At 47.7% G+C, this 283,462-nt stretch overlaps 2 protein-coding genes, 1 long non-coding RNA gene and 1 pseudogene across 8 annotated transcripts; 2 read left to right on the top strand and 2 right to left on the bottom strand.

Annotated features, from left to right (window-relative positions):
• Nucleotides 1-50,209: 50,209 nt before the first annotated feature.
• LOC147344491 (uncharacterized) lies at nt 50,210-62,765 on the bottom strand. Its single transcript, XR_015155139.1, has 2 exons — nt 62,329-62,765; nt 50,210-50,483 (listed from the first exon to the last, which is right to left on the bottom strand). It is a non-coding gene; the product is annotated as an uncharacterized LOC147344491 (long non-coding RNA).
• A 5,083-nt stretch (nt 62,766-67,848) lies between these two features.
• CPXM2 (carboxypeptidase X, M14 family member 2) lies at nt 67,849-203,965 on the top strand. Of its 6 annotated transcripts, none has more exons than XM_086377084.1 (15): nt 67,849-68,321; nt 79,283-79,381; nt 100,801-100,910; nt 122,746-122,885; nt 160,772-160,856; nt 161,839-161,989; nt 170,241-170,329; nt 179,558-179,681; nt 181,204-181,400; nt 182,487-182,666; nt 189,578-189,875; nt 195,060-195,199; nt 197,064-197,163; nt 202,177-202,319; nt 202,623-203,965. In XM_086377084.1, the coding sequence occupies exons 1-14, from the start codon at nt 68,012-68,014 to the stop codon at nt 202,311-202,313; spliced, it is 2,160 nt and encodes a 719-aa protein (XP_086233210.1). In that variant the 5' UTR covers nt 67,849-68,011; the 3' UTR covers nt 202,314-202,319; nt 202,623-203,965. The 6 variants fall into 6 exon arrangements, with proteins under 6 accessions (XP_086233210.1, XP_086233206.1, XP_086233208.1 ...); XM_086377080.1 differs by lacking the exon at nt 202,177-202,319 and adding an exon at nt 197,370-197,420; XM_086377082.1 differs by lacking the exons at nt 79,283-79,381; nt 202,177-202,319 and adding an exon at nt 197,370-197,420.
• Nucleotides 203,966-228,827: 24,862 nt separating this feature from the next.
• LOC147344489 (polypeptide N-acetylgalactosaminyltransferase 11 pseudogene) lies at nt 228,828-234,348 on the top strand (annotated as a pseudogene).
• A 17,110-nt stretch (nt 234,349-251,458) lies between these two features.
• Nucleotides 251,459-281,133, bottom strand: GPR26 (G protein-coupled receptor 26). The gene is made up of 3 exons (XM_086379602.1): nt 279,895-281,133; nt 269,229-269,342; nt 251,459-254,829 (listed from the first exon to the last, which is right to left on the bottom strand). Exons 1-3 carry the CDS (start codon nt 280,560-280,562, stop codon nt 254,598-254,600), a joined length of 1,014 nt encoding a protein of 337 aa, XP_086235728.1. The 5' UTR covers nt 280,563-281,133; the 3' UTR covers nt 251,459-254,597.
• Between the last annotated feature and the right edge of the window lie 2,329 nt (nt 281,134-283,462).

Raw genomic sequence — 283,462 nt, 5'->3', positions numbered from 1 at the left:
TTTCTGGTTACCAGAATAGGTGATGAATGAATTTAAGCTAAGATGTGATGTGAGCTGGGAGGGATCAGGGGCCACAGAAGAAGAAACATCTCCAGAACTGGGACACGGCTCCTCCCTGACCTAAGCTTGAGGTGATGGATTTCTGCTTGCTGTTTTTAGGTAAATAGGGACTTGACTCTCCAGGTAAGTCCAGGTTTAGAAAACTAATAACCAGGGTGCTGGCCGAGGGGACACCAAGCTAGACTTTCTTCCATAGCTACTCAGATAGTAGCAGCTGATTGGAAACCAGTCTGAGAGGCTGAGGTTTCATTGGTGATTAAGTCTGGGTCATGAAAAGATGCGAATGAGAGGCACTTCTGATCCTCTGTAACTGTCCTGTGAGATCAGAGAGGGTTTGTAGAGCTTGGGGAAGATGGAGCCAGACTTAAACAATGAAATTACCAGAGGGGGAAAACATCTCTCCACCAGCAATGTGATGTTTCCTTAACAGACTGTCACCCATCTTGGCTAAGCCCTGAGTCAAGAGTCTGGGCTCTCAGGTCTCGAGTGCCAATGGCCTTGGAACCTGGGCCACGTCTTGCATCACAAAGTCTCTTACTAAGAATCTGCCAGCAGGGGGTCAGGTGGCTCTAACTTTGAAACCAGAGCAATACTCTTCTTTCCATGGAAGCTTGAATGGACCCCGACACACTGGTGGCGGGGGTTACCTGGAGCTCAGATCTCTATCCCCTGCTCCTCAGCCCTCCCCTGCCCACCCCCAGCTGTGCCACTCACACATTGTATACAACTCAAGCAAAATGGTTTCGTTGACAATGGCAATCAACTGAAACTTCCAGCCCAAACAAGTGGTTAGTTAGAATGACGATGGACGCGTGAGCCGCACTGCTCTGCGCTTTTGTGCATCGTCGCTCAGTTTCCGAACCAGGGCCGAGGCCAGGGCTCTGAGAAGGCTCCCGAGGATGCAGACTGCTTCCTGGTCCCCCGACAGGCCCAGCAGAGGGCAGGCTGCAACTGGAGATGCGCTGGAGCCGCTGGGAGTGAGTGGCTGTGGCTTGCTTCTGGGCAAAGTCCATGGATGCAGGAATCTGACTCCCTCCAAAGGCCCGCTCCCAGCCCGCTGGCCCCTGCCTGGGCCCGGTTTGCTCTTCATCAAGGAGATAGTCTCTGAGGGTTCTCAGCCAGGTTCCCTCCCGTGTCCTACAGTGCCTGCCCGAGTCCACCCACTGGTCCGGGCTGGCTTGGCCCTTGGGGGCTGGGGTACTGGGCTGGGGGCTAATGAGAGGGCTGTCCCCCTCCTCCCTGCTGTCCTTCTAGGCCAGCTCACCTAGTCACCACCGTGTCTGCGGCTCTTAGCCAGCTCCAGGCACTGAGTCCACTTGGCAGCCCTGAGCCAGCCCTGTTGCCCACCTCAGATCCAGCCCCGGGCTACATAGACAGCCAGGCACAAAGGGCAGAGGCTGGGCTCACCCCCTGGCTCCACCAGTAGCCGAGGGACCTCAGCTCCCCACACCTTGATTTTCTCATCTGTAAAGCAGGACTAAATCAGTTAATATTTGAGAGACGTTCAGGAGAGTACCTATTATGTCATGCGTGAGAGATGGACAGATAGTGTCAACCGAAAAGAAAACACACAGCCTAAAAGCTGGGAATTATGTTTCATTTGGCAGGACAAAACTGGGGACTTAATTGATGCAGCTTCTCAGATTGCTCAGATGGACTGCTTCAAAGAGGCGAGGGAGGAGCCGGGTTATACAGGGGCTTTTGCACGAGAGACCGAGTAGTCGGAACATCAGAAGATTACTGTTAATTAAAAGAAAACCAAACATCTCAAGCTAATGAATTTAACACTTTTCTGTGTATGTGAAGATGCAAGAGGCTGGGTTCGTTGACGTCATTCCTTGCATATGCGCTGTGGCCATCTGGGGCCACTATCCGGGGCTTTCTCATCCCGAGTCCTCTCGGGGCTCCTTGTTGGCGGGGGTGGCTTACTGTGGCTTGATGGCGGCAGTAATCCTTTGTTTACTGATGAGGGAGGCAACACTTTTCATTCACAATAGATATAAAATTTTCTTAAGCTGTAGAACACTGTCTTTCCACTTGACACTGTGAGCCAGGGCTGACCCACTCACCAACCAGCACCCTGCTTTGCCTGGGCTTTGCCAGCCCACGGCCAGAGCAGGTGACCCATGGCCCCTCCTGGATCTCTGGGCTTCTCGGTCCAGGGCAGCTGATGTGTTTCCTTTGAGGGGATTTTTAACTGCAAAGCTCTTGTCCTGGTATGCTGTGGAAGGAAAGGGGATGGAGCTTTCCTCTTAGTGCTTTTCAGAGCTCAGAGGTTGAGTTTCCCTCCCAGATGCTGGAGAAGTAAGGAGACCCTGAAACTGTATACAGGTCTGGATCATTCCAGAAGGCCCCAGAGGTTTGCAAAGTTGCTTAGCGCTACCGGGAGCTGCCAGGCCTCCCCTCTGACCTCCCTGACATCCCGGGCACCCACAGAGGTGCTCTTCCGGGCTTGGTTGTGGCCAGAGGTGGGCAGGGCATGGATGAGGCAGAGGAGGCTGTGATATGGGCACCACCGCCCTCCATTTGGGTCACAGCACAGGAAACTGGACCCTGCATGAAGCCCCTTTAATCGCCTGGGCTGGTATTAATTCCTGGGACCCCGACCCACCCCATCTCGTCCTGGGCAGGCCAGTCTTTCCAACAAAGTTCCCTGGAAGCAGCTCCTGTTCCCTCTCTGCTTAAACAACAAAGACTGGCCTCTGCTCTGTCTGACCACGTTTCAACACGTTTTTATTGTGGAATAATCCCAGGATGTGTGCACCATGTGAGTTTCAGGACCAAACCTTTCTGGTTTCATCATCTTCATTCCGTTTGGTTTCCTCTGACTCATATAATCAGGTGAAATATTAATTACAAGGGGAAGGCTAGACGCAGAGAGGTGGACATGATTTGGCCTGGCTGTTCCATTTAACAAGGAGGAAACCCGCCTGGGGTAGGGGTGGGGAGTGACTTGGTTCATCCGGGGCCTCCTGGGCCCCCTCTTGGTCCCTGGGGCTTCCTTCTTTTTCTCAGCTGACTTGGTCCGATCTGTGATACTGGTTTCCCAGCAAGTAGCAAAGCACCAAGATGACCTATGCCCGCAGGAAGCGTCTGGTTAATCTGGAAGCCTCGGCGGAGGCGGGGGGCGGGGGGAGCTGGACCCTCTTGGAGAGGAAGTCTGGGGTGGAGAGAGGCCACTGTTTGAAATGGCTGTGGGACAAGGGGGAGGCACAGATTCCCACCTTCCCTGCTTGAGTCATTCATTGCAGGGACACCCTGGGCTCATGGGTGACGTGGATGAGGTTCCCACGTCATGGGTGATGTGGGGATGTTAAAATGGCAGTTCTGCCCTCAGATTCCATAAGGGAACCCACGCTGGCGGCTGGGGCACATGATTGGGAGGCCGGCACGTACACAGGGCCAATCACAGCATTCACAGCATGTAGGGGCAGGGGGTGGTGGTCCTTGGGCCAATTAGGACCCGCGTTTCCCATCCACAAACAGAAGAGGGGGGTCATGTTGCAACTTGTTTCACCCTGTTGTAAGGATAAGATCACTGAGGTTTCTTCCCAGTTGTTTTAGCACAGCATCCACCCACAGGTCCAGCCCATTTGGGTGGTTAGAGTGAGAAATTAAAGGATTATGTCACTGATGTAAAAGTAATTAAACCAGGAGGCCATGGACTGAGTGGCTCTGATGCCTGGTAGCCCAGGTAAGCTGGCTGAAACCTCAGCCAGGTCAACGCACTGGAATCCAGGAAGATACACACATAGGAGCAAACAGCCAACTAACTGGTCCCCAGTAGCGCAACGGCCTAGGCCCCGATGTTTCTCTGTTTTGTGTCCACATCTTTTGTATGAAAACCTTTCCCCTTATTCCTGTTGGTGGCCAGCTCCTAACCATCTTTGATTTTAATCAATGTATACTCATATGGGGGCTTCTCAGCAGTGAAGAGTCTGCCTGCAGTGCAGGAGTTTCAGGAGACAGGGGTTGGATGCCTGGGTTGGGACGATCCCCTGGAGGAGGGCATGGCAACCCACTCCAGTAATCTTGCCTGGAGAATCCCATGGACAGAGGAGCCTGGTGGGCTACAGTCAATGTCACAAAGAGTTGGACATGACTTAACAACTAAAAAACAACGGCAACAATGCTCAAATAATCTTTTGAAATTTCTAAAGTGCCTCCATTTATCTCTTACCACTGAGCACCTTTGGGCACAACAGGACTCCCTGGGGAGACGAGGAGGGTCTGCCCAGGCTCAGAGCCCTAGAGGTTCTCAGCCCTGGACACACACTTCCAGGAAATTCTGTTGGTGCCTCGGAGTAGCCGCAGGTAAAGCTTCGTGGGTGCTTCCCACGCTAGGGTCCCTCAGGGCAGGATGGTCTGTGGTTAAATGTCAGCATAGTGAAGGCTGGGAGATTGGCTGGCTGGTCCCTTCCTTCTGAAATCTGAGGATCAGGCAATGTTTTGTTATAGAGTTCTCCAGGGCTGTCCAGGAAGTGGACTCCAAGTATCTGAGGGTGGAAGTTTCCAGGGTTGGGACAGGCTAGGAGCCATTTCTAAAATGCAGGGAGAATAGACCCAGAATTGGACTGAGGTTTCGTGTGGCGAGGACTTGAGTGCCAGGTGGGAGCATGCTGGCCTGCTCAGTTGCTCGGTCATGTCTGACTCTTTGTGACCCCATGGGCTGTAGCCTGCACCTCTGTCCATGGAATTTTCCAGGCAAGAATATTGGAGTGGGTTGCCATTTCCTTCTCCTGGGGATCTTCCCAACCCAGAGATCAACCCCCTCATCTCCTGGGTCTCCTGCATTGGCAGGCGAATTCTTTATCACTGAGCCACTTGGGAAGAAGGCAGATACACAGAAGAGCATGGACACCCAACAGAGACCCAAGAACCTCACCACGTGCACTGAGCATTCTTCCATCCGATCAAACCAAGCCACGGACAGTCAGCATCCTGAGCAGTGGGGCTGGCCTCCCTTAAATAGCCATGGCTCGAGTAGTGTGTGTGTGAGGGTTTTGGGGGGTGGTATCTCGGAGGTGGGGTTTGGAGCACATGGATTATTCCAGATTTAGAAAGCAGGTGTGTGGGAGGATGTCCAGAGCACTGAGAGAGGGCGTGGGCTGGTTCATCTCAGGGCCTCTTTTGAAGGAGAACGAGTTCTTCGTCTGAGCCCCACTGTCTCCAACCATGTGACCTTGGGAAAGTGTTCTCTCTTGAGGGTTTGGTTTCTCATCTGTGTTGTTAACCAATGTCGCTGCAGAATCTCTCCCAGGGCTGGGGTTTGGGGTGAGAGGGGCCTGCCGGGCTTCTTGGGGGCCAGGTGGTGGGTGGATGACATCAGAGGAGCCCTAGGGTCCCAGCTGGCCCTAGTCTCCCAGGGCTGCAGAGTGGAGGCGAGGCGAGGTACAGGCTCGCATCCTCTGTCCAGTGGAGGTGCCCAGCCTTTCTCCTCAGTGTTCTTTTCGTAAGCTTTCATTTGTATAAGGACCTTGCACTTCTCTCTATCCTTTGGAAACCCTTGGAGCTCGGAAGGCTCTCCTGACTCTAACATTTGATGATTCTGCGACAAGCCTTTGCTCTAGGACACCAGATCTTCCTTGCTTTCTTCGTGACCCAGAGTTCCCTGGACGAGACTCTCAGTGCTGAGACTCGGGGTGTCCCAGGCAAGTAAGACGAGCCAGCCATCCTGTCACGTTCCCACGGTGCTGCTTATCTTTCGAGCCACGCTTGCTTTGGAAAGCCTCTTTGATGCCTGCATGCCAAGAAAAATGGGATTGGGAATCCGATCCAGTAGTAACACTGGATGAGAGGAGAGGGAGGCCCACCCCATCTCTGTCCGGAAAAAAGCAGCATTTACTTTAATTTGCAAATCACAGAGCGGAAGCCAACAGGGACCTTAGACTGGTGTGACTGATGGGAGCCCAGGGGAAGGGGAAACTTTAAAAGGGAGAAGAATTTCACACTGAATCTCTTAATGTGTTTTTACAAAGAGGCTCATAAAATCTTCAAATATAGACCTGGGGTCGTCATATTTATAGACACGGCATCAGCAGCAATGGCAGTGCTGGAGTGTGACCAGAGACTCTGCAGAAACACAGCAGGAGCGACGTGGATTAAAGTGACAGAACCACCTCCAAGCAGGGGAGGCGGGTCAACCAGAGCGTCTCAGTCTGGCCCCCTACTGTACGGAGGAGGCTGAGCGACAACCTAGTCTGAGGTTCAAGGTCACTGACTCTTTTAAGAGCTCGGTCATGACCATCTCTGCCAAGTTCACCTGGGGAGGGGAAGCAGCGTAGGTCTGAGTAAGGTCCTGCCCCCTGAGTGTTTATCTTCTAGAGGAAGATGAGTGATGTTGACATTTGCTCTAGACCAGCAGACACTCGTGTGATGGATGTGCGCTGGGATGAAGAGGCAGGGGAGGCTGGCTGTGTGGAGGGAGGTCCCTGAGGCTCCCTGGGGGGAGGACCTGAGCAGCGCCCCAAAACATCCGGGAAGGTGCAAAGGGGGGCATCGCAAGCAGGGGACAAGAAGAGCTTTTCGACCAGACTCGTCTGGGAGAGAGGAACTTGGGAAAGAAGGTGCAGGAGCGGTGCCTGCCCGGATCAGGGAGTGACCTAAGCCCACGGAGGCTGAGCAATCAACACACTCAAACAGAATTGGAACGAGTCAAGTCCAAGGGCAGACCTTTCAGACCTAGTTCTCCTCCACTCTTTCTATGTGTTCCCACCACTGCCCGAGGAATCTGGGCCTTGGCATGACTCTGTTAACATAGCGGCTTTTTAATTTTTTCCTGTTATGTGCATTAAAGAAGTGATTTCCAAACATTGAACTATGTGGAAAAAATGAAGAACCAAGTGTTCCCTGCTCTAAGGCGAAATGTGAAAAATAAAGAAAACATAATGAGTTTTTCATAAAGGTAAGCCGATTCAGCTTAAAGGGATCCCCTCCGCACTGAAAGAGCGCTGTTCCTCTTTTGTCGTTTGGCTGACACCCTTTGTTCTTTAATGGGGTCGCGGTGACGGGTGAAGGGTGAAGGGCTCTGTGGTTGTTGTTGCTCTGTTTTGTTTTTTGCTTGTTTTATGCTGTCAACCCAATGTCAGTCCCCAACTTAACTTTAAATGAAAAGTACTGGTTCTGGAAATCCTAAAGGCTGGGAATGATTTATTAGACTGCCAGCTGTCTCCCTGGCTGGAGTATATGTTGATATAACGTGGGATTTTGACATACAGGCTGTAGGCATCAAGGAAACAGCAGAGTCTGGATATGGGAGATCAGGATTAAGTAGCTGTGCTGAAGAACATGGGATGTTCAAATAGAAGGTGGGTCCCTAAAAGGCGAACCCCACAGCTTCCCTCCTGCCTCCTTGGTCCTGCCCCCTGGAAGGTGTGCGTTATCACGGTGATGGCAGATGGGGATGCATTGTGAGGGGTTTAGAGATACCGTAAGACGGTTGTTGTTGGAGCCATTCGTCGGACTGGCTGGGAAATCAGGTCAGGACACGCTCCACATGAGCCCAGCTTGTGTCCTCTGCTGTGTCCCTGCTTAAAGACGTGTGAGTGTCACTCCTCATCACACATCAGACTTGTGATCAGCACGTAACATGCTGCCTTGTTATTGTTCCGTCGCTCAGTCGTGTCCTGCTCTGTCAGCCCATGGACTGCAGCACGCCAGGCTTCCCTGGCCTTCATTATTTCCCAGAGTTTGCTCAAACTCATGTCCATTGAGTCAGTGATGCCATCCAATCATTTCATTCTCTGTCATCCCCTTCTCCCCCTGCCTTCAATCTTCCCCAGCATCAGGGTTTTTTCCAATGAGTTCACTCTTTGCATGAAGTAGCCAAAGTATTGGAGCTTCAGCTCCAGCATCAGTCCTTCCAATGAAGATTCAGAACTTTAAGATTGGCTGGTTGGATCTCCTTGCAGTCCAAGGGACTCTCAAGAGTCTTCTCCAACACCACAGTTCAAAAGCATCAGTTCTTCGGAGCTCAGCTTTCTTTATGGCCCAACTCTCACATCTGGACTTGACTACTGGGAAAACCATAGCTTTGACTAGACGGACCTTTGTTGGCAAAGTAGTCTCTCTCTCTGCTTTTTAATATGCTGTCTAGGTTTGTCATAGCTTTGACAAACTGTGAGATTGGAACCAACAAAATCTTTGTGAAAGTTAGTTTATTCGAGCTGGGGATGGGGAAGAGTTTTCTCTCCCTTGTCCCAGACACAAGGCAGGTCAGACAGTGTCCTGAGAGGCTGAGAGCTGGCCTGCTCTGAGTCTTCTGTGTTACCCCTCCCTAGCCTTCCTCTGGCCATGTCCATTCCCAGAGGGCCAAAGAGTCCAAAAACCAAGTTGACATGCCCATCTGGAGCTTGTGCCCCCTTCCCTCTGGGTGAGACTCTATTTCTCAGAACCCTGGAATTCTCTGTCTAAATGGCTCACTTCCAGGGCTTGTACTGGCCTCCTTCCTGAGTCCATCTCCCCCAAGTGTGCCTTTGGTTGGATGAGCATTTCTAGATGCACAACATGGCCAAGGAAGGCTTTTTGCAGGATGGGGGACTGCTTAGAAGATGAAGAACTTAGTGGTGATCATGTGATGAGAGGTGGTCCAGGGTAAGCCAGGTGTGGGGAGTGAGAGAGAGATGAGAGTCTGGGGCAGCTGTGACCACACTGCACATCCCAAGGAGGACTCTTGGGGATTAAAAACATGCTAGAATACCTATGGCTGATTCATGTTGACATTTGACAGAAAACAACAAAGTTCTGTAAAGCAATTATCCATCAATTAAAAAAAATAGATTTAAAAAAATGGGAAAAATACAGGTACACAATCCATAGAAGAGTCCAAAGAAATTAGAAAAATGAAGGAAGAAAGGAAAATGGGGAAACAAAGGAAAAAAGAAAAGGAAATTAGCAGGTCAAATTAGAAAGTCTAATGTCTACAGAAGAAAACCAGAAAGAGAAAAGCAAAGAAAGTGGAGAGAAGAAAAGTGTCAAAGAAATAATTCTCAGATTTAGCTGTTAGTATGATGCCTGCATTTGGGTGAGAGGAAGCATGTCAAGACAGCAGCCAAAGCAGGGCTCTGAACCGCCCCCATCCTGCTCCCATCGGTAATTCCCTCCAGCCCAGCGTGCGCCCCCTCTGATGTCTTGAGGCAAGATGGGCAGGCCCAGGAGATGGAGAAGGAAGGGGAAGCCATGCCTTCTTGCCGTTTTTTGGTCCTTGACCACCTTCCCAACTCAGAGAAGTGCTGCAGGTGGGCGGAGTGGACAGCCACTCTTCTCGGGCATGAGTCATCGGTAGAGTCACGGCTCCAGGAAAAGGCTGGACTTGATTAGATGCTTTTATGCCTTTTTTCCTACTCAAATCTATTTTTTCAGGAGATAGCTGAGCCCATCAAGCTGAGTGACAATCAGAAAGGAATCCACATAAAACTTATGCACAGATTCAGCAAGAATGCAAACAGCAGGAAAAGGATATGAGAAAAAGTCGGGTGAATAATATGCTTCTAAAGAGGGGTTTTTCTTCTCTTTCTTGGAAGGAAAGCTATGATAAAGCTAGATAGCACATTAAAAAACAGAGACATCACTTTGCCAACAAAGGTCCATGTAGTCCACTACGGTTTCTCCAGTGTCATGTTGGGATGTAAAGTTGGGCCATAAAGAAACCTGAGCGCTGAAGACTCGATGCCTTCAAATTGTAATTGTGGTGCTGGAGAAGAGGAGATCCAACCAGTCAATCGTAAAGGAAATCAATACTAAATATTCATTGGAAGGACTGATGCTGAAGGTGAAACTCCAATACTTTGGCCTCCTAATGCGGAGAGCTGACTCATTTGAAAAGACCCTGATCCTGGGAAAGGTTTGGGGCAGAAGGAGAAGGGGATGACAGAGGATGAGACGGTTGGATGGCGTCACGGACTCACTGGACATGAGTTTGAGCAAACTGCAGGAGACAGTGAAGGATGGGGAAGCCTTCAGTTCGCAGGGTCTGCAGTTCATAGTGTCGCAAAGAATCAGACACAACTTAGGGGCTGAACAACAACAAAGAGCAGTTGCTCAAAAAAGGATGGGGAGAGATCAAATGAATCCCACACAATCCAAAGCAACTACAGATACGATGAACTGAAAAACTGAGCTCCAAGGACATCTGTGAGCGTTTCAAGGAAGAGATTCTATAATGACAGAAAGAGATGAGAGGCAAGTTGATGAAGCTTAGGAAACAAGTGGGGAAAAAAAAATAATAAAACACTACAGAGAAGGAAACTGCATTCGGGGCAACAAAAACCTGAAACACGTTTGACAAAATCATGCAAAACAAACCTGTGCAAAGATGCAAAAATAATAGTGGCAGTGATTTACATGGAAGGGAAAGGATTGTGGTGCTTCCAAAGAAGAGAACGAAATGAAAGGAAAATGAGACATAAACTCACCAGAAGGACTCGAATCTTCTATTCAACAAAGTCATTATATGCCAGTAAAAAATGCACAGTGATCAATTCTGAATCATAACCTTGTTTAGCTACTGAATACCACGACAAAGGCAGAATCCTATAAACAAAAAAGCCAAATGAGACAAAACAATACAAAAATCCCCCCACAGCATCCGGTGCCTGAGAACGGTGGCCGGGATCTAGGGTTTGGCAAGGAAAGGAAATGTGACCCAGGGCTCCCTGGGTTGTAAAGACAAAGGACATTTTAAAGTATGAGCACAGTGTTCCTAAAAGCCTTTTTTTCTTTTTGAGAGAACCCTGAGGAATCACCTGGTGGCTCATAGGTAAAAAAGTGCCTGCAATGCAGGAGATGTGGGTTTGATTCCTGGGTCAGAAAGATCTCCTGGAGTAGGAAATGTAACCAACTCCGGATTTCTTGCCTGAAAGTGTTAGTTACTCAGTTGTGTCTGACTTTTTGTGAGCCCATGGTCTGTAGCCTGCCTGGCTCCTCTGTTCATGAATTCTCCAAGCAAGAATACTTGGGGGATTCCCATGGACAGAGGAGCCTGGTAGGTTACAGTCCATGGGGTTGCAAAGAGTTGGACACAACTGAAGCGACTAAATGGCAACAACGACTGAGGAGTCAAGCTCCAGATCTCAGAAATAAGGCACCATCCTCAAAAGATTGGTGGCGAGCACAGGATTCATTCTACTCTGGAATTAAGACTCAACAATTCTTGGAATGATGTTGTAAAACAGAATGAAGGTGTTAGAGACCTGATCCATGTAAACAATGATGCATGGAAACATACTATCATATCAAAATATAAGAACCTCAAGCTCTTACCCATTTATACTCCTTCTTCTCTTAGAGATCTTTTCTTCTTTTATATATTGCCTAGATTTTGAAAAAAAATGATCATGTTTTAACAGCAGTAACAAAAAAGTCATTATTCCTAAAACATTTCAAGTTTTCTCTTTTCCATCTGGTTTGCTTCATTCAAGGAAAAAGAAGAAAGAATTTCCATGCCTTTGGAAGGCTCTGGGCCTAATTCAACATCCCCAGGGCAAGGGAGGAGCTGAGGGCTGCAGATCAGAGCCGGTGAAGGGTGGATGGGGGTCTCCTTGCTTCCTTCTGGCTGGGGCTCAGGGGCTGGGAGGCTCCGTGAGCACCTGGTCTGAAAAAGAGTCGATGGCCTGGGGGGCAGATTCCTGAGCTGGGATGGGGCCTGTTTAGTGGGGCAGGACCCGGGGAGGTGGGCAAGGAGAGGGCCGCCTGCAGGCCTTCTGGGGGAAGTTCTGGGCCCCTCCTCCTGCTCCTCCCTGATTTCTGTATCAGTGGGCCCTCTGCCACTCTGGACCAGGTGTGTGGCTTGGGCCTCAGACTTGCCCTGAGCAGCCATCCTGCCTGCTGGCCCCCTTTCCTTCCATTTCAACTGTGCCCCCCTTCACCTGCAAACTGGAGCTTGTGCAGAGAGAAGCTGGGGGTGTGTGGGAGGGAAGGGAAGAACCTTTCCTTTCTTCTTTCCTTCATTCCTGCGCTGAGCAGCCTCGTGTACAGCCCTTGCAGTCTCTGGGGACTGAGATGGCTCTGACACTCTCAGGCCTAATGGCACCCCTGCCCAGCATGAAGAGACCCTCAGGGAAGCCTTCCTGTGGGACTCAGGGCCCCGAGGGAGTTGGTGGGGGGTGGTGGTGGTGGTGGTGGTGTGCCGGGCACTGTTCTAAAAGTGAGCAAGATGGTGGCTCCAAGCTGGTGGAGGGTGGCTTCCCTGGAGGATGGATTTCTCTGCTGGATCCCAGAGGGTGACAGTGGAGTGGGTCACATTGGGTTTTTTCCTGGCTCTTCCCTGGCAGAAGTGCCCCTAGGGCCACTTCCAGGTTCCTGTGTCTCCCCACCTCCAGGCCATCCTGATTGGCCCAGTGCTGGGAGCACCTGGTCTGCTTGGCCCAATCAGACTGGAATGGCACCAGACTCTGGTTCAGATTCCAGCTCCCTGACGGATTGGTTGGTGAGCTTGGGTAGCTAGAACCTGCTCTGTGCCTCAGTTTCCCAGTATGAACATTGGCTTTCAGGAGGATTAGGTAAGATAAAGCATGTGGCACCACACTTGGTGCCTGGTAAATGATGGCACAGGTGCATTCGGAGAATTGGAGGTGTCCTGGGTCCCTAAGGGCGCACCTGGCCCTGGTTCTGATTCTTCCAGAAGCTCAACTTGTCTCTAGTTCCTGAAGTTCATAATCCAACCTGTATTTTTATGATCAGTTCCTCTCTTTGGCGATGGTGATGGTGGAGTTCTGTCACTTGCAGTGATGTCCTAGATCGGAGGGTGGGGGTGTGCAGGGGGTGTGGGCTGTGGGATGCTTTTTAGGGTTCAATGGGCAGGAACAAAGCTGAGCAAGTTTGGGCTCACACCATTTACCTGGAGCGCAGGGTACTGGAAAGGGCAGCGACATCAGGACCAGATTCTGAGTGTCGGGCTTGACACGCGGTAAATGCTCAGTAAGAACTGGCTTCCAGCCAGCTGCGGTCTGCGTTCTAGTGAGCCTCCACATCCCCAGATCAATCTCAAAGACAGATGATCTCCAGGACCATTTCCAGCCAAGAAACTGAGTTCTCGGGGGCAAGTGATATATTTAGTGTATGTGCTGTGCTACATTGGTTCAGTCGTGTCTGACTCTGCAGCCTCATGGACTGCAGCCCGCCAGGCTCCTCTGTCCATGGGATTCTCTAGGCAAGAACACTGGAGTGGGTTGCCATTTCCTTCCCCAATATTTAGTGTATACAAACTATAAAGATATAAGAGTGTATGAGCTGCTTATCTAGACATTCCTGCACAAGCATCATTGAGTTTCATCCTCATATTCTTATGCCCATTTTGTAGATGAGAAAACTGAAGCTCGAGAAGTGAAGTCACTTGCCCAGTAGTAGGTGGCAGAGACATTTGTACCTGGGCTTTCTAACTCCACATCCCTTGGATTTAATCAATATATTCATTTGCTCCTTTGTGACTTGTTTAAATAACAATTATTTTTTCCTTCCAACTGGTGAATAACAAGGTATCAAAGGGGAAGAACTGCTTCCCAGGTGGCTCAATGGTGAAGAATCTGCCTGCCAATGCGGGAGACACTTGTTCCATCCCTCGATTGGGGAAGATCCCCTGGAGAAGGAAATGGCAACCCACTCCAGTTTTCTTGCCCGGGCAATCCCACGGACAGAGAGGCCTGGTGGGCTGCAGTCCACGGTGCTGCAAAGAGTCAGACAGGACTGAGCACGGCACAGCAAAGCAAAGGGGAAGAACTAGTCAGTTCATGCAGAAAGGAGAGCCGGCAGGGAGGAAAGGAGCTCGTAATGAAGGGCTGTGTCAGAGGGGAGCTCTGCCAGGGCCATTTCCCCTTAATTGAGAGCGTGTTTGGAAAATACTCCCCTCTCTGCATAATGAAAGACTGGAGAAACTGGCTTATTTTAAGGGACCATGAGCTAATGCATATGCATGCAAACCCTGCTTGTACAAGCTTGTGTTATGTCTCCTTTCCTTTTGTTTTCTCTGGATGTGCCTGCATTTAATATACATAACAAAATGCCTCCATTGTAATCTGTTTCTCATTTAAAGGAAAAAAAGAAAAAAACAACTTAGAAACCCAGTATAGAACCAAAAGCTTTTAACCCAGCAATTCCATAAAAAAAAAATAAAATAAAATTATTAAATAAGGCGGCTAGTCCCCTAAAGAAGAGGGTGTTATGATGGTCCTGGCCAGCTCCCTCTGTGTGCCGCCTTCCCCATACCTCCCCCCTCCCCTGGCTGTTATTACTTGTCGCACAGAGCCTTCTTGGCCTGAGCTCTCAAGTGGGTATTTGCTGTGTGGATACAGAAGAAACGAGCTCTCTCCTTAGAGAGATGCCAACGATCTGACCTTTTGTACCAGAGACCTATCTGGAGAACCATAATCATTCCAGCAGAATTGCTCTCGGGTGATCTCTATGACAGCTTTTTAATCTCCGTGATTACGCGGTTTGATTATCTCTCATAGGTGAACAAGGATGCCATCTCTGAGCTGTTCATTGCCAGTGTGGGAGCCAGTGCCCCGTGGTCCGAGGAGAGGATAGTGTGGCTCCAGCTGAGGCTGTTTCTGCATCTCACTTCAAAGGGATTGAACTGAACACTCAACTTTGATTCTTTCAGCTCTGTTCTTGTTGCTGAGTATTACCCTGACCTTGCTGGGTCCTCTTAAGCCTGCCCTCTTTCCCGCTGGCCAGTGGAGCAGCCAGCATCCACCTGCCCATATTAACCCTCCCCACCCTTGACCCCTCCCAGGGCACTTCTACAGGTGACCTGTAGGCCCTGGGTGAGCAGGGGATGGTGGGCATCGTTTAGGAAAGGCTTGGGCAGAGATGAGCGGTGTGGTGGGGAGGGAATGGGCAGTGGACACTTCCAACAAGAATCTGCCATCTTCCCCAGTGCTGACCTGCCTTTCAGTCTGCCTGATCCAGGGCCCTTGCCCTGACCTCAGTTTCCCTCTGGCTTCCCTCAGCAGTTCCCTCGTGGCCCTCCTGCTGGCTGAGGTGGAAGCATCTGTGACTCCACCTCTGGCTCCTCAAGGGACAGCCCCCACCCCACCTCAAATCTCTGGGCACAATGACTGTCCTCAGGGAGCTCACGGGACAGTCCCCAGGGGCCCCAAGGAGCACAGAGGACCGAATGAGGCAGACAGAGGCAGTCTTCTGGAGGACGAGATGCTGAATTGAGCTTTGAAGGGTAAACGGGAAACACCTGAGTGAGGAAGAAATGGTATGGACCTAACAGAAGCAGAAGATATTAAGAAGAGGTGGCAAGAATACACAGAAGAACAAGAACTGTACAATAAGATCTTCATGACCCAGACAATCACGATGGTGTGATCACTCACCTAGAGCCAGACATCCTGGGATGTGAAGTCAAGTGGGCCTTAGAAAGCATCACTATGAACAAAGCTAGTGGAAGTGATGGAATTCCAGTTGAGTTATTCCAAATCCTAAAAGATGATGCTGTGAAAGTGCTGCACTCAATACGCCATCAGATTTGGAAAACTCAGCAGTGGCCACAGGACTGGAAAAGGCCAGTTTTCATTCCAATACCAAAGAAAGGCAATGTCAAAGAATGCTCAAACTACCGCACGATTGCACTCATCTCACACACTATTGAAGTAATGCTCAAAATTCTCCAAGCCTGGCTACAACAATATGTGAACCGTGAACTTCCAGATATTCAAGCTGGTTTTAGAAAAGGCAGAGGAACCAGAGATCAAATTGCCAACATCCACTGGATCATCGAAAAAGCAAGAGAGTTCCAGAAAAACATCTATTTCTGCTTTGTTGACTATGCCAAAGCCTTTGACTGTTTGGATCACAATAAACTGGAAAATTCTGAAAGAGATGGGAATACCAGACCATCTGACCTGCCTCTTGAGAAACCTGCATGCAGGTAAGGAAGCAAAAGTTAGAACTGGACATGGAAAAACAGACTGGTTCCAAATAGGAAAAGGAGTACGTCAAGGCTGTATATTGTCACCCTGCTTATTTAACTTCTATGCAGAGTACATCATGAGAAATGCTGGGCTGGATGAAGCACAAGCTGGAATCAAGATTTCCAGGAGAAATATCAATAACCTCAGATATGCAGATGACACCACCCTTATGGAAGCAAGCAAAGAAGAACTGAAGAGCCTCTTGATGAAAGTGAAAGAGGAGAGTGAAAAAGTTGGTTTAAAGCTCAATATTCAGAAAACTAAGATCATGGCATCCAGTCCCATCATCTCATAGCAAATAAATGGGGAAACAGTGGAAACAGTGGCAAATTTTATTTTTCGGGGCTCCAAAATCACTGCAGATGGTGACTGCAGCCATGAAATTAAAAGACACTTACTCCTTGGAAGGAAAGTTATGACCAACCTAGACAGCATATTAAAAAGCAGAGACATTACTTTGCCAACAAAGGTCCATCTAGTCAAGGCTATGGTTTTTCCAGTAGTCATGTATGGATGTAAGAGTTGAACTATTAAAAAAATCTGAGGGCCGAAGAATTGATGCTTTTGAACTGTGGTGTGGGAGAAGACTATTTGAGAGTCCCTTGGACTGCAAGGAGATCCAACCAGTCCATTCTGAAGGAGATCAGTCCTGAATATTCACAGGAAGGACTGATGTTGAAGCTGAAACTCCAATACTTTGACCACCTGATGCAAAGAGCTGACTCATTGGAAAAGACCCAGATGCTGGGAAAGATTGAAGGCAGGAGGAGAAGGGGACGACAGAGGATGAGATGGCTGGATGGCATCACCGACTCAGTGGACATGAGTTTGAGTAAAGTCCGGGAGTTGGTGATGGACAGGGAGGCCTGGCGTGCTGCGGTTCATGGGGTCGCAAAGAGTCTGACATGACTGAGGGACTGAACTGCACTGAGTGAGGAAGGGAGGCGGGAAGAGTTCCAGGAGGAAGGGACAGAGCATGGAGAGGTCTAGAGACACACAATCAGAATTCCGAGCTGTTAGACAGAAGACTCCTGTCAAAGATGGCGACAGGTGAAGTCAGAGCGATTTGGGGCCCAAACGCCTTGAAGGTCTCTCTGTGTTAGCCCAGGACTGCAGGGACAGGTGTGTGGGCTGTGCACTGCACCACTGTGGCCACCTGAAGGGCTGTAAGCAGGAGAGAGACCTGGCGGTAAGTGTGGCTGTGGAGCGTGGGATGGGGGAGGCCTGCGAGGAGGCAGGGGCAGCAGGGTTGGGAGCCTTGGTAATTCAGGTGAGGCGTGCTCTCAGCAGCACTGGAGAAAGTGCGGGGGTGGATTCTGCTGTTGGAGCCTGACAGCATCAGTGCACCAAATAAAGAAAACACCCATCCCTTGTGAAAACCTTCAGTGAACAACAGGCCTGTAAAATTAGCTCCCGTTTGTCATTGCTTCTGCCCCAGGGACTTTCCAGGATTTTTCTCCTCCACAATTTCAATGATGCTTGAAAAAACTTATTTGGCTTATTGCAGATAAAATGCACACTTGGAGGCATTAAAAATTTTTTTTGTTGATGTATAACATGTAAATTACAGATTGTATCAATACGATATAATGATTCACAATATTTAAAGGTTATATTTCATTTATATTATTATAAAATATTGGCTATATTCCCTGTGTTATACAATATATCTTTGTAGCTTGGAGGCATTTCTTTGTTTCAATATCTCTTCCATGCTAAGATTCAATACCTTTTCTCTTTTGTGACTCAGGGTGTTTCATGATTCCTACTACCCTCATGCCATATTGATTCTGGAGCTGCAGGAAAATGTGGATGCTTGAGATGGAAAAAGGCAGCAGAGTTTGGTAGAGTCTGACACCATGAATCTTCCACCCCCCCCCCACCCCACACAGGGCTCAGTCCCCCACCTTCAGCACCCAATGGAATAATTTCCTCACCTCCTTTTCTCTCCCAAGGCTGCCCTGGAAACAATCTGCCATGCTTAGTCGTCTACGGACTCGGATGCTCTGCATGGCTGAGAAGTGTTGGGGGCCAGAGTGAGGTACTCCGCCCACGGCAAAGCTCATGAGGAAGGAGGCTCGACATACGCAAAGGCGGGATCGAGCCTCAGGAGTCCCCCTGGAAATCCTCAAGCATCTACCCCCATTAACCAGAGCCTGCCTACTTTACTACTTTGTGCTCTCACCTACACCCCTGACTTTACGGGGGGCTGTCCCCCACCACCTCTTTCGGAAAAGGAGTTAACTTAGAGCTCCAGTTAATAATAATTCCTGGGCGTGATAAGAGTGTTTTAACCTACAAACTCCTCTGAAGGTTCTCTAGCCTGCCTGACAGGCTTGTCCGGCCACATGTGATTGCTCACAGCCTCCCAACCGTGAGAGGCACGAGATGCTTTAAACCTTCTAAAAACAGGTTCCTTAGAAAAGTTAGAAAACCATTAGTATAGGTATAATGGGCTGATTAGAAATTGTATTGGTGAAGGGTTTTTCATTTGTTGAGCCAATGTTTGTTGCTAAGTCTCCACATCCCCTGCCCTTACACACATTAATGAATATATAGAAGAAATAAGTATTAACCTTTGATATTAATCATGTTAGACCTTAGGCTAAGTAAATTCTTTCCTTAACTAAAACCCACTACACCCTCACCCTATAGGAATGTAACTTTATTTGGGTAGTGTCTGTTTTAAGAATAATCACCCCTGGAGAAATAAGTGTCCTGGTTGACTGACCGTTGTCACAAGGAGAGGGTCATAAATTGTCAGCAGGCCCCCCTGGCCAGAAGATGATGTAACACCCCTAAGACCTCTGTATACATTTGTATGAAGCACCTGACTTTGATAAAACTCAAGACTGCTGACCCCACGTGACTTTTGTATAACATCTCAGTGTATAAAAACAGACTCTGGAAAATAAAGAATTGGGATCAGTTTCTCGAAATACTGGTCTCCCCATGTCGCTCTCTCTCATTCTGGTTGAGTCTCCATCTGGAGCGCGGAACCCGCCATGCTTACTAACTATTCCTGGGCTTCTAAGATCCGACCGGGGAGGCCTCAGTGTCTCCTCTCCTTTGGGAGAATGGAAGGACACCTGCGGCCTACGTAAGTGGTGCAAGCTTCTTGTCTTGAAGTTTTATTGGTCTCCCGCGTAAACCAAGCTACTCAGCCTCTTTTCTCCACTGAATTTTCCTACTGAGCTATCCTTATTCTATTACTCTTTATATCTTTAATTAATATCTAATTGAAGCTATTGTATCCTGACCCTCGCCGACGCCGTCCCCGCTTCGAATACCCTGGATCAGCCGGGGAGAAGGAGGGACTGGAGTTCCCAAGGGCGATTCAAGAGGTATCAGAGAAGGGAGGAGCGGAAGGGAGGACCCAGTGAGATGTGGGGAAATGAAGGGCTTCTGGCAAAGAAACACAGTTCCCGTGCTGGTGTGACCAAAGAACCAGAATGCCATTCAGATGGAAATACGTGTGGGTGCCTTGGGACTTTCTGTACAAATTTGTGTAAGCGAGTTACTGTCACAACAAAATCCAACAAGTAGTGGTTTAATACAGAGCAGTTCACTTCCTGCTCTCAGCTCAGCGTGGAGGTGGGGAGTGGCTGTCCTCCACGTGGTCACTCAGGGACTCAGACTCCTCGGTCCCAACCCCATCACTCTCCACATCCCCAAGGATGAAGAGGAAAGGTCTGGAGAGGAACACGTGGGCGGGTTTTACAGACAGTCCCGGAAATGGCATGCTCGATTCTTGTATTTATTTTTTCACGACTTCATTGAAGTATATTTTATTTATCATAAAATCTGCCCATTTCATTGCTTGTGTCATTGAATGTTTTTTAGTAACTTTAGAACATTTTCACAGCCCCATCCTTAACCCCACATTGGATTTCTTGTATCCATTTAATGTTTCTACCTCACTGTTGTTGTCTAGTCGCTAAGTCATGTCGGACTCTTTCGTGACCCCCATGGACGATCTAGCCCATCAGGCTCCTCTGTCCATGGGATTTCCCAGGCAAGAATACTGGACTGTGTTGCCATCTCCTTCTGCAGGGGATCTTTCCAATGCAGGGATTGAACCCGAGTCTCCTGTGTCTCCTGCGTTGCAGGTGCATACTCTACTACTGAGCTACCAGGGAAGCCCGTTCCCACCCCACACGTAATCACTAATACACTTGGCCTCTCTCTAAACCTGCCTACTCTGAACATTCCGTGTAAATAACATGATACAAGGTGTAGTCTCTGTGTCTGACTTCTCTCACTGAGCATAATGTTTTTCAGGTTCATCCTGACGTAGCTTGGGTAGGTAGTTTGTTCCTTTATAATGTCAAAGAGTAGTCTATTGTATGCCTAGACTGAACCAGGTTCACTTCTGCTCTCTTTCCATTGGTTAGAACTCAAGTCACGTGATCAAATCCCACTGCAAGAGCAGCTGGGAAATGTAGTCCATGTGCCCAGAGGCAGGGAGCCTATTATGGTGAACAGGTAGTAATCTCCACCCAAGCACTCCTTCCTTGACCCCAGTTACCTGATAAAAATCTATAAACACACAAATGCCATGCATGAGTGGTATGTGTGTGTGTTGTCGGGGGAGGGCAGAAACTGCAGAGTCCTGATCTGAACTGTTGCCAGTTCTGTTCCCTTCCACAAGCAACAGAGGGTGTGCTTGGGAGGAGATGGGAGGGGGCACAGACCGTAAATAGAGGTGACCTTGAGGACATTAACGTAACACCTTCCCTGCCTGCCCAGAGGCGTGGACTTCTGGAGGACGAGGGTAAGTGCAGATCTCACCCAGTTCCTGGGAGAAGCATGGGTTACAATTAACGAAATGCACTTGAAATAGCTCGTGAGAGGGACCTGGGGGCCGAGGGTAGGTAGTTCCAAGTCCATCGCTTTTGTGCTCTGGGATTTTCACATCAACAGCCTCTTGTAGGTTCTGCTTAACTGTTGATGCAGACACATCGACAGAGCTCCAAGTCTGGAGGCGTAATTTTTAGAAGAAAATATGAACTCTCCTTGCATTCTTAGAATAGTTGTCAAGGGGGAAATGTCTTCCAGAAAAAGTGTGGTCTTTGCAGGAGGGTGAAAGGAATTGCACTCCTGGGCCTTTCCTGAACGTGATGCTCCTACCAGAAGTCCAGGGTGCAGAGTGGTTGGAGGTGCAGCCCAGGAGTTATTTCAGGACACGTCTTGCCCTGGCTCCCTGCAATCCTCAGCAGTGCTTTTCACTTAATATTTTAATCATCTGGCAGAAATGTGGAGGCTGATTCTTTTCATGGAGACAGTGAGTTTCCAAGCCAGAGAATTCTATCACCTTGAATAATAGGCCCAGCCGCCTACGCAGACCCACAGTTGGCTGGCTTCTCCAGGACAGCTGAGTTCCAGCACCTGCTCTGGGAGCCCACAGTCTGGCCTGGGATGCCTGATAGTGGCCAGGCATCCGAATGAGGGAACGAAGTGCTGCCGCTTCCTCCGTTTGGAGGCAAAAGGCTGGAAATGCAGCCAGGACTCTGTTTTCCGGAGGTAAGCGGCAGCAGGGAGAGTTTAGAAAATTCTGCAGATAACTCTGAGGAGCCATCTTCAAATAAGCTCTGCCCTTCTCAGACATTTCTGTTGATCTGGGGGGCAGGGGTCAAGAGGGAAAGAGGGTCGGGACCAATTTTGTTGAAATCTTGCAGTCCTTCCCTAGAAAACAACTCAGCTTTCCCATGTCCTGAACAATGGCAAGGTGGGATGCTGGAATTCCATTCCTTGTTCAGGTCCCCATATTTTAAAAGTCCAGAGAGCAGACATGAGTGAGTTTGTGTCAGAGCCAGAAGTAAAATGTGGTAAAATCAAGTGCTTTGAGAGCCCACCTAAGACTTCCGTTTCCATTCTATGGAAGGAGCAGGCATCAAAGATCTAGGTAGAGTCTGCTGTGAACCAGGAAGATCTCCTATGTTCTCAGGTCATCCCACAACCTGCCAGGGGCACACAACTGTGATTCTGCTTTATCAACCAGGTAAGGTGGATTGATCAACCCCCTCGAGGTCACACCACAGGGAAGGGAGAGAATTACAGTTTGAGCCCAGGTCAGCCTCCCACCCAAGCCTGGCTCCACAGTGGCTCAGTGGGTAAAGAATCCACCTGCCATGCAGGAGACACAGGAGACTTGGTTCCATCCCTGGGCTGGGAAGGTCCCCTGGAGGAGGAAGTGGCAACCCACTCCAGTATTTTTGCCTGGAAAATCCCGTGGACAAAGGAGCCTACAAAGGACACTACAGTCCATGGGGGTCACAAGGAATCAGCCCTGACTGAGCGACTAACATCTTCACTTTCACAGCCCCCGGGCCCAGTCGTGGATGAAGTGAGTGATCGTGATGTTTGAACCTTGTGGTCCTGGCACGTGCTGTCATGAGCTCGGGAGCCTTGCAGGATGGCCTCAGGTCAAGCAGCAGCAAGTGACCAAGACCTTGGGTGTCTGTAATTAGACCTGCCCCCTCTTCAGTCCTAAGGCAGAAACGCCTTCTCAGTCATCAGTTGCTCAGACTCTTCTCTGTGGGCCAGCGGGGTCTCTGACTCCTCCATCTGAGCAGACGAGCAGGAGGGTGAAAGTCCTCCAGGCTCGAGGAAGGCTGTGCCTGTCTGGCCAGGTGGCTCTGTGGCACTGGACAGCCTCTCCAACGGCCTCATCCTGGATCTCCACCCACCGGGGCTGTCAGCAATGTCTGGCAACCTGGCTTCAGCCCATTGGCACACACAAAGCCCGACCATGCAGCCAGCCGGGATGTTCTCAAGAGCCTATTGGTTACTTTTCAGACCTAACCTCATCACTCTGCACTTCGGAGAGCTGAAGTGCTGCCCTTGGGGAGGTCCAAGGGGGCGTCTGGCTTTCCTGCAGCCTGTGGCCATCTGAAGATTTATCCCTTGCTGATCACTTAGCCTCAGCAGCTGACAAATCCTTCTGAGCAACGCTGGAGAAGACAGAGTTCCCTGGAGGTATCACTTCCTGATGGGGTCATTATGATGTGGCTGCTGTCATTTGGGACCACCCATTTCTCAGCTTGCCAGGAACTTGGGCATTCCATGCTTTACCCTGTGGCCCCCATAAAAAGATTACTTTTTGAAGGTTAAAGTCACAGATCTCAGAAAATAGGAAATGGACATGTCAAATTAATTTAATTCATCATTTAATGAGGAAATCAATAGTATGTTATAACCAGTTCAAAGAAAAATTAAAAGAGCACACCTAAAGAGGCCAACAAAGGTCCGTCTAGTCAAGGCTATGGTTTTTCCAGTGGTCATGTATGGATGTGAGAGTTGGACTGTGAAGAAAGCTGAGCGCCAAAGAATTGATGCTTTTGAATTGTGGTGTTGGAGAAGACTCTTGAGAGTCCCTTAGACTGCAAGGAGATCTAACCAGTCCATCCTAAAGGAGATCAGTCCTGGGTGTTCATTGGAAGGACTGATGCTGAAGCTGAAACTCCAATACTTTGGCCACCTCATGTAAAGAGCTGACTCATTGGAAAAGACCCAGATGCTGGGAAAGATTGAAGGCAGGAGGAGAAGGGGACGACAGAGGATGAGATGGCTGGATGGCATCACCGACTCAATGGACATGAGTTTGAGTGAACTCCGGGAGTTGGTGATGGACAGGGAGGCCTGGCGTGCTGCGATTCATGGGGTTGCATAGAGTCAGACACGACTGAGCAACTGAACTGAACTGAACTGAACTGAAAGGGGCCTTGAGGAGGCTAGACACAAATTTAGACATTGTTGCAAAACCGGTTGCAAAACCAGTTGATATTCACAGGGCAAGAGTCAGTGGTATTCCTCTGGACAAAATTCACTAGCCGGTGTACAGACAAATCATTTTCATTCTCTAAGTTTTCTACAACTTCCAGAGTTGTCAGTTAGCTCAAAGATGAGAAGAGCAGGCCCCTAGGAATCCGACAACCCAGAAAGGACACCCACTGTCTTGTCTGCCCTCAAATCCTCCCATGTGTGTGCTTATGAATCCTCATCCCAGCTGATGGCAGGTTCACATCTTGTCACTGCTTTCTGTCCAAGATAAGTGACCAAGCGAGGTCTTTGGACCCCAAACTCTGGCTTTTGAACTCTTTCGACCTAAGTGGTCCCCCAAGGCAGAGGAAGGTAAAGGATGTCTGAGGTCCCGCCTGCTGCGGGTGTGAGGGTCTTCAGCCTCTGTTCCAAGTCTCTTATTCTGATTCCACGACCACAAAGCCCCAAGCCTGGGCCCAGCCGGCCCTGCCTGTGGAAGGGAAGTGATGCCAGCCGGCTGATCCATCAGCTCCCCATCTCAGCATTTCCCGCAGAGAGCCGGTCACATGGCTCCCAGTCCTGAGGCTGGCTTTCCGGGCAGCGTAGGTCATGTACACTGAGACCGTTTCTAGTCTCCGGCACAGGGATTCTCACGGCAGATTGAGAACATCCTCCGTGTTTACCTTCATCTCACTTTCCTGTCTGCCTGGGCTGGAGGGAAGCCGCAATGCCAGCCCCTCTGTGCCTGTGGCCTCTACAACCCTCCAGACGCTGGTCCTCTGCCAGTTTCCGCACCAGGTGCCCGGCTCAGCACGTCACATGCGCAGTCTTGTTTACATGCCAACAATCCTGCAAGTCGGGGTCTATGAGATTAATCCCTGGGTCAGGAAGATCCTTGGAGAAGGAAATGGCAACCCACTCCAGTATTCTTGCCTGGAAAAATCCCATGGACAGAGGAACCTGGTGGGTTACAGTTCACGGGGTTGCAAAGAGTCAGACATGACTGAAGCGACTCAGCACAATATTTCACTGGCAAGCACTCTGTCTCGTGGTCGCCTGGGCGACAGGGAGCCTGGGAGAGTGAGCACAGGCCCCTAGGAATGCCTTGCTTTTCTCCCCTTATCACTGAGATGAAGAAATCGAGGCCAAGGTAGTTCAAGGCCACCCACAGGTCAGGGGTCGGGGCAGAACTGAATCCAGGTCTGCCTGACTCCAAAGCTGGGCTCCTTCCACACGACACCTCTGAGAGCTGCTGTGTGACCCAGAAGGTCCAAACCCACCAGGACACCCACCCAGAGGAAAGACTTCAGAGCCCACCTGCCCTCTTCCCCCGGGCCCTGCTCTGTGTGCTTTAGTGGTTTGGCTAAACACCTGGGTCTTGTTTCCACCCTCACCCAAGGCAGGCGCAGGTAGAAAACATCACCATGGTAACCCTTGTTTCCAAGGGGCCTCATGTTACTTCTGGAAAAAATGATACCTTGGTTCCCAAGACTTAGCGCCCTGTGGGCCTGCGGGGTGAGTTTACTGGGCACCACTGCTGGCAGCTGGCTCAGCGGACACACTTCACGGCTTTCTGTCCCCGTTGTGGTTTCCAGGGAAGCGTGACGTGTTTGCTCCCGGAAAGGAGGGAGCAGGGGAGCCCGGGTGTGTCATCTGCTGTCTGATGAGACGGCTGTCTGATGAGAGGGGCTGGGAGGGCTGGAGCTCTGTCTGGGAGGTGGGGGCACCTGGGCTATGTCCCACCTGTGTCCTCAGTGAGGGTCACCTGGGCTGTGTCCCATCTGCATCCCAGTGCTACTGCCTGTTCATGCTGAAGCCTGGCATGACCCCTCTCCCTTTGCACTGACCCCTGAGACAGAGAATATAGGAGTGGCCTGGAGCATTTGAAAGACGGCTCTGGTCAGCAGCGGCCCTTCCTGGTTCTCTCGTACTGAAGGCCTCTGCCGTGGTGACCTGTTTCCCCTCACCAGGTGCTCACTCTCCCAGGCTCCCTGTCGCCCAGGCGGCCGTGAGACAGAGTGCTTGCCAGTGAAATATTGTGCTAAGTCGTTTCAGTCGTGTCTGACTCTGCAACCCCATGAATTATAGCTGGCCAGGTTCCTCTGTCCATGGAATTTCCCAGGCATGAATACTGGAGTGGGTTGCCATTTCCTTCTCCAGGGGTCTTCCTGACCTAGGGATTGAACTTGTGTCTCTTGTATCTCCTGCATGGGCAGGCAGGTTCTTTTCCACTAGCGCCACCTGGGAAGCCCAGCAGGAAACTAGGGGATGTCTTCTGGAGGCTTCTGGGGGAAATTATTCCCTTTCTCAAGAGCCCCTTTCTGCCTCTTGTCAGGAGTCACTCCTGGAGGGTTTGCAGTCATCTCGAGACCAGGAGAATGGCAGGCATTGACCACGCGTGTAGACATGGTTGGGCTGGAGGCAGCCCCATATCTGTCACCCCCTGGCTTCTTGCTTTGTGACATAATGGAGTACCTTTCATGGTCTGAGCCTCTGCTACTCCAAGTGTGATCCCCAACCAGCACCTTCGGAACCACTTGGGAGCTTGTTAGACATGCAGACTCTCAGGCCCAGCCCTAGACGGACTGATCCAGAAGATACAGTGAAAAAAGATCTCTGAGTAACTAATGTGACACAGAAACCATGAGGAGGGAGAGAAGAGGGGATGGGGTGCGGACGGTGGAGAAACTATCTTTTGGAGATTTGTTTTCTTCGTATTTTGTGTTTATGCCTCTCTGAGCTACAAACGATGAAATCGTAACTCTATTTAAAAGGAAGACAAAGCTTCCTCCCTCCTCCCTGCCCTCCAGCCTTTCTCCCCATCCAGCTGCTGGGGCGGATCAATGGTGGGGTTCTTGCAGGCCGAGGATTTACAGGATTTGCAGGAGGAGGCATTTACACTTGGCTTACTGCTCTAAGCACTAAATCGTCCCTCATCCTCTGAGTTCCTTAGACTGCAAGGAGATCCAACCAGTCAATCCTAAAGGAAGTCCTGAATATTCATAGGAAGGACTGATGCTAAAGCTGAAGCTCCAATACTTTGGCCACTGGATGTGAAGAACCGATTCACTGGAAAAGACTCTGATGCTGGGAAAGATTGAGGGCAGGAAGAGAAGGGGGTGACAGAGGATGAGATGGCTGGATAGCATCACCGACTCAGTGTACATGAGTTTGAGTAAACTCTGGGAGACTGTGAAAGACAAAGAAGCCTGGTGTGCTGCAGTCCACGGGGTCGCAAAGAGTTGGACACGACTGAGGGACTGAACAGTAGCAACATCCTGTCTGAAGTCTGGGCTTTACATTTAGAAAGATTAAACCAGCTTGCTCAAAACAGGGGCGCCATGAAAAACAAAAAAAAATGCCTGGGGCACTTTCTTTCCAAAAGCTTGTTTCCCTCCTCAGACAAGCTGTGAAGATGCTCAGAGAAGAATAGGTTGTACATTTTTAGCTTCGAGCCTTTGTGGATGGGGAAGCGCTCTCTTAAAGGAGGGCATTTGGTTCTTGGAAGAACACAGAGAGCTCGGATTCCAGAGCAGCTTCTTTCCACAATGCCGGGATTCGAATGCTTCACTTTTTTTTTTTTTTTTTCTTTTTTACAGGGCTGAACACCGGAGAACCATGCTAGCTCATAGGACTTTGGGGGTGGAGGGACCTCAGAGTTGTAGACCGTGAGGAAGTTTTCTCTGTGTCACAGCAGGGAGGCACCTCGGCTTGGGCCTCGCTCCCCCCACGCAGGAGGGATGTCTGAAGCTCTGAGGGGAACCGTGGCTTTCCGCGCTCCCTCGGCCGGCAGGGGCGGAGTCACGTCTAGAGCCCAAGTTCAGATTCTCCTCTTCACATGTCAGCACGACTCCTGCCCCGCCCCCTGCAAGTTATCCGAGAGGAAGGAAATTCGGGGTCACCTGACTCGCCTCCAGCTTGTCAGGGAGACCAGGTCTCCAAGACGGGGCGATGCTCGGAGCTCAGAATTTTGACAGAGATTCCAACTGGGGCTCCTTCTAGCTGACCTTGGCCTCTCTGAATCGCGGTTTCCTCATCTAACTGAGATGGGGAGAAGAAGAGAGGCCAGGTTTACGCCTTCCTGCCGCCGTCTTCTTAGACAACAGAGCTTGAACGGCTGGACTGCCCCCACACCCCTTGCTGAATAAGCTGAAAGCAGTTGATCAATACCCACGGAGGAAGAGAGAAGGGTGCCCATGGACTCCAGGACCTGAGTAAGGGAGCATGGGAAGACAGAGAGGAGGGCAGAGCAGAGGGCAAATGCAGCTGGGTGTGAGACTCGAGGAAAGAGCATAGCTCAGTTGGTAAAGAATCCACCTGCAGTGCAGGAGACCCCGGTTTGATCCCTGGGTTGGGAAGATCCCCTGGAGAAGGGAAAGGCTGCCCACTCCAGTATTCTGGCCTGGAGAATTCCATGGACTGTATAGTCCATGGGGTCACAAAGAGTTGGACATGATTGAAAGACTTTCATTTCTCAGAGAGTGTGGGAAGGGTCTTAAGATGTGGTTCTCCCTGGAGGCAAGGAATTCAGTGCAGACCTTTGCTCCTTTGCAATACGCTTGTTGGCAGTGCATTTCCATTCTGCTTGGGTGCATCCTGGCATTGGTACATGCCTAGGAGGGGCCTCCCACTGGAGAAAGGAGAACCATGCCTGCTCCTTAGTTTCCCCAAGACAGCCCAGACTAGAAATCAGGCCTGCTGGGCATGTGGCTCACAGGATCTGTTCTTTCACTTGGGATTTGTGGTGCATGGAATTGTGACACCACCCCAACTCCCACCAAAATTCATGCCCACCTGGAACCCATGAATGTGACTTTATTTAGAAGTAGGGTCTTCACAGGTATCATCAAGTCAAGATGAGGTCAATCTCCATGTGTGTAGGCCCGACCTCTGGTGTGACTGGTGATTGTGGAAGGCGAGGGAAGCTGGGATTCAGAGCCACAGACACAGCGGGGAGAAGGCCAGTGGAGACCATGGTCAAGCCTGGAGCCACACATCTGGAAGCCAAGGATGGCTGGTCACCACCAGGAGCTGGAAAGGGCCAGGAAGGATCCTCCCCCGGAGCCTCCAGAGGGAGCATGGGCCTGCTGACACTGTGCTTTGGGACCTCTGGCCTCCAGAACCGCGGGAGAATGAATTTCTAGTATTTTCAGTGACCAGCGTGTGGCGCTTTGTTACTGCAGCCCTGGGACGCAGACACAGGGCCCCCTTCTCAGGTCTCACGGGTTGTCCACCCTCTTGTCCCCTCCTGCTCCTTTCCTGGACCTTCCATTCGCTCAGATAATGCCCCTATTCCCTGTCCCAATAGGACTAAACTGGAGGTGACTCATCCCACCCCAGGAACCACCCTAACTCCCAAGCAGAGGTCTGATGCCCCCACCAGTGACTGGTTCTGGAGCAGGCACGAGCCAGTCTGGCCAATGAGAGATGAGGGAGTTGGGAGGGAAGATTTCCAGGAAGGCTTCCTCTCTCAGAAAGGAGGCTTGGGAGAAGATGCTCCTTCTTCTGTGGTCTTTGCATCCCATTAAGGCTGCCCTGGCCTACCCCCGACCCACCTGGGAGTGTGGAAGGGAGGAGCCGATGCAGGCGGGACTGGGCTTCCAATGTGATGAGATATTCACGCGATCATGAATCATCACTGCTTAGACCAGTGTGAGTTGGGAGTTCCTTCTCCTGCAGCCCAAGGTGTGCTTAAGATGCCCCAGGCCTGGGTGCAGAAGCAGGCAGGTGAGAACAGATGCTATGGCCAAGTAGGGGAGCATAAGTCACTGGCAGGCCAGCACCCCCCAAATAGCTGCTGCCCAGTTGCCAGTGGGCTTCTTCATTTGCTTTTTGAAGAACAAATGCGGTGACATCAGTTTTCGGTTATCTTCTTGACCCCTCTGACAGCTCATCCATATCAGGACGTCCCCCTCCTGCACAGGCTCAGAACACTTGGAGCTTATTTAGTCCCAAGGCAGCTAGTCCTGGGTCAGTGTTAGTTAAGAGGGATTGCTTGCTGGGCGGTCAGTGGACCGGTTTGCCTCCTGCTGCCATGTGGTGTGGCTGACGGAGGCTGGATGGGCCTGCTTGTCCATCACTGTGATGTCTGTCCTTGTCAAGGCCACAGTGCTGGGTTCCAAGGTCACATCTAGTGAAGTGAGTGAAAGTCGCTCAGTCATGTCCGACTCTTTGTGACCCCATGGACTGTCCATAGAATTCTCCAGGCCAGAATCCTGGCGTGGATAGTCTTTCCCTTCTCCAGGGGATCTTCCCAACACACACATCTAGTTTAATTAATTTAGTAGCTCAGTTGTGTCCGACTCTTTGCGACCCCATGGACTGTAGCCTACCAGGCTCCTCCATTCATGGGATTTTCCAGGCAAGAGTACTCAATGGTGGGTTGCCATTTCCTTCTCCAGAGGATCTTCCGACACATCTACGGTGACTTTTAATTTACACCTCCTTGTTCAGTTTTCCTCCCTAATGCACAATCGCTGCTCCAGGGTGGCTTGATCCTGTGATCTTCCTGACTTTGTCATGGGTCTCAACTCCAGCAGATGCCAGATACATCATCTTGTGGAGCTGTGTTCTCAGGGTCCTATGGTTATAGCTCACGATGCTTACAGAGTCAGCCCTCCCCATGTGAGCCCTGCATGCTGTGTTGAGACTGGGCCACCAGCTCAGCATCCTACTCTCTCCTGTACACTCCCAAGGGTGGGCCTTGATATATTTTGCTACCTGCCATACTATTAGTGGGGCTTCCCTGGTGGCTCAACAGTAAAGGATCTGCCTGCAATGCAGGAGACCCGGGGTTGGAAAGATCCCCTGGAGAAGAGAATGGCTACCCACTCCAGTATTCTGGCCTGGAGAATTCCATGGACAGAGGAGCCTGGCAGCTATACTCCATGGGGTCGGAAAGAGTTGGACACGAGTGCGTGAGTAACACTTTCTCTTTTCCTACTATTAATAGAAAAGCATCTCTTTTTCTCCCACACTTTCCACACTTGAAATTTAGGGTACAGGCACTGGAGTTCTAGTCCTTTCTTCTCCAGAGGGTCTTGTGTCAGTTCAATTCAGTTGCTCAGTCGTGTCCGACTCTTTACGACCCCATGAATCGCAGCATGCCAGGCCTCCCTGTCCATCACCAACTCCCGGAGTTCACCCAGACTCACATCCATCGAGTCAGTGATGCCATCCAGCCATCTCATCCTCTGTTGTCCCATTTTCCTCCTGCCCCCAATCCCTCCCAGCATCAGAGTCTTTTCCAATGAGTCAACTCTTCACATGAGGTGGCCAAAGTACTGGAGTTTCAGCTTTAGCATCAGTCCCTCCAATGAACACCCAGGACTGATCTCCTTCAGAATGGACTGGTTGGATCTCCTTGCAGTCCAAGGGACTCTCAGGAGTCTTCTCCAACACCACAGTTCAAAAGCATCAATTCTTCAGCACTCGGCTTTCTTCACAGTCCAACTCTCACATCCATACATGACCACTGTCTTGTATACACTGTACAAGGGTCTTGTGTACTTTGTACAAATTGGTCTACCTTGTACTCAGAGCCCTGTGTTCCCAGGGTGAAGCAACTCTCAGAGAACACCATCTTAGTGCAGTTGGGAGTGAGACCTCAAGGAGCAGAGTGTGGCCGGCAAAGCACAGGGAAGGATGGAGAGCTAGCACAAAGATGCATCCTTGAGGGGACCGGTGCACAAGGTCCCTGACGGCCTGGTCCCACAGACCTGAGACATGTGTGGAATGTGCCTTCAAACTGTCCACCCAACAAACAAAGGGGGAGACTCGTGACCGCATTGATCAAGGGTGTCCCTAGGCGTGTTCACTTGCAAGCTGGGAGTAGGGGCTCTCTGGTAGTTCAAAGCCCACCGAGAGCTGGTTGCTGCAGCCTCGGTGGGTGAAGTGAGTGGTGGGCTGAGAGGCCCCCGGAAGGATGCTCAATGACAGGACAATACTCCTTGCCTGCAACACACTACAGGGTGCAGGGCAACGGTGTCTCCTGACCTTGCAGCTGCATAACCAAGGACTGAGTCTGGACAAAGCCCTGGACAAAGACAAATGGCTTCAAGGTGGCTGCTGCCTCTGCCTGAAGAGGTGGTAGACACCATCCTTTGGCAGTTATATCTGCGCCTTCCTAGACTGACACCGTCTCTAACTTCATCAACACCTGTCCTTCTATTTAAAACAAACACATGCAGACTTAGGCTCTGCATACAATCCTAAATCCTGATTTTTTTGTTACTTAATATTCAGCTTCAGTATTTCTCATGTGATATCAGATGCTTGTGAATTTCATTCCCCGTGGCTGCCTGACTTCCTGCTATGGCACCTGGTTGGAGGAAGGCGGTGCTCCTCTCAACGGTACTCTTGTGACAATCTTCTGCAGAAAGTGTCTTACTCTTCGTTTAACTAGTAGACGGTGACTCTGTTATAATTAGTCTACTTCAGTTTGTCTCAAATGAGTGCAAAGTGGGGAGCTCATAAGCATGATCACCCCTTTTTGATGAAGTCCAATGTATCATTTTTTGGAAATATCACCTCTTTATGTATTGGGGCCTGCTCTCCCCCAGGTAGTGGGGCAGGAAAGAAGCCAGAATTCTCTCACAATACCAGAAACCCACCAGCTACATCCTCATTCAAGCTTGATAATTCCCCAGAAGGGCCCTGAAACAGGCTGAAAGCTGTTAAACTCATGATTGTGGTTTATAACAGGGAAAGGATATGTTAAAATCAGCCGAGGGAGGAGGCGTCTGGGGTGGAGTGCAGGAGAGTTCCAGGCGCGAAGCTCCCTGAGGTCTTTCCCACTGGAGTCATGGGCTTCTCCTGGCAGCGATGTGGATTTCACACATGAGATTTTGCTGACCAGGAAAGCTCACCTGAGCTTTGGGGTTCAGAGCATTTAGGGTGTGCTTGTTGATCACCCATGGCTGACCTTAGAGCCCCTCTGGTGGCTGAGCTGACAAAGCAGGTCCAAAGAAAAGTGAAAGTGTTAGTCGCTCAGTTGTGTCCGACTCTTTGTGAACCCATGAACTATAGCCCACCAGGCTCCTCTGTCCAAGGGATTTTCCAGGCAAGAATATGGCAGTGGGTTTCCATACCCTTCTCCAGGGGATCTTTCCCACCCAGGGATCGAACCTGGATCTCCAAATTGTGGGCAGATTCTTTACCGTCTGAGCCACCAAAGAATAAACCACCATAAATCACACTGTTAGACTATTCACCGTGGCCCAGGACCCCCAGGTAAACCAAGTCACTTACTAGCAGGATGTTCCAAGGGCTTAGAGGTCACCTCCTAGGAGCCAAGGGCAAAGCCAGATCTCTCTTTGAGTGAGGTTAATTTCCTATGACACAGCACCTAAGCATAGACATGTCCATGGACATGCCAATCTATACACAGACATCTTGGAACAGAAGTTCCATGCATTCTGGGCTGTCCAAGGAGTCGTTTCTCAAAAGCCCCCCTGCCCCCAACCATCCTTTGTTAAGTAACGAATAGACACCTGGGGCTCTCTTCCACCCTAGTCCCCTCCCGCTGCTGGTCTCTTGGCCAGACCAGGTGGTGATCAGTTCCTCCCCTCAAGTTTTCAGGATCCTCCTTGCCTGATGTCTTAGTTTGCTCAGGCTGTTACGACAAGACTGGATGGTTTATAAACCACAGGATTTATTTCTCCCAGAGTTGGAGGCTGACTGTCTGAGATCAGCGTGCCTGTGTGGTCCAGTGGGAACCCTCTTCTAGGTTACAGATTCACTGCATTCTCACATGGAGGAGAGCAGGGGAGAGAGGCAGGCTCTTCTTGTGGCCCTTATCAGGGCACTAACCCCCTTCAGGGAGTCCCCACCCTCATGACCCCATCTAGTGCCAATTACCTCCTAAGGTCCCATCTCCTAATACCACCATACTGGGGGCGGGGGTAAGATTTCAATATATGAATTTCTAGGGGCACAAACACTGAGCCATAACTGAGGGCCTCATTGGCTCATTGGTCCATGCTCACTTTTGGGGTCAGTTGTTGTCCCCATGGATGAATGAATCCTCAGAAGCCTGGGCCATAAACCAAGACATCACGGCTAATCCAGTGTGGGTAAGTTCCCCCTTCCCCCACCTACACTCAGACCTGCTGTTGTGAAGAAGGAAGATTTATTAGCTCATTACCAAGCTCTGGTGACTTCCTGGGCCGCTTATGCTCCACAGTTGTGAGAGGACAGTGATAACTGAACATTAAACTATCCAATTAAAACTAATGCCAGGAAATGCCATTGTGAATTGTTTTGGGAGGATTCTTTTAGTGTCTTTGGAGCCACACTTTGGATGTCTATTTTCCCCCTGGCTTTTTACAGGAACAGGGAAATTAAAAGCACATGTCAACTCTCAGGCATGTTTTGAGTTTTTGAATCCCAACCCTGAAGGTTTGAGTGCTTGTCATCTCTGGGTCATGTGCAGTTGGTTGGACGGCTCTAGAAGGCCAGGCTGCTCTGAAGGCGCAATTGCCAACCTGAGCGAGCTCCAAGAGTCCAGCAAGGAGACTGGCAGGAAGTGCCCTCCCGCCAGCCGCTCCTCCAGCCCTGTCCCTGGCAGAGGGAAGACTGCGTTCCTTGGGAATGTTTCAGGCCCAAGATAAATGACTTGGAGCCATGGGGCTGCTGGCAGAGCCTGCATGCCCCAGTGTCTTCATTCCACTGACAGCACCTCTGCCTGGAGGTCAGATGGTGTGGCAGGAGCCAGCTGATGGCTTTCACATCAACAAAAGTAGGTCTGGGAGGTGCATGAAAGGCTTATGGGAAGAACTAGGAATTGCTTTATCGGCTCCCTGGGTGCAAGTGGGCAGGGCAGGGCTTTTCCAAGGAAGTTTATGGAGCCATCAAGGTGTTCATGTGTCAGCCCATATTTTATTTATCCAGAGTTGGAAGGGGCCAAGGTGTTAGCTGTGCTGGAGAGAAGGGCTGAGTTGGGCTGAGCTGGGCTTCCCAGGGAAGGCAGTCCCCTCTAGGGTCAGACCACGGCAGGTGGAGGGTAGAGGCGGAGGTATTTGTCAAGTCTGCTTCAGCCGGAGCTCCAGGCTGCTGTGGAGGCCCTGGCATGCGGAAGCAGGACAGGCATTTGGGGCTGTATGCCCCAAGGTCTTACTTTGGCATTCCAGGCCTTTATAATGAAAAGGGCATCTTTTTTGGGTGATAGTTCTAGAAGGTCTTGTAGGTTTTCAAAGAACTGTTCAGCTTCTTCAGCATTACTGGTTGGGGCATAGACTTGGATTACTGTGATATTGAATGGTTTGCTTGGAAATGAACAGAGATTTTTGAGATTGCATCCAAGTATTGCATTTCGGACTTTTTTGTTGACCATGATGGCTACTCCATTTCTTCGAAAGGATTCCTGCCCACAGTAGTAGATATAGTGGTCATCTGAGTTAAATTCACCCATTCCAGTCCATTTTAGTTAGCTGATTCCTAGAATGTCGACATTCACTCTTGCCATCTCCTGTTTGACCACTTCCAATTTGCCTTGATTCATGGATCTAACATTCCAGGTTCCTATGCAATATTGCTCTTTACAACATCAGACCTTGCTTCTATCACCAGTCACATCCACTGGGTGTTATTTTTGCTTTGGCTCCATCTCCTCTTTCTTTCTGGAGTTATTTCTCCACTGATCTCTAGCAGGGAAAACCACTAGACCATTCAGGTATGACCTAAATCAAATCCCTTATGATTATACAGTGGAAGTGAGAAATAGATTTAAGGGCCTAGATCTGATAGATAGAGTGCCTGATGAACTATGGAATGAGGTTTATGACATTATACAGGAGACAGGGATCAAGACCATCCCCATGGAAAAGAAATGCAAAAATGCAAAATGGCTGTCTGGGAGGCCTTACAAATAGCTGTGAAAAGAAGAGAAGCGAAAAGCAAACGAGAAAAGGAAAGATAAAAGCATCTGAATACAGAGTTCCAAAGAATAGCAAGAAGAGATAAGAAAGCCTTCCTCAGCGATCAGTGCAAAGAAATAGAGGAAAACAACAGAATGGGAAAGACTAGACATTTCTTCAAGAAAATTAGAGATACCAAGGGAACATTTCATGCAAAGATGGGCTCGATAAAGGACAGAAATGGTATGGACCTAACAGAAGCAGAAGATATTAAGAAGAGGGGGCAAGAATACACAGAAGAACTATGCAAAAAAGATCCTCATGACCCAGATAACCACGATGGTGTGATCACTCATCTAGAGCCAGACATCCTGGAATGTGAAGTCAAGTGGGCCTTAGAAAGCATCACTACAAACAAAGCTAGTGGAGGTGATGGAATTCCAGTTGAGCTCTTTCAAATCCTGAAAGATGATGCTGTGAAAGTGCTGCACTCAATATGCCAGCGAATTTGGAATACTCAGTAGTGGCCACAGGACTGGAAAAGGTCCGTTTTCATTCCAATTCCAAAGAAAGGCAATGCTAAAGAATGCTCGACTACCTCACAATTGCACTCATCTCACATGCTAGTAAAGTAATGCTCAAAATTCTTCAAGCCAGGCTTCAAGAGTAAGTGAACCATGAACTTCCAGATGTTCAAGCTAGATTTAGAAAAGGAAGAGGAGCCAGAGATCAAATTGCCAACATCCACTGGATCATCGAAAAAGCAAGAGAGTTCCAGAAAAACATCTATTTCTGCTTTATTGACTATGCCAAAGCCTTTGACTGTGTGGATCACAACAAAGTGTGGAAAATTCTGAAAGAGATGGGAATACCAGAGCACCTGACCTGCCTCCTGAGAAATCTGTATGCAGGTCAGGAAGCAACAGTTAGAAAGAACTGGACAGGGAACAACAGCCTGGTTCCAAATAGGAAAAGGAGTACATCAAGGCTGTATATTGTCACCCTGCTTATTTAATTATATGCAGAATACATCATGAGAAACTCTGGGGTGGAAGAAGCACAAGCTGGAATCAAGATTGCTGGGAGAAATATCAATAACCTCAGATATGCAGATGACACCACCCTTATGGCAGACAGTGAAGAAGAACTAAAGAGCCTTTTAATGAAAGTGAAAGAGGAGAGTGAAAAAGATGGCTTAAAACTCAGCATTCAGAAAACGAAGATCATGGCATCTGGTCCCATCACTTCATGGGAAATAGATGGGGAAACAGTGACAGACTTTATTTTTGGGGGGCTCCAAAATCACTGCAGATGATGACTGCAGCCATGAAGACGCTTACTCTTTGGAAGAAAAGCTATGACCAACTTAGACAGCATATTAAAAAGCAGAGACATTGCTTTGACAACAAAGGTTGTCTAGTCAAAGCTATGGTTTTTCCAGTAGTCATGTATTAATGTGAGAGTTGGACTATAAAGAAAGCTGAGTGCCGAAAAATTGATGCTTTTGAACTGTGGTGTTGGAGAAGACTCTTGCGAGTCCCTTGGACAACAAGGAGGTCCAACCAGTCCATACTAAAGGAAAGAAGTCTTGAATATTCATTGGAGGGACTGATGCTGAAGCTGAAACTCCAATACTGTGGCCACTTGATGTGAAGAGCTGACTTGTTTGAAGAGACCCTGATGCTGGGAAAGATTGAAGGCAGAGGGAGAAGGGGACGACAGAGGATGAGATGTTTGGATGGCATCACTGACTCGATGGACGTGAGTTTGAGTAAACTCTAGGAGTAGGTGATGGACAGGGAAGCCTGGTGTGCTGCAGTCCATGGGGTCACAAAGAGTTGGACACGACTGAGGGACTGAACTGAACTGAACTCTCCCAAAGTCTTGCCCCTTCTTGGCATTTAAAGACAGGATATTGGGTGTGAGTGAGAGCTGGCAGGGGGCAGGCTGTGCATGTGTGTGGTGCACACTTGTTCCAGGAAAGACCACTTCTCTCTCTGGACTATCATGTGGTCCAGAGCTATCTTCTTAGGCAGCAGGTCGTGAGGATGTTGCCATTTGCAGATAAGGCTTGTGGGAGGCAGAGGAACACTTCCAGAAGCAGAGGGGGAAGGTGAAAGAGCAACACCCAGAACTCTGGCCAGAGCACTCACTTCAAAACAGGACCCAACAGGGGTGTGAAGCCGCTTGTTCAGGGACAAAGAATCTTCTGGTGTCCAGTCTGCTGGCTTCTCGAGGATTCCCCAGCTCAGTCTCAATGCAGTAGACTGCCTGTAGGAGTGCCCCCCTCTCCACCTGGGATCTCGTAGAGCTTCCCAGGCACCCACAGGACAGCCCTGTGCTAGTGAGCGTGCTTAGTCACTCAGTCGTGTCTGTTTCTTTGCAACCCTATGGACTGTAGGCCCTCCAGGCTCCTCTGTCCATGGGATTCTCCAGGAAAGAATACTGGAGTGGGTAGCCATTCCCTTCTCCTGGGGATCTTCCCGACCCAGGGATCAAACCCCCAGTCTCCTGCATTGCAGGGGAATTCTTTACTGCTGAGCCACCAGGGAAGCCCACCTAATGCCCTAGTTACTGCTATTGGGTAATAAACTGCCCCAAACTTAGTGGCATAAAACAATGACTTTGTAATCCTTGCAGATTCTGTGGGTCAGGAATGGAAAGAAGCCTGTGGGGATGGATGGCTCATCTCTATTTTCTGGCTTGAAGACTCAAAGGTTGTGTTACCTTGGGCAAAGCGTGTTACAGTCTGTGTCTCAATGCCTTCATCTATGTGGTGAGAATGATGTTAGTACTTACGGGATCTTGGAAAAGGGTAAATGAATCAGCGGTGTGTAAGGGTTTCTGGGTGTGTCTGCAGTGAGTGCTTACACTCTGCTGATGGTCGGTTAGAATGATTTCATTCAATTCTCACAGCAATCCTTTGAGGCAGGTACTGTTATGCTGCCCACTTTATGGATGAGGACACTGAGACACAGGGGTCATTTTGTTGCCTTGGTACCCTTGGAGGGTGGGACACAGGAGGCTTCTAGAGGAGTCTCAAGGAGACCTCAAGGAAGATCAGGAGAGAACATTCTTTCTATAAGGGGGGCATCATTTGCCAAGCCCCAGAATTGAGTTGGCGCACGGGGTACATGTGGAGCTGCCTGTGGAGTGTGGCTGGAACCTCGAGATCAAGAAAAAGTGGTGAGAATGAGGAAAAAAGGGTGGCAGGACTTGGTGAGGCCCATGTGCTTATCCACGGATGAACATTCACTGGTTCCTATCATGTGCTGGGCCTTGTACTAGGTTTAAGAATATATTAGCAAGTCTCTCCTGTCTCTATCAGTTAGGGTGCATTTGGCCTGAATAACAATGACTCAAGGAAGTAAAGGGATTTTCCTCACATAGCAATAAATCTGGAGCCAAGCAGTACAGGGCTGATGCAGCAGCTCAGAAGCCACTGGGTACTCTATCTCCATCCATCTTTCTGGTACACCAGATTTAATTTGTGGGGTCCATTCTCATAGTTGCAAAATAGCTGCTGCCCCTCCAGACATCACATTTATAATCCAGGCATAAAAAATGGGGGAGAATAAAGGACAAAAATAGAAGAGAGTTGAGCCAGCTGCATCTGTCTTCTTTAAGAAAGCCCTGCAGAAAGCCAGACTATGCTGCAGGCCAGCTGAACTGCAAAAGAATTTGGGAAAGAGAATAGTTTTGTCCACTTCCCTGGAAAAAAACTGATGCTGTCTAAGCTTTGAAGGAGTGGGGAATGGCTGTCTTGGAGGCAGTCAGTATTTTCTGTCATGGGAGTTCAGGTTGAAGGCGAGAGATATACATGTGAACAAATTATTCTAGTAATGCTATGGAAGAGGTAAGTCAAAGGTGCAGGGGAGCTCCGGAAGGGCTGTCAGACCCAGGGAGGGCTTCTCTGACTAAATGTTAGGAACAGCAGGAGTGAGCAGAGAAGAAAAGCAAAAGCAGGGGGAAGGGAACCTACTGTAAGAGTAGTCATGGGAAGATTGGGTTCACCTTCCCATCTCTTTACTGTGCTTGGTTTGGGATTGACTGGTGACTTCATCTGGCTATTGGACCACTAAGAACATGACATGGGACCTGCCATGAGAAGAGCATGTCCTGGGTAGCTTCTCAAAAGAAAGTAGTGGACAACTCAGGATATATAATCTCTGAGACCATTTTAACCCTGAAATCTTACCTTACTTTTAAAACATTATGCAGATGTATGTTTCCCAATGAATGTCATTGGGAATCAACAAAAGTAAAGCATTTTTGCCTCATGTACGCATCTTGGAGGCTAATTTCGACCATGTCAAACTTATTGCAGTTTGATGTGGTTCTATCTCTAAATTCCCCAAGGTTTGTTCATCACTCTATCTCTAGTTTCCAGAACCTTGGTACTTAACAGGTTGTCAGTAAATATTGGATAACTGAATGGATGAATGATGCATGAGCAGCTCTTATATTCTAGCGGGACAGTGAGACAGGAAAATGGAAGATGGAAGCAAAGTGTCTTAAGTGTGGAGAGTGGAGAGGCACAGTCTTGCAGGAGCCTCGAGTTCTACCTCGAAATATGCGTAAGAGAGATTGGGGAGATGCCAATTTTGTGAGCTGTGTTCAACTTACAAATATATTTTGGCACAGGCAGAAGATTTCCAAGAGGATGTTTATGAATCAGAGTGTTTTTTAGATTTATGCATTTCAATTAAATTCAATCTATTATGTGAAATTGTTGTTGCAGCCACTCTCTGTACACTAATTAGCAATCAAAATGCCGACAAGTTGCGCAGATTTAGCAAAGGCTGGCAAAGATGATCCCTGATTTACTGGAAAACAAAGTTAATAAGTGTGTGAGAGTCTTTCTAATAATCTCTGCTTAATGAGTTCTGGAAACTTGCTGAAGATCTAGGCAAGCATTCAAGCCTGATTCCTCTCAGATTTTAAAAAAGTAGGTGCTGTTTTTATCTGTCACAGATTATCCTGACTAGGGAAAAATGGTGAATGAACCCCCAGATCTCTCCCTGCTAAAACTTTGTGGGTGAAGGGGTAGAGGAAGTACCAGATGGGGGTTTAATTGGTTCCATGGGCCACATCTCCCTCCCATCCTTCGGTGGGTGGTGGGCTTCCTCAGGTCAGGGGCCCTGCCAGCTGAGCTTGAGGTTACCAGCTCAAGTACAGTGCTGGGCTGTATACAGCTGGTGCTCATTGTCATTGTTAATTGGATATGTGATTGGTTGTTCAATCACTCAGTCGTGTCGGACTCTTTGTGACCCCATGGACTACAGCACGCCAGGCCTCCCTGTCCATCACCAGCTCCCGGAGTTGCTCAAACTCATGTCCATTGAGTCAGTGATGTGATCCAACCATCTCATCTTCTGTCATTCCCTTCTTCTCCTGTCTTCAATCTTTCCCAGCATCAGGGTTTTTTTCAATGAGTCAGTTCTTCACTTCAGGTGGCCAAAGTATTTGGAGCTTCAGCTTCAGCATCAGTCCTTCCAATGAATATTTAGGGTTGCTTTCTTTTAGGATTCACTGGTTTGATCTCCTTTCAGTCCAAGGGACTCTCAAGAGTCTTCTCCAACAACACCACAGTTCAAAAGCATCAATTCTTCGGAGTTCAGCTTTCTTTGTGGCCCAACTCTCACATGCATACATGACTACTGGAAAAAACCAAAGCTATATGGAAACCATTAGTATGGGAACTGAAGCCCTTAACCTTTAAAAAAATTGTCAAACTTAACAGAAAAGTTGAAAACTTGTACCCTTCACCTAGATTCAGTTCAACATTTGCTGTATTTGATTTCTTTCTTTCTATAAGACTGTATCTGGGCCTCTATATTTACACAATACACCTATCTGTAGCATGTGGAAATAAATTCTATTATGACATTTCACACCTAAATCCTAAACCTTTACTACAAATCTCCTGAGAGCAAAGATACTTTCCTAGATCATTTTTTTCCGTTAAAAATAGCAATTGTTTTAACTGTATAATATCCAGTCTATGCTCATAGTTCCTCAGTTTCTCAGCTCTTCTAAGAATGTGTTTTATAGCTTTAAAAAAAAAAAAAAAAACAGAGTCCAGATAAGAACCAGAACGAAGTTCAGACACATGCATTACATTCTGAAGCTAGAATGGTCTTTCCACATTCTTTTCCTTTTCTAAGATATTCCCTTTATAAAGTGTGCCAGCCAATTGTCTTGTAGAATACCCCACATTCTTGATTCATGTAATCGTGTCCTTGTGGCCTGTCTTCTCCCAGCTTCTGCGTTTCCTCCACATTAGGGGTTGCTCTACGGTCTTTGCTCGGTTTCTTTGGCGAAATGCTGCTTCGTAGGTGCAGTTGCAGGCGTCAGAGGACCTGGCCGGCATCAGGAAGCCCACAGCTTCTGACTGCGTCACTGGTGGTGATCGCATCGCTTGGATAAGATGGCAACAGGGAGATGGCGCCATGTTAAGACCGCCTTCCCCTTAGTGACTGGTCACCAGTGCGGTGGTACATTAGCATCGTGTGACCGTCTTGTTCCCAACAACTTCTTGCCAGTGATTCTGGCCTGAACCGATGACTGCACTGGGGTTTTGAAAGGGAGCCCTTCTGTTCCTATTGCATTCTAGAGCTGGGAATATTTCCTAGGGAAGAGCTTCCCCGCCCCCAGGCCCACCTACTTGAGAAAGTCCTCTCACCTCTCTGAGCCACCTTTTCTCTGGGAGATTTATCTCTGCTCTCAGAAACATTATGAGCCTCAGTGAGCCAAAGTAGTTTACCAACTGGAAAGTTCTGTATTTGCTTATGCAAACTGGGGAGATGGTTACAGACTGATCAGGCTGGTATTGAGTGAGGAGCATTGGAAAAACATCATGTAATGAGTGTTGTTTCAATGAATGATGAGTCCCCAAAACACAGGTGTTCTGGGAAAACAGCAACACATTAACACGGGGAAACTGCATTATAGGCAGATTAAAGGTTACCCATTTTACATTACAAAAAATCTTGACTCTTATATTTTTTTGACCTTAGTTCCCTGGGCTCTACGGATCTCAGCAACCATACCTGTGGTTAAGACAACTGGACCCACCCCTTACTCTTCAGAAATCATTGTCCATAGCGTTTGCAAAATGAGCCAAACACTGGGTCTCAACCAGGGTCAATTCTGCTGCCCCGGGGACATTTGGCAAAGAAAGCCTGGAAACATTTTGGAGGGCTTCCCAGGTGGTTCACTGGTAAAGTATCCACCTGCCAATGAAGGAGACACAGGAGACGTGGGTTCAATCCCTGGGTCGGGAAAATCCCCTGGAGGAGGAAATGGCAACCCACTCCAGTATTCTTGCCTGGAGAATCCCAAGGGCAGAGGAGCCTGGTGGACTACAGTCCGTGGGATCACAGAGTTGGATACAACTCAGCACACACTCGGGGACAGGTGTTTGTTGTCACAACTGCATGTGTGTCGGGGGGTAAGTGCTACTGTTACCTACTGGTTAGAGGCCAGGTGTTGTTCAGTCACTCAGTTGTGTCTGACTCTTTGCGACCCGATGGACTGCAACATGCCAGGGATGCTGCCAAACACCCTACAGGGCAAAGGGCAGGCCCACAACCAAGGAATACCTGCCCCCAGATGCCAGCAGGGTGCAGGTTGAGAAATCCTGGAATGGAGCTTGAGGCTCATTTAAAGGGAAATGATTGAAGGGGCTGTGTAGGAAAACATGGGGTCCAGGGGGCGACCTTGGTAACTTCCTTGCGTTCTCAGGCACTCCCCAGGACTGGGTCTACCATGAGGGCAAAGCCGCTAGGAAAGCAAAGTAGCAGGCATCCCCCCACACACTCTCTGAACCACAGGGCCCCTTTGCACGCTCCACCAGTCAGAAGCAACACTTTCCTCAGAATTTAAGCGCCTGAATGGCTGCCACGCCCTCTGATGAAAAAAGGTTGCAGCTTCACAACTGGAGCCTGTTCAGGGCAGGGCTGGGAACAAAAGGAGAAAAAAAAAATTGAGCAAAATGGGGCTTTGTCCCCATACTCTGCATGGCAGGGGCAGCCTTGCTGAGTCTCTGCCCAGAAAGAGGGGATTTCTCTTGGGACTTGTACTCTGTTCACATCTGTTGCACAGTTCGGCTGCCTCGGTGTCTAAACCGGAAAACACAGGGGCAGGGGTGGCCCCAGGACCTCCACCGCCACGTTTGCGTGTCTTCAAATTTTGGTTTCTGTCTCTGCTCTGCTTATTATTATTTGTTTTTGTTTTGATATCTATTCCACCTTTTCTATTGGAGTTTTTAGTGGGAAAGATAGAGCGGGTATACCTCTCCACCAGAATTGAAGCCTGTAAAGTTATTTTTTCACGGCTGTATCATGTTTCATCAAGCACATGTGTCATGCACTTGATATTTTCTATCGGATTTTAGGTCATTTCTGTTTGCTTTCATTATTATAAATAAGCCTCCATGAATATCTTTTTCTGTATTAAGAATTTCTGTTCTTGAAGCATCAACTCCTACCCAAGAGTTTTCAGCCTCCAGGCCTGCCCTCTAGAATTCAAACTTCTCAGCCCCTCCACGCACGCGTGCCTGCAAAATTGCTTCAGTCGTGTCTGATTCTCCGTGACCTTGTGGACTATAGCCCACAAGCCTCCTCAGTCCATGGAATCCTCCAGGCAAGAATACTGTAGTGGGTTGCCATTCTCTTCTCCAGGAGATCTTCCCACCCCAAGGATGGAACCCAGGTCTCCTGCATTGCAGGCAGATTCTTTACCATCTGAGCCACCAAAGAAGCCCCTCCAGCCCCAAAGCAACATTTGATTTGTTAGAAGACTATTGTCTAATAAATAAAAGAGCTCTGAAAAACTTACTTAATGTAAAAACAAAGTTTAAAGAAGTGGGGAAAAAGAATTATTGTCTTACAATAGATATTTAGGCAGGAATTACTGAGAATTTAGGCAGGAATTACAAATAATATGAACATTTTTAGATCCTTGTGTTCTCTTCTGTCTGGAATGCTCTGCCCTATATTCCTGCAACTGGGTTCTACTTGTCATTTATCTCAGTTTAAATGTCACCTCCTCAGGGAGACCTCTAATTCCTCTACCACTTGCTACATAAGCTTTCTTTTCTCATTGTTCTTTTTTTTTTAAATGAAGTATGCATGCATGCGTGTTAAGTTACTCTAGTCGTGTCCAACTCTTGTGACCCTATGGACTGTAGCCCACCAGGCTCCTCTGTCTATGAGATTCTCCAGGCAAGAATACTGGAGTGGGTCTCCATGCTCCTCTCCAGGGGATCTTCCTGACCCAGAGATCAAATGTGCATCTCTTATGTCTCCTGGATTGGCAGGTGGGATCTTTACCACTAGTGCCAACTGGGAAGTCCAAAACTGAAGTATAGTTGATTTATAATGTTTCGGGTATACAGCAAAGTGATTCGGTTATATACACACACACATATATTCCTCTTCAGATCTTTTCCATTATAGGTTATTACAGGATAATGAATATAGTTCTCTGTGCTCTACAGTAGGTCCTTGTTGTTTATTTACTTTATATATAATAGTGTGTATCAGTGTATCAGTTAATCCCAGTTTTCTCATTTACTCCCCCCACCCCACCCACTAACATACTCTTGATCACATCGCCCTGTTTTAATCTCTCCCCGGCTCAGATCTCCATCTGAAGTTGTCATGTGCGTTGAATGTTTAGACTGTGTTCCCATCATGACGTCGTCCCTTCCAGTGCCGGGTCCTGTCTCTCTCACTCATCACTGTATCCCCAGCACCCAGCATTGTAGCTGGCACATAGTAGGTAATCAGCAAACACTTCTGGAAAAAATGATATAACACGGTGTTTAAACACATGTTCTTCATCAGTCCGGTTTTGGATCCTGGCTAAGACTTCAGAGGTTGAAAGTGAAAGTGAAGTTGCTCAGATGTGTCCGACTCTTTGCGGCCCCATGGACTGTAGCCTATCAGGCTCCTCCGTCCATGGAATTTTCCAGGCAAGAGTACTGGAGTGGGTAGCCTTTCCCTTCTCCAGGGGAATCTTCCCAACCCAGGGATCGAACCCAGGTCTCCTGATTTGTAGGCAGATTCTTTACCAGCTGAGCCTCAGAGGTTGATGGGAGTGTAAAGGACACTGTATGAAAAGCTCAGTGCCCGGTGTCTGCTGAGTGTTCCAGGAATACTACTGTTACAAATCACTACATATGTAAAATGGGGCTAGTGATTCTTCCCTCTTCAGTGGACAGTAAGAGGATGTCAATGAGAGCACGTTCTGCTGTTAGAAAGGAAGGGCCCATTCAGATCGGAGGCTTTATGTCTTTTCACTATGCATATAATACAGCGAGAAAATTTAGAATGGGTTGGGAAGCCCATTACAGCCATCTGCCAAGAGTGGCAGTTAAAAGGAAGTTTCTGTCCACAGGCTCGCTCCAACTCCCTGATGTCTTTGTAATGTTTCATTTTGAAGGAAAGTGTTGAAGAAAGTCCAGGCTGGGTGTAAGAAATGACTGTGTAATTTCATTATTTTTAATGACATTAAACGTGTTCGTCACTGCAACTTGCCTTTGTGTGGCTGAGCGCATCACAGCTGATCCTTAATTAGAAAGGGAATGAAGGCCCTCTTCTATGGGTTTCTCTGGGGAGACGTTCCTGGCAGATGCACGAACTTCCCAGTATTCTGGCATCCGGTGATGTATGGAGCTGTTTCCACCCCCACTCTCACTCTTTGCCTCAAGCTCTTTCTGAATGTCTGTGCCTCCACCCAACCTCACTCAACTGCAGGGAAGCCAGGCTCAGCCTCCTACCCCCAGCCTCCTTGCTTCCCTCCAACCTCCTCTCTTTCCTTCCATCCTTCTTCCTCTTCATTTCCTTCGCCCCTCCTGGTTCCCCTAAAGGTCCCTCCACCATCAAAGGGCAGGAAGAGACAGATTGAGCCAGTGAGCTGGAAAGGACCCTTGCGATAACTTGGCCAGACCAAACCCACAATGACTTTGAGGCCTACTGTATGCCAGGCTCTGAACTGAGGGAGGTGTGAGACCCGAGGTCTCTATCCTTGGGGAGCTTCTGAGTTAATGAGATCAGACACCCCTCCTTGCACACACACACACACACACCACATACACTGGAGTTTTAACAGGTAGAGAAAGCTTAAGGCAGTTCGTGATACACGGCCAAATTCAGTGGGTAAAAATTCCTGTGGGACTCTGGGAAGGAGAAGTGACTGTGATTCCTGGCTGGCATGTGTATGTGTGTGTGTGTGTGTGTGTGTGTGTGTGTGTGTGTGTGTTGGGGGTTGCATTGAACTCCCTGTCTTGAAGCCTTGGCTGTCTCAGTCTAGACCTAGACCCCGGATCCCAGGAGAATCCAGCGCGTTAGCCAGCTAACAGCTCACCAGGACCCCTGCCCTGACCCTAAGGGCTCCATCTCCTCCTCTCCACTCACCTACCCCGCCCATTTCAGGTCCCACAAATAATGGCACTTTGCCCCTTCCCCCCGGGATGCAATTCCAGCTCCCAGGGTTGGAAATGAGTAGTGGATGAGATGGTCTCCCACCTTGCAGTAATTCATTTCCTCCTAAAGCATTAAGTGGCCCTGTCAAACTCTAAGCCCAAGGACAGAGCAAACCTTATGCCAAGTGCCCTGGAACCCACAAGCTTCCAGAGCTGATGCTGGTCTCCCAGAGGGCATGGATATAGGCTTTGGTCCAAGGGTTAGGCTCTGGTTTCAGGGGCAGGAACCTGCTCAAACCCAGGAAGGACTTTTCTGGAAGAATCTTGAAGTCTTTGGTGGAACTCCAGGACCAGGGATGCACGCAGCTTCTAGAGCGATCAGAACCAGAGCTGGAACATCTGAAGAACACTTTGTCGGTCTCCTGTTGTCTCCTGTTTAGCTTTCAGAATCATACTCATTCAGAGTCTCCTACAGACAGTGCAGTGAATCAGACACAGGCCCTGCCCCCAGGGAGGTACAGACTAGCCAGGATAGCTGACATTATATAAGGCAACAAGCTTATAAACAATTCCCAGTTGTGTTAAGTGCTAAGAAGGAAACAGACAGGTGCCCGAATGGAAAGCAGCAGATGGGGCTTACTTTGGATAGAGAGACGGGAGGAGGTCTCCCTGGGGGGATGACGTGCAGACTGAGATGGACGAGGAAGCAGCAGGTGTAGGACGGGCAGGGCAGAGGCAGAGGAATGGTTAGTGCACAGGAGGGCCTGCTGCGCATTTGAGAAAGGGAAAGAAGCTGGTTGGGGAGGGATGCGGAAGAGTCAGAGCAGCAGTTGTGGCGGGAAGGACCAGGGTGGGTTCAATTACAAATGCTTGAGAAAGGGGTTCACAGTTTATTCTTTTGTGATTATTTATTTTTTAAGTTGAAGGATAATTACTTTACAGAATTTTGTGGTTTTCTGTCAAACATCAACAAGAATCAGCCATAAGTATATGTTAAGTCACTGAAAGGGGTTAAAGCTGGGGAGAGATGTGATTGATCAGTTGTGAATTGATCCTCTGGCCACTGCTTGGGAACAAATTTCAGGGAGTAAGAGTAGAAGTGGGGGCGGTTAGGAGGCCATCCAGCAAACTCTGGCTGGAGACAGCGGTGGCGTGGATGGGAGTAGCGATTTGAGAGATCAGCATGGTCCTCAGTCATGTCCGACTTTCTGTGACTCCATGGACTGAATTCTACAGGCCAGAATACTGGAGTGGGTAGCCTCTCCCTTCTCCAGGGGATCTTCCCAACCCAGGTCTCCCACATTACAGGTGGATTCTTTACCAGCTGAGCCACAAGGGAAGCCCAAGAACACCGGAGTGGGTAGCCTATCCCTTCTCCAGAGGATCTTCCCGACCCAGGAATAGAACCAGGGTCTCCTCCATTGCAGGTGGATTATTTACCAACTGAGCTCTCAGGGAAGAGAGTAAGAGAATAAAACAGACTCATGGTTCATCTTGGAAGCTGAATCAACAAGACACACTGATGATGCTCTCCTGCGGGTGTGGGAAAAAAGCTGGCTTAAGTCACCAGCTGGCAACAGAATGGTGTTATTTACTGAGAGGAGGAAACAGGTTTGGGGGAGCAAATCGGGAACTCATTTAGGACGGAAGATGTTGATGCAACATCTAAGCAGAGACATCCAGGAGGCTGTGGACAAACCGAACTGGAACGCGGACCTGGGATGCAGGGTCGTGTGTGGTATTTGAACCCACAGGAGAGGAAGAGATCCCGTAGAGAGAGGAGGGGAGCTGGAGGAAGAAGGGGCCACTCAGGGCTAAGAGCATGACCCCCTGAAAGTGAAAGTGTTAGTTGCTCAGTTGTGTCTGACTCTTTGCAACCCCATGAACTGTAGCCCACCAAGCTCCTCTGTCCATGGGGATTCTCCAGGCAAGAATTCTGGAGTGGATTGCCATGCCCTCCTCCAGGGGATCTTTCCCACTCAGGGATCGAACCCGGGGCTCCTGCATTGCAGGCCGATTCTTGACCATATGAGCCACCAGGGAAGCCCTAGGGTGTCCATAAAGGATGAGGAGACAGAGAAGAGCACCCTGGTCAGGGTGGTGGGAGGAAAACTGAAGAAGTGTGTTATTCTGGAATCCACTGTGGTAGAGGCTTTGGGAAACAAGCCATGGTTCTCCATGTCCAATGTTTCTGAGAGAGTGACTAAGAAGAGGACAATCAAATTTAGCTACATGGAGTCCATGGTTGATCTTGCAAAAGGTCAATGGCCTCCACCTTCAGTTTGACCAAAATCGTTTTTCCCTGCTTCTTAGCCTGCAGGGAAACTTAGAGCTCCTCCCGGGTTACAAGCTGCATCCACAGGTCCAGCCACCAGCTGACACCGACTGCCTGAACTCTAAACCCCCAAGTAAGAGAATGTGCAGTGGTTCCCCCAGGCCCATCGGGTGTGGTCCAGGGCTGGGGAGAGGTGTAGTGCATGGGCTGAAGGCAACTCCCAGCTTCCAGCGTCGGGAGGATGCTGCTTCCTAGGCTGGATCGACGCTTGGCAGTGTTCCCACTGCATCCGGTTAAATAGTCTATGGCATCTTCCGGAGCTTTATCTCTGTGGACCTGAAGCTGCTGGTCACCATGGAAACAGAAGCTTTCTGTTCACCACTTCCTCTTCTCTTTTCTCCCCCTCCCCCTCCCATTTTTCTCTCCTTCCTGTCCTGACACCTACTCCCTCTCCTCCCTCTATTTTTATTCTCCACCTTCTATCTCTGATTTATCTATCTCACTTGTCCTGATTTCTTTGTCTGTTTTTACTCGTTCTATTTTGTGTAGCTTTGTTAGCCACCTTTAACGTCTCCTGTGGGAATAAGGTAGAAACAAATATTCATTTAGACATCTGCACATACCCACCTACACACATAAACACGTTCACAGCGCAGTAATTCCAGAGCTCTTCTTCCAAGTCAGTGCTACCCAAACGGTTATTAGGAAGAGAATCAAGAGTGGGGGAAATGCATTCTAGCCTCGTCATTCAACAACTGCTACTTGAAATATAAGGAGTTTCGTGTAGATTATCCTGAGACCTGCATTTAGATGAGGCAGCACTTCTTTGGCATATTTGAGTATAACTTAAACCAGCCAGGGTTTGATTGCTCCTATTTTAATAAACACAGCAATTCGTCATGCTCAGCTAAAAATACCCACAGCGCATCTTTTATTTTATGTATATACACAACCAATCCAGATTCTTCCAAGAATGGCTCTGCCAAACGCTATACTCATTAATCAATTCAGGGCAGAGAGCCCAGCAGCTGACAAGTCTAAGAAGCACGTGGATTTAGAGTTTTTCCTTTCTCCGGTGCTGAGCCTGGGACCACCTCCATCACTAAGCAATCTTCCAGCAGGCGGGCATTTCTGGACCACCAAGCAGCTGAGTGTGGACTGGTCTTGTCAGAGTTGAGGGTTAGCTACAGAAGGTGATAAAGAGACAAGGGCCCTTTAGGACCTGTGGGGCCAGATGAAACCACAACCGGAAAATGACTGAACCTGCTGTTTGACTTTAGAGACAAAAGGGACTAGGGGGTCCAGTAGATTAAGGATGTTTTCACAGAATATATCAATAGGTCCAAGTGGAGGGAATGGCGAGGGCGGATTGTTTTGGGGGGCCCGACATGAAGGGAGTTAGCACCTTGCAGGCTGGGTTGAATTGGGGCTCCTGACCCCTGGTAGGCAGTGATTCCCAAAGAGGGAAACCCCAGAGGGTGTCAAGGTGAAAACAAACAAACTCTGGCCCTCCTTTTCCCTGGGGAAATGTCTGCAGGCACAGGACTGTCACCTGGGCTTTGGAGCAGAGTCCTAGAGTCCAGCCTCCGCTGCCCCTGGGGGACCTCCAGTGATGAGCCTGTTTCCTCACGTGTGCAGTGGCCGTGAGAACCCCTCCAGGGCTCTTTGGTAGGGGGGGGGGGTGCCCAGGAGGCAGTGGCTGCAGAGCTTGCCCACAGCAAGTGGGCGATAGTGGTCCCTGTTATCCGAGGCTCTGGGAGCCCTGCTATAGTGAACATGAGCACCTCAGAATTAGAATTGCTCGCCAAGCATCTCCACAGCCTCCCTGCTCTCCACCTCTGTTTCAGCCTTCCCATCTGCCCTGAGTCTCCTAAAGATGCTAGTTCAGTTCAGTCACTCAGTCCTGTCGGACTCTTTGCTAACCCATGGACTGCAGCATGCCAGCCCTCCCTGTCCTTCACCAACTTCCAGAGTCTACTCAAACTCATGTCCATTGAGTTGGTGATGCCATCCAACCATCTCATCCTCTGTCGTCCCCTTCTTCCACCTGCAATCTTTCCCAGCATCAGGGTCTTTTTAAATGAGTCAGTTCTTTGCATCAGGTAACCAAAGTATTGGAGCTTCAGCTTCAGCATCAGTCCTTCCAATGAATATTCAGGACTGATATCCTTTAGGATAGACTGGTTGGATCTCCTTGCCAGTCCAAGGGACTCTCAAGAGTCTTCTCCAACACCACAGTTCAAAAGCATCAATTCTTTGGCGCTCAGCTTTCTTTATAGTCCAACTCTCACATCCATGACTACTGGATGGATCCACATACATGATTACTGGAAAAATCATAAGCTAAAGACTCTAAGCTTCTCCCATTTCTGGGCTCTTGAGACTCCTGCTTCCTGGACCTCTCAGACTGGGGAGCCAGAATCTGCCCCAGTTCTCAGAGCCATCATCTCTTCCTGAGAAGTGGCTTCGATGCTCCAGGACTGGGAGAGGAGCCCTGCCTGGCGCAGGAGCTGCCCTGCCCCCAGTGAGTGTCCCCGAGTTACACTTCACTTCCATTATCTGCTCCCTTGTCCACTGGACTGAGAGGCCTGGAAGCCAAGAGGCCCTATCAAGTAGCATGATGCCTGGAACACAGTAGGTGCTCAGTAGATACTTGTTCAATGCATTAATACATGAAAAAGTCACCCAGCTAGGTAAATATCAAGGGGAAAAAGTCATCCAGATCTCTTATGGGTTGGATTGTGTCCCTTCAAAAGGTATGCTGAAGGCCTCACCCCCAGTATCTATGAATGCGACCTTATTTGGAAATAGGGTCTCTGCAGCTTTAATCTAGTTAAGGGGAGGTCATTAGCATGGGCTTCCACCCAGCACAAATAAATGCAGTCCTTGTAAGATAAGGGGGATTTAGACACAGATACACACTCATGGTGGAGAAGGCAATGGCACCCCACTCCAGTACTCTTGCCTGGAAAATCCCATGGACAGAGGAGCCTTGCGGGCTGTAATCCCATGGGGTCCCTAAGAGTCAGACACAACTGAGTGACTTCATTTTCACTTTTCACTTTCATGCATTGGAGAAGGAAATGGCAACCCACTCCAGTGTTCTTGCCTGGAGAATCCCAGGGATGGGGGAGCCTGGTGGGCTGCCGTCTATGGGGTCGCACAGAGTTGGACACGACTGAAGTGACTTAGCAGCAGCAGCAGCAGCAACGGACTCATGGAGAATGGGATGTGAAAGCACAGAGGTACAGATGGTGATGTGAAGTGGAGGCTGAGGCTGGGGGGCCGAGCCCCAGCCAAGAGCACCTGGGGCTGCAGACACTGTAAGAGGCAAGAGGGCGCCCTCCCCTGGAGTGCCTGGAGGGGCCGTGGCCCAGGGACACCCTGGTCCCAGACTCTGGCTTCTGGATCTGTGAGAGGGTAAACTCAACGTGTTTGAAGTCATCCAGTTTGTGGTACTGCAAAGCAGCAGCCCCAGGAAACTAACACAAGGCCCGTGGTGAGTCAGAGCGTTGAGCTCCGGTGGATGAGAAGCCGTGGGTACCCGAGCCTTGCATCTGTCACAGTCTAGGCCATTTCCTCTAATATTCGTCACTGACTCTCCTGAGCCAAACCAGTGCTTGTATCTGGTGGGCACTTCCGGGAGGCCTGTTGAGATGCAAAATTCCGGAGCCTGTGGAATCAGGGAGCTGCGAGAGTGCCCCCACCTGCGGGCCTGGCTCTGAGGTGAGGCAGGGGCTGGGGGCCAGGGGGCCAATCTCCAGAACCTACGGGGCGGGGAGTGGGTCAGTTTTGATTAATGCTGAGATGACGCTGAAGGGCTCTTTGAGGGTAAGAGCTCATGGTCTTCATCAGTCACTAAGAGGAACCCCACATCCAAAGCCATGGATGCACAGAGGGAAGTGGAGTCAAAGAACTCTCCCAAGGCAGGGGCTCAATTGTGTGGTTGGGCCAATGTGGCGGGGTTGAGCTCATGGGATACAGTTCTCAGAGACCCACCAGGCACTGCAGGCTGGTCTGCAGAGTGGGTCTGAGATGGTCCTGTCTACTGACCTCCCCATGGCCCTCCTGGGTGGTACCATCCCTGGACAAGGAGAAAGGTCCACATTCCCCACTCCCCCCCACCCCCACTCCTGCCATGATCAGATAGCTCGGGGCAGGGGGAGGGGGAGGGGCGTGGAGAGAAGACTGGTAAAATCAGTGGCTTGTGCTTGGCCTTTTTGGCTGACTCTAAATGAAATTAGATGCTTTGCTGAAAGCTGTTCCATGGGGAGCTTTTACTGGATTTCCACTTGAGTCATGCTGTAGACATCAGAGACTGACCGTCAACCTCTGCATTTGGGGATGTGTCAGCAGAGATTTCATAACATGCGATTGGGAAGAGAAATATTCTGGGGGCTTTGAATAACCCAGCAATTAAACCTCATCAGATCCAAGCAGCCCCGGACCAAGGCATTTAGAACCAAGTGAATGGCTGGGGAAAGGCAGCAAGTGATGGGTCCACAGGCTTCGCTCTATCCAGTGTAGCAGCACAGAACGTAAATTACACCGCTGCTCTCTGGGCACGGCACCAGCGAGTCACTTTCTTCAGCACAGATTCAGTGCTTTAGCAAAAGATGGTCTTTAAAAAAAAAGTTGAGCCTAGTGTGGACTGCAGTCTGAATTTATAGAGACAGAATTTGGGTGGGATGGATTTTGCTGGACTCCAGCTGTTCTGGAGGACTCTACTCGGTTGCCTGGTCCCCCTGCAGTGTCCCTGGCGCCTCGGGCAGACGCACTTGGTGGGCCTGAGACTTCTCAGTGAGGGCTTCCCCGCCCAGTCTCATCCCAGACTGGACTCATTCCTTTTCTTCCTGTTGGAGCACCTGGGCTTCCCTTACCCTCTCCGCCCTCTTTTCTTCCTTTATCCATTACCCATCCTACCTTTCATTCCCCTCTCCCTTCTTTTTCTTTTTAAAGTATTTACCCAAAGCTGTGTGTTCTGTTGATGTTTTGGTTTACTGACATTATCCCTTTCCCCTCTGGAACATAAATTCTCAGGCAGTGAGGAGGGGCTGGGGTGCTCCTAGCCCTAAACTCTTCCAGGGTCCAAGCCGCCTCAGCACCAAGCCAACACTCACGAACTATTTCTGAGTGCACAAACGAGCCTATGGGAGAGTATCTATGGGGCGATCACCGGGACGGTGGAAGAACGCTTAAAAATCCCTTTTCCAGTCACGTCAGTGCTCTCAGGGATGCTTCGATTCAGTTCAGTTGCTCAGTCCTGTCCGACTCTTTGCAACCCCATGGACTTCAACAGGCCAGGCTTCCCGGTCCATCACCAACTCCTGGAGCCTACTGAAACTCACGTCCATCGAGTTGGTGATGCCATCCAACCATCTCATCCTCTGTGGTCCGCTTCTCCTCCCGCCTTCAGTCTTTCCCAGCTTCAGAGTCTTTTCCCATGAGGCCACATCAGGTGGCCAAAGTATTGGAGCTTCAGCTTCAGCATTAGTCCTTCCAATGAATATTCAGGACTGATTTCCTTTAGGATGGACTGGTTGGATCTCCTTGCAGTCCAAGGGACTCTCAAGAGTCTTCTCCAACACCACAGTTCAAAACCATCAGTTCTTCGGCGCTCAGTTTTCTTTATGGTCCAACTCTCACATCCATACTTGACTACTAGAAACACCATAGCTTTGACTATATGGGCCTTTGTCAGCAAAGTAAGGTCTCTGCTTTTTAATACACTGTCTAAGTTGGTCATAGCTTTTCTTCCAAGGAGATCCTAACAGACAAAAGCACAGGGATGGCTCCATGTCACCCTGTGATCGTCGGCAGGGTCAGGGTGGGCCATGGGGTGGGGCCAGGGGGCTTGTGGTGGTGACACTGGCCTCCCTCTGCTGCATGCGGTGGCCAAGGACACTGCAGGTACCCTGCTCACACCTGCCTGGGTGACGTGACTTGCTCAGAGTCTTGTCAATCCCAAGTAAGAGCATTTTGATAATAACATCATATAAAACACAGAGATTTGAAGAGAAAGAAAAGATCTGACTTGAATAATAGCCTCTGTGCTAATGATAGAAAAGCTGATGGTTTGAAAGGAAAAGAGTTTTCCATTAGGAGGCCTCTAAAAATAGTCATTGTGATTTGAACCACCATCTTCAGTTTCAGCCCGAATGTTAATTACATTAGCAAATCATTTTGGCAGAGGGAACAGGTATCCGACCTCGTCTGGGCTGCCTCCTGTAAACACTCAACACAGAGGGGAGCCCTCCCCTCTGGAAGTCCAGCTGTTTGGAACACACAAGCACACGCATGCACACACCTTTCTAGGGCTTCTCACAGGTGTCTCTCAGCATGAAGTTCACTGTGCTGAACTTGCCGGGGCAGAAACTCATAAATCCTGCTGGTGAGCCCCAGATGGTTAGCAGACTTCCATCCGGCAGCTGCTGGGCAGTCGGAAACTTCCAGTAGAAAACAAGGGCTAGTTGTTGCAGGGGAGGCCGCCACGTTAGCTCTGCCCCCCCAGCACCATTTGGGGTTCCTTTCATCATTCTGGCTCTTGCTGGTTTGGGACCCTGCTTCGCGCTCTCCTTCTAGAAAATGCTCGGGAATGGATTGAATTCTGAGGGAAATGTGAGAGGTTTCCTGCAGAGATTTCTTATCTTTGGAAGAGCCCCAGTCTTTGAGGGAACAAAGCTGGGGGAAATTCAGTGCCCGTGGCACAAAATGTAGTATTTATCTAGTAGTATTTTGGGGGGTTTGGCATCCATGGAGGGGTATTTGCAGTGTGACTTTTATGAAGTATTGGAGTTTCTGGATTTAATTTGGACAATTTTGAAATCATGCACATGGGCCCAGAGGCTCAGAGACAGCTGAGGGAGGCTGACATGATTTATATCGGGAATGTTTGGAGAGAGGCAATCTGACAGACCCCTCAGGATCCTTAGCTGCTTGGTTTAAGAGCTGCTACATCTGCTGGAGTGTGGAGGGCTACTGCGGGCAGGCAGGAGGGATGAGAGCCTTGTCTTGGCACCGGCCTGACATTTCTGTGGGATTTCTAGGGTATGAAGCATCTTTATTCCAGCTCTCTTCTGAGCTAGGTAGGCATGACTGTCCCATTTTACAGATGAGGAAACTGAGGCTCAGTAGAGTTAAATGAGATAAGTCCATGCTCTTGTCCATGTTCCCCTTTTCTTCCACATTTTTGAAGAGACTTCTGGAATGAAATGTGGGGATATGGGAGTCTGGAGCAAGAGCAGGTGGAGGGGCTGGCTGGGGGACACTTCCTGCAGTTGGTGACATGGTTCCTGGCTGGGGACGTGGGTGAGCAGGAATGGGGGGGAACCTTGGGGATGATGTGACCTCATTTCTGTATCTGGACATCGCTGGTGGGATGGAAAGTAGGGGGGTGTTGGGAGGTGGCCGGGTGCACGCGGACCCTGGGGTTTGGGCACTGTCCTGTGAATGGCCGGGAAGTACCAGAGGGTGTGAGTTTGTCTGCTGGCTGAGAAGGTGGGGAAATTTGAGTTTCAGGGAGAGAAGTCTCAAAGCCGGATGGATGGAGGATGGAGTGGGGAGAGGCTGAGGGTGGGAGGCAGGGTGGGGGTGAAATCAGGGAGCTCACTGGGCAGGAGGGGCTGTGATGGTGACACTGGAGTTCACAGGTACAGGGGAGGGGGTCGCTGGGTGGAAGGGAGGAGCCAGATGCGATGGCCAGGGCAGACGAGAAGCAGATTAGACCTGGGGGCAACCAGGAAGCCTGAAAGCCTCTCTCCCTTAGTGAATAGAAACCGAGAGGCTAACAGTGGGGGTGACAAGGACATAATCTAATCCTTCCCACGGTGAGACCCTAAACTCAGCACTTTACACCAATTAACTCATTTACTCCTCACAGATCTGTGAGGTGGGCCCTATTTTTATTTAATTTGATTTGTTTATAATTTAAAAATTCTTTTCCATTATGGTTTATGACAGGATATTGTATGTGGTCTCCTGTGCTATATATACAGCAGGATCTTGTTGTTTATCCATTCTATATATAATAGTTTGCATCTGCTAATTCCAGACTCCCAATCCAACCCTCCCCCACCACCCTTATTTCTTTATACATTTTCAATTGAAGTATATAATTGATTCATGATGGTTCAGGTGTGCTGAAACGAGATTCAGTTATATGTGTGTGTGTGTGTGTATGTCTGTGTGTTCTGTCACTCAGATATGTCTGTCTCTTTGCAAGCCCATGGACTGTAGCCCACCAGGCTCCTCTGTCCATGGGATTATCTTGGCAAGATTACTGGAGTGGGTTGCCATTTCCTCTTCCAGGGGACCTTCCTGATCCAGGGACTGAACCCACGTCTCCTATGTCCACTGATCCAGGATGCACTTTCTCAGTCAGCCTCTCTCTTACTGACTCAAGAACCAGAGCCATCAGAAAACAGTGACAAGGTGTTCTGGGTGCCGTGAAGGAAAAGAAGGAAATGAGGGGAGAAGTCCTCCATGAGACTGAATTTTCCAGGACAGGCTCCCTGAGCAAGTGACATTTAACCAAGACCTAAAGGCTGAAAGGGATTTCATTTATACGACTAATATCTATAAAGGTTTCATTTGAAGAAGAAAAGCTTGTACGTTGATTTTAATTGCTATGCTATTTTTATTTCACTTTATAAGCCTCGTTAACTTTTTTTTTACAAAGAAGTAGCTGAGAGCCGCTTTAGCTGAGATGGGACAAACTCATGAAGCTCCTCTAACTGTGTGAGAATCAATGGGCGATGGACAGGTCTGGCCAGGCTAACCCATGTCAGAGGCCTAAAATCTCCTATTTTTGTCAAGCTGTAGCTGTGTCTGGCAAACCTTGTTTAATTTGGATCTCTGGGGTGTTTAAAAATTTTATTGCTTTGGCTCTGGCTTTTCCTCCCTTCCTCCTTCAAGAACAAGATCCCTTGTAAAATTTAAAGTGGCCGGGACAGCTGGGGAGTGCTCTCTGTACACAGCGAAGCCTCTCCCCCAGCTCCTGAGCTCCATCCCTGGGAGACAGGGAGGAGGGTTCCCTGGTCTCTGGTCTTGCAGAAGTATCAGGGTTTTCTTCCTCACATGGGCACACCCACCCCTAGGAGGGCTTCACCCACGTCAGCGGAGGACCAGAGGGCTGGGTGGCACAAAGGTGGCAAAGATGGTAAAGGATAGGTGGGTGTCTCAGGTACCAGGCTGCACTGGAAGGCTGGATGGGCCACTCGGAGAAAAATGCAGTCCGGATGATATGAATTTCGAGAGTCGATTTCATTGCATGACTGCTTACTGAGCACCTCCAGTACGACAGGCACTGGGACAGGTACTGAAGGGGACCCAGAGGACAAGCAGGCTTTTTATGCTGCTAAGAGCTTTTCATATAGACATGCAGCCAGCAAGTACCAGGCACCTTCTGCGTGTGGGAGACAAGCCAAGTGCTTTCTGCGCCCTCTCCTTAGAGGAGCTCGTTGGGCAGTGGGTAACTCGCAACTGCCTGAGGGTAGTGGGAGCCACGTGGAGGGTGCTGTGCGAGCCTGGCGGGAGGGGAGAGGACCTGCAGTCAGGGAGGGCTTCCCCAGGAGGGGATCTTGGAGTACAAACAGTTTTCCAGGAAAGGAAGGGCCAGAGAGCATCCAGGTGGTGGCAAAATCTGTGCAAAAGTCAGAGGGAGGATCACACCAGGAAAGATGGAGTGTACGGTATGGGGTCTCCTTTCTCCATTAGACAGTGATGAGCATGCGCCATGTCCAATACGACAAGATAAACACAGCAACTAAGAGCAGCAGCTTACCCTCCCTTAGCACCTACTACATGCCAAGCTTCAAGCTAAGCAGTTATGTGCATCATATTATTAAAGTCTCACCACGATTCTCTATTAGGTCAGGATCAGATTCTCCCACTTCACAGATGCATAAACTGAGGCCAGGATGGCACAGTCAGCCCCTGCTCCAGCTAGTGAGGCGTAGACTCAGGGTGAGCCAGGACCTCAGGCCCAGGTTGGTCTGCCTCTGATGGGTTACCTATTAGTGCCCCGGGCTGCAGGTCCTCAGATGGGCCTCTCCTGGACAGGTAATCATGTTTGGAGGCTGTTTATACATATGAAATTTAAACACTTGAATACTGAACAGCCCTCACCCCCTGGGATGGAGAATGGAAACAATAAACAAACAGGCTTTCTGTTTTATCCACTGGACTTTGGAAGCTTGGTTTTAAAAGAGATTTAAGAATTTTATCCAGGTCGTTACAGCGGCTGCCAATTTTGGCTGGATGCACAAAGCATCGGATTTTCAACCTTCTTAGAAGTAGAAATGGATTCTTAGCTACAGACTTTACAACTGGATGTGACGACTTACCCTCCTTTCCACATGGAGGAGAAAACGTGCTGAGGGGAAGGGAAAGAAGTGTTCGTGGCTCCCAGGAGCTCCATCCTTTACGCCTGAGCCCCTCTAAAGCACTCTGCCTTTCAGCATGTGATTTACAGCTTGGGTTGAGTCATCAGTGAAACCCAGGTGTGAAGGAATGCGCTAAGATTTTTTAAAAAACTGTGTTTCCTGATTGTGCCCTTAAGGGTAGATGTAATTAAACTGAATAATAATAATAAAAAAAAAAACTACTCTGCTCTTCTTTGGATATATGATCAGTGTTGTGATCTCAATCAGGTTACTGTAGCTTGAGAACAGGATCTACTTTTTTTTTTGTTCAGGGTTACTTATATAATACAGTCTCTGCATGGCAAAAGGGTATATATTACAAACACTTTTTATTTTTTAGGAATATTATTTTATAGGAATATTGCCCTATTCCTATATCTATTACTCCCTAAAAGTCACTAGAAAGTTATGGAAGAATAAAAGATTAATTGGCATTACCAAATCATTAATTCTGGCTGACTCTAGAAGATGGTGCCATATAATTGATTGGTTTATTCAATTTGGTGGAAAAGAAAAAAACCAGTTAAGCTGGTATTCTGTGTTCAAATGGCAAGGTAGACATTGTTTCTGTAATCTGCATCTTGGTTAATACAGTATTCTCTGTTGGTACAAGCATTTTAGGGATTTAAAAAAATACTTCCCAGATAAATTTTTCTTTTCCATTGGGTCCATAATCTTTAATGTCTTCTCTTGTACAAATAAACAACACAGGCACGGTGGGCACGAGTTCATTAGGAATGCATCAGGGAAAATGAGTCTGCCTTCCAGATGGAGGTCACCTGCCCCCATGCCCACCTGCAAAGCTGGGGAGGGGGTCTTATAACCTTGCGTCATCACCAGCACTTGGCACTCTCCGGCTTTCTCATTTCTCTGCCGCTAATAGCTGCCAGTGGATGCCTCATCATTTAAATTTCTGTTCCTCTGATTACTAACAACTTTGAGCATCCCTCTCTTTCCTTTTCTCTGGCTGTGTGGTATGCGGGATCTTAGTTTCCCAATGAGGGATCAAACCCGCGCCCCCTGCAGTGGAAGCCCAGAATCTTAACCACAGTCCCCAGTCAGCGCCCTTTCATGCAATTAGTGATTCCGCAGAGATTAATGCTCTTTCTCTTTAAGGTTTCATGCTTTAGGTGACCATAGGAGCAGCTCCAGAATTTCCAAATTTGAGGAATTTAGATCCTAAGCAATTCCACTGGAAGGTGGGGCTAAAGATGTGCTAGTGGCCGAAGCCACCCCAAGAATCCTTTGTGACCAGCACCAGGGGCCTGTGCCTAAGTGCATTGTGGACCATGTGATGGGCCAGAGACTAGTGGGAGCAGGCTTAGATCTACAGGAAGTCATTACTGCCCATCAGCTTGCAGAACAGGAGCAGAGGAAGAGGCTTCCAGGCAACACAAAGATGCAGCTACCAATTGCACCCCTGGGACCAAAGTGGGGAGGGATGTGGAAGGGTCGGGGGGAGAAGTACCTACATCTCTCTCTCTCCCATCCTCCTATCTCCTGCTGACACCTTTCACTGACCATAACCAATCAGAAATCAGAGGGCAAGGAGCTCACTCCAGCAGGATGCAGACAAAGGACCACCGGACCAGAGACTCACCAAGAGGGATGGAGATGGGAGGGGATACACAAACAGTGAAACCCTCACAAAGGTCAGAGGTGTCATATCTAACATACTGTCCTGTACGTAGTAGCTGACCAAGAAATGCTGAATCTCCAGGAATGCTGAGCAGCCTCTGACTAATCTGAGTTCAATGTCTCCCCAGGTGTCTGTTGGCATGATTTCTTAACAGTTTTGACAACAGCATCTTAATGCTTACAAGTGGAATATCTCAAGCCAAGGCAAGTTTCCCCAGGTCAAACTAAAGCTGAAATCACAAAGCAAAGGCGGTACTGAAGAGAGAAACTGAGCAGAGAGGGGAGGAGGAACCATGAGCTCAGAATAAGGCTTATCAAAAGACGCCGAATCTAGAGCCTAAGAGTGAGAACAAGCATGTTGAAAATTAAATATGAAATGGGTAATTATGCAGTAATGAGACTGAGGACATTACAAAGGACACTGGCATCGAAACCACCACATCTCAACAGAGTAATGAGCAGGAAAAACCCTCCAGCTTTGTAATTATAATCATCGTTGCCATAACAACTTAGTATCTCTCTTTGTGAGCAGCTATCTTGAGACTATATTTTTAGCAATGACTGTGCCTGAACGTGTATTTTTCTTTATATAGCGGATACTTTTTCAAATTACTGATCTTAAAAAAAAAAACAATTTCATTTTCGTTCTCTCTGAGTGTAAACGTCTCGGGGATAATTAGGGAAATGAGCAGGTGTGAAAGTTCGTTATGAAAATGCTGTAAAAGTATTGACGTGTTGACAACATTTGCTTCAACAGAATGTTCTCTGGACCTGTATACTCTTATTGTTCCTTGTCAAGCAGCTTAACATATAAATCTTCTCTGTGGGGTTCATAAATATTTGAAAAATGATTAGCTCTGTAAGGTGTTTGAGGATTATTTGACAAGTACGGATTTATGTTGTGGGACAGAAATTGGCTTAGCAGAATCCTGAGTCTCAGGAATGAATGAATGAATAAACATTGGCTTACCTTGCTTAACAGAAATACACATAACAGATTCCCAGCTGAAGCAAGCAATGAGTTGACCTAAAAAATCAAACAAAATACCATTTGAAGAATTCAGAGAACAGAAGGAATCCTGAGCTGCCATTTTGATTTCCAAATTTGCTCCAGCTATTACACCCAGCTGGAAGGGTTGCTCTTATAGCTTGGCAAATATCCAAGATAAGTTAGCACTTTACTGAGCTCTGCTTACACTATTGGGAGATGATAATAGCCCTTTGTTAGGGTCTTAGACTTAAGTTAAATAAATGCTTTATTAGGTTAAGAACAGAAAGGTCTCAGAAAGAAGCACTCTTTCCCAATGCCATGAAAGGCCCTCAGCCAGGATAAGTCATGCAGCAAAGACTTATTGAGAATTTTCTGTCTTTCTTGTACTCTATTGTGTCTGTGGAATATGCAAAATAAAATTTCAATAATTACCAGTTTATAAAGAGTTTAAAGACTCTGTCAAACTACCGCACAATTGCATCCCTTTCACATGCTAGTAAAGTAATGCTCAAAATTATCCAAGCCAGGCTTCAGCAATACGTGAACCGTGAACTTTCAGATGTTCAAGCTGGTTTTAGAAAAGGCAGAGGAACCAGAGACCAAATTGCCAACATCTGCTGGATCTTTGAAAAAGCAAGAGAGTTCCAAAAAAACATCTATTTCTGCTTTATTGACTATGCCAAAGCCTTTGACTGTGTGGATCATAATAAATTGTGGAAAATTCTGAAAGAGATTCAGAATTGTGAAAATTCTGAAGACCACCTGACCTGCCTCTTGGGAAACCTATACGCAGGTCAGGAAGCAACAGTTAGAACTGGACATGGAACAACAGACTGGTTCCAAATAGGAAAAGGAGTACATCAAGGCTGTATATTGTCACCCTGTTTATTTAACTTATATGCAGAGTACATCATGAGAAACGCTGGACTGGAAGAAACACAAACTGGAATCAAGATTGCCGGGAGAAATATCAATAACCTCAGATATGCAGATGACACCACCCTTATGGCAGAAAGTGAAGAGGTACTAAAGAGTTTCTTGATGAAAGTGAAAGTGGAGAGTGAAAAAGTTGGCCTAAAGCTCAACATTCAGAAAACTAAGATCATAGGATCTGGTCCCATCACTTCATGGGAAATAGATGGGGGAACAGTGGAAACAGTGTCAGATTTTATTTTTGGGGGCTCCAAAATCACTGCAGATGGTGATTGCAGCCATGAAATTAAAAGATGCTTACTTCTTGGAAGGAAAGTTATAACGAACCTAGATAGCATATTGAAAAGCAGAGACATTACTTTGCCAACAAAGGTCCGTCTAGTCAAGGCTATGGTTTTTCCAGTGGTCATATATGGATGTGAAAGTTGGACTGTGAAGAAAGCTGAGCACCGAAGAATTGATGCTTTTGAACTGTGGTGTTGGAGAAGACTCTTGAGAGTTCCTTGGACTGCAAGGAGATCCAACCAGTCCATTCTGAAGGAGATCAGTCCTGGGTGTTCATTGGAGGGACTGATGCTAAAGCTGAAACTCCAATACTTTGGCCACCTCATGTGAAGAGTTGACTCATTGGAAAAGACCCTGATGCTGGGAGTGATTGGGGGCAGGAGGAGAAGGGGATGACAGAGGATGAGATGGCTGGATGGCATCACTGACTCGATGGACATGAGTTTGGGTAAACTCTGGGAGTTGGTGATGGACAGGGAGGCCTGGCGTGCTGCGATTCATGGGGTCGCAAAGAGCTGGACACGACTGAGCGACTGAACTGAACTGAGCTGAAGACTCTGTACAAGGGACGATGAAGAGCGCTCCTGTGTTTGCTGCCGGCTGATGTTCTGGGAGAGCTAAGCTGAGATGAGTATGTGAGTCGTGCACAGAGGGGTTGGGTTTCTACGGGCTGGGTAAGCAGTTTGGGTTCCTCAATAGGAGAGCAAGATTATAAATGGGTGTTTCAGGGAGAAAGTTGGTAGCTTCTCATGTGGGGTGAACAGCACGTCACAGAGACCAGAAGCAGGGGGACCTGCTAAGCAAGTGCTCCGGTAATCTGGGATGGGGTGCTGAACAATGGACCAGGTACTGCCAGTCGGAAGAGAGGAAGAGAAGATTAATGTCCCAGAAGAATCAACAGGACTAGGAAACACGTGGGCTGTCTTAGCAGGTAGAGTACAGATGGGGCAAAGTCTTCATCTGGGAAGCTGAAGCATGAGGACTCCTCCTTGACAGACAGGCTGGGGTTGAGAAGCAGGATGAGACTTGGTGAACAGGAGAATGAGGTCAGCTTGGCCACCCCTCGTCCTAAACTTGATGAACTCTGGCTGTGCCCTGAGCATTTCCAGGCGAGTCAGCCCTAGTGATGGAGAATCAGAGGAAGACAAAGGCGGCTCCAGGAACCGCACAGCGGGCTGCTACGTGTTGGGAGAACTGGCATCAGTGCCAATTCTTGTTCTATTTGTTCTGCTTGCTTTAATTATGTGCTTCTCCATGGAAAACAAACAAGCAAGCAATAACGCAGAGAACAGCGATTAGTGGGATTCATTTCCTGATTGAGGGATGTGTTGAGAATCACGTTTGAGTGGGACACTGATAGTTTACCAGATGCCACAGAGTAGGTGTATGCTATCTTAGTTACCTAAGGGGTGCCATGAAAGTAACATATTTTCAAAACCTTTGGGTTTGCGTCCATCAAGATGCAGGGTGTCTGACGTTAGCTGTTGGATTAACGCAGGAAAGCAGGGTTTAACCTGACTGGCAGTAGTTTACTTTGCATGTGTAGGTGACTCTGGGCCTCAGTTTCCTTCCCTGAAGAATGGGAGGGAGAAAGTTAGTCTCAAGCTTTAACTGTATCAGAATCATGTGAGGAGTTTCTAGACATGGCCGTGGCCAATCCCACCCCAGGAGACCCTGTGGGTCTGGGGTGGGGCTTGTATATTAGCCAGCTCTGGGGTCCCTGGTGGAGGCAGTGCAGGGGGGCAACCCTGCCTAGATGGAGGATTCCAGGCGATTCTCTTGCTTGTGCTTTGTATAGCCGGCTAGCTGGAACTTCTGGGTGTATCACTTGCTGACTTTTTGCCAATGAAGCTCTGTGTGGACTTATTTTTTGTCTGAAGTGCCTGGCTGTAGATAAAAGAGCCCCTTGAGTGAGCCCGGGAGATATATTCCAGAGGAGGGTGGGCAAGCATCCAGAAATGGGTCATGGACCAGCTCAGCCCAGGCCACTTGGAGAGTGGAGGGGGGAAGGAGGCCTTCTTCCTCTCTCACTCTGGAGACTTCTGCTGGCTCTGTGTTCCAGAATGTTCTGAGGGGTTCGACAACCAGGTCCAGGGACTCCCGACCCTCGGAGATAGGGCAGGGCCCACTTTAGCTGCATCTCCCACCCCGCAGCCATTCTGCTTTGGCTTAGGCCTGGAAGCCCAGAAGACCTGCCTTAAAGGGCAGCCTGGTCATTGCTCTAAGTGGGGACAAGGAGAGAAAATGAGCTGGTAAATGAGGGAGGCCAGAGGCAGAGGAGAGCCCAACTCTGCCCACAGTGTGGGCTCAAAAGTATAGCTTCAAAGAAAAGAGGAGGACTTGCCTGGCTGCCCAGACCCAGCTCAGTGGCACCCTGGAATGGCAGGATCCCAGGGACTGGCAGTGGACAGCCCAACCAAGGGTTGAGGGTCAGGCTGTCCCTGGGGTCAGCAGAAAAAGCCCCCAAAGACACTCCTGCCCAAATCCTGGGGCTCTGTGAATCGAGTAGGTTACCTGGCAAAATGTGAACGACGTCACCACCTTAAGAGAGGGGAATTATTCTGGATTATGAGTGGACCCATCTGATCACAGGACCACTTCAAGTAGAGAATTTTCCCCAGCTGGGAGGAGGGAAGATGTGGCAGAATGGGAGACAGCTGGGGCCACTGGAGTGACTCAGCATGCCAGCACTGGCTCTGAGATGCAGGGCACACGTGGGAGCACCAGAGAGAGAGGCTGCAAGGAGCTCCTCGCAGACGGCAAGAGAAGGCACACAGGCAGCTCCCCGGAGTGAAGACCGGCCAGTGAATGGGACCTCAGGGCTACCACCTCTGGGAACTGACCTCAGCCAGCGCCCGTGTGAGCCTGGAAGATTCTTCCCTGGAGGCCCCACTAGAGAAGGCAGCTTGTGAACTGGAGCCTGGATTTTAGCCTGGGGACGCCCACTCAGATTCTAACCTGTAGACCTGTCCCATAATAAGTATGTATTGTTTTAAACCACTAAACTTGTAGTAATTTGTTACAACCGCAATAGGCAGCCAGTGCAGGCCACACTTCCCCAATATCCCGGCCTGAAGGATGAACACAGAGTTTTACTGGGGGCAGGATGGTACTTTTTTCAAAAGGTAGTGAGCTCCCTGCCAGCCTGGTGGGCCCTGGAGCAGGAATCTGCTCACCTGATGACCCAAATGTGCCCTGTGGCTACCAGGATGGCAGTCCTAGGAGGGTTCCAGCTCTCTCCCCAGCCAGCAGAGTCACTTCTCAGACCAGATCAGGGCTCCTGGTGGCTCAGAGGGTGAAGAATCTCCCAGGGAGACCTGGGTTCGATCCCTGGGTCAAGAAGATCCCCTGGAGAAGGGAATGGGTACCCACTCCAGTACCCTTGCCTGGGAAATCTCATGGACAGAGGAGCCCAGAGGGCTACAGTCCATGGGGTCGCAAGAAGTCTGACACGACTGAGTCTAGCACTTAAGGACAGGAACTTCCAGGGATGCTAGGCCCCGCGGTGACTAACTTGACTCCAAGGAACCCTGGGGACCTGGGGACCATCCACGGTGCCTGAAATAAGATCACGGTCAGGTGAGGGGGAAAGGTTTGTCTGGCCAGTGGGGAACCCGTGTCTGGTGTGGAACCAGGGAAGAGGCAGGTGTCAGGAGAGCTGGAGGCTAGGCTCAGGGCTCTATTTGCTTTAGGACCTTGGGCCACCGGGGGTCACAGTTCCCCAACCTGTAAGGCAGCTGGAGCGCCCCTTCGGATGGACACTCCTTGGAATCTCTGGGGAAGCAGGCTCCCAGCACCGGCCGGCTTCTGAGGGAGGTGAGGGGAAGGGAAGCGGTTTGGAGACAGTTAACGGGATGGCCATGGCACCCCACTCCAGTACTCTTGCCTGGAAAATCCCATGGGCGGAGGAGCCTGGTAGGCTGCAGTCCATGGGGTCGCTAAGAGTCGGACACGACTGAGCGACTTCACTTTCACTTTTTCTCTTTCATGCTTTGGAGAAGGAAATGGCAACCCACTCCAGTGTTCTTGCCTGGAGAATCCCAGGGGCAGGAGAGCCTGGTGGGCTGATGTCTATGGGGTCACACAGAATCGGACACGACTGAAGTGACTTAGCAGCAGCAACGGGATGGATGGTTCCCAGGGCCAGCCACCGCGGGGTCGGCAGGAAAGGCAGGGAGGAGGGAAGGGCGGGGCCGGCCCCCCTGCGCCCGCCCCGAGCCTTGGCGCGCCCCTGCCCGCCTGGCCCGGCCCGGCCCAGCCCAGCCCGGCCCAGCCCAGCCCAGCCCAACCCGGCGGGCGGGTCACACGCGCCGCCGGCCGGCCGCCTCCGCACCCTGTGCTGCTGAGCGCCCGGTGCCCCTGCCCCGCGCCGCCGTCCGCGCCCGCCGCCCGCCCGGCGCTCCCGGCGCCCGCGACCCTGCCCGGGGCGCGGGGCGGAGCGGGCATGGCCCGCCGGGGGGCCGCCGCGCTGGTGCTGGCCCTCGCGCTCCTGGCGGTGGCCCCGGCCAGGGTCGGGGCCCGGGGCGCAGCCGTCGAGGACCCCAACGACGACGTGCAGGAGACTTGGAGCCTGGAGCCTTCCTACGCGCGCCGGGAGCCCGAGCCCGAGCCCTTCTCGCCGCCGCTGCCCGCGGGGCCCGGGGCGGGGGAGCGGGGGCCGCGGCCACCCCAGCCCAGGCCGCCCAAGAAGGCGACGACTAAGCCCAAGAAAGCTCCCAAGAGGGAGAAGTTGGCTCCGCAGACGCCTCGGCCAGGTAAGGTAACTCGCGGCGCTGGGCGGCCCGAGGGGGCGCCCGTGGCCGTGTGCCTGTCCCGGCGGTGGCCTGCCGGGTCTGGGGCGACAGCTGGCTTCCCTCTGCGTGTGTCTGGGATGAGAGAGCCCCGCGAACTGCCCCCATCGCGGCCCCCACCTCCTTAGGCACTGACCGCGCGTCCCGAGGCCCGTGCTAGCGCCCCAGAACTTAAACCTGACCAGCTGCCCTTCTCAGCTGCCTGGGGAGCGGGTCCCTCAGCGCCAAGTTTGAGATTTACTGGGAAAAGGATCTTACTGCCTACTTCTTCAGTCTTCTCTCAGGACGTTTTCTTGAGAGTGAATTTCCAATTTGGTAATGTGACCAGTGGGGGTCTGTTTTGGCATAGTGGCCTTCTGGGGAGAACTCAGCTGGCCGGCCCTTCCCCAGCCAAGGTCCCCTCGAAAGCTCCCCCCATCCTGTTTTCTGTGGGTCCCTTGAATCCTCTGCCCAGGAAGCGGTTAGGATGGCAGCGGTTCTGCTGGGGAGCCTTGGGCTGCAGCCCCAGGAGGGCCCGGGCTGCTGGACTTCAGGAAGCTCAGAGGCCCCCTCGGACCCACCCACCCCTCCCACCCCTCTCAAACGCACCCCCATGTTCTGCCTGCCGAGTCTTGGGGAAATAGCTTCCATTCAGTTTCTTACACTCTTTGTGAATAGAGGACTTTCTCTTAATTGTGTCCTGGGCTCAAATTGCAAAGGGCTGCGGTCCTAATATTTCAGGATTGAGGAGTGAGAGCAGGACTGTGGCCAAGCTCCCCGGCCTTGGAACGGCCTCCCTTGAAAGGAGCTTCGTGCCGGTGGTGGCACCGTTACACAGCTCCTGGCAGGAGCGCATCACCTTTGTCTGGTTAAACTCTTCACTGAGGATAGCAGGAGGCCGTGGGGAAGGAGCAGAGATGAGGGTCAGGAACTCCTAAGTCCTGGGGGCCATCGCAGCAGCAACTCTGCACTTACCTGGAGCGGGAGGGGTCCTGCCATATTCGAGTTAGTGTGCTGTGTGCTCACTCAGTCGCGTCTGACGCTTTGCCACCCCATGGACTGTAGCCTGCCAGGCTCCTCTGCCCAGGGGATTTTCCAGGCAGGAATACTGGAGTGGGTTGCCATTTCCTTCTCCAGGGATTTGAGTTTGTGGGTGACTGTGAACCTGCAGGCCCTTCTGTGAGTTGTTTCACCCTGCACAGAGCCAGCATTCCCCATATTTTCTGGGCAATTATGCCTATTAAGATTTGTAAAAACCACGCTGGTTTAATAATAGGAATGGAAGTGGGACAAGGCAGTCATATTTGTAGACCATTCGCTGTGACCCTGCTAGGAGTTTTATGGGCAACCATCTCACTTATTTCTTTCACGGGCTCCAAGGGGTGGATATTCTTGTTACTTTGCAGATGAGGAAACTGAGGCTCTGACCGTGTCAGCAGTCTGCTCAGGGTCACTCGCAAGGTGGTGTGGCAGCTTTGGAGGCCCTTCTCCTGTGCTTTTAACTGAAGGGCTTTTTTGTTTGGTCGTGTGAATCAAGCTGGGATGTGTTTTTGTTTTTTAGCATCTGCCATGTGGTTGGTGTGGCGCTGGGCATGGTGGGTCAAGTTGGGTGGGAGACACATCTGTTAGGTTCTGGTATGTACTGGGGGGTGGCCAGGCGGACGTGGGGGAAGCCCCAGGCTTGACTGAGAGTCTGAGGACTGCACTGCATCCCAGTCCTGGGGCTCAGTACTCAGCTTCTTGACCCCAGCATCTTCCTCTGCACGTGACGGCTGCCTCGCTTTACTCTGTCGCTTGTCCTAGGAGCTTTTCAACAAAAGCTTGTCGTGTGTCAGCTTGCGGTTGTTCTGGTCCCTTCTGGGCTGTTCATTATTCTGCAGGTCGTTACCAGGAACCTGCTCAGCATCAGGTGCAGGGTGAGGCCCTGGGGGAGGGGAGAGCAAAAAGACCCCGCCCCACTCTCCTGGAACACTCTGGAATGGGATGCTCAGAGGGTAGTTGCAGGTGTGTCGAGAGCAGTGTCGTTGATTCCCCAAACTGAACACAGGAAGCTCCAGAGACTCAACCTCCAGGCCTGCTACCATTTCAGGGTGTGTTTCTAATAAACAGTTTGGGGCTTTTTAGACTCCCCCTGCCCAACTCTGACAAGCAAAATGTGACCTTGATCCAATACTTTTAGCTCTGATCCTCCCCATCCTCATCTTTTTGGCCCTTGACCAGTGGAACCCTCTATCCTGAACCTGAAGTCAGAGAGGTCAGAGAGTCTGGTTAAGAATCACTTTGCTGAGGGCAGTTAGTGATAGTTTTGTGCAGTGAAATTACAGCAAGAGAAAATGATTTTGCCTCCCTTAAGGGGTGGCTTGATACAGGTACTGCTCCTTTCCTGGTGGCTCAGTGGTAGAAAATCCACCTGCCAGTGCAGGAGGCATGGGTCTGATTCCTGGGCTGGAAATGGCAACCCACTCCAGTACTCTTGCCTGGAAAATCGCATGGACGGAGGAGTCTGGGGGGCTACAGTCCATGGCGTCGCAAAGAGTTGGACACAACAGAGCAACTAGACAACAACACACGTGATGTAACAGAAGCATTCATCTCTGTGTTGGACCATTTCATCAGCAGAGTGCACTAATATCTTAGGACGGCATTTATAGTATTCTTAGGGGCCACAGTGGGAATGTTTACTGTGAGCTTTTGGACTGGGTGGGTGGTGCACTGTCTAGGCACTGAGGTGGGAGTGAGGGGTTAGATTTAGAGAAGAAGAATGTAAGAGCACGTATAATTTGCTCATTGAGAATTTTCTCATGTGCTTTGTCTTCCCAGATGATAAAATATTTGCCACATAGCTTGTATCGTACATAAAGGCTGGGCTCAAGAGAAGATGGGAGGTAGATGCTCTGTGTCTCTGGGTCTAGGGGGAGTCTTGTCTGAATCCCATAGGAAGGTTTACTTAAGGGGCCAAGGGCATTGGGCATTCGATCTTGGTGTGAGTTTGGCTTTGACTCTTGGCTGTTTTTTTCATGCCACCAATGTGCAATGGCTTTCACGGGCCGACATTCTCCTGGAAGTGGCTTGGATAGCTGAATCTTTTGGTTAATTGAGAGTATTGCATTTTTCCATGAGTGACTGATGGATTCCAGAGTAGAGCCCTTATGTACCGAATAGAGTGGAATCTTACATTTTTTGAAGGTTTTTATTTGGAAATAAGTATAGACAGGAAGGAAATTGTAAACATAGTGCAGAGAGATCCTGTGTACCCTTCTTCCAGCTTTCCCCAATGATAGCACCTTTTAGAACTACAGTACAGGATTTCTCCACCTTGGGAGTATTGACATTGTGGGGTTGCCGTGTGTGTGTGTGTGTGTGTGTGTGTGTGTGTGTGTGTGTGTATGGGGAAGGCTGTCTTGTGCATGGTAGGATGTTTAGCAACATGCCTGGCCTTGACCCACAAGGTGCTACTAGCACCCTCCTCCGAGTTGTGACAACTAAAAATATCTCTAGACATTGTCACATGTCACCAGTGGGCTAAGGATCACTGCTATATACAGTATCAAAACAGAAATATGACATTGGTACAATACTTTTAACTTTCAGAGGATGTGCTGTCGCTTCAGTCATGTCCCACTCTGTGTGACCCTAAGAACTGCAGCCTTCCAGGCTCCTCAGCCCATGCCTTGGTTTCCAGGCAAGAGTACTGGAGTGGGTTGCCACTTCCTTCTCCAGGGGACCTTTCCCACCCAGGGACTGAACCTGTGTCTCTTACGTCTAACTTGCGTTGGCAGGCGGGTTCTTTACCACTAGCATCACCTGACATTCCCCAGTTTTCGTGTGCACTTTTGTGTGTGTGCGGGGGTGTGTGTATGAGAGTGTGTGTGTGTGTGTAGTTCTGCACTGTTTCACATCTATAGATTCACAGAACCAACCCCCACCCCATCAGGATACAGGACTGTGGAATTCCTTGTCTGTGATTGAGTAGGACTCAGTCTCGTACAGTTTCTGAGGCCCTCGTTGTGAACATCAGCAAATCCCAGAATTGTAGATCTTCAAGGAACCTAAGTGTTCATTGTAAGCAAATTCTTATTCATTGCAAGATCCTGCCAGCAGGCTACTTGGTGTTAAAAATCGGTTGAAGAAGACTATTTAGGTGATACTAACTTTAGTAGTTCATGAAGTGGGCAGGCAGTCTCCGTGTGGGGAATGGCAAATGGGGCAGAAGGCAGGAAGTTTTTATAGAACAAAGAGCAAGGAGAAGAAAATAGAAAATATCTGGTTGGCTGGGGTGACACAGTCAACTTTGTTTGGGGTGAGAAGACCCAGAGTTGACCTGGCATTTGGGAATTAACTGGATACTTCTGGTCAGGAAGGGATTGTTTGTGCCAAGAAGTTTATGTAAGTTTAAATTTGGTAATGTGGCATCGTGGGCAAAAGCAGCTCCATCTTGGGCTTCTACATTGGTCTAGGCGCCTATGTTTCCACTGACGGGTGCTCACCACCTTGAAAGGCTGCCTGTTCATTGGATAAATAGTACTGATTGCTAGAATGTTCTTCCTCACAAGGACCTGGCAAGCTGCTTTTCTCTAATTCCATTTATTCAACTGTCTCTCGCCAAATTCAATATTTTCTAGACCCCTGCAGTTGGAGGTCCAAAGAATGAGTCTCTGGGCCCCATTTTCATCATCCTAGGGTGAAGAGTGAGATGCGGGACCACAGTCTGGGCATGCGAGTGGATGTGGGGTGTACTTTCCATGTCATCTCCAAATTGATGGCTTTGGTTTGGAACCATACTCCTCTTAGAGGGAAAAAATAGGCATCAGAGAAGTAAACCATAGTTACATAACTGACTCGCTTTGCTCGCTGTCCCAAGAGGTCGTGAAAAACAGATGAGTTCATAAACAAGACTCAGTAGGTGATTTGAAGATGTTTTATTCTCCTTCTTCCCTTGGGCTGGAAGTAGCCTTGAACTTTTGGGTTCCTACATGTTGGTTGCTTCCTTCAAGGGCTGGGGAGCATGCACGTCTATTGGAACACACGCTCGCCTGCATCACACCCATGGCTCTGACCCTCTGTCTCGAGCCCGTGGAATTCACAGAGTGGGCAGCGAGCCACGTTTGTTGGTGTGTCTGTGCCCAGAATTGGCAAGTTTGTACTTTGTCCTGTGTTCTACTCTGGCCCGGGAAGGGGAGGGGCTGGTGATAATCAGAGAGCTGTTATATGAGCATATTTGGTTGTAAACAAAGTCCTTTCTGTTATGCGTTGCCAGCTAGTTGCTGGAAAGAGCTTCACTTTTAAGCTTTTGCTTCAGCACCCTTCAGGGCTTCTTGCGCGCTTCGCCCTTCGGTTGGAAATGCCATCTCTTGGGCCAAGCTGGAGTGTGAGGATTAGGAGCATGTGTTTGTAAATGTTTCCCTGCATACTTTAAAAGCAATCACAAGGCTATAGGCACACCTAAACAAATAGCAAGAAATCTTTGCATCATGGTATTATATGCTCTCTGGAAGAGTTAAATCCATTTTTTTTTTTTTTTGTCCAGATCAACTTCCTAGAGAATTCCAAGGGAAAGGACTTTTTATAGAAAAGGTCTTTCTTCTCATGTGCATCAGCAAACAGCTTTAAGACACCACCTCTGTTTCCAACATGCTTTCCAAAGTCAACTCTTCATGCTGGCACATCTCCCCACTGTGCCTGTGGTTGTAGAAACCCAGGCTTGTGTGTGGGTGATGAAGGGGCAGACACCTGTGTGTTTGGAGAAGCTGGGTTGGAGGCCTGGCTTCTGAAGATAGCCGTTGTGTTTCCTGTGTGCTCTGAGCATCCCTGACTGCCGGCTCTCACGGAGGACAGTGTCTTAGGTCTCATGGCAACAGCAGCCTGGGCCCTGGAATCCGGATTTTTTTTTCTTTTTTGGCCCTGCTTCATGGCGTGCAGGATCTTAGTTCCTCAATCAGGGATCGAACTCTTGCCTGCTGTAGTGGAAGCACAGAGCCTTAAGCGCTGGACTGCCAAGGAAGTCCCTGGGAACCTGGAATTCTGAGGTGGGGGTCTTCTCCGGATGTCCCCGAGGTGGTCAGGGAGCCTGAGTTCTCAGGCTTGGTGTCTCCAGCAGTGGCTCTGCCCTCTCTGGCCTTCTGAGGTTCCTCTTGCTTCCCTGGGATCATGAAACCCATAAAATCAGGGTGCCTTGGAATGGCCACGGGAAGGGCTCGTGTCTGTAACTGATTGGCATCCCATTGGCTACTGATCTGGGCATCATAGGAATGTCAGAGCCACACAGGACACCTTCAGGTGTTAATTCAAGGCTCTACGTCAGACTTTTATGGAATACTTGGTTCATGAGAGGCACGAGTAAGGGTTTGGCAGAGGTTGTTCAGGATTCAGAGAGATTCAGAATCTGGCTGTGCCACTCGTGGGCACAGGTGACATCTTCACGTCTTGAATTCATCACTGTGACGGGGAGTAATAACAAGAAGCTTCCTGAGGTGGTGTGAGGTTAGAAGGTCAAGGCACAGCCTCCCAGTCTCTTGAGGGATGGGTGAGAGGCAGCTTCGACACAGGGTCTCCAGGTGCCCCAGCCACGTTGAGTCCTGATGGCTTCCTGCCAGCATTGCAGCTCAGGTTGTTGGCATCTCCTTCTTCGAGTCTCACTGTCTTCCCTTCTTCATTTGTGATTCAGGAAATAATCACCTCCCCCGGTCACTCCTGCAGCACAAAGCCTTGTCCCCGGCTGGTTCCAGGCAGAACCCAAACTGAGACTGCAGATGCCTGCAGTGCCCCTGGCAGGGCCTGGCACACCCACCTTGCTGCTGTTCTGGGAGTGTCTCTTTGAAGGCTGAGGGCTTCTTACTTGGTTGTACGTCAGCAAAGTAGCTGCCACTGCCCAGAGGCTGGGATGGGCTGTCCCTTCTGCCCCAGGGACCCTGGTGGAGACCAAGTCGTCTGAACAAAAGGCCGGCCCATAGAGGGCCAGGGGCTGACTCGAAGGTTTCCCAGGGAAGACAAGGCTGAGTGGGGGATGGGGGTATGGGTGGGAAGAAGCGCTTGTGAGGGATTGATTGGCTGGTTGGTTGATTGATCGATAGACTTTGGTCCAGTCCTGGTTAAAAAAAAAAAACAAAAAAAAAACTTGAGAAATTACACCCGATGCCTCGGTCTCCAGCTCAGACCTTCCAGGTCGCTAGTTAACCGAAGCAAGCACATCCTTCCTCCACTCAACCTTTTGGTCCCCAGGCTTTTACCTGATCCCTGGGAAACCTGTTCCCACCAGGACCTTGGCTCTCTCAGGTTTGGGATCTGGAAGAGGGCACAGGGCAGTCCCCGCCCCGTGTCGAGCCTTTTCCTGCTAACGAACACAGGGAGCTCCAGTTTCTAACCGCTTAGTTTGGGTTTTTCACGTCCTCCTGCAACATCCTCCTTGGTCCTGTGGTATTTGAGAAAGTGAAATTATCGTCTGTCACAGTGCAGCGAGGTGGCCTCTCTGGGGAGCTTCGAGAACCCTCAGTGGCTTGGGGCCAGGACCTTCCTCCCCTGGTGGGGTCCTTCCCGAGAGCTGGTGAGGGGCTCAGGGCTCAGGGCTGCATCCTTCAGGACAGAGAGAGAGTGCTGATGCTCCCGGGCTGGAATTTCCTGGGGAAAATGCAAATATGCAGCAAAGAATTTTTTCAGTTTCTGGGGCTGCTACTGTAAGCTCCTTGTATATCGGGAGGGGGGAATATAGTTTCCTATCAACCAAGAAGCTTGATATTTATCACCATGGACTAGAATAGAATATGCAGCCCCCACTGGCAATTCCGTTTGCTACTTTTAAGGAATTCGGTTTTGTCATGCAGCCCAGATGGAGATGTTGATTTGGCTCCGGCTCCTCCTCTGAGCACTATTTCCACTTCTCTCCTTTCATCTCTACAGACCATATGCTGCCTTTCTCGCTGCAAGAGAAGAGGTTGGGAAGGGCCTAGGCCTGGCATAGGGCTCCCACTCTGCCGCCTCCTGGCTCTCTCAGTGACCTTGGGAGGGTCTCTTCTCCTCTGAGCCTCTGTGTTCCCATCTGTAGGGTAATGTTCACAGCGAGTTTCCTGCCCTCGATGGGTATCTGCCAAGACGGAACGTTTCAATCCATGAGAACCTATATGTGTGTCCAGTTGCTCAGTTGTGTCCGACTGCTTGTGAGCCCATGGACTGTAGCCCACCAGGCTCCTCTGTCCATGTGATTATCCTGGCAAGAATACCAGAGTGGGTTGCCCTTTCCTCCTCCAGGGCATCTTCCTGATCCAGGGATCCAACCCACATCTCCTGCGTCAGCAGGCGGATTCTTTACCGTTGAGCCACAGAGGAAGCCCTAATCTATGAGAGGATGCCTTGTAAATTGTGACTCATGGGCCACGTGTCGGCTGTTACTTGCCCAGCCACTGGGATGGTGCTCTGTGACCGTGGGAACTCGGGACTCATGTGAACAATGAGAAGAGGGAGGTTGTCTTTTATTCACTGGTCACCGCCGGTCAGGCACTGCCCTAGGTGCTTGGATATATGGCGTCCGTGTGCGCCCCATGACTTCCAGCGAGGCAGGTAGCATGTCTCCTTATTTCAAACTGATGAGGGGATGGAGCACAGGAGGGGAGAGGTGGGTTCCTTGAGGACACATGTGGTCGGTGCAGTGGCAGAGCCTGTCTGCCTGGGGCTGGAATCACATCTGTAGGTAACTATCCCAGAAGTAGATCTTCCTAGAGAAGGTGGCAGGGGCCCTGCCTGTTTCTGCTTCTTTGCCACTCCCTGTGGGGACTCTGTTTCCCACATGTTGATCTCAGGGGTAACAGGACATCTGCCCCACATCTGGGCCGTTCTTGGCTTCCCAGAGCTGAGTGCAGGGCGAGGGTCCAGCCCAGGGGAGTGAGGCTGAGTGCGTCTGCAGGACCGCGTTCTCTGACTCCGTCTCCCGTGTTGTCCGCTATGGCCCCAGAGAGGGTGACTTGGCAGAGGGAGGGCCTGCGATGAATGTCCGGCTTCTGGGAAATGTTGGATGGAATGTTGTTCCCCAGAACTTTGGCTTTTTCCTCTTACATTGTGTAAAACTTCCCCGCCGCCCCCTCCCCTGCCCCCGCCACCACCATTTTATCTTTCTGCCAGATCAGACTCTTCCTTCTCAAAAGTTATGGCGCCCAATTTTCCAAACAATCAAGATTTTTACCGACTCACCATCAGGCTCTTTCGGAAGAAGTCGTCTTTGGAGATCACTGGCTGTGACATCCCTCCCCACGAGAATGGGACAGACGCCAGGTGATATCAGGCTGATGTCATCAGCTATACTCGGGTTGGCAGCCTTCCTCCTCTGGCCTTTCTGAGTGTTTTGGTTTTTTGATTTCCCTGACCCAAGGAGGACTCTTAATTTTGTGATTTTTTTTTTTTAGCTTATATTACAAATGAAAGATACACCCAGCAGGTATCACCTAAGAATATGATGGAAAGAGAATTGCCCTTGGCCAGGCATGATGCACCCTTGACTTTTTTGATGATGTTTTCTTGATAAATCTCTCTTCTCTTTTTTGGTGACTCTAGAATTTAATCTGAAATGACTTCATTAATTGGCACAATCCACTTGATGTTTTTGGTATTTCAGCTTGTTTCTCAAAGTCCAAACTAAGTATCTTTCTCCATAGACCCTCCCCTCCCCTTATTTTTGCCTCGTTGGTCATTCACTGACTCATAATCATTCATGATCATTTGTTCATCACAGGCTTAACCAGACTCTGGAGGGAGAGCATGAGCAAAATCAGACGCAGGTCCTGCCTCCATGCACAGAACAACATGTGTTGTATGTGTGTGATGATGTTATCCCAGACCGGGGAGCAGAGCTGTAGTGGGGGCTGCTGACACCCGCCCCACCCCCCACCCCGCCAGGTCCTCTTCCCACCCAGGCATGCCCCTCCCACAGCTGCTGGGGCTTGGCTGTGATGACTCACAGCTACTCCGTTCTCTGGAGCTTGACCCTTGGAAGGTGACTTCTCCTACCCCCAGTAGATCAGTCTGTAGCCAGAGACCAGCCAGCATAGGAAAGGTGGCCCCTTGTCTCATGGTGGGACCAACACTCTGTGCAGTGTCAGCTCCAGAGCTCCCCGTGGCGTCAGGCTGAGTCAGATTCTCGCTGGGAGCCCAGCCTAGCTTAGCTCCTGCCTCTACCTCATCTTGCTTCCTCCCACGTTTTCTCCTTAGACCCCACCTTGGTACATTACATGCACGGAACCCCTGCCTCAGGCTCCGCATAGAAGCAACTTGACCAGAGACACGTGCTGTCAGAGCCCATCAAAGGAGGCAGTGATCTAGGTGGGCAGTTCAGGAAGGCCATCTCAAGGAGGGCATGGTTGAGCTGGGATTTGCAAGATCAGAGGAAGTGAAATAGGTGAAGAGTGAATGGAAGGATGCTGCAGAGGAGAAACAACATATACTGAGTTCTGGTGGACAGAAAATATGATCTGAAGGCTGAAAAGAAGCTGGTGTTTGTGAGCAGAGAGAGAGCCCCTCCAGGTACTCAACTGGGGCCTTGGAGAGAATTAGGTGGGAGGAGCCCAGCATGGTAGGAAATCTAGCTCCAGGCTCAGAGGCCTGAAGTTCCAGCTCCGTTTTATCCATTTCATCAGTTAAATGTAGTGTTACTCCTGGAGTGCCAGGGAGGGTCAAAAGTACCCCCACAGGACGTTTTGCAGCCTCTGAATAGCGGCCACCTGCAGATGTGCCTTGCTTGTTACCGTGTTTATTTCCCTGGGCATTCACCATAACACACTTCCTTTCCTGTAACCACCAGCCTCTCAGAGTTCAAGGTGCCATCACTAGGGTCTGGGGAGGCAGAGGGTGGAGATGGTTGCTTTGCAGGAGAAGATGGTTGAGTCTCACCATTCTGGGATGACTCTGATACATGGGAAAGTAAAGGCATCTCTCTTGCTCTCTCTCTCTCTCATTTATTTTTTAAGGTAAAAATATCAACAGAAAAGGCATGAGAACCAAGAGCTCTGAGAAGGCTGCCAGTGATGATCACGGCGTCCCCCTGGCCCGTGACGCTGTCCGAGAGGGTGAGTGAGGTCCCTGATGTGCCTTCTGCCCCAGCTCAGTCTCTGGCCCTGGGAGGACACGGGCCCGGACACAGTAGCCAAGTTCTGAGTGGAGGGGGATGGGCCTGGGGTCGTCTGCCTCTTCTGAACCATTCGTGGGTGAGGAATGAAGACATGCACATCCCTTCTCTTCTGCGTGTACACTAACTACACAGTCATTGAGTAACTCAAACTCATCAGCTTGACTGAGGTCATTTCTGAATTTCCTGGAGCTCTCGGTTGCCTTCTCTGCTCTTCCCTCACCTCCTCTCCCTTGAAGACAACCTCATTTCCTTTCCTGTGGGGCCTCATAGCTGCCCACAGCCTTGTGTATACATTTATTATCACCCAACAAAACCCAGAGCCTCCAGGGTCAGAGGTCAAGTCTTCAACTCCCAAAGCACGTGATGCTAGGCCTGGTGTTTTACAGTCATGTAAAAATATTAGTCCTTCAATTACTTACTTCCGGATAGTCAAAGCCATTTGTTCTAGACTCACGGACAAGCTCTGGCTAATATTATTATTATTAACCATCACCACTGTTGTATGTTACTCTGAATTGTGGTATTTCCCAAGACATTTCTGCTGACATTCGTGATACTGAACATGTACTAAGCACTTGAGCTCTCAGTACTTGCTGTGCACTGGGCCTCTTACTTCACATCTCCTGATGTCCTTCTGAGTCTTGTGGATGGTCTTATTATTATCGTTATTATTACCGTCATCATATCACAGATGAGGAAAATGAGACTCAGTAATATGGGTCATTTGCCTACCGTTATGTGGCCTTCAGTTTGTAAAACAAGGATTTGAACTCCAGATTTTCTGATTCTAAGCGTTCTGCTTAGCAGCACAGCTGCTTGACATATATAGAGCATTTCACAAATTTACATTTATAGAGGCAGGATCCGCTTTTGGCTGCCATGTGAGCCCATAAACCGTGTAACAGAGTTGATTGTCACAAAGGGAATTGTATGTTCCCTTAGGCACATTGTGATGATTTGGGGTTGGGTTTCTAACCAAGAATTTGCCATCAAAGAAATCATAGATAGGACTAACAGCACATCCTAAAATAAAAACAGAAGTTCCACAGCAGTGAACTTCTGCAACCACTTAATATATGGGAATTCTATTCTGTCGTAAAGTGGGCGGGCGAGCCCTGGGCTCATCGCCCTTGGGAGGACCCAGCATGTCCGGAGGGGGTGTGGAGGACTCAGGGGTGCTGGGGCTGTGTTTCTGTGGGTTTGCCCTGAGAGTGGAGTCCTTTGGGGTTTCCACTCTGTGGGTGGTAATGAGATTCCCACATTGGGTGGGCCTCGGCATGACTTTTTGTCCCTTGGCCCCAACAGGCTGATAAAACACCAGCTGTTTCTCCAGATTACAAGCCACGGGGCTAGAGGGGCTTCTGGTCTGGCCTTCCCTCTCTGGGTTCTGTTGCTGTCAGATCTGGGACCAGAGAGTTCTTTCTTGTCTTGTTCATTCTTTGATGCTTTCAAAAGTATTTTAAAAAATATTTTTCCAGATTTATTTTTTAGTAGCTTTAGCACAAGGGCTGGTTTGAATTATCATATTTCTTCATTACCAGAGTTGGAAGTTGTTATAAATTCGAAAGGCATTTTCACAAAGATTTTTCTTTTTCAATTTATTGAGTCGAAGTATAACTGATTCGCTATGTCGTTTTGGTTTATCATGTACAGCAAAGTGATTTTATACATACGTACACATAAATATATATATATTCTTTTTCACATTCTTTTCCATTATGGTTTATTACATGATGCTGAAAATAGTTCCATATACTGTACAGAAAGACCATGTGTTTAGAAAGATCACTTAGAATTTTTAAAAAATCTTGCTTTGTTGTTTATCACAAAGACTTTTCAAGGCCCATTTCTGTACACAAATACATGTACACACACACACACACACACACACAGACACGCGCACACTGAAGTCTGAACTTGTCCCCTGTTCTGCCACACGCCCATTCCCCGTCTCCCACTCTGGATGACAGGATTGTTCCCCTGACCTTAACCTCAGAGCCCTGTCTGAACAGTTGGGACCCCATTCTCAAAGGCAGCCTTTCTGGCTCTGATTCACTGAGTGTCCTAGATGTGATTTTGGCCTGTGGACTTTATTCATAATGTTCTTTTATTAAAATGAAATTGAGAAATTGAGGAAAACCCTGGAGGGAAGAAAAGCTGCAGGGGCCCTAATGTGCAGATACAGGAGGGAGAAGGATGGTGATGAGGGGAGGTCGTGTGCAGGAGGCAGGTGGCACAGCCATTGGGGAACATGGGTCTGGACCAGGAGGGGTCACCTCGAGGTGGAGCTGGGCAGAACAGGGCCTCAGATGGGCAGCTGGGTAGGCTCAGGACCCCCTGTCCATCATTCTCTCAGCATCTCCTCTGGTCGTGCTGAGGCCTTGCTGAAGATGTGGCAGAATGACGGGGTGGGGAGGATGGTTGTCATCTACATCATGTCCAAGGTGGCAGGTGGCATTTGCTTCATTTTCAGGGTGGTGGGCAGAGCAGATATTAAGCACACTGAGCTATGTGAGTGGATGGCATCAAAGGGCTCGGGTCAGATGTGGATTTGAAACCACACAACCCAGATTGGGGCTTGAACCCACTGGCTTTCAGGTCCTGTCTCAGGGCTTACTGAAACTCAGGTTCTTTACGTCTCATCACAGAAAGAATTCAGTGAGAGACAAAGCGATAGGTAAGAAGTAGATTTATTTAGAGAGACACACATTTCAGAGACAGAGTGTGGTCTCTCTCAAAAAATGAGAAGGGCTTTGGGAGGAATACCCTGCACAGACAGAGTGTGGGCCATCTCAGAAGGTGAGAAGCCCCAAAATGCGGGGTGGTTAGTTTTTTTGGCCTGGGTAATTTCATAAGCTAATGAGTGGGAGGATTATTCCAATTGTTTTGGAGAAGAGGGCTGAGATTTCCAGGAATTGGGCCAGCCCCCACTTTTTGGAGGTTTATGGTCCGCCTCAGAACTGTCACGGCTCCTGGGTTGTGTCATTTAGCAACTAATATGTTACAGGGACAGGCTTTCCTGGTGACTCAGTGGTAAAGAAGCTGCCTGCAAATGTTGGAGACATGGGTTTGATCCCTGGGTCAGGAAGATCTCCTAGAGCGGGGAAAGGCTACCCACTCCAGTATTCTTGCCTGGAGAGTTCCATGTACAGAGGAGCCTGGTGGGCTACAGTCCATGGGGTCGCAGAGTCAGACACAACTTAGCAATGAAACAACAAATTACAAGGAGAGTATGATGAGTTTCAAGGTCCTCTGGAAGTTGACTTCTGCCATCTTGTACCTGGTTGGTTCTAACCAATTTTTGTCGGAGAGTCCCTTCTTCTGCCAGGAGGTAAAACCAGTCAGTCCTAAAGGAAGTGAACCATGAATATTCATTGGAAGAATTGACGCTGAAGCTGAAGCTCCAGTAATTTGGCCACCTGATGGGAAGAGCCGACTTATTGGAAGAGACCCTAGTGCTGAGAAAGATTGAAGGCAAAAGAAGAAGAGGGCAGCAGAGGATGAGATGGTTAGGTAGCATCACCAACTCAATGGACATGAATTTGATCAAAATCTGGGGGACAGTGGAGGACAAAGGAGCCTGGTGTGCTGCAGTTCATGGGGTCACAAAGAGTTGGGCATGACTTAGCGACTGAACAACAACAATGGCTATGTCATTCTTTTAAAGCTTGTGCCCTGCTCCCTTCCCTCCTGTTTCGGACTCACCCTGAGAGAGTCTTAGTTTTAAGGGAGAGATTACGTACATGGCTGTCACCGTGACTAAGGATTAGCGTCATCTGTGGCAAGTCTCCAAAATACATCTTGGATATTGTTCTTTAATAGCATATGCAGTGGTTGAATTACTGGTGTAGCCTTCACATCTCTATAAATCTACAGCCTTTGCCATTTGACTTTGCAGTTTCCTTTGTAAAAGTTGAAAGCCCCTTGATTGTGGGCTGTCCATGTTCTTTGTGGAGGCAAATAGAATAAGGTGGACTGAAAAAGTGCAATTCTGGGCTGAGTGCTTAAGAGACTTTGCTCGTTTTCATTTTCTCCTTATGCCCAGCCATCTCCATGAGAAGAATACACGCATCTAGCCCACTGGTCCAAGGAGCCTAGGAGATGAGTGAAGCAGATACAGGTCCGACCTGCAGCCTGGAGCTACCAGCTGAGCCCAGCTGGTCTGAAGGAACTAAGAAACAAGTGTTTCCTATGTGCCCCTGGGAGCTTGTGTGGCTTGTTGCACAGCAGTAGCTGACAGATGCAGTAAGGAAGATCCGCACTTTAAAAAAAGCTGCATGGTGTTCTATTGAATGGACGTTCCATAATTTATTTGAACTCTAGGTGATGGACATGTAGATTGTTTTCAGTATATTGCTACTGAATGAGGAGTATTGCAATGAACTTACCGTGCATTGGCTGCAGAATAGCTCCTTGGCTGACATTCAGAGCCCACCATGATTTGACCTGTTTCTGGCCTCTGTCTCCCTTTTTCCCAGCCAGATAAGAGTTTGTTTCTCAGACATGCTCTGTGCTGAAAGCTCAATCATGTGTTTCCTCCAAAGGGAATTGGGCAGGCATCTCAGCTGGTGATGGAGAAGCAGCTTTGGGGTCAGGCTCTACCCTCACTGACTGTGAGGCTCTGGGCTAGTTACTATCTCTATGACCCAGTTTCCTTCTCTGTAAAGAGGGGATAATATCTCCTTTATAGCGTTTTTGTGGAGATGAAATAATGTGTGCAGAGTGGAGCATACACAGTAGGCTCTCACAAAACATTAGCTGTGATTTTTATTTGCTGTCCTGGGATTTTTTTCATGCCTTAGTTATAGGAGTCGGCAGATATTTTTAAAGGATCGTAAATATTACACACTTTATTGGCCAGCAAGCAAAGTTGGGACTATTATGTTGGTATTTAAATAACCATTAAAAAAATATAAAAACCATTCTTATCTCCTGGGCCATATAGACACAGATGGTGAACTGAATTTGGCCCTGATGGACTGTAGCTTGCTGGATTCTGCCTCAGAACTTGTTGCTGTTGTTCAGTTGCTCAGTTGTGTCTCACTCCTTGGGACCCCATGGACTGTAGCACGCCAGGCTCCTCTGTCCTCCATCATCTCCCAGAGTTTGCTCAAACTCATGTCCACCGAGTCGGTGATGCTATCTAACCATCTCTTCCTCTGCTGCCCCCTTCTCCTTTTGCCTCCAATCTTTTCCAGCATCAGAGTCTTTTCCAGTGAGTTGGCTCTTTGCATCAGGTGGCCAAAGTATTGGAGCTTGAGCAGCACTCCTTCCAGTGAATATTCAGGGTTTATTTCCTTTAGGACTGACTGGTTTGATCTCCTTGCTGTCCAAGGGACTTCTTAGAACTTGACAGTTGTGCTGATGCTGACTCCAGGAAGCCTGTCCTGGTTACCTGTATTTTGCTTTCCTGTATCTCTTCCTCATGCTCCTGGTCCTCTCCTCTCTCACACCACAGTGATTCCTGTGCCTGACTCTTCTGTCCTGGGAGGCTGTGAATGCTTGTGAGCAGGATCTGTGTCTGATTCACCTAAGGCTATGCCCTTAGGTGCTGGAAGAAGCCACTGTTGATCCGAATGCTGTGCTTAGTCGCTCAGTCGTGTCTGACTCTTTGCCACCCCATAGGCTGTGGCCCGCCAGGCTCCTCTGTCCATGGGATTCTCCAGGCAAGAATACTGGAGTGGGTTGCCATGCCCTCTTCCAGGGGATCTTCCTGACCCAGGAATCGAACCCAGGTCTCCAGCATTGCAGGCAGATTCTTTACTGTCTGAGCCACCAGGGAAGCCCTTTGATCACACCTGTTTATCAAGCACCCTGCACTGGGTCGCAGCTAGTGTTCAAGGGTAGAGAACAGGTGTTCCATGTATGCTGAAGCTGACTGTCCATGGTCCACATCAGCAGGATGGGCCCTGCACAGGAAGTGCTCTTTGATCTGTAGGAAAGAAGCCTCATTTCCCACCATGATGGAAGGTTTTGCAAAGCAGTACATGTTGTGAATGGAGCACCATCAGCGCTCTGCCTTTGGCCTGGGTTGGGTGAGATTTGAGGCCTCTACCAGGTACGATGCTTAGAGGTAGTGTGTGTGTGTGTGTGTGTGTGTGTGTGTGTGTGTGTGTGAAACTTGAGGATTTTCTTTGTATCACAGTCTCATTGGAAAAGACCCTGATCCTGGGAAAGATGAAAGGCAAGAGGAGAAGGGGACGACAGAGGATGAGATGGGTGGATGGTATCACTGACTCAATGGACATGAGTTTGAGCAAGCTCCAGGAGATGGTGAAGGACAGGGAAGCTTGGCGTGCTGCAGTCCATGGGGTTGCAAAGAGTCGGCCATGACTGAGCGACTGAATAATAAGAACAAATTTAAAATTGTTTTGTCTTCATGAAGAATTGTTTTTTTCTTCTATTGTGTATTGATTTTCTTTAAATGACTACTTTTTGACTTAAAAAAATCTATTTTGTGTGACATTAAAGAAACTTTATAGCAATTTAGAAAAATCTGTTTAAACTTGGATTATCTTTTTAAAGACCTGGAACCATGTAGGAACATAGAATGATCTGTTCCTTGAAAGTATGAAAAAACTAGGCTGTAAATTCATCTGAGCTGGACACTTTCCATAGAGAAAATTCTTTGATAATGCTCATTTTCTTTGATAATTTGATAATTCTTTGATAATTTTCATTTTCTTTCATGGTTCTTGATCTATCAGGTTTTTCATTCGAGTTTATACTGAAAGTTTTAGTATATTTTCAAGATATTTTTCAAGATAATCAAGATATCTTGATTTTTCAAGATAAAATTTAATATATGAAATTAATATATATTATATTAATATATATTTTGAAATTTGTTCATTTATTTTAGAGCAGTTTTTTCACACTTAGAGAAGAATGAGAGGAAAGAATTCCCATGTACCTCCCCTCCAGCTCTGGCTTCTATTATAGTAACACCTTGCATTCATGTGGTACATTTGTTACAACTGAGTAGAGTATGGCACTAGTGGTAAAGAATGTCCCTGCCAGTGCAGGAGACTTAAGAGTCGTGGGTTTGATCCCTTTGCTGGGAAGATCCTCTGGAAGAGGGCATGGAAACCCACTCCAGTATTCTTGCCTGGAGAATCCCCATGGACAGAGGAGCCTGGCGGGCCACAGTCCAGAGGGTCGCACAGAATCAGACACGACTGAAGCAACTTAGCACACACCCACCTTCTTATTAGCTAAAGTCTGTAGTTTGCATTAGTGTTTACTCTTCTTGTTAAACATTCTGTGGGTTTGGACAAAGGCATAATGACAAGTAACTGCCATGTGTAACGGAATAGTTTCACTGCCCTGGAAGTCTCCTGTGTTCATCCCGTTCATTCTTCCTTCCTCCAGACCTCTGGCAACCCATGTCTTCAGAGATTTGTGTTTTCAAAAATGTCATGTGGTTGGCCTCATTCAGTACGTACCCTTTAAAGAGTGGTTTCTTTCATTTAGCAATTTACATTTAAGGTTCGTCCATGTCTTTTCATGGCTTGCTTGAGAGCTTATTTCTTTTGATCGTGGAATAATATTCCATTATATGGCTGCACCACATACATTTCCTTATTCATTTGTTGAAGGACATCTCCGTTGCTTCCAAATTTTGGCAATTAAAAATAAAACTGCTATGAATATTCATGTGCAGGTTTTTGCTTGAGCATAAATTTTCAGCTCATTTGAGTAAATACCAGGGATGGTGACTGCTGGATCACATGATAAGAGTATGTTTAGTCTTATAATGAGTTTTGTCCCTTCTATAGTACCCTGGTTTACCAAAAAAAAAAAAAAAAAATCAGTGTTATCTTCCTCCCTTTTTTGTGTGTATTTTCAGGGTTTTTTTTGTCCATTCAATATGCACTTTACACATTTGTTACCACATCACTATCACTGGTATAATTTTCTGCAGTGGTATTTCTGCTCATACTACTTTGTGTAGAATATTTCCTACTTTTATTGTGAAATAATACATACTTATGGAAAAAGTCCACTAACTATATGTTCCATTAACAAGTATTTATAAAACCAATTCCTATGTAACCATCACCTGGCTCCAGAAGTCAAACCATTGTCAGTCTCCCTATCCAACATTTAACCCTTCAACTTTAGAGGTTACCTCCATCCCAACTTTGTTAACATTTCCTCAGCTTTCTTTGTAGTTTTCCCGCTTATATTTGTATTTCTAAATTGGTGTGTTTGGCCTGTTTTTGAAATTTATCTCAGTGAAATCATACTGTGTACATTTCTATCACTGTTCAGCTTTTTTGGTTTATTCATTTTTATTCCATCATAGAAATATTCAGCAATTTCTTTATCCATTTTAATGCTGAAGGACATTTGACATATTTCCGTTTCTCTCTTTTATGAAAAGGGTTGCCAGTGAAAACTCTTACACACACATCCTGATGCCTGTGGGCTTGAGTTTCTCCTGGTGTGTGTACAGTTAGTCGTGGAAAGACTGGGTTCAACTTGGCTGTTGAACAAATGCTCAGTTGCTTTCCTCACCGATCATTTCATCCTCGTTTTCCATCAGCATGGCGTGGGGCCGCCGTAGTTCCACATCCCCAACAACTATTGTGTGATCATACTTTAATATTTTGCCAGTCTGTTGTTGTTTTTTAGTCACTAAGTTGTGTCTGACTCTTCTTTGACCCCAAGGAACATAGCTTGCCAGGCTCCTCTGTTTCTGGAATGCTCCAGGCAAGAATACTGGAGTGGGTTGCCATTTCCTTCTCTAGGGCGTCTTCCCAACCCAGGGATCGAACTCATATCTCCTACATTGCAGGCAAATTCTTTACCACTGAGCCAGCAGTGAAGCCCAGTCTACTGGGTGTATAATGGTAATTCATTGTGATTTCATTCCATTTCCTAAGTACTAATGAGTTTGAGCATCTTTTCATATATTTATTTGTCATTTAAATATCTTTTTGGATGAAGCTCCTATTCAATTTTTTCTTATAAATTTATCCATTCAAGTATGAGTTTTGACTTTATATTGTTTGTCCCAAATATATTCTTTCTTTTCTGGCTTAATTTTTCTTCCTATGGACTCTTCTAATAAATGGAAATTCTTAACTATGATGTAGTCAAATGTATCAATCTTCTTTATGGTTGCTACTCTTTATATTGCTTTCTAATGCTTTCTTATACCTTTTTTCTCTTTCTCATTTAGGTCTTTATATGCTTGGAATGGATTTTGTTTGTTTGTGATATGAGATTGAAGTTCAGTTTAATTTTTTTCTTGTAGGTACCTAAAGGGAATAGTCATTCTTTCCCCATTGTTTCGCAGTGCTACCCTTATGTGCTGGATATCAAGAGTCTATATATGCTTGGCTTTGTTTTGGGCTCTCAGTTCTGTTTTTTATCATTAATTCATTTTTATACTCATTCATAAAAATATCATTATTATACCTTCATAATAAATCTTGATAACTGATAGAGCAGAACTTTGTTATTCTTCAATAGTTTTGGTTACTCTTGATTCACTGAGTGTGTGTCTGCACACAGATATTTGCACCATCTAGTCAAGTTCTTTGGGCTTCCCTGGTGGCTCAGACAGGAAAGAATCTGCCTGCAATGTGGGATACTAAGGTTCGATCCCTGGGTCAGGAAGATCCCTGGAGGAGGGAATGGCTACCCACTCCAATATTCTTGCCTGGAAAATCCCATGGACAGAGGGACCTGGCAGGCTATAATCCATGGGATGGCAAAGAGTTGGACACGACTGAACAACTAACACTTTCACTTTTTCAGTCAAGCTCTTTAAAACCTTCCCTGGAATTTAGACTCGAGGTGCATTAATTCCAGAAAATCAGTTTGGAGAGGATTAACAATTTACATTGAGTTTTCTAATCCATGAACATGATATATCTTCTTATTTCTTAGATCTTTTAAAATATTTCTCAATATATGGGTCTTCCATATTTTTAATAGATTTCTTCTTAGATGCTCTTCTGTGATTCTTTTAATTTCAGTTTTCTAATGCTTTATTGATAGTGTTACAGGAGTACAATTGATCTTTGAATGTTGATTTTATACCTGGTAACCTTGCTAAAATCTTATTAACTATAAATTTATTTGTATATTAACTTAGATTTGGGTACAAAAATCAGTATATACTAAATAATGACAATTTTCTTACTCTTTTCCATTTTTAAAGGTTTTTATTTATTTTCCCCCTACTGCATTGGCAAAGACCATAGTTCAAAAATAGTAGCTCCTTATTTGTATGTTTTAATTATGTCTTTGGATTTTTAGTTTTCTATGTTTTTTCCCCCTAGCATATCTTTTTTTTTTTTGGCAAATGCAGGCCTTGTCTCTTGCACTATACGTAGGATGAACAATTTATGGGAAAACATTTTCCTGGTTATTACATCAAATCACATTATTTCTTTTGGAGTTTCTTGGATGGTGTACTTCTTTTAATGTTCTTCGTGTGGAATTTTTATTCTTCACAGACTAAAAGTTAGTATTTGCTCTTCAGTCAGCTTCAAATGAAGCAGTATCCAGTCGGATTTCCTTCCCTGGAGACAGTCTAAGCCTTTCCTCAGATCTGGAGACGTTGGCCAAGTCAGCGTGCAGACTCCCAGTACAGTTTCCTCTTTCTAGCAGCCTTTTCTCTTTCACATACTTTTGCTCTTCTGTGGCGCCAGCTTCTTCCCTCACCGCTGCTTCATAGACAGTCTGACCCGATGGAATTCACGGGGAATTACAGTCACCTCCATATGCTGTTATCAGTGTTGTTCTTGTCCCCACACTGTCAGACCGTCACACCTGCCCCTGCATCCTGTCCAGTTGTGTTTTAAGGATTTCTGATCCAACAGTTGTGGAAACTTGGCTAGGGGGCGAGGTGAGCACTTGGCCACCTCAGAAAGCCACGTCTGGGCTTTAGAGATAGGTGTCCAATTTTCTAGTTGCTGCAGACCCTGGGTTTCATGAATAGAGGCATGCAGGAGGGTTGAAGGGTTTTCCTGCCCTTCTTTTGGTCATCTCCATTTTTTTCTCAATTGTCTCCATTGCACTCACATGTGGTGAATGTCCTTCCACCTCTGGCATTAGGTTGAAGCATTGTTGGGGGCCTTTCCTTATCTGCATCTTTATAGGTTTTTAGGATGGGTTTGGGAGAGGTTGCAAAATTTTAAGCTAGAGTTCCCCCAAGTCTCTGATGCCTGTACAGCTGGTGACTTTATCAGTAAATAACCCTGAACACATTACGAAAGGTTTTTCCTTTTGACATCCCTTAAAAAACTTTTTAATTGAAATAATTATAAACCCACAGGAAGCTGCAAACAAATGGGCCTTATGCAACCTTCAGTGCTGACATTTTGTGTAACTGGCACTATAACAAAATCTGGCCATTGGTATTGCTACAGTCCACAGAGCGTGTTCGGACTCTGCTAGTTATACATGTGCACACACATGTGTGTGCGTGTGGTCCGGTGCAGTTGTGCGTGTGTACTTTCACTGAAGTGAATGCCGCAGATCCAGACAGTTCGTCACCTTAGTGCTTCCTGGTGCTGCCCCTTTGTACTCACACCCTTCCTCCCCCAGTCCCTGACTCCTCAACCGCTGATCTGTGCCCCTTTTCTGTAATTTTGTTTTTTTTAAATAATGTTAGATAAATGGAATCGTATAATATACAGCTTACATTTTTTTGGGGGGGGTATCCTTTCAGCATAATTCTGAACTGGATACATAGACTTCAGTTCAGTTCAGTCGCTCAGTCGTGTCCGACTCTGTGACCCCATGAATCGCAGCACACCAGGCCTCCCTGTCCATCACCAACTCCCGGAGTTCACTCAGACTCACGTCCATCGAGTCAGTGATGCCATCCAGCCATCTCATCCTCTGTCGTCCCCTTCTCCTCCTGCCCCCAATCCCTCCCAGCACCACAGTCTTTTCCAATGAGTCAAGTCTTCGCATGAGGTGGCCAAAGTACTGGAGTTTCAGCTTTAGCATCATTCCTTCCAAAGAAATCCCAGGGCTGATCTCCTTCAGAATGGACTGGTTGGATCTCTTGGCAGTCCAAGGGACTCTCAAGAGTCTTCTCCAACACCACAGTTCAAAAGCATCAATTCTTCGGCACTCAGCCTTCTTCACAGTCCAACTCTCATATCCATACATGACCACAGGAAAAACCATAGCCTTGTCTAGACGAACCTTTGTTGGCAAAGTAATATCTCTGCTTTTGAATATGCTATCTAGGTTGGACATAACTTTCCTTCCAAGGAGTAAGTGTCTTTTAATTTCATGGCTGCAGTTACCATCTGCAGTGATTTTGGAGCCCCCCCAAAAATAAAGTCTGACACTGTTTCCACTGTTCCCCATCTATTTCCCATGAAGTGATGGGACCAGATGCCATAATCTTTGTTTTCTGAATGTTGAGCTTTAAGCCAACTTTTTCACTCTCCACTTTCACTTTCATCAAGAGGCTTTTTTAGTTCCTCTTCACTTTCTTTGTATTAATATGTTGTAATGAACTTCCCAGGTGGCATTAGTGGTAAAGAATCCACCTGCCAGTGCAGGAGATGTAAGAGACGTGGGTTTGATCCCTGGGTCAGGAAGATACCCTGGTGGAGGACACAGCAATCCACTTCAGTATTCTTGCCTGGAGAATCCCCATGGACAGAGGAGCCTGGCAGGCTATAGTCTGTAGGGTCACATAGAGTTGGACATAACTGAGTATCTGGATACAGCACAGGGCATGAGCACCTGGAGTAAGTACTCCTAGAGAGTTTTCCAAGTTGGTTGTACCAGATAACACTTGAGCCAGCAGTCTTGCTTCATTTCTGCACCAACATTTGATAGTATGTTTTTCTTGTTGTTCAGCCGCTCAGTCGAGTCCGACTCTTTGCGACCCCATGGACTGCAGGATGCCAGGCTTCCCTGTCCTTCACCATCTCCCGGAGCTTGCTCAAACTCATGTCCATTGAGTCGGTGATGCCATCCAACCATCTCATCCTCTGTTGTCCCCTTCTCCTCTTGCCTTCAGTCTTTCCCAGCATCAGGGTCTTTTATAATGAGTCAGCTCTTCTCATCAAGTGGCTAAAGTACTGAAGCTTCAGCTTCAGCATCAGTCCTTCCAATGAATTTTCAGGACTGATTTCCTTTAGGATTGACTAGTTTGATCTACTTGAGGTCCAAGGGAGTCTTAAGAGTCTTCTGCAACACCACAGTTCGAAAGCATCAATTCTTCAGCGCTCAGCCTTCTTTATTGTTCAACTAGCTTTGACTGTACAGATCTTTGTTGACAAAGTAATATCTTTGCTTTTTAATACGCTGTCTAGATGTCTCATGTCTTTCTAGTTGTATTCATATTGTTGGGTATGTACTGATATCTCATTGTCATCTTAATCTTCAGTATTCTCCTGAAGGCTAATGACTCCTGTTTACTCACCATTAAGACATCTTCTTTTGTGAATGCCTTTTCAGGTCTTTTGCTCATTGTTCTTATCAATAATAGACTTTTTTTTTTTTTTTTTTTTGTCTGTTTGCTTTTCTTAAAAATATTGTGGATGTGAGTCTTTCGTTATACATTTGCATTGTTGTTGTTCAGCCACTAGGTCGTGTCTCTTTGTGACCCCATGGACTACTGCACACCAGGCCTCCCTGTCCCTGACTGTCTCCCAGAGTTTGTCCAAGTTCATGTGCATTGATTCAGTGATGCTATCCGACTATCTCATCCTCTGCTGTCCTAGTCTCCTTTTGCCTTCAGTCTTTCCCAGCATCAGGGGCTGGGCACAGCATGGCTCATAGCTTCATTGAGTTATGCAAGCCCCTTCTCCAAGACAAGGCAGTGATCCATGAAGGGGACATGTTTGCATAGTAAATACCTTTTTTGCACTCTTTGGCTTTCTTTTTCATTCAGTACTCATGTCTCTTGAGTAACAGATCTTCTTAAATTTGATGTAGAACAATCATCAATATTTCCTTTCTTACTTTTATGTTTAAACCATTTCTTAATGTACATGAAGATCATGAATTTGTTTTCTTGTGTTATTTTGTAGCAATGAAATTTCTTTTGACATTACATATTTCCATTAAAATTACTTGACGTAAGTAGAAATTCAGTTCAGTTCAGTCACTCAGTCGTGTCTGACTCTTTGCGACCTCATGAATCCCAGCACACCAGGCCTCCCTGTCCATCACCAACTCCCGGAGTTCACTCAGACTCACGTCCATCGAGTCAGTGATGCCATCCAGCCATCTCATCCTCTGTCGTCCCCTTCTCCTCCTGCCCCCAATCCCTCCCAGCACCACAGTCTTTTCCAGTGAGTCAACTCTTCGCATGAGGTGGCCAAAGTACTGGAGTTTCAGCTTTAGCATCATGCCTTCCAAAGAAATCCCAGGGCTGATCTCCTTCAGAATGGACTGGTTGGATCTCCTTGCAGTCCAAGGGACTCTCAAGAGTCTTCTCCAACACCACAGTTCAAAAGCATCAATTCTTCGGTGCTCAGCTTTCTTCACAGTCCAACTCTTACATCCATACATGACCACTGGAAAAACCATAGCCTTGACTAGATGGACCTTTGTTCGCAAAGTAATATCTTTGCTTTTCAATATGCTCTCTAGGTTGGTCATAACTTTCCTTCCAAGGAGTAAGTGTCTTTTAATTTCATGGCTGCAGTCACCATCTGCAGTGATTTTGGAACCCCCAAAAATAAAGTCTGACACTGTCCCCATCTATTTCCCATGAAGGGATGGGACCAGATGCCATAATCTTTGTTTTCTGAATATTGAGCTTTAAGCCAACTTTTTACTCTCCACTTTCACTTTCATAAGAGGCTTTTTAGTTCCTCTTCACTTTCTGCCATATGGGTGGTGTCATCTGCATATCTGAAGTTATTGATATTTCTCCTGGCAATCTTGATTCCAGTTTGTGCTTCTTCCAGCCCAGGGTTTCTCATGATGTACTCTGCATAGAAGTTAAATAAGCAGGGTGACAATATACAGCCTTGACGAACTCCTTTTCCTATTTGAAACCAGTCTGTTGTTCCATGTCCAGGTCTAACTGTTGCTTCTTGACCTGCATAAAATGTATAGAAAGATTCATGAAGATTGAGGTTTGAGAAATGCTTTTTCAAACCAGTAATTTCTTTTTTGGCTTTACAAGCGATATTTAAAGAGCAGGCTCTTAATTTTCCATGACAATGAAGACACAGTGATGTTAATTCTGTTGGATTGTAATACACATTCATTCATTTACACAGGAAACATCAATTGGGCTTTGGGATTCAGTGATGAGAACTCACAGTTTCTGCCCTGTGATATTCAGTGTGGTTTGTACCTTTTTTAGGATGAGAGGGGTAGGTGTTGGGAGAGGAAGTCTCTGGAGGCTTTGCAAGTGGGGCCACCACTGATCCGAGGTGGGAGCCTCTAGGCTGCTGTGGCTCTGGGCAGGCTCCAGGTGTGAGAGGCTTCCACCAGTGTGAGCTGATAACCCTTTCCCTGAGAGTTTCCTCTGCCTGTCCCCTGGGGCCTGGGAAACAGAATCCTGGGTTTGTGTAGCCTTACAGGAAAACCAACTCACTGGAAAGACCTTATGCTGGGAAAGATTGAAGGCAAAAGGAAAAGGGGGCAGCAGAGGATTAGATGGTTGGATAGCATCACTGACTCAATGGACGTGAGTTTGAGCAAACTCCGGGAGATAGTGAAGAACAGGAGAGCCTGGTGTACTGCAGTCCATGGGGTCACCAAGAGTCAGACACGACTTAGCAACTGAACAACGACAGGAAAGAGACACCAGCCAACCAGGTTCCGAGGGTATCAGAAGATTCACTTGGGAACTTTAAATTAGGGCCTGGGCCCTTCTATAGTCCCATTGATCACAGTCTCTGGGGAGTGGTCTGGGCATCTTTTTTCCCCCCAGAAGTTTTTTTTTTTTTCATAGTCATAGGATTTTTTTTTTAATTGGAGGACAATTGCTTTACAGTGTTGAGTTAGCTTCTGCCGTGCAGCAGTGTGAATCAGCTGTGATGTTGTTTGCTGTTCTTTAGTCACTCAGTCGTGTCTGACTCTTTTGTGACCCCATGGACGGTAGCCCACCAGGTTCTTCTGTCCATGGGATTTGCCAGGCAAGAATACTGGAGTGGGCTGCCATCCCCTTCTCTAGGGGATCTTCCCAATCCAGGTATTGAACTCGAGTCTCCTGCACTGCAGGCAAATTCTTTATCATTGAACCACTAGGGAAGCCCAAATCAGCTATAAGGATCCATATATCCCCTCCCTCTGGAGCCTGCCTCCCACCCCGCCTCCCATCCCACCGCTCTAGGAAAGGCACTGAGCTGACCTCCCTGAGCTACACAGCAGCTGCCCACTAGCTAGCTGTTTTACATACGGCAATATGTGTATCAGTGCGACTCTCTCTTCCTGTCTTCTCTTGCCACCACTGTGTCCAGTGTCTGTATTCCTGCCCTGCAAATAGGTCTGTCTTACGGAGCAAAGTAACGCAGAAGATTCTGGTGTTGGCTCAGGGTGAGAACTGCAGTCTTGAAGAGTCCAAAAGTCAGGGAGGAGCTTTCTAAGGGTGATTAGATAAGGCTGGGATTAGTGCCTTTGCAAGACTCCGAGGGAAGCGTCCCCCTTGGGAAGTCAGTGGCTTCTGAGACAGGCAAAGAGCCACTGCAAACACTTCTTCTCCAGTGCACCAGGCAGGGCTTCCACACTCTCGCTGATCAAAGGGAATGTTAGGTTCAGAAAGGCGAAGAAAGGAATGTCCTAAGTCAGAGCTATTCGGTTTATAGGCGACCACGAAAGCAAAATTCAGGATGGCTGTGAGCTGGCCCCTGGCAGTGCCCTCGAGGTCTTGGAGAATTCTTTGCTCTGTTTCCAGCAGACGCCACTGCAGGCCAGAAGGCTTTGAACTCAGCTCCCCTCTGCCAACTGGTGAAGCCTGTCTCAGCGCTACTTCCTGTCTTGCATGTGACCCCAAATGCCATCACGAAACTTGCATTTGTATGACATTCTTGAGTTTCCAAGTCAAAGAGAGCTGGTACAAAGACTGTGCCTGGCATTTTAGGTCACACTTGACTTTCAAATTCTAACTCAGGCACTTATGTGCTCAGTCACTTAGTCCTGTCTGACTCTTGGTGACCGCCTGGACTGTAGCCCGCCAGGCTCCTTTGTGTATGGAATTTTCCAGGCAAGAATAACGGAGTGGGTTGCCATTCCATCCTTGAGAGGATTCTCTCAACCCAGGGATCGAAGCCGTGTCTCCTGCATCTCCTGCATTGGTAGGCAGATTCTTTACCACTGAGCCACCTGGGAAGTCCAGCCGCTTAGGAGCTGCTTAACTCTGTGAGCTTCTCTGAGTCTTGGCTTATGTGTAGAATGGGAATGGTATTGGCCATCTCTCATGGTCCTTGTGAAGGTTAGATGAGTGTCTGCAGAGGCTCTGGCTCACGGTGGTTGCTTGCATTGCTCCCCAAGTCACTATCCTTTTGAAATAATTTTTCTGACTTGACTCTCATAACGGCCTTCCCTCCAGACAGATTGAGGGCTTGGGAGTGGGATGTTGGGATTGATGTGCCCGACTCCGAATTCCAGCTTCTACACTCTGATCTGACTGTGCCCTGTAACTTCTAGGTCACAGATTAAATGCCACGAGCACTTCTGATTTGTTGGAGAGCTGGTGTGTGCATGTGGTAATCGACAGGGTGATAATAATGAATCTATGCCATAGTGCATGCGTGCTAAGTCACTTCAGTCGTGTCTGACTCTTTGCGACCCTATGGACGGTAGCCCACCTGCAGGGCTCCTCTGTCCGTGGGATTCTCCAGGCAAGAACACTGGAGTGGGTTGCCAGGCCTTGCTCCAGGGGATCTTCCTGACCCAGGGATAGAACCCGCGTCTCTTACGTCTCTTGCATCGGCAGGCAGGTTCTTTACCACTAGCGCCACCTGGGAAGCATGCCATAGTGGTGATGCCCATTTTGTAGAGTGGCTGCAATGCAGAGAATTTTAGTTAGGGACAGATTTGATTGAACGCATGTGCCCTAGTCAGAGGGGAGGTGTAGAATAAGGCGGAGGGTCCCCTCTTCCCCCACCTCCTGTGCGTGGAGCGCAGGCCTGGGAGGCAGGGCCCCCCCGTTCGGCACAGGGTGTTCTCAGAGAGTGGCATTGCCTGCAAGAGAGAAGTCGAGTCATCTCGGATGACTGTCACTCTTCCCTCCAGATTATGACACATCTCCTGTCTCTAATTAATATTTTCCTCAAGTGTTCTTTTCACACTTTTTAATTTTTTTTCATGTTCTCCTCACCCACATGCTTCTTAGGATGAGAGTCTTTTTCCTCTTAGAAATAACACAAATGTGATTTGATGACAAAGGGTGTTGTTTGTTTTGGGAGGAGGAGCAGGGAGCTTTCTGGAGGGCTCTTCAGGGGCTGCTGCTGGAATGAACTGGCCCAGGAATCCTGACTGAATTACGGTCAGAGACACTTCAGTGCAGCCTGGCTGGGGCCTTAGATCACAGGGGCAGGGTGAAGAGCTGGGAGTGCATTTCCCATTGATTTCAAGCACTCTTTAAACCTGGTAATTACCTCCTCCATCGACATTATAATCTTGATGATAATACCAACATGTTGCACTCCAGCCAGGATGCCAGCGTTCTGCCTGGCCTCGGTTCTGATGGTGGAGATTTAAATCAGGCTTGGAAACACTAGTGTCTCCTCCATTTATTCGATCCTCAAGGCGGCACTCCTGGCTTCCTCAGAAATATTTTCTAAAGATGGAGGAAAGTCCTGCTTGTCGTGTGCTGATTTCACGATTGACAGCTCTTTGGATGGAGCCGAATGTATCTTTGAGAATTTAGAGCCAGAGGAATTCTTGCCTCTTGCTTCAGCTTCGCATTGCTTATGGAGTTCCGTGGTGGGTCGAGTAGACTGGGCCCTTCTGGGGAGAGTCATTGCACAGGGTACCCGGCTCTTACTGTATTGCATAGTGTATGTGTGTGTGTGTGTGTGTGTGTGTTTGTATGTCTGTCACATTATTCCAAGTGTGTTTTGCAAGAATCTGAGCTTATGATGGGAGGTGGGTAAATTTTCTAAGCACTTGTCTGAAGATGCCCTTTCTTTTGGTGGAGGCGGGGGCAGGACAATATTTGGGATTTTTTTTTAACTTTTTATTTTATATTGGAGTATAGCCTATTAGCAATGTTGGGATAGTTTCAGGTGCACAGCAGAGTGACTCAGGCATACATAAACCTGTGTCCGTTCTCCCACAAACTCCTCTCCCATCCAGGCTGCCACAGAGCACTGACCAGAGTTCCCTGTGCTCTACAGGAGGTTCTTGTTGGTTATCCATTTAAAATATAGCCGTGTGTACATATCCGTCTCAAACTCCCTGTCTATCCTTTCCCCCCATCCTTCCCCTCTCGTAAACATAAGTTCATTGTCTATGAGCTTCTGTTTAGTAAATAAGTTCCTTTGTATCATTTCTTGTTAGATACCATATATAAGGGATGTTATACAATATTTATCTTTCTCTGTTGATTTATGAAGATGTCCTTTTGATTGTTGAAAGACGGTGGGTTTCCCGCGGCCTTTGTCCCAGCAGTCGCCAGTGAGAAGCCCCATGTTAGGATGATTGTCACTCTCTAATCTCTGGGGAGTCATGGACAAGACAGGAATTGTGGCTGGGATGGGGCCTTTCAGTTCCTTTCTGTCCCCTCTGCCCTTCTGGAGTCCCCTTTGAAGATTGCTGATTCATCCTGTGGGTTTTGTTTGGCTGTTCACTTACTGCCTTTGGGATGTGTTAGCAGAAATCTCCTACTGTGTCCAGGTCCAGGCAGCAACTGAGTGGCTGAAGTCCCAGAGATATCCCATCAAGGACCAAGAGGTAGCCCTTGCTGCTGGCCGGATTTCTTAATCATCTGCATTGCTTTCTTTCCCCTTATTGTTCCATGTTTTGAGTGAGTTCAGTGGGGAGGGACAGCTTATTTTTGCTTATTTTGGATGTTACATAGACCTGCCAAAAATCTTGAGAATCACCACAGGGCCACCTGAAGCCTTCCGAGTCCTCAGGCAGCATGGAGCAGGTGATGAAATGTCACCTCCCTCATGCTCTTTACCTCGCTGGTCACTAGTACTCTTCCTCTCTGTGCCAAGCGTCTCTACCAAGCCTCCTGGTAGATACGGGCAGAGGAGCAGAGTGGCATCGCTTCAGAGCCTGCAGCTGAGAACCTAGAGACTAGGATGTGAGGTGCACTCTGTCGCTGGCAAGGATGCCATGGATGGTTCACCTCAAGTCTTGGGGCCTCAGTTTCCTCTGCTGAAAACTCAAGGGGAGGACTCGACGGCATCTCAGGTCCTGGCAGGCCTGAATTCCTCTGACTGCAGTGCATGGGCACACTTCCTTACCTGGCACCTTCAGAGCATCTCCTGGGGTCGGTGTATTGCCAGCCTCCTTCAGCAATCCAAGACCAGAAGGGCCTTGCCCTGCAGGGGTCTGTCATGGATGGACAGACACCCCTGTGTCCCCAGGAGTTCCCGGGATCCCCAGGAGGCACTCCCATCTCAGCAGTGACCCACGGGGCTTTCTAAATTTGTTCTGTTACATCAGGGATTTCTGATACTTCTTGTGGAAGCAGACTTTGTTCATTTCTACTTCCAAGTGTTTCTTTCCTTTCCCTGGAGTCAGGTATGAAGGGGAGAGCACCACTTGGTCAATTCCAGCCCTATGGCAGGGTGGGCGGTGAGACAAGCAACCCAGGAATCAGGAGGCCCCCAGAGCTGCTATTAAAGCTCGTATCCGCAGGGACAATGGGCTGGACTGGGACGATGGCCAAGGAGCTGCCCATGTGCCAGCATCGTATTCTAGGAGCAGCTTGGACTAAACTGTGTTGAGTAGCCATTCTCAGAATTACCAGTTTTGCCAGGAATGGAAGGCAGTAGGGTTCATTTTTTTTTTTCCCCTCTTTCTATTGCTGTGTTCATTAGTATGCACGATACAAAGGCCAGAGTTGCTGAAGCAAAACCATCAAGTTCTGATTAATTTGCAGAACTCAGCCACAGAATCGCTCTGAAATTTCTAACCAATAATGTTCCCTGGCTGAGTCACTCAGCGGAAGGATCCTTAATTGGAAACAGCCTCAGACAGTAGCATGGAGAACATCAGACAGAGGAATATTAGGGCAGAAACACCCAGAGAGGAAATGCCTACAGGAAAGAAAGCTGGCGTAACGTGGACGGCTGAATAGTGTTTGTCCAGAAACACCAGTGAGTGGGGCTGACACAGAGCTGGAGTTTAGGGGAAAGGCAGAGAAGCAGGTGGCCAGATTTTTCAAAATCAGCAAGTTCGTTTCTGTCCATATCTGTCCTTGTTTTTAATGAGCATTGTCCTTTCCAGGTTGCCCACCTCTTGGTCTGGAAACCTTAAAAATCACAGACTTCCAGCTCCATGCATCCACTTCCAAGCGCTATGGCCTGGGGGCCCATCGGGGGAGACTCAACATCCAGGTACCCACATGGAGGGGAGGATTCGGGCTGCACCGCTAGTGGCTCTGGCCACCGACATGGCGATGGTTCATTGAGCTTGGGGCAGGCTCCGTGCCTGGCATTTAACACGAATCAGCTCCAGTTCTCACGACAGGGAGGAGCTTGCTGCTTAATCCACATTTTACAGAGAAAGAGTCCTGAGTCTCAGGACACGTGTCTTCTCCAGAGACTGGTTAGTGAAAAGGATGCTGCCGGTTCCTGGGCCCAGCTTGGACCGCCTCCATGTGATCTGTGCGGAAAAGACATGCGGGGACGCTGGCCGCCTGTGACCGTGGGCAGGCAGTGACCTTGGTCCTCTCTCACCTCCCTGCTCGTGTTTCTCCACCACTCACGCCTCTTCCAGGCTCTTCTGTGGCTCCTTCTGCCGTGTTCTGCCAGCTCAAGCCCTTAGTGGTGCTCATCGTGTCTGGCCTCCCACCCTGAGGCTCAAAGGCCCCTGTAACCCTGGCCCTCGGTGCTATCCAAGTCCTGCTCCTGGAGGTGGGGTCGTCCTGCCTCCCTCTGTGCACCGTGCATTTCTGGGCTGCAAGCCTTTTCCCAAGCAGGGCCTCTGCCTGCAGCTCCCTGCCTGCCACTTTGTCCAAGCAGGGTAAACCCTGGTTCATCCATGGCATCACATGCTCGCACTTCTCTAACGTCATACATGTAGCCATTAAGCATCGCAGATTTATTCTCCTAGAGTCCTGGAGGATAGACATCTCACTGGGCTCAAATCAAGGTATGGGCAGGACTGCATTCCTCCCGGAGGCTCTCGGGGAGAATCACTTCTTCTCCTGGTCCTGCTTCTCTAGGCGCGTGCATCCCTTGCTCATGGCCCCTTCCTTCCTCTGAGCCAGCGATGTCAGGCCGAGTCCTTCTCGGGCTGCCGTCTCTCTGGTTCTCTCTTCTGTCTCCCTCTTCCACTTTTCAGTTCAGTTTAGTCGCTCAGTCGTGTCCGATTCTTTGTGACCCCATGAACTGCAGCACACCAGGCCTCCCTGTCCATCACCAACTTCCGGAGTTTACTGAAACTCACGTCCATCCAGTCGGTGATGCCATCCAACCATCTCATTCCCTGTCGTCACCTTCTTCTGCCTTCAGTCTTTCCCAGCATCAGGGTCTTTTCAACTTCTAAGGACTCTTATAAATACATTGAGCTCATTGGATAACCCAGGACCATCTCCCAATCCCAAGCAGCCTTGGCTGCATCTGCAGCCTTCATTTCCCTTTGTCACAGAACCTTGAGGATTCACAGCTTCCAGGACGAGCATGTGAACATCTTTGTTGGGCAGGGGGCATCACTCTGCCAACCCATCTCAGCTGCCTTTTCCCTCCTCTTCCAACTCCAGCCGATCCACCCCTTCTCACCTTGGCATTTGGGTCCCATGCCATCCTGTGTGTTTCTCCAGGAACATAGTTCCCTAATATTTTTGCAGTCTTTCCCCAACTGATGTGTAACTGTGGGTGGTTTGCAGACCCTTTGGTAGATGTACCATCTCAGCCAGCCTCCTGGGAGGGAGGTATTCCTTTCACACCCACAGTGGGAGACCATCAAGGCTGCACTCATAGCTTCCAGGTGGCAGAGCTGACCTCTTATCTCCCCAGTGGTCACTGTAAGCGTGCTGCAGGTGGCTGCCATGCAAGAGTGGATGAGCCGCCTTCCCAGGGAGCCCTTGGGCTTGATGGGGGGACATTTGAGTGGAGCTCTGACTCCAAGCTCTCTTCCTTCCTCTTGACTGCATCAGGCCGCATCACTGCTTCTCAGTTCAGACAGATTCGGTAATATGAACTTTCATGAAATCTAAAGTTGTTTAAAAAATATCCATTAAAAAAACCCAAACAGCTGTTAAAATATTTGGGTGTGTACAGCTGAACGCTGTTTTACCAGTGGGTGAACTTTCAAAGTTTAAGTAGGAGTAACTGTTAATAATTCGAGGGCCCCCAATACCTTGCATGGGCCGAAGCCCTTCAAGTAAATAAAGTCAGACCCAAGCAAGGCTACATCCAGATGGGAGTGGGGCTGCCTCCTGCATCACTCAGAGGAGCTGTCATCTGGTGTCTCTGATTCCCTCTCTAGAAATGAAGTCATCCTTCATTAAAGAAGAAGCGTTCACATTGATAGCCCAGCTGGTAAAGAATCCGCCTGCAATGCAGGAGACCTGGGTTCCATCCCTGGGTCGGGAAGATCCCCTGGAGGAGGGAACGGCTACCCACTCCACTATTCTGGCCTGGAGAATTCCATGGACAGAGAAGCCTGGAAGGCTGTAGTCCATGGGATCGCAAAGAGTCGGACATGACTGAGTGACCAATGTTCGCGTTGATCTACGCTTTCGATGAGAAGTGGAGAGGCCCAGCTAGTCCTAAATTTGTGGGGTGAGGGTGGAGGATGGAAGCTGTGGGCTTCCCAGTGAGCTGAGTGGACAGGTTGAGCGTATCCCAGTCAGGCAGGCTGAGTTCAGACTTGGCCTCAACACTTAGAGATTTGGGGACCTTAGAAATAACTACCTCACGTCTCTTGAGCCTCAGTTGTCTCATCAGAAACATGGGAGCCCATAGCACTCCTGGATTCCTTGAACAGTGAAATTGGGTGATTTATAGTCAGTGAAGTTAAGTGTGATCTATCCTTGGTGGCTCAGTGCCAAAGAATCTGCCTGCCAGTGCAGGAGACACAGGTTTGATTCCTGTGTCAGGGTTAGGAAGACCCCCTGGAGAAGGAAATGGCAACCCACTCCAATATTCTTGCCTGGAGAATCCCACGGACAGAGAAACCTGGTGGGCTCGGTGGTGTCTCGAAGAGTCAGACACGACTTAGCAACTCAACAACAGCAACAATTTTAAAGCATTTACTGGATCATCTCACTCCTCTGCAGAAGCTGCGAGGACCCCGTTTGGCGGGTTCCACTTTCCAGAATCAGTGCCACACGAAGCATGATTGCATCCCGACAGGTGCCCCGGAATGCGTCTTCCCACACACGGAGGTTGAATGCAGTTTAAAAATAACCACATCTTGTCTCACATCTGAGTATTTGGTAGGCGTGTCAAGCTAATGGGATTTTATGTGTGAGAAACAGCAAGGTTTTGGCATTAGAAACTATATTTAAATGCATTTAGCGCAGGAGGTGAGCAAGGTCAGTCCAGCCCTTCGCTGCTCTGGCTCCGTGGGCGTGAGTGTGGTCCACTCAGAACGTGGTCCACTCAGAACGCAGGCTCGGCATGCACCCTGGTCTTCCTGCTAACGAGCTGAGGGGCTTTAGGCAAGATGCTCCCCTTGGCTAACTTCTCAGAATATGAAGATTAAAGGAGGAAGAAAGAGAATTGTCCTCCTCGATTCTCAGATGCCACTTTCCTTCCCATTAGATCCGTTCCCTCACCTGACCATTCATTAGATCTGTTCCCTCACCTGACCATTCATTAGATCCGTTCCCTCACCTGACCATTCATTAGATCCGTTCCCTCACCTGACCATTCATTAGATCCGTTCCCTCACCTGACCATTCATTAGATCCGTTCCCTCACCTGACCATTCATTAGATCCGTTCCCTCACCTGACCATTCATTAGATCCGTTCCCTCACCATTTCGAAGTGCCCTTTATGCACCAGAACTGGGTGGCCGTAAAAAAAAGCAGAGCAGAAAAGTTCTTGCTTATTCCATTTCCCCAGGATGCCTCGGTCTCCAGCAAGGAGACCAGGAATCGGCTCTGATAGTTACTGGTGCTGTGCTGGGTGCTTTACCTGTTTCATTTATTCCTTGACGTGAGACAAGGACTGTTATTTTTATCACCTCTGTCTCTAATAAAGCAGCTACACGGATTGGTAGAGTAACTTGGTTAAGGTTTCTCAGGAGAGGAAGGATGTGACTCCAAGCTGCTTTAATCCCGGAGCTGTGGCTCCCAACGACCCCATAAAACGGCCCTAACCAACGACTAAAGTGTTCTGTGCCCCTCTGGATGCTTATTAAGCCGTGTGCGAGTCTCTCTGCTGACCTTTGTCTCGTGCTGATTTACTGGGGGCTTACCCTCCTCAGGTCGGTGAATCATGTTTGTCCGAGATTCCCACACTGTGTGGGCACCGTGTCTGCACATATGTGTATGCGTGCTGCAATGCCAAAGGCACTGTGGCTGCCGTGAACGAGGGCATTATGACCCAGAGGTGGCATTGGTCCGTGTACCAGTTTTGCCAGTACATCAGTGTCTTACGGGACCAGGTGCCAGCCCTGACCCCAGGGCACTGTCCACACAGCTGCAGGCAGAAGCCTCCGAAGAGCTCAGTCCTGTCCATGGTGCTCGTCACTCGGTGCTGCTCTGGCTCAGGGTGGCCATGTGGTCCATCCTAGGCCATTTGCTGCTCAGGTCCTTTGCCCATTTAGCGGTTGTGCCCACAACCCACCAGCTTCCATACTTCCCGACACCCTCTTCTATCATACTGCTTTCACCGTGTTTTTTAAGGTCAAGTTCTGTAAAATTTATTAAAAATTTTTTAATTTAAAAATGTATTAAAATTTTTTTCTTAGTAATTTAACATGTCTCCTTACCAGAACTAATTTTTTTTTTTTTTTTAGAATTGATTGAGTTTTTTTTGTTCTTCTGATTACAGAGCTGCATAGATTTTGAACCTTATTTTTTCCTGTGAGCTTGGTTTTTATGAGTGCAAGATTTTGCAGACTATAAGCATTCACTGGATTGCATTTTCCACATTATAGCAAAAACACCTGTCTCTGTGTTAGTTCATTGGAGAGTGCAATGCAGTGCAAGTTGTGTCCGACTCTTTGTGACCCCGTGGACTATACAGTCCATGGAATTCTCCAGGCCAGAATACTGGAGTGGGTAACCTTTCCCTTCTCCAGGGGATCTTCCCAACCCAGAGATTGAACCCAGGTCTCCCGCATTGCAGGCGGATTCTTTACCAGCTGCGCCACAAGGGAAGCCCAGGAATACTGGAGTGGGTAGCCTATCCCTTCTGCAGCAGATCCTCCCAACCCAGGAATTGAACCGGGGTCTCCTGCATTGCAGGCGGATTCTTTACCAACTGAGCTGTAGCTCGTTGGGGGCTGCTATAAAAACATGCCATACACCAGGTGGCTTATAAACAACACAGGTTTATTTCTCACAGTTCTGGTGGCTGGAAAGTTCAAGATCAAGGTCCTGGCATACTTGGTATCTGGTGAGGGCCTGCTTCCTGGTTCCTAGATGACTATCTTCTGTGTCCTCAGGAGGTGGAAGGGGAGCTTCTCAGGGTCTCTTTTAGAAGAGCACTAATCTCAACGCCTGGGTGAACACCGGGAGATAGTGAAGAACCGGGAGGCCTGGGTGCTGCAGTCCATGGGGTTGCAAAGGTCGGACAGGACTTAGTGACTGAACAACAGCAATCTCATTCAAGAGGACTCCACCTTTGTAACCTAATCACCTCCCAAAGGTCCCTAAAACTATCACCTTGGAGATTAGGTTTCAACATATGAATATTGAGGGGACATATGCATTCAGTCTGTAGCATTCTTTTGTCCTCATTTTAAGCATAAGACTTTGATAGACTAAAAGCAGCTTATAATTCAACTTCTAAATTCTCCTTTTTGCAAGTGGAGTTTTGCTTGTGTCAATTTAATAATATAAGCTCAGAAGAGAAGCCCAGGTTTACGTTTCCCAGGTACACTGGGCAAGGGAGAGCTTTAGGAATTCAAGGGAGGGGTCCAGTTCATCAGGATAGTCTCACCCAGGTTTATCCTCGCAGTGTCCCAGGATCCTTTTCTACTAACTTACTTGTGAGGATGTCTTTGGTCTCATTTAGAAACAGTCATTGGCTTCTACTCTGGGACCAGTCACAGGCAGATTGGAAATTAACATCCCAGGTCTCAAAGAAAAAGTTTCGGTAATGACCTCTAAAATCACCCTCGGAGCATTTGTTTGCCTGTGCTTGGTCTTAGGAGATAGCCCTGTATTTAGGTGGGTCATTTAACAGTAGCCATTGCTTGTCCTGGCCCAGCAGAATCCTCTAAGGACCCTGAGAGATTTTCCATGGCTCGTAAATTCAGCAAGGTGGTGTCAGAGACAGTGCTACTCTTCGATTTATTCCACCACCACTGTTATGGGGAGCAAAGCCTTGAGCAGCTTATGGCAGCACTTGCATTTCAAATGGCTGGGTTTCAGTTTCACTCCTAAGACTCTAAAATGATGGTAAGTATAAGCCTGACATGTGAGGCGAAGAAACGAAATACCAAGAGCTTGATTGGACCTCAGGATGTCATCATGATTCCCGCTGATAATCAGGAATGTAAGAGGGGTGATATTCTGATCGGAGTTTTGAAGAAAGAGCTGATGTTTTGAGGTCACAAGGAAAAACATGCAACATTAACACCATCAGATGTCTTTGCGATGCCCGGTCATCATTTGACTCTCTCTGGCCCATGACTTGTGTGTGTTAGCTGTCTTTCATGAGGAAGTCTAGTTATAATAATAGCATCTGTCTGAGCCACTTCTCAGCACCGCTGGAATGAAACCCAGCTCCTCTTGGGAGTCATTCCATTCAAGGGATTCTACAGAGCATCCAGATCCTGATATTAGAATCCACTGCCAATGTTCTGATCATCTTTTTACCTGAAATGAGGTATAAGCCATGAAGATGGTCGATGCCCATGGCTTCAGATATGTGAAAGTGAAAGTCGCTCAGTCGTGTCCAACTCTTTTCAACTCCATGGACTGTCCATGGAATTCTCCAGGCCAGAATACTGGAGTGGGTAGCCTTTCCCTTCTCCAGGGGATCTTCCCAACCCAAGGATTGAACCCAGGTCTCCCACATTGCAGGTGGATTCTTTACAGCTGAGCCACAAGGGAAGCCTGATATACCCACAGGGAGTTGGTTATGGAGCACTGAACCAAGTTTTTATCCTGGTGTTGAAGTTCAGGAGCCTGAGCACATCCCACATGTCTGTCTGCCAGTCCTATTTGGCCCTGATGGCACCTGGTGCCCCACCCTGGCCAAATATGCATGCATGCTTGCTCAGTCCCTTCAGTCATGTCCGACTCTTTGCGACCCCATGAACTGTAGCCCACCGGGCTCCTCTGTCTTGACTGGGATTCTCCAATCAAGAATGCTAGAGCAGGTTGCCTTGCCCTTCTGCAGGGGAGCTTCTCGACCTAGGGATCGAACCTGCGTCTCTTACATCTCCTGTACAGGCCAGTGGATTCTTTACCGCTAATGCCACCTGGGAAGCCCCATCTGGCCAAAAATGGAGACCACGTTTAAATTGTGGACACCACCCAGGGCAGCACCATTTTCTCAGGCATCGCCCTGGGCACCCTGACTCCTGCCTGTTCCTGGAATCATTTGCACTCAGGGTCTTCTGACCCCAAAGCCTGTCTGTTCCTTCACTCCATCCCAGTTCTCTGGACGGCAGCCTCTCATTTCTTTCTGGTTGCACAAAACCTTGCTGTAAGTCAGCAAGTCCTCCCTGGGGGCTGTTTACATGCTGGGTGCTGCAGAGGTAAAAATCATCACAGTGGGTATAGTTTCCAAACCCAAGAATGTCATGCTCGTTCCCATAAAGGGATTTTGTTCTGCGTCTGGCTTCAAGAAACGGTCTGGGACACAGTGTCCAGATGCCAGGATGCAGGAATTTGGGGTATTTGGATTTTTATGGGAATAACAGGACCAAATATTTTAAATCATGACTTTCGGAAAATTCAAAGTGAGAATTTACCATAGTGAGACTGAGGTGCTGTTGTCATTCTCGATCGCATCCTGAAGGCAAGTGCAGTGAGAAGAGCTAGGCGTAGAGCAGGGAGGAGGAGTAAGGAGGACAAGGGAGCCCCGAGGAGCAGAGACGCCAGGCCTGTGTCTCAGACCGTTCTGAAACCACTAACCCCCTGGTGCTGAAGTGGACCCTGCGCCACTTGCCATCTGAATTTTTTCTTTACTATTTTACTAAATTTCACTAAATTATTATTCCATTTCATCTTCAGTGTACTCAGAGGGAAACTCTGCTTTAGAGAAGAGGAACTGAAGTCGGGCTGAGTGACCTGCCCTAACCCAATACCTAGCAAGTGCAGAGCTGAGATGCAGAGGGAAGGGTTTTCTGTGCTCCTTTCTTTGCACATCAGGTGCCCACGGGAAGGTTCAGCTTGTGGTCTCCTCCAGCACCCCATCTTCTGACTCATCTCCCTGACCACTGAGCCTCCTAGTACCATCCTGGCAGGACCCAGAGAAGTTTGAGGGGTGTCAACAGTCATCCCCATGGGGCCTCATGTCCATTCAGCTGGCAGAACCCACTGTGCCTTCTCAAATGATGGCTTATAAAGATGGGCCCTCTGGGCTGTCAGCCCAGCCACACTGTCTCCTGGGCACATACAGTTGGGAGCCAGGAGTCCACGTTCTTCTGAGCTAAGGTTTCAGTGGACACAGCACACACTGCCCAGGCAGAGAAGACTTGTGTGAAGAGAGGATGAAAGACAAGGAAGGGGAGAGGAGGCGCGAAAGACAGATCAGAACAGAGTTTTTCTCGTCTTCACTCATTTCATTCAAAACCCCGCCTCCTGGGAACCTTATTGGTGCCAGGCAGACACTGTCAGACGTCTTGGGGAGACAATGATGAACAAAACCAGAAACGCTCTCTAATCTTTTAGCAAATATTTAAGGAAGGCCTTCTGTGTGCTGGGTCATGTCTTAGGTCCTTGGGATGCCTCCGTGGCCAAAACAGAGATCCTCACCATCTGACAACTTACAATCTAGTGGGAGTTGTTTAGTCCCTAAGTGGTGTCTGACTGTTGTCTGACCCCGTGGACTGCAGCCCGCCAGGCTTCCCTGTCTGTCATTATCTCCCAGAGTTTGGTCAAATTCATGCCATTGAATTGGTGATGCCATCCAACCATCTCATACTCTGTCGCCCCCTTCTCCTCCTGCCCTCAATCTTTCGCAGAATCAGGGTCTTTTCTAATGAGTCGGCTCTTTGCATCAAGTGGCCAAAAGGAGGCACATAAAAGCGAAAAATATAACAGGATGACTTTTATAGTATTTCAGAGGTGATAAATGTGACAAATGTATAGCCAACAGTGGGGTCGGGAGGGCCACCTCTGGGGAGGGGTCAGGTTATAGTTAAAAGTGATCAAGGTCAGGTTTGAGGCCAAGTTGGCTTAAGGATCATCAGGGGATCCGGTAGCTATGGGAGGAGCATTCCGGCAGTGGGAGTGACTTGAGTGTCTTGTGGAGACAACAGGCTGAACATCATCAGTTAACAAGGAGCGGGGTGGCTTGGGCCCTAGGAGTACAGAGGGGAGTCGTCAGCCCAGACATCGCTCTGGGAGGACTTTGACTTTGACTCTTGAGCCAAATGAGGGGCCGTGGAAAGGTTTGGGGTGCAGGAACGCCATGCTCTGCTTTGCAAGTGTGAAGGAGTAACCCAGTCTCTGTGTTGACTTAGGGAAGCAGGAGTCAAAGCAGGGGGCTGGAGAGGGGTGACGTCAGCACCCTACATGAGAGGTGATGCTGGCTCCAGCCAAGCCAGGGGTGTAGAAGCGGCGAGAAGTGGTTGGGTTTTGGATATTTTGAAAGCAGGCTTTTCTGACGAGGAGAAGGATGAGGTTTGGGTGCGAGAGAGAAAAAGAGGAGTCCAGGATGCCTCCTCCAGTGTTATTTTGGCCTTGGGTCATGAAATGGGGAAATGAAATTATTTTGAAAAAAATCTCATGGGTGAGATTGCCCAGTGGAAATCTGTGATGAATGCACAGAAGGAGAGGACCAGGTACATTAGTTCTGGGGGCTTCCATAGCAAAGTGTCACAAACAGCTTAAAGCAACAAGAATTTATTCTCTCACAATTCCAGAGGCTGGAAGTCTGAAATCAAAGTGCTTTTAGGTCTGTGCTCCCTCTTAAGCTACTACTAGAGGATCTTCCCTTGCCTCTTCCAGCTGCCAGTCCTCAGGCATCCCAGGATGGGTGTTCCTGGCTTGTAGTGGCATCTCTCCAGTCTCTGCCTCTGTGGTCACAGGCGGTCTCTCTCCTACATCATCTCTCATCTCAGTGTGTCTGTCTCTGTAACCAGAATTCCCCTTCTTCCAAAGACACCAGCCATCAGGTTTAGGCCCTCATCTTCATCTGCTAATTTCATCTGCAACAACTCTGTTCCCAAATAATATCACCTTCTGAGGTTCCAGGGATAAGAGATTGAACCTATGTTTTTGGAGGATATAATCCAACCCATAACACCATGGTTTTCTATATGCAACAAACCTGCCTCAATCTGGAGATCTGGAACACTTTCCTGAGGATGGGCTACAAGGTTTGAAGCAGGATTAAAAGTTAAGAGTTTATCAGACAAAGAGTTGACAGAGGGGACAGGAGAGAACTCCCAGTTGAAGGGAACAGTGTGTGCAAAGGCCCCATGGTGGAGGGAACATGTTATATTTGAAGAACTAAAGCAAAGCCGGTGTCAGTGGACCTGTGCTGTGCTTATGGAGCAATATCATGGCCAATAAACCTAAGAAAGTGCTCTTTATCGTTAGTCATTAAGTAAATACAGATTAAAATCGCAATGATATGTAGGCACCAGAATGGCTTAAAAAAAAAAAAAAGAACAATATTAAGTGTGGGCAAAGATACGGAGCAATAGGAAATTTTATATAGTGCTGGGATCATGAAATAGCACAACCTTTGGAACCTGTTTGGCAGTATCTACTGAACTCAACATTCTTGTACCTGTTAATCTAACAAATTCTTTCTTACGCCTAAAAGAAATGCATTCATATATGTACAAAAAACATGTACAGATAGGTTCATAGCATTGTTATTCATAATACTCCCAATATGGTAGTAATCCCCATGTCCATCAGACAGTATGATGGATAAGTCATTTGTATATGTGTACAGTGGAATACTATACAGCAGTGAAAAGGAATAAGTTACTGCTACCTGTAATAATATGGATGAATCTCACAGATACCACAGTGAGCAAAAGGAGCCAGGCACAAAAGAGTTGTCACAGAAAGTTCCATTTATAGAAAAAAGAAAACAGGAAAATCAGTCCAGGCAGATGGATGTCAGAACAATGGTTATGTTAGGGGAAAGATAATGCCTGGGTGGGGCCACTGGTGGGAACTTTGGGGATGCTGGTCATGTTCTACATTTAGATCTGGGTGTGGGTACCTGGATGAGTGCACTTTGTAAAATTAAAAAAAAAAATTATTTATTTGGCTGCACAAGGTGTAGGGCCTTTGATCTTCACTGTGGCATGCAGGATCTTTTGTTTTGGCTTGTGGATTCTTAGTTGTATCAGGGAACTCCCTGATAGATTTTGTTTCAATCATTTTTCATTTCAAACTTGAGATATTTATTGTTTTCCTTAGTTAGTGCAAGACATTTTTAAAAAATGGATTTTGGGTTTAAAAATGGATTTAAAAGCAATAAGTATTTCATTTTAATCAACTTTATTGATTATTACCCCTTCATGGATCACAGACTTGTTGTGGCGAAGAGGTTTGCATAATTCACTGAAGATATGAGCCATGACATCCAGGGCCACTCAAGACAGACAGGTCATAGAGAGGAGTTCTGACAAAATGTGGTCCGCTGAAGGAGGGGATGGCAAACCACTCCATGTTCTTGCCTTAAGAACCCCGTGAACATTATGAAAAGGCAAAAACACATGACACCTGAAGATGAGCTCGTATATGTGAACCGAGAACTTCCAGGAGTACAAGCTGGGTTTGGAAAAGGCAGAGGACTAGAGATCAGACTGCCAACATTCTTTGGACCATAGAGAAAGCAAGGGAATTCCAGAAAAACATTTGCTTCTGCTTCATTGACTATGCGAAAGCCTTTGACTGTGTGGATCAAAAAACTGTTGAACATTCTTAAAGAGATGGGAATACCAGACCAGCTTACCTGTCTTCTGAGAAGCCTGTATGTGGGTCAAGCAGCCACAGTTAGAACCTTATGTGGAACAATGGACTGGTGCAAAATTGGAAAAGGAGTACGAGGCTGTATATTGTCACCCTGCTTATTTAACTTCTATGCAGAGTACATCATGTAAAATGCTGGGCTGGATGAATCACAAGCTGGAATCAAGATTGTCAGGAGAAATATCAACAACTTCAGATATGCAGATGATACCATTCTAGTGGCAGAAATCGAAGAGGAACTAAAGAGCCTCTTGAAGAAGATGAAAGAAGAGAGTGAAAAAGTTGGCTTAAAACTCAACATTAAAAAAACTAAGATCATGGCATCCAGTCCCATCACTTCATGGCAAATGGAAGGGGAAAAATTGGAAGAAGAGACAGATTTTATTTTTGGGGGCTCCAAAATCACTGCTGAGGGTGACTGCAGCCATGAAATTAAAAGCTGCTTACTTCTTGGAAGGAAAGCTATGCTAAACCTAGATCAGTTCAGTTCAGTTGCTCAGTCTTGTCCAACTCTTTGTGACCCCATGAATCGCAGCACGCCAGGCCTCCCTGCCCATCACCAACTCCCGGAGTTTACCCAAACTCATGTCCATCGAGTCAGTGATGCCATCCAGCCATCTCATTCTCTGTCATCCCCTTCTCCTCCTACCCCCAATCCCTCCCAGCATCAGGGTCTTTTCCAATGAGTCAACTCTTCACATGAGGTGGCCAAAGTACTAAACCTAAAAAGCAGAGACATTTCTTTGCCAACAAAGGTCCATATAGTCAAAGCTATGGTTTTTCCATTAGTCATGTACATATGTGAGAGTTGGACCATAAAGAAGGCTTATCGCCGAAGAATTGATGCTTTCAAATTGTAGTGATGGAGAAGACTCTTCAGAATCCCTTGGACTGCAAGGAGATCAAACTAGTCAATCCTAAAGGAAATCAACCCTGAATACTCATTGGAAGGACTGATGCTGAAGCTGAAGCTCCAGTACTTTGGCTACCTGATGCAAAGAGCTGACTCACTGGAAAAGACTCTGATGCTGGGAAAGATTGAAGGCAAAAGGAGACGGAGGCAGCAGAGGATGAGATGGTTAGATAGCGTCACCCACTCAATGGACATGAATTTGAGCAAACTGGGAGATAATGAAGGACCGGGAAGCCTGGTGTACTGCAGTCCATGGGGTTGCAAAGAGTCAGACATGACTTAGTGGCTGAACAACAACAACACTGATGATTAAGGTCTGAAGCGGCAGGAAGCTCTGCTTATTTGCGAAAGGATCAGCTGATTGGCACCCAGGCAGTGTTATGTGTCTATCAAAAGTTTATCACAGAGGTTTACCAAAGGTGGATATTCAGAGAGCATTATGGCCTCTTTTGGGAGAATAGTTACTTACCTATATTAATCAGATATCACAGCTAACATTTTTAGGTAATCGCTGCCTCCAAAAGGGGAACTTGTTGGTAACTATAAAGTTTCAGCCTCTGTTTCTAAGAATTTTTTTTTTAAAGATTTTAAAAGAACTATTACTTTATTCTGTTTCAGTCCAAATAGCCCTGGGTTATGTTTACAAAGTGGCAGCTGGGTCAATTATCTGGGAATTGCTGAATTGCTAAATTGTTACACTCACTTGGATATAACTTTTTAATTTGCTTCCAGATGTTTCTGTACTAAGGCAGCCCATGATCATGAAGTATGAACAGTGCAGATTAATGGTTTCATGACAGCAGAGTGATTTTGAGATTCACAGTTTTCTATATATGCCATAAAGCAAATTGCATAGTACCTAGCACATAGTAGGTGCTCATGTAGACACCTAGAAAATTAAAGAATAGTTTAAAAAATAGGTTGTATATCATATTTGTGCATTTGTCCATATTCGTCTTCGAAATTAAAAGATGCTTGCTCCTTGGAAGAAAAGCTATGACCCACCTAGACAGCATATTAAAAAGCAGAGACATTACTTTGCCAACAAAGGTCCATCTAGTCAAAGCTATGGTTTTTCCAGTAGTCATGTATGGATGTGAGAGCTGGACTGTAAAGAAAGCTGAGTGCTGAAGAGTTAATGCTTTTGAACTGTGGTATTGGAGAAGACTCTTGAGAGTCCCTTGGACTGAAAGGAGATCAAAGCAATCAATCCTAAAGGAAACCAGTCCTGAATATTCATTGGAAGGACTGATGCTGAAGTTGAAACTCCAAAACTTTGGCCCCCTGATATGAGGAACTGACTCATTTGAAAAGACTCTGATGCTGGGAAAGATTGAAGGCGGGAGAAGAAGGGGATGTCAGAGGATGAGATGGTTGGATGGCATCACCGACTCGATGGACATGAATTTGAGCAAGCTTTGAGAGTTGGTGATGGACAGGGAAGCCTGGCGTGCTACAGTCCATGGGGTCGCAAAGAGTCGGACACTACTGAGCTGAACTGTATTTGTGCATCTATCTATCTATATTTGTGCATCTCCTTTCCTTTCCTTTTATTTTAGTCAGTTTTATAAGCAAGTAGTTAAAGAAATCAAAACATTAAAGGATTATATCAGATAAACAATAGAATGGTTGTTGCCAGGGGCTGAGCAGGAGAGGAAATGGGGAGATGTAGGTTAAACAGTATATACTTTGAGTTATAAGAAGAGTAAGTTCAAAGGATCTAATATATAGCATGGTGATTATAGTTAATAATAACGATAATACAGTATTGTGTAATACTTGAAAGTTGTTGAGGAATATATCTTAAGCATTCTCACCACACACACAAACAAAAGAGCTAACACTTGAGGTGATGGCTGTATTAATTATCTTGATCTTGGTAATCCTTCTGTAATGTATATGCCTATCAAATCATCAAGTTGTACATATGTATAATTATATCTGTCGATTAGTCCTAATAAAGTTGGAAAAGACAAAAATAAAAACAAAGCGATGGTCCCTGTAGAGGCATTCCGCATTCTACCCTACTCCCTGACCCCCATCAAATGCTGTGAACGGGGCAACTACTTCCAGACTTTTTCACTTGTTTCTTTGGGAATTTCAATCTTAATTTCTAAATAATGTGCATGTATTGATATATACTGATTTATAATTTTTGGACTTTATCATTTGAATCTTTATTATGGAAGATGATGATTTCAGCTCATTTCTAATCATCCCTATTTAATCTTTCCAACAAAATTGTATCTCAACTTTTGGACAAAAACCTACATTGGAGGTTTTCATTGTTATGACTATAAATACTGCTTACTACTGAGCCAAGAATTATTGTAGTTTTAAGTCAAGAATTAATTCCCATTATATAACTTCTTGACGACTTTTTGTTTTCCTGGAAATGCTCATGTTTTAAAAAACCATCCCACACCCGGCAATAGTCTGGGTCTGTAAAACAGCCTTCAGTGTAACTTTCTGTTAGGTCAGATCTGCTCAGCCATTTTGAGTGTGACTTTTGCTTTTTGTGTTTCTGTAGACATCCTTTCAGGAGCCCTTTGACCTGCTGTGTTTCTGGATCTTCTGCATCACTTGTATCTTGGGATTTCTTCACCATCATCCTGTTTTGGAACCTTTGATTTCTCAATCTGACTTCCTCTTTTTGGTGTTCTGCTTCATTTATGTGGAGCATATCCTCTAGTAGCTTCATGGAAACGGTACGAGAGAAATTTTGGGGGGATCTGTGAATCTGAACACCGTTTTTTTGTGATCAATAGTCTATGTATAAAATTCCAAGTTGGAAAATCTTTGCTTTCAGAATTTTGGAGTCATCTCTTCATTCTTTTAGCTTCAGATGTTGTTATTGAGAATTCTGGTACTCTTCTTAATCTTTTATTTTGTTTTATTTTTTAAAATTAATTGTTCTTGGAGTACAGTTGATTTACAATGTTGTGTTAGCTTCTACTGTACATCAAAGTGAATCAGTTACACATACACATACACATATATCCAGTCTTTTTTTTTTAGATTCTTAAAGGTCATTACAGAGTATTGAGTAGAGTTCCTTGCGCTGTACAGTAGGTTCTTATTAGTTACCAGTTTTATGTATATTATAGTAGTGTATGTAGTGTATATATATCAGTCCCAATCTCCCAATTTTCCCTTCCCCTCTCTGTTTTATTGTTTCCTCTTTGAAAACTTTTAGAATCTTCTCTTTATTTCTGATATTTTAAAGCTCACAATGATATCCTTTGGTGTGGTTCTTATTTGAATCATTGTCCCATATTCTTAGTTCTTTGGAGACTTAAGCCATAGCGATTTGGGACATTTTCGTATAATAGTTTTTTGCAATTTCTTCCTCTGGAAAAAAAAATCTCTGACTTTACACTCTGCCCTTCTTCTTTTTCTGGTATGGTTATTGTTACTGGAATTTTCACATTCCAAGAGTTCTTTCTTGTGTACTACTATTTCCTCCCTAAGACTATCCTATTTTTGATTCATGCAAACAAGATCTTCTCTTTCAAGGGATCATAATTATAGTGTCTTTGAGGTTTTTTCCTGTTCTCCAGTATATTTTTAGCTTATTTATTTTTTGTTTGTTCTACACTTGGCTGCATTGTGTTCTAGAATTGCATGGAGAAACAGAGGTGGGTCATCTCACGCTTCACTATGCTGATGATTTCCACTGAATTGCCTGTACTTGTCTATCATATCTTCCCTCCTCTGTGTCCAGGGTTTTCAAATCTAGTCTCTCTGGTTGCCTTTTTTTAAGAGAAAAAACAATCAAGTTTTTGCAGAAGAGAAGACTGTACACATGGACATCACCAGATGGTCAATATAGAAATCAGATTGATTATATTCTTTGCAGCCAAAGATGGAGAAGCTCTATACAGTCGGCAAAAACAAGACCAGGAGCTGACTATGGCTCAAATCATGAACTCCTTCTTGCCAAATTCAGACTTAAATTGAAGAAATTGAAAGAGGAGAGTGAAAAAGTTGGCTTAAAATTCAGCATTCAGAAAGCTGAGATCATGGCATCAGGTCTCATCACTTCATGGCAAATAGATGGGGAAACAATGAAACAGTGAGAGACTTTATTTTGGGGGCTCCAAAATCAGTACAGATGGTGACTGCAGCCATGAAATTAAAAGACACTTGCTCCTTGGAAAAAAAGCTATGACCAACCTAAACAGCATATTAAAAAGTAGAGACATTACTTTGCCAACAAAGGTCCATCTAGTCAAAGCTATAGTTTTTCCAGTAGTCATGTATGGATGTGAGAGTTGGACTATAAAGAAAGCTGAGTGCCGAAGAATTGATGCTTTTGAACTGTGGTATTGGAGAAGACTCTTGAGAGTCCCAGGGACTGCAGGGAGATCCAACCAGTCCATCCTAAAGGAGATCAGTCCTGGGTGTTCGTTGGAAGGACTGATGTTGAAGCTGAAACTCCAATACTTTGGCCACTTGATGTGAAGAACTGACTCAATGGAAGAGACCCTGATGCTGGGAAAGATTGAAGGTGGGAGGAGAAGGGGAGAACAGGGGATGAGATCCCCTGATGGTTGTATGGCATCACCAACACAATGGACATGAGTTTGAGTAAACTGCGGGAGTTGGTGATGGACAGGGAGGCCTGGCGTGCTGCAGTCCATGGGGTCGCAAAGAGCTGGACATGACTGAGCAACTGAACTGAGCTGAAGGCTGGGGTGGTGGGGCAGATGTGAGAATCTAATTTTTTTTGATTTACATTTTGAATCAATTCCCCGTTTTTAGTCCTCTCTCACTCTCACCTTTCAAGATATCTAAGAATCCAGTTTTTGAGCTTTCTTAAATTCTGTGTGGCTTACTTCCCATTGGTGTGTCCCTTGGAAGTTAGCACTTTCTTCTCTTACTGAGTTATTCAAGAGCCCTTCGTCTCATTTCTATCTTCATATATTGTGATCTGAGTTTTATAAACATCTCCTAGTTCTATCAGTGGTCAAAGTTGTGTTTCTTTATCTTGTTTTCTTTGTTTAGGGGAACTTGTGAGAGAAGAACCTGGAGAAACCAACGTATTTACTCCATCATTTTGAAACAGACAATTCCCATTTGATTGATCTTAAATGGAGAGTGTCAGGTTTTCTCTTTGTTATGGAATTAATAATTCCCCCTTTTATCTTAAGCAAAATCTTTCATCAATTAGATGTCTTGATAGGGATTTTTAAGGGAAAAAATGATGCATATAAAAATTGCCTTGAGAAAATTACATTAATTCCTAATTTATTTGGTACTCTAGAATAAACAGTCATTCTATGTAAGTGGTATTTTGAAGACTAGTTTCCTTAAAGTTTAAGGAATCAAACCTTCCATTTCAACAATTTCTGACTTAAATTTCTCCAAAATTGATGAAGTACTTCTCTTCATTATTAAACAAAAAGGGATGAATGTTTCTTGGTTTCTCAGACATGTTACTGATATCATTTTTGGCCCTCTGGTGTAATTTGGTGACATCTCTGAGACTGGTACCTCCTCTTGCATTGAATTCTCCTGGACTCTTGCTTTATCAATTTATAATTGATTTTGCAGAGGTGACTGTCATGTCCCAAAGGGTCAGCTTCGCGCAGGGCTCTTCAATCCCCTGACACCTTATTACACTTAATTGACTGTCTGGTGTGCTTAGGAAGAGCTGAGATTGGCAGCAGAAGCAGGATATCCAGGCTAGAAAAACCAGGAACAGGAAATCAAATGTCAGCTCTCAGACAGCAGGCTTTGGTTGAATGGCATGAGGACAGCTGCTCCAAGCTTTCATGATCTTGGAGGGGTAAACATCTCGAGCTGTATGGCAGCTCTTTCTTGTGTGCTTAGCCCAGGAGCTGGCATGCTTAAGCTCTGCACGATCCACGTCTGGGGCTGGGCAGCTCTTTGTGGCCGGGCTGTCCCACGGCTTGTAGAATGTTTCCCAGCATTCCTGGCCTCTGTCTGTCGTTGCCAGTTGCACACGCTGCCCCCCGTTGTCACAGCCAAACACGGCTGCAAGCATTGCCGGATATCCCGTGGGGGAGGCAACGTGGCCTCCTGCTGAGAACTGTAGACAGTGGACCTCCTCTGTTTTCAGATTTTATGATTCTTTCCTGGATATTTGATGTTGTAAACACCATGACACCAGTTGACTGGAGTAGTGTTGCAATTCCCTAGACTTTTCCAAATGTGAACTAATTCTTAAAACATCCATATTTTCACGATTTACCAAATATTCATTGTTTTAGATGTACTGATTTGTTGTTGTTTAGTCGCTAAATTGTGTCTGACTCTTCGAGACCCCATGGACTGTAGCCCGTGCCAGGCAGTCTGCTCTGTTGGTGGAATTATCTTGGCAAGAAGACTGGAGCGGGTCGCCATTTCCTTTTCCATGAGATCTTCCCGACCCAGGGATCGAACCGTGTCTCCTGCTTGGCAGGTGGATTCTTTACCCCTGAGCCAGCAGGGAAGCCCAGATGTACTGATAACTAGTGTTAGCTGAGTGTTCAGTTCTTTTGGCATTCATGTTAACCAAGTGCCAGCCCCTGTTGAAAGCACAGTTAGCATCCTAAGGGAGAAATGAGCATTGCTCTCACTTGAGCAGATGGGGAAACCGAGGCACAGAGCAATTTAGGCAAATTGCCTGAACTTGTACCGTATGAAGGTTGCAGACCTGAGAGTGACACCCAGCTAGGGCTTCAGAGCACAAGCTCTTAATCAGCCCACTGTGCAGTGGTTGATCGTGAGATGCTAACACCAGAAGATGCCGTGAGGGGACTTTAGTCCATCTGCCTGTTCTGAGTTCTGGGAAGGCAGGTCTGACCCCATGTTGTCTACCTTTGTATTCCTCCTGCCTGGACCACAACTTGGCAAATAGCAGAGGCAAGGTGAAGGTTAATTTCAATAAATAAATGAAACTGTTCTAAGCACCAGTCTCATGGGTGGTTTACAAGAAGAGAGGAACCTCAACAAAAACTCAGTGTATATTATGGTTTCTTGAAAGAAGATGAATTGTGATACTGTAAGTCATTAATGGGTTGCAGGTCTCTTCTTTTGGGGGGATAAGTGCCATAGATGAAGAAAGGGAACAATTGTGTAATTATAGCCTTCAGACAGGGTTGGTGATCTCCCTGATGACCGGCAGTCCTGGGAAATGAGACATTATATTTAAAAGTCGGCATTGCTTTAACAAAACTCACTGAAGCACAGGTAGAACAAGTCATGCACACTTGCAAAATTGAGCTTTTCTTTGGTGGCTCTGGAAGGCAAAATCTTGCAGCACCTCTAGGTCCTTATTATAGACACCCTGTGTGCCTTCAGACACAGAGGTGCTGGTTAACTGAGAGCGTGGGTTTCTGGAGAATGTTGACTAACAGCCATTTTATTCACCTTCATTTGAGATGGGTGCGCTTTTAAAAGAGCATCTGGTGCTCAGTTGCTCACTGGTGTCTGACTCTCTTTGACCCCATGGATATAGCCTGCCAGGCTCCTCTGTTCATGGAATTTCCCAGGCGAGAGTAGATGACCATGGTACATTAGTGTTCCAACATTTGCTCTCAGAGCTCTTTCAGGATTGTTCCAGGAGTGGACTGGGAATGCATACTCTGTGTTGGTCCTGATACAAGGTTTATGTTATCCAGTGCAGTGCTGGATGAGTTCTGTCAATAGGACCCCTTGCCAAGCTGTTCCTCTGCTATTGCTGGGGTCTGAGTTCCACATCACTGTTGGCCATTAAAATAAGGCTGACAGAATTTGAGTTGAAAAGTGCTCAGAGGTAGGGAAGATGGACTGGCCTGTCATTTTCATCTCTTGAGTATCATTCAGACTTTTTCTCATATGATTATGTACTTGTGAAATAGGCATCGGAAAATGAGATTAATGCAGAAAGGGTCTTAGTAAATTAGGAAGTTTCCCCTGACTCCTTTGTCTTTTTTTTTTTAAACATCAGGGAGTTGTCTCTTCAAATGGGGATAACATAGGGAAAATTCTAGAACAGAAATTCATCCACATTGTAAATTCAGATCAGGAGAATCCCTGGTGGCAAAAGCAACTGATACTCAGACCCATCAAATGGCTTAAATGCTAATAAGTAAATTTCACTAGATAAACCTAACCTTTAACATCCGGTTCAAATATCTCCTCAGCCTGGGGGCTTTCTGTCCATCATCTTCCCCAGCTCAAGTTAACTGTGCTGTCCTTGAACACTCCCAAAGCAGTTTGTTCCTATTCCTGAAATAACACCTGCCCTATTGTGTTCTCACTTATCTATTTTCATGTCTTTCTTCCTGCCTGGATCTTGAGGTTCCAGGAGGAAACGATTCACCTTTGTGCTCCCAGCACCTGGCGTGTGTAGGCTGGTACGTAGGAGACGCTCTGTGTCTATTGGATGAATGAGTAACAGGAGAACTCATTAAATTTCATTTTTCACACTGGGCAAGAGGAGGACTTATCATATTGAAATATTTCCAACTTGTTAATAACAAGCAGCTCATTTTTATGATTTGGAATTAAGAGTTCAGAGCACAGTGACTTTTTTCTTTATGTACTTCCTCATTCTCTTCTATCCCTCCCACCTACCTTCCTAGAAATGTCACAAAAAAACTTGTCTACATTTTCTTTGAGTATATGCTGGGTCTTTCTGAAGAATGCCCTCCCTCTTCTTTTTTTTAAAAGTATCTGTGTGTGTGTTCAGTCACTCAGTCGTGTCTGACTCTTTATGACTCGATGTCTGTCTGTTTACGACTGTAGCCTGCCAGGCTCTTCTGTCCTTGAGATTCCTCCTGGCAAGAACACTGGAGTGGGTTGCCATGTCCCTCTCCATTTTTTAAGTATATTGATTGACAATGTTGTGTTAGTTTCAGGTGTACAGCAAAGTGATTCAGCTCCATCTTTTCAGATATAGCTTTTTCAGATTCTTTTCCCTTATAGATTATTGTGAGGTACTGAGCATCGTCCCCTGTGCTACACAGTAGGGCCGCGTTGGTTGTCTGTTTTATATGTAGTATTGAAGAACACCCCTCTCTTTCTTTTCAGGCGGGCATTAATGAAAATGATTTTTATGATGGGGCATGGTGCGCGGGGAGGAATGACCTGCACCAGTGGATTGAAGTGGACGCCAGACGACTGACCAAGTTCACGGGTGTCATCACGCAAGGGAGGAACTCACTCTGGCTGTAAGTGTGGCTGGACCCGTGCTTAGGCTCTGGGCCGTGGGTCTGAAGTTCTAGGGTTCAGACAGAGTCAGGGAAGTCGCAGAGAAGAATCTGGTGACCGGCAATAGAAGGGAAGGTTACAGGGAAGATGGGAGGCTGGCCTTGCTGTAGACACCTTGGGAAGCTGCATCTTTTGGTCAACATCTTCCCCAGCACAGGAGCAGAGAGAGGGATCCGCAGGTTAGACTGAGGAGGCAAAGGTACTCTTTGGCAAGTAGCTGCCTTCCTGGATGTGGGGTGAGTCACTGGTGCCCTGACAGGTGGGCTGAGCAGATGTTCAGTGAGCAACCGGTAGCTGCCTCCACCCACTGTCCTGTGGTGGAAGGAATGAATCTTCTCAATCCTGGGAAGAAAGAGGAAGCACAGGCAAGTTCCTGAATAAAGAACTTCTAGAAGAGGAGGAGAATTGAAGGATGAACCAGTGAGAATAAGATGGAATCCCATTGCTCAGAAGGGAGCTTGAGATCAGGGCTGGGTCAGTAAGAATGGTAATCCCCAGAGAGGTGGGCTGTAGTCCCTTACAATGCTTCGTCTCATGGTGCTGTGCTGTGGTCGATCACTTCAGTCATGTCCGACTCTTTGTGGCCCACCAGGCTCCTCTGTCTGTGGGATTTTCCCAGCAAGAATATTGGAGTGGTTGCCATGCCCTCGTCCGGGGATCTTCCCAACCCAGGGATCAAACCTGCATCTTCTGTGTCTCCTGCATCACAGGCAGATTCTTTACCACTGAGCCACCAGGGAAGCCCAGTCTCATGGTGGATATATACAACGGGATATTATTCAGCTTTAAAAAGGAAGGGGCTTCTGACGCACACTAGAATATGCATGAACTTTGAGGACATTATGCTCAAGGCAATAAGCCAGACACAGAAGGACAAATACTGCATGATGCCACTTCCTTGAGGTTCCTAGAGCAGGTCAAGTCATAGAGACAGAAAGGAGAGGAAACAGTGGCTGCCAGGGTCTGGAGGGGAGGGGAATGGCATTATTACCTAATGGGTACAGAGTTGAGTTGAGGGTGATGAAAAGTTTTGGAGATGGATGGTGGTGAGGGTGTCACAGAATTTCACACTTCCAAATGGTTAAAGTGATGCATTTTGTGTTATGTATATTCTGCTACAGTAAACAAAAAAATTCTAGACCCTTCAACTTCATCCCAGGGCTGTTGGTAGAGACAGAGGCAGGACAGTATCTGTGAGGTTGTTCTGTGGCTCAAGTTGTGTCCAGAGCAAACGTGTGGAGACTGGGGGCTGGGCGAGAGTCAGGAGGGGCTGCAGGACCCTGGGCGTTTTCTGAATTTAAATAAGAAATTTTCAGTTCCTCTAGCATCTGTCTCTATACTGAGAAGCCAGGAGCACAAACACCCCACACTTAGACATTGGGAAACTGTGCACCTAGTTAGCCAAGCATCGTTCTGCCCTGGTGCCCTCTGCCTGCTCAGTCTGCACACTCAAATCCCATGTCTTGACCCCTTTCGGTTTTACTGACTACTGGTTGGCAACCAGGCTTCCCTGATGGCTCAGCGGGTAAAAAATCCATCTGCAATGCAGGAGACACAGGAGACGTGAGTTCAATCCCTGAGTCAGGAAGATCCCCTGGAGGAGGAAATGGCAACCCACTCTAGTATTCTTGCCTGAAAAATCCCATGGACAGGATCACAAAGAGTCAGACAGGACTCAACAAATAAACCGACAGCCATATAAAATCTATCATTGGTTGATTAGATTAATTTTAATTCCTAGAAAGGTCAACATTCATAAGTAAACCAGGATAAGAGAAGGGAACCTGGCATTTAAATGCTTCTCATTGTCACTGTAAACGGGACTTTCTTATTAGATGACAGTTGTCAGGCAATGACTCATCCTGTTTTTGTCTGAATCTTTTTTTTATTGTAAAGACAAGACTGTAACCACTAACAACATCTAGAAACATTACTGGTGATTCCAGTGTCCTTAGGCAAACAGAATTTTTCTACATGTTTGTAATCATATTACCTATGCGATTATTATTTTTAATTTAAAATGTATCCATAACATTTTCATGCTGTGACTCAGGTTTCATAATGATCATTGTTAATAGCCTATAATTTACTCAGCTTTGCCTCACTCACCATCTCAATTTTCTGCTATCACACATCAATTTTCAGGAGAGCATTTACATACTTTTTTTCTTCCTTTGAATTACTTCCTTCAAATAAATTTCCAGGGCAGGGATAATTTGTGCATTTTGATGATGTTGGGTTATGTATTTGTGCTACTTTGCGTACCAGATTTTATCCACTTTACCTTCCAGTAACACTTCTGTGTGTGTTCATTTGTGCTGATGTTTGCTCTGCGGTGTGTGTTTTGCTCAATCAGTGGCTTATTACCATAACTATTGTTTTCGCTGTGTAGATTCTTAAAAGGCAAGGAATTTAGAAGAAGCAAAGTCAAGTTGCTCAGGGAGAATAGAAACTCAGAAAGAAAGACTGATTTGAGATGATCCGTAGGGATGAGAGTAAGGGCTTTACCTTAAGCTTGGATATTAGGCTGTCTAATCACTATCATTAGAGATGCAGTAGTTGGTTTATTATTGGCTCAGAAAGAAAGAGCTGGGTAGGAGTGCCGCTCACATTCTATTTCAGCTGGAAACACAAGAGGGTTCGGAGTGAATAAGAAATTACAGTAGAACAATATCTTTCTTTGACTTGGCCCGGGACAGGAACATCTAGAGGGAGGGCAAGGGATAGAATTGCTTTTAAGAGTCAGTCTTTTAATGTCTAAATGTATTTCAAGTCAAGGACAATGAAAAGAAATCCAATGAGTTTCAGTTTATTTACCTCCTGGAATAGGACTGTGCACTAAGGAGTGAGGAGGAAATGGTCAAGAGTACATTTTGGTACCTGAGCCCCTTCTCCCAGAGGCATGAGTAATGCTGGAAGCATTAGCTGTGTTCTATTATGAGCAGAAAACTTGCTGACAACATAAACCAGCAAATACCCATGGTAAAGAAGGCAGTAGTTATCTTTCTTTCCCTCTCCCAGGCTATCCTTGAGCTGTTCCCCTGTGGTCATCATATGACTTTTAATATTTTTGTTTATTGGTTTCCATATTTCTCCCTACTAGTCTATGGACACAATAGAGGCATTGCTTTGATAGTCTGTGTCTCTGGGACCTGGCCTAGTACCAGGCATCTGGTAGATGCTCAATGAATGATTCTTAATGAACACTGTAAGGAAGTAACAAATTAGCAAAGAACCATTCACACCGAATACTGATGCGTTAATTAATTTATGAGTGAAAATGACTGAGGGCAGGCTTAAATTATAAGGGGAGAGGGGAGGGGATGTGGAAAGTCTAGTTGAGGGGTGATGAGAATTTTTAGAGATGAAAGCAGGGGAAACAGCGTGGCTTTGGGATTACATCACGGCTGACTCTTGCTGGTTATGAGATTTTTCTTCTTTGAACCTCAGTATGCTCTTCTTTAAAATGGGTTAACTACTGTCTAGCTCATAAAGATGTGGTGAAAGTTAAATGCAATTATGTTAATGATGTTTCAAAATTACCCAGCACATAATAAGTGCTCAATAGATGGGAATTTCTTCCCTTTGCACCTCCTTGGGTTTATCTAGAACAGTGGTTTTCAAGCTTATTTTTAGTCACAGATCTTCCTTCTTATAAAGTCTTTTTTGGAAACATGTAGAAAACACAGACAGAACTTCCCCAGTGGTCCTCTGGTAAAGAATCTGCCTGCCAGTGCAGGAATCCGGGTTCAGTCCCTGGTCCCGGAAGATCCCACGTGCCTCGGAGCAGCTAAGCCCATGGCCACAACTACTGAAGCCTGAGCACCCTAGAGCTGGTGCTCTGCAACGAGGTAAACCACCGCAGTGAGGAGCCTGCGCACCTCACCTGGAGCACAGCCCCCACTCGGCGCAGCTAGAGAAAGCCCGGACGCAGCAACAAACACTCAGGGCAGCTATAAATAAATAAATAAACCAAAAAGAAAAAAATAAATACAGATAAGTAAACCAAAAACAAAGAAAAAATACAGAGAGGTGAAGCTGCTTCCTGTGCATCTGGCAGGGGGGAGCGTTGCCTGCCGGGCCCTGCCTTCGCCCTCTCACAGGCGCATCCTTGGAGGATGTATCCATCCGAGGATCGCTGTGTAACAAGCATGCTACACAGGGAGCTTCTCTGTAGGTTACAATCCTGCCAGCTCCTCCAAGCGCCGATTGCTTCTTCCTGACTCCAGCCGGGTAACAGGCGGATGTGGATCTCAGACCAAAACAAGCAATGGCAGAGTTGGAGTTAGAGTCTGATTTCTTCCAGTTAAACAGGAAGAACGTCCACTAATTCAGAGTGTTGCATTTGGTTGGTGATGTTTTAGAAATGGAAGGAGAATGGGGTGATGGCTCCTTCAGGTTGGCCAAACGGATGTTGTTATTTGTAAATAGCGCCTATCTGATTGTTAGATTGCACAAGCACTTTGGAGTATTAATCAGTTCAGTTCAGTTGCTCAGTCGTGTCCGACTCTTTGTGACCCCAGGGACTGTAGCACGCCAGGCATCCCTGTCCATCACCAACTCCTGGAACTTGGAGTATTAATATCAGAACTCTGTAATATTTTTCATTCATAAAACTTTTGTGGTTGGTATTTTAAAATGGTCATCCATCATCTTATTTGTTCCTGACCTCCTCTTTATGTGTTTATGATTTCACTCATCTCTTTATTGAGCACTCTGATCTGAACACTCTGTACAAGAAGTGGCCTGCCTGCAGGGAGCTCTCAGCCTGGAAGAACCTGATATGTTGACAGATCCACTAGAATTGGCATAGTCCAGGCTGGTAGGATGGGAAGAGGGGCGCTGTTCTCAGACCTGTGATTCAGATGTGAAGGGCAATGCGGGGGATGGTGATGCTTAGCCATGATCTGGGACTAGCTCATAACCAAGTTGATGAAAAACTATATGATTCTAGTTTTGATAATTTTCAAATAATTCATGCTATTTGAAAGTAATAAAACATAATTGTTTCCATGATACTGAATAACTTACATTTTTCACCAATATAAATGATTCTTTCCCATTGCATTGCAGTTTAGTGGAATGTTAGTATGCTAGAAAAAGCCAATTTTTGTTTTGCTGATTTCAGAAAGTATATTAGATGTGTGAATGTCACAGTTATAACCAATATGGTGACTGAAAAGTTAATTATTCTGCCTGAGGTGAATAGATGCGTCTAATGACTTGGGTGAAATACAGGCAATTTAAAACAACCAAATGGTTTAGACTTTACTTATTTCATAAACAGGATAATTCTCATCCTCTCTTGAGAGTCTGTAAATGTGTCCTTAAAGAGAAGCAGCCATTTGATTGATGGATTTGTAAGGTGAGGGCTGGGGAAAGTTTGTCTGGTTGGCTGAATTTTTTAAAAGCAGTTCCACTAATTAAGTAGGATGAATGGCTTATGGCTGAGAACCCAGAGATGGTAGGAAAGACAGCCGCAGCCCGAAGAAGCTGGCTTTCAGTCTGTCGGTGCAGAATCTTGGCTGATATTCTGAATGTGAGCGTCCCCTTCGAGAATTCTGAGGGTGGAGAAAATGAGCAGATGGGGTACCCAAGCCAGACGAAGACAAGGTCAAGGAAAGGCCTGTTGCCTGCTCTTTTCCTGGACACACCGTGGTCCTGGGAAGGACAGGTGGCCGATGGAGCGGGTCCCCGAGGGGTGAGGGTGGTGGTGAGCAGTGGGGCTGATGGGGGTGCAGAGGCTCAGCTGGAAGGAGGGAGTCCACCTGTCCCGAGAGAACAGAGCTGGGGAGTCGGGAAGTAAGTGCTGAAGTGGGTTCAGAGCCTTCACACTGGAGGGTTTTCTATTCTTGATGAAGTAGGAGGAGGGTCCTCTGCAGACAGTGAGTGAGACAGATTCAGGGACTGGAGATGTAAGGACAGGGAGCTTCGCTGTCCCATTAGAGAAAGGGCTTGGCTGGCCTCCCAAGCTCAGGGAATTGTAATGGGCTCAGTGGTAAAGAGTCTGCCTGCACATGCAGGAAACTCAGGAGATGTGAGTTCGATCCCTGGGTCAGGAATATCCCCTGGAGAAGAGAATGGCAACCCATTCCAATATTCTTGCCTGGGAAATCCCATGGACAGAGGAGCCTGGTGGGCTACAGCCCATAGGGTTGCAAAGAGTCGGACAAGACTGAGCATGCACGCATTCATGCATTTCCCCAGTGTTAGTCACTCAGTTGTAGCCCGCCAGGCTCCTCTGTCCATGGAATTCTCCAGACAAGAATACTGGAGTGGGTAGCCATTCCCTCTCCAGGAGATCTTCCCAGGGATCAAACCTGGGTCTCCTGCGTGGCAGACAGAGTCTTTACCGTCTGAGCCATTAGGGGAGCCCACACGTATGCATTAGGCACCACTGATGCTTTCTCCACTTGAGGGTGGTGGAGTTGGTGGCAGTGCAACTGATACCCTGGGGCTAGGCCGTCGCAGGACCCGGTAGGACGAAGCGCGTTAGGAGTGAAGGGTTGTGAGGCTGAGATCCAGGGCTGGTCAGGAAGGAGTCCAAGCCAGAGGGCTGATTCCCTGGAAGTTAAGATCAAGTTCACAGAGCCCCTGGGGGAGATGAGGTTTCAGAAAAGACAGAAACTTGGAAGGGGAGGACACTGACCATCTGGGGACTCCACGGGGGCAGTCGAGGTGATGACTGGGGTCAGGGAGTGGGGCTGGAGAGGGGCAGACATTTGGGAATCTTGAGGTCGCAGGCTTGGCTGCTTAGGGCTGTTCGTGTTGGGAGAATCTCCAAGACGCGCTGGACCCTAGATCAGGAGGGGGGATGAAGAGGCAGCTGAGGAGGCAGCGGGGTCTGTGTGGGAAGGAAAATGAAGGTGAGGAGGGACAGAGGCCTGTGTAGAGGCCGCTGGAGGACGTTCATCCAGAGACCAGGGAGAGAGATGGAGCCTTCCCAAGAGCTGGCTTGGCCTGGGGCTCTGCCCAGGGGCTGGACCTCTGGTTTCCACAGTGAGAAGTATTCACCCGGCCCCTCCCTGTCTCTTCAACTTCATCTGGTTTTCCACTCCCGGAGGACTGAGCCTTGGCAGTCGGGCCGCAGCCCTGCAGCAGCGCGCCAGGGTGCAGAGGGAAGGGGCGCCGGGCTGGGCGGGGAGCGCGGAGCCCCTGGAGGCAGGGCTCATGGGGCCACTGCTGCGCTTTGTGAATCACGTGCTCATCTTCTCGCGGAGGGTCGGACACAACTTAGCACGGCACACGGCACGTCTTCTCGGGAGAGAGCCTGTGCATGTTTTCAGGACGTGTCCCTTTGCGTCTCCTCCCTCACTGGCAAAATGAAATGTTTGGCGCCTGTGGGGGCTGGGAGACAGAAGTTTCCAAACTCCTCCCTAACCTCTTTGAAAACCATCCATTTCTGAACTGCTGAGTTTGGCTAAAATGGAGGGGTTTCGATGACAACATCTCCAAGTTCAAGTAGAAGGCCAGGCATGCCATCGTATCTCCACTTGTGTTTTGTTCCCGCAATGCAGGGAGCGTTATTTCAAACCGAGTAAAGCTCTCTCTTGTGGCTCAATGGCTCATACTTGGTTTCCTGGGTGCCAGGTGACTAAGGAATCTGTTCAGAAGGTAAAATCTCTGAAAAGGAAACAGCACTGGAGATGAAGCTTCCACCGTGGTTTATTCCAGGGTTCTTGTCCCCTGGCTGTCACTCCCCGGGAATCCCTCTAGGAGGTTTCTGGGAGCACTCACCTTTTTTCTCCTCTCTTCCTGGTGGCCAGGGTCCCCTTGAGTGGGCACCCTCCCCACCTGGGCTCACATAGTGCTCTCACAGGCCTGCACCCACAGAGCCTGTGCAGACTGACTCCCATTGCCCGTTTGACCTCCTTCCCTTTGCTCCTTCGTTTCTAGCCCAGGAGCCTTGTCTTTGTTCTGCAGATAAGCCAGCATGCTCCTACCTCGGGGCCTTTGCCCCTGCCGTCCCCCCTGCCTCAAGGTACACCCTGCCATGCGTTGCCTCATTCCATCATTCAAAGCAGTTTGTCCTGATTCTCTCGTCTTCTGAGGCTGGCCAGCAACCCCCATCCAAAGCCAGGGTCTGCCCACCACAGGGGGCTCTTTAATGAACAGACTTCCGGGAGAAAATAAGCCACACCCTGTGGGGACGCAGCTGTCGTATTCCTTTGGTGTCCCTGTCTCCGTGGCCACCTGGTGTAGTCGAGCAGATAAAAGTGCAGATTCTCCAGTGAGACTGGGATTCCGGGCTCCCAACTGCATGGCCTTGAGTGTGTTTCTGAGCCTTTCTGTGCTTCAGTTTCTTTATCTGTAAAATGGAGATGATAATAGTGCCTGGCACATAGGATCGCTGTGGGGATTAAATGAGTTAATGTGGGCTTCCCTCATAGTTCAGTTCATAAAGAATCCACCTACAATGCAGGAGACCCCGGTTGCATTCCTGGGTCAGGATGATCTGCTGGAGAAACAGATAGGCTACCCACTCCAGTATTCTCGGGCTTCCCAGGTGGCTCAGCTGGTAAAGAATCCACCTGCAATGCGGGAGAACTGGGTTCGATCCCTGGGTTGGGAGGATCCGCTGGAGAAGGGAATGGCTACCCACTCCAGTATTCTGGCCTGGAGAATTCCATGGACTGTATAGTCCACGGGGTTGCAAAGAGTCGGACACGACTGAGCGACTTTCACTTCACTTCAATGCGTATCAGGCTGTAAAGACCATTCTTGGCACATGGTGAGTGCCTGACAAGTGTCTTAGGATCCCTTCCCTTCTCTGGTGGGGGGTCCTGCTCACACGCTCCCCTCCACCCCAGCCCCCCATCCCTCTTTCTCCTCTCTAGTCAGGCCTTTGCTGTCTCTCCTCTCCACGATGGCCCTTGCTCCCTCTGTGTGGTCTTAGAGACGTTAATGGAGGGGGGCGGGGAACCTGAATGGGTACGGGTGTTCCTGGTGGTCTTCTTAGCTTTCCAAGCCTCAAGTTTCCTGGTCGGTGACAAGAGCTTATTTTGAGTCTTCAGCGAGACACAGATGGAAAGTCCTGGCACATTCTGGACCCAGCAGATGCTCAAGGAACCGTGGCTATTGTAATTTATGAAGCGGCCTCATCGCACCCCTCCCTGTCTCCGAGCCCCCAGCCCCTCAACCATCCAGAGTTGAACCTCCAGAGACCCGGTGCCCCCAAGGGCACCAGGAAAGACTACGGATCCAAACCAATCCTACTGCAGCTGAGGAGAGTCTGACACTTTGTGGAATTCTTCCTGGACTCATCTATATTTTTTTGGACACTTTTGGTCAGCAGGAAATTCCTTTAAATGAAGCAACTAGCCTGGGGCAGCTGAGTTTGTGTTACCTCGCGTGGTGTCTCAGTGACTCTGCCTGGAACAAGGTCCCTTTCTTGTCCCCATTTTGTGGATGAGTAAACTGAGGCTTGGAGAGCTTGTGGTAATGCTTGTCCCTTCTGCTGCCTCCTTTCTCCGCTATCACACTTTTCATCAGGCCTCAAGCCCCATGAGTGGCTCGGGTGTACTTCCTCTGAGCACTGTATCAAGGGACATTGAATGGCTGCCCCTAAGGCTGACCTAGCTGTCAGACACAGCAGGCACCATGCCTGGGACCTTGTGACCCTTAGGGACTCAGCAAAGGGTTGAAATTCTTCAACAATCTGGAGAAAGTAAATGAACTTTCAGGTCAAAGAAAATGTTTTAATATGTAATGTTAATACATTCATCTTTATATCAATACAGTTGGTGGCTCAGATGGTAAAGCGTCTCTGCCTGCAATGTGGGAGAAGCGGGTCGACCTCTGGGTCAGGAAGATCCCCTGGAGGAGGGCATGGCACCCACTCCACTATTCTTGCCTGGAGAATCCCGTGGACAGAGGAGCCTGGCGGGCTACAATCCATGGATGGTCGCAAAGATTTGGACATGACTGAGCAACTAACACATACACACAGTCATAAAATATGATTAAATTATTTTATTTTAAAGAGGAAGGGATCTCTTCTTCCTCCATGTTGAAAACCGAGTCCCCAAAACCTTGACTATGTTAGGTTTTTATAGCAAATGGGACTCAAGGTTGCCGATGGAATCATGGTAACTAATTAGCAGATCTTTAAATAGAGAGATGACCCTGGACTATCTGGGTGGGCCCAATGTGTTCATGAAAATGAAAGTGAAAGTTGCTCAGTCCTGTCCAACTCTTTTAGACCCTATGGACTATACAGCCCATGGAATTCTCCAGGCCAGAATGCTGGAATGGGTAGCCTTTCCCTTCTCCAGGGGATCTTCCCAACTCAGGGATCAAACCCAGGTCTCCTGCATTGCGGGCAGTTTTTTTACAAGCTGAGCCACCAGGGAAGCCCAAGAATACTGGAGTGGGTAGCCTATCTCTTCTCCAGCAGATCTTCCCAACCCAGGAATCAAACTGGGGTCTCTTGCAAATTGCAGGTTGGTTCTTTACCAACTGAGCTATGAGGGAAGCTGACACTTAAGGGTCCTTAAAAGTGGAGCAATGAGGGGAAGAGAGAACCAGAGAGCTGGCTGCGTGAGTGAGCAGGACCCCCTGTTGCTTGCTGGGAAGACAGAGGAAGGGGCCACAAGCAGGGAGCGTGGGCGCCTCTGGAAGCTGGGAAAGGTGGGGAAACATTCTCTCCTAGAGTTTCCAGAAGAAACGCAGCCCTGCTGAACACCGCTGTTGCAGAACTTCTGACCTCCAGAACCGTAAGCTGATAAATCTGTGGTGTGTACACCACCGAGTTGGCAGAAAATTGACAGTGGTCCAGAAAACTAATAGATCCACTGGGGCAGAAGTAGCCACAGACCACGAGATCCCTCCCATGCCCCGGCTGCCCCCTGCCCCATGCTGCCTCTGGTGTGAGGCCGTGGTGGGGACCTCTAGCTGTGGACCGTGCCTGCCAGGCAGTGTCATGCCGTCATGCTCCACTCATGATATCACAGCAGAACTGGGGCCAGTCCTCCCCTCTGCGTTCTTTAGGTTTCCTGTGAGCTGTTCCTTTGGTTCCCTTCTTCTCGATCTTTCAAGCGTCTCTTTCAAATTTGGGGGAATTTAAATACCTTTCTTTTTTTCAGTTCTCTGCAGTGGGGCTTAACTCGGAACTACCTCCCTCTTCACCCAGATTTACTGGACTTGGCCCCCAAAGTGGCATTTCCCCCCTTTTCCTGGTAGACAATTTTTACTGGAGGTAATGGAAAATAGATAATATTTCTAAGTTTATAACATTTCCTCCAATGGTCTGGATTCTCAAATAGCCGTGGTAACCAGTCTGAAGTGAAAAAATCTAATAAATCAATGGGCTGGTTTCTCAGTGTCTAACATTTGTCTGCCCTGAGAATGTGGCAGAACCATTTAATTGTGTGACTGTGGTTCCAGCAGACAGAGGAGGAGAGAGAGAAAGAGAAATGAGAGTCAGTATCACTCACATTCTTGAGTGTTGGGTGTGCCCACGCTTGCTGTAGCCCCCCAGATAACCCTTTTCCTCCCATATTGTTTCTGGAAGTCACAAAGGCAAGGTTAGACCTCTGGGGAGTAGTGGTCTTGCCCGGAGTTATAGCTGGGCCACAGCCAGGATTTGAGGCTGCTAAGTTCTGTCAAGGAGGTGATGGACAGGAAGAGGAAGCTGCCGGCTTCCAACAGAAAATTGGCATAAAAACTAGGAGAGAAAAGGGATTTAACCGTGCTTTCCCTACTTGGGATTTGGCCTTCCCTAGCTCAGACGGTAAAGAATCTGCCTGCAATACAGGAGACCTGGGGTCAATCTCTGGGTCAGGAAGATCCCCTTTAGAAGGGCATGGCAACGCACTCCAGTATTGTTGCCTGGAGAATCCCATGGACTGAGGAGCCTGGCGGGCTACAGTCCATGGGGTAGTAAAGAGTTGGACACGACTGAGCGACTAACACTGTCACTTTCCCTTGTATGAGAAAGTGGACAGCACCCAGTGCTATTCTCAGCGGAGTGAATGAGTTGATGGATGCTCATTTACCTAATCAGATGGTGTGTGCTGAAGCTCTTGATGATTGTTTTCAAGGTTTGGGGAGATTCTATCTCTTGTGAGGTGGAGGGAGAGAAGAATCTGGTTTTTTGTTTGTTTGTTCAGTTGCTCAGTCATGTCTGACTCTTTGCGACCCCCTGGACTGCAGCACACAGGGTTTCCCTGTCCTTCAGCATCTCCTAGAGCTTGCTCAAACTCATGTCCATTGAGTCAGTGATGCCATCCAACCATCTCATCCTCTGTCGTCCCCTTCTCCTGCCTTCAGTCTTTACCAGCAACAGGGTCTTTTCTAATGAGTCAGCTCTTCTCATCAGGTGGTCAAAGTATCAGGAGCTTCAACTTCAGCATCAGTTATTCCACTGAATACAATCTGACTAGTGAGAGCAATTGCCCTGAAACTCTGGTGTGATAGACCCCCAGTGTGCACCGTCAGATCTTACCTTACATCCTCTTGATATTAGTCCTTCGACTGTGATTTGAGCTACTCATGCTTTTCCTGATTATTCTCTTTTTTATCATTTTGCTTAGAGGACCTTCTCATGTACCAAAATTTTGAATTGTTATATGGTTACTGTAATCATTCTCTTAAGATTGATGTCATGCTTAGAAAGACCTTATCTCTGCTGACAATACAATGTAAGTAATTCCTCCCCGTATTTTCTTCTAGTATTTTTGGACTGCAAATTTTACATTGACATTTTAAATTGTGTGGAATGGATTTTAATGTAGGTTATAGGTAATAGATCAGGCTCTTCGTACCTTCAGATTACCATTAACATGTCCCAACATTATTTTCAATATTATCTCCAACTGCCGTGATCTGAATATTTGTGTCCTCCCAAAATTTAAATTCTCATGCCTGATGTGATGGTATTTATAGGTGGAACATTTGGTAGGTGATTAGATCATGCAAGCAGAGCCCTCATGGTTGGGATTAGCGCTCTCATAAGAGACCTCGCAGAGGTCCCCAGCTCCTTCGGTCACATGAGGACACAGCATAGTCTGTGACCCAGAAGAGGGCCCTCACCAGACAGTGCTGGCACCCTGGTCTCGGACTTTCACACTGTGAAAAATAAACTCTATTGTTCATTACTCCCGAGGTTATGGTGCTTTGTTACAGCAGCCTCAAGGGACTAAGACATCCCCTAAAGTGCCCCCACATGATATTCTAAATTCTTGTCCTCTATGGGGTTTGCTTCAGGACTTTTTATTCTGTCTCTTCGCTGTCTCTATGTACCAGTACCACAATGCTGTATCGTTACTACAGCATGTCCTCTTACTATTTCCCAGATCTAGTTCCTCCTCCTTATTAATCTTTTCACAATATTCTTGGCTATTCTTGCCATGTTCTTTTTTCATATGAATTTTGCAGTAAGTCCAGATTATCTCCAAAAAGAATTTTGGGTGATGTCTTAGAGGGGAATGCCTTAACTAAAATTGCGCTCCCTTCTAACTGGCATCCTCAAGATCAGAGTGTCTTCCTCTTAAATAGCTTTTTCCTTGTGTTCACATATCCCTTTCTAACTCTGTGCTGCTCTGTGTTTTTAAAAAACTGTTTTCCCCCTAGTAATTCTCTATGTCAATTGCACAGTTAGTTTTGTAAAAAAATGCTGTGTTATTTTCCAAACAATGTATATGATCCAGGTTCTCTGAATCCTCTCTAGTATTTGGTCTTGTCATTCTTTTATTATTTTAGCTGTTCTCATGGGTGCGTGGTGACATCTCCTCATGGTCTTTATTTGCATTTGTCTAATAGCTGATGGTGGTGAACATCTTTTCGTGTACATATCTGCCGTCTCTATGTCTTCTTTAGTGAAAAGTCTCTTCATGTCGTTTGTCTATGTTCTAATTGCCTTGTTTGAGTTTTTACTCTAACGTGTTGAGAGTTCTTCATCATTCTAGATGTGTCTTTTGTCAGAGAATGTGGTTTGCAAATATTTTCTTCCAGTCTGCAACTTCTCTTTTATCTTCTAAATACTAGCTTTCACACTGGTTTCTCAGAGAAAAAGCTTGTAATTTCAATCAAGTCCAGTTGACTGATTTTTTTTTCCTTTATGGATTGTGCTTTTGGTGTCATGTATAAGAACACTTTACTAAACTCTAGATCCCAAAGATTTTCTCCTTTATTAACTTCTCAAGTTTTGTAGTTTTGTGTTTTACATTGAGATATGTGATTCATTTTGAATTAATTTTTATATAAAGTGTTAGGTTTAGTGAAGTTTAATGATACATGTTGCAAACTAATGATATATGATTGTCTATAGATACATATTAATAGTTCCAGTGTTATTTGTTGAAAAGACTGTCCTTCCACCATGGAACTGCTTTTGCAACTTTGCTAAAGATTGGTCAGTCGTATGTGTATGGATTTATGTCTGGGTTCTCTCTCATGGACAGAGGAGCCTGGAAAGCTACAGTCCATAGGTTTGCAAAGAGTTGGACATGACTTGCATAGATCAATGTGTCTGTCCCTCTACTAATAATTAGTACAGTCTTGGTTACTATACCTATATACTATCTTGAAATAGGGTAAATGGATTTTTCCCACTTTCAGTTCAGTTTAGTTCAGTCGCTCAATTGTGTCTGACTCTTTGCGACCCCAGGAACCGCAACACACCACGCCTCCCTGTTCATCACCAACTCCCGGAGTTTACCCAGTCTCATGGAGAAGGCGATGGCACCACTCTCCAGTACTCTTGCTTGGAAAATCCCATGGATGGAGGAGCCTGGTAGGCTGAAGTCCATGGGGTCACGAAGAGTCGGACATGACTGAGTGACTTCACTTTAACTTTTCACTTTCATGCACTGGAGAAGGAGATGGCAACCCACTCCAGTGTTCTTGCCTGGAGAATCCCAGGGACGGAGGAGCCTGATGGGCTGCCATCTATGGGGTCGCACAGAGTCGGACACGACTGAAGTGACTTAGCAGCAGACTTAGCAGCATGTCTATTGAGTCGGTGATTCCATCCAACCATCTCATCCTCTGTCATCCCCTTCTCCTGCCTTCAATCTTTCCCAGCATCAGGGTCTTTTGAAATGAGTCAGCTCTTCACATCAGGTGGCCAAAGTACTGGAGTTTCAGCTTCAACATCAGTCCTTCCAATGAACACCCAGGACTGATCTCCTTTAGGATGGACTGGTTGGATCTCCTTGCACTCCAAGGGACTCTCAAGAGTCTTCTCCAACATCACAGTTCAAAACCATAAATTTTTCAGCACTCAGCTTTCTTTATAGTCCAACTCTTAAATCCATACATGACTACTGGAAAAACCATAGCCTTGACTAGACAGACATTTGTTGACAAAGTAATGTCTCTGCTTTTCAATATGCTGTCTAGGTTGGTCATAACTTTCCTTCCAAGGAGTAAGCATCTTTTAATTTCATGGCTGCAGTCACCATCTGCAGTGATTTTGGAGCCCCCAAAAATAAAGTCAGCCACTGTTTCCACTATTTCCCCATCTGTTTGCCATGAAGTGACAGGACCGAATGCCATGATCTTAGTTTTCTGAATGTTGAGTTTTAAGCCAACTTTTTCACTCTCCACTTTCACTTTCATCAAGAGGCTCTTTAGTTCTTCTTCACTTTCTGCCATAAGGGTGGTGTCATCTGCATATCTGAGGTTATTGATATTTCTCCTGGCAATCTTAATTCCAGCTTGTGCTTCATCCAGCCCAGCATTTCACATAATGTACTCTGCATATAAGTTAAATAAGCAGGGTGATAATATAAAGCCTTGACGTACTCCTTTTCTTGTTTGGAACCACTTTATTCTTTTTTAAAATTGTCTTAGCTATTCTAGTTTATTTGCCTTCCTACATTAATGTTAGAACCATCTTGTTTATATCTGTAGAAGAATCTTACTGAGATTTGATAGAAATCAGCTTGTGTATCAGCTTGGGGAGAATTGACAACTTTACCATGTTGAGTATCAGCTTGGGGAGAATTGACAGCTTTACCATGTTGAGTCTTCCATTCCACAAATACAATGTTTTCCAATTTATTTAGATCTTATTTTGGTCTCTTTTATCAGCACTTTATAATTTTTAGCATACAAGTTCTATACAGGTTTTATTAATTTGCACTTAATAATAAGAATTTCATGAGCAGTTGTGAATGGCATTGTTTGCTAATATTTTATTTAGGGTTTTTGCATCAATATTCAGATGTGACATTAGGCTACAGTTTCCTTTCTGTGAACAATATTTATTGCTTTTTGTATCAAGTCTTCCAAATGAGGGAATATTTCTTTCCTTTTCTATGCTTTGAGTACATCCAGACATGAGGTCTCGAGGGAGCTGGTAGGAAGCTCTTTGATGACTGGCCCTCTTTTGGTGTAGCACTCAGGCTGTTCAGATTTTGTCTTTTCCATTAGTTTTGATAAATTCTTTTGTCCTAGAAAATTTGTGTTTTCAAATATATTTGTGTTTGATTCAGCAAATCCCAGGATTGTCTTAAGGGTTTTTAAACATTTTTTTCTGTTTGATTATTATTTTCTCAGTATTTTAAAGTATTTGTGAATGTCTTATTTTTCTTACTCAATAGTTTGCCTATTATTTTTTTTCCCTTTTTTAACGAGCAAGTATTCCTTGTAATTATTTATTAGTTCTGCTATTTTTCTGTTTTTGAATTCCTTATTTTTTTAGATCGATTTTTTCCCTATGTAAGAATTTATTTTATTGTTAACTTCCTGAGTTGAACTCTTAGTTTATTTTTCTTTCTTATTTAGTGATATGTTTATAAGGTTGAGAACCTTGTGCTGAGTAGTGTTTCTGCTTTATCTTGTGGGTTCTGATATAAAATGGTTTTATCACTGATTTCTAGATTCTGCGGTTTCAATTTTGATTTTCTCTTTCATCAATGATCATTCAGGAGACTGATTTAACTTCCCTGAGAAAAGAGGATTTGAGATTTTAAATTTTATACATTTCTCATTGTATATGAATGTCATCTCTACTTTCTAATTTCATGATGTTTTGAAAGTTTCTTTTGAGACTTAAACTGGAGACAATTTTTCTCTTAAAGCTCCATGAATATTTGATTAGAAAGACTATTTTTGTTTCCAGACTACAGAACTTTATGTATAATAGATTTACATTATTGATTATAGTATTTAGCCTCCTTCTTATTAATGATCCATCATGGCCTAGCGACACCTGCTCTCTCTCCTTGTATCTCCAGTAATTTGTTTCATTAATGTTGATGCACAGTTGTACTCATCTCACACGCTAGTAAAGTAATGCTCAAAATTCTCCAAGCCAGGCTTCAACAGTAAGTGAACCATGAACTTCCAGATGTTAAAGCTGGATTTAGAAAAGACAGAGGAACCAGAGATCAAATTGCCAACATCCATTGGATCATCAACAAAGCAAGAGAGTTCCATAAAAACATCTACTTCTGCTTTATTGACAATGCCAAAGCCTTTGACTGTTTGGATCACAACAAACTGTGGCAAATTCTGAAAGAGATGGGAATACCAGACCACCTGACCTGCCTCCTGAGAAATCTGTATTCAGGTCAAGAAGCAACAGTTAGAACTGGACATGGAACAATAGACTGATTGCAAATACGAAAAGGAGTACATCAAAGCTGTATATTGTCACCCTGCTTATTTAACTTATAAGCAGAGTACATTATGTGAAATGCTGGGCTGGATGAGGCACAAGCTGGAATCAAGCTTGCTGGGAGAAATATCAATAACCTCAGATACGCAGATAACACCACCCATATGGCAAAAAGTGAAGAAGAACTAAGGAGCCTCTTGATGAAAGTGAAAGAGGAGAGTGAAAAAGTTGGCTTAAAACTCAACATTCAGAAAACGAAGATCATGGCATCCGGTCCCATCACTTCATAGGAAATAGATGGGGAAACAGTGGAAACAATGAGAGACTTTATTTTTGGGGGCTCCAAAATCACTGCAGATGGTAACTGAAGCCATGAAATTAAAAGATGCTTTCTCCTTGGAAGAAAAGCCATGACCAACCTAGGCAGCATATTAAAAAGCAGAGACATTACTTTGTCATCAAAGGTCCATCTAGTCAAAGCTGTGGTTTTTCCAGTAGTCATGTATGGATGTGACCGTTGGACTGTAAAGAAAACTGAGCACCAAAGAATTGATGGTTTTGAACTGCGGTGTTGGAGAAGACTCTTGAGAGTCCCTTGGACTGCAAGGAGATCCAACCAGTCCATCCTAAAGGAAATCAGTCTGAATATTCATTGGAAGGACTGATGCTTAAGCTGAAACTCCAATACTTTGGCCACCTGATGTGAAGAACTGACTCATTGGAAAAGACCCTGATGCTGGGAAAGATTAAAGGCAGGAGAAGGGGATGACAGGGGATGAGATGGTTGGATGGCATCACCAACCTGAGTTTGAGTAAGCTCTGGGAGTTGGTAATGAACAGGGAAGCCTGGCGTGCTGCAGTCCATGGGGTCGCAAAGAATTGGACACGACTGAACGACTGAACTGAATGTTGATGCTGTGGTCTGGTGGATAACTGTTTAATGCCTTATTGCGAGCCGTATCTTTTGGAATCATGTATTGCCATTCTTTGTCTGGTTTAATACCCTTTTCTCAGTGAATTCAACCTCCAGGTTTTGCATTTGCTGTCTCAGCGCTCTCTCTGTTTGCATTGGCTGATACTTCTGTGCCCATACTTCTGTTTCAATCCTGCTGAATCATTTTGTGTCTCTTGTGTATATCCACAGAGTTGTGTTTCCTCTGATAGTTAAGAATTTCTATAATATAGCTCCAGTGGCTCTCTGGCTGATTACACTTTTATATAATGTTCCTAATACAGTATATCTCCAGACACTATCTGTTAACACCCTGTTATGAACCAATAAGTGTTCTTGCCTGGAGAATCCCAGGGACAGGGGAGCCTCGTGGCCTGCTGTCTATGGGGTCGCACAGAGTCGGACACGACTGAAGCAACTTAGTAGTAGTAGCAGTATGAACCAATAATTAAATTTATGTAATTCTTCATATCTTATCCTCACCCTCTAACTCCTTCCAATTTTAGCTAATTACCTTTCTTAGTGTTTACCTTTGCCTATTAAATGTTCCTAAACTCTACTGCCTGATTTGTTACCTTTAGTATCTTTTAACTACCCTTCTTCTTCAGCTATTGCTGCTGCTAAGTCACTTCAGTCATGTCCGATTCTGTGCGACCGCATAGACGGCAGCCCACCAGGCTTCCCCATCCCTGGGATTCTCCAGGCAAGAACACTGGAGTGGGTTGCCATTTCCTTCTCCAATATATGAAAGTGATAAGTGAAAGTGAAGTCACTCAGTTGTGTTCAACTCTAGCGACCCCATGGACTGCAGCCCACCAGGCTCCTCCGTCCATGGGATTTTCTAGGCAAAAGTACTGGAGTGGGGTGCCATTGCCTTCTCCGAGGGCAGGTTAAAGAGAGCCAGGGTACCTGGGTGTGGGGTCTCATCCCACCTCTAAGTGAATGGGGAATCCTCTTAAACTCTGTGGCCGGTGGAGAGGAGGCCAGGCAGAGGAGCGCTTGCAGAGGAGACCATACACCTACCAGAGAGAGGCAGGAGAACTTTCCACTTCCCGTCTGACCTGCAGTGAGTGATGACTTCTTGTGCTTCTGTTTCCTTCTCTGTAAAACAAGAAGAAAATAGCACTTAACACGTAGTGTTGATTAAATGGAATAAAATAATTAACATTGTTAGAGCTGTGTCTGGTCCACAGTCAGCATCCATAGGTGTTCGTAGTTACACCGTAGTGATCGTGATTACTGGAACTGGACGAAGCTTTATGGTGCAAAGGATGGATCACAGAAGGTGTTTGTGTTAATTGCAGCTGAGAGCGGTTAGGAAGCCATGGCACCCTTCTCACCCCGCAGAGCCCTTTCTGCAGTAACACATCAGCCTGTAAAGACCTCATATTTTGCAGAATTGTACACTTAATGGAGCTTATTTGGGCTGGCCTCACAAAACCAAAGTAACTTGGAACCAGAACATCACTGAAACCAACAACAATCCTAATAAAAATATCAGCACAGCTAAAGATATGTTGCATCCTGTGTTCAGATACTTAAAGGGCACTACTTTTCACCACAAAGTTGCTTGGAAGGGTGGGGAATACTGTGTTATGCTCATGGAGACAAGGATACATGGGCCTTATCATCTGAGGGCAAGTAGGGAGGTTCACAGCTGCAAACTTTGGCGAAATGTGAGACCAGAGACGAAGACTCCGGGTGGTTATCTTTTGCATACTCTTTCCGAACAAAGATAGTAAATAAACATGCATTCAGCACTTCCAAGTCAGAGCACGTGGCCAAACTGAGCAGAGGAAGGTGGGCATTGCACACCGTGCTGGAAACTTCCGTGGCCTCTGCCTTCAGTTGAGTGGGTGTGTCTTCCATTTGGTAGCTGTCACTTGGTGGTTCAACCATGGACAATGCTAGAAAACCATCAAGTATGAACCAAAATGACTCGGGCCTTTTATGCATTATCGCTGCCCCCTTTCTAATGAGTATCTTCCATGTACACGCATTGAATATCTGTGTGGAACACATGGTATGATAGGCCCTCATGAAGCCTTGCCAGTGGATTCTCCACATTATGAAATCCATTCCGAATTGTGGTTAAGGCACAATGTAGGTCCAGAAGACGAATGCTTTCCCATCATCATCCTCTACCCAGAAGCTTCTGGTCTTCCTGGAACTTCTGGTAGGTGTCCAAGCATCTCAGCAGAAGTTTCCAAACCATGTTTAGTAGTTTTGATTTGGGAGCAAAGGAGACTTTCACATAGGCAAAGACACGATTCCTCTGGGTGCAGGGCCTTCTGCGTTGACCCCGCCCCTTCCGGTCAGTCCAGCGAATGACAGTTGAGCGCCCGAGTCCTCGCTGCCCAGTGTCCTTCAGCCCTGGAAGATGTCACGTTTCTTTCTCAAACAGTCACAGCGAAAATGTCTACCTCGTGTTGAGCTGCTTCAGTAGTAAATATATTGTACATTAACTTTGTTTCTTATGGCATCCCTGGCAGTCAGCATTTATCTGCTTACTCTTGCAGAGAACTGCAAGGGCCAGAGGTGGCATGATCAGTACATGGCCAAGTGAGTCTGTGAGCCCAGTTCTTGTTTCCAAGCTGCCATCCAGCATCAGGAATTGTCCTCAGATGTCTCTGCTCCCTCTCCATGCTCTGGGTGAGACTGAGAACATACCGGTCTCTTGTGGATTTTGCTTTTTCAATACCCTCTCTCCTGCCTTGTAGGATTCTTCCTGTTTTCCACAGAGACCTTTCTTATTTGGAGGGGAGTTTTCATTCTTCCCTAGCTCCCATTCAGGTTGAGAGAAGGTTGAACCCATGATTTTTCTAAGCATTTTTAAAAGTCAAACTCTTTGCTCAGTTTCAAAGCAGTCGTTATTTTTCTTCTTTTTCAGTAACCTTCTGATCTTCAGTTTTTCTTTAAAGTCTGTCTGAAAAATAACATTTAGTGTGGCCAACAGAGTAGTCAATTGGCAATAATACATCTAGAACACAAAGCGGGCAATGGGAAGTAAAAAGCAAAGTGCTTTCCAATTTTGCTCACGTCAAATTCCACTGACTTTCTCTCCAAAGTAACATAGTAAATGCGAACCCTTAAAAGAAAAAGAAAAAAGAAACTCAGCTTTTTAATCCTGCGTTCAGTTTATAGCTGAGATACAAATTGGCCTCAATTCATGCCTGCGTTGGAAGAAAATGACCCTGAACTGGGTGGAAAAAAACTGAGAAAGTGCCAGAGGAGTGAAGCAGAAATGAGAAATAAATATGGGGGTTTATTTTGTAATTAACAAATCATGTGTGTAATTTAAAGATCAACTAGCACTACTTATAATTAAACATAGTTGCCCATGTGCCCATACCTCTTGGTCCTGGGTCCTGTTGTCTTAATGTAACTACTGCAATCCCTTTAGCTCTTTCTCCTATTTTATTTTTCTTAAACCCTGTGTATTCTGAACAAAATAGTTTTAGTACTCTTTCTTGATTCTTTTAAATTATTTATTATGTGTTGACTTTCAACTATGAAAGGGGAGAATTTAAGTCTCTTATTGAGTTGGCTCTAACACACACACACGTTCTCATTCTGTCTGTCTTTGTATCTCTCTCTCTCTCCTCCCAAAAGAGTTAGTTATATTATCAATTTTAGCTAAATCAACATTTAGCTAAAATGTCTCCCACATTGTAGGCGGATTCTTTACCAGCTGAGCCACAAGGGGAAGCCCAGGAATACTGGAGTGGGTAGCCTATCCCTTCTCCAGGGGATCTTTCTGACCCAGGAATCGAACCAGGGTCTCCTGCATTGCAGGCGGATTCTTTACAGGGAAGCTCCAGTTATATTATCAATTTTAGGTAAATCAACATTTAAATTTTGTGTCATGATCATTGTTGAGCTGTTATTTATAACTAGGTCACATGGTATGCTATTATTAAATTTCCTTTCCTGTGCAACGTTTTTGCTTTTACTGGAGGTGATAATCATACTTTTTCATGGCTTCCTTTGTTTTCTAGTTACCTCTTGCTAATTAATTCTAAAATCTTCTGATAGATCTGAAAACCTCCTCTGAATATGTGCATGCTAAGAACAAGTCACTCTTTCCCTTTTCCTTCCTGGAGGTATCCTTCCTGAAGCCATCTGGGCTCTGCTGGCATCTGAATTTGTTTGGTTTTCAAGCCTATCGCATTGTCTCTTCACCATGCTTGTTGGAATTCTCTTCCTGTGTTTCCTGAGTTCTAGTCTCTGTTTCTTAGATCCCAGGACTCTCTGTTTTTCTGTTTATTTTAGTGGTACATAGCTTCTGGAAATGGAACTCGGGAGATAGAATTTTCGATTCCTTAAGTGTCTGAAAATGCGTTTTTGTTGACCTCACTCTTGACTAGTAGTTTGGAAGCAATTTTCTCTCACAATTTTTAACAGCTTTACTGAGATAATCCCCACATTGTACAATTCACTCATCGAAAGTACGCAGTTCATTGTGCTTAACTTACTCACACAGTTGTGGTATCATCACAACATTCGTCTATAACATTTCATTGTCCCCAAAACAGACTCCATACTTCTTATCCCTTATTTTTTCCATTTCCTCTTTATCTTTAGTTTTATAAAGAGCTGAGGATATTGATACTTTAAAACTTTTGAATTCTTTTTCTCAGTAAAGTTTTAGGACTGTTTCTATATCCCTTGTGCTAACTACTGTTCAGTGTTATGCCATGTTGTACTTGGCACTTCTTCTTCATTAGTTTTTGGCCGCACCGCGTGCCCTGTGGGATATTAGGCCCCTGACCAGGGATTGAACCTGTGCGCTGAAAATACCAACTCCTCACCACGGGACCCCCAGGGAATTCCCTGTAGCTAGCGCTTGATGCGATCTTGAGGTATGGAAATTTGTATTTTTCAGTTCTGGGAAATTCTTCGCCTTCTTCTTCTTCCTCTTCCTTTTTATTCTATCTTCATTGTCTCCTGTCAATTTTTTTAAAATTATTATTTGCTTGCTGAATCTCTAGTATTGATTTTTTTTCTTCACCCTGTTACTTCGTTTTCATCCTTCACATTTCAGCTCAGGCACCACCTTCCGGAAGCCCTTTCTCCATCCAGCCTTAGATAAGTCAGCACGGCCCTCCATTTAGAAGTGCTTTCTTTATTTCTCCTCTGAACAACTTCAAGGTTGCAGCTTAATAAGTAATTGTGCAGTTAACTCTGCAGTCTGCGTCTTCCCAGTAGACTGTGAGCTCCCGAGGCCAGCGCTGGGTTTGTGGCGAGACTCTGGTGCAGCGCCTGGCACCCTCCTCTTCCTGGGGCTCATGCATGTTTGGTGCTCGAGTGAACACGGGTAGCAGCTCTGCTGGGATGAACATGGTGTGAGGTGAGGTGGGCATGGTCTGTAAAGACAAGTTTTGATAAGCAAAGCACAGTGTCACCTCGTTCAGGGGTGTTCCAGACCACTTGAAAGAAAACCAGCTTCTGTTCACTGAACATCTGTTCATCACAGCTTCGGTTCATCACAGGTGTCTGTCAGGCAGCTAGCCACCTTCCGTGAACTCACTCAGCCACCACTTTCTTCCTCGGTCATGTATGTGTTTCTGAGTCCTTCCTGGTATTTAGGCAAATTGACAGGAGAATGTGGAGCAAGTTTTATTCACCAATTCCTGATGTTCAAGCTGGTTTTAGAAAAGGCAGAGGAACCAGAGATCAAATTGCCAACATCCGCTGGATCATGGAAAAAGCAAGAGAGTTCCAGAAAAACATCTATTTCTGCTTTATTGACTATGCCAAAGCCTTTGACTGTGTGGATCACAATAAACTGTAGAAAATTCTGAAAGAGATGGGAATACCAGACCACCTGATCTGCCTCTTGAGAAATTTGTATGCAGGTCAGGAAGCAACAGTTAGAACTGGACATGGAACAACAGACTGGTTCCAAATAGGAAAAGGAGTAGATCAAGGCTGTATATTGTCACCCTGTTTATTTAACTTATATGCAGAGTACATCATGAGAAATGCTGGGCTGGAAGAAACACAAGCTGGAATCAAGATTGCCGGGAGAAATCTCAATAACCTCAGATATGCAGATGACACCATCCTTATGGCAGAAAGTGAAGAGGAACTCAAAAGCCTCTTGATGAAAGTGAAAGTGGAGAGTGAAAAAGTTGGCTTAAAGCTCAACATTCAGAAAACGAAGATCATGGCATCCGGTCCCACCACTTCATGGGAAATAGATGGGGAAACAGTGGAAACAGTGTCAGACTTTATTTTTCTGGGCTCCAAAATCACTACAGATGGTGACTGCAGCCATGAAATTAAAAGATGCTTACTCCTTGGAAAGAAAGTTATGACCAACCTAGATAGCATATTAAAAAGCAGAGACATTACTTTGCCAACAAAGGTTCGTCTAGTCAAGGCTATGGTTTTTCCTGTGGTCATGTATGGATGTGAGAGTTGGACTGTGAAGAAGGCTGAGCACCGAAGAATTGATGCTTTTTAAGTGTGGTGTTGGAGAAGACTCTTGAGAGTCCTTTGGACTGCCAGGAGATCCAACCAGTCCATTCTGAAGGAGATCAGCCCTGGGATTTCTTTGGAAGGAATGATGCTAAAGCTGAAACTCCAGTACTTTGGCCACCTCATGCGAAGAGATGACTCATTGGAAAAGACTCTGATGCTGGGAGGGATTGGGGGCAGGAGGAGAAGGGGACGACAGAGGATGAGATGGCTGGATGGCATCACTGACTCGATGGACGTGAGTCTGAGTGAACTCCGGGAGTTGGTGATGGACAGGGAGGCCTGGCGTGCTGCGATTCATGGGGTCACAAAGAGTCGGACACGACTGAGCGACTGATCTGATCTGATCTGATCCATCCTGGTAGTTAAACTGTCATGAACCCCCTTCTCAGTTTCCTTGTTAGGAAATTGCCAGTAGTGTTTATCTCAAAATAGTTTGAATGAATCAAATGGAGAATTGCCATCTCGTTTTTGACTTGTTTGGAGTGGGGTTTCTCGGCCTCCGCACTCTTGGCGTTCTGGGCTGGATAACTTCACTCTAGGCATCTGTTCTGTGCATTTCAGGCTGTGAGTGGCATCCTGGACTCTATGCACTTGATGCCCCGCCTTGTAGCCCCCGACTTCACCCCCTACCCCCTAGTCATAATGCTCAGGAATGTCTCTGACCTTGCCAAATGCCCCCCGGGGAGCAGAATCACCCCCCACTGAGAACCACTGCTGTATGTGCAGACTTGAGGTCTCTTCCCAGACACATACAGTTGGTACACTGCACTGCCCAGGGCCTGTTGGCATTCCCCAGAGCAGTGCGGGTCCACCCATGTGGTGGGTGGAGTGCTCAGAAGAGCATATCGGGTCTTGGGCTGGAATTGAAAGTGTTTCCAGAAGCCTCCAGTGCCAGTACGATGACCTGCTTGTTCTTGCTAGTTGGGCTCATGATGGGTAAAGAACAGAGCATGCGTGTTTCTGGCACATGGCTTCCAACATCCCATAGAAGGAACCGAATGTTTTGAGAAATACCAGGAAACTCATCTCTGGTAAGTGAACCATGAAGTTAAACATTGATTTGTCAGATGGGAAGGAATTTCCTGAGTGTTGATTTGAATTCTGATTCCACCTTGGGAGAGAGACTGATGTTTTGAGATGGGCAGGATGACTTAGATTTCGGTGGCTGTAGTTTTCTGGCTAAGCCCTGAGCTTCCCATTCATTGAATGCAGCTAGGGAACCGTTATTTTATCCTGTTGGCATAAAGCAAGCCTGGACCCACAAGCCTGGGGAAGAGAGAAAGGATTGGAATGAGTCTAAGAATGGAGCTACAATCCAAGTGGGGCCCTCATGGTGAGCAGGTTTCCCCCCACCAGATGTCCACGTTCTGATCCTGGGACCTGTGAATCTCTTACCTTTCATGGCAAAAGGGAATTTGCAGATGTGATTAAGTCAAGGACTTCAAGATGGAGAAAGTGTTCTGGGCTATTCACATGGCCCGAGCAAAATATGGGTTCAATTCAGTCGCTCAGTCATGTCCAACTCTTTGCGACCCCATGGACTGCAGCACAACAGGCCTCCCTGTCCATCACCAACTCCCGGAGTTTACTCAAACTCATGTGCCTCGAGTCAGTGATGCCGTCCAACCATCTCATCCTCTGTTGGCCCTTTCTCCTCCTGCCTGCCTTCAACCTTTTCCAACAGTGGCCAGAGGAGATGTGACTACAGAAGACAGTGGTTACAGAGATGCAACACCACTGGCTTCAAAGATGGAGCAAGGGGACCACCAGCAGAGGAAAGTGGGCGCCTCTAGAACCTGACACAGACGAGGACACAAAAGTCCTTCCCTAGAGCCTCCAGGCAGGAACCAGCCCTGCTAACACCTTGACCTTAGACCAGTGAGACCTGTAGTTTGCAGAACTGTGCAATAGTATATTTCTGTGGTCCTAAGTTAATAAATGTGGTAATTTATTACAGCAGCCATAGGAAACTGACATAACTCTCAAAGTCTAGAGGTCAAAATGAGAGTCCAGTGAGCATAAAGCCCAAAGCAGGGGGACTTGGGAGCAGACATTTCAGAGTGAACATGGATCCTTTGATTCATGTGATAATTGTGGGTCTATTAGACGTGTGTGTGTGTGTGTGTGTGTGTGTGTATGCATGGTGTGAGTGGGCATGTTTGTACTGGCCAGAATACAGAGCTTTGCAAGCTGGAGAGACTTGGCCTGCTCTGGGCAGAAACCAAAGTTCCAGACTACTTGGAAAGCTTTATATCCTGTTACTTGCAGTCCATCATCCAGACATATCTGTTCCAATTTGGTACCTAACATTCCTTGTCAGGTCCTATTATTTTTATCAGGAGGTTCAGAAGAGGATGGGATTATACTTCCAGTACATCTGCTATGTTCCTGAGCACCGGAGTTGATGCATATCTATACGCGAGCTCATTTAGTCTTCATAAATGACAGTTGTTAGAGGATAGTGATGATGCTGATCTGCTCTCTGACTGCATTCCGTGTTTCTTGGAAGCAAAGTGAAAGATGTTGGGAAGGACTCATGAGATCAGGTGAGATCAGGTTGGTGATTGATCTGGGGGTACTAAAATTCTGCACCCAGAGCCAAGGGAAAAGAGGAGTATGACGAAAACCAAAGAATGGGAGACTGGAGCTTCCAGGATGAAGGAGCAGGAATGAACATAATCTGACCCTTTCCTCCCACTTCACAGCCACATCCTTGCTGAGACACTCGACTTGTTCTTCTGAGATACAGTAAGGCCACGTGTGTGGAAACAGTTTGTAAACTGAAGGCTGGGGGCGTACGAGTTATTATTAGGAAGTGTTAGTATAGTTGCTCTTTCAAAGAAGAGGAAAACTGTATATTTATAAAAAGTTGGTGGCAATGGTTTAGTTGCTAAGTCGTGTTCGAGTCTTGCAATCCTGTGGACTGCAGCCCAAGCACCTCTGTCCATGGGATTTCCCAGGCAAGAATACTGGAGTGGGTTATCATTTCCCTCTCCAGGGGATCTTGTGTCTCTTGCCTTGGTAGGTGGATTCTTTAACACTGAGCCACCAGGGAAGCCCCTTATAGGAAATTACCAGGGCAAGTATTTTTGTTTTTTCCTTAAAATATGTTTTCAAGGGTGAATGTAGCATCTTCACCTACATCCTGTCCCAAGAGATGATTGGGCCATTTTCCTGTGCAGAAGCTTAGCCCATAACATTCAAATAAATATTTTGTCTTTGTCATTGTGTAATGTTTGATGGATACAAAAGCATTGATGTAATAAGGTCCGTGCATGCTCAGTCGCTTCAGTTGTGTCTGACTCTGCGACCCTATGGACTGTAGCCCACCAGCCTCCTCTGTCCATGGGATTTTCCAGACAAGAGTACTGGAGTGGGCTGCCATGCTGTCCTCCAGGGGGTCTTCCTGACTTAGGAACCCCAAGTCTCTTGGTAGGTGGGTTCTTTACCACTAGTGCCACCTGGGAAGCCCCTACTACTGAAGGTGGTATCATAATAAAGGGCTTCCCTGGTGTTGCCTGGAGAATCCCAGGGATGGGGGAGCCTGGTGGGCAGCCATCTATGGGGACTTAGCAGCAGCAGCAGCTGGTGGCTCAGACAGTAAATAGTCTGCCTGCAATGCAGGACACCTGGCTTTGATCCTTGGGTCAGGAAGATCCCCTGGAGAAGGGAATGGAAACCCACTCCAGTATTCTTGCCTGGAGAATCCCATGGACAGAGGAGGCTGGTGGGCTACAGTCTGTGGGATCACAGAGTCAGACATGACTGAGCGACTAACATTTCATTTTCATCATAATAAAACCAACAGTCACAAACCCACTGCACACCTGAGGAACTGGAACATTGCCAATACTATTGAAACTATTTATGTGCTCTTTCCTCATCCTGCCTAGATGCTTCTTCCCAGAAGTAAAACTGTTCTCTTTATTATTTATCTATTATCTCCTTACCTTTTAAAAAAGTCTTATCATGTATCACACATGCAAACAGTTTTCTTTTGGGGGGATTTATAAAAATGATTTTGTTCTTTATTTAGCTTTTTAAACTTGTCTTCCCCCCAAACTTATGCTTCAGAGGGTCATTCATGTTGCCTATGACTGTAGTTCGTTAATTTGTTCTGTGTTTGACCTTGTAAATTTGTTGTTCCTGTTCAGTCACTAAGTCATGTCTGACTTTTTGGGACCCCATAGACTGCAGCAGGCCAGGCTTTCCCGTCCTCCACCATCTCCTGGAGTTCACTGAAATCCATGTCCACTGAGTCAGTGATGCTCTCCAGCCGTCTCATCCTCTGCCACCCTTTCTCTGTTTGTGTTCAGTCTTTTCCAGCATCAGGAAAATGATGATTGACTTTTCCAGTGAGTCATCTCTTCACATCATGTGGCCAAAGTATTGAAGCTTCAGCATCAGTCCTTCCAATGAATATTCAGGGCTGATTTTCTTTAGGATGGACCATATGCCACCATTTATCCACTCTCCTTCATGGAGATTGGATTGCTTCCTTTTCAGTTTTTTTATTATTTTATTATACATTTTTTTGGTCTTAAAAATAATATTGCTGTTAACATTCTTATATATATCTCTTGGAGCACATGTACGAGGGCAGCTTCGTGGTATGTACTTGGAGTAGAACTGCTGAGGTGGAAAGTGTGTAAATGTTGAGTTTAATGGAATAAGGACAAGTCATTTTCCAGAGTGCTTGCCCAAGTAGCCTCTTCTTCTCCAGTCGTGTTTTAGAGTTCCTGTTGTTCTACATTCTCACCAGCATTTTGGTATTGCTGTTCTCCTAAATCTTCAATATAAGCATTGTCTTTTCAATATAAAGCAGTATCTTCCCTTGTCGTCCTAACTTTCATTTCCCTAATTACTAATAGGGTTGAACTTCTTTTCCCATTTTTACTTGCTTTTTTGTTACCTTTACTGTGAAATACCTACCATGTTGCTTGCTGTTTATGTTGTTTTTTTTCCTTTGTCTCATTGTTTTATAGAGTTAAAAAATACATATTCTGAATACTAATCCTTTTGTTAATTAAATGTGTCAAAGTATATTCTCCCAGCTTAAGATTTCTGTTACTGGTTTCTTTATGATGTCTCTTGAAAAGTAAAAAATTTTTATTTTTAGTTAGTTCAATTTGCTTCTATTTTATGATTATATTGTATCATGTAGAAAATCCTTTCATACCTCATGGTTACAAAGTGATTCTCCCATATGTTCTTTAATTTTTTAAAGTTTCGCTTCTCACATTTAATAGTTGATACTTCTGGTTATGATTTTTGTAAAAGATGTGAAATATCAGTCCAATTTCAACTTCTTTTTATATTAATAGCCCAGTTGCCTTCAGACAGGTTTTGTAATAGTTTATTTCCCATTGCTTCTCTGATAACTCAGTTGGTAAAGAACCCACCTGCAGTGCAGGAGACCCTGGTTCGATTCCTGGGTCGGGAAGATCCCCTGAAGAAGGGATAGGCTACCCACTCCGGTGTTCTTAGGCTTCCCTTAGGGCTCAGCTGGAAAAGAATCTGCCTGCAATGCAGGAGACCTGGGTTTGATCCCTGCATTGGGAAGATCTCCTGGAGAAGGGAAAGGCTACCCACTCCAGTGTTCTGGCCTGGAAAATTGCATGGACTCAATAGTCCATGGGGTTGCAAAGAGTCAGACATGAATGAGTGATTTTCACTTTCGCATTTCCCATTGATATATGACATCTCTGTCAAGGAATGGGTCTGTTTCTGGACTCTCAGTTTTGTTCCATTTATAATGTGTCTTAATTACTAAAACTTTAAAATAAATCCTAATATCTTAATAGGGCAATTCCCACTCACCCTGTTTCTTTTTCCTATAAAGAGTCTTGATTATTTTCTTCCATGTAAATTTTAGTATCAATTTGTCAAAGTTTCTCTACTATGCTATTGGGATGTTTTGCTTAGAATTGACATACTTTTCTCTTCATGGGCATAGTATATAAATCTCCACTTATTTATGTCTTTTAAAATGTCTTTCAATAAAGTTTTCTCCACACATGCCCTGTACATCTTTTGTTTATTTTATTTCTAGGTACTTTATTTTTGGCTGCTGATGTATAGAGCTGTGGTCAATTTTTGTATAGTTGCCTTATGTCCAGTCATCTTGCTGAACTCTCTTATCAGATCTAATAACTTTTCTAGCTTCTTTTGAGTTTTCTTTGTAGATAGGTAAATTCATTGGGATCTGAATATTTTGCTTCTTGCTTCTGTTACTTCCTTCCCATGGAGGATGTTTTCTTGTGTGTTTAATGATATATATAATGATATATATAATGATATATATATATTTTTTTTAATTGTGAGTGTCTATGTAATGGAACTTAGTGAAATTGTTGAGAACCTAAATTGAAGATTCTTTTCTTTAGAGAGGATTCATGGGTGCTTCTTTGGGGAGCCAGGTGGATGCTAATGTTTTGAAGCCATTTCAGCCCCCTTTGAGAGCCCAGGAAAAAGTCCCTGAATCAGCATTCCTGTCTTTTGTTGTCCCCAGGCTTACTGTTTTGATTCCAGCACTGCTATATCCATTTTTCTCTGGGGCAACTCTGCTCTTTTTCTTTGCTTACTGTTCATGTTTTTTTTTCAGTTCACAGATCTTTTTTTGTTTTTGTTTTTCCCCCTTAGAGATTTCCTTGACTTGCTTTCTAGCACTCTGATGTTTTAAAACATTCAGTTGTTTTAACGTAACCAGCAGCTAGTTGTACTGAAGTAGAAAGCTGTGTAAGTATTTAGATGATGGACGTTCTTGGCTTTTATTTCAACCAAATTAACATCAAGTTAATTATCTGAATGTGTTCCAGTTTTTTTCCTTTGTAGCCCACCTCCTGTTTCCTGATCTGAAGGAAGGCTGGTTTGGTGGGAATCTCATATAAGGATAGGATTTGGGGGGAGGGGCGTTGTTTTTTTTAATTTCTATTCTAAGTGAGGGAGGTGGCTGGAGCCCAAAGGAGAGTCAGCGTGGCTTCTCAGTCTTTCTGTAGCGGGAAGTCTTTGACATTAAACCCTTCTTTACTTGGGCTGCTTTGCTTGTAGTTGAAATCTCCAGTCACAGAGAATTAAATGTCAAGGTGGTTCTGTGATGTGGAAAACCTCTCTGAGGGAACTGGAAAAAAGCCACAAAGTGCTGTGAATTTCAAGCCTTCCCCATGGATTAGGAGACCAGGAAGCACTGGGCATTATAGCTCTGATTTTTAAAGCTGTATCTCTAATCGCATGGATGTGTCTGTCACAAAGGATGAAATATGTGACTTTTACCTTCGATAAGGAGTATGTTGCTTTCATTAACCTACGCCCTGCCTCCTTCATTCCTCTGGGCTGCACACCCTTTCTCTGCCCTGCCACAACTTCCTGCACTCACCTCATCACAGCACTTAATCATAGTCTCTTGAAATTTCTAGTTTATTTCCCCTTCTGCCTCATTAACCTGTAAACATCTTGAGTAAATAAATCGTGCAGGCTTTGTCCTTGTAGTTCAGAGGCTGGAATTGTATTGGCAGTGTAGTAGCTGCAGGGTTAGAAACAGGATTTAACACATTCCACGTTGTCTTAATCTTTTCGGGCAGATAGAACTTTTAGACACAAATCAATCCCACCCCAGCATTGCTGCTGCTGCTAAGTCGCTTCAGTCGTGTCCGACTCTGCGCAACCCAATAGACAGCAGCCTGCCAGGCTCCGCCATCCCTGGGATTCTCCAGGCAAGAACACTGGAGTGGGTTGCTGTTTCCTTTTCCACACCCCAGCATTACTGATTGGCAAATCTTTCTCTTCTATTACCCTGGACTATCAACTTTCTTAAATTTAATTTAAAAGTAATTAATTCTTAATTTTTTTTTTATAGCTTTGACAGCCCCGATTATTATCATTACTAGGGCCTGAAGGGTTAGGCTTGGATATCAGTGGTTCTCTGAAAGTGTCTGAAGGGAGCATCTGAGTTACGTTTACAGTTCAATTGATAGTCCTAGATGCTGGCATAGCATTGGGCAGTATATTAATTATGATACATTGTTCATATGAAGAGCTCGGATTTATGGAGCAGTTATTATGTTCCAGGCGCTGTGCTTGGACTCTACATGCATTACCTCATTCATCCCTCACTCACTGTGCAAAGGCGTAGAGTGACCTTCCAGTTGCCTTGGACTCGACATGCATTACCTCATTCATCCCTTACTCACTGTGCAAAGGCGTAGAGTGACCTTCCAGTCGCCTTGCAGCTGGGCCTCAGAGATCACATGACTCTCATGCAGGTCACAGTTGCTAAGTGGAAGGACTAGGAGTTTGGTTTGGGCTTCTTGACCTCAAAGCCTGAGGCCTTAATCAATGTAGTATAGCCTCTCTCAGCGTATAAATGAATATATAAATATATAACTTCCTGGTAGGTAGCCTTATTATTTTTGGAAAGATTAGGCAGCTTGCCAAGTGTATGTAGTTAGTAAACAACAAAGCCGGATTTAAGCTAAAATGGTTCATGCTCATTTCTCCACTCCCACTCTCATTGTACTTTTACTAAATGTCACAGCAGTAGTTTCAAAATGTGTGTGTGCAAATGAAGCAATGCCTCAGAAGCTAATGAAATAAAAAAAATGAAATCAAATATTTTAAAGTACTGAAAGAAAACGTCAACCTAGAATTCCCAGAAAAAAATATCATTCAAAAATGAAGGTGAGACGAAGCTGATTCAGACAATAAAAACCTAAAAACTTATTGCCAACGTATCAGCTTTAAAAGGGATATCAAAGGATGTTCTTCAAGCAGAAAGAATATTTTCCCAGATGGAAATATGAAAATGCAAAAATGAATGAAGGCTAGCAGAAAGGTTAAATAAGTAGGTTTACAATTACTAATGATACAAAGCAGGAGTAGTAAATATCTTAGAAAATTTAAAGAATTTATAGAATTAAAAATAAATTCTGAAATCATGCAAAAAGCAGAGGGATTAATGGACTTAAATTATTGTATGGTTCTGGTATTATCATGAAAGTGTTAGAAATTAAAATTTGAATAAGACTATAATTCAAGGATACATGTGTAATCTCTAGGTTAGTTACGAAAAGAATAGTGTGAATATTTAACTAGTAAATTAATAAAGAAAAAAATGGAATAGTAAGAATATTTGATCATAAAATGAAAATTCAAAAAGGAAAATGAAATCTATTTCATTACAAAATACAAATTTCTTCTTATAAAAGAAATAGTAAGGTGGTAAATATAAATCTAAATATAATACTAATTACATTTAAATGAACTATATTATCCAATAGAAGAATAATATTATCATACTGTACCTAAGAAAAAAATTCATGAGAGACACAGTTTAAATAGTTTAAATTTAAACTATGTCAGAGGTTAAAAGTAAAGAATTAAGAAATATAATCAATCTTAACCAAAACAAAGCATGGTTAGCTCTCCTACTATTACACAAAATGACTGTAAGGCAAGAGGCATTGATAGAGATTTAAAAAGCATATTTCATAATCATAAAAGTCAATCTACAAAAAATATATCACAACCTCAAATCTGTATGTGCTCAACAGCATAGCCTCATAGTGTATGTAGCAAAAGTGGGAGAACTAGCAGAAACAGATAAACTCACAGCCAGTTTGGCATCTTTTTTACACACTTCTTTCCATAACTGTTAGAAAAAGCAGACAAAAAATCACGGATGCAGAAGACCTGAACAACATAGTTAATCGTGCTCGCGCTCAGTTGCTTTAGTCGTGTCTACTCTTGGCGACCCTAGAGACCGTAGCCCAGCAGGCTCCTCTGTCCATAATATTCTCTAGGCAAGAGTGTTGGAGTGGTTACCGTGCCCTCCTATGGGAGATCTTCCCGGCCCAGGGATCAAACCCATGTCTCATGCCTCTCCTGCATCAGAGGCGGATTCTTTACCAGGGAACCACCAGGAAAGCCCAACATTTGTTCAAAATTATATGTGTGGAACATTGCACACAGCAATCACAGAACTGCAGTGAGTTTTAGTGCACATAGAACATTAGCCAAAGCTGACTACATGCTGAGCCATAAAGGAGGTCTCAACAAAGGATCAACATGATTCAAAGTATGTTCTCTGTTCACAATGAAATTAAACTAGAAACCAGCAGTAAATAGATAACCGGAAAACCTCTAGTACCTGGAAATTTAAAATTGTACTCTTAGATAGTTCATGGTCAAAGAAGAAATCACAACTGAAATTCATATTTTGAACTGAATCCTAATAGTTTAGAGGCAGACAGGGGACAGGACAGGAGGAGTCCAGACAAATGCAACAGTGTGTGCCAAGGCCCTGAGGCAAGAGAGAGTGTAATCGGTATCAGGGATTGAGAGAAAGGCGTGGAAAACAAGAGGTAAGCAAGGGTTTTGTAGAATACAGTGAGCAATTTGGTCTTAATGCTAAGATAAGAGTGATACTTTAAGCAGGGGGTGACGTGGTAATATTTCATTAGAAAAAGTAAGCCTCTGACTGCAGGATAGACTGGAGGGCAGTTTAAAATTTACAAGACTGTTTGGAGGCAGCAGCAGTAGTCCTGGCTGGAGAGAAGGGCTGGATGGTGCAGTGGAGCTGCGGGAAGTGGGAGGTTCTAGAAAGCTCTGGGAGGTAAAATTGACAAAACCTGGTGATGAATACACTATCAGGGAGAAAGGGAGGGTGGGGAACCAAGAGGACTCTGGGATTTTGTTGCCCTGGGTGGCTGGCAGTGTTTTCCTGGGGCAAGGGCTCCCCAGTCGGGGCACAGAGTGGACGAAGTGAATCAGTTGGTTTGAGCGCAGGTTCAGTTTGGCCGTGGCTGAGACGTTAAGTGGAGGGTCGGATAGGCAGGAGGACACGGGTGCAGGTCTGCGGGTCAGAAGAGAGGGCTGAACCACATACGCAATTAATCACCCTCCGAACGCAAGTGTTGAATTAATCACCCTCCGAACGCAAGTGTTGAATTGGTTCGTGTTTATTTTTTCTTTTCATTAAGTTTGAGAAATCGTTTTTTGGTTTTCAACCTTTGTTTTTTTTTCTCTCCCTCCTTTTCTTTGGAGAACTTGTTTGAATTTTTCTTTCCATACCTCTCTTTTTGTTCATGTGCTTCTTTTGAGCATGCTCCATTGTGTCTGACTCTTTGCAACCCCATGGACTGTAGCCCACCAGCCTCCTCTGTCCATAGGATTTCCCAGGCAAGAACACCAGAGTGGGTTGCCATTTCCTTCTCCAGGAGACCTTCCTGACCCAGGGATTGAGCACGTATTTCTTGTGTTTCCTGCATTGGCAGGCGGATTCTTGACTGCTGTGCCACCTGGGAAGCCCAGCTTCTTTTGAGAGGCTTCCTGAATTCGTCATCTCCACTGTGCAGGATACACCCCTTACTTCTGCCGCCTGCCTGGCGGGATCGCCATGGGGCGTGATCAGCAGAAAAACAGATGGCCAAGGAACTAAGGATGCAAGCCATTGGAAAATGATTTGAATGTGGGAAACAGGTTGCTATTTGGGGTGAAGATAATTTCCCAGTGCAAAGGATCTGAGCACTTGCTGAAGTGCCTTTCAGAAGGGTTGCTTATTGGGCCCTTATTGGGCCCACACAGACATGGGCCCAAGTCCTTAACCTCCCTAGGAGGAGTGTGTTGCTTGATAAATCCTGGCTTCCAGCAGGTACTCACACAAAGCTGGTGGGCAGGTGAAAGAAGAAGGGAGAAGGTTCAGCTGAAGATTGGTTCCCAAGCTCGTATAAAAGCACCTAAGAATAATAACTTTTGGGTTTCCCTGGTAGCTCAGATGGTAAAGATCTGCCTGCAATGCAGGAACAGGGTTAGATCCCTGAGTCAGGAAGATCCCCTGGAGAAAAGAATGGCAACCCACTCCAGTATTCTTGCCTGGAGAATCCCATGGACAGAGGAGCCTGACAAGGGGAACCTTCTTGCGATCTATCTGGATCCTGAGTCCAAGGAGATTTCACAGTCAGAAAACAAGGATTCCAAATGCTTCAGCTGGTGGAATGTTCTAAGAGATTAATCCTTTGGTGCTTTTAGTTCCAATATTTTAAAAATTTAAAAAGGAAGATGCTCGGGAAGACTTTCCTCCATTGCTTTAATACATGATGCTATAAAAAACTGAGGCAAAGGGGGAAAAAGTCTTTTTTTTTTTTTTTTTTGCCTAGCCTACCACATTGACCTCCACACTGGGAAGTCATATTTTGGCTCTTTTTCCCTCAGTAATTTCTGTGCAGTAGGATGTGGTGACAGGGATCTGGCCTGGGGCCTGGATATCTCTGGATTATTGCTGGAGGTGGGGTCAGGGACTTGTCTGCCCGGCTCTGACAGCCAAGGAGAAACCTACTATCTCTCAGAGACTCGGGCTGCTGTGTTTGTGGCTGGTGGGATCTCATTTGTTACATTCCCAAATCAGTTTTCCAAACGAAGTTTGTAGACTGACTTTTCCACTTTTACTGAGATTACTTTTCCATGTGGAACTCTGCTACTACGTGTGATGTCAGTGTTCCATATAAACAAACAAGCAAGTATCTGTGAATCTTTATGTGCATGACAGACTTTTAATGTTTATTGGGGGCCAGGCGTTGTCCTAAGTATTTAAAGGGTATGAAAGCATTTACTGCTTACATTAATATTTTAAGCTTGGTGCTTTTATGATTCCCATTTCATGGGTGAATAAACTGTAGCACAGATGTGTCACTTAACTAGCCAAGGCCACAGGGAGGGTGAGAGTTGGGCCAGGCTGTGACCCCACGCTGTCCACCTCTGGGACCCCCTTTGCCTATTGCTGAACCTCTGTGTGGAAGAAGGAAACTTTCTTAAGCGCGTAGTCCCAATGATGTTTTATTTTTCCTTAGGAGTGACTGGGTGACCTCCTATAAGGTCATGGTGAGCAATGACAGCCATACATGGGTCACTGTTAAGAATGGATCTGGAGACATGGTGAGTCCCCTCTAACCATGCCCTGGGGATCTGGCTGTCAGGGTTCTCCAGAGAGAGGCGGTGGACACCCAGCCAGCATTTGCACCTGGATGTTGGCTGATTCTGTGCCAACTCAAACCAACCATCCAGAGTGATGGATGCTGACCCCCCTTTCCATGCCCTGATGCTCAGAACCACAGGGTCCACATTCAGGGCTCGTGTAAAAGTCAGAGTTGCTGCGATGTGGTATCTTCCGCAGGTCACAGGTCAGCCCTGGAAGACCAGTGGGATGTGGGCTATGTTGGTGCCCACACGGCTCTTCAGTTAAAATAGTTCCTGAACTTACTTTACTTACCTGGCCTTTCAGCTCCATGCCTCCCTCCAAGCTAGCCAGTTCTGACCCTGTTGCCCTCTTCCTCGGGTTCTCAAGTGCGAGTTCCTATCACGGTGCAGTGCCTCCCACAGCCTGCCTGCAGCCTCTGTTTTGGCCTTCGTTCCCATTCTCAGCCCCACCCCCGACTTGTACCCACTCCTCTGTGTTCCAGTAAAAGTGAGGTGGCTGCTCTTCCGCTGAATCCAATGTCTGAGCTCCTCCAGCCATCACTTCCTTTTCTCTAGCATCCCTCCCGTTCCTGCATCTCGAGTTTTCCTTCAAGGCCAGTTCAAATGGCATCTCATCCCCAAAGCTTCACCTGGTCCTTTCCTTCTTCAGAAATCCCAAAGCTCTGTGGCTGTCTCTCTGCCATGACACCAATAGATTTCACCTACGATGTCTAAGTTTAACCGTCCTCCTCCTCCCAGCTCCGCCCCCGTTAGATGGGTGCTTCCTGAGGGCAGGGTCCAGGCCTGATCCATTTCTCCTCCCCATCCCCCCCACCAAATGCTGACCTCACATTTAGATGTGCCTTAATGAAATCTTGCGGACTGAGTGAATTACTGACTCTTTCATGACTTGATGATCAAGCTCTAAAAGAGTCTCCTTTTCCCCCTTGTGCATAAATAGATATTTGAAGGAAACAGTGAAAAGGAGATCCCTGTACTGAACGAGCTGCCCGTCCCCATGGTGGCACGCTACATCCGCATAAACCCCCAGTCCTGGTTCGATAATGGGAGCATCTGCATGAGGATGGAGATCCTTGGCTGCCCGTTGCCAGGTGGGTCTGCCCTTCTGTGCTTCCTGCAGGGAGGGAACGCCGGTGGAAGACAGGTGCTTAGCCAGCAAGGTGAATAAAAATAAGCCACACAGTCTTTTTCTCATCTAAGAAAATTACCACATCTATTGCAGAATATTTAGAAAACACAGGTAAACAAAAAGAAAACGAAAATCTCCTAGAACAACACTCAGAAACACTCTGAGCATTTGGGGTATTAAGGTAACATGCCAGCTGTGGTTTTGCCCACTGGGACTTTAAGATGATGCTTATTTCAAGACTGAAAATTCACCCAGCGCTGCTGCTCAGAAGCAGGCAAAAAATTACATAAAATGTTTTTGGTAACGTGTTTAGTTGCCCTTGAGTGCTCTTGCCACACTGGTTACAGGACGTGGCGGAACTTAGTTTCAAACTTGACCGTGTACATAGTCTCGCTCTGCTTACATAGTGAAGCCTCTTTCTGTTTAAGTAGCTCCACTTGGTTGCCTGAATCTTTGGGTGCTTGTTCCTTTGGCTTGTGTTCCCCTTTCCCTGTTTTCACATGATGGAGTTGGGTGTAACCCCAGGATGGAAGGAAATAAAGGGCTTGAATTAACATGCGCTTTTTGCATGTGGAGCTTTGCTGGTGTCTGCTCTGGACAAGCTAATCCGGTCTGGCTTGCAGCTCTGTCGGCTTTTCAGAACCTAGGGATTTGTGTCTGTATGGAGCCTTTTGTGGGCTTCCCTGGTGTCTCAGATGTTAAGAATCTGCCTGCGATGCAGGAAACCCAGGTTCAATCCCTGGGTCAGGAAGATCCCCTGAAGAAGGGCATGGCAACTCACTCCAGTATCCTTGCCTGGAAAATCCCACGGACAGAGGAGCCTGGCGGGCTAGAGTCCTTAAGAGTCAGACACAACTGAGCTGCTGACACTGCTACTGGAGCCTTTTGTGGCGGCTTCTTCATCCTCACCAGACATCTCCAGGGCAGGAAGCTGGCCTCCAGAACACTCCTAAGGCCCTTCACCAGAGCCTCTAGGAATTTCCGCCTCCTGTCCACCCACAGTCAGGCCACGGCAAGCAAGAAGCACAGCTTTGGGTTACTCTCCTGTGCTTCCTCCTCCAGGGAAGTCTCAGCATTCTTGTCTTATCTGAAACTCAGGCCTTACTATCTCTGGATCCCCTGCCAGGAGGAGGGGCACCGCCAGCTCTGATGCTCTCAGGTGCTTCTATATCCATCATGCTACTTCTATAGCCATCCCACTCCCCACCGTGAACTTACACTTACTGAGTTTTCAGAGTGTATTTCATATCATTCATTGCTTTTCCTCAACCCTCATGATCTTGCTTCGCCAAGTATGAATTTATTCAAAACAAACTCTATTGGTGAGAAAGACAAGTCTGCTCACCTGCTATCTACTTACCTTCCCACCAGACAGATTCTTGGCTCCTTACTTGTACTTACTAGATTACAAGCTTTTTTCACGTCACTAACACTATTGGAGACCATCTATCTTGTGGGTGTTTTTATCCACCATATCTCAGGTTTTCAAACTGCCTCTTATAGTTGGAAATTCAGTTGTTTGATTGGAAAATTGGAAATACAGTCGGAAAATCAGTTTGATTCTTAAGAATTTCACAGTGGACATCTTCGTTTCTGTGTCATTGTGCATGTCCAAAATTATTGGGTGAATTATGGGATTATTGCTTAAATTAGATGATGGTACAAAAGACCCTGATGCTGGTAAAGATTGAAGGCAGGAGGAGAAGGGGACACTAGAGGTTGAGATGGTTGGATGGCATCACCAATTCAATGGACATGAGTTTGAGCAAACTCCAGGAGATGGTGAAGGACAGGGAAGCCTGGCGTGCTGCAGTCCATGGGGTCGCAGAGTCGGACACAACTGAGCAATTGAACAACAGCAAGAGGTGGGATTGCTGGTGGGAAAGCAGTGTGTGTGTTCAAGGTGGGTCCAGAGAAAATGTGAAGGCCTCCCAGTGTGGGACCCGGGCCCCCTTCTGTGGCTCATTCATCCTGGGGTGGCGATCACAGGGCCTGCCCGCTGCTGCCGGGGTCCTGCTGGGCTTTGCTGAGCTCACTGCGTCTGCAGACACAGACCCAGGCAGGGGACCGTGAGGCCGGCTTTGTGCCCAGTTGCTCAGCATGGCCTCTCTCTGCTTGCTTTAAAGGGCAGGGTCACGGTTTCTCTCTGAGGGCAGGAATTCATCTGTTGTCAGTTGAGGGCAAAGGGCAGCCTGTGAGAGTCTCATGAAATAAATATTTTCCTGTGAAGTTATTCTTGGTGTGTGTGTTTGAAGACAGGTCCTGGGGGCAATTTAAACACAAAGACAGAGTTACAGTGTGAAATCTGGATGGGTTTCAAGTATGGCCTTGGAATGGTTCTATTTTCCAACCCCAAATATTTAGGGCCGTTTTTCTTCTAGAAGTTGCTTAGCAGTCTGCCCGGAGGGGAGCTGGCCTTTGTACATGCCACTGGTGGTGGTCACATCTGAGGTCCTGGGGTGGCTCAGAGGTCCCCACGGCCACGTGGGTAGGTAAGTCTTGTTCAGTTGCCTTTCTGTCAACATGGTTCCTTTGTACAAGTTAATGAGGCCAGAGGCAGAGGTGACCCGACCAAGTCAGTCACTCAGCCCAGCTTGACTTTGTGCTGGTAATGCAACCGCCCAGCGTCTGTTCTTCCCGAAACTCTTGTTTATGAAAAATTCATTTACCTTTGCTTCTGCTTCTCTTTGTTCTGTACTCAGTCTCCCTGCGAACCCTCAGGTTGGGGCAGAGGAAGGGGAAAATGCTTTTTAAGTCTTCATGAATAATGTTTCTAGAAATTTTGAACTAGAACATGAATTACCCTATACATGGCCAACTCATTAGCAAAGACCCTGATGCTGGGAAGGATTAAAGGCAGGAAGAGAAGGGGACGACAGAGGGCGAGATGGTCAGATGGCATCACTGATTCAATGGACGTGAGTTTGAGCAAACTCCGGGAGATGGTGAAGGACAGGGAAGCCTGACACGCTGCATGCTGACATGCAAAGAGTCGGACACGGCTGAGTGACTGAACCACAGTGACAACAAAAAAGCTCCAAACTAACAGAAAAGGAGGAGGGTTGTTTAATGGTTGTAGTTTCAGTTTTGTAAGATGAAAGTATTCTAGAGATCTGTTTCTACAACAGTGTGAATTTATGTAATGCTACTTAACTATACTCTTGAGCATGGTTAATCAGAAGGTTTCCTGGACTTGGGCGAGCAGCCTGGTGGAGATGCCGTGAGGTGGGTTATACGAGATGGGGCAGAAGATAAGTACGGATGACGGCTCAGTGCAGGTGCTGCAAGGTCAGGTTACAGGAGATGGGGCGGAAGATACACGAACATCAGGCTGCCCCCTTCTTGGAGCCACGTGGAGCTGTGGGTTTGATGTTTTCACTCACAGTAATGACTTGGGATCAAAACAAGCTCTGCCAGGGGTCCACGTCTCCCCTTGTTCCTCTTGGAGCGACCTTGTCACAAGAACAGTCACATGGGGTTGGACAAGCGCAGCTTCTCCTCATTAGGGAGCCGAGCACCTTGCAGAAGGGGTTTGGTGCTATTTGTGCTGCTGCCAGGTCATCTCTGCTCAGGCTCTCTGTTGAGGCGTCAGGGCTTAGGGTGATCATAAGGCCATGAGTGACAGTGAAAGTGTTAGTCACTCAGTCGCATCCAACTCTGTGTGACCCCATGGATTGTAGCCCGCCAGCTCCTCTGTTCATGGGATTCTCCAGGCGAGGATATTGGAGTGGGTTGCCATGCCTTCCTCCAGGGGGTCTTCCCTACCCAGGCACTGAACCCAGGTCTCCTGCCTTGCAGACAGGGAAGCCATAGGTAGTGGGCATTTCCTTGGGTGAGGGGCTGGCCTCGTGGCAGGGAAGGAAAAGGGCTGCAGTGGCTGCATTCCTCGTGTCCTGTTCGTCCTCAGAGAGCACTTTGAGGTCAGCCGTTGTTTTCCTTTTTAAATGAGGTGAAACTGATGTAACATGGAGTAAAGCATTTTAAAGCTTACAGTTCAGTGCTGCTTAGTGTATTCACAAGATGATGTGATCGCTGGCTCTCTCTGGTTTTCAGAACTTTGTCATGGACCCCAAAACACCCTGGACTCACTGAGTAATCACTCTCGAATCCCCTTCCTCCATCTCTGGGTAACCTCTAATCTGCAGTGTCTGTGGAGTCACCTGTTCTGGATAAAGTGCATCATGAGCTCAGGGACTGCAGACAGCAGAGAGCCCCTGGTCCGGCAAAGGTACCCTTTCCTCTCCCAGTTGAGAACTCCCTCCCGTCAAGCAAGATCCCAGCCCCCAGAGCAGCAGACAGCTGAGCGGAATGGTCCGAGAGCTGGGGTGTTCCCTTGGATGGCCACCAATGGGGTTTCTTCTGCGACTCTGACCGTCCTGTGGAGTGAGCTGGTGCTGGATTTGGGAGAAGAGCGTGTGTCCACGTCAGTGAGGAGCCAGGGATGTTCAGGGTGTGCAGTCATTTCCAGAGCTGCCATAACTCAGTACCAGGAAGTGGGTGGCTTTGGATAACAGAGTTATCATCTCAGTTCTGGAGGCGAGAAGTCCAAGATCAAGGCATAGCGGGGCGGTTTCTTTGAGAGGCCGAGCGGCGGCGTCTGTTCTTGCCTCTCCCATGGGCTGCTGTGGTTTGCTGTCTGATTCTGATGCTCCTCAGCTTGTGGGCACCTCGCCCCCGTTGCCGCCTACATCATTACATGGTCTCCCCAAGTGCTTCTCTCTGCGCTCACCTTTCCGCTTTGGATAGACGCAGTCCTAATGGAATGGGGCCCACCCTAAGCACCTCATTTATACCCAATGAGCTCTGTGAAACCCCTCTCTTCAAATAAGGTCATGTTCTAAGGTCCTGGGAGTCAGGACTCCAACATATCTCTTTGGGGTGGGGACATCACTCAACCCAAAACGGGCTGAATGAGTAGACTTGTTGGGATGGAGCAGGATTTTGAGTTGTCGAGTAAGAGAAGTGAAGAGGGGAGGAGGTTGTAGACACCAGGATCCCCATCTGGAGTGAGTTTATTCCCATAACTAAGGTGTTCCAGAAGGAATAAGCTGGTTTTCAGTACATCTGATGCATGAAGCCAGCCACATGAAAGGAAGCAGGAGGCTGATTCTCCAAGGCACCATCTGTGAGAATAAGATCTTGCAGACTGAATCAGGACTTCTGTTTCAAACGTCGGAAGTCCTACTCAAATTCGCTGAAGTGAGGAGGGGGAGAAAAGGAAAATTTTAGTTCACAGGAATAAAAGTTCCAGAGGTAGATGTGACTCTGGCTTCAAGCAAGAAAGGGTCGACAATCTCGGGGTCTTCATGGTGCAGTCAGGGCTCTCCTCCTCACCAGCTTGCAGGTGGGGAGCTTGGCCACTAACACCCCAAGCTCATCCACCATGTGAGATGACTCCGGCAGGAGGCCCTCCTCCTATGGCTCTGGAGAGAAAATCATCTTATGAGCCCAGCTTGTATCCTGGGATCATCTCTGAGCCAGTGGCTGTGGCCAGAACATGTGTATTTTCACGAGCTGGACCTAGGTCACATGCCCATCCCCGTGAGTGTTGGGCGAGGCTGTTCCATCAGAAGCATCTGGGATAGATTCTGCACAGGAGATAGGGATTCTTTTATCCACAGAAGGAAAAAGAGGACAGTGGGTTTGGCTGAATAACAGGGTGTGCCTGCAGACTCTGGGCCCCAGGGTGGGGCAGCTGAGTTTGGTTCTCACTTACCTACAGTGTTGAGCTCCTAAGAGGGTCTCCATAAAACTTAATCCAATCAGAATAAGCAGACAAGTAAAGAAGTATTTGTACAAAAGGTGGAAGGTGGAAAGTTGTGAAAAATGCTCACCTGGGGTTCCAAGACAATTCTGCAACTTGGACCCATATCCTCAGACAAATTGGTTAGTCTCAGGGAAGGAAGTTACCAAACATGAAGATATTTCATATGTACAGTTCTGGGCTTTTCTTCAGTCCTTTTTAAGAACCTTGAAGGCATAACTTGTGTTTGAAGACAAAAGGGGCATTTCAAAAAGAGCTTTAGAAAGAGGTTCTGGGGACTTGGAGGGTGGTGAATAGCTCTTAGGAATCAGCTTGTGGGTACATTCAGGGTCAAGTCGTGTGAAAAATGCGCTTTACCTTGACTTTGAAACCGACAAGTTTGGAAATCGAAGGGCAGGTGGCTTGCCAGAGAATGCAGGCAGCCGGCCCTCCCCAAAGGAGAAAGCTTGGAACAGAACTGGGGGCCTTTGCTAAACCTGAGATGCTTTTGCTTCTTTTCTGAACAGAATACCAGCTTGCTGCCCACCTCCCCCATCCTCACCCCCTGCATACATTATTTGCTTCTAATAGTGTTACTGGAAACCCTTTTGTGATCATTAAAAGCCGTCTTTTTGGCCTTCGGGTCTGTGTGTGGTTTTCAACCTGCTGCCAGCCTTTAAGGGAACCCCTGGTTCCATGTGGCAGTCACACCCCGCGGCCGTGGGATGCAGACAGGTAGCCGGCGCAGGTGGTCTCAGTGTGTGATATTGCTGGCAGTGTCCTCAGTACTTTAACACGGTGCTTCTCAAACTTCTGGATTTTTTAAAATCGTGCATTCTGATTCAGTAGGCGTAGGCTGGATCTTGTAAGCAGCTGGTGTTGCTGGTCTTGGCCTTGTTTGGTGGCACGAATTGGGACTCTCTGCTCCTGGCCCCACTGGGAGCAAGTGATCCTCCTTCCATCACCTGCCGCGGCCACCACCTGCAAACTGTCCTTGGAGCCACTTGGATCAGACGCCTGCTATGGTTCTAGCTTTGCTCACGTGGTTCCTGAGTTTGTAGGTTGACCTGTCTGTCTACATTGCAAGGAGACCTAAGCTGTTGAGGATTCCTGGCTGCATGGAGATGGAGGTGGAGGTTGTGAGCCTGGCTGAGGCTCTGTAGATCTCGCAACTTTTTGTCAGGTCAGGAAGGAGTCCTTAGAGCCCGCGGGATGGTCCTTTCCCCCTTATCCTTCTTCTAGCTCTTCCTGTTCCCTCTTCCCTCCTTTCTTCTGAGTGTTCTTTGTTTTTTGGAATTATATAAGCAGTATCAGCTTATAAGAATGAAAGAAAGAAGTCAGTTTATATAGAAGAGAATCAAGTCAAGAATAGACGTCTCCTCCCCAGTCCCCAGAGGTCACCACTGTTAATGCATCCTGATCATGCCTGTTCGGGTGCTTTGGCTTCAGCAACAGAAGCACAGCCCCCGCTGGCTTAGCAGTTCAGGAAATTCTTTGTCTCACGTGACTGAAAGTCCCAGAGGAGGTTGATGGGGATCTAGGGTTGGTTCAGTTACCCTCAGGTAACTACTGAGGTTCTCTTCTCACTCTCTCCTCTGTGCCAGTAAAGGTCTTCCCTTCAGTCCAGACTAGTAAGAGTGGCCAGGGGTGCTGTGCTCTGATTGGCTTAGACCAGTCGTGTTGTACCCCTGCAGCTGAGGGCATGAAGTCAGTTTCCTAGAAGTGGAGAAGCGGGGATTCCCAACAACACAGGGCTCCTGTTAGGAAGGATGGAAGTGGACTGCATGTTGGGTGAGCAACTGATAGTGTCCACCATACTTCCAAAAATTTCCATGCAGTTGTGATGTTCATTCATGAATTCATTCATTCATTCACTATCCCTTCTTTCATTTAGTGTGAGAGTTTGCCAGACACTAATACTAACAATTTTATATTAATATATATAATACATATATTATAATAAATTGTTAATAGCAACTTATTAACATTGTTAATAAAATAACAATGGCATCACCAACTCAATGGACAGGAATTTGAGCAAGCTCTGGGAGATGGTGAAGGACAGGGAAGCCTGGCGTGCTGCAGTCCGTGGGGTCACAGTGAGTCACACGTGACTGAGTGACTGAACAACAAATACTAACAATGAATCAGTGAGGGAGGCACCACTGTTCCCCTGTTTATGGGTGAAAACACTAAAGAACAACTGCTCTAGTGACTTATCCAAGGTCACGCAGCTCATGAGTACAAGAGCAGAGATTGGAGCCCAGGCATTCTGGCTCCAGGTCTGTGCTTTCCCCACTAGGTTGGTTCTGACTCATAAAATGCTTCTTGAAATTTGGCTCTTTAACCTCTGTGCGAATGCTGGAAGCTGGAGGTTGGGCTATGTCCCCACGTGAATCAGGCCCCTAACAGAGCCACTATAAGTAAAGGAGTGATGTGGATGAATTCAAAACCATATTTCTGTCCCTAGATCCGAATAACTATTACCACCGGCGGAATGAAATGACCACCACCGACGACCTGGATTTTAAGCACCACAACCACAAGGAGATGCGTCAGGTAAGACTCGTGTTTGTCAGAGGGAAATCTGTCTTGTGCCCAGGAGCATTTAGGTGTTTGTGTTTCTGTGGTTTGTTGAGGCCACACTTAATCTTGTGGTTTCAAGGTTAAGAATGCCTTGTTGGGGTTGGGGGCGCCCAGAGGAAGCCTCTCTTTCCAGCAGGGGGTTGAAGCAGAATTCGAACCCAAACTTTCTGATTTAGTACTGTAGCTCTTCCTCCCACACTGTTGGTGGGAAGTTGGTGCAGCCACTCAAGAAAACAGTATGAAGTTTCCTTCAAAAACTAAAAATAGAGCTATACCGTATGACCCAGCAATCCCATACCTGGGTATGTATTCAGAGAAAATGAAAATTTTAATTTGAAAAGATTCATGTGTCCCAATGTTCATAGCCATGTGTTCATCAAGAGATGACTGGCTTTAAAAGATGTGGCATATATATATACACACACACAATGGAATATTAGCCATAAAAAGAGAATGAGCATTGCCATTTGCAGCAACATGGATGAATTAAGAAAAAATTATCCTTACTGAAGTTAAGTCAGGCAGAGAAAGGCAAATGTTATGTATGACACCACTTATATATGGAATCTAAAAAATAACACAAATGATTTTATATGCAAAATAGACTCACAGACATAGAGAACAAACTGTGGTTACTAAGGGAGAAAGGGAGGGTTGGAAGGATGCATTAGGAGTGTGGAATTAGCAGATCCAAATTACTGTATGTAAAACAGATAAGCAACGGGATTTACTGGATAGCACAGGGAGTTACAGTCAGTATCTTGTAATGATCTATAGTGGAAAATAACATATATATTATATATATATATATATATATATATATATATGTATGTATGTATAAGTGAATCACTTTGTTGTACTCCTAAAACTAACTTGATATTGTAAGTCAAGTATACTTTAATTAAAAAGATACTGTAGTTCTGAAGAATCACTGTGGGCTTGAGAGGTAACACTGGTTCAAGGACATTAGTCATGTGCAGAGCGGAAGAAGAAAAAGAATCTAGAACAACACTAGTGATCAGGAAGCTCTCACACAGCACCTCCATCTATTTCCCTCCATTAGGAATTTACGTGTGTTAACCTGGTCAGTCTCTATAACCGCCCTGGGAGTGCAAGATTATTGTTGTCCTTATCTTACTGATGGAGAAATGGAGTCACTGAGGGAATATATAACACCCCCTTGTTATTCTGATTCTCTGATTCTCAGTATTAGAATCACTGGAAGAAATCTGAAAAAATACCTATACTTGAAACCTGCCTCAGGCCAATTGAAGTAGAATCCTTAGGAAAAGGGACTGGGTGCTCGCTTCGGCAGCTCATATACTAAAATTGGAACGAAAAGGGACTGGGGATCTAAAGTTTTAATGAAAGCTCTGCTTGCGATTCTAATATACAGGGAGGTTTCAGAACAGCTGGTTGATACCTTTATGGCTGTTAGTGCTTTAGTAATGTTAGGAGGAAAAGACATTACAGATGAAATTGTCCTCAAACATAGATACAGAAACCAGGTACTCCAGAAGTAAGTCAGAAAGAGGAAAGCAAATATCATACACTATATGATAAATATATGTGGAATCTAGAAAAGCTGTACTGATAAACCTATTTGCAGGGCAGGAATAGAGACTCAATAGAGAACAGACTTACAGACACAGTGGAGAAGAAGAGGGTGGGACGAACTGAGAGAGTAGCATTGAAACATACACATTGCCATGTGGGAAATAGACAGGTGGTGGGAAGCTGCTGTACAGTACAGGGAGCCCAGGCTGGTGCTCCGTGACAGCCTGGAGGGATGGGATGTTGTGGGAGGTGGGAGGGAGGTCCAAGAGGAATGGGACATGTGTATGCCTGTGGCTGATTCGCGCTGATGTACGGCAGAAACCAGCACAGCATCGTAAAGCAATTATCCTCCAATTAAAAATAAAAATTATGAAAAAAGAAAAGTAATTAAAAAAATAAACATCTCCATGATAATTAAAAGCAAAATAAGAAAGAAAGAAACCGGGTACTCCTGAGCTGTTGACAGCATTTGCACATTGGGTATGGAAGGGAGAGTGGACCAAGCATTTAGTAGGAGGGGCTGAAATAGCAGCCCAGTGCTGTCATGCTTTGTTTGAAACCCCTGTTCAGCATTCCCCCAGCCTCGTGCTAGAAAGCCCAGGGAAGTGCTGGCAAATGGAGAAGTCCTTAGATATCGAAGAATCTGCCTGAAGAGACAGAGCAGAGAAATAGACTCACAAAGGTGTTTAAGGAACAAGTGTTCACCGAAGGCCAAGAGAGCATGGCTCAAAGCGAGGGCTCAAAGGTGCAAGGGAGGGAGCCAGCCTCCGCACGAGGGCAGGAGACTTCCCTGAGGTTGGAGCAATTAGGCTGCGCCACATGGGCCCTCTGCCTCAACACAGGGAATCAACAAACCTGGGTTCGTCCTGATATCATTTAATCTGAGATCCTCACACAGCTTCCAGACACCTGTCAGCACAGATGTGGAGGTGGGACATGCTAAGGAGATTGTCTTGCTGTCTGGCTCTGCAGAAGTGAGGCTAATAGGCTCGGACTTGAGTCTGTGAGTCATCCCTGCCACTCTCCATCTTCGGGTGTTGATGTGACTCCGCTCAACCTTCCATTTTATGAAGCATTTGTGTCTTGACTCAACTTTGTTCAGTGGGCATCACAGGATATCTTTGTGCCCAGAAATGAGGCAAATAACAACTCAGCTGGTACAGTTAATGTCAAAAGCAACCTATCTAAATGCATTGTAAAACGAGCTCACTGCACAGAGAGTCTGGTATCTTTAAACAGTTGTCCCACGTGGAGAATGAGGGCTCCTCTCATACGAAAGAGCTAATGGCTGTGCTTCATTACCCTGGGGGACTCTGGTCCCCGTCATTTGGTAGATATCAGAGCTAAGAGGAACCTGGGAAGGCAACCGGCCCCTGCAGGGGACAGTGGGTGACCACTCCGAGGTTCCTGGACCCTGCAACTGGAAACTGTCCTGGCGGGGGGGGCATCTATCAATCCCGAAGTGTTCAGGCCAGAGTGGCTTGCCATTTGGATTCCTGGTTCCTGGGGATGGGAGAGAAGCCAGCACTTTTAGCGATACCCTGTAGGGAGTCTGCTAAACGACTGCAGAAATCTTTCTACTTCAAGCGAGGGGACAATGTTAGTTTATCCTAGTATTGAGAGAGACATTTGCAAAAAACATAAAAATGAGAAGCAGACGCAGGAGCAGGGAGTGAAAAGAGAAAACAGAACAGCTGTTGCTTTGGAGGGGAAAATCATGAGAATGTGAGCGACTCGTGGAGGAATTCTTTCTGGAGCACTGGCTTATAAGACACTGTGCTCCCCACAAGGGAGCCCCCAGGGGGCTTGGGAGGGGAGAGGGGGAGGGGAGCGAGGAGGCTGGAGGCAGTCTCGCGAACACTGATACTGTGAGGCAGAGTGAGTTAATTGCTCTGAGCACTGAGAGGACTTCACACCTCATGTAACCATTTATAATCGCTTTGTCATCTCTGTGTCTGCATGGACTTTACCCTTCGCCTTCATTTGGGACCATGAGAGCAGACACTCAATCGTCTTAAATCCATAAAGTGTATGGGATTTGTTGTTGCGGGGAGATATGTGGGGGACAGGAGGGAGAGGTGGCTGGCGTCGTTGGCCGTGGTTGGGAAGGGATGGGGTTGCAGGTGAGGTCAGCTGTGGTCCAGGGCCTGTGGCCGGAAGAGACAGAAGGAGGGGGGTCCCAGCAGCAAGGACGGGGAGCAGGACCATGGAGGTGGGAGGGTTGGCACTCCACCAACTCTCTTCTGGTTTTGGTCTCCAGGGCAGCTAAGGATGGTCCTGGGCAGCAGGCTGTGGGACCGCTGAGCTCTTGACCATGGGGGTGGTGATGGTGGCAGCAAGCCAGGGCAGGACCACAGGCAAGCCCAGCTTCGCACCCATGGGACACCTCCTACATTGGCTCTCTCTGGAATTCCTCCCTCTGGAATTCCTTTTCACTTGATCCGGACAAAGCAAATGAGTTAAGATGATAGAAGAGGACTTTTTCTCTTCTCACTTCTTTCTTTATTTTTTAAAAAATCCATTGGATAAACAACATTGGATCCATATCAAATGCAAACCAAAAATCTCAAGGTTAATCCTCCATGAACCCATGGCTTTCATCCCCACTCCATTTCTCTCCAGGGTTTGCGTTTCTATGTTCACAGAATTCATGCAGTTTTGATCAGACTATGGTTAGCCGCTTTGCCCAGACTGTCTCACGTCATGTTGGATCGTTAGCCATGTCTCATGCTGGCTTCGTAATTGTCATTGAAATGCTGCAGGATGAATCAGAATTTCCTCAGCTATCTTCCTGCTCTGGAGCTTCAGGATAGCACCACACTTGTAATGAACAGTGAGAGAGGATGAAACAGGCTACAGCCAGTGTCATCATGCATGTAACTTACCACGCTCTTTATGAAAATTTCCTCTGATGTATCCCTAGAAACTGAATTACCAGGAAAGGGGCTCTTTCTTCTGTCTCCTTCAGGACAAGAGGGAAACAACAGAGACGGGGGGATTCAGTAGCTCCCAGGATATGATTTATTCTGAGATGAGGAAACAGAGTCTTGAGGATAATGAACATCTTACAAAACCCACTTCTCTCAAGGATAATGTTTCCCTACTGGCCCTTTCTAGACACTTTTCCTAATTACCCATTATAAAACTAAGGAATAAGATTTTGTTTGGTAAGGTTGCACTTTGGAGGGTCATAAAGCTTGTAAGAGCTAAGATTTTTAGCCCCGGGAGAACCAATTTTCACTTCCTTTGGGGTGATGTCACCCTTGTTGAGGATGCACACTTTTAAGGCCATCAAGAAAATTCTGTCTCTTCCTCTCACTTTAAACTTCAAGACCCAAACATTTACCAGTAAGACTCAAACTCCAGAATATCCTTTTTGACTCTTTTCAGAAATAAGCAAGATGGATCACCAGCTGAGTCTTAGATGGTGCCTGTGGCCCCCAGAAACGTTGGCTCAGATGGTGACGAATCCGCCTACAATGCAGGAGAGCTGAGTTTGATCCCTGGGTTCGGAAGATCCCCTAGAGAAGGAAATGACAACCCACTCCTGTATTCTTGCCTGGAGAATCCCATGGAGAGAGGAGCCTGGTGGGCTCCTCTGAATGGAGCATGGGGTTGCACAGAGTAGGACACGACTGAGCGACTTTCACTAAAACTTCCTAAAGGGAGTCTCCAAATGCCCGTATTCTTGTTCCAGTCTGTAGAAAAGATACTTGTGATATCAAAACACTGAGAGGAAAACCTGACTGGTATAAAAATACTGCAGTGGTGTGTGGAGGATGAAGAGGTGACTCTGATGACTCATGGTCGAGAGTCATCCCATCCTGAGATGCTGTGTCCCTGGCTGACTGCTCATCCTAGGGAATATGCCATTTGTCTTTTTTTTTTTTTTCAATGTCAAGGTGGAGATTTCCAGCACAGGGGGCCCGGTTCTCAGGCAGCTCTTTGAAAGGGGAAGGAGGGTAGGCATTAAATGGCAGCCAGGCTCTGTGCTGATCACCTAGTTAAGGATGAGCCGAGTGGCTCTGTGTCTGAAGAACCGGTCACTGATCTGAACGCAGGACAGGGGACCACGGGCTGACCGGGGTTTGGGGAGGCCCACACTGGTAGCAGAGAATGACTGTGGTCAGCAGGGACAGGTGTGCGAGGCCCGGTCAGATAGTGCTTTGCGCCGGGCCATCCTCCAGAACGGTCCCATGTAGAGCAGACAAAGGAGGTGGCAGGGTTGATTTTGATTGCTTTACTCCTTCATGGACAGAGTGCTGGCAAAGTAATGCTCAAAATCTTCCAAGCTAGGCCTCAGCAGTACATGAACCGAGAACTTCCAGATGTTCAAGCTGGATTTAGAAAAGACAGAGGAAGCAGAGATCAAAGTGCCAACATCTGATGTATCATAGAAAAAGCAAGAGAATTCCAGAAAAACACCTACTTCTGCTTCATTGACTATGCTAAAGACTTTGACTGTGTGGATCACAATAAACTCTGGAACATTCTTAAAGAGATGGGAATACCAGACTACCTTACCTGTCTCCTGAAAAACCTGTATGCAGGTCAAGAAGTAACAGTTACAACCGGACATGGAACAACAGACTGGTTCCAAATCAGGAAAGGAGTATACTGTCACCCTGCTTATTTAACTTATATGCAGAGTACATCATGTGAAATGCTGGACTGGATGAAGCACAAACTGGAATCAAGATTTCCGGGAGAAATATTAATAACCTCAGATATGCAGATGACACCACCCTTATGACATAAAGCAAAGAGGAACTGAAGAGCCTCTTGATGAAGGTGAAAGAGGAGAATGAAAAAGCGGGCTTAAACTCAGCATTCAAAAAGATCATGGCATCCGGTCCCATCACTTTATGGCAAATAGATGAGGAAACAATGGAAACAGTGACAGACTATTTATTTGGGCTCCAGAATCACTGTGGATGGTGACTGCAGCCATGAAATTAAAAGATGCTTGCTTCTTGGAAGAAAAGCAATGGCAAACCTAGACAATGTATTAAAAAGAAGAGACATTACTTTGTCAACAAAAATCCGTATGGTCAAAGCTATGGTTTTTCCGGTAGTCATGTATGGATGTGAGAGTTGGACCATGAAGAAGGCTGAGTGCCAAAGAATTGATGCTTTTGAACTGTGGTGTTGGAGAAGACTCTTGAGAGACCTTTGGACTGCAAGGAGATCCAACCAGTCAATCCTAAAGGAAATCAACCCTGCAAATTCATTTGAAGGACTGATGCTGAAGCTGAAGCTGCAGTATATTGGCCTGATGCGAAGAGCCAACTCACTGGAAAAGATGATGCTGGGAAAGATTGAAGGCAGGAGGAGAAGGGGATGACAGAGGACAAGATGGTTGGATGGCATCACCAACTTCAACGGACATGAGTCTGAGCAAGCTACGGAAGATGGTGGAGGACAGGGAAGCCTGGCATGCTGCAGTGCAAGGGGTCACGAAGAGTTGGACACGACTGAGCGACCAAACAACAACAATGACAACCTGGACAGATAAGGACCCATGAGTCCAAAGCCCTGGCTCCACCTGGTTCTAGATGGGTGACCTCAGGCAAATCCCTCAATGGTCTCTCTGAGCCTCAGTCTCCATATCTGTAGAATGGGTTCGGGCCCCTTTGATTATCTACTTCATTGGTGTTTGTCATGATAAGACTCAGTAGAGAACTAGAACTTGCTGTGACTAATGACATCAATACCAAGTCTCTTATTAAAACTTGGTGCCACTCCTCCATGGCTCCTGTTCAGCCCTGCAGTGTGTATTCCTCATAGTGAGAGTTGTGACGCTAGATCAGCCTTGCTTGCGTGTGGTTTCTCTATGGGTGGTTGGTTTCCATCTCTGCCATGGTTGGACAAGAGTCCTTTACAGTCGTCTTTCTCTTTCTCTCACCTAGATATTAAAACACAAAGTGAGTTATCATAAATCAAAGTATGTTTCCCCCTTGCGGGAGTGGTGAGAAAATCAGACCTTGAATGCCTGACCAGGGCTGCAGTTGTAACACCTCGTAGGTGTGTAATGAGAGCCAAGCTCCAGCAGCAATGAATCCTCCGCTCCTTTAGGGATGCCCCCCCAGTACCCCGCGATTGCCCTCCACACATCAGTGCAGAATGCAAGAAAGGCAAGAAATGCAAAGAAATTGCAGAATGCAAGAAAGGCAAACCAGTGTGATGTCACTGCACTCTGATAGAAGTTCTACCTGATACCATTTTTCCAGTTCTCGTAGCTTTCAACCTACTATAATGTTTGCAGCAGATTTGTCTATGTACAATTTGCCAGGACATTTTATAGATCGTTTGGCTGATAGGAATGATTTGAAAGGTGCATCGAGCACGTCCAGGCCCATGCTGCCGCTCTGTGAGCCACGCCCTTGCTCTGTCACCGCTAGCACAGCTCCTGCTCAGCTTGAACAAGGATGGAGCTCTCCCTGGTGGGCACACGCCCAGGCTGGAATGCCCTCGCTCACTGCTTGCATGGTACCCAAGCTTCCCTCTTGGTCTGTAAAACTCATGTACTCTCCTGATGCCACCATGGGGAAGTGTGGCTGGTCTGGTGCCTGGCAGGAATGTCCTTTGAATCAGAGCTTCTTTCCCTTGGGGATGGTACAGGGGTTTCACACAGAGAGAGTCAAAGCAACTTACCAGCTTACCCACAGGTTCCTGCTCAGAGATGGAGGTGTGGCAACCTCTGGTGGGTGTGTCTCTGTCCTTCACCCCTGTCATTAGCAGACCCTCATCCCCTCCTCTGGAAGCTTGTCTGACAAGCTCAACTATTAAAGCAAAATTCAGGAAACGGCATGTATGTATTTGACTTTTCTGTGGAAGCCTGTGTCCCCCACCCTCTCACAGCATGGCTCCCATTACCTCATGCCCCTTACTTGGCACCAGTGAAGTGGCGATGGTCCAACTCCATCTGCTGCATGCTGTGGGCTCCAGGAGGGCAGAGCAGCCTGATGTCATAAATGCTCATTAAAGTATAAGACAACATGATGTTCAGTAATAAATACTTATTTAGGCAAGGGATTCCCTGGTGGCTCAGACAGTAAAGCATCTGCCCACAATGTGGGAGACCCAGGTTCGATCCCTGGGTCAGGAAGATCCCCTGGAGAAGGAAATGGCAACCCATTCCAGTACTCTTGCCTAGAACATCCGATGGATGGAGGAGCCTGGTGGGCTACAGTTCATGGGGTCTCGAAGAGTTGGACACGACTGAGCGAGTTCACTTCACCACTTTAGGCAGGGCTATGGCTGCCCACTCCAGTATCCTTGCCTGGGAAATCCCATGGACAGAGGAGCCTGGCAGGTTACAGTCCATGGGGTTGAACAGAGTCGGACAGGACTTGGGGACTAAACCACTACCACCAGCATAGAGAGAACAGGCTGTCTTTAGGTAATAAAGCCACCAAGGGAGGTGATACCACCACCCAGGAGGGTGATAAGCGCAAGCCAGAGGTGCTGAGAGACAGGGCAGGGGGAGCAGAAGGGGACCCTTCCAGGCAGGGTGAGAGCATGGTGTATGGGAGGGTGGGGGTGTGCAGGGGGCCGTGGGAGGGGGCTGTCTCCTTGAGAGCTCTGCCCACTATGGCGCATAGCCATCATGGCTCAGAGCCATAAATTCGTCTGATTTTGCAGTTGATGAAGGTCGTGAATGAAATGTGTCCCAACATCACGAGGATTTACAACATCGGCAAGAGCCACCAGGGCCTGAAGCTATATGCCGTGGAGATCTCCGACCACCCCGGGGAGCACGAAGTCGGTGAGGCTACCCGTCTGCAGTTCCCTGGCCCTTCGAGTCTGGTGCTTTCTTAAAGAGCGAGGCAGAGGTCACTCTGAGAACATTCATGAAGCAGGGCAGGAGCTGGCTGTGCACCCACTCTCGCAGACAGGTTCTGCCAACTTTGGTTCTGTGTAGTATACTCTTGCCTGGAGAGTTCCATGGACAGAGGAGCCTGGGACGCTACAGTCCATGGGGTCGCAAAGAGTCAAACACGACTGAGTGACTAACACTTTCACTTTGGGGCTTACCTCGTGGCTTAGGCTATAAAGAATCTACCTGCAATGCAGGAGACCCGGGTTAGATACCTGGGTTGGGAAAATTCTCTGGAGAAGGGAGTGACAACCCACTCCAGTATTCTTGCCTAGAGAATTCCATGGACAGAGGAACCTGGTAGGTTACAGTCCATGGGGCCACAAAGAGTCGGACGTGACTGAGTGACTAACATTCTCACCCCACATTGTATGATATAGGCTGTCAGATTATTTAAGCTGGAAGTACCCTACTTTTCTCCAAATGGACCGCACTTAATTCTGTTCTTCTCTGAGACCAGTCACACTAACCAAAAAGGAAAATGGCTGAGATGCTTAAGACAGACTGCTTTCTCTGGAGAAAATTCTGGACTCTCTGGTCATTAGGGGTTGGAATTAGAGGTGATTCCCTTAATCTTCTTTTAAATTTCCATCCTATTTTCAAGCATTTCCTGTTGTTAGCCACTTCTCATTTAATCACTCCCGAACCTGTGTTCTCCTACAGGTTAGGGGATGCAGGGTCAGGGTGGGGATGGGTGAAAGATTTTTCTTTTTGCTAAAATTGTGAGCCCGTTGGAGATCCACTGGAATTTAAATGTAGAGATTTGTCTGATTCTCTTGACTTGAATGTTCATCAGTATTCTAGGAGTTTCTCTCAGGAATGTCTTTTAAAGTGTGAGGGCTTTATCTGTGGGTAAAGTCACATTTCCTCAAAAGCGGTAGCTTGGCCAGTGAGGGAGGCAGAAGTGCTGTCAGCTCATGCCCAGCACTGATAAATCCAAGTGAAAACCTGAGCTTTGAAAAGAACAAGGGCAAAGACAGCTCCCTCACAAAACTGAGTCATTGCTGACTTCCCATGACACTGTTTTCTGCTTGCATTTATTTATCTCCGCATCTTTATAAAACTAAATACAAAGTCCTTTTAAGAAAAAGAATTAGCTCCCCAAATAATTGCTACGATTTGTGTTTAATTTGTAACCTTTAAACCCTAAACCCTGTGTTATTTTATCTATTCTTGCCAAATAAGTTGCTTTGTGGCTGTTACCGTCTAAGGTTTTTTTTACACATTTTCTCATATGCCTATCTGGGAGCTAATAAAAATTGTACTGATATAGCTTCAGTTGATGTGCAAGAAGAGATAAAATTGTACGTTGCTGTTATTCAGAGATTTCTTTCCTAATACAATGTGCTGAGGACTGTTTTGTTGTAAGCATCCGATACGATCGTCTGTTTTTTCCCATCTTTGAGTAAAGGTGAGCCCGAGTTCCACTACATCGCCGGGGCCCATGGCAACGAGGTGCTGGGCCGGGAGCTGACGCTTTTGCTGATGCAGTTTCTGTGCCAGGAGTACTTGGCGGGGAACTTGCGCATCATCCGCCTGGTGGAGGAGACCCGGATCCACATACTCCCCTCCCTGAACCCTGACGGCTACGAGAAGGCCTACGAGGGGGTAATGGATAGCTTCCCTCCCCCAGCACCGCAGCCGCCCCCGCTCCCTGCCCACACACGCACGATGCACTGAGCCAGGAGTTGACCTGAATTCCGCATCACCAGCTTTCTTTTTCAGTGTCTTTCTGCTGAGTCGGGGGGAACCCGGAAGGTTTATGAAAGAGGCATTGCACTAATTGAGAATTATGCGGACCCTGAGAAGTGGACACACTAACAGATTGAAGAAAAGGATGCGAAAAACAATATTGTTATATATACAATGGGGCCAATAAGACAGAATAATAATTACACCTAACATTAATTGAACACTTAAAGCATATTCTAACCTTGATGATTACCTATAAATCCTCTCATCAGTTTTCTGAGGACAGCTGTTTTTATTATCCTGATACATGGTTTATGTTTTATGTTCTGGTTATAATATAGAATTTATAGGTTATAGTTATATGTGGAATATATATATATAGAATTATGTAGAGATTACAGTTAGTATAATGTTGTATTGTATATTCATAATTATATATCACACCATCTGGGAATAAAATGGCAAACTATACTTCAAACAATGGTGCCCATCAAATGCAGATTTACAGATTTTTGCTTTTGTTTATTGGTGCAAATAGTTGGTTAGAGATTTGTGTTGCTAAATCGTGAGCCAGAATTGCAGCTGAACATATTAATATGGCAACTCTTGATTTTTGCAGTGAGAGTCTTAGACTTATTACTGCTTGGAGTTTCATTCAACCAGTGTAGAAGAGGTGAAGGCAGACGAGTCAGGAGAGAACTAACCCTTTTCTGAGGACTGCTCTGTGGCAGGATGACTCTGTACATTCCCTCTTGGGAGTGGGAATGATAATGACTACATAGAGTGGGAATAATAACAATAATGACTACATTATCCATCACCCACCAAACAGTAACAGATTATTAGCCAAATAGTCTCCCTTGGATGTCATCTTTGTGTCAGAGGGTGTTTGGAGGCTTCGAGGCACACCCCAGATGGAGGCCGACATGGAGCGGTCTTGTGTGTGAGAAACAGGGGGGTCCAGAGGTCTGTGGGTCCCTCACATTCTGAATTGTCTCCCAGGGTTCCGAGCTGGGAGGCTGGTCCCTGGGCCGTTGGACCCATGACGGGATTGACATCAACAACAACTTTCCTGACTTAAACACGCTGCTCTGGGAGGCGGAGGACCGACAGAACATCCCAAGGAAAGTTCCCAATCACTATATCGCCATCCCCGAGTGGTTTCTGTCTGAAAATGCCACGGTGAGTAAAAATACCCATAATCTGTAGAGCAGAGGAGGCCAAAGCAAACACCCACTGCCGCTGGCAGAGGATGTAACGTTTAAGAGCAAGACGAAATCATTTATTCCTTTTCAGGTCTTCTCCAAAACTAGGGAAGTGTGCTAGATAATAACTACCTATTAAATTGAAATGTGAGCAGATTCTTCCCAGAAGAGAAATCATTTAATTAGATTTCTTTGCAGTACTTCCAAAAAAAAAAAAAACAAACCTTCACCTGAATTGTGCATATTCATTAATGTCATTATTACCCTTACGTTTGGCAGTGCTGTGAAATTTCAGTGACATTGTCCTTAGACCTCACTGATTGCTTGAGATATCTTCTTTTTATTTCATGAGTCCCTGTGGATTTATTACTCATAGTGCTTCTTTGGAAAGAAAAATGCAATTGGATGGGAAATATTTCCCCCACATTTCTTAGGTCTTAGCAAAAAGTATCTTGTAAAATAAATAATCTTCACAAAATTTCCCATGCCTCTTATTGTCTCTTCTGCTCACTGTAAATTCTCTTATACCCTTAGTCTCTGGCCCTATATGCTCTTTAAAAAGGTCTGCATTGATTGCTGTACACGTGAGTGTTAGGTTTGGCTATACCAACAGAGAAAGTGGCTTAAAGAGGTAGAAATATCAACAACCTCAGATACACAGACTATACCACTCTAACAACAGAAAATGAAGAGGAACTAAACAGCCTCTTGATGAAGCTGAAAGAAGAAAGTGAAAAAGCTGGCTTAAAACTCAAAATCAAAGCACTAAGATCATGGCCAGTCCATCCTAAAGGAAATCAGTCCTGAATATTCATTGGAAGGACTGATGCTGAAGCTGAAACCCCAATACTTTGGCCACCTGATGCGAAGAACTGACTCACTGGAAAAGACCCTGATGCTGGGAAGGATTGTAGGTGGGAGGAGAAGGGGACGACAGAGGATGAGATGGTTGGATGGCATCACCGACTCAATGGACAAGAGTTTGAGTAAACTCCGAGAGTTGGGGATAGACAGGGAGGCCTGGCGTGCTGCAGTCCATGGTTGCAAAGAGTTGGACACAACTGAGCGACTGAAGTGAACTGAACTGAAGATCATGGCATTCAGTCCTATCATTTCATGGCAATTAGGTGGGGAAAAAGTGAAAACAGTAACAGACTTTATTTTCTTGGACTCCAAAATCATTGCTGATTGTGACTGCAGCCATGAAATTAAAAGACTCTTGCTCCTTGGAAGAAAAGCTATGACAAACCTAGACAGCATATTAAAAAGCAGAGACATCACTTTGCCGACAGAGGTCCATATAGTCAAAGCTATTGCTTTTCCAGTATTCATGTACAGATGTGAGAATTGGACCATAAAGAAAGCTGAGTGCCGAAGAATTGATGCTTTCAAACTGTGGCGCTGGAGAAGACTCTTGAGAGTCGCTTGGACAGCAAGGAGATCAAACCAGTCAATCCTATAGGAAATTGACCCTAAATATTTATTGGAAGGATTAATGCTGAAGCTGAATTTCCAATACTTTGGCCACCTGATGCAGAGAGCCGACATGTTGGAAAAGCCCCTGATGCTGGTAAAGATTGAGGGCAAGAAGAGAAGGGGACGATAGAGGATGAGATAGTTGGATGGCATCACTGACTCAATGGACATGAATTTGAATGAACTCTGGGAGATAGTGAAGGCCAGGGAAGGTGGGCATCTTACAGTCCCTGGAGTCACAGCAAGTTAGACATGACACAGCGACTGAACAACAGTAACAGCGAGGTAGACTCTTTTTTTTCTCTTTTCACATAAAGAGCCCTGGAGGCAGATGGTTTAGGGCCTGACAGATAGGAGCCCTGTGATCATCAGGAAACCAGAGGTCGTCTTTCTGCTTCCACATGATAGCAGGTGGACTTCTATTCTCAGGGTCATCATAATCCAAGATGGCAATTTGTCATGCCTTTGGAGGAAGAGGAGAGAAAAGGCTAAAAAAAAAATTCCTCCTCTCAGATAAGTCAATGCACTTTAAGAGGCATTCCTAGAATTCCTACATAATACTTTTGTTTAAATCTTATTGGCCAAAATTTAGTCAAAACATGATATCGGTGCACCAGAGGGAAGGCTGGTGAATGCTACATTTTAGGCAAGCATATTTGCAGTCTCAAAAAGAATCATTAATTGGCTTCTCTTCTTGAGGAATCAAGGGAGAAAGGATGGATAGATAGAGGGCAGCTCTTCTTCTTTCTCAGAGCTCCAGCTCACGTCACACGTGGGTACCACTTCCTGGAGGAGGGCCAGCCTGGTTGCCTCATTTAGTGTTGCCCCAGATGGTGTCATCCGGTCTCTCAAGAAGCAAATGATGGGGACAGACAGTACTTAGGATGCCCAAGGACGGCTTATGGGGGATAAAGGGCTTGGACCCTCTGGGTCTTCCAAATCCTTTCTCACGTCCTAATTCCATCCTAGAATTCTTCTTTTTCAAGCTAACGTACTAGTGACATCTGGCAAAGCTGAGGATTCAAGGGATGTTATAATTTGGGAACCCTTGGACCAAAATTGGAACATGGTTGCCAGCTTTCTTAGCCTTGAGGTGCTAAGAGAGAATTATTTTAGCACAGTGATGGGAAGTCCATGAATTTCAGTCTTTGCATTAAGATCAGAATTTAGTTTTTGAGCCTGTTCTTTCGAAACACAGGGAGAATTACACAACCCTGCCATCACCAATTCCTTTCTCAGTTACGGACAGGTGAGATAGATAAAGTGATGATGATGAAAGTGCTGTCCCTTCAGTCATGTCTGATTCTTTGTGACCCCATGGACTCTAGTCCACCAGAATCCTCTGTCCATGGGATTCTCCAGGCAAAGATACAGGAGTGGGTAGCCATTCCCTTCTAGGAGAGAATCTTCCCAAGCCAGGGAACAAACCCAGGGCTCCTGCAGGTGGATTCCTTACTGTCTGAGCCACCAAGGAAACCCCCTGAGATAGATAAGAAATCAGCAAAGATAGAGATTTGAATAGCAACTAACAGCCTTGACATAGGAAACTGTAAGAATTCTACAAGAAGTAGGAGTATTTATTGCTCTGAGTACTCCCTGGAGCAATTTCAAAAATTAATGGCACTCTGGGCTATAAAGGAAACCTCAGCAAAGTTCAGAAAATGAGAGACAGGCAGACCATGATTCTTTCACCACCATACAATAAAACGAGCAGGCAGTATGAAAAGAACTCTAAGTAGTTAGAAAATTGAAAAAAAAGAAACTTCTAAGTAGTGGGTCAAAGAAAACTTCACACTGGCAACTAAAATAAGTAGAAATTAATGATAATGAGAACACTAAATATAAAAATTGGTGGCTGTTGTTCCTTCTCTCAGTCATGTCCGACTCTTTGCAACCCCGTGGACAGCAGCATGCCAGGCTTCCCTGTCCTTCACCATCTCCTGGAATTTGCTGAAACTCATATCCATTGAGTCGGTGATGCCATCCAACCATCTCATCCTCTGCTGCCTTCTTCTCCTTTAGCCTTCAATCTTTCCCAGAATCAGGGTCTTTTCCATCGAGTCAGCTGTTCGCATCAGGTGGCCAAAGTATTGGAGCTTCAAAATTGGTGGAGTACAGCAAAAAATGCTTTCAGGAATTTATACCTTTGAATGATTACATGTCAAAAGAAGAAAGATTGAACATCAACTAATGTAAGAAGTAAGCAAAAGGATAACAGAAGAAGCCCCTAAAATGTAGAAAGATTTTGATTAAAAAGAGCAGAAATCAATGACATGATAGAAAAAACCAATAATTTGTCTGCAGAAAGAAGCATTTGATAAAATTTAACATTTGCAATGATTCCTCAGGGTGAGGAGAACAGTTTTAAATGGCATTTATTATAAAAGATTGTTAATTTCAACTACATCAAAATAAGAAAGCCCATTCATCAGAAGACTTTCAAAACTATCATAAGAGCAGGTTAAAAACTGAAGTGTTATTTGAAAATTATTTAATTGGAAAAGAACTAGAATTTTTAAAAGAATAAAGAAAAACAAATGAGAAAAATAGAAACAACAGAAAAATGGGTAAAAGATACACAGAGGCAATTCATGGAGGAGGAAACATATGGTCAGAAAACAGGGAAAGATGTTTGGTATTACTAGTGCTAAGGAAATGCAGATAGAGAACATTTGACATCCATTGGTTGGGAAGATTAACAGTAGCCAAGCATTGGGGAGGATATGGGACAGTGGATCTCTTACTCATTGTGAGAGCTGAAATTAGCACAGTAACTTTGGAAAATAACTTGATTATTTTATAAAGTGAAATATGTATATATCTATGACTGCAGCTATACTTCTGGCGATTTAGGCAAGATAAATTTCACCACAGGTATAGGAGATCTGGATTCGATCCTTGGGTTGGGAAGATCCCTTGGAGGAAGGCATGGCAACCCACTCCATTATTCTTGCCTGGAGAATCCCCATGGACAGAGCAGTCCGCGGGTCACAAAGAGTTGGACTTGACTGAGCAATTAAGCACATCTTAGCACAGCCCATCAGAAGACAGCACAAGTTAAAAGCAGTGCTGTTCACTGTAGCAAAAATGGAAAATTTTCTACATGTCCATCATAACAAGAACAGATAAACGATGAAATCTTCATATTGAAGTGGAAAGACTGAACAATTTAGCTTTATACAACACAGATTAGTCTTACAAACATAAGTTAAGAGGAGAAATTTACAGAAGACAATAGTATGTTACCCACCCTTTTTTTAGATCAAAAGAAAATAAAGCCAAGTAATACATACTTAGGCATATGTGCGTGCTTGCTCAGTCGCTCAGTCATGTCCAGCTCTTGGCGACCCCATGGACTATAGCCCACCAGGCTCCTCTGTCCATGAGATTTTCCAGGCAAGAATACTGGAATGGGTTGCCATTTCTCCTCCAGGGAATCTTCCCTGACCCAGGGATTGAACCCTTATGCATACATGTATGGAGTTAAACAAAAGAGACTCAGAATCATTGTTTAGGGTGTAGTAGTTACCTCTGAGTGAGAAGCAGGAGGATGGGACAGAGGGAATCACAGATGTGTGTAGAAACGATCAATAAAAGCTGACCATTGGGATGGATGGTAGGTTCACAGGTGTTTATTATATCAAAACATGAAAGAAGAGGATGAAGCATGGATCCACAGTGATCCTGCATTGTGAGCTGAATTCTATGCTTCATCCAACCCAAGGCCCTGATGTGTTTAGGAAGAAAAGCAAAGCTTAATGAGTCCTTCAGGTTCCTTTCATTCCTTAATCAATTTGCTATACAGCAAAGTTAGGCCATTTCTAATGTTTACTTCTTTTCCATTATTAGGGGTTTTTTTCTACTGAAATTATCTTCAGAGATATCAGTAACTTATGACAAATATTTGATTCATTGATCAGTATTTGATCATATCAAGCTTTCCAGTTTTACCTTCTGTTTCCTGGCTTTCTTCTCTCCTTCTTTCCTTCCCTCCCTGCCATTAACCCTCTTTCCTTCCTTTTTTTCTCTTAACTTTTTAATCATAAAAAGTTCAGCATACAAAATTAGAGAGGGAGCTGTAGAGAATCCCATCCATGTACCCATGTCAACGTCAACATTTATAAATTCACATTTCATCTACATATTCAGTCACTTTCTCATCCTCTCCAAGACTGTTGAAGAAAATTCCAGACATCGTGTCATTTCATCTGTAAATATTTCATTAAGTATCCTTAAAAGATCTCTCTTTTAAAGCCATAAATTACTATTATATCAAAATAAGCTATCTCTTAATATAAAATATCCAATCAGTGTTTGCATTTCTCCTATAATCATTTCCCATCTCTCTCTCTTACAGTCTGTTTTAAGTGGGCTCTAATGAAAACCCATTCATTTTGATTAGTTTATAAGCCTTTCAACCCTTCTTTAAACTGTACTTTTCTCCTGTATCACTTTCTCCCTTTTTTCTTGCAATTCTGTTGTTGTTTATCTTGTAACAGCTGTAATATAAGCAACTAGATTCTCATCCAGCATTTTCTCCTGTCTGGGTGCTGCTAACTGTATTCTCGTGATGTAATGTGACATAGTTCTCTGTGTTTCTTATAAATTAGCGGTGAGATTCAGACCGCTCGGCCATGTAGACTCGGGAGGGGTTGGTAACGCCCCGCCCAGGCCTGTTCCTGTATGGTGTTTTACTGGAACGCAGCCATGCTCATCATCTGGGTATTGTCCAAGGGACCTCACTGCTCCAGGGTAGAGTTGGATATTTGCTACTGGCAGACTCAAGTAGTTGCAACAAGGACTTCAGCGCCCTCAAAGCCTAAACTATTTCCTATCTGGCCCTTAATAGAAAAAGTCTGCTGACCCCTGCACTAGAGGCTTCTTCACACACAAGGTGGATGGATTTTTAGGTGTGTGTTCTTTCATCCCGGAGATAATTGTGTTTGCTTCTCTCTCTCTATGCTGTTTGTTACCGTTCAGTTCAGTCACTCAGTTGTATCCGACTCTTTGCGACCCCATGGACTGCAGCACACCAGGCTTCCCTGTCCATCAGCAACTCCTGGAGCTTACTCAAATTCATGTCCATCGAGTCACTGATGAACATTAATTCATTGACTGACCCATGAATTCAGTGAAGTTGCCAAGTGTTGATCCTTTAATTCTGTCATTCCCTCTTTGCATACTAACTGGAGTATTCCTCCAGTAAGAAATTTTTCTGGATTTTTCTTTTTATCCATTACTTCCACAGTGGCCAGTTTTCCCTAGACAAATTTTGAGATTCTAAATTTTGCTCTGATGATGCCGTAAAATGACTGCTTTTTCAACTATGTCCCTCTTTGGAAAGCTCAGGAGAGAAGTCAGTTTCCTTCTGCTTTTATTTCTCAAATGTGCTAAAATTGGGCATGTTCACAGGTGGCAGTAGAGACCAGGGCAGTCATAGCCTGGATGGAAAAAATCCCCTTCGTGTTGGGTGGCAACCTGCAGGGGGGCGAGCTGGTGGTGGCCTACCCCTACGACATGGTGAGGTCCCTGTGGAAGACCCAGGAGCATACCCCCACGCCCGACGACCATGTCTTCCGCTGGCTGGCCTACTCCTACGCCTCCACTCACCGCCTCATGACGGACGCCAGGAGGAGGGTGTGCCACACGGAAGACTTCCAGAAGGAGGATGGGACCGTCAATGGGGCTTCCTGGCACACTGTGGCTGGAAGTAAGTCTCTGATGGCCCTATTGTCATCGTGGGGCCCAGTGACAATGGACTGCTGGATGGAGGTTGGGGGGGACCCTCTGGTCCAGCTCTCCATCTATCCTTGTTCTCAGCAGAATAACTACCGTAATTAACCATGTATAAGGTTCGAGCACTCTGCCTAGACTCTTCTTTCACCTTCACAATAGTCTTCAAGCGGATGTGGCTTACTCCCCTTGTTATAAAAGAGGTAACCGGGGCTTTGAGATGGGAAAGGGATCTGTTCAAACCCCCAAGGAGCAGAACTAGGATCTGTCTGATACTGTGGTCTACTCTTAGCCGCCGAGCTGTTTGGATGTTACAAGATCAGAGTTGGTAAGCATAGTCTTAGGGGAATTATTGGCCAGAAAAGCAAACCCAGCGAAGGGGCAGAGAGCACACTGGTGCTTTACAGCCAGGGTGCTGTACCCAGAGCCATCCCTGCAGTGGGAGACACCCCGTGCTGCCAGCCCTTGGAAGGGAGGCGGTGGGGGGAGCAGTGAGCCCATGTTCAAGACTTTTTCAAATCGCTCATTCACTGGAAGCCCCACCATCCCGCCAGGGCGTCTGGTCAAATTCCCATTGTTGTGATGCAGGGAATGTGATGTCCTGTCCCCAGCATGCACTGAAGACAGAGAGGAAGCCCAGCAGAGACTTCAGGGATTCTTTCGCAGCAGCCAGAGGACCTCGTGGTCCAAGTTTCAGGATCAGCCCTTTGTTTCCTGGGTCAGGGCTGCTCCTGGCCTGGAGTTCTCAAGTGAGGAGAGTTGAAGACATCACATTCCCTAAGGTGTCTCTGCATTGGGATGGCAAGACCCCAAACGTAACGTTCATTGCTTATTTTCTTGACTTTGTGAAGATTGGTCAAACTACTCCATGTCAGATGGACCTAGTTCATCACGTAAATGCTGTGTGACTCTGGACAAGTTACTTTACCTCTCTGAACCCCCGTATTTTCCATTTGTAAAATGGGCTTGATGTTAATGGCGACGATAAGGACAATGATGATGGGCACCCTGGGACTGTTGTGAGGATGACAGAGACGGTGGATGTGTGTTCTTTGTCTTGCTTGTCAGCAGCACTGTGTTATAAATTCCCATTCCTCCTCTCCCCCCTCTTCTAGGAAAGTGCTCACCATGAAGCCTCTTTTATGAGCATATCCCTGTTCTCTGTTTTACTCTACTGATTCACTTTAATATTATTTTTCCTTTGCTAGAGATTCAGCCTTCACAAACTTTTCAGGTATGTTTCCACTCTGGGGGAAAATTTTTTTAAAAGAGTAGGCATATTTGTTCCCTTGGCCATTAAGAAAAAATAAAACATGCAGAAAGCTTGCCATTTTTGTCTTGGTTACAAACCAAGCAGAGTTGTTTTATTTTTTCTCCATCATGGCTTTGCTCTGTTCAAAGTGAAAAAAAAAAAAAAAAAAACCCTAATTATTGACTATCAATACCCCTAGCCCTGTCTATCAAGAAAAATATCCTAATAGCAAAAAGCATGCTTGTTTGTTCAGTTCTAGTCCTAAAAACCTGCAATAATCTTTATGAGAAGCATCTGCTTAGTTTTTGTGGCCACTGTGACTAAATTAGGTTCGGACACTGCGGAATTTGTCAGCAGCAGGTCAATAGCACCGTTCTGAGAAGTCGGTTGCTATCTAATCACACTGGCAGCATTTGATTTGTTTCTATCCATTATATTTTCCATTATGCCGGGGACTTTCGTTGCAGAGCCATGTGGTGGCTCGAGCCTTTTTAATCATCCTTCCTGCAGGCAGTGTGATGAAGCCTGCAGATTCATTTCTTTGCAGACTAATGAGATGCGATTTCTAATTTCCTTTCCTTCCCCCGCCCCTCCACTCCTTCTTTGTGTTCAGGTCTTGCTGGCTCATTAGCGGTGACCAACAGGTCTTAGCTAGTGGGAGTGGGCCACTGGGAGCAGGGTCCAGTCCTGCTCAAAAGGCACATCGTTTGCCGTGTGTGTGTTTTGGTTCCAAAGAGATCTGAGCCCTTCTTTGTGTCAGCTGCCGTCCTGCGTCCTCTCCCCGACGAGGAAGGCAGACATGACAGCTCTGGGCACACGGCGCTCTAAGGACTGTGCTGCCCTGTGTTCCCGTATTGAAGCCATGTCAAGAGCAGGATGCCAGGCCCAGGGAGAACACCGAGGAGGTCTCGCCGTCCCCAGCCAGGACCCGAGGCTTGGGAAGTGCTATTTGGGTTGCCCCACACCTTCTGCCCACATGTTTCACTTTCAAAGCCATTTCTTACCCAGGATTCTCCGCTGCACCACATTCACTAAAGGACTGGAATTTGGTGTTAACCATAGCTTGGCTCAGGCTTTTCCACCCTTTTTCTGGTTTCTCATCATTTTGCCAATTCTTCAAGCACTTCCAGTGCTGTTGAAGATACACTCATTGCAAAGGGGCATCCCAGGTGGTACAAGTGGTAAAGAACCCGCCTGCCATTGGAGGAGACATCAGAGACGTGGGTTCGATCCCTGGGTTGAGAAGATCCCCTGGAGGAGGGCATGGCAGCCCACTCCAGTATTCTCGCCTGGAGAATCCCCATGGACAGAGGAGGCCTGCAGGCAGGCTACGGTTCATAGGGTTGCAAAGAACTGGACACAAGTAAAGTGACTTAAAATGCATACATGCATGCACGCACTTACTGCAAAATGGCAGGCCCACCTCAGAGTTTTAAATAGCACATTTATTTATTTTAGTACTAACAAGGTCTAAAGGTTGGGGTAATGAGAAGTGTGTGTGTGTGTGTGTGCTTGGAGCAGTCCTGCGACCCAGGAGGGCCTGCCTGTCATGCTGCTCTGCGTGCACGGTCCGCAGGCCTCCCTGCGCTGGCTGTGATTCCACACCTCAGGTTCCACTGAATGAGCTGGCCTGGCATTTTGACCAACCTCTTTCAGCCAGACCAGGCCCTGCGAGGGATTTTCCATGAACTTGACATTGTTCCAGCCTGCTTATCCCCCTGCTGTCACTTTCCATATTTTATCACAAATGTGATCAAAGGTCCGTGGCTGCTGACACGTGAATGGTTCAAATCTGGAATCTGGGAGAGAGAGGCCGTATGTTTTGCACCATTTTATTTGTGACTTGACTGATTAGGCAGCAGGTTGATACAGAATTGCTCTTAACACCCAAAGCCGTGATTTTTAAATAGACTTTTGTGCTTCAGGATGCTCCACTGAGCACTCGGAGGAGGGAGGGGAGATGGGACAGGTGAGGCTGGTGGACGCACAGGAGGACCTTTTACCCCTACTCAGCAGACGAACCAGCCCCGCCGACTCCTGCTCTCTGTGGTCTTGACTCTCAGAACCCAGGGAAGGCTTGGTGGAGGCACCTGCTGCGGGGGGAGTCCGCCTGGCTGTCACTTGGGGCACAGTAGCACTGTGTTCTTGCTAATCACCCTGCTGCCCAAAACTGAAAATGTTGGGCAGGCAGGCCCTGAACTTCATGCCACCTGACATTCATTTGTCCATTTTGCAAATGTTGGGTATTGTAATGGGATGGGGCCCCCAAAGATATGTCCACTTCCTCATCTCTGGAACTTGTGTGTGTGACTTTATTTGGAAAATGGGTCTTTGTAGGTGTCATTAAGGATCTCAAGATGAGGTCATCATGAGTTACCCAGATGGACCCTAAAATCAGTGACAGATGTCCTTGTAAGGGGTAGACAGGGAGAAGACCCAGACACTGAGAAGGCCCTGTGAAGACAGAGCCAGAGCTGGGAGTGGTGCAGCCGCAAGCCAAGGAAACCAAGGGCCGTCGGGACCTGAAAGAAACAGGGAAGAGCCTTCGGAGGGAGTGTGGCCTTGCCAGCACCTTGATTCTGGGCTTCTGGCCTCTAGAACTATGAGAGGATATGTTTCTGTTGCTTTAGACCACCCAGTTGGTGTGATCCTTGATACCAGCAACCCTAAGAAATGAACACAGGGACCAAGTCCTGTTGTAGGCATGTCAGGATGCAAGAGGCTGTCTGCTCTCCAGCCGGGTGGTGAGGGCATTTGTCCTACAGTCCCTGAGCAATGATAAGCAAGTTCTAGGCAGGCATTACACACACCTGGGTTCAAACCCCAACTCTGTCCAGATGTGTGATTCTGGATACTTTCCTTAATGCATTCCTGGACCAGTCTCTGCCTCAATTCTCTTATTTGTGAAATTGGGCTACAACTACCTACCTCTCTGCTGGTTTGTGGTGAAGAGAAAGTGAGCTTGGCTGTAGAGCGCTAAAGACGGGTTCTGGCTTATGTAGGAACTCAATAAAGGGTGAGATGGATAGCTGTGTTTATGTTAGAATGGACAACTACACGTGTCATTCCACAGTTACAGAGCTGTTGGTGAGAGCAGCATAACGACTGAGCTAAATTTAAACACTAAAAATGCGCATTATTAATGAGACCTTAAAAAATGGCAAAGTAAAAAGCCACAAGAACAAAAGAAAAAGAGACAAGAATTTAACAAATGAAGAAAGTGGGGCCTCTCTGATGGCTCAGTGGTAAAGAATCCCTCTGCCAATCTAGGAGACACAAGTTTGATCCCTGATCCAGGAATATCCACTTGCCATAGAGCAGCTAAGCCCATGGGCCGCAGCTATAGAGCCTGTGCTCTGGAGTCTGGGAGCCACAACTGCTGAAGCCCTTGGGCCCTGGAGCCCGTGCTCGGCAACAAGAGAAGCCACTGCAGTGAGAAGCCCACGCATCACACCTGGAGAGTAGCCCCTGCTCACTGCAACTAGAGAAAAGCCTGCACAGCAACAAAGACCCAGCACAGCCAAAAAATAAAGAAATAAAATGATCACAACAAAGTTACACAAGAAAAAGAAGTGATACCGCTATCCTAAAAATAGTTTAAACTGAGTTCAATAAAACGAAAGTGATTTTATCTAGAAGACACTTCTTTCAGTCCCCCTTTTCTCAGAGATGTTCTGCACATGCCTGTCTTCCCCATAAAGATGTTCCAGCTGCATCTTGTCTCTCTCTCTCAACAGCCGCCCCACCCCCCTTTCTGTTCCCCTGCAGTTGCTCTAATTAATGTTTTGTGTAGAGTAGATACTGGATGCCTCCTTGTTCAGATGAACTCCTCGGAGTCGTGTGTTCTTGCTGTCTCTCGTGCCCCTCTGAGCACCGTGAAGCTAAAATGTTACTTGGTTGGCTTGGCAGGTCTCAACGATTTCAGCTACCTTCACACAAACTGCTTCGAGCTGTCCATCTACGTGGGCTGTGATAAATACCCACATGAGAGCGAGCTGCCTGAGGAGTGGGAGAACAATCGGGAATCCTTGATTGTGTTCATGGAGCAGGTATGATGCGGGCACTCGGCAGGGATGGGGGCTTGCTAGGGAGCAAAGCCCTCGAGATGGCCGAAAGCCTGAGATCAAAATTAATACCATCATCCTGGGCTGGTGACTACAGTGTCGGAAGGAGCTGTTGTCTCTGAGCTCTGTGTCAATGTCAGTCGCTCCCACTGGTTCTTGGTGAGTGAGACTCCAGATCGCTGCTCTGTTGGGAGGGGGGATTTGTGTCCAGCCAGCATGCCCAGGCTTCCTGTCTTCATCAACTAGGTCTAACATAACAAAACACGCAGGCTGGGAAACAGGAGAAGGCTGGAAGTCCAAAATGAGTGTGTCAGCAGGCAGGTTTCATTCCAAAGCCTCTCTTCTTGGCTTGTGGATGGCCACCTTCTCACTGTCCTCACATGCTCTTTACTCTGTGTGCATACACTCCTGGCGTCCCTATGTGTCCAGGTTTCCTCCTCTTTTAAAGACATCAGTCAGACGATAAAGCCCACTCTTCTGGTGTCATCAGTTCTTTAAAGATGCTATCTCCAAAAGCAGTCACCTTCTAAGGTACTGGAGGGGTGGGGACTTCAACATATGGATTTGTGGGGGACACAGTTCAACCCATAACATCAGCTCAGAGGCTGAGGACTAACTGCTGCAGGTAGCCGGGTGCCACCTGGGAACAGTTCTAAATCATACCAGCTAGGTTCTGCTTGGAGCTGGTGAGCATCTGCTTGTGGCCAGTGAGGAAGCCTTGCCGTGTATGCTAGGACCTTCCCACACCTTTCTTTTCTTCTGTTCTCAGTGACACACCTGTCTCATAGTATTGGGCAAACTGGCTTTCGTTTGGTACTAAAACTAGCCAAGTAGCATCCATTCCCCAGTAAGGAATAGACTCACAGAAACCAGAGAGATAAAAATGAATGTTGAACTTCAGATGATTCTACCATGACTCCCATTCATTAGGAAGTAAGATGCTGAGGCTGTATTGGGAGGTTGCCCTTCCTCCATGGGTGGCTGTAGATGAGTCAGAGGCATCATCTTAGCCAAGGGCTTGGGCTGCCAGCTTCCTGATACCTGCACCTCCACATGGGTGGTAGAGGTTGGCACCAGTTTATAGCAATAGCATCCACATCTGATCCATGAGTCCTGGGAGGGTCAGTGCAGCCCACAGTACACATTCATGGTAGAGAAGGCTGTGAACCTGTTCTCCCTTCTTAGGAAGCCATGAGCACACTTTCCATCCCCACTCTGGAATTCTGTGGGGGAAGGCTCTTTTTTCATTTTATGTACGCAGACAAAGAAGACCCTAGTCATTCTAACATGATGATCCCAGTTTAGCCAAAGAACCTCCTATGAATAAAATGCCCAGGCTTAGCAGTGCGTGTAAAGAGTGTCATTGAAAGTGATGGTATGTCACCTTGGATCTTCAGATGGGGAAACCCAATCGGTGTGCATCACATGACTCAGCTCATCAACGGGAGGGCCCTGGGGACTGAACTATACTTTACAGGAGCCTCTTTGAGTCTTTCCTCTCCTGTTTGATTCTTAGAGTCTATTTCTTAAGTCTGTAGAGTCCAGGAAAGTCAAAATAAATATGCCTGTAAAAATTAAATTCCATTTTTTACAGGATGTGTTTTTTATGAACCATCTCAGATCCTAATATTTTCTCAACCTCTGGAACATTTTAACTCCGGTGGAAGACTTTCCAGTAGAAAGGAATACAGAAATTTACACACCAAATCTACACAGAGTTGGGGAGCTTTCAAGCCAGATGTGGCTCTGAGGGGGTTCTGGGTAGCCCTGGCTGGCAGTAGGTTTATAGGTACGTTTGCTATTCCGGATGGTCTGTGAGCCCCTCTGTTTCCTCATGTTCACCGAGTAGGTCCATCGGGGCATCAAAGGCCTGGTGAGGGATTCGCATGGAAAAGGAATTCCAAATGCTATTATCTCCGTGGAAGGCGTTAACCATGACATCCGAACAGGTAACTGCGAGTGTCTGTGAACCGTTTCTTAGGAGCAAATACCCTTATTCTTGAAGCGTTTGACTTGAGTTAGAACCACAAGGTGAGGTCCAGAAACTTCCTCCTCTGCTCTACCTTATCCTCTCTTTCCTCCAACTTTCCATGGGAGACCCTGGAAGCCAGGTGTTCAGCCTATGCTTTCTGCCTTCTCTCTGTCCCTTATTCAGGTGGAAGCCAGATGCTCCAAGAGGCTGGAGGACCCACTGAAGGTTCAGGAGGTGGGTGGGGCTTGGGTTGAGGTGTGTGAGCAGCTGCATGCTGTGTCCCTGCTGGTTCCAGAGTTCCCGAGCTGGCGGGAGGGCAGCCTGCAGACACCGGGCACCTGCCCACTGGCTGCCTTCTTCTCTGCTGATCAGAAAGTGAGGTGAAAACACGCCCAGGCTTTCCCTTGCGCCCCAGGACTCCCATCACCTGGGATGCACTTGGTGTGTTCAGGGGGAAATATGAAACAGAGACCTTAACTTTCTATGGACAACGTTGGTGCCATGAGGCAGTGACAGATGTGCGTGGCAGAGAATTGCTTGGATGCCTAACTCAGATTGTCAGCAAGAGTTCTGCTGGAGACGGTTGCCCACAGGCATGATCAAACCGACACGCAGAGGTTTTTGTAGGGGGTGGGGCGACTTTAGAGGGCGCTGAGTCTGCAAGGCAGACGCTTTGCTGTCAGTGGCAGTGAGCAGGGCACCGGGTCCTGCATTGGCTTCCCGTGGTTGCCATGACAAATGGTGAGGCTTAAATAAACAGAAATGTATTCTCTCTGTGTTACGGAGGCCAGGAGTCTGCAATCCTGGTGTCGGAGGGGCTCTGCTTCCCTGGAGCCTCGGGAGTGTTCCCCCTTGGCTCTTCCAGCTCCGGGTGGCTTTGGGTAATCCTGCGCTTCCTTGGCTGCGTCACTCCAGTCTCTGCTTCCGTTTCCTCCTGGCTCCTCCTCCTCTGTCTCTTCTGAGGACAGATCGTTGGATTTAGGACCCACTCGTGTAATCCAGGCTGATCTCATCTCAAGAGCCTGAATTACATGTGCAAAAACCGCTTTTCCAAATAAGATCAATTCACAGGTCCTGGGTAGTAGGATGTGGGCCATTGGGAGGGTAGGGGGTGGGGCGGGCGGCATCACTGGACCCAGGGCAGGTCCTGCCCAGGTGTAGGGAACGGATGCAGCATCAGCAAGAGGAAGGAAATGATTGTCATAAAAAAAAAAAAAAAGACTTCTTCAGTCACAAACACCCTTGAACTGGAGAAATGAGACTTCCACGGACTTGCCCTGGCCTGTGCCTGGGGTCTGGGAGCTTACCCTGGGCCCAGGCAGCCAGCCACCCTGGCCACGATGCGGCGTTTCCCAGACGCACAGCGAGAGGCTGAGCTGGGACTGAACCGGGGACTGAGACTCTCCATGGTGGGCCCTTCCCCTGTCCATGCTGTTCCTCCCTAAGGAGAGAAGGGGCCTTTTCCCCACTAGCCGATCACATGCATGGAGACACTGTCCTCCCCGAAGTGATCCCATTTGACCTGCGAGGAAGCAGAGGCTCTGGGCAGGGAGAGGCTGGGATTCAGTACATGTAAAGACTGTCACCCTGGCCCAGGTGTTCTTCGATGCCAGGCTGCCCGCTCACATGCCTGACATACAGGGACAAATATCGTGTCAATGGGTGCCACGCATCTGAAATGCCATGAAGCAGTGGTCTACGGTGTGATGCCCTGAATCGCCTTCTCTCAAGGTAGTTAACCTGTTTCTTCACTCAGCTGTTATTTCCTGAGCATCACACCACTTGTCCCCCAGGATCTTATAGCTACTGACCACGAGGCCACACACTGGGTTGCGTGGCATTTGGTACATAGGAGCCCCACTGAACTGAACTGAACTGAACTGAGCCCACATTGACGGGCACACACTGATCCATTCATTCATTCACTTATTCATTCATTCAACAGATGCAGATTGTAAACTTGTCATGGGCCAGACACGTAAGGGACGGGTGATCCTTATGGATCAAATGGGCTGTCTGATCTGGTTCTGCCCAGGACTTGTATTTTAAACATTATTAATGAGCTCCGAAAAAAGAGTGATTCGTTAAAGAGCCTGGAATGTTCCTTGGACCATTAGCGCCTTGTAGGCAATGTGAGAGAAGGAGAGTTTTAAATAGAGTGGGAGATAAAACGCCCGTGGGGCCCCACAAGACAGCAGAGAGAACTCTGCCTGATGAGCTCGGAATTTCAAGCCCCTGTCATCAAGGAGAGTTTCGATGAGCTAATGGGAAACTCAGCTCGCCCTCCCTTTATTCCCCCAAATAATCTCCCAGCACCTTCTCATTACAGAGGAATCCCATGTGTCACGGACAGTTCTTCATCGTGTTGGTTTCAGGGTCCTCCCGTACGTCACGTAAGCTCTGAATCTGCCTTGATTTCTCTCTGAGGCTTATGTGATCTGACAAATTTTATTCCAGGAGGGATTTTGCATAAAATAAGCAGGCGTATGCAATGGAATTCCACAGGGAGTGAAGTTAGTAAGGATGCTTTCTGAACGCATGCAAATGTGCTGGCCCAACAGCAAGCTCAGAATGCCACGTGACTGTCTTTTGTTCGGGAGACACTAACCCAACCTGCTAACGAATGGCCCTCCGTTAGGACCTGGCTTGTCCCTTCCATCCACCTATGCCGGGCAGTGCCAGCTGGGTGCCAACCTCCCCATGCAGCCCCACAGAATGCTCCCCGCAGGCACACACCTGGCGGGGCGGCACGATAAGAAGGCTGGCACACCAAAGACAGGTGGATTGAGGAGGGTGTGAGGAGGGAGCCTGCTGCTGTTGCTGGGAGAAAAAGAATTCCAAAGCCATCTTATAAATCTGAATTAGTAGTGCTGACAAGTGTGTGTTATTTGTGGATTTCTTTTGCTCCTCTGGCTCCCTGAGCACCTCCCTTGGTGTGAACCTGGGCTGCCCCTTCCCTGGGGGATTTTAAACTGCCCTCCCGTGTGTCCTTGAGGTAGACACTCCCACTGAGAGGTCTCACCTCCAGGGCCTCCATCAGGGTAGGCAGCCGTTGGCAGGAGGCCAGTTCCTGATCTTAACTAACCCACCCCTGCGTTTGTGGGGAGAAAGTACCCACAGTAGTTGAGAGGTAAGGTGTTCAACTTCTCGCAGGAACAGGACATTTGGGTTCACGTTTGCATGACTGTTGGTCTTCATCCCACTCAATCCAGCTGGCATGCTTGGAGGACGCACTATTGAAACCCAGTGTTAAGTGGGAAAGAGGAAGCACAGGTCTTATGGAGCCCAGGGCTCAGTATGGGGCCAGGACAGGACAGGGAAGCTACTCACACTCCGGTCATGAGGTCTGGAGGAGCAGAGGCGCCCCTGGCAGGTGTGTCTGGGAGCTGAGAGCTTGGAGGAATGTCTCAGGGGATGCCTGCCCTGCCCAGGAGGTCGGGGCCATCTGATTAACTGGACAGAGATGGCCAGACGTGGCTCTTGGTCTCTGAAAAACCATGAAGTGGCATTTTATGTAGTTGAGAACCTTGCATTTTCACTGGAGAAAGATACAGGTGCTGAGAAAGACAGGGAGCCACCCGCCTGTGTTATATGCCCGGGGCTCTCATGTTGAGGCCTGTTTACCAGGTAGCAGACTCTGCGAGCATGTGGTGAACAATTGCCTGCGTATTTCATTTTTCACAACATCTTGTGCTTTCATGAGCTCACTGCACGCATTGCATGGGATGTCTCAGATAAACAGAGATTTGTGATGTCAGTTTAAACGTGGTGCTTTAGAGTGTTACGTGTGTATGTGTGTAAGATACATATTCACTCACACAGAGAGTTCTCGTCCATCCATTTGAGGACTTCTGGACTCATTCAGACAAGTAAACCTTGCCCAGGCCTACATAGCACTTGATCAAATCCGGCCTTTTCTCTTTAGACCGGACAGGACAGATTGTCCTAACAGAGAGAACAAACCTGGCCCTGGAAGACCAGCTGATCACTAGCTGTGTGACCTTGTGTAGATGTGACACTTCCCTGGGCGTCCAGTTACTCCTGTAGAAATGGAGGTTGTCACACAGCTTACCACGAGCTTGACTGGGTCGGTCTGGTGGATTGGCACCTGTCTCATCCTTCTGTGGGCCGCGTCAGAGTTGACATTTCCTTTCTGGTCCATCAGACACTACCGAAGCGACTTAGCAGCAGTAGCAGCAGTCAAAGCTATGGCTTTTCCAGTAGTCATGTATGGATGTGAGAGTTGGGCCATAAAGAAAGCTGAGCACCAAAGAATTGATGCTTTTGAACTATGGTGTTGGAGAAGACTCTTGAGAGCCCCTTGGACTGCAAGGAGATCCAACCAGTCAATCCTCAAGGAAATCAGCCCTGAATATTCATTGGAAGGACTGAAGCTGAAGCTCCAATACTTTGGCCACCCCATGCAAAGAACTGACTCACTGGAAAATACCCTGATGCTGGGAAAGATTGAAGGCAGGAGGAGAAGGGGCTGACAGAGGATGAAGTGGTTGGTTGGATGGCATCACCAACTCGATGGACATGAGTTTGAGCAGGCTCTGGGAGTTGGTGATGGACAGGGAACCCTGGTGTGCTGCAGTCCATGGGGTTGCAAAGAGTCGGACATGACTGAGCAACTGAGCTGAACTGAACTTTCTATTGCGAAGCCCCCTTAATGTCAGGGGTCCTAGTGATCTCAGCAGGTGTGGGTGCCCTGGGGAGGAGTGGCCTTGGCCTTAGACCCTGCTTTATTCAACAAGAATCTAGCGAGCTGAGGATGGACACGGGTCCAGTCAGATCCCTGTTGGATGCCTGCTCAATGGTGTCACTGAGGGGAGCTGGGGAGGAGGCAGGGGACACTGCCTGCAACATGTACCTGCCCCTGAAGCTCCAGTTCTTCATGGAAGACCATGGAATGAGGTGCAGACATCTGGTACCTCCTTCCAGGTCATTTGGCCCAAGTCCTCTGTAGCCTTTTCCTTCTCTTTTTCAGAAGTGAAGAGCCCCACCCTCATACGACTCTTCTATATTTATAGCCATGCTAAGGGAAGCCAGGAAACCAGGCACAGATGGCTTTTCAAGATGGCATTCTGTGGCAAGGGCATACGGTTTAGAAGTTCAAGTTCATAATGAATGGTGTGTATTGTCAGAGAGAAAGGAATGTTAGGGATCATGTCTCCATCTCTGCTCATGCGTATTAACACTGCAGGGAGCCTACACCCCAGTCCCCTTCCTGTTAAAACCATTAAGGTAACGTCCCAAAAGGAAAACATCTCGGCGTCCAAAATGTACTAAGAATTTGCATTTGCCGGGGCTCGAATTCCACACTGCCTGTCTCCAAGTCTCTCCCTGGCCAGGAGACTGGTCTTGGAATAACAGGGCTGGTTGGTATCATTGTTAGAAGGGACTGCTCTCAATTCTCCTGTTTTCTTTTCACAGCCAGCGACGGGGATTACTGGCGCCTCCTCAACCCTGGAGAGTATGTGGTCACAGCCAAGGCAGAAGGTTTCACCTCGTCCACTAAGAACTGCATGGTTGGCTATGACATGGGGGCCACGCAGTGCGACTTCACGCTCAGCAAAACCAACCTGGCCAGGATCAGAGAGATCATGGAGAAGTTCAGAAAGCAGCCCGTCAGCCTGCCAGCCAGGCGGTTGAAGCTGCAGGGGCGGAAGAGACGACAGCGCGGGTGACCTCCCAACTCTTGAGTCGTGTCCTGGACCCCTGCAAATTAAACCGCCTTGGTTGTAGCTCCATAGAGGACTCACTCCTTGTTGTTTTCTCTGTAATTCATGAAGGCCTGGGAGTATGTGTGCACTGCAAGGCCGGTCCCCAGCAGGGGACTTAGGATAGTTTCTTTGTTCCCATTTATCCAAATAACTTGGGCAAAGCAGCAGAGGAAGGCTGGTAGAGGTGAAATAATTCAACAAGCCAAGCTGAGACTCTGAGAGAGAGAGAGGGAGGAGCTTGCCTGTTGAGGGTCTCCGGGCTGTACAGGAAAGGAAACCGGTGCTTCTCCTGTCTGCGTGACAGCAAGAATTCCTGGTGCATTTGCAGTTTGCACAGTGACAGTGGCAGCATCCCCAGGGCTCTGCTGTCCCAAATGTTACCAGCTGAGATGCTCACAAGCATTCTAAGAACCCACCCTGTCTGGCCCCAGGACATTCTGAGCTGCTGCAGATGAATCCTGCACTCTGTTGACAATAGAGACATTACCAAGTGAGCTTCAGTCTGCCTCTTGATTTAGCTTAGTTCCCCTTTCAACAAAGGATCATGCTCATAAAAGGAGAAAAAGGCTGAAATAATTCAAGAGTGAATGTGGGCAGCAGGCGTGCATTGGGTCAAGTGGTGTGCAGTGGGGCCCACACAGAACCCCCAAAACTTCCCGCTGCTGCAGTTGGGGGCTCCCTAAACAGGGACAGAAGGAGGCACCAGCCTCCCTAAGGAACCAGAGCAGTTAGTCTGGCTCTCTGACCTGCTGGGACTTGAGCAAAAAAGGCTGACCGTCAGCCCTCCCTGTTCAATATAGTCCTCCTTTCCTGGAAGCGAGCACTCCTAAGCTGGCCTGACATCACCCTGGCAGTTATTTTTGGTGTGTGGGATGCTGGGCCATCCAGATTAGACTCCATTTGATGAAAAGCTCTTAGAGTTATCAGGGAGCATTGGTGTGGGAAGGGTTATTGAATCTCCGTGCAAGAGAACAGTTCGTCTCGCTTTTTATTAATGTTGCTGCCTCACTGACCTGGGAAGAAGAGAAAAATAAAGCAAGTGGTGAGATCCTTCTAGTCGTGTGGTTTTCTCGGGTAGACTCGCAGCCACCCAGATGCCATGCCCCACCTCCTCTCTCTGCAGTTGGTCACCCTGGAGAAGGCGCCTGTTCTAGAGGGGCAGCTTGTACCCGGATCAAGGTCCATAGAGGTGCGGCCAGCTCTGTGTCCCCTCCCTCCTGCCCCAGGGTGGGGATGGGGGCGCCTGTGCTGGGGTGAAGTTATCCTGACACTTGGGACCCACTAGTAAGTCCTGGAGATGCCAGGGAGCGCCTTCCCAGAAAAGAGTCTCATGTCACTTTCTGAGAATCTACACAAGAGATCGGCAGCCTTATAAAGGATTAGATTGTAAATATTTTAGGTTTTGCAGGCCATAAAGTCTCTGTCACAAGTACTCAGCTCTGCTATTCTAGCACAAAAGCAGACATACACCATACATAAATCAAGCAGGTGTGGCCTTGTTCCAGTAAAGCTTCATTAAAACATGTGGCAGAGACTTCCCTGAGGTCCAGTAAGGTTAGGACACTATGCTTTCACTGTGGTGGACCAGGTTCAATCCCTGGTGGGGGAACTAAGATCCGACAAGGAGGCCAAAAATAAAAACTTGTTGCGGCTGGGTTTGACCGCAGTCTGGGGCATTGTTAGCTGACCCCTGCTGTTCACTAGAACCTTCTGCGGTGATGGAGATGTCTGATTCTGTGGTACCTAACACAGCAGCCAGTAGCCACATGTGGCCTTTGAGCACTTGGAATGTGACTCGTACAACTTGGGGAAAGCATTTCTAGTTATATAATTTGAATGAATTTAACTTTCTATAGTCACATAGCTATTCACCATGAAGCTCTCCAAGAAGCCTGTTGTAGGAAAACCCTGGCAGCGTTAGTTGTGACAGGTGACACTAGAAAACCCTTGAAATGATCAACGAGCCCTGCAGTTCAGAAGGATTAGCATTCCAAGGGCATTGGCAGACGGTGGATTGGCAGATCCCTGCTGCATCCTGCTGGGAAGCCTGGTCCCTGCACTTGGCACCGAGATGCCTCTCATTGCCAGTGTCTATCTCTCACCCATGAGGCTGTGGTTCACCATCTGCCTCGTTCAGCAATTCTCAACCCTCTGCAAGCGTATCTTCAGACTTAGCCCATCCACAGGTGTCGGGTTTGCAGGCTGGAGCTGTGGCTTCCAGGCCTGGCACCACCCTTTGGTGTGTGATCTCGGGCAGGGCAGCCTCTCCGTTCTCTCCTCTGCTCCTGTGGAATAAGCCCATGGGCTTGAGGACTGTGAAGGTCTATGGGGCTGTGATGTCCCCTGATCTCTGGGGGAGAGGTGACATTCCAGATCCTGACACTCTGGTCTATTAGAGCTGCTCCTCTACTCATCCGCTTTGGTGGGCTCCCCGTTGGCTCCGTAATAATTCAGCGGCTTCTCCTTGCTGAGCCAAGCCCAGACCATATTCCTTCACCTAGCTCCTGGGGCTTCTCTCCAGCTGGACTTGTCTCCTATTTTCCAGCCAGAATTACCCCTCTTGGATCTTCCTAAGAGGTGGCCTTGGGCCTCTGCATCCCTGTCTCTCCCCACAGCTGGAAACCTTCCTGCTCCTCTCAAAGCCTTTTGTCAAATGCCACCTCCTACAGGAAGCCTCCTTACTCTCACAGCACGGACACGTTGGGACAGATGGACTGAGCCCTCAGGGCCTCTGGCTGTCCACCCCTTTCCACTGGGAGTCGTCTCATGGCTGGTTCTCCTGGCTGTTGTCCCAGAATCTCCCCAAGGGCAAGAATGATGTCACCCTGGGTCTCTGCCCCACATGGCTGGCTCAGCTTCCTCCTCACAGCACGTGCTCAGTGAATACGTGTGGAACTGAACTAGCCTTGTGCATGCGCTGCTTTTTGGTTGTATGTTTTTGGCCACACAGCACAGCATGCAGGATCTTAGTTCCCCCTCAAGGGATCGAACCTGTGTTACCTGCCATGGAGGCACGGAGTCTTAACCACTGGACCACCAGGGAAGTCCGTGTGCTGCTTTGTAAGATTCCCTTAAAAGTTAAGATGTGATTTCATAAACTGAAAAGTTGTAACATGGATTTATTCTGTATGTTATTACCTCTTCAAAAGTCTTCACTTTTATAGGTAAGTGTAAGACTTGACTGAATAGAAACATGTTTTAAAGATTTGTAGAAGGGTTTTGCTTTCCATCTGGACGTCTTTCTTTAGAGTAAAATCAACACAAAACATCTGCTTCTGGCAGAAAATCCTCTGTTTATCCTTACTCTCCCACTCAGGGCCCAGGTGGCCACTGCAGCCCTGCTCTTTTTAATGTCACCTGTGTTTTTGGTTAAAGGGCATTTAAGGAGCTGCTCAGATCAGGATCCTTCAGGGATTGCATCTGTTCTTGCCTGGAGAATCCCAGGGATGGGGGAGCCTGGTGGGCTCCCGTCTACAGGGTCGCACAGAGTCGGACACGACTGTAGCAGCAGTAGCAGTTCAATGACTTTAACAGGAAACCCTGAGATTTATCTAGTCTTTGTGTAACAAAGATATTAAGAACAACTTTTTTTTTCAGTATTTTTTTTACTGAAGTATAGTTGATTTACAATGCTATGTTAATTTCTGCTGTGCAATAAATGATTCAGTTATACATACATACATACATATATATATGGCCTTCCCTGGTGGCTCAGCTGGTAAAGAATCAACCTGCAATGCAGGAGATCTGGGTTATCGGGAAGATCCCCTGAAGAAGGAAAAGGCTATCCACTCCAGTATTCTGGCCTGGAGAATTGCATGGACTGTGTATAGTCCATGTATAGTTGATTTATAATGCTATGTTAATTTCTGCTGTGCAGTAAAGTGATTCAGTTATATATATATATATATATATACACACTATACACATATATATATTCTTTTTTAATATTCTTTTCCACTATGGTTTATCATAGGATAGTGAATATCATTCTCTGTGCTCTACAGTAGGACCTTGTGGTCTATCCATTCTGTGTATACAGGCTTACATCTGCTAATCCCAAATGCACAACTTTAAAGCTACAACATTTTGTTAATGTCCAAGTCATGATGTAGCATAAAGGATGTTTTATTAATATTTATGTGCTATTTGGGTGGCTGGTCCAGAAAAGTAGCACAGATTTTCAGGTTCATAATTGGTCCTGGAGGTCACCACCCAGCCTGGAGAAGCTCACATTCCCACCCCACTTCGTGTTGACACCCCCATGCCCAATGGGGGAGTCACAGTGACTAGGGTCACTGCCACTCACAAAGCCACACCTAGAAGAACTAAACAGAAAGCTGGCCAGAGACAAGCTCCCCGCAGCCAGATTCTGCAGCTGAGCTCTGGGTACCAGGAACAATCTCCCCTGAGGCTATGGGAGTTCTTCCTTCTGTCCGTCTATCTGCTGCCACACAGATACAGCTCCAAGTTCCTAGCCAAGACACAAGGTGTCCAGAAAAAGTTAGAAAAAAATCAGACCAATGGAACCCTTGGGATAGAGTCTCCAATGCCTGCTGGTATGTATGGAGGAGAATGACAGGTCTTTAGAGCCGAGGGGCACCTCAAGATGAATGAGGTTTCCAGGGGTGGAAACCACGTGTCCCCTTGCAGGCCAATTCTGATGCATCAGTAAGTAGCTGCTTGGAGCCCTGTGTTGAGAAAGATTCTGAAGCAGAGCCCTGGCTCAGTGGGAAGCAATGCGACAATTGATTAGCTATGTCTGCTCTGGGTATGTGAAGGGGTGACAGCACTGATGGCCCACGTTTCCATCCTTAAATAGTCCCATCCCCCTGGGTTTATAAATGGAAAAACCACAGTCCAGGGAGAGGCACGAAGTATCCAAAGCTGTGTGTCAGTTCACAGCAGAGGCCGCACTCTCAGAGCAATGCTCTTTCCACTGCCCTCCTGGAATGCCATAATTAGGTCCCAGAGTAGCCTTGCGCTCTGTGCCTCTCGGCCTTTCCTAGGTGCAAAGAAAGCGATGGAGTTGGGGTGAACTTGGGAAATCAGAGGAGGGAAGATGGGAACCCTTGTCTGGTCAGCTCGCCTGGGGTAACTGTTGCTGAGGAGCCAATGAATGTGCAATACAGCCCCGAAGAAGCTGCTGGGCCTGACTCTGGGTGCTTCTCGCCGTCAGAGTGCTCTGCCCACTTCAGACGGCCTGACAGCTGGATGCTGCCCTCACTCCCGGCCCCATTTTGATTCTCGGTTAGTGATGCTCACTGGGGGTGCAGCTCTGGGTCCTCCGCAGCTTCGTCCTCTCCCCAAGGAGCGCATCACCCTGGCGCTCCTTGTTGCCTCTTCTATCATGAGAACAGACCTGATGGAGAAGGGACACAGGCTTCACTCACGCTCACTAGTGCCTGTGTTAGCGGACTCTGCATCTGGTCCATTTGTCAGCATCTGTGGGAGGGCCTCTTTCCAGAAGCCTCTTCAAGCCTCTCTCACTCACCTCTGACTCATTTTAGAGCAAAATGTTTAAAAGCATCTTTCTTGAAGCCAATCAGGGTTGTAGTCCCAGCCCTGCCTCTTAGACTATGAGAGTTCTCCCTTCTGTCCATCTATCCTATGCCACATAGATACAGCTCCAAGTTCCTAGCCAACCTTGGGTAAATGATATAACCTCTGTGATGCAGTCTTCTCATCTGTAGAATCTGTGTAATAATAGGACCTCCGTCACCTGTGTGTGGTGAGGGTCCACCTTGGGGGGCATTTAGGCTGGCACTTGGCACACTGCAGGCACTAAGAGGCAGTGTAAACCATGCTAAATTGCTTTGGTCGTGTCTGACTCTTTGCAACCCCATGGATTGTAGCCCACCAGGCTCCTCTATCTATGGGATTTTCCAGGCAAGAATATTGGAATGGGTTGCCATTTCCTTCTCCAGGAGAACTTCCCGACCCAGGGTTTGAAACCACATCTCTTATGTCCCCTGCTTTGGCAGGCAGGTTCTTTACCACTAATGCCACTTAAGAGGCAGAGAAGAAGCTAAGTATTTGTTTATTCAGGTACTATGTCCCGGGCACCGTGCAGTATGAATTTTAATCCTCGTAAAGTATAAAGTGTTAGTTGCTCAATCATGTCTGACTCTTTGTGACCCCATGAACTGTAGCCCACCAGGCTTCTCTGTCCACGGGGATTTTCCAGGCAAGAATACTGGAGTGGGTTGCCATTCCTTCTCCTTAATCCTCATAGCTGCACCTAGAGATAAGTATCATTCCTATTCTCCAAATGAGAAAACTCAGGCTGAGGCCCGGAGTAAATAAGTATAGCCGGATCATCTACTTTAACTTTTGTTTTTGTTTTTTTAAGTTAATCACTACTATGGAAGCAGCCATCTTGATCTACTCCTTGATTTGCTCTGGGAACCTGCATTAGTGGAGCAGATGGAAGAGCTGAGCTGAGGAGACAGACACTCCCGGAGCCATAGAAGCACATCTGGCCATGGAGAATACTTACTGCATAGCATCAGCTTTTAAGGAATTTTCACTGAGAGTTGTAGTTTCCTGTCTGAGTCTGCCTCACCGTTCTCTCCAGACATGTGCTCTAGCTGTCAGGCTTCCCAGACGGGGACACAGCAGTGGCCGCTGTCCTCCGGGTGTTGTCCCCGTCAAGCTCTGGAAAGTCCAGAGACTCCAGGACATCAGATTCTGGTTCTGTGCCTTCAGCAGGCTTCATCAGAACACACCGCACAGGGCCAGGGGGATTCTTCAGGGCAAGAAGAAAGGTGGGACCTTTGAACCCCATGGAGAAAGTTCCGCTGGCACTCCCAGGCCTGCAGAGGAAGGAAAGAGCCCTCCCACGAGGCATGGCCCCTCTTGGGAGGGGGGCAATGAAATAGAGAGGGAAGGGATGGGGCTTTGGGGGACGGGCTTAAGTGTAATCCTTGCTCTGGCCATCTGAGAGGCACTTAACAAGCTTCTTTATCTCTCTGAGATCTCCCACCTCTTAAACGGGTTTAGTCATCCCTGCTGCTTACAGATACCGTGGAGAGTCAGTCAATGTTAATGTGTTTAAAATGTTTGGAAGTTTCAGCATCCAAAAGATCTAGCAACAAAAAAGGACTATTTTTAGAGAAAAGTGCAGCCGCTTTAGGAAACAGTCTGGCAGAATTCTTAAAACGCTCAACATGGAGTTACCATATGATCCAGCAATTCTACTCGTAGGTAAATACTCAAGAGAAATGAAAACTTGTCAACATAAAACTTGTGTGGGAACGTTCACAGCAGCATAATTCATAGTAGCTAGAAAGTGGAGACAAGCCAAATGTCCATCAACGGCTAAGTGGATAAATGAAACGTGACCTAGCAGTTCAATGGAACATTGTTCAGTCATAAAAGGGCATGAAATACTGGTCCACGCTGCAACGTGGATGAACTTGGACAGCGTTATGCCAAGTGAAAACACATTAGTCACGAAAGACCACATGTTGTACGATTTCATTTACGTGAGCTGTCTGGAATAGGCAAATCCATAAAGACAAAGCGGATTAGTGGTTGCCTAGAGCTGCAGGGATCAGGAGGTTGGGTGGAGGTAATGGCTGAGGGGTGTGGAGTTTCTTTAGAGGGTTATGAACACGTTCTAAAGTTGATCGTGGTAATGACTGCACATATCTGAAAAGTCATTTAATTGTACACTTTAATGAATTGTATGGTACAGATTATATTCAATAAGGCTGTTAAAAAAAAAAAAAAGGTCATCCCAGATCATTTTCTCATATGACATTCCAGAGAAGACCTTGGTTGCATAAGTAATTTTTCCAATTATATCCTAGTAAGAAAGAGACCAGGTTCCTACAAAAGCCATGCAAACAACTATAGAGCCATTCAAAATAGGGAGACTCAGTAAGTTTCTGAATTCAGCTGTTAAAAATTAAAACAAATAAAATTCACTTTGTAAGTCTATTCTTCATTAGCTCCTCCTTATTCTGGAGTAAACTGACACTCCACTAGAGAACAGGCTGCTTTAGGGCAAAGCTACTCTTTTCCTTGAAAAATAGGAGCATGTACACAGCTGTATTTCCCTATCACTGTTGCTTCTGGTATAGTCTTAACTGATTGTGTCCATTATAACTTTTAACCAAAGTAAGCAACTTCTTTTTTATCCAGAAAACTGTGGGGTGGTTAATTGAGAACCTTGTCACTCATCAGCATTTTAGCAACTAGCAGAGTTCATGTATCAATATAACAACTTTCTGTGGGCACCTACCTCCCTTAAAACAATCTCTAAAAGTAGCAAAAATGTTCATGTTCATTAATATAGCCCAATGAACATAAAAATAAGAAGCAGAGTTCTATCAATGCAAAACTGTGCTTAGTAATCATTTCAGCATTCATCTTGCTTAGAAATGATCCAGGCATCCAGTGATTATCCTTTAGTTAATGCAATTTACTGTCAGTCCCAGGGTTTAAATTACTTAAAGATCTTGGAAAATATCTTCATGCTGACAGACTACAAAACACAATTGCTGTTGAAATGTAGAGTTTGTCAGAAAAATGATTCAATTTAGTTGAACACAAACTTCACATTTTTCAGAGCCTGTAATATTAACTAGGAATAACATTAGCATCTTTGATAAGTAGAAGAGAATAAGTCTAAGAAAAATACCCTTTAGAATAAAAGTCCCCTATTATACATAGCATTAATCAATTAGAGAAGACATAGCAGCATTTATTAAGTCAAAATCATTAAATTAGTCTCATTTGCCAAAGATTTACCTTAGTTGTATGGATTCCTAAAATGTTTCTAAGTTAGCTTTAGCCAGCATATTAAAGAATTATAAGTTTAAGGTCCTTGTTGCTGCTGCTGCTAAGTCACTTCAGTCGTGTCCGACTCTGTGTGACCCCAGAGACGGCAGCCCACCAGGCTCCACCATCCCTGGGATTCTCCAGGCAAGAACACTGGAGTGGGTTGCCATTTCCTTCTCCAACGCATGAAAGTGAAAAGTGAAAATGAAGTCGCTCAGTAAGTGTCCAACTCTTCATGACCCCATGGACTGCAACCTACCAGGCTCCTCTGTCCATGGGATTTTCCAGGCAAGAGTACTGGAGTGGGTTGCCATTGCCTTCTTTTCTGATAATTGTATGAAATAATTTATGTAAGTGTTTATCTCTATAAACCAATCAGATCCTTGCTCCTTTCATTTCAGAGACTTTGTAATTTTACTTATTAACAGCTTCTGAAGATAGGAAAACATCCAATACACAATTAAAGGTAAAGTTCTTTCTGAGCTACAGATACGGACATAGGTATCCATAGAGGGCTGACAGCTTCAACACTACCTTCTTAGCCACTGTTCATAACAACTCACAGGTTCAAATAGAAAATTGCTGTTGCCTTTCCTGAAAAGAAAGTGAAAGTGAACGTCACTCATGTCTGACTCTTTGTGACCCCATGGACTATACAGTCCATGGAATTCTCCAGGCCAGAATACTGGAGTGGGTAGCCTTTCTCTTCTCCAGGGGATCTTCTCAACCCAGGGATTGAATCCACATCTTCCACACTGCAGGTGGATTCTTTACCAGCTGAGCCACCATGGAAGCAGACATACAATTCTTAATTGATTTGCATTCAAAATATACAGATGACAAATAAAAGACTGTAGGTGAGATCTTACTTCCAGCAGCCAGCAATGATCTTTCTACCTTTGGGGCTACCCTCCAGCTTTAGGGCTCACTTTGCTTGTATTTGCAGAGCCAGAATAGTGAGGACATTTTCTCCGCTGGGTATCCCCTCCCCATTGAGTGGTAGGTGTGAGTGTGTAATTACTCCAACTGCCTGATCCTTGAGTTGAATGTGTATTCTCCCCAGGAGTCCCAGAGGGGCTGGTCAAGGTCAATCTTGATGGCACTTGGCTTATAACACGTTTGTCCATGTAAAAATATATTTGCAACCTAGAAGTTGAGAGTTATGTTTTATTCAGCAGAAATTTTTAGGACTTAAGCCCAGGAGACAGCATCTGAGAGAATTCTTCCAAGGAGGCAAGGGGAGGAGCCAGGTTATATAGAAATCTTACAACAAAGGGCAGGTAGTCAGAACATCAAAAGATTGTTGTTATTTAAAGAAAACCAGATATCCCAAGTTAAGGAATTTAGTGCTTTTCTGTGTATGGGAAGATGCAAGAGTCTGGGCTCACTGAAATAATTTCTTTCTTGCGCATCTCAGCTGTCTGGGGCCATTTTCCTGGGTTTCTCTCAGTGCTCACCATAAGGAGTGGCTGCAGCCCAACGCCTGCTGGATCACAGGTATTGTTTTCCTTCCTGGTTTCCTTAGGTCTCAGAAATTCACATTTGGAGGGCTGTAATCACAATGACTGTGACATCCTTGTTTACTGATATGGCAGGAATACTCCATTTCTCATGTCCTTGCTTAGAACCCTTCATTCTTGATCCAAGTCTCCACACTCTTACCTCGTTTTCCTGGACTCACTTCCCAATGAATCCCTTTCACAGAAATCCACATTTCTGAAGCTGCTTCTGGAAAATCCAACCCAAGTGTTTACTTAATATCTCCTTCCTGTTTAGTAACTGAACCCTGAGTATATTCAAGGGCCATTTTCTTTTTTCTTTAAAGGGCATTTTCAATGGTTAATAATATGGACAAGGAAAAGGCTACATTTCTAAATTGTCCTTGAGGGCAGGAATAGTACCATGTTGGTAAGCTCTGGATAATGAGGTGTAAATGAGAATTCCAGAATGTGCAATTAAAAGGAGGGCTTGCTTTTTTGTTCTTTTTTTCTTCCTCCTTCTGTCAGCCTGGAACAGAGACATGAAGGCTGGCACTCCAGCAACCATCTTGGGTACTGGCCTCAAAGATGGAAACCAAGCCCTGAGGATGGCAGAGCCTGGGGCCTGGAGACACTGAAGTGCCACCATATCAGTCCCCAGCTGTCTTCCTCTGGACATCTCCCACCTGCCTCGTTTCCACCTGCATTGTCAGGGGGGTTTAGGTTATACGCAGCAGATCTCTATCCTAACTGACGCAAGGCTCAAATTCAGGTCTCTCTGATGGGAAAGTTAGCATCTCCAACCCTTCAGCAACACTGAACTCAGGAACATTTTTGCATATATTTTTCTAATTTAGTCTGCCTTGGAGCTTCAGAAACCAAAAGCCAAAATGCTAAATGGTGACTAAAAAGAATAACTGTGTTGCAGGGGTATTTTCAGCTCCTCTGTTCAGATGTTCCATTATGCACCAAGGTCCTTTGTGGACAACCTCACAGAATTGCCTGCTATTTTTAATGTTTCTCAAGCTGTCGCTGGGCACCACCCCCTAACTCGGCAGCCATTGTTAAGGACTCTGGAGTGTAAAAATGCTTCAGTTCACTGACCTTGATGGAGCCGTGGATGCTACTGTGGTCACATATTTGAGTGGGAACTTTCAGCACAGTGAATCTGTATCAGTGACCTTGGATCATTTTGCCAGTTCGAAGAATAGAAACATACTATTTCAAAACACTGCTTCAAACCTTCTAGCTGATCAATAGATAAAGAATTTTCAAAATATTTCTTTTGGTTAACAGAAAGGAAGGCTTCCCCAGTGGCTCAGACAGTAGAGAATCTGTCTGCAGTGTAGGAGACTGGGGTTTAATCCCTGGTTCAAGAAGACCCCTTGGTGACAGGAATGGCTACCTACTCCAGAATTTTTGCCTGAGAAATTCCATGGACAGAGAAGCCCTGTGGGCTACAGTCCATGAGGTCACAAAGAATCAGACATGACTGAAGGACTAACACTTTCAGTTTCAAGGGTCACCCTAGAGTGTTTGCTCGCTTGTTCAGTTACTTTAACAGAGATTAAATTATCTGTGTTCTCCTAAAACCCTAGTAAAGAAATGCGTCCTGTTAGAAAGATCGGGTTTTGAGTCAGGTGGTAGAGGGCCATGAGAAACTGAATATATGAAGGCACAGCAGTCAGAGCATATGTAAAAACTGGATCTGACTCACAATTTGCAGCAACCAGCCTGCTCTAAGTCAGACTCACAGGAAGTCAGAATGCTATCTCTTATAATAATTAGGAAACCAAACAAAAGCCCCTGTAAATGATCAACCCATAATAGGCAGGACTTGATGAATCACAGACACCTTCCCTAATTTCTGTCCCTGCTTCTAAGTTGGAACTAACCAGAGACAGTCCAGTATGCTTCCTGTGTGCTCAGTCCCTAAGTCATGTCCAACACTTTGTGATCCCGTGGACTATAGCCCACCAGGGTCCTCTGTCCATGGGATTTCCCAGGCAAGAATACAGGAGTTGGTTGCCATTTCCTCCTCCGGGAGATCTTTCCCACCCAGTGATCAAGCCCGTGTCTCCTGCATTGGCAGGAGGATTCTTTACCACTGAGCCCCCTGGGATGCTCCCTAGCCAATCCCACAAACTGCTTGCTTCTCTTTAGTTCACCTCCAGCCTCTCTAGGCCAACAGCCTCCCGTGAGGGCACACCTGGAGTCTTCCCTGTTCCACTAGAAAGCTTTCTACTCTTCTGCCTGCCTTTGAATCTCTCCCAAAATGCAAAAGGTAGTGGCTGCCTCCCTGCTAGAGCCACTTCTGAAAAAAATAGCCCCTGCTAGTTCTCATGTAGGTGGTCTTCACCGATTGCACAGGAGAGAGATTGGACATTGGAAGGAGAGAAAAGTGGATTTGATTTCAGAGTGTCATTTGCTATCATATGACTCTAAGAAAGTCACTTGCTCCTGCTCAGACTCAGTGTTCTCACCCACATAATGGGCCAGCAACAACGATCATGCAGAGTCCCTTCAGTGATCCCAAAGGAGGTGATGAAACAATCGTCCTGCCTGAGGCTGACTCAGAAGGAACAGGCTTGCAGGAAATGAGGGACCCTCAGCTTTATGAAAATCACTTCCTAGGAATCAGCTCTATTACCTTCAGGGTTTTCTTCTCTTTGAAGGGTTGTTGTTGTTCAGTGTCTCAGTTGTGTCCGACTTTTTGCGACCCCATGGACGGCAGCACACCAGGCTTCCCTGTCCTTCAGTGTCTTTCGGAGTTTGCTTAGACTCATGTTCATTGAGCCAGTGATGCTATTGAACCATCTCATCCTCTATCATCGCTTCTCCTCCTGTCTTTAATCTTTCCCAGCATCCTGGTCTTTTCCAATGAGTCGGCCCTTTGCATCAGGTGAATACAGGGTAAAAACAAAAAATGTATTTACATGGCATCTGGTAGTTTACAAAGGACTTGTACAGTCATTGTTTTATTTGAACCTCCCAGCAATGCCCAGGGGGAAGTTGTTATTGGTTCCATTATGCAAATGATGGGAGCTTCCCCTGGGATTCAACCGGTAAAGAATCCACCTGCAATGCAGAAGATGTAGGAGATGCAGTTTCTGTCCCTGGGTCAGGAAGATCCTCTGGAGGAAGAAATGGCAACCTATTCCAGTATTCTTGCCTGAAGAATCCCCATGGGCTGAGGAGCCTGTCAGGCTACAGTTCATGGATCACAAAGAGTCGGACATGACTGTGCAACTACGCATGCATACATACAAATGGGGGAAGGGGTCAGAGCACCTTAGGGTTGACTTGGTTGGTTGGCCCGTGAGTAAGGGCTTGCAGGAGCAGCTGTGCAAGGCTCCTACCCATCCCGAGCCCTTTTACTACAAAGAGGCAACCCAAACACATTAGCTTGGCTCATGGGAGTGTTTGTCTAGGATTGAAAGCCTTCAATTCAATGGACATGAGTTTGAGTAAACTCCAGGAGTTGGTGATGGACAGGGAGGCCTGGCATGCTGCAGTCCATGGGGTCGCAGAGTCAGACACAACTGAGCAACTGAACTGAACTGAAAGCCTTCAGACAATGATATGTGTATTTGGAAGATGAACCGGTCCCACTGACAGACCAAGAGAAGAAAAGTGTGGGTCTCTCCAGGGGGAGGGGACAGTTTGTGCAACAGGCCAGACAGACACCGGTGTGTTGTATTTGAGGAACTAGAAAAGGATCTGACCTGAGAAAGGGATAGCAATCTACAATGAGGAGAAGCTGATGGTGGCAAAGAGGAGGCAGGGAGGATGGCACCAGGCCTCAGATGTGGGACTGGGTTTTGAGCAGAGCCTCGGGGGTGCTCCAGGCCCACAGGGAGCTCAGCAGAGACCACACAGATGGTTCCAAGAAACACAGGAGAGCAGGAGCATGCTTCTTGCTGAGAAGTAATGGAAACATTTCAGAGTGGCTCCTTCAGTTTACAAGTGTGTCTTGGGCTTTTGTTGATCTTCTGCTTCATCTACCTTAAAAGGAAAACAAAATATGCATGTAGTCCATCTTGACTTTAGGAACATCTCAGAAGGAGACAGAGAAAGAAGGCAAAATAAACAGTACTGTGCTTAGACAGGACAGCAAGAAAACCTTGGGTCCTTAGTAGCGTTTGGCTGGTTTAATAGAGATTTAGCTGCTGATATTGATTGGCTCCTCCACAAAGATTAAACAGCATTTGCTTAGTAAAAACAACAACAAAAACACAAACAAACAAACAAAAACCCTTTTAAAAAAATAAATGGAGTGGAAAAACTCTTTAATTCTTAAGAAAGAAACAATTTTCTTTTCTTTTCAATTAAGAAATTGCAGGACAAGCTTTAGGATCTAATTGCAAGCCTAATTTTGGTGAATCTGGTGCCTTTGTAAGCATTGCAGGGATCAGCTTCCCAGCACTCTCCCCCAAGACAGCAGTGAAATGGGAAGACTGGTGTAATTATTTCCATTATACTGAGGAAATGAAGCCAGGGAATGGTTAGGAGCTTCCCTAAGCTTTTTTCAGTTTATCGAGAAGCAGAAATTCTGAGGGAATAGCATTTAGTAAAAGGATAGATAATTAAAAGGTTTGCAAGATGGGAACAGAAAAAGGTCCACAGTGAGATATTTTGTCTAACTGTATGCCTTGGTTTGGGGCTCTGTGAAAGTTAAAGTCTAAGGCAAGAATTTGGGTGCAGGGAGTTTCTTAGGGAGCTGCTCCCAGGAAGCAGAGGTGAAGGAGCTGGGTAAGTGATGCAGAAAGGAGACACCAAGGTAAGGCTGCTGTTGTTGGCAATGGCAGTTCATGCCCCCAGCATCTTTGAGAAGCAGGCAGATGCCAGCCGCTATCATCTGTGAGAGCGACAGGAGGCTGGAGCTGGTGTGAGCCTGGTGGGCTCCTGGGTATCAGAGAAGGGCCTGGGTGTGAGACACGAGGCACAGAGCCTTGAGGGGGACACTGCTGGCAGGAAGTAAGTGTGAAGCTCCGGTGACAGGTGAACGGACCTAAGGGCACTGGTCACTGAAGCATCCCTGAGAGAAGCACATGTGAGAGGCGGGATCAGGAGCCTGACTTGTCCATGTGAGGACTGAGGGGGAGATGCTCCGACCTGAGCACCTCCATGCCCTGCACTCGTGAAGACCCCAGTGATCTCTGCCCTCCCATTTGTCTGATATGCTTCTGGTTACAAGAAATCCTAGACTGCTGGTTGTCTATGCATAGAACATTCTGTTCTTTCATCCACGTGTTCAGGATGTAAGATGCATAGTAATCCAACGGAGGGTAGCAAGGGAGCTGGAGCTGGGCTGGGCATTTCTAGTCACTGACTCATTTACGCAACAGATGGACTGAAGCCTACTGCTCACCAAACACTGTGCCCAGGCCCAGGGGTACAGCAGGGGAGGACACGTTACCAAATCAGGTCTGGCTGCTCGCCACTCGAAAATCAAAGAGAGATGTTGGTGGAAAGGAAAGTTGCTTTTAATCCAAATGTCGGCAATGTGGGGAGACGGTGGACTTAGTGTCCCTCAAAAACCACCTCCGAAGATGCTGCTCGGTCGTGATCGTTTTCAAAAGGAAACAGGGGAGTCATCTCAGCTAATCATGGAGATGGGGGTCAGAGTCATCACCATCTCCCACTGTGTACAGGCTTGTGTGCAGGTTTGCATGCAGGCCTGTGTGCAGGCTTGTGTACAGGCTTGTTGACTTCTTGTTTTGCTGCTATTTTGTTCACAGTTTATTCTCGAGATTACTGAAGGGGAAGCTGGGGAAGAGATCTGGTCATCTGTTAACTACTTGGTTTTCATTTCTACTTCTTTGATCTATGGACAGAGCCAACAGATTAGGCAAGGAACTGTGTGATCAAAAGATTTGAAAGGTGGGCCTGGGCCAGAGATGAGTAGAATATGGGGGGTACCCGGTTTAAAGTTAGGGACAGGGCAAAGTGGGGGGCCCCCTGTAGAGAGTGCTTCTCTGCCAAAAGCTGCTTTCTGTCTTCATGGAAATGACTCTTTCCAAGTGTTCTTCTGGGTGTCCTGGTGAGTGTGCTCTTGAAGACGATCCTTGAGCTCACAGGTACAGGAAGTCAGGTGCGGTAATTCCTTGTCAAATGGACTGAGGTGCTTAGCTACTATGCAGGTTGAAGTCATCCAGGAAGGACAAAGAGGTCTGCAGGATGTAAACATCTTCATCCAAATAAGTGAATTTCTAGAGGCAGATAGGAGGCCAGCAAATCTCAAGCCTTCCTAATAGATAAAGGGTGAGTCCTTGTATGTTCAAGTATCTTTACATCCTATAGATCATGTACTGTTTATATCCTAATATCCTTGTGAAGTCCAAAGAGTCAGACACGACTGAGTAACATCACCAACCTACTCAGGGAAGATCCCCTGGAGGAGGAAATGGCAACCCACCCCACTGTTCTTGCATGAAAAATCCCATGGAGAGAGGAGTCTGGCGGGCTACAGTCCAAAGGGTCAGACACAACTGAGCACACATCACAGCCTTATGAAAAAGGAATGTACCTTCTGCGGGGAGGAAGTATCTGTGCTCTGCAAAGACATTATGCGTTTCCTGGGGATGCGTCAATCTACTGAAAAATTAATGCTATCAGCTTACACATTTAAGTTACTATCAATCATCCCACTCAGCATAAATGCCAGAGGCTGATTTACATTCTTGTTCCTGACATGAGCTCTGGATGTAACATTTATCAGGCAATAGAAAAATAACTGTAGGCGAGAGAAATGGGAGGTTCTCCTAGGGGTGTCCTTTCGTGGGCACCACTTGACAATTTGCAGCCTTCACGCCACGAGGAGTTGCCCTCCTAAACCCCAGAGCCCCTGGAGAGCTAGGCGTTGGTGCGAGACCAGGCCAGAGAGTCATTTCTACGAATTCTCATGCATTCCTTGAAAGGTGAATCATTGCCCATTTTGGCAGGTTCCCGGACTAGGCAGCGGTTTGTGAGAAGAGGCACCATCTTGCTCTTATTCAAGCTGAGACACAGGCACAGAGGCAACAAAAGGCAGTGCCAACCTAGGAATGCCCCCTGCATGCCCAGCCCCTGGGGACAACCAGCACCACCTAGCCACCTGCAGAAATGCAGCCATCCCATCTTCTGATTGGAGGCTACCCCACAGGGTCATCGGGGCTTCCTTTCCTGAAGACTTTTAGAATACTGATTTGAATTAGGGCTTCCCTGAAGGTCCAGGGGTTAAGCCTTCACCTTCCAAGGCCGGGGGTATGGGTTCGATCCCTGGTCAGGGAGCTGAGATCCCACATGCATCATGGCCAAAAAAACAAAACAGAAACAGTGTTCTAACAAATTCAACAAAGACTTTTAAAATGTCCACGCCAAACTTTTTTTTTCCCCCAAAAAAAGGACTTCCCAATATCCATCTTCTAATTGGAACCCTTTTTCAGGAAGAGTGGTGTCTGAGCCAGCCCCAGACCCTTTCCCGAAGGGCTGGGGTTAACTGACCCCACGCAGGCCTACCTTCTCAAGCCCAAGTGTGTGGCCACACCAGCCCATGCAGGGGGGAGTAGGGTGGAGGAGACAAGCCTAGAGGGAGGCTGGGGAGACCCTCAAGAGACAAAGAGATTCAGGGGGAGGCAGGGTCTTGCTGGAACAGCTGCCACCCTTCTCCTGCCAGCGCCAAGGCTGCGGTCACTCTGCATAGGATCCTTGTGCCTTAACTGGCTGGCTTCCCAGGGGTGGTGTTTTGTGAGGGGAGGTGCCATATTGCTTTCACTCAGGCTAAGATGCAGGACAGGGTAGCAGCCAAATATGCCAGGCTAGGAACAGGACACAGGCAGTGTGCACACCCAGTCCAGAATCACCAACCACAACACTAAGTGAAGACAGACAAAAGAGCCTCGTGATGAGCCTCGTGAAAGAGGAGAATGGAAAAGAAGGCTTAAAACTCAGCATTCAAAAAACTAAGATCATGGCACCCGGTCCCATCATTTCATGGCAAATAGATAGGCAAAAAGTAGAAGCAGTGGCAGATTTTATTTTCTTGGGCTCCAAAACCACCGTGGACAGTGACTGCAGCCTTGAAATTAAAAGATGCTTGCTCCTTGGAAGAAGAGCTATGACAAACTTAGTGTATTAAAAAACAGAAACATAACTTTGCCAGCAGTAGTCCCTATATTCAAAGCTATGGTTTCTCTAGTAATCATGTACAAATGGGTGAGATTGGGCCACAAAGAAGGCTGAGAGCTGAAGAATTGATGCTTTTGAACTGTGGTGTTGGAGAAGACTGTTGAGAGTCCCTTGGACTGCAAGGAGATCAAACCAGTCCATCCTAAAGATCAGTCCTGAATATTCATTGGAAGGACTGATGCTGAAGTTGAAGCTCCAATACTTTGGCCACCTGATGCAAAGAGCTGAATCACTGGAAAAGATCCTGATGCTGGGAAAGATTGAAGGCAGGAAGAAAAGGGGATGACAGAGGATGAGATGGTTGGATGGCATCACCAATCAATAGACGTGAGTTTGAGCAAACTCTGGGAGATGGTGAAGGACAGGGAAGCCTGGCATGCTGCAGTCTATGGGGTCACAAAGAGTCAGACACGACTGAGCGACTGAACACCACCACCACCAAGAGGTGCCCAGAGGCACCAGCTCAGCTAGATTTTTAAGAAAAGTCCAAAATTGAGATTTTTGTGGGACTTACATGTTGGTCACTAGTTTAAATACAAATAATGGCTGGGGTTTGTGGGGATGAGTTTATGACTTCTGATTTGACTCAGCTATGTTACATTTTTGTTTCTTTTCCTTTCCTCCTCCCCAGTCCAACCCCAAAGAACTTGAGCATATTAACTCTGGAAAACAAGAGGCGTCTTTGTTTGAACTCTAGAGTCTGATTCAATCTTTTCAAAGCATTTAACTCAATTACAGCCTAAGCCAGTCCCCAAAACATTGTCAGTGGGAAATATGATCTCTAAGAGGAGGTGAGGTTACCAAGATCACTTTTAAGGTGATTTGTATTAACCTTTTTGGGGGAACAAGTAACATTGTCTTCAAGCAATTCAAATAAAGGCACTTTTGTCTTCTAAAGTTGTTTATTACCCCCATTGTCTACCAATCTACTAAAGGAAAAGCTAAATATATACAGCTTTTCTGTCCTAGAAAAGCTCAATAAAATGCTTTTGCTGCTTAGTCACTTCAGTTGTGTCTCTTTGCGACCCCATGGACTGCAGCCTACCAGGCTCTTCTGTCCATGGGATTCTCTACGCAAGAGTACTGGAATAGGTAGCCTTGCCCTCCTCCAGAGGATCTTCCCCAATCAGGGATTGAACCTGGGTCTCCTACATTGCAGGTGGATTCTCTACTGCTGAACCACCAGGGAAGCCCCAATAAGATGCTGCTGCTGCTAAGTTACTTCAGTCGTGTCTGACTCTGTGCGACCCCGTGGACGGCAGCCCACCAGGCTCCCCCGTCCCTGGGATTCTCCAGGCAAGAACACTGGAGTGGGTTGCCATTTCCTTCTCCAATGCATGAAAGTGAAAAGTGAAGTCGCTCAGTCGTGCCCGACTCTTCGCAACCCCATGGACCACAGCCCACCAGGCTCCTCCGTCCATGGGATTTTCCAGGCAAGAGTACTGGAGTGGGTTGCCACTGCCTTCTCCTCAGAAATCATGATTTAAACGCAAATCTGATCTTCCAACTATATTGACTATTATTCCTTTAGTCTAATCCTCTGCTCCAGCCAACTTAAATCCATGGCCTTGGGAGACTGTTCTCTACTCTGATTTCTCTAGGTGGAAATCTCCCTGATATACTACTTGGCTACACGTGTTGCTTTTACATGATTCTTCTCTCCTGGCAAGCATACAGGAAGGAAAAGTGGTCCTCTGGGGTCAGGAGATTAGGTGAGAGGCCTCTCCCAGAGTCGGGGTTCCTGGCACCAAAAATGACTCTGAGGGAAAAGGACAGAGAGAGGAATGGCTCCCCAAAATGGGCTGACAAAGGAAAAGGACTCGGGATATTGGGCATTGAGGTGAGGTGCAGATGGGGCAAGGGAAGTAGCATTAGTTATGGGGATGGAGAAGAGGAGAGAACTCAGCTGGCAGTGGTCTGAGTGTAAGTGGAGGTCCAGTGGAGGAAAAGGATTTGCTTTGTTCCTTGACTTTGCTTCTCAAGGGTATCTCCATTTGAAGCGGGTGCATAGGGTCATCTCCATGAGACACGTTAGGGCTCTTTCAATTGCATGTGATAGAGAGCAATTGAAATGGGCTTAAGGTCCAAAGGAAAGCCTTAACTAATGCAGCTGAAACTCACGGAGTCAGTGGGACATCAGGTATAGCTGGATCTGGGTGTGGGTCTTGGGGAACCTATCTTCATAACTTGTCTCTGATTTTCTTTGAAGTTGCTTCATAGTGGGAGGGTTCTCAACATGTTTTATCAGAGATGAGCCTTAGCAGTGCTAGACCTTCATTTGACCAGATTAGCACCAAGAGAGGAGAGATCCTTTCCCTAGTAACTCCAAGAAAGCATTCGGATTGACCATGATTCTTCAAATTTGACCTGTGTCAAGGAAAAACACACCGTTTTCCTTTACCTTCCTACTACATACTTCTGACACCAGATGTGTAATTTTTTTCCATGCCAATCAGTTCTGACACCAGCTAGATGTCCTACAGTTCAGCTCAGTTCAGACACTATCTACTTGGAGTTAAGGGCTCAGTCCCACAAAACTACCCCCGTTTCAGAGGCCACTCACAGGTCCCAAGTCATCATCTGTACTTCTGATGGACTGGCTACAAATTGGGGTTCCCACAATCTCCTCCTTGGATTTGACAATTTGCTAGCATAAGCTCCCAGGACTCAAGGAACTATTTAGTTACACTTACCAGTTTGTTACATTATAAACCACCTGATAAAGGATGCAGATAAACAGCCAGATGACGAGATACGTAAGGAGAGGTCTGGAAGGGTCCCCAGCACATGAGTTCTGGTCCCTGCGGAGTTGGCACACCCTACCCTCCCAGTACATGGATGTGCTCACTGGCCAGAAGCTCTCTGGGATTTCCATGGTCTTGCTTCCACTTCAATTCACATTTGCACCTTATTAGCGTATATTTTCCAAATCCCCTTGATCTACTGATGAGCCTTTGCATGACCCGTGGAGTGTCTTTGCTGACTATCTGAGACAACAGGAGGAAGAGAAGAACCCTTGAACCTGTAATAGTACCTTTCTGCCATCAAAACTCAGGCTGTGGGTTTGCTTTTTTAATGAGGAATTTTTGCGTAAATGTACTTTGCAATGTCAAGATGGCTCTAACTGTGGATCAGGGTACAGGAGGGCCTGAACAAGGGTGTCATTTGAGAGTCTTGGGAAGGATAAAAGCACAGTCCTGAGTGGCATGGTTGGTCATCCTGTCTTCTCCACTCTCCTGCTGATTTCTCGTCTCCTGACCCTGAACCTAACCAAGGGTAAATTCAGTTTTAGAAACCAGGGACATGACTTTGCATCATCTCCATGGAAACGTCTTGGCAGTGTTGAAAAATTGCTGGAGTCAGATATCCTAGAGCAGGGAGACCTGTCTTTACCTGTGCTTTAGAACCAGCTGATCCACAGGTGAGCTCGAGGCTGAGGTGGTTTGGGATGATCAACAGACAGTACGGATGCCATGTTAGTTTTCAGCCAAAAGCTACAGTCCAGGAAGACTGGAGAGAGGATACTGGCTGGGCCAGACTTCCCTGGGGCAAATGGACATAATTTGGGGTCCCCAAGCAGGATAGTCTATTGCTGAGCATCCCCCCAAAGACACCCACTGCTTGCATGCCCTGGGCTGCACCTAAATGCCTGCAGGAGAGCCAGCCCATAGCTAGAGCTCCTCATCACACACTCCACTGTCCCAATCCAGCAGTTCAGGTGCAGGCAGCCCAACCGGAGAACTAGGGACTCTTCAGTGTGCCCCCAAGTTCCTGCTTCCCTTTTCCTATAGAAATCTCTCTACTAACAGTCAACATCAATGCCATCTTGGATGTTCTAGCTCAGTAAGGAGCTTCTTGATGAAGGTGAAAGAGACTTTATTTTCTTAGGCTCTAAAATCAGTGGGGATGGCGACTGCAGACATGAAATTAAAAGATGCTTGCTCCTTGGAAGAAAAGCTATGACCAACCTAGACAGCACCGAAGAATTGATGCTTTCGAAATGTGGTGCTGGAGAAGACTCCGGAGAGTCCCTTGGACTGCAAGGAGATGAAACCAGTCAATCTTAAAGGAAATCAACCCTGAATATTCATTTGAAGAACTGATGCCTAAATTGAAGCTCCAATACTTCAGCCACCTGATATGAAGAGCTGACTCATTGGAAAAGACCCTGATGCTGGGTAAGATTAAAGGTAGGAGGAGAAGGGGACAATAGAGGATGAGACGGTTGGATGGCATCACTGACTCTATGGACATGAGTTTGAGCAAACTCCGGGAGATGGTAATGGACAGGGAAGCCTGGTGTGCTGCAGTCCATGGGGTCACAAAGAGTTGGACACGACTGAGCGACTGAACACCTGGCACCTCAGTTGCCTCACCCTCACCCTGGCCCTGGGTGGTAAACAAGAGCCCTCAGGTGAGTACAGCCCAGACATCATCACGTGGAACAGAGGTACCTCCCTAATGAGCCCAGTAGAGCCACAAGATCTTGAGAGATAATAATATGGTTGTTGCTTTAAGCCACTAAGTTTTGGGGTGGCTTGTTATATAGCAATAAGCAAGCCAAACAGGTGTCTAGCAGTTCCAAACCTACATCCTCACAGGATTGACTCAGGCCAAGTGTCCATCCATGAACTGGTATGATCGTGGCCAAGGAAGGTGCTGACCAGCCAGATCTGGGCCATACATCCATCCCTGGAACTGGGAGGCAGTCAGCTCTGCCTGTCAACCCAGACAGAGAGCAGGGAAGTGCCTTTCCAAGGAAGACCAAAGTGTGTTATCAGAAGAAGGGCAGTGGAGTGGGGCAGAGCAGATCCACGCAGTAGTCAGCTACAACTGGGTGTCCGGGGACCCCAGCAGAGGCAGGCAACCACTGGACTGGGAATCCTGAGGGTGTTTGTGTAACCATAGTGACGTCTATCCTTGTGTGGATTACGGGAGATAATTTTAGGTAAACCATTACATCCAGTACCCGACACACAGTAAATGCTCATCTATGGATGGCTATTATTATTTTATTTCTGTTAGTGCTATTGAACAGTATCTATATCATATGAATTGATATTCCTGTCTCTGAAGACACCAGCCTGAATTTCGTCCTAGCACAGACTATATTCACGCAGAAGTGCATTTGGCTCTATTTGAAGGACTGTCTCTGCTCTATGCGACCCAGTATTTAGAGGCAGAGAAGTGTAGTGCTTGTCTATTTGAAAGGTTGTCATCTTATTAACTCTTAGCCGCGGGGTCTGGACTCTGCTGTGGCTGCTTATTTAGGAGACAAATAACTCAGCCTGGCCTAGTCCTGTCTGGTTTCAAGGTTTCCATGGAGATGGCGTTCCAGACAGAGGTAGCTTCGGAAGACTCAGCACCTTCCCATGCAATCAGGAGACTGGCAGTCCTTGTTCTTATGCATCTTCTGTGTTGAGGGAGGGGTGTGTGTGTGTGTGTGTGTGTTTGTGTATACAAATACTTGTATGTTAGAGACGTGAAATTCTATATCCACGAGTGCACAAGTGATCGCCTCTTAAGAGACACATGCACTCCTGGAAATCACAATGAAAAGTCACGATGCGTGCCATGGATGATATAGGAGAAATCTCCAGGACAGCTGACCACAAATCCTCCTATTAATGGAGTCCCACTGCCGAAGGCTGGCTGGGCTACTGGGTAGCTGGTATTTCCTAATCTTTAATGTCAGAGGATAGACTGCATCACAGTTTCAGTTACGTGGATGTGAACAGCTTGGACAAGCACTTGGTCTTCCAGAGGCAAAGGTGGGAGCTGTGAATTTGGTCTCCTGGAGCCTGGATGCATGTGGTTTGGGAGCAGAGATGAGAGTCTGTGTGTCTCTGGGACACCTGTTCCATCTCAGAGTTTGTGTCTCCTTCTTCACTGTACTCTCTTTACTGAGCATCTATTTGCTTTCTGGCCACTGATTCACACGCTGTTCAGTAAATGCAACTTTTTCCCTCCACCAGCTCACAGTCTACACCGGGAGGCTGACAACAAACCAGGAATCAGAGCAAACAAGCTGCAAAGGGTTACAGAGCCAGAGAACAGAGCCGCCTCCCTGCCCAGGGCCGGGAAAGTCTGGTGCATTTTGAAGAGACCCGTCAAACTCCCCATTTTGCTTCAAATACGCAGGGAGTGGGGAATGTGACTTTCCATGGACCCTACCCCTCCTCAGAGTCCCTCATTCTGGCCTGGCCTCTATCTTCCCCACTGTGGTTTAGCAACTGAAGCCCATCATGTTCCCACTGCTTTCCCCAACCTAGATTGGGGCTGTCTCCTGATACGTGTAGCCCCTAAAAATCTGCTAATGTAGGGGGGGACTTGTGATCTGGTTCCTGAGTGAGGTGGACTTGTCAGCTGGAGAAATGGGAAGAGCTCTTTAAAGAGAGGAAAGGGAATATGCAGAGGACAGAGTGTGATGGCACAACCAGGATCAGTCTGGAGGAGGCTTGGCAAGGGTGGCCCCAGGGGACACGGCTTAGAACTGGACTGTGGAGCCTTGTAGTCAGCCACATAAAAAGCATTCACCCAGTATCTGTCAAGACAGCGGATGTGAACGATCTCTGATTTTAAAAGACCCCACCAATATCCATGCATTGTTATTGGATCACACACTCATCATTGAGATTGGGGGCTGTAGGGGGCAGGAATCAGATCTTAGACCCCTTCCTTTCTCGAATTCTGCTCATCTCACACCATTAATGACTCCAAAATTGGTGTCTATATCCAGACCGCTCCCCTGAACTCAGACCGTCCATTCCTTGCTGTGGGACATTCCCACTTAGGAGTTACCTGGGCATCTCAGACTCAGCCAGCCGAGCCCTGACCTTGCCTCACCCCTGCCTCTCCTACAGCTTTCCCCACAACAGGTCAGTGGAGAGCCCGTCCTTCTGGTTGTTCTGGCTAAAAGTCCTGGAGTCGTACAGCCTGATTCCCTCTTTCTCTCTCACCCCCAGACCACCCCCAAGTTCACCTCACTGGTGCTTCTTTTCCAGACAATTCTGGGTCTGATGGACAAATATCACTTCATGTCTAGCCGTGGCTGCTACTCTTGCTACTTCTGCCCCACCTCCATCTATTTCTCAATCCAAACAGCCAGAGCGATTCTTTTCAAATCCAAGTCACACCACATCATTCTTCTTCCACAAGGCCCTCAGTGGCTCCCTCTTTGCGTAGATGGAGTAAAGGTCAATATCCTTACTGTGACCCACAGGGGCTGCCAACACCAGCAGCTGGAGGTGAAAACACACACTTTGGTCCCAGGATAGTGGTTCCCAGGCCTAACCAGGCCCCCGGATCAGCTGCAGTGATCATTCCAGACATGACTCTGGGGACCAGTCCCAAACCTGCATATCCATGAGAAGTTCCTTGATGGGGATATTCTGCTGGTATCAGGGCCAGGGCTAGAGTGAGGCACCTAGGGCGTAAATTTTCAGGAAAGAGTCACTCTGAGGTGCTAATTCAATACCGTCATGGATTTGAAAACGAGCACCTCTTTAAATTCCTGTGGCCCCCAGCACCTCACTAGCCTCACCCTCGCCCCAGCCCTGGGTGGTAAGCTTCCTGTTTTTATTTATCTGCTTTCATGCATGCTAAGTCGCTTCAGTTGTGTCTGACTCTGCAATCCTAAGGACCATAGCCCTCCAGACTCCTCTATCCATGGGATTCTCCAGGCAAGAATACTGGAATGGGCTGCCATGCCCTCCTCAGGAGATCTTCCTGACCCAGGGATCAAACCTGCATCTCTCATGTCTCCTGCAGTTTAGAGGAGAAAACAAGTGGGTTCTTTACCTCTAGTGCCACCTGAATCCCAGAGACGCCCTTTCAACTTCCTGCACCCTCCATCCTAACCTAAAGCAAGGACTCAAACTGCAGACCAGCCCTGCAATTGGATTCACTTTGGATCAGCCATATGCTGTTGGGAGGAAGAGGATCGTTCAGTGGTGGCTGTGTGGGTGTTTCAGGGGACCTCACTACCCTTGTGATGGTAGAGGTTAGACCCCAAGTTTTCATCCACTCATGTTACTGACTGGTTGACAGGAGAAGAAGGGAGGGAAAAATCAGCCAGCTCGGAGGACCGATTTAGTCTTGTAAAATACATCGGAAGAGCAGAGCGTGGGAGTGATCAGCTCTCCACGGTTTGTGGTTGTAAAGGTGTCTGCTTGCTAACATGCCCAGAGAGGTTACTCTGCAGCTACTCTGCAGGATAAATAATAAGACGGTTTCTTGTATCTTACAGGCTGTGGCGGGAGGAGGAGAGGGTGGAATTCTGAAGGAGATGAAAAACAGAGTCTGAAAAAGTGAATTTCAGCTTCTTTTGGTTTTTCACATCTTATTTGAGGGACCTTATTGGTGCTAGTGGTAAAGAATCTGCCTGCCAATGCAGGAGACACAAGAGATGTGGGTTGGATTCCCAGGTTAGGAAGATCCCGTGGAGTAGGAAATGGCAACCCATGCTGGTATTCTTGCCTGGAAAATTTAATGGACAGAGGAGCCTGGCGGGCTACCATCCATTGAGCCACAAAGAGTCAGACACGACTGAGCAGCTGAACACACACACACCAGGAGGACCCTCACGCCCTTCCATTTTCCAGTATTTTATCAAAGAAATGCTACAATTCATCAGAAGTCTGCCTGGAGCAGGAGACCGGCAGTTTTCATGATTTGGGAGGTGAGATGGTTCGTCTTCATCAGCCAGATATTTAATTAAACGCTAACCTGGGTGTTTCTGGAAAGTGGATGTGGTTCACATCTATGCTCAGATGACCGCAAATAAAGGAGATAATTGCCCTCAGTAAGGCCAGGGGTTGCTCATCCAATCAGCAGGAGGCCTGAAGAACAAACACTGAGGTTTCCTTAAGAGGAAGAAATTTCTTCTCAGGACTGTGACAGCAACTCCTGCCTGCGTTTCTGGCCTGCCAGCCCTGTGAAACTCAAACTTACTAGCCCCCGTGATCACATGCTCTAACTTCTTAAAATAAATCTCTTCATATACTTGGTTTTATTTCCTCGGAGAACCCTGGCTGATACCGGATGCCTTTACATTCCCTTTTTTTTTTTTTTTTTGCTTTAAATAGATGAAAGGCAAGCATCTGAAAGCCAAGTGACTTCAACAGCACACGCATGCACCTCACACACTATGAGGTTGGAAAAAGAAGCCTGTGGGCCAGAGAGGAGCTAGAAAACAGGGACACTAGTCTTTATTATTTTTTTTAGCTTTATTTAATGTGCAGAGGGGTGCAGCCGCTTCATCTGTTGAGGCCCTGCTGTCAGCTCTGTCTTCTGTTCTCTGACTTCCACCTCATCCTGGTCCTCAAATGTTACCTGACTCAGTCTCTGCAGACTCCTCCTTCCTCCGGCCTGGATTATTGAGATGGCTTCTTCCTACTCGTCTTTTTTTTTTTTTTTTTTTTGCCACGTTGTTACTCTTTCTCGAGGAGAAGGCAATGACACCCCACTCCAGTACTCTTGCCTGGAAAATCCCATGGACGGAGGAGCCTGGTTCTACAGTCCCTGGGGTCGCTGTGAGTTGGACACAACTGAGCGGCTTCGCTTTCACTTTTCACTTTCATCATTGGAGAAGGAAATGACAACCCACTCCAGTGTTCCTGCCTGGAGAATCCCAGGGACAGGGGAGCCTGGTGGGCTGCCGTCTGTGGGGTCGCACAGAGTCGGACACGACTGAAGCGACTTAGCAGCAACACTCTTTCTCTAAACTTCTCCACTCCTTGGTTTAGGCTCCCACGGTCTTTTCTCTGCACCTTCTCTCTGTTTCTCTCCACCTGCCCCAGAAACATCCACTGAACACCCATTTGCTGGATGACCTTGTCACTCAAATAGTTTGAACCACCTCCTAAATCGTGATGCTTCTGAAGCCTTGTCTCCATCCTAGAACTCTCCCCACTTCTTCAGAATCATCCAACCAACTGCACACTGAATCTCAGACTTGACATATTTACGGTAGACCCATCATTCCCAACCCTGTCCTCCTGAATCTCAGACTTGACGTATTTACAGTAGACCCATCATTCCCAGCCCTGTGCTCTTGATCACGGCTGGCAGAGTTTCCATCCAGAACTGGCACCTCCGCTAACAACAAGTCAGTCATTCTTGTTCACACCCGATTTCCTTAAGAGCAATGTAAATGCTTTGACTTTATTGAAGTGATGTAGTTAGATTCCTCTGAGACACGATCATTATTCTTGGCACATGATTTCTGTAATGGGATAAGCGGCTGTCTCTGCCCCTAGATAATACCTGAAAGAGGTAATATGTGCACCCGCGTTTTTAATCAAACTGGAAAATAATAACCAGGGGCAGTCTAGAGGCACAGTGAATGTGTTAGCTGTGCTTCTGGTAAGTTCATGGTGGCGGGCAGCTGGAATGCATCCACGTGAGTCAATGACAGGGCAAGATGAGTGGAGACGGACTCCGCTGGCAGTGCAGTGATTAAGAATCTGTCGGCCGGTGCAGGGGACCCGGATTCAATCCCTAGTCTGGGAAGATTCCACATGCTCTGGGGTAACTAAGCCCATGTGCCACAACCACTGAGCACAAGCTCTAGAACCTGAGCTTCACAACGGAGAAGGCACTGCATTGAGAAGCCTGAGCAACACAACGAAGAGGAGCCCCTGCTCGCCGCCACTGGAGACAGTCCACGCAAACCCTGAAGACCCAGCACAGCCAAAAACAAATGAATGAATAAATTAAAAAAGAAGACCGGTGGAGAACAGAACTCAGAGGGGCTTCAGGCCTTCAAAGGACATGACCTTTGTCCTAATTACAGTGGAAAACCATTGGACGGTTCTGGAAGGATTGCGAGATGATCAGACTGGAGTTTTTTAGACAATCTGAACTTCGCATGGGACAGGTGTGGATGTGGCCAGAATGGAGCCCAGACTCCGGGCTGTGATTCAGTCGGTCTTGGTAGGCAGAAGGCATTGGGGAGATGTAAAATTCCTCATGTAATGCGGTTTGGAGCCAGGCTTCTCGAGGTGAAACCACAGAAGCATGACCTCCCCCAGCCTAAGACTGCATCCCCAGAGTTGCTCACTCCCGCGCCAGTCCAGGCCCAGCCTTCAGCACCAGGTTACAGCTCCAGCAGATTCTGCTCCAAGACGTTGAAAGAGGCCCTTCAGCTACACTATGTCTACAGAGGGAAGCATCACCGTGTGGATGGCCTTTTATAACTGCAACCTGGATGGTTTTCCTTTTAGTTTATTTCAACCTCAGTGAAGTGACTCAGCCACTCAAGAATGGGTTTATCAAGGTGTCTGGCTCCAATGGATCACTCTGCACCACACCCCCACCAGCCCAAATTCTATCCCTGTTTAAGTCCAGGTCCAAGTTGAATATTAGAATGATAATTCAAAGCAAACAAAATCGTTTACATCATAGATAGCCACATTGAAGATCCAGAAGAAAGATAATGTGAAATTCTCTTCTTCATTGGGTACAATTTTTAATGAAAGTGATCAGTCGTTGAGAGACCTGGGTTATCAGAAACATGCCTTCAGTAAGCTTCTGAGTAAGGTCTTGGCTATTGCAGAGACGTGCCACATACAAGGAACACAGCATGTAAAGACAAGTCTGACTCAGTGGATTTGTGAGCGACTGGCCGTGTTATTTGTTTCTACAATGAAATCTGTATGCCTGGCCCTGGGCCATCAGCAGCCTCCTAGACCACATGCCAGCCCAGCTTCTTTAGGAAGTTTTTCCTGTGAACAGCAATTTGGATGAAGAACTAGATGAGTATGTTCAAAACTAACTCCTTGGATTGAGTTATTGGGGGGATTGATCTGAGGATGAAAGGACCAGAGCAACTGTGATGTGACTGAGCCTTTGCTGTCTGTCGTCCAGGAGGACTGGGTGCCTGGTGACCAACACCATCAGTGTTGACACTCACCTCAGTTCAATCTCCAGTGTTGTGGGGAGGAGTCAACTGGGGGCTACCCTTCAGATGGGATCCCATTCCCTTCTCCAAGCTTGGAGGACCAGCAGGAGCTACTTTACCAATGAAATCACCTACAGTTGCCGGAGAATTGTTTGCCTTGAACAGAAACTATTTCATTGAACTGGACGGTGACAATGGCACAAATATCTGGGAAGGAGAAAATTTAGAAATACCACGTCAGATTTGGATGGTGGAGGCCAACTCTTCTTCATCCCTCGCTCTAAAGTTGGACACATATTTGGAAAAAGGCGACCATATGGTTCTTCTGAAGGTCAGGATATCATGACATGCATGAGGAGACTGGTTCATGTTTCGCTGGATGAATATGAGAAGCAGTACTTTTCCATAAGACCTGACCTGGGGTCCAAAAGCTTTGGAAGTATCAATAAGCATGTTGAATTGAGGAGGAAGTTGGGTTGTAAATCACTTCAGTTATATTTGGATAATGTTTATCAAGAGATGCATATATCTGAGCCCCATGCCAAACCCTTGCAACCCAATTTTATCAATAGAAGGCAGAACCCCCCAAAGCTGTTCAATGGGAGAAGCTCTATCACCTCCAGATGAGTGTCTGGTGACCCAGGGCTGCCTAAGTCAGGAAGAAGGCCTAGGAGTGCTTAAGGGGTGTAGCTACGGTGACCCAAGTCTGATCTGAATTTATAATGAAGAGCATGGATTGGTTTTAAATAATCTCCCTTGGCTGGATATGTCAGAAACACGTTCATCAGGAGGCTCATGAAGTGTCATGGGTCAGGAGGGGCCCAGCAGTTGACTTTGGGAAGAATAATTGGCTGTGCCAGGAGTCAGTTGGATAGTGCCTGAGAGTGGTTGATCTCCTGAGTCACAAAGGCTGTGTTGCTGTGTTGGCATCTCCTGAGAACGGTGGCATTTGGAGGGTTAAAGTGGACACTGTGGCTGGAATGGTGATTCATCACACCTGTCCTCCTTGGACAGAGGTGCCTGAGAAGATCAGTGGAGGCAAGACAGCAGCTACACCGGGGACTGGAGCGCAGAGGGACCACCAGGAGCTGAAGAAGTAGGCTTCACCACGACGTTAGTCACTTCTGAGCTGCTGTTAAGGAACTTTTTTGCTTATGACAGAAAACCAGAATACAATTTCAACTCAATAAAGAGTCAAGTTTGTAGAGAAGGACAAAACCCAGGAAATTGACATGCTTATTCAAATCTATTTATGCTTCTTTATTTAAATCCATTTTAATAATGGAAGGGCATTTATCTGATCAGAAATTGTTATGATTTCCTTTCTTAGAAGACTTCATAGGAGACATTTTTTCACTTCTATTATCATGTTCTAAATAGATAATTTTAAACAGATTGCATTCACATAACCTTCAACTCCAGAAGGCATCATTTATAAGATTATATTTAAGAGGCAGTTAACTATTATAAATTATGTGATGAATTATAGGACTATCTGCATTTAAAGGATCCTTTTTGTTACTAAAATAAATAGTTGCTCAGTCATGTCCTACTCTTTGTGACCCCATGGACTCTAGCCACCTGGCTCCACTGTCCATGGAATTTTCCAGGCAAGAATACTGGAGTGGGTAGCCTTTCCCTTCTCTACGGGATCTTCCCAACCCAGGGATTGAACCTGGGTCATCTGCATTGCAAGCAGATTCTTTACTGGATGAGCCACCAGGGAAGTGGTTTTTATTACTAAAAAATATTCTAGGTGAAATTTCCTGCACTATATTAAGTCCTCCAAAACCTGAGACCCTGTTACAGCCCCGCAAGAAAAATTCCTGCAGGGACTTCCCTGGTGGTCTAGTGGTCAAGAATCCACCTGCCAGTGCAGGGGACGTGCGTTCAGTCCCTGGCCTGGATGAGCCCACGTGCCACGGGACACCTAAGCCCGAGGGTCCTAGAGCCCGTGGCCCACACGAGAGACTACTGCAACGAGCAGCCCACTCCCCACAACGACAGTAGCCCCCACTCGCCATGACTGGAGAAAGCCCACATGAAGCAACGAAGATGCAGTGCAACCAGAAATAAATGAACACAATTTTTTTTATTGAAACAGGAAAGATTCCTGTAGCCTGAGCTTCTTCAGCCCAGCAGCTACAGAGAACTCGCTCCTCACCGAGGCACCCTGCTTCTCCTTCAGGCTGCTCTGGTGTTGGAAAATTCTTCCTTATTTCAGAGACCAATCTTCTCCATGGGTTAAGCCTTGCCCTCCGCACAGAGCACATATTCCAGTTCTTTTAACAGCCCCACCCATGAGCTGGTGTCAGGGACCTCTGTTTCCTTCCCTTTAATTTTCTTTTTCTTTAATATAGTATGAAGGCATGTGAGAGTATAAAAGTAAGATGAAGGGCAAATAAGCCAGACCTCGAGGCTCTGGAGTCCTCCCCCAAGAGACAGTCATGTTACCACTTCCTATCTTTTCAAGAGAATTCTATGCACTTGCAAAGTATACACATTATTTTTTTAGGCAAAAGTATGACATACACTATTCTCTGCACTTTGCTTTTCTTGAACCTAATAATAAATTTTGGAGATGATTCCACATCAGAACTTAAAGCCCCACCTGACTCTTTTAAAACCTCATTTCATTAAACCAGTCCCCTGTTGATGGACACTAGGTAGCTTCCAATCTTTTGCTCCTGCAAGCGAATCAACCGTGAATATCCTTGCATTGCATACCCCTTTTCGTGCAGGTTATTGGTGTGATAAGTTTGCTGCTGCTAAGTCGCTTCAGTCATGTCCGACTCTGTGCCACCCCATAGACGGCAGCCCACCAGGCTCCCCCGTCCCTGGGATTCTCCAGGCAAGAACACTGGAGTGGGTTGCCATTTCCTTCTCCAGTGCATGAAAGTGAAAAGTGAAAGTGAAGTCGCTTCAGTCGTGTCTGACTCTTAGCGACCCCATGGAGTGCAGCCCACCAGGCTCCTCCATCCATGGGATTAGAGCAATGCAATTGCTCGATCGAAAGATATGTGCATTTAAAATTTTAATGCACGCTGCCAAATTGCCACCCAATGAAGTGCAACAGTGTGCTCTCCACCAGCAAGGTCAGTGAGTGCCTACTGTCTCTTATGGTTAGGAGATGAGCCAGTTTGTAATGCTGTCTTGGAACTGTCTTTCCCTGAACTGAACCCACTGTTTCTGTGTGACCCAATGACCTCAGTGAATACAAAACGTCCTCTCTCATGCGAGTTACTCTACTTGTCATTAAAAACAACAACAACAAAAAAAAAACTTCAACACCAAAGCTGCCATTGTGACCAGGGCCACATTGATGACATTTAGTCATTAAGCTCTGTTCTGCAGCGTAGCTGCTGACAAGTTTCTCCCTTTTGGGGCCTGGGCTTTTGGATTTTTGTATGCAAGCTGCAGAAGTTTCCTATTTACCTGTGTATCTTTTTCTTTTTGCTGGTGTAGCCAGTTGCACAAATTTGGCACCTTAAAGCAACACAGACTTATTGTCTTCTAGATGTGTCACTCCCAAGTCCAAAGTGAGTCTCAATGGGCTAAATTCAGATGTCAGGACTGCGTTCTTTCTGGATGTCCTAGGGGAGAACCCACTCGCCCTCTCCAGCTTCCAGAGGCTGCCTGCCTCCCAGGGCTCCTTCCTCCACTCAAAGCCAGCAGCTCAGCCTCTTCAGTCTCTCTCTGGCTCTGACCCCTGCTTTCCTTGTCCTTTCCTGACTCTCCCACTTCCATCTTCTTTCCATCTTTTAAGGACCCTATGATTACATTAGGCTTCTCTAAGTAATCCAGGATAATATTCCTGTCTTAAGATCCCCAACTCAATTATATCTGCAAAGTCCCTTACGCCATGTAAAGTAACATATTCACGGGCTCCAGGGATTATCTTTAGGGAACCATTATTCTCAGACACTGATCTGCATTAAATACCATCTTGTAGAGGTTAATTGCTTCAAAGACTGTTTGGACATAAATGGGCTTTGAGGGAGGGGCTGGGTATCCTCCCTTCTACAGGGATTTTAAACTAAGTACCAACCAGTACGTGATGTTGAGCTGAGTATCCTTGGATCTAGAGTGAGGAAGACCAAACAGCTAACAGGTGGGTGGGTGCTTTGCGGTTTATAAAGAGCATTTACATCCATTACCACAGGCATTTCTGTTTGCCACTGTCGGGTAAGGATTTGCCTAAAGTCACACGGCAGGCACGTGTCCGCAAGATTCTTCAAGCTGCAAAGCTGTAGCCCCTCCCATCCCAGCTACACCAAAGTCATGCCACCAGCCCACGCGGAGTCTCCAATAAAAGTCCTGAGAACTTTGTTCCTCTGTGGGTTTCCAGAGTTACCTGTTCCCATAAAAGACCAATTTGATCTCCTTTTACCAGTAAAGATTTACTTAAATACCATCTACTTTAAAAATTTACTTCACTTTAAAGATACCATTTACTTTAAAGATTTGCTTTATTGGTAAAGGTCTCCTTTTATCAGTTTCTAGAGCTTGTTCTTACACCTTAACTCCCCAGAACTCAGCCTTGTCTGCTGAGCAGTTCTGGCCTGGAACAGTGTTATCACATCTGTGATGGCACCAGGGAGATGGAGACCCAAAAGGATTGGGACCATGACCAAGGTCACAGGGGACTCAAACCCACAGGTCTCCTCCCACTGAGTCACTCTGTCTCTTCCAGAGAGACAACCCTGAAACACTAGCAATTTGCAAACTCCCCAATAATCTGACCTTCACTTCAGAGGACATTGTGGAGTTCTCGGAAATTGGAGGCTGAGTAGGTAGCCATGAAATGAAAAGACGCTTGTTTCTCAGAAGAAAAGCTATGATAAACGGAGGCAGTGTATTAAAAAGCAGAGACATTACTTTGCCAACAAAGGTCCGTATATTCAAAGCTACGGTTTTTCCAGTAGTCAGGTATGGATGTGAGAGTTGGACCATAAAGAAGGCTGAGCGCTGAAGAATGCATGCCTTCAAACTGTGGTGCAGGAGAAGAGTCTTGCGAGTCTCTTGGACAGCAAGGAGATCAAACCAGTCCATCCTAAAGAAAATCAATCCTGAATATTCATTAGAAGGACCTGATTCAAAAAACTGACTCACTGGAAAAGACCCTGATGCTGGGAAAGACTGAGGGCAGGGGGAGAAGGGAGCAAGAGAGGATGAGATGGTTGGCTGGCATCACTGACTCAATGGACATGAGTTTGAGCAAACCTTAGGAGATAGTGAAGGACAGGGAAGCCTGGGGCGCTGCGGTCCATAGGGTGGCAGAGTTGGACATGACTTACTGAACAACAAGGAAACTGACATACATGGAGTCCCTACTGTGTGCCAGCACTTCCCAGAGATAGCTCATTTGCTCTTTCTAACAGTTTGGGTGTTCTCATCACCGTTTTACTGATGGTGGCTCTGAGAGGTTAAAAGTCCCAAAGATGGCAATGAGTGGATTCCACACCAAGTCATTCTGATTCCAAAGTCCATGAGTCTTCCTCTTGCCCATGCTGAAGAACAAGCTAAGCAGGATTCCAGGTTAAAAAAAAATCTAGCACCTGCTTTATGAGAGTCCGGAGCCCTCAAATGTCCTGGTTAGCTTTGCAGCTGATTGGATGAAAGTGAGTGCAGCTGACGGGAGAGGCAGGGAGGGAAAGTGCAGGCCAAGTGTTCCCTGGCTCATGTCCAGTGACCTGCAGCCCTGGGAACAGGTGCCAGAACCCTCTCCCGGCCAAGAGGAGAGAAAGGCGGTCCCGGGGTGGGGGGAAAAGTCACAGACAATCCATCAACAGGTAAAGTTACCAAACACTAGCTTGAGAGCTAGAGGCTTGCCCAGAATAGTTCTCAGGACTTGCTCTGATCACCATTTGAGCTAAGCTTCATTTCCATTTTTCCTTCAATTTAAACCCCATCTGCTGCTCTCTTTGCCTGGGCCCACCGCTAGAGACACAGGCATGCAATTATCCAACTCCTACGCGTTTTTCTTGTTCTCTTTCTCTTTGAGTTTAATTTCCATCAGAGGCTCTGCCTTGAGCTTGCTTAAAAACCTGCAATTACGAGAAGGCAGCTAATGAGACCAGGAGCAAACTTCTGTTCTGTGCAGCTATTTTTTTTTTTTTAATGAGATAAAATGTCAGAGAGAGGGATTTCTATGTTGCTCCCAATGACTGAAAGGGTCCCCAGCGTTGCAAATAAACAGGCTACAATTAGCATATGTAGGGAGGGGTTCAGTTCAGTTTAGTACCGTTGCTCAGCCGTGTCCGATTCTTTGCGACCCCATGAATCGCAGCACGCCAGGCCTCCCTGTCCATCACCAACTCCTGGAGTTTACCCAAACTCACGTCCATCGAGTCAGTGATGCCATCCAGCCATCTCATCCTTTGTCGTCCCCTTCTCCTCCTGCCCCCAATCCCTCCCAGCATCAGGGTCTTTTCCAATGAGTCAACTCTTCGCATGAGGTGGCCCAAGTATTGGAGTTTCAGCTTTAGCATCAGTCCTTTCAATGAATACCCAAGCTGATCTCCCTTAGGATGGACTGGTTGGATCTCCTTGCAGTCCAAGGGACTCTCAAGAGTCTTCTCCAACACTGCAGTTCAAAAGCATCAATTCTTTGGCACTCAGCTTTCTTCACAGTCCAACTCTCACATCCATACATGACCACTGGAAAAACCATAGCCTTAACTAGGCAGACTTTTGTTGGCAAAGTAATGTCTCTGCTTTTTAATATGCTGTCTAGGTTGGTCATATGTAGGGGTTAGAGGGTGGTAATTCTCGCCCCTGGGGTCCTTGGGCTTCTTGACCTTTCCCGAGATGTAACTGGCAAGGTCAATTACATAACTGGCTCTTGACTGGCTGAAGATCCACTGGCCAGGTCATGGTCAACAGATAAACGCCCAGAAAGGTCACTGCCTGTGGCAGCAAGGCTCTGACCTCGGGCACACAGCTGTGTTTCCGAGAGCAGCTTGTTTTCTCATGCACATTATGGGGTAATGACTGGGATTGTGGAAACTGCAAACAGCATGTGTCATAATGAGTATTTTGACTTGGAATGCAGCTTTCTGAGTGGCTCCCGGTGTCTGCAGAAACTCAAGAGGTGACAGAAAAAAAAAAAAAATCTGTCATGAAAGCGCCTCTCACGCAGTATAGCTGATAATGGAAATTCAATTGCAGGAGCATTTATTTAGTGCCTGCTGTGTACCTGGCTCTGGGCTGAGCGCTTGGGATATAGAAATGAATAAGATGCAGCTGGTGACCTTCTTTGGACCTAATAGAGAGAATCGGAGAGCTAAAATGATGCTTTACCTAAGGAAGTCCCCCTGCCATCCCCTCCCTTGCCCCGCATCCCTTAGGTCTAGATTTTCCCAATGAAAAGGAAAGGGTCAAGGCTTACAGTTTTCCTTGAACTAGCACCTGTTTGAGGTCCGTTCTCCCGCCCCAAGGGAAGAACATTCTCCTGCCCTCCTGTCTGCCCACCACACCACAAAAGCCCAGTGCAGGCTGCAGAGGTCCCCACCCAGCCCCTTCAAGGGCACAGCGGGGAATGGCTCAAGGCTATGGTCCCTGATCCTGGCCACACACTGGAGGGCCTGGGTTGCTTAGCAACATGGCAGACGCCAGGCCCCTGGGCAGAGGTTCTGACGTGCAGGTTTGGGACTGGCCCCACAAGTTGTGTTTAGAACAATTGCTGCAGGGGATTCTGGTACCTGGTCAGGCTTGGGAACCACTAACCGAGGACCAAGGTCGTGTTTTGTCACCTCCAGCTGGTAGTGTAGTCTGGCGCCTCCTCCCTTCTCCTCCTCCTTCCCTTTCTCCCATCTATAAAATATGTCTGGTGATCTCCAAGGCCCGCCCTACCTCTAACCACCTGTGCATCAAGAGACAGGCTACCTGGGAGCCCGCTGTGATGCTGGGCCTCCTTCACACCCACGTCTCAGGGGAGGAGAGAGCGGGCCAGCCTGAACCTGAATCAGGTCCCAGCCCCTTCACCTGCTTCCTGGTGACCCAAGCCGGGTCCACTCCCCTCCCTGGGCCTCAGTCCAGGGTAAACCTGTCAGGAATTTCAGCAGGTAACCACCACTTTGTCTTTCTTTTCCTTGGGGAATTTTTCAGGGCAGAAAGCAAAGCACTTTGAAGGCAAAGCCAAGGGCCCTGGGTGGAGGCCACCTTCGAGGGCAGGGAGAGCCAGAGGGGCAGCTGTTGGGGGGAAGGCTCTGGGGGTGGTCCTGTCCTGCCATTGTGATGTAACCCACCTGGGGGCACTGGAACCGTGTGAGAGGCGAGAGGGAGGGTCTGCCTTGTGTCCAGCCTGCCTCCAGGAGAGCCTGGACACCAGTTCACACCACTCTGAACTCAGCCAATCCATCCTTAGGCCAGTGCTCAAGTTTCTGCAGGAGGTGAGCACTCCAGAGTAGGGAAAGTCCATGAGACCCACCCCCCCCCTCATTGTACCCCATTTCTGAGAAGCTACTTAAAAGAGAAGGGAGGTTAAACCAGCCCTCCATGAGACTTCTAGATGAACCCTCCTCATGCCCTTGTTGCCCATCCCCCAAACTGCATTTCATAGACAGAATCCAGTCTATGAATTTGGGTGAAAATGTCCTTGTTTTCACTAAAATTTAAGCATTACCTTCAGTTACTAGATTATAGGGGGTGTTAGTCAGCCTATAACTTTATCACCAATGGAAATCACAGGTAACTTCACATCATTTTACAGTTGATACGGGTATTCCAAAGAGATCAGTCAGTCCCAAAGGAAATCAACCCTGAATATTCATTGGAAGAACTGATGCTGAAGCTGAAACTCCAGTAGTTTGGCCATGTGATGCAAAGAACTGACTCCCTGGAAAAGACCCTGATTTGGGGAATGATTGAAGGCAGGAGGAGAAGGGATGATAGAGGATGAGATGGTTGGATGGCATCACCGACTCGATGGACATGAGTTTGAGCAAACTCTGGGAGACAATGAAGGACAGGGGAGCCTGGTGTGCTGCAGTCCATGGGGTTGCAAAGAGTCGGACACAACTGAGCAACTGAAAAACCGCAACACAGATATTCCAAATCTTGTTTGGGCTCATCTTTTGAAATGATAGTAAATTCTGAGATTGTCACTATTCCTTGTTATTAATGTGTTAATAGCAAAGCACATATATCACTATACTGCAAACATATATGAAAATATTTTGGCAAAATTTTAATATGATTGTTTTCTTTCAAAATATTGTGTATTCATTCGTTTTAAAAAATGTTATTTGGATGAGCCCACAGGGTTCGCAGGTTGCCAACAAGTCCGCCGTACATTAAACTTTAAGGATTCCACTTCTGAAGTCATCTTAAGATGACTCTGAAATGGGGTATTGTGGAAAAGTGAAGAATTGTCAATAATGGTAAAAAAAAAATCTGAGTATTTGTCAATATTTCCAGGAGCTAGAATAGATTCTAGTGATATATAACTTCACTTGTTAAATTGACATTATTCAGCTTTAATTTATATGAAATAAAATGCATCTTTTTTTTTTTTTACCATATGCTCACTATTTAAAAATTGTGGCAAAAAAACAAATAACATAAGCATTACCATGTTAACCATTTTCAAGTGTACAGTTCAGCTGTGTTAAACATACTCACGTTGTTATGTAAAATGCACCAATTAGAAGCATGCAGTCTGATTAGTTAAGACAATATACCCGAGAACCACCACTACAATTAAATACACAGTATTTCTATCACTCCCAAAATGTTTTTTTGTGCCTCTTTATTGCGTCCACTACCCCAAACATAAGTAAATGTCGACTTACTTTTTGTCACTAGATAGACTGCTGCTGCTGCTGCTGAGTCGCTTCAGTCGTGTCCGACTCTGTGCGACCCCATGGACGGCAGCCCACCAGGCTCCCCCGTCCCTGGGATTCTCCAGGCAAGAACACTGGAGTGGGTTGCCATTGCCTTCTCCCACTATAGACTAGTTCTGTCTTTTTTGAGTCAACCATTTCATAAACATGGAATCCTACAAAATATACCCCAACTGCTTGTCCGCCTGTTGATGAATGTGTGGGTTGTGTCAAGTTTTGGATTATCACAAATTTACTATGAACACTACTGGCATGTCTTTCTGTAGACACGTGTTTTCATTTATCCTAGGAAAGAATCCAGGTGTGGAGTCACTGGGTTATGTGATAAGTGTATGTTTACCTTTATAGGAAATGACCAAACTGTTTTCCGAAGAGCTTGCATCATTCTGCGTTCCCAGCAATCATGTATGGGAGCCCCAGTGGTTTCTATTCTTCCCAATACTGGGTACTCTCGGTCTCTAATTTCAGCCATTCCCTGTGTGCTGGCCTCTCATCGTGGTTTTAGTTTTCACTGTCCTGACGGCTAATAACGCTGACTGTCTTTTTGTGTCTGTGAGCCATGAGAGACTTCTTTGGAGGAGTCTAACTCTTTTGCCCTTTCTTATTGGGCTGTCTTATACAGTCTGGATACCTTTTTTTTTTTTTTGCTAGACACATGTATTGCAAATATTTTCCCCATTCTGTAGCTTGTTTTCATGTTCTTAATGGTGTTCTGATGCAGACCATTCATCAGATTTTTATTTTATGGTCATGCCTTTTGTATTCTATCAAAGACATCTTTGCCCCAAAGTTAAAAAGATTTTCTCCTACATTTTCTTCTGGAAGTTTTATATTTGTAAATTTTATGTTTGGGTCGATAACGTGTTTCAGGGCTTCCCAGGTGGAGCCAGAGGTAAAGAATTTGCCTGCCAATGTAGGAGACAAGAGATGAGGGTTCAGTCTCTATTTCAGGAAGATCCCCTGGAGGAGGGCATGGGAACCAACTCCAATATTCTTGCCTGGAGAATCCCATGGACAGAGGAGCCTGGCGGGCTACAGTCCATGGGGTCGCAAAGAGTTGGACACGATTTTGCATGCATGCACAGTGCACAGGATGGAGTATGGAACAAAAGTGTATTATTTCTTTTGGCACGTGAATGTTCAGATCTTTGAGCACCATTTGATGAAAAGACTCTCCTTTCCCTGTTGAGCTCTCTTAGCGCCTTTTTTGAAGTCAGTGGACCATATACGTGCGGTCTATCTCTGGACTCTCAATGCTTTCCACTGACATACGTCTAACCTTATACCACGTGTGCGTGCATGCTAAGTCGCTTCAGTTGTGTCCAACACTGGGATCGAACTCCAATCTCTTACGTCTCCTGCATTGGCAGGGGGAGTCTTTACCACTTGTGCCTCCTGGGAATTTAGAGCTGAGAGAGGAAAAAGCCTTGTACAAGGTCGAATCAAATAAGCTAGGGGTCAAGATGGAATGTGGCTTGTGTAAATCTTCATTTTTATTCAAGTTTTCCTTTCCATTGGCAATATCAACACTGCCCACAGTGGCAGCCACCAACCATCGTGAGAAAAAGTTGTGCTACCCGTGCTCAGTGGCCCCAGTCGCATCCGACTCTGCAACCCTACACACTGTAGCCCACCAGGTTCCTCTGTTCATTATCTGCTAAATACTCATTTTTAACTCCTGTTGGGAGTCAGCAAAAAGGGACACAGTGAAGAGTAGCAGGATACTGATGCTGGGGGACTCTGCTGGGACTGGGAGAGGAGGAGCTGGCTTTTCATGGAGCAGCCCTGTGACCTCGCACAAGCTGATCCACCCCTGTAGGTTCCTGTGTCAGTCTGGATTCTCCAGAGAAATAGAATCACACACACGTATCTTTGTATGTATGAAAGGAAACTTATTATAAAGAATTGGCTCATACAATTATGGAGGCTGGAAAGGCCCCACAGTGTGCTGTCTGCAAGCAGGGAGGATGGTGGTGTCATTCAGTTCAAGTCCAGAGTCCTGAGAACCAGGGGGGTGCCAAGGGCAGGAGAAGAGCCATGTCTCAGCTCAAGCTATCAGGCAGGAAGGAGTAAATTTCTCTTTCTTCCTTTTTGACCTATTTAGGCCCTCAGTGGGCTTTCCTCGTGGCTCAGATGGTAAAGAATCCACCTGCAGTGTGGGAGACCTGGGTTCGATCCCTGGGTTGAGAAGATCCCCTGGAGGAGGGCATGGAAACCCACTCCAGTATTTTTGTCTGGAGAATCCCCATGGACAGAGGAGCCTGGTGGGCTACATACAGTCCATGGGGGTTGCAGAGTCTAATACGACTGAACGATTAAGCATAGCACAGCACAGGCCTTCGGTGGATTGAATGATGCTCACCCACACTGGAGAGGGTAAACCAATTGCCTGAGCCCACCTAGTCAAATGTTACTTTCATCCAGAAACACTCTCAGACTCACCCAGAAAATAACCACATCACATCACGTAGTCGCTCAGTCGTGTCCAACTCTTTGCCACCCTGTGGCCCGCCAGGCTCCTCTGTCCATGGGATTTTCCAGGCAAGAATACTGGAGTGGGTTGCCAGTTCCTCCTCCAGGGGGTCTTCCTGATCCAGAAATTGAGGCCAGGTCTCCTGCATTGTAGGGAGTTTCTTTACCAGAAAATAATGTTTAGCCAAATATCTGGATATGATCCAGCCAAGTTGATACATTAAACTAACCATCACAGTTCCTCAACTGAAATATAGGGGTAAGAATTAAGCCACCCTAGGTCACACAGTAAGTCAGTGCAAATTTATTTCTGATAGTTCTGGAGGCTAGGAATTCCAAGATCAAGGCACCAACAGATTCAGAGTCTGGTGACAGCTTGCTTTTCCAGTTCACAGATAGTGTCTTCGAGTTCACATTAGTGTCCCCCAGTGGCTGAGGGTCAAGAGAGCTCCCTGGGGTCTTATTTGTAAAGGTATCAGTCCCATTCATGAGGGTTACACCCTCATTACCTGCTCGTGACATCACACCGTGGATTAGGGTCAACATATGACTTCTGGCCCCTCTGCTCTGTGTGTCCATGGAACTCTCCAGGACTCTACTGGAGTGGGTACCCATTCCCTTCTCTGGGGATCTTCCCGACCCAGGGATTGAACTCGGGTACTCTTGCATTGTAGGCAGATTCTTTGCCATCTGGGCTACCAGGGAAGCACCCCATGAATTCTGGGGGAACACACATTGAGCGTGTGGTAGGTGCCTGGCACAGGGCCCAGCACACTGCAGGCGATCATCAGATGAGGGGCTTCTTCCCTTCGGAGGTCCTTCCTGCTCTCCTTCTGGAGTCTGAGCAGCAACGAGTTATCGAGCAAAGCCTAAGTAACTGGGTCAAAAGTGGCCAAGGTTGCCTGGTATTGAATATTTTGGGGGGTGGGGAACAGGTCTCCCAGGGTTAGGCAGTCAGTCCCTGGGCAGGTGTGGGCAGGTGTGTACGGGAGGGGTAGCTGCTGGGGGCTTGGACAGGTACGAAATGGTCCCAAAGGATGAGTGCTATCCCTGGGAGGCTGTGTGAGGGCGAGGGGCATCTGAGGTGGTGACAGTGGGAGAGAAAAGAGGATGCAGAATAGAAGACAGAAAGGTAAATACAAAGTAATATAAACATCTCCCACCACGAAATTATGAAATTGCCATTTCTGACAATTTACTTGTGTGTAATAAAAACTACATTCATACCAGGTCAACAAAGTGTGGATGAGATTTTATAACAGGAGGCTTTATTGGACAGAATCTCAATACATATTTTCCCCTGTAGGAACTCTCAATTCTCTCATAAAAATTTATTACAGAGTTTGATATGTATGCACTAAACACAAGCCGTTGTAAACACAGCAGGCAACACTGGCCTTGGATTCTCCAATCCTGAGTCCCACTGCAGCAGAAAGCAGCTGTTGGCAAGTGTATCGCAGGAAAGGTTAACAGTGCCACATGGGGAGGGCGTCTGGTAATTATTTTTAATGGAGCTGTATTTCTGTTTAATAAAAGGAGAAAATAAAGCTAAAACTCTGATGGAGACAAACACTACAGAGGACGGTAACATTTTGCTTCGCTTGTTTTATGCTCGGGTTGCAGCTGTTGGTGAATAGTTGCCCATATGCACGCCTGCAGGGAAGCAGAGTCGCAGGGGCACATGGTGATGGGCATGTTTGGTCCAGCATAAGCATGCAGATGTCTACCCCTTTTCTTATAGGTTTAACTTCAGAGACAGAACATCGTACAGGAGCCAGGCATTTGCAGCTCCCTCTGTCCCCTTAAAATAAAATATCTTCAGTTTTTCTAAATCCCAGTTTCCAAAAGTATTTTGAAGCATCTAAAGATAAAGTACATTTCCATGTGGAATGCTGAACTAGCTGGCACCTACCTTAGGCTTCCTGAGTGCAGGCTCCCTTCTGTTCTCTGGACAACCCCCCCTCCCCCCCGCAAGCTAGGGATAGTGTAAGTCCTCCCACCTCACTTTGCACAACCCCCGCCTCCTCCCAAATAAAGAAGTCTAGTAGCTCAGATGGTAAAGCATCCACCTACAATGCAGGAGACCCAGGTTCGATCCCAGGGTGGAGAAGATCCCCTGGAGAAGGAAATGGCTACCCACTCCAGTATTCTTGCCTGGAGAATTTCATGGACAGAGGAGCCTGGCGGGTTACAGTCCCTGGGGTTGCAGAGTCGGACACGATTGAGTGACTAACGCACACATGAAAAGTGAAGGAAAGCAAAGAATTCAACTTGGGTGCACTCATAACTTGGAGCTACCAGGATTCCAAGGGTAGCATCTAACCAGCCTACTGCAGGAAGGTGGGTGGTTCCCATTTGGACAGGGGCAGGATGAACCTGTGTGTGGGAGATGGCCGTGCTCCATTAGGGAGGGTGGATATTCAGACAGGGCAGTGGTTTTTAGTCACTAAATCATGTGCAGCTCTTTGCGACCCCATGGACTGTAGACCACCAGGCTCCTCTGTCTATGGGATTTTCCAGGCAAGAATACTGGAGTGGGTTGCTATTTTCTTCTCAAGGGGATCTTTCCCACCTGGGGATCAAACCTGGGTCTCCTGCATTGCAGGCGGAGCAACCGGGGAATAGGGTGGCTGAAACTGTCCACTGGCATCCGCTCCACAGGACACCACAGCAGAGGGACAGGTTTATGACCTCCAAGGAGCTGCCTCAGCACAATAGACAATGAGCATCCAAACAGCAAAGATCTGAATTCCTTCTTGCAAACTAGCCTAAGAAAACACAGACTGGCCTATCCCAGTGTTTATAAAAATGCCCCGGTTGGTAATGAGGGTATGGCAAGGCAGCTCTTTTATTTGTCCCTGGACTTGCAAGGTTTCCCCTGAAGAAATCCTGGTGGGGTTGGCGAGACACCAAACTCCTTAAATGTCCCTCAAATGTTCCATACTTGACGAAGTGTGTTTACACACCTGTAAAACAGGGTCATTGAGGTTTGGAACGATTTCAACTTGCAAGGGAACTTGGCATTCGAATACAGCATGAGCTTTGGTTACTGATAATCCAAGCAAAGATTTGGCATACATGGCTTGAATGCTGGGCCATGGTGGACTGAGCCTGTGGGGGCTGGTTGTTTGGTATTTTAGGCAGGCGGGAGCCATCTCTCTGATCTGGCCATTGGGAATTTGACTGGCCCAGGTCAATCAGTCGATTGTGCACCATTGTGGTAGCATCTGATACTCCCTAAATACAGCCCCTATGAATCATCTGGGGGTATTTCAGAGGCCTTGATGACTCTAATCTGACTCTAATGATTCAGTGTGGGATTCCTGTCTCCAAATAACAGATTTTAGACTCTTCGAAATGTGAACTTCAGGTTCTATTAAACACGTGCAACCAGGCTGCCCTGGTGGCTCAGTGGTAAAGAATCCACCTGTCAAGACAGGATACATGGGTTCCATCCCTGATCTGGGAAGATCCCACAAGCTGTGGAGCAACTAAGCCGAGTACCACAACTACTGAGCCTGTGCTCTAGAGCCTGGGAGCCACAACCACGGAGCCCATGTGCTGCAAGTACTGCAGCCTGTGTGCCTGGAGTCCGTGCTCCACAAGGGAAGCCATTGCCATGAGAAGCCCTCACACCACAAAAGGACAGAAGCCCCTCTCACCACACCCGGAGAAAAAAGGCCCTCAAAGCAATGAAGACCCAGCGCAGCCAAAAATAAATAAATGAGTATTAAATATGTAAATTAATAAACGTATTAAAAACACACATGTGCAACCACTGTTCCACGCCAAGGAGTATGATACTGACTATAGTCACTGGGCCTCCAAGAGAAAGGATACAGGAAATGCCCCCAAGTCAGTGTTCCTAAGAGCGCATGTGCTCCAAAAGGCACAAAAACAGTCTTTTGAGTCAAAAACTTACATTATTTCAAAAGTCCCTTACATGTGGGTATATGTGATAAACTCACACGGCTGGGAAAGACTGAAGGCAGGAGGAGAAAGGGGCAACAGAGGATGAGAGGGTTGGATGGCATCACCGACTCAACGGACATGAGTTCTGAGCAAACTCCAGGAGATGGTGAAGGACAGGGGAGCCTGGCGTGCCGCAGTCCGTGGGGTGGCAAAGTCGGACACAACTGAGCGACTGAACAACATCACACTGCTAAGACTGAGTAGATGCCTAATGTTGGAATGTCAGTGCTAAATGCATATTTACATGACACACCACATGAGCAAATTGAACACCCCCTCGCTCCGCCCCCAGAGACGGGTGTGAGTGTGACGGGTGTGAGTGTGAAGGGTGGAAGGGTGGCCAAACTTACTTGGCACAAGGGTAACTTTTGCAAATCTGGTTGTTTCTGCTGTGGATTCCTCCAGTTGTCCCCAGGGGTTATGGGCCCTGCCCACGTGGACCCTGTGTCATTAAGGAATGTGTACATACCCTTCTGAAGACATAGCCTCATTCCCTCTCAGGTGTATTATCAGCGGATGCGCCTGGTCAACGAGGTTGGCTTCCTAAGAATGAATCTTGCTTGGCCCCCAATTCACTGTATAACGTGGATGCTCCACAAAAGAAATGCAATGAATTCAGCACCTCCCACCCTCCCACCCACCCTTCCTTCCTTCCTTTCTTCTCTTTCTTCCTTCTCTTTTTCACTAGCTAAATTATATGGATTTCCCCCCATGTCTTCTTTCTAAAAGAGCTCTAATTTTGGAACTCCCAAGTTCAAGACCTCGACACTCTCCCCTGGGTCACAGATCACGTGCACTCTGTCTCAGGAGGCACGTCACCTCCTCAGCACACACGTGATCTCATTCCTGGACACACGTCTAGCTCTCATCCCACCAAACTCCACACCAGATGTGTTCACGCCTCCTTCGTGTCCTGTCACATGACCTTCCCCAGTGCAGGTTCAGGCCAGTGTCACCACCTCTGGGAAACCTTCCCAAACCCTCCTTCCCCACTGTCCAGTGTGACAGCCCTCCCACTGTGCCCCTGGCCCTGTGCACAACCCACGAGCGCAGCCTCAGCCTCCATTCTCTAGAGTAATCCCGGTCTCCCCAGAGCCTGACCCAGCCCAGGGCTGGACACACAGAGGGTGCTCTGTAAATGTCAGAGTGAGAGGCGGGCATTCCTGCAGTGCTGGGCTGGAATCCGTGGCTGCTGTGGGCCGCTCTCCAACCTCTCCAGAACTCGGTTTCCCTGGACCTTTGCAGGCCACTGCTTTTGAACAGTGATCCGTCCAGGTCAGGCTGAGCGGGGCCTCACGTCCTAGCCACTTTCCCCTCCTGATGCAATTACCTGGGAAGGCAGGCAGTTCCACTCATGGGGATTCCTCTTTCCTAGATAGCTGGTTCCCAGAAATGCCCAGGGCCTGCTCCTTTGACCTGTATGTGTGGAAGGAGGCGGAAGGAGGGCTTTGACTTTGTGGCTGCATCTCAACTGGAGAGGCAGGAGTGAGACTGAGGTCCCTACATCTCTTCCTTCCACCAACAGGGCAAAGGCAGCTGGCCAGAGGTAAGGCTAGCTCGTTGAGGACTTCATTACAGATGCTGTGGATCTTTTAGGAAAGTAGCAGGAGCCCCCAATACATCCAGGACCTCTCTCCTCCCCCTGGTGCCTGTGGTCCAAAGGACACGAGCGCATGCAAGAATTTTTGGCACCTGATAAAATATCTTCATTAAAATCATAGGTAAATGAGTGGATGCTGAATTGGAGTAAATTCTAAATATGCACAGCCCATGGTCCACTCCACCCCCACAGGGTCACAGTACAGTCCTGCAAAGACATCATCCATGGGCACAGAAGTATAAAAGGAGCGCAACCAGGACCTGGACGTGGCCTGATCTTTCCATCCTCTCTCAGAAAGAAAGGCATCATGAGAAAGGAAACTAATTTCACAAACATGAGGACAGAGGTTTATTGCTCACGGTGACAGAAGGCTGAGCTGAGTCCTAGAAGGAAGGTACAGTCGGTGTGAGAAGAGTCAAGGCAACTTCCCCTCCTCCCCTGCTGCCGTGACTTCTCTGGAAAAACAGGCAGGCTGTCAGGGAAACATCTTTGGGAGGTCAGCTGACCATGAGACACACAAACCCCAAAAGCCATGACCCTCACCCACTGTGGGTCCCAGGGCTTGGAAATCCCCTCCTTCAAGAAGCAGCACAAAGAAAAGTTGGAGTTGCAGAGTGACTGAGAAAGACATTGTGGCGGAGTTTAAACCTATAAGTTCAGAGCACGCTGGGCTAGGAACTGAGCCCTGTATGTGGGTTTAGGATTTGAGATCCTCTCCATTCTAGGCTCTGTTCTCCAGCTTCTTGAAACGCTTTCACACTCAGCCCAGCTGTCCACCAGAGCTCAGGCCTTCAACATCAAGCCTTCCGCTGGGCTGCTGTCAAGGAAGTCATCCCAGGCCCTTCACAGAGATGCTGATCTGGACCTTCCTAAGTTTTACCTGAGAAATCCATGTGACACTTGATAAATTACCAAACGAGGTAGATAATTCTCTTGGGAATAATGAAGCTGGGGAAATTTTATAGACTGTATACAGATGAATATAAACATTTATCTCAAGGTAATCCTAGCAGAGTTGGTGGCTATTGGTCACTAATGAAGTGATCTTCTTCTCACTTCTCCTTGGGTTTTGATACCTGTGTCCTAATAATAACGGAAGTGCCCAATCAGCTGGCGTCTTTGGGGGACTGTCACCATGATGCTAATACAACTGGTTCTGTTGGCTTGTTGGCAGTCCTACGGTTTAGTATAAATTACGAAATGCCTCTTCTCAACGTGTGTGGCGTTATAGGTGACAGATCTTGTTTTTTAGCTAAAGAAGAGGTGGAAGGGATCAAGTTGCTTCTGGGAGTATAATTTGTTGCCTGCACAGAGCAAGCAGGAAGAGGAGTTGACAGTTATTCCTCCAACCTGATGTTGATGAAAACTTATTTGACTGTTTGAATCTGACTATTGACCTCAGCCACTGGGTCACCACTCCTTCGCTGCCCAAAGAGCATTTGTGTGAAAGAGAGACGGTCGGATTCAATGATGCACATTTTCCTGGCTCTTTGCCTGTCTTCAACCTCACTGATGCTTTGGGGGTTGGGACAGCGAAGGGGGAACAGCTGCTTGATGCTAGGAAAGCGCAACAAAAGTGAATACCTGTTGTGATTGAAACCTGAGGGGCCAAAAGCGCTCTGAACCAGAGCAATTTTGTTTCGGGAGCACACAAAGTCCCGTATGGGCAGTGATGTGCTGGGAGTTGCTTAGCAATGAGTTTTCAGTGGAGAAAAGGGCCTGGTTTGTAGCCTTTGCTGACTTTCACGGTATAAATATGCCCATTGTGGCTGATTTCAAGCTACCAAGGTGATGTCCCAGAACACGGAATTGGGAAGGGCTGTGTGCCACTGGCTCCTCTAAGCAGGTGTGAGCATACCTCCAGCTGCGACGGGGAGGCGTCAAGGCTTCCAAGGCTACATCGGTCTCCATGGAAACTTAGAATCGAGACAAGAGTAGGCCAGGCTCAGTGACTTGTTTTCTAAATGAGGAGCTACGGTTAGTAAGACACCATCTTTTCAAACATGCACACACTTGGCTATTTTTTGATACTGGGGCCACTCAGCAGTGAAAAGCATCAGGTTCCTCCTGGCTGGTCCCTGTGGAACAGGGTCCTCCCTTCTACATCTCCAAAGTCAGGCTGTGCCCAGAAAAGGAAGGGGAGAATGAGCCCTCTGAGCCTTTTGCTCCCATCTTTCCACCCTGGAGGAGTCACTTGTTAGAGTGAAGGATGGAAAAATAACTGCTCTCAGCATGCACAAGTCACTCGAAATGATAAAAAGGCAAACAGGCAGAGCCTGGCCCACTCGCCTTGTTTTGATGAGAACAAGATGGCGGCTGCTAGTGGATTGGCATAGTTTCTGAGTTATGGTTTTCGGTAAAAATTCACTGTCCCATCATGGGCCCAGAGCACTTTCTGAATCACCTTGGGAAGCCTCTACTGTCTGTTCATGACTTACAGAAACTAAGATATTGAACCCTAGGGATGATGGAACCAGGTGCTTTAAAATCAGGCTAAAAACCTGCTCAGGTCTGTTCTTCTCCAATCACCTCAAAGAACATGCCCGACAAGACACGTGAGACAAGGTGAAACGCTTCCTGCGAGTTCAAGTCACAGACTGAGGTTTGGGGACCTGCCAGGCACGTTCCTCTGCCCTCTCCTTGGCTCCAATAGTTATGACATGTGAATCAGAAGAAGGTGACTTTGGGTCAGACTTCAAAGAACATCATTGCATGTAGTACCTGCCTATTGAAAACCATTTTCATGCTAAGGTTGTCTACACACGCACACACATGTTAGCTTTGGGGAAGGGGGAGGGGAGAGAGAGAAAAAAGGTGAATCCAATAGAACTATGTCTAATGCAACTTGTCAGCCACAGCTGGGTAACACTAGCTGTTAGACATTTTCCCCTTGGGCTTGGGGGCCCGAGGTCCCAGCTGAGCACAACTGAGTTAGTACCAGCGGAATGATATTTGGATTACAGCAGCCACCACAGCATGTGGCCATGTCAGACCTGGGCCCAAATGGCCACTGCCAACCTCACTCCCGGGGTGACCGATGGCCCACAGAGGTCGCCGCTTCTTTTCAGCATGGAGCCCAATGGTCCTGGGGTGCATAAGCCGGTGGACACCATGCTTCCCCACCTGCCACCAGCATTATGAGTCCTTGATCATGACCGCACTGGGAGTGACTCCTGGGGAGTCTCTGCTGAGTCTCAGAGCTCAAAGGAGCTTCTCAGAAAGAAAAGCCAGAGCACACAGCACGTGCCTTGGTCATCCTTTGGTGATAAACAGGGGCAGTTCAATGTCTGCCCTGCAGGCACCAGGAACCAGGCTTCAACGCCGCCCCGAGCCGGGGGTCCAGCATCCCTAGGCTTGGAGGTGGTGGTGGCTGGCGGTGTCCACCCAGGCGCCCCGATCCCGCCCTCCCCTTCTTCTCACCAGCCGCCTCCTTCCAAGCTCTCCAGCGGAGCAACGTCCTTCACTCGGAGACCGGCAGAATGTTCTGGCTGTGGGAGTCCCCGGTGAGGCCGGAGGAGCGGAGCGATCGCCGGTGGAGGACCCGGTTCAGGATCTCTTTGCAGCTCTTGCGGTACTGGTGTCGCAGTAAGGAGTACACGAAGGGGTCGGACGCGGCCTTGCTGTAGGCCAAGCACTTGGACAGCACCCCCCAGTGGGAGCTGATGGGTACTGCAGAGGACAGCTCCACCAGCCTGTGGACAGAGACCGGGAGGATGTCGGGTTATGAGAGCACAGCGGGGCGATGCGGCGCTCCGGCCTGAGCCCCTGACCCCGGCTTCCTGTCGGAGCTTCAGAGTCTCTGAGGCTGCCTCCTCCAGTGACAATGACAACAGCAGTAACAACCATTAACGCGGTGGCCGCCCACCAGGCACTTCCTTTAGGCCAGGTACTGTGCTAGTGACACATATTACACGTGAGTCACGGAACCCTGGAAGTTCAGACAGCTCCATTTTACAGGTGAGGAAATCGACATCCAAGGACGTTAGGGACTTTGCCAGTAAACTGCAAAGGCAGGATTTGAACTCAGGTGTGTCTGATTCGGGAACCCAAGGTGATCTGAGAAACGCACTCGATTTCATTGCATCCTGGCCACTGGCGCTGACTCTGCTGCTGACTTGCTCTGTGACCCTGGGCAAGTCATTTCCCTTCCTGGGGCCTGGATGTTTTACATGAAAAGTGAGAAGTCGGATAAGATCATCTCTATGATCACTGCAGCCAGAAGAGATGGGATTCTTTGCTCCAAATCCTAGCTCTGCCTTCCAAGGGAGGTTGCCTGGGAGGAAGGGCTGAGAACAATTTTCCAAATATTCGGCAAAGCTCAAAGTATGTCTCACAGCAGGGAAGAATCTGCTGGTGAGAAAGGCTTCTTCCCAGGGCTGGGATCTGGGGGCCCCTGGCAATAGCAGCAGTAGGGGATGCCCTAACGTGACCTCATTCTTTAGGAGGAGGTGAGGGAAGAGGCGGCTTCTGTGTCAAAGGGGCTCGGTTCTGAAACCCATCCGACAACTCCATTCAACAGTGCTAAGGTCATGCTGTGAGGGAGTGACAGCCTTCCTCTATGTAAATGGAAAGAAAGTAAAATTGTCAGTTGCTCAGTCATGTCCGACTCTTTTCGACCTTATGGACTGTAGCCTGCCCTGCAGAGTCTGTTCATGGGATTCTCCAAGCAAGAATACTGGAGTGGGGTAACCATTCTCTTCTCCAGGGGGTCTTCCAGACCCAGGGGTCAAACTCAAGTCTCCTACATTTCAGGCAGGTTCTTTACTGTCTGAGCCACCAGGGAATTCCCTCCAAATCAGGACATTAATTCTTCTCTTCCAAATGTGTCCAGAACCTTTGGCCATATTTGGACATTAACCAGCATTAATAGAAGGTACGAAAGGCCACAGAACTGGGAGGGAGCTTGGAAATAATTACCCTCTCCCCACCCACTGTCAAATGAGGAAATCAAGGCCCAGAGAGGGAAAGAGTTTGCCCAGCATCACACAGCAAGTCCGTGATGGAGGAGGATCCACTAACTGTGCTCAGACTGGAATCTGGCATCTGTATCCTTCCTGGGAGGTGGGGTGAGGGAGGGGTCGGCAGGATGGAAGGCAGGGTGGCTTTCAGCATGGAGGGCTGCCCAGGTGAGAACCCAGGTACCGAAATCACCGAGCTTGGGCTGACCCTGTGTTGCCAACTTGAGTGATTTTCCTGAAGGCTTCTTTGGGTTTAGGTCATGAGGACGAGCTCAAGAAGGGAAGGAGGAGGAAGGACGCTGATGGGGTGAGATTCCCTGTTGCAATGATTCCCTTTTTGAACAGATCCTTGATGTCTCCATTCTAAGGCCCTTCTATCTGGCATCCTGTTTCTGCCCTTGCCCTCCCATCCTGAGGGGAAATGTGGCCAATGATCTGCTCTTCTCCTTGGAAGCCTGAATGGGGAAAAATGGAGCTGTTGGCATTTGGGAAATCTGTACTTTTAAGAAATCTATGTTGGGAAGTGATGAGCATAAGGGAACCAAAACCCCTAAGTCTAGAATTCACACCTAATAATAACAATGAAATAGCTGAATGCCAATGTATTGTTGCTATGCAAGGCCCGGTTGCTTTTCCAAAATGTCTAGTTTTCTCCATATAGATAAATTCAGTCTGAGCATTTGAGCTCTCCTAGGAGAACTTATTCGGAGAAGGCGATGGCACCCCACTCCAGTACTCTTGCCTGGAAAATCCTATGGATGGAGGAGCCCGGTAGGCTGAAGTCCATGGGGTTGCTCAGAGTCAGACAGGACTGAGCGACTTCACTTTCACTTTTCACTTTTCACCTTCATGCATTGGAGAAGGAAATGGCAACCCACTCCAGTGTTCTTGCCTGGAGAATCCCAGGGACAGGGGAGCCTGGTGAGCTGATGTCTATGGGTTCGCACAGAGTCAGACATGACTGAAGCGACTTAGCAGTAGCAGCAGTAGGAGAACTTATTAAGAGCCAAATAGCATCAAACCATCCAGCAAGATCAAAATCATTATTTGCAGGTTCTGTAGATTTCACAGAATAAAGTTATTGAGGACAATTTAAAATTTCACCATTTAGATAATTAAGAGGTAAAATCTATTGCATTTGCTTCTCCGAGATTTTATGTCCAGTCTGAACATGCCTGGCTCAGTAATAACAACTCCCAGTTGCGTATCTCCTTTGGGCCAAATATGAGATGTGCACACTCTCTAACCTTACGGTTACCCTCTGCAGAATGGGTGTCATTCATCCCACTTTACAGATGAGGAAATCAAGGCTCAGAGGGACTGTGCAGCGAGCCAGCATCTCCTCAATGGGAAGCCCAGTTGCATCTAACTGCGACCCACGTCTTGCTTGGGTGCCACGCTGGGATTCAAATCTCCACATCGCCGATTGGACAGGGTGAATCCTGGGGTCCCTCCCGGCCCTGAGAACTCCCTTTCTGTGAAGTTGCTATGTGCCACCCAGCACTTCGGTCACCCCCGGTCCACAGTGCACAGGACTTCTATTCCGAAAAGCCAGCATCTGGCCTTCCCAAGGCCTCCAGGCAAAGAGATGCTTCAGATCAGCCTGGGCCTGGGCACTGCTCCCACAGGGCCCCCGGGCAAGGTGAACCTAGGACCTTCCGTGACCAGATGTGCTGGCTGACCTGCTTTCTGGTTTTCCTGTGCATGGGGACCCCCCCTGCCATGTGCCCACCGTGGCTGGCTTTGTTCTGTTCCAGCTCTGACAGTTCCAAGTCCCCACTGCTTTAGGGGAATGGGCAGGGGTTTCTGTGTTGCTACAATTGCTTCTTTCTAATTTCACATCTGGGCAGGGGATGGCCACGTGGTCCCCAGATGACCTTTGGGCAAGGGAACGCTCCAGCCCGTCTTCTCATGCCAGGTCCAGCCACCTCCTCCGAACACCCTCCCCTCCAGGAAAGGGACATTATTATTCTGATCAGTCACAGTTTCCTCGTGAGCAGGGTCACCACGTGCTCAATGTGGCCTGCTACGCTCTGCCTCTCCTCTCTGCTACTGCACATGATGGATTACTGAGCTCCGCTCTCCTGCCCCTGCCCGCAGGTCTGGCCCAAGAGCCCTGAGTTTAGGGGTTATTGGCTCAGGTGTTAGTTAATTAAGGGGGACTTGGTTTCCTTTCGCCCTAGCCCCCTGTTGTAGGTTGAACTATGTCTCCCCAAATTCATAGGCTGAAGTCCTAACTCTCAACACCTCAGCTGCTGCTGCTGCTGCTAAGTTGCTTCAGTCATGTCCGATTCTGTGCGACCCCATAGACGGCAGCCCACCAGGCTCCTCCGTCCCTGGGATTCTCCAGGCAAGAACACTGGAGTGGGTTCCCATTTCTTTCTCCAATGCATGCTAAGTCACTTCAGTTGCATCCGACTCTGTGTGATCCCATAGAGGGCAGCCCACCAGGCTTCTCTATCCACAGGATTCTCTAGGCAAGAATACTGGGGTGGGTTGCCATTTCCTTCTCCAATCAACACCTCAGAGTGGAACCTTATTTGGAACCAGGCCTGTTGCAGGTGTAATCAGTTGCTGGAGAAGGTGGGCCCCTAAGCCCATGTGATGACCGTGTCCTTACAAAAGTGGGGAGTCTGGGCACAGATGCACGCAGAGAGAATGCTGCAAGATGAAGGCAGAGATGGGGTGATGCTTATGAAGCCAAGCGACACTAAAGATGGCACGTAAATCATCAGAAACTCTAGGGGGGCAGTGGGGAGGCCTGGAAGAGCACCCTGGCAGCTTCAGAAGGACCCACCCGGTTGACATCTTGATCCTGAACTTCCGGCCTCTAACTGAAGCTGCACAGTTCTACTGTTGAAGTCGCTCAGTGAGTGGCAGCTAGCTACAGCGGCAGGGCTGGGAAACAGACCCACGTCACTGAGGAGCCTGTGGCTGTGCAGAGGGTGTTAGGCAGGATCTGGTTGTTCATGGGCCCCTGGTCATAACACCAACATGGCACCAAACCCTTTGGAGCTCCTGGAGCCCGTGGGCACCGAGGGTCGACATTGGGGTCAGCAGAGGTCAACAGCCCCCGGAGCAGGGCACTGGCCCTTCCCCTCCAGGGAGAAGGGTGTTTTCCCTACAAAGCAGGGCTCCCTGCCCCCTGCCCCCACTGTCCAGTAAGCACCAAGGTGACTTTCCAGGTCCCGCCTGAGGCATGTGCCCAAGAAACCTCTGCCATCGGGCAGTGTGCCGGGGAAACATTTACACTTCTGTGCTTAGAATGTCCAGCCTGTCCTGGACAACCTTGACACAGCTCCCCCGAGGAGCCCCTGGGCCGAGAGCGCAACAGCTGGGCGGCTGGTCAGGCTGGGGACTAAGGGAGAGGGGAGGTCAGGAGTCCGCTTTCCTGAGCATCTCACGTGGCTCAGAGATGGCAGTGAGCCCCTGGGGGTCCTGGGGCACAGCCTGGCTGGGGTGGGAGGTGTGAGATGCTGCAGGATGTTGCTGCTGCCAAGTCGGAAGCTGAGTGTGGAGATGGGCGTTTACCTGACTCAAGGTGACCCAGAGCAGACACCTGTGGCCCTGACCTACCTGCCTGTCCCCACCTCTGGATCCTCTTTGCTCTGTATTTGTTCCGGGGGACCCCTCCAGGGAGCATCTCCCCTCTCTGGGCACAAGGCCCTCTGGTCTGGGTCCCAGGGAGGTCTCTGTGCTGGCTGTCACAGCAGAGGGCTGACAGTTGGGAAGCCGCCCCCTCGGCCTTCACCCACAGGGCTCTCAGACCCCACCTGGCAGCCTGGCCACCCTGGTCCCGGGAGGAGAATGGAGATACCCTTGCCAGGACTCCTGGGCAGTCTCCAACCTCCCTCCTCCTGGAGAAACCAGTGTCTCAGCTCTGCTCGATGATGGGAATCTGCAAAGTAACTAAATTCTGGGGGAGAGAAGAAGACCGGTAACACCAGTAATCCCAGACCCAGCTTCTCTTCTGGGTCCTCAGAGGCTCGGGGCTTTGACAGCCACTTTCACAAACAGGGTCTCAAGTCCCCCTGGCAGCGTCCCTTGCCCTTCACACGACAGGGCAGGACCTGAGGCAGAGTGACAGGCTGAGGCCACGTGGCCTGGGCGTGGGGGGTGGATTTGAACCTGGACTGTGGGTGCCAGGCGGCACCTCCCAGCTCCTTGAGTCAGTTCTAGGTTAGAAAAGGCCTTCACTTTCAACCCTTGAATTTAAAGTGGTAAATTGGTGCCCCCTCTTCACACTTCCATGATATCATCTCTCCCCCACTCACACACACACTCACACACGCACACACTCACACACGCACTCACACACACATTCACACATGCACACACACACACACATGCTGTGCACCAAGTGCAACACGGGCCACAGAACATCCTTTGGGAAGCAAGCCTGGTGTCTTCTCAAGACTTCTGGAGAATCTGGTCTGTGTATTTGAAGATACATAAGTAACAGGCTGGGCTTCCCTGGTGGCTCAGCTGGTAACGAATCTGCCTGCAATCCAGGAGATCCAATCCCTGGGTCGGGAAGATCCCCTGGAGAAGGAAATGGCAACCCACTCCAGTACTCTTAACTGGGAAATCCCATGAACAGAGGAGCCAGCCTGATGGGGTATGTTCTATGGGGTCGCAAAAGAGCCGGACACAACTAAACAACAAGCTGAGCTTTAAATGTTCATGAGCCACTAGCAGGGAAAAGGCCTTTGATTAATAGAATATTAACACTGGGCATATTAAAGCCCTCTGCTGTCATAATTCCATGACTCTGAAAAGCCACGATAATGCTGCTGTCGGATCCACAAAGGCCTCGAGGCCCCACTCCGATGATCTGAGATAATCATAATTACTTGTAAGCATATGTCGCTGGGGAGACAATAGCCTTACAAATGCTTCTAAAAAGTGCATTTTAATTCCAAAAAGTGTAAGTCGAGTTTCTGGATGAGAATCTGTTGCAGATCCTCGCACCCTGCTCACACACTCTGCAAAAAGCCAGACTTGGCCCACTGGGGCTTTTGGTGTAAGTGTGTGAATAGAAGGCAGTGACCCTTATTAAGAGTGAGGGTGGGGGGGACTTCCCTGCTGGTCCAGTGGTTAAGAATCTGCCTTCCAATGCAGGGGACATGGATTTGATCCCTGGCCAGGGAACTAAGATCCCACACACCACGCCTTAAGATCCCATGCCACGCCAGGGCAACTAAGCCCGCGTGCTCCAACTACTGAGCCTACATATTGCAACTAGAGTCCATACACTGCAACAGAAGATCCCGTGTGCCACAACTAGGACCCAACGCAGCCAAACAAATAGAAAGAGTGAGGGTGGAGGTTTCCAGTGCGTTCCTCTGTCATCTGACATGCCCCAAAATCCAGGTGCAAGGGGCTTTTTGGTTGGTTGGTGCAATGTGGGAATCTGAGAAGTAAGGATGCATGGTCAGCGCCGGGCCACCTAAATCTGCTGATGACTCCAGCTGCCAGTAGTAATGACCTCTGGGCCCGACTCCAGGTCTGCACAAGCTGCTGTCAGTCTGGTGGGAGGTCAGAGGTGACTCCATGCAAACACTGCTGCTTCTAGTGAAAGGACTCACTCACCGGCCTGGCGTTTACCCACAGGAGTCTGGATGTTTAGGTTCATGCCAAGATGCCTGGGCCTAGAAGTTGGATCAAAAGCCTGTGGACAAACATTTCTATATTTTCAGCACCTGGTCCACAGGCTTTGGAGATGTAACATGGTCACAGGGCTAAATTTTTGCCAACAGGCTTGGTACTGGCCTTGAACCCTTGGATCTGCCAGTTGCTACTGCTATGGCCATGGGCCACTCATCTCACCTTGTTGATCCTCAGTAAATGGAGATTCTAGCACTCACCTTGAAGGAGAGCTGTACAGGGCAGGTATTGGTATATCCTGGCTACATTATAGGTGTTGAATAAGTCATCAGTCAGTTCAACTCAGTTCAGTCACTCAGTCGTGTCCAACTCTTTGCGACCCCATGAATCGCAGCATGCCAGGCCTCCCTGTCCATCACCAACTCCCGGAGTTCACTCAGACTCACGTCCATCGAGTCAGTGATGCCATCCAGCCATCTCATCCTCTGTCGTCCCCTTCTCCTCCTGCCCCCAATCCCTCCCAGCATCAGAGTCTTTTCTAATGAGTCAACTCCTCACATGAGGTGGCCAAAGTACTGGAGTTTCAGCTTTAGCATCATTCCTTCCAAAGAACACCCAGGACTATTCTCCTTTAGAATGGACTGGTTGGATCTCCTTGCAGCCCATGGGACTCTCAAGAGTCTTCTCCAACAGCACAGTTCAAAAGCATCAATTCTTTGGCACTCAGCTTTCTTCACAGTCCAACTCTCACATCCATATATGACCACTGGAAAACTCAAAGCCTTGACTAGATAGACCTTTGTTGGCAAAGTAATGTCTGTGCTTTTCAATATGCTACCTAGGTTGGTCATAACTTTCCTTCCAAGGAGTAAGCGTCTTTTAATTTCATGGCTGCAATCACCATCTGTCGTGATTTTGGAGCCCCCAAAAATAAAGTTTGACACTGTTTCCACTGTTTCCCCATCTATTTCCCATGAAGTGATGGGACCAGATGCCATGATCTTCGTTTTCTGAATGTTGAGCTTTAAGCCAACTTTTTCACTCTCCTCTTTCACTTTCATCAAGAGGCTTTTTAGTTCCTCTTCACTTTCTGCCATAAGGGTGGTGTCATCTGCATTTCTGAGGTTATTGATATTTCTCCTGGCAATCTTGATTCCAGCTTGTGCTTCTTCCAGCCCAGCATTTCTCATGAATAAGTGATAGGTATGGTTATAAAGGGCCTTCCCAGGTGACGTTAATGGTAAGGAAACTGCCTGTCAATGCAGGAGACATAATAGACGAGGGTTCGATAACTGGATCGAGAAGATCCCCTGGAATAGGAGATGGAACCCACTCCAGTATTCTTGCCTGGAGAGTCCCATGGACAAAGGAGCCTGGAGGGCTACAATCTATAGTGTCACAAAGAGTCAGACACAACTGAAGCGACTTAGCACACATGCATGGTTATAGAGACCCCACATCCTCCAATAAGGGAAGTCTGAGAATTTATTTGAAGACTTGAGTGGTTCTTAACCCAAGAATGGTGCTTCCCAATCTGAGACAGTTATCAGGCAGATGTGAACAGACTGTGGATAAGGAGCAGGGATCTGCCCCCCGCCAGCTGGACCTTCCTGATCAGCTCAAATCGGGGGCAGACGTCATAGCACAAGCCCCTTCTCTTTCTTGATGTTCTGATTCTGCTAGCTCCCAGCGCTTCCCACGGCTGATCTAACATCAACCCACAGGCTTGCACATGTCTTCCCCCAATAAGATCGGAGGGGGAGAAGTAGTAATGCAGGCTGCTTAGACGGAGGTTGTCCTTGTGGAGTTACCGGAAATAGTAGTGTCTGTATTGATGGCTCAATGAGGGGTTTAAGTACCACTCGAGCAACTTGATCTTAATCATCGCAGAAGCTGCACTTTGTGGTTCTGAGTGGGTCACGGCACCAAGTGTCTTCCTATATCCTCTGGGAGGAAGGAGAAGCCTCCACGCAGGGCAAGGGGACCCATGGGTGGGCTTTGGCTCCAGGCAGACCCTGGCAGGAACCCTGGCTGAGTCACTCACAGGATTGGCCTCAGAATCCATCTCAACAACTGTGCTGGCTTGCCACGTGCAGTGGATCCCAACTGGCCTGAAACCAGCTCACTCTCCCTGGATGAGCGGCTGCTAGAGAAACTACCATTTCCATAACCCATGGCTCTAGGTTCTCCATGGGGAATCATCTGCAAGAAGTTAAATTCTCAGCTGCATTTCAGAGCAGAGCCTGACTTCGCTTCTGAGACCAGGGAGATTATGTCCACACTCGGAAGCCAGCTTGGGAAGAACAGCAGAAGAATCAACTGCCACCAAAAATATGAGCGGCCCTGATTCCGGTCCTGGGGATGGTGGGAGGTACACTACGAGGAAGGCCGTGCATGGGTATTTTATGCATTCCTTCCTAGAGTCTGACTTCTCCCCACAATGAGTGTGCAGTTCTCAGCCCTGACTCAGTGTACGATGGGAGAGTTTGGGTCCAGCTCCTTGGAGGTGGGGGTCAGAGCAAATTCTGCCCCACCCCCGGTCTACCCCACCTCACCTCTTTTAGCAGTTCTGCTGCCCCGGCACGGGAAGGGTAGCTCAGGTGTGACCCTGGACTTACCCAGCACACAGCCGGAGCCCAGAAGGTCCCCTGCATGTGATGAGCAAGTTCACATGTGTCCCTCTCCCTGGGGTGTGCCGGGGCCCCTGCTATCACAAAGGCTAGGCCCCTTGTGGGAATCTCTTCTGTCTTCAGTCATGGAAGGGGCATGGGGGTAGGGCGTGGGCAGGGGAAGGTGGTTCCAAGATGGGTGTCATTTCAAGAGGATTAGCCACAAGGATCTGCTGGCCACAAAGTCCCTACTGTTACTCTGTGCTGGGACCTGACGTCCCCTCATTCAGACCCTCGAGGACCCCTGCCTCGATGCACTTGACCCTCAGAGGAAGCCACTGAGTCAGCCACTGCTCATTCTTGCCCGTCTAGATGAGCAGCGCTGAGCAGGGCGCTGGACAGGGCAGGAGGCGTTCTGAGCACTCTGGCAGCTTGGCCAGAAGGACCATCCCAGGAACGAAGGTGTTCCTGCTCAGAAAAGAACGATCTAGAGGTAAAGGGGATGAGGGAGCTGGGAGTAAGAACACGGGTGTGCCTGGACCCCAGAGTCTCTGGCTAGAGGCCAGCACTGTCCGACAGAAGAAGAAGGTGAGCCTCAGGCGTGAAAAGAAACATGTGAAGTTCTGTTAACTTCAAACCTTATGTAATTCAATATATCCAAGATAGCACCATTTCACCATGGAATTGATATGAAAAGTTTTAACTATACATATATTGGTGGTTTAGTAGCTGGTCGTGTCTGACTCTGGCTACCCTGTGGACTGTAGCCCGCCAGGCTCTTCTGTCCATGGGATTTTTCAGGCAAGAATACTGAAGTGGGCTGCCATTTCCTTCTCCAGGGGATCTTCCGGACCCAGGGATAGAACCTGTGTATCCTGCATTGCAGACAGATTCTTGACTGCTGAGCCACCAGGAATCTTATATATATATATGTGTGTGTGTGTGTGTGTGTGTGTACATATATATATATATATATATAATATGTATGTGTGTGTGTAGTCATGCTAAGTCTTGGAAACCCAGCATGCATGTCATACCTACGGCACATTTCAATTTGGACAAGTCATATTCAAGTATTTCAGTGGGACCCGTGGCTGGTGGCTCCCCTGTGGGGATCTAGACCTGGCCCCCGATGTCCCTTCTGCTGGGATTGCCCCCTGTGTAGCCACGCCCACTTCACTCGGTCATGCCTTGGAAGTCTGAGACACTTCCCGATCAGATGCCCCGTCAGGGCGCTCCATCCACGTAGGCGCGCCGTATCTACAGGGTCGTGCCCCCCTCACAGGAGGTCTCCTGCAGAGCCCCACCAGGCCATGCCTCCCCTGCAGGTGTCCTTCTGGCTCTGCACAGAGAAGGTGCTGGGGAAACGCGTGGCAAAATGAAATGACGGGATGTTTGCATATTTTGGCTTTTCCAGTAGTCATGTATAGATGTGAGAGTTGGACTATAAAGAAAGCTGAGCGCCAAAGAATTGATGCTTTTGAACTGTGGTGTTGGAGAAGACTGTTGAGAGTCCCTTGAACTGCAAGGAGATCCAACCAGTCCATCCTAAAGGAAATCAGTCCTGAATATTCATTGGAAGGACTGATGCTGAAGCTGAAACTCCAATACTTTCAGCCTTTCCACCTGATGTGAAGAACTGACTCATTTGAAAAGACCCTTATGCTGGGAAAGATTGAAGGCAGGAGGAGAAAGGGATGACAGAGGATGAGATGGTGGGATGGCATCACCGACTCGATGAGTTTGAGTAAACTCTGGGAATTCGTGATGGACAGGGAAGCCTGGTGTGCTGCAGCCCATGGGGTCACAGAGTCGGACGCAACTGAGCTGACCTTGCATGTTTTCTGAGCTTGGTTTAGGATGGTTCCTTTGTGCACACAGGAAAGTCAAGGCAGTGGCCGGATGGGGTGGTGGCAGTGGGGGTGGGGAGGGTTTCGCAGAGGTTTCCTAAGCCTCTCTTTTCCTCCCCTGTAAGTTGCCATCTGTCCCCACAAAAGATGAACAGTTTTATGAGTGTTTTTTTAAAGTCCAAATGCACCATGTCCATTTGGAGAGAACATATTGAGTTGTGAACCGACTGTCAATTTCACTGAAACGGTTTTTTTTTCTGGGCACCATTAGAGGGAAGCAAGCTATAATCAGAAAAAAGGAAAATTTTGTGGGGAAATGCGATTAAGCCAGGGAAAAATCCAATAGCTTAAATTTGGAGCTGAATTACCTATTGTCCTCTGAGGGTTCAAGTTCACCTCATTAGCCTACAAGTCCCCTTTACTGTGGGAGCTAAGAGAAGGGGCATCCGCATGCCCTCCCTTCCTGATTCATCTCTCCCTGCTCTATCTAGGCCCCTTTAGTTCACACGCCAGCCAGTCCCAGGCCAGGCACTGTGGCTGGTGCGGTATGTAAAGAAGGGAGGGTGGACACATCCAGACCAAGCCCGTGACACACACGCTCCCCAGGCTTGAAGCCCTTGAACGCTTACAACAACCCTAAGGGGCAGGCACTGCTCACTTCTGGTTTATAGATGACAGGTTGGAAGCTCAGAGAGGCAATATCACTGGCCCAAGGTCACGCAGCAAGCAGGAAGTAGAGGAGCTGGAGTTTGAACTCCAGAGCCCAAGCTGACAAACTCTGCAGCCCACCCTCGGAGAGCAATGGAAACCCACTCTCCTGTGTTTCTGCCTGGGCTTCGTGTCCCACAGAAACCCGCATCTCTGCAAGTTCTGACGTCCTGGCTAGATATGGCAGACCTACACCAGGAGCTCCCACCCAGGGGTGTTTCTGGTCCCCAGGTTGCCTAGATCTGTCAGTGTCTGGAGATGTTTCTAGTTGTCAAAAGCGGGGAGCAGGAGGGAAGAGGTGCTGCTGGTGGGCAGTGGTAGATGACAGAGGGGCTGCCAACATCTCACGATGCACAGGATACCCCCACTCACAACACAGACTGTCAGGAGGGCTGAGGTCTCGTGGGTAGTTCTAGAAGGTAGAACTGATGGATCTGCTCTGCTCAGGACAGACTCATCCAGAGATCTGCAGACAGCCTGATGTCCTATGTTTAAAGTGAGAGGTAAGCCCACTAGCCTTCCCCCAGAGGGAGTGGCTACCACAGAAAAGACAGTGAGAGATGCTTTGGGCTTGTGCTGTCTGGAGAAGAGAAGACAGGTGCTGCTGAGGGGGAGCCCGGCTCACTGCCCATCAGCAGGTCCCCCGGGACAGACATCCTCCTGGACTGCAGAAAGCAGGTTTGGGAGCGTGGGTGGAACTATGGGGAGCCAGGCTTCAGCTCAGTGTGAGGAAGGACAGGGAGAGACAGAGGGACCTGGGCACAGTGAGCCTCTCCTCCCTGGAGCACCATCCCTCTCTGGGGGATGGTGAAGCAGGGCATCCTTTCCAGGTCCCAGCCACCTGAGGATGCAGGAAGGTGCTGGGGGATAATCAGGGTGCTGAGGGATGCTGGGAGATACAGGGAATGATGAGAGATGCTAGGGGATACTGGGGATGCTGAGGGATGCTGGGGGATGTTGAAGGATGCTGGGGGATATTGGGGGATACTGGAGATGCTGAGAGGTCATGAGAGGTCCTGGGGGATGCTGAGAGATGCTGGCAGATGCAGGAGGATGCTTGGGGGTGCTGGGGGATGGTGAGGGCTGCTGAGGGATACTGGGGGTGCTGAGGGATGCTGGGGATACTGAAAATACTGACGGATGCTGGGGGATGCAGGAGGATTCTGGGGGATGCTGAGGGATAATGGGGGTGCTAGTGATGGCACCCCACTCCAGTACTCTTGCCTGGAAAATCCCATGGATGGAGGAACCTGGTAGGCTGCAGTCCATGGAGTCGTGAAGAGTCGGACACGACTGAGCGACTTCACTTTCACTTTTCACTTTCATGCATTGGAGAAGGAAATGGCAACCCACTCCAGTGTTCTTGCCTGGAGAATCCCAGGGACGGGGCAGCCTGGTGGGCTGCCGTCTACGGGGTTGCACAGAGTCGGACACGACTGAATCGACTTAGCAGCAGCAGTGGATACTGAGGGATTCTGGGGATGCTGAGGGGAGGCTGAGGGATGCTGGGGGATGCTCTCTCTTTCACACACACACACACACACATGCACACAAAACCCTGCACAGCTCCTACTTGCCAGGCTCAACATCCACTTTCCAACAGAACATCAAAATCCTTTCTGTTTTCATCTTCCCAAATAGTTAAGCCATTTTGGATACAAATTTGTGTGTGCAGGGGTGTTTCCTCTCCAGTGAGCAAAACTGAGCGGGTAATACTTTTTTTTTTTTTTTTTTCTGGCTACAACATGTAAGGAAAATTCTGTAGTTGGAGGAGGTTGGCTTCTGGAATGTACAGCCCTGAGGCCATCATACTGCAACCTTGGCTGGCATGGGGGATGGGGACAGGGAGAGAACGTGACAAGCCACGACGCCTGGACTCACAGAGGCAGATCCTGGAGCTGTGGACGGGAGGGCCCGTCTGGCTGGGCACAGAGCATGCTCCCTGCGCCCTGGGCAGGTGGCACCTGCTGATCAGGGTGTCTGGGCTGGGGATTCCAGGCGGGGCTCTCCTGCACTTGGTTGGCAGTAAGAACCCACACCCTGCAGGCTGCTCTCCCCTATCTCTTCTCCCTTGTCTCCTCCTTTAGAGCTTCCTGGGTTTGGGGACTGAACGTTAGAATGATGTGCTTTGCAATCAAGTGGGGAGTCTCACTACCTTTTGGTCTTAAGTTTAATCCAGAAGAATCTGAGGCTGAAAAGCAAAAGCATATGGCTTCCTTCTCCCTCATCTATCAAGTTCATTCTCATCCTCCGATCCACCCTCTGGAAAACACGTGGCCAAGCGAGGCCCACGTGGCTCTCTGGAGCCCTGCGCCCAACCCCAGCCGCCCCAAGCTCTGGGCCCGCCGGCCAAGCTCACCTGGTGATCACGTAGGGCGCAAAGCACACGAGGAAGGTGCCTATGAAGGTGCTGATCTTCTTGGTGGCTCGCTGCCGCCGCCTCTTCTGCTCCTCCAGACAGCGTTCCCGCACACTGCGCACAAGAGGGGGAGAAGGTGAGTCACGGGGCGGGCGGCCAGGCACAGGGACTCACTTTCACGTGTGCAGGTGGTGGCTGTGAGAGTGGGAACTTGGCCATGGAGCCAGAGAGACACGAGCTCAACTAGGCTCTAAGCATGTGACCTGGGGTAACTTGTCTGACATCACTGGGTCGTCATCTATAAAATACGGAGAGTAATACAACAAAGCTCTGCACACAGCGGCAAGGGGAGGGTGGACCCACTGGGAGATTAGGACTGACATATATACACTGAAGTGAAAGTGAAGTGGCTCAGTCATGTCTGACTCTGCAATCCCATGGACTGTAGCCTACCAGGCTCCTCCGTCCATGGGATTTTCCAGGCAAGAATACTGGAGTGGGTTGCCATTTCCTTCTCCAGGGGATCTTCCTGACCCAGGGATCGAACCCAGGTCTCCGGCCTCGTAGGCAGATGCTTTATCATCTGAGCCACCAGGGAAGTCCATGTATACGCTACCATGTGCTAAACAGATAAGCTAGTGGGAAGCTTCTGTACAACGGGGGTACCTCAGCTTGGTGCTCTGTGATGACCTAGAGGGCGAGATGGGGGTGGGGTGGGAGGGAGGCGCCAGAGAGAGAGGCTGTATGTACGCATATAGCTGATTCACTTCGTTGTACAACAGAAATTGACACAACATTATAAAGCAATTGTTATCCAATTAAAAAAAATGACATAAAATAAAGTGCTGCAAAAGGCTGCTTTGAGAATTAAATGCCTGAAGCATACAAAGCAATTAGCACAGTGCCCAAGCAAGTGCAAATAAACACACTCCCTAGGTAGTATCTCTAGTTCTTACCTTTACCTTATCTAATTATTATCTCTAATTCTTTATCTTTTGATCCTGCCAGGTAAGTGTTACTTGCCCTGCCTTATAATGAAGACCCTGAGTTCACTGAGGCCAAATGATTTGCTCAGCTGGTAAGCGGTTGCAGAATTTGAATGCGTGTCTGGGTGACTGGAGGCAGGTACCCTCCAGCTGGGGCAGCCTGGACTCTGTATGCATTGTGGCCCGGGCTTCCTTTCCTCCACACCTTCAGCCCTATTTCTTCCACCCCAAAGCCCCAGCAAGCCCAGGGCTACAGACATGACATTATCAGGTGACTGAAGAAGTTACTTGATTCCTTCAGAGATGAAGCTCGGTGAAGCTACAGGACCATTAAGCCCCTGGAGAATCAGGGACACAGCTCTGAGGATGCTCACCTGCACCTCTAACCACACCCTGTTCCTGACTCCGCTCTGCTCCCCACCTTTCGAGAACTGACATCTTAGGCCAGCTGGGAGCAGCGGTTCTTGCAACCCCTTTCCTGCAGCCTCAGCAAAATGCACGCGCAACAGCCGGGCTGTCCATCTCCACAAGCGAGGCATCACGTCCTCCAGATCACAGGCCCAATGTGGCCATGTGTTCCTACTTTTTACTTATTTTTTTATAATTAAAAATATATTGATTTATTTTAATTGGAGGATAATTACAATATTGTGATGGTTTCTGCCATACATTAGTATGAATCGGCCACAGGCATACATTAAAATAAATGACATGATTGCAGAAGTGGACAGGGAAGCAGACTGTGGACAGAGTCATCAGGAGGAAAGGTAACTTGGCAGAAGTCAGGCCAGGGCTGCAATGTGTGCATGAGTGCATGTTCAGTCTCTGTCGTGTCTGACTCTGCGGCCCCATGGACTGTAGCCACCAGACTCCTCTGTCCATGGGATACTCCAGGAAAGAATACTGGAGTGGGGTGCCATTTCCTTCTCCAGGGGATCTTCCCACCCCAGGGATCAAACCCGAGTCTCTTGTGTCTCCGGCATTGGCAAGCTGGTTCTTTACCACTAGCGCCACCTGGCAAGCCCAGACCAAGCTCTAGGGACATGGAATTTATTGCCCAAATGCCCTGGTCCTGCTTCCAGAAGGTGTGCAGGCGTCATCCTTGGCCCCATCCTCCTAAGGGTGGACTGTGCCACCTCTGTGCTCGGCTGGAGACCAGAGACATGACATCTGTGAGCAACATGTGGACGCAGATCCTGCCATGTCCACCTTGTACAATGGAAGCCCCTTTCTGTGCTGGGGGAGCCAGGCTGGGAGACGAGGCAGGCGGGCTGTATGCACAAAGCCAGTTCTGCTCTCCCTGCCGCATCTGAGGAGCCTGAGAACCCTCAGTTTGAACACAGCCTCGCAAAGCCTTCCAGACTGAACTTGCATCACCTGTGTCTCCTGCATTGGCAAGAAGATTCTTTACTACTGAGCCTCCTGGGAAGCCAGGCTGCAGTGACCTGATACCAAAATAGGTCAGTCTGTTCAATGAAAGCAAGGAGTGGGGAGAATGTTCATGAGCCAGGCTCGTGAGCAGCATGGACACCAAGGCAGCCTCCCCTTCCCTCCACAAGAACCAACATTTTACTAATTAATCACGGCTCTTCTTTGTCAGATTTCTAGCCACAGATGGACAACTCTATGTTACTTTGGACTGCTCCCCTAAAATTCCTGCAGATTTTTTTTCCTCCGTTGACTGTATCCTTCCAGGAATTTAGAAAGTTGAGAACTGGAGTCTGGCCCAGTACAGACAGATTTCATACTGGCTGAAATGTATTACTCATGACTAACATCATGAATTAATTTCTAATCACTCATATCAGTAGCCACCCACATTTCTTGATTTCTTGATTTAATATATATGCTATCTTAGATACTGTGATAGGGGTTCATTTGCATTCATTGATTTGATACTCACATCTCTATAATACAGTAAGTAAAGTCACTCAGTTATGTCCAACTCTTTGCGACCCCAGGGACTGCAGCCCACCAGGCTCCTCCATCCATGGAATTTTCTAGGCAAGAGTACTGAAGTGGGTTGCCATTTCCTTCTCTAGGGGATCTTCCCGAACTAGGGATTGAACCCAGGTCTCCTGCATTGCGGGCAGACGCTTTACCGTCTGAGCCACCAGGGAATCCCAATCCTATGAGATTAGGACTGATAAACTGTAATCTTCACTTTTTCAGATGAGACAGAGGCACAGAGAAGTTAAGTAACTTGCTCAAGATCGCACAGTGATCGGGAGAAGGGCGGCAGTGGGGTGACCGACTTGCCCCAGGTAATCAGGACTGTCCCGGGTTTAGTACTGAAAGTCCTGCAGCCTGGATGGTTTACACAGGGCTGCTGGGTTTTCAGACTGAGGATCCCACATCTGAGGACCACTCTCCGTCTCGGGCAACGCAGGATGGTTGGTCTCCCTAAGTGATGGCAGTAGTTGAACCCAGGTCATCTGACTCTGAGTGTCACCTGCCAACTCACTGGGGTCATTACACCTCCCTGAGGATTTGTGTACATCATCTCATTCAGAAAATCTGAAGCATACAACCAAGAAGGCAGAGAACAGAAGGGCGATTTTGCCTAAAGTCACACAGCAAAAGTCATCGTAAATCTTTTCACTTTCCATTTACACCTGGGTGTCTGTAGCATCTTCTTGCAAAGACCTCTGGCTCTTGTGACTTGTGCATATATAAGTGGGCATGGAGAGAAGGCACGGGTCCCCACCCTGGAGATCTGGGTGCAGTGAGGTGACCAGCCCGTCTTGGTTTGCCTGAAACGGTCTTGATTTTCAGGCTCAAAGTCACACATCCTGGGAGCCCTCACAGTCCCAGGCAAATCAGAACAACAGTCACCCTCGTGGCATGTCTGGTACATTCTTTACAACACAGGACCTCTTGTTTTAATAATGAAATCCTTCTCTCAAAACTCAGTGTGATCAGTGTAGGAATTGCAGATGTGGGGGCTGAGCTAGGAGTCCCGAGTCATCACAGTACACTCACCCACTGGAAGGAGTACAGGATTCTGGACATCTCCTTGAAAATGAGGATCACTTTCATTTACCGTAAATGACTCATCAAGGGGCACCAGAGAATCTGGTGGTGACACTGGAAGCTGGCCCTCCTCCGGGGTGTGACCCCCAGCCATGTTTTCCTTTTCTCAGACATTTTAGAGTAACCCTGATCAGTGAGCACGCTCTGGCTATGTGTCCTAGTCCCAGCTGTGCCCTCACAGCTGTGTGGCCTCAGGGAAGTCACTCAACCTCTCTGAATCTGGTTCCTCATTTATCGGAGGTGGATTTCACAGTTAGGCCTATAGCTAGAGCAGCCACTTAGCAGAGACTAAGTGACTCATCTGCTACCCAGCTCTGGAGGAGAGAGAAGCTTCCTCTGCTCCCCCCAACCCCACCCCTGAGGGGGCACTTGGGTTCCTGCTGAGGGTCTGAGGACCCAACTGTCTCCCCAAGAGCAGCATCTCTTCCTCCCACCACAGCAGACAATCCTGCCCCCGAGCCTTGAGGAATATTTAAAGACAGACATTCATTAAAGCTTTGAAGGTCCTCAGAAAGATAAACAGAAACATCTCAGGGACTCTCCGAGGAATAAAACAGACCCTTCAGAGGCTAGCACGATCAAGGTCACTCTTCATTGTAAAAACCTGTGCCTGTGGGGAATTCATTTTATCTGTTCCTGCAAAGCTTTGTACAGGAGAGAAGGATTAAACAGCAGGCACTCCACAGACACATTCCTTTTCTGGGTTCCCACACTACGAAGCTCAACATCTTGTACCCAGAAAAACGTAACGAGAGTATGCCATCTGAAGTAATGAACAACCCTTAAGAAAATTAATACTCAGTTATTTTAAAGTGACCTTATCAAAAGTGATGATAGAAATCTGCTCTAGCACAGATTTTTTTTAAAGCTGAGACTTAAGAATCTTGAGCCTTTCAGACAAAGCAAGGCTTATCAATAGAATGTGAAGCTGTGAACCCTTCCATGGCCGAGAGTCCTCTCTGGTTAATACTGAGTGGTCAGCACACAAGCAGCGCCAGAGCCAGACCTCTGGGCTTAAGTCTATGCTTCTTGTACTGACCTGTTGTGCGGCTTTAGGCAAGTCACACAGCTCTTTGTGCATCAGCCTCTTCATTTCTAAAATGGGGACAAGGTAAGTACCTGTGTGGCAGGATCCTATTGAGTTTATCTAAGTGAACAGCCCGGAAGGAGCTAAGACAGTGCTTGACTCAGAGTCAGCATTCACTCAGTGTGGATCCTAAGTGTTAATCACTCAGTATGTATCTAGGAAACAATGCCTACGGCCCAGCACTGCCTTGAACCCCCAAACTCCCTCCCACTGCAAACTTTCTCTTCCTGTATCTATGAGAGAGCACACTGTGACTACAGACTGTTGCCAGTAAGATCTGAGCTTGAGTCTGGGCTCCCATGCAGCGCAGAGGGTGAGAGGCCCGAAGCTCTCTTGGCCAGGTTCATTGGCCCAGAGTGCAAGCACAGTGCCAGTGTGTGTGTGTGTGTGTGTGTGTGTGTGTGTGTGTGTTGGGTAGGGCGGGGGGCGGGGGGAGCAGAGTTGGTCCCAAAGGCTATGACAAGACACAGTATTCCCTTGAGCCAAAAGGAGATGGGCTCTCCAGGTGACATGTGGGGTCAAAGACATGTTCCCCAGGAGGCTTCAGGAATGGGGCAGAAGGATGGATTATCCTGGGGATATCTGAAAAGTCAGCACATGAGGTGATTGTGGCTAAAACATGTGGGGGGTGGGTCCTGACTGACCCCCAGAGGACAGTAGCTGGCCCAGGACTCAGAGAGACATCTGGATTTGCCTTCTGGCTTTTTGGAAAATGAAACAAAAGGCTAGGAAACAGGTTGACTGATGGTGGAGAAAAGCCTCGAGCTTGGGGTCAGGACTGGTGTGAGCAATCCTGCCCTGAGACCTGAAAGGTGGGGGCCTGTCCTGGGCCCTGGATACTGAGGGATCCAGGCCTCCCCAGGAAATGAAGAGTTCAGAGCTAAGGGGATGGGCACACTCAGAACCCACATGCTCCATCCTAGACCAAGCTGTGTGTGTGTGTGTGTGTGTGTGTGTGTGTGTGTGTGTGCGTGCGCTAAGTCACTTCAATCATGCCCCACTCTTTGCAACTCTGTGGACAGTAACCCACCAGACTCCTCTGTCCATGAGATGCTCTAGGCAAGAATACTGGAGAGGGTTGCCATGCCCTCCTCCTCCAGGGGATCTTCCCAACCCAGGGATCAAACCCGAGTCTCTTGTGTCTCCTGAATTGGCAAGCTGGTACTTTACCACCAGTGCCACCTGACCAAACTCTAGAAATATGGAATTTTTTGCCCAAATGCCCTGGTCCTGCTTCCAGAAGGTGTGCAGGCACCATCCTTGGCCCCATCCTCCTTGGCCCCATCCTCCTAAGGGTGGACTGTGCCACCTCTGTGCTCAGCTGGAGACCAGAGACATGACATCTGTGAGCAACATGTGGATGCAGATCCTGCAGTGTCCACCTTGTACAACAGAGGCCCCTTTCTGAGCTGGGGGAGCCAGGCTGGGAGACGAGGCAGGTGGGCTGTGTGCACAAAGCCAGTTCTGCTCTCCTCACCACGTCCGAGGAACCTGAGAACCCTCAGTTTGAACCCAGCCTTGCAAAGCGTTATAAATGTGTACTTCTCAAGGCAGAAGGTTAGAACATCTTTCATTTAACAGTTTGTAAGTGCCAAAGAATTGATGCTTTTATACTGTGGTGTTGGAGAAGACTCTTGAGAGCCCCTTGGACTGCAAGGAGATTCAACCAGTCCATCCTAAAGAAAATCAGTCCTGAATATTCATTGGAAGGACTGATGCTGAAGCTGAAACTCCAATACTTTGGCCACCTGATGTGAAGAACTGACTCATTGGAAAAGACCCTGATGCTGGGAAAGACTGAAGGTGGGAGGAGAAGGGGATGACAGAGGATGAGATGGTTGGATGGCATCACCGACTCAATGGACATGAATCTGAGTAAACTCCAGGAGTTGGTGATGGACAGGGAGGCCTGGGGTGCTACAGTCCATGGGGTCGCAAAGAGTCAGACATGACTGAGCAACTGAGCTGAACTGAACTGAAGTTGAATTTAGAAAATCTCAATATTCACGTAGATGGCTTGTGAAACTCCATTTGTACTATTGCCGCATAATCCATAAACCTTGGGGGCAGGCCGGGGTGGACCCACAATCTAGATCTGTTAAACATGGCAACTGCCCCCTCTTCCCTGGGGGTCGTAACTTCTTCATCTACAAAATCAACAGCACAGGGAGGGCCCTTCCATCTAGCTTTGCACAGTTCTGACACCCTCTGGCTCAGCTCTCACCCTATAGCCCTTGATCACAAGCATGCATTATGTTTCACCCAAGGTCCAGTCTGAAGTCATGAACCTGTGCCAGCCAGTGGTGCCTTCAACTACATGCAGAGAGCAGGGCTGCAGCATCAACACCAGGGGTCCCCAGGCAGGGCCCCCCATGCAGGGCCCCCCCTTAGGGCTCCCCATCGGCGTCCCTGAGGGCACCAGAGATAGGATCTGACTATAATCGGTTCCAAGTTGTGATCTGGGAGAACTGAACCCAGTAGACTGAGTGGTTAGAGACCAGGTGGGTAAAAACTATTAGTAATTCCCAATTCCTTTGTGACAGCAGTAACCCAAGAGACCACTCCAGAAAGATGGGAGAAGGGGGGGTCTCTCAGGGTCCCTGATTCAACTTAGAGCAGAGAGTCCCTGACCTTGAGGTGGTGCTGAAGCAGAGGAATCCAGCCCGTCATCCTCCCTGTCAAATGCTCTGCAGGAAGAGCCGGCATCACTCGGGAGCTTCCTGACAAATGCCACCCTGGGCCTCAGGGAAAACTCAAAATTAAGTCCCAGGAGGCCAGCAGGGTGGTGGCTGTGAAGTGAATCTTCTGGTGAACAAAATCACCATAACCTGCCACCCTGAACAAGGAAGCCTGACTTCTACTGATCGGGACTGGACTCCCCCAGCTCCCAGGACCAACTGGCCCTGGAAGCTGCCTGAAGCCTTAGTGCCGGAGGATGGGGGGACTAGGGGCAGCCTCCTCCTCCGATACCCTGGAGCTAGCTCTGCCGTTTCTCACTTGTGGGGAAGAAGAGTTTGGAACCTTCAAAAAAGAAGCCTGAGGATCCACTGTCCAAGACCTGGTGCCCTCCTGTGAGGCCACCGCTCACGCTCTCCCTCTGGGAGTGGACCCCATAGAAAAAGGCGGGCTGTGGTCACTGAAAGGACAGTGCAGTCGTGCCTGCCCACTCCTCTGCAACCTCTGGCCAGCCTCCGCCAGCAGGGCCTGTTGGAATCAGCAGAAGGCAATCCATCCCCACCATCTCCCAGAAGCCCTTCCTCTCCCTACTGCAGGCTGCTCTTGCTCCTTGGCCCTGCAGGACCCCAGGGCTCTGGGAAGAGGGTTTCCTCAGGGCTTCCTGGGGCTCAGAAGCAGTGAGCATCCACCTGAAAGGGCGCGGAGGAGGGAAGAGAGGCCCGGAGGCCAGCAGAGCACCTGCCTCTTCTCCTAACTCCCCTGGGACCTCTTTCCGTGGTGTCTGACCTGGAGTCCGTTAGACATCTGCAAGATTGGACCTGACCTAGGTGGCACAGCAGTAAAGAATCTGCCTGCCAATGCAGGAGACACAAGAGATGCAGGTTTGATCCCTGGGTTGGGAAGATTTCCCTGGAGGAGGAAATGGCAACCCACTCCAGTATTCTTGCCTGGAAAATTTCATGGACAGAGGAGCCTGGCAGGGTACAGTCCATGGGGTCACAAAGAAATGGACAAGACTGAGTAGCATCTTAAATGGGCTGAAAAGGAGCCACCGTCCTCCTGTTCTGGAAGTTGAAGGGAGGGTGGCGATGGGGTTTGTACTGGTCTAAATAAGAACTGATTCCTTTCCCAGCTGATTCCCTCCTCCACTGTTAGATTCTCAATGAGTGGGCTCACTCATTCAAGTGCCAGGAGTTCAACAACACTGCCTACCGCTTCTAGAGCGCTCCCCGTGAATGTCCTAGGGAAGACGCACCTTCTCAAGTGAGATCCTCTCACCCCAGGGTGATGGGAAGGGGAACAGCACTGCGATCCTTAGGTGACACTGACCATGCATGGCCACGTGCTGCGAGGCAAGGCGAGTCTTTGTGTCGGTGCACACCTGTGGTCTGTTACACAGGGAGCTGACATACAAGCACGTAAGCCTGTGTGTGTGGAGCTCACACATTTTCATACATGGTTCACACGCCCTGGTGTCTCTCACAAGGGACGTAGTGTACATGATTCTGGGAGGAAGATTCTGCAACTAGAAGCTCTGGACCGGCATGTAATCTGGAAGGACCATCCTGAGGGGAACAGGGAACACAGGCTTACATGCCCTTCTGTGTTCAGACAGCGTGAAGCTCAAGGTCTTCTCTTTGTTTTTGCTCATGCGCAGAAGAACTCAGAACTGAAGGAGCCTTTGGTCAGACTGACTCCCCTCACCTAGGAGCTTGCTTCTTCCCGGCCCGGGAGGCATTCGCACCCTGGGGACGGAGCTCCCTCCCTGGCCCCTGGCCTCCCATGCACTGGTCCTCTCTGCCTGCCTCACTTTTCATGCCATCTTGACACCAAAACCCCCTTTCAAGGGTCCAGAGCATCAGGACATAAAATAGCAGAGTCTACAGAACAGAGACCCAGCAGCAGTTTCCCTCCTCACTTCCCTCTGCTTGTAAGGAAAGCCAAGGTGCTCTCAGGACAGCTCAGCTGAGTCTTTCCGCCTTCTGTCCCTGAGAGGCTGGGGGTGGGGGTGGGGGTGGGGGTGGGGGTGGGGGGATGGTAGGACTTGCTGGGGTAGGGGTGGGGAGAGGGAGGCACCCTAACCCACACTGCCCACCCCGAGCTGCCTTCCTGAGAAACAGCAGCCAGGGGAGGATGGAGGTGGGTGGGCAGGTTTCACCATGGGAGTCTCAGGATGACACCCTCCCTCTGCAGGTACTCCAAGTCCAGAAGACACCAGAGGGCGTTGTCTGGGAGGGACAGGAGGACCTCCCCAGCCTGACCCAGAGCCCTTCAGAGGCTCCTTTAAGGACCGCAGAGGAAGGGGCCGCCCAGGACTCTCTCTCTCTCCCCCTCTCCCTCTACCTCTCTCTCTCTATTGCACGCACACACACAGACACACACAAGCAGGAGACAGAGGCAGTGCCAGGCACCAGAGAAAGGAAAGAGCCAGCAGAGCATCACCCTGCTGTCTGAGACCTCTTAGCAGCACCCCAAGCATCCTGGTCAGGCTCTCAGGGCCTGATGAGAGCCATGCAAAGGCCTTCAACAGTGAACAGAGATCACTGCCTTCCCATATATGCTGTTACTTAAAGTGAACACCACACATGTAAAATAAGAAGCCCAGCAAAGTTCCGATTCTCTGTGGTTTCCATCCCCATGAGTCATGGAATGTATGCATTCATATCTCACCCACCTTTTGGGAGGTCCTGCTTGGTTGATACTCTAAGCACCTGTCTTGAGACTCACAACGTTGCCCCTTTCCCCTACCTCAGTTTTCCAAAGAGGACACGGAGGGTCGGTGTTAAAGGGGCTTGCACAAAGCTGCACGATGGAGCGTGGGGGGAGTCAAGGACCCCCTTTCCCACCCCGCGCCTCCACCGAGTCCCCCGCCCCGCGTCCTCACCTGGGGTGGATGTCCACCAGCAGCACCAGCGTCTGCATGGTGATCACATCGATGCGCTTGCAGTGGAAGCGGGCCACCTTGAGCACCTTGCAGTATGTGCAGCAGAGCACGACGAAGGAGAGCAGGAAGCTGAGAGCGTGGAAGGCGCCCGTGAAGACGGCGAAGCGCAGGCGCTCGTCGGGCCGCCGGCTGCAGAGCGTGCAGGACGCGTAGAGCTGGTGGAAGCCGAGCCAGGACAGGGCGAGCGCGGCGGCCGGGAAGGTGAGCGCGTGCAGCCACGTGTAGGCCACCATGAGCGCGGCGTCGCGGAGGCGCATCTTGGCGCGGTAGCTCAGCGGGAAGACCACGGCCACCCAGCGGTCGATGCTGAGCGCGGCCATGCTGAGCATGGAGTTGGCGGCCAGAAAGGTGTCGAGGAAGGCGGCCAGGCGGCACAGGCGGTCCCCAGCCGGCGGCCGCTGCGCCACGACGCCGGCCAGAGTGAGCGGCATGTTGACCACGGTGCACAGCAGGTTGCCGCACGTGAGGTTCAGGGTGAAGAGCGCCGGCGCCTGGCGGCGGATGTCGGCGCTGTGCAGCAGGCAGAGCAGCACCAGCGCATTGGACAGCAGCGAGACGCCCATCGTGCCCACCAGCAGCCCCGCCAGGCCCGCGTCCCACGAGTTCATGGTGCGCGCCCGCCGCCGGCGCTCAGGGCCCGCCGCCCCGCGCCGCCATGGCGCAGCCCGCCGCCGGCTCAGCCCCTCGGCGGCCGTGCAGCCGCCCCGCGCCCCCCGTTCCCCGCCGCCATGGCTCCCCCAGCCCCTCGCCCCCCGGAGAGGGCGCGCGGCCACCCCGGAGCCCGGCGCCACCTCCCGGGCAAGCGCCCCTGCGCCGCCGAACCCGGAGCTTTGCGCGCCCTCGGATCCCGGACTGCGGGCTCCGGCGGCCGCCTCTCACCCCATCCCTCCGCGCTCCGTCTCGGTCTCCGCGGCCCCTCCTGCAACCTTGCTTTCTCTGCCTCGCGTCTCTCCGCTGCTTGCTCTCCTCGCTCTTCCTCTCTGCCTTCCTCTCCACTTTCTCTCTCTCCCCCCTCTGCTGGGCTTTCTCACCCACTGCTGTTCTCTCCGTCTGTCTCTCGCACCCCTCACCAGTTTTCTCCTCCCCTCTTGTTCTTCCCTCTCCTCTCGTCTGGCTCACTCCAGAATCTGGCTGCTTCTATCACAGAAATTCTCCGCTGAGGCGCGCGAGCGCGCGCGCACACACACACTCAGAAAGAACCAGCCCTGAAGGCTCCGGTGCGGGGTGATTGGCTCTTGGTAGCTTCCTGTCTCCCACCCCCAACTCCCCAATCCTCCCCGAATGTGTGTCAAAGACAGGCTGAGTCAAGGAAGTCTGCCCGAGAAAAGGGAGGGATGTCTGGGCACCTTCATGCCTCAGGGCTACCCATCCGAGCCCCAGCGCCAGCTTGGCCAGACGTGGACGTGCCCAACCTGTCCCTCGGAGCCTCGCAGTGCTGAACTTTCTCCCTCTGTGGGCTGAGCGGGGGGAGCTCAGGTGGGCTCCGTTTGCCGAAATGGGAAGGAACACACCTCTCTCCAACCTCTGTGATCAAGCCCCTGGCCCCTGATGTCTCTCAAGGCCTCCCCAGCCTGTCCCCGGGGCAGCAGCTACACCCCTGGGGGCGCTTGGTTCACGGGGCTGTCTTCCCACCGCCCTTCTGCCTGGGCTTCAGCCGCATCCTCAAGCCTACTGGGGTGATGCTGAGACATCCCCTAGTCCAGAGAGGGCTTTATCTGGCCCTGAGCGCTCACAGGTGGATGGATGGTTCTGCTTGTCCAAGGCCAGTCTCAGCAGAGCCCTGGGGTGGCTGATAACTCAGCACTCCCAGCCCAGGCTCCCCGTGGCCCTCTGCCAGCCCACACACCATGTGCTGTGGGTCTGGTGGGGCAGCTGGTTCCAGTCTGTGAGGGACCTGAATGCCACACCCTGCAGGAACCCTTCAGAAAAAGGGCAGGAGGGTGGCTGGTGTGGCTTGGTGGAGACCCTGAGAACTCTGAGCAAGCAGGCTCCCAGCTCCTCCTCGGGAAAGAGTGCACCGACTGTGGCCCTCCTGTTTCTGTCAGGGCCCCAGGTGGAGGGCTTCCAGGGTGATCCAGTGACTAAGAATCCGCCTGCCAATGCAGGAGACGCAGGTTCAAGCCCTGCTCCCAGAAGATCGCACATGTCAAGGGGCAGCTGAGCCAGTGCACCATAACTACGAAGCCTGCTCTCTGGAGATTGCAGGCTGCAACGAGAGGCCACCACAGCGGGAGGCTGGTGCGCGGCAACTGGAGAAGGGCCCCCACTTGGCACAGCTAGAGAAAGCCCGCGTGCAGCAATGAAGACCGAGTGCAGGCAAAAATAAATAAATCTTAAAAAAAAAGATCTTGGGGGAGGGTGTGTGGATCTGGGCTCCCCATCTTACCCTATGACTGAACCTTTACCAATACACCACTGATGTCACAGGATCCTGGCAAGTTACCAGACCTCAAGGAGCCTCATTGTCCTTCTTTCCCTCTCAGGGTTCTGGTAAGAAATAACTAAGACACTGTATATGCAGAGCTGTGCCCACCAGAGGAGGAAATGAACCGGAAGCCAGCCATCTCCTCATTGCTTGGCGCATCACGTGGCCTGCTGACTTCAGGGTTGGATATGTCTTCATTAGATACTTGGCATCAGAGTGAGATAGTCAATTGCGTATCTCCCCTGCTCCCAAAGACTTTGTCCCCACAAGTAGCCCCTAGCAAGAGACAGGTGACCACGTACTGTTTGTGGAATAAACGCGTGAGCTAAACACTGCTCTGAGCACTGTTGGGTCTACTCTTCTTATACTTCAGGGTTTATCAGAATCACCTGGGAAACTTGGGATGCTGGTTAAGAGTTAGATTCCTGGGTCACGAATCTGAGGCCGGATTGGGACCGACCCAAACCGACCATTCTTATGAGTTGTTCAGGTGATACTGATGAGGGTGGTCCATGACCATGCCCTGAGGAGCAAAGTCCAGGAGATGCAGTCAGGTGGGGGCGCTGGATGCCAACTCATCACGTGGTACTTCCTCCAGCAGTGGCCTAATGCTTTGGCCTGGAGGTTCCTGCTGGAGGGTCACCAGTGTGTGTAGGAAGTGCAGAGTGAAGTGTTAACTAGTCTCTTACAGCACAGTGGAGTTTATAAGACACGTCCAAACATTATTGCACTCCATTTCATCCCTGCCCATTGACAAGAAAAAAAAAAGCTTCTCATCCATATTTTTGACTGAGACTCAAAAAGATTAAGTGACAGAACTGGTCAGGGAGGAAGCCATCATCTCTAACTCCATATGCTGCCCCCCTTCTGCACATTCCAGAGGTCCTCAGTCACTTTCTCAAGTGAGTGTCCTTGGTCTGGAACTAGAAAGTATCTCAACTTTGCAACATCAAAATGATCTTGGTGATCAGGTAACCAGGCGCAGCAGCCATAAACCAAGGATCACACACACACACACCATACATCATTTTGAAAATCATTTGCTTCCTGAGATTTTAAAGGCAATATTGAAAGGTTAAAATG

The sequence above is a fragment of the Bos grunniens genome, chromosome 26, assembly GCF_055505025.1.
Source record: "Bos grunniens cultivar Pamir isolate PY7600 chromosome 26, Bosgru_T2T1.0, whole genome shotgun sequence".
NCBI lineage: Eukaryota > Metazoa > Chordata > Mammalia > Artiodactyla > Bovidae > Bos > Bos grunniens.
This window is presented reverse-complemented; position numbering and strand designations above follow the sequence as displayed.

Excerpts from the sequence above, each read along its gene's own strand:
- GPR26 (XM_086379602.1), bottom strand. The coding sequence starts at position 280,562 with ATGAACTCGTGGGACGCGGGCCTGGCGGGGCTGCTGGTGGGCACGATG. Across the intron at positions 269,343-279,894 it reads CTGGTGGACATCCACCCCAG|TGTGCGGGAACGCTGTCTGG; the intron begins GTGAGGACGCGG and ends TCTTGTGCGCAG. Across the intron at positions 254,830-269,228 it reads GCGCCCTACGTGATCACCAG|GCTGGTGGAGCTGTCCTCTG; the intron begins GTGAGCTTGGCC and ends CTCTGTCCACAG.
- CPXM2 (XM_086377080.1), top strand. The coding sequence starts at position 68,012 with ATGGCCCGCCGGGGGGCCGCCGCGCTGGTGCTGGCCCTCGCGCTCCTG. Across the intron at positions 181,401-182,486 it reads ACGAGAAGGCCTACGAGGGG|GGTTCCGAGCTGGGAGGCTG; the intron begins GTAATGGATAGC and ends ATTGTCTCCCAG. Across the intron at positions 195,200-197,063 it reads TGATTGTGTTCATGGAGCAG|GTCCATCGGGGCATCAAAGG; the intron begins GTATGATGCGGG and ends TTCACCGAGTAG.